This window comes from Myripristis murdjan, chromosome 3 (genome assembly GCF_902150065.1).
Source record: "Myripristis murdjan chromosome 3, fMyrMur1.1, whole genome shotgun sequence".
NCBI lineage: Eukaryota > Metazoa > Chordata > Actinopteri > Holocentriformes > Holocentridae > Myripristis > Myripristis murdjan.
In genome coordinates, this window is record NC_043982.1 from 3825378 (window position 1) to 4097338 (window position 271961).

At 41.2% G+C, this 271961-nt stretch overlaps 3 protein-coding genes, 1 long non-coding RNA gene and 1 pseudogene across 7 annotated transcripts; 1 reads left to right on the forward strand and 4 right to left on the reverse strand.

Annotated features, from left to right (window-relative positions):
- Positions 1-31388: 31388 nt before the first annotated feature.
- LOC115380494 (uncharacterized) lies at positions 31389-33895 on the reverse strand (annotated as a pseudogene).
- Positions 33896-42891: 8996 nt separating this feature from the next.
- LOC115376627 (ras association domain-containing protein 7-like) lies at positions 42892-54163 on the reverse strand. 3 transcript variants are annotated; one of them, XM_030076342.1, is made up of 6 exons: positions 54002-54163; positions 48979-49122; positions 47209-47862; positions 45701-45969; positions 44062-44259; positions 42892-43956 (listed from the first exon to the last, which is right to left on the reverse strand). In XM_030076342.1, exons 2-5 carry the CDS (start codon positions 49079-49081, stop codon positions 44065-44067), a joined length of 1221 nt encoding a protein of 406 aa, XP_029932202.1. In that variant the 5' UTR covers positions 49082-49122; positions 54002-54163; the 3' UTR covers positions 42892-43956; positions 44062-44064. The 3 variants fall into 3 exon arrangements, with proteins under 3 accessions (XP_029932202.1, XP_029932211.1, XP_029932219.1); XM_030076351.1 differs by lacking the exon at positions 54002-54163 and having other exon boundaries at positions 48979-49242; XM_030076359.1 differs by lacking the exon at positions 42892-43956 and having other exon boundaries at positions 44103-44254.
- Positions 54164-66743: 12580 nt separating this feature from the next.
- On the forward strand, positions 66744-239606 carry LOC115356916 (serine/threonine-protein kinase BRSK2-like). The gene is made up of 21 exons (XM_030048213.1): positions 66744-66845; positions 147962-148056; positions 172409-172494; positions 174973-175113; positions 176494-176610; positions 182858-182891; positions 187875-187943; positions 192653-192799; positions 195251-195282; positions 196422-196586; positions 196772-196869; positions 199584-199737; positions 203727-203786; positions 219366-219426; positions 222357-223014; positions 223645-223693; positions 226584-226707; positions 228833-229013; positions 230142-230234; positions 235038-235085; positions 238905-239606. Exons 1-21 carry the CDS (start codon positions 66755-66757, stop codon positions 239126-239128), a joined length of 2727 nt encoding a protein of 908 aa, XP_029904073.1. The 5' UTR covers positions 66744-66754; the 3' UTR covers positions 239129-239606.
- On the reverse strand, positions 77426-77872 carry LOC115356917 (uncharacterized). The gene is made up of 2 exons (XR_003928040.1): positions 77814-77872; positions 77426-77753 (listed from the first exon to the last, which is right to left on the reverse strand). It is a non-coding gene; the product is annotated as an uncharacterized LOC115356917 (long non-coding RNA).
- A 1913-nt stretch (positions 239607-241519) lies between the features above and the next one.
- LOC115356915 (ankyrin repeat and BTB/POZ domain-containing protein 2-like) lies at positions 241520-269739 on the reverse strand. 2 transcript variants are annotated; one of them, XM_030048210.1, is made up of 17 exons: positions 268783-269739; positions 255136-255285; positions 253864-254071; positions 252851-253003; positions 252252-252417; positions 251635-251724; positions 251434-251535; positions 250858-250954; positions 249652-249787; positions 247788-248041; positions 246634-246812; positions 245620-245725; positions 245249-245351; positions 243592-243664; positions 243403-243471; positions 243197-243310; positions 241520-242052 (listed from the first exon to the last, which is right to left on the reverse strand). In XM_030048210.1, the coding sequence occupies exons 1-17, from the start codon at positions 269633-269635 to the stop codon at positions 241807-241809; spliced, it is 3099 nt and encodes a 1032-aa protein (XP_029904070.1). In that variant the 5' UTR covers positions 269636-269739; the 3' UTR covers positions 241520-241806. The 2 variants fall into 2 exon arrangements, with proteins under 2 accessions (XP_029904070.1, XP_029904072.1); XM_030048212.1 differs by lacking the exon at positions 268783-269739 and adding an exon at positions 255601-255831.
- Between the last annotated feature and the right edge of the window lie 2222 nt (positions 269740-271961).

The following is a 271961-nucleotide window of genomic DNA, read 5'->3' on the forward strand; positions in this document are numbered from 1 at the left end:
TCACATCACAATTATTTGATTGGTTTCCCAAGTGATCAAGCCGCAAGTGTACAGATGAAACGCTGAACATTGCAGAGGGAAACAATTGTAAACAGGGCCCAGAGGTGCTTTGATATATGGGTGTTTAAAGGCCATTACATTGTAAACGCAGAATCGTACACAGCAGACTCTAAATCCTGAAGAATCAGAACATCACAGAATAATTTGTGCTGTAATGTTAACTCCATCAAAAATAAGCTTTTACTGAAAGTAGAGGAAAAACAGTTCAGAAATGTTCTTTCAAAGCCAAAATTAAGGACACATGTGTATATCAAACAGGATTTTGGCCCTGAATTATATGTTACGTCTCATTAATCTAGGAGCCAAAGATCTTCGGTCAAACAGTTGAGAGCTGGTGTTGTTCCTGTGGCGATTGAGGTTGGTCGATTTCAAAAATATTCCAGAGGAAAACAGATTGTGTGAGCTGGGTGAAGTGAAAAGTGAGTCCCATTTTCTTTTGTACTCTCCACGTCATGACAACCTATGAGAGTTGTTGTGCCATGAAATCCCCCGACAAAACCCTGAAATATTGTGTTGTTCACATGAGCAAACACTGAAATGGTTGTTGTAACTTTGATGAGTTAAAGTCTGCTAACATTATCGCAGAAGCCTGGAAAAGAAAGTACGATAGATGGTTTAATTAGTATTTACTTTGATTTGTCGTTAATATAAAGTAACCTTGTGTGATTTCCGAGTTCTGCCCTACTCGATAACAATCAGATCATTTGAAGATGACAGATGCTGTTTGTGTTGTTAGTCAGTGTATACACTGTACCCTGGTCCTGCTTTGTTTCAATCTGTGGAGTCTTGTAAGATATACAATTGTATGCATGACACAATAATAAAAATGACATTATCATTTGTCACATCATATGATCGTTTGTTTTGAAACTGCCAAAAGCCAATATTAAAGTCAGTTCAGTTTAAGGGCTTTTCATGGACAACCAGCCTGATTTCTAATAAGAGGTCAAACACGGCCTTAAATCTCTTAGCAACATTTCTATCTGTCTAAACCTATTAGAGATCAAAAGAAATGCTCTTTAAATGTGAGATGCTGCACTATTGTTTGTCTTTTTGTAGTCTTCTACAGCGTGATCACACAACACCTGATCAAAAACACTGGGGGACCACAAGGTTATACAGGTGTCCTTAGAAGTGTGCACTGTTCAAACCTACACACACAAACACACACATGCACGCACACGCACGTGCACATGCAAACACACACACACACACACACACACACACACACACACACAGCCTACTGCCTGCCTTCCTTCTTACATTTTGTGTGTATGAATGAAGGAAGGCAGGCAGTGTGTGCGCTCACCACTGGCTTTTTGATTTCTCTGATAGGAAATGTTTAACAGAACTATTCTTTTCCATATTTTTGTATGATTCATCCTGTTATTTTTTTATTATTATTTTTTTTAATATATATTTTATTTTTTGCATCTGATCTCATCTCTTGTCTGCTCAGCCATGGGTGAATCTCACTACTCATGCCAACCAGCCAGTTCTTCCTCTGTTTATTCTAAACAAACTGGAAACACATCACTTCCTGTGCACCAGGGGATTTTCCCCAGGAAAACCCGACACTGTGGGACCTGTTTTCAAGAATCCAGGCACAAGCTCAGGGCGCTCACTTTGGTATGACCAACAGATTTTTGGTATTGTCATCACTGGAGGTGCTGGCACAGCAGTGATGCATCTGTGTCATTGTGAACTATCAAGTAGGCAAACTGAACATACGTGTAGACTTTTGAAATGGTGAATTTTCATATAGATTGGTACAGAAAGCACAACAAAAATAAGTACAAAAATAAGTTTTGTTGGAAGTTCCAGGGCATTTTTGCATAAAAGAAAAGTGAAAACCAAAAAAAATGTGTCATCCCTGTTCACCTTGGTGAAATTATTCGTGAAAAAAAAAAAAAAAAAAGCCTTTTACGCACATGTTGTAACACGTAAGTGAATACCTGGGCATTCGGTCAGTTTAATAGTGCAATTTTAGGTGTATTTTCAATGCATGAGGGATTAAGTTTGCTTCCTGTACTTCAAGCTTTTATGACAATGTGAGTGATTTTTAGCTTTGTTTTGCATTGTGGTGGTTCCTATCTGGAAGTCATGGCTCGCCCTCCTTTACAGTGACAGCTGCGTCCCGGGTCTGAAGGCAGCTGAGGTGGTGCACATGACAGCCGGTGCAGAGTCCAGTGAGCAAAGCTACTGTGCCACCTAGCTTCAGCTCGGGAAATGCTGTTGTTTTTCGGGGCAGACAGACTTTACTTAGTGGTTCAATCAGCGGGTCTCCAGTGTCTTCCCCTGCTCAAACACTGCAGAGACAAAACACGGCGAGGAGCAGAGCTGCTGCTGCTATTTCTGCCCACTGTGTGCTTTTGAAAGGAAACCAACTGCGTCTCCATGTGTTTTTTTGCCTTTCCCCCGGCTGGGATTCCTCCAGAGCGCCGGCAGAAACACAGAGGCAGCGCAGCAAAAGAATGGAAGTGAGCAAAATTTGAGAAGGTCAACATGAAATGGGCTGGGAGTGGGTTTGAGCTGATCTGACACCAAACAGACTGAAATCCACTTTACTTACAAAATGGACTTCTTTCTTGCTGCATTGTCTCTTTCGTTCTTTCTTGCTGCATCCTCTATCTTTCTTTCTTTTTCTTTCTTTCTTTCTTTCTTTCTTTCTTTCTCTCCTTCCTTATATCTTATTTCTTAGATCTTATTTCCTCATATCTTATTTCTTTTTCTTTCTTTCTGTGCTCTTTCTCTGCATCTTCTTTCTTTCATTTTCTTCCTCCTTTTTCTTTCTTTCTTTCTTTCTTTCTTTCTTTCTTTCTTTCTTTCTTTCTCTGCATCCTTTCTTCTTTCTTCATCTGCATGTCTTTCTCAGTCTGTTAGTGAGAGGCGAAATTCCTCCAAAGTGACCACATTTTGAGCAGTCTTCAGTTCACCAGGAGGTTCATTTACCATGAACATTTTAACAGTTTAGGGCTCGGCGTTCAGAATAGAGTTAGGATTGGTTTAGGTGAGGCTTGGAATTTGTAACTGATGCTCTTCAGTTTTGTAATAAGACAAGGGAGTGACGAAGACCTGAGAGTGTGCCCAAAGCCAAGTTATGCCAACATGAGTCCAAGGTGCTCTGTGCGTGACCGATACAGGAATGCAACCTTTCACATGTCAGAGTGTCGTGAGGTAAAAAAAAAAGGACCCAGCCTCTTTTGTACAATGCTATGTTTTCTTAACATGCCAGTTTTTCTACACTTGTGTGCTCGTGTGTGTGTGTGTGTGTGTGTGAACACAGCGTAGCAACACTCATTCAGCAGGCGACACAATGCGAAGGTTCAAAGGCGCTACACCTGCAGCAAAGTTCAAAGCTCTTCCACCTGCCGTTGATCCGCCTGTAAGGAAATGGGAAGGCCGGGCTGAATGCCAAACCACAGGCGGGCGTGGAGCTCGGCAGCAGATGGATCTGTTTGGGTCTGCAGGAGCTTTGGTGGTGAAGTTCCTCTATTGTGAACACACACGAGTGATTCACACACACACACACACACACACACACATACAATGCGGCTCAGCTGTTTTCTGAGGTAGTGATGTAATCTGGGTCATCCTGGCTGTGCACCCAGAGAGCCAAAGTCCCATCCTCCACCAGCTCCTCCTCCTCCTCCTCAAAACTGATGCCGCACTGGATTTTGAGAAGATGCTCATGGTGAAGCTGCAAACTTTCCAAGAGCATGGCAATATTCTCTTTTAATATATATATATATATATTTTTTACCTCTGCTATGTGAGAATTGCTGTTTTTTCTCAGATATGAGATGAGGAGAAATGCATGACATATCCAAAAACAAACAAACAAACAATTGTGAGAAACCCTTGAGACCAGTGACCCTTGAACCAGTGAACAGGAAAATAAAAATGTTTAAAATTAAGTTTTAAATAACTAAAAATATCCTTATGACCAGTGGCTCAATCATTAGCAAAAACAAATTTAAAAATAGATGTCAAAATTACAAGAATGAAATTGCCACTTCATCAGTCCATAACTTCTTAAGTTAATCACTTAACATATTCTGTAATAATTATTAACAACCTATGTGCTATTACATTGTGAAAAATCCTCATTTACTGAATCCAATGTTTTCAGGTCACTTGTCATATGTTTTCAAAACTCTGTAATTGTGGAGAAACATGACATTTGTAATTTTTCACTGTTACTAAGAGACTTGAAAAACATATTAATCAAGTCCTTGATTACATTCAACACTCCAAATGACTTGAATTGAGCAAACAAATGCAAATTTGTGGGTTGCCTCAAACATTCATTGACTTGCTCTTGGTCAGAAGGCTTCAATTACAGTAACTTCTCACTTTCTGGTCAGAGGGGAAGAAAGATAGCAGTAAAAAGATTTGGGTTTTTATCAAATCAGAATAAAATCACGTATGCATGCGTATATAACATACACAGTGAAAGAGCACTGCATGGTTATGCAGTGCTCTTTTTGGGTGTCTGTGTTTTTGAGTTGTGTTTCTAGAGATCAGCATTACTCCCCCTCAAATATATACATGCATTTTTCCACAAAACATGCAAAACAGACAAAACATTTATTTTACGTTCCATATTTGACTTAATTAATTTTCTGAAGCCACTGAAGACGCTAGGTTCAACTGTGTAGAAGCCAAAATCTCTCAGGTCTTCAGAATCAAGTATAATTCACAACCAGTCATGAATCATTGTTTCCTTGCTAAGATTAACTCTGGAAGATGTGATTCTGCTGGAAATTGTGGCTGGGCAAAGTGAATGAGTAATTCTGTGAATGAGCATGACACTGATTGTGTAACTGCTCCAGTGAAGCTGAACACAGTGGTCGACCATTGAAGACCGCGGTTGTACTGGGAAACTCCCAGAGGCTCCCAGTACAACCCAAATTCCATTCCCATACATTTAAAGTGCATTCTAAATTACGTGCAGCGGGAATATATTTTGTCACAAATTATGTTTGTTTCAGACATATTACAAATACATTTCTAATCAACATACACCATATGGACAAAAATATTGGGCCACACCTCTTAATCACTGAATTCAGGTGTTTCATTCAGTCCCGTTGCCACAAGTGTATAAAATCCAGCAGCTAGCCATGCAGTCTGCCTTTCCCAACATCAGTGACAGAGCATCTGGTTCTAAAGAGCTCACTGAGTTCCAGCGTGCCACCGCTGCAACAAGTCAGCTGCTCAAGTTTCTTCCCTCCTAGATATTCCACCATCAGCTGGAAGTGGGATTATTGCAAAGTGGAAGCGTTTAGGAACCACAGCGACTCGGACACCAGGGGGCGGCACCACGTAAAGTTACAGAGCGGGGTCGCCGAGCGCCAAGGCTCATAGAGCGTAAAAGAGTCCGACGCTCTGCTAACTCAATAACTACAGAGCTCCAAACCTCCTCTGGCATCAGCATCAGCACAGAAACTGTGTGTCAGGAGCTTCATGGCATGAGTTTCCATGGCCGGGCAGCCGCATGCAAACCTTACATCACCGAGCACAACGCCAAATGCAGGATTGAGCGGTATAAAACTAGACCCTCTAGTCCAACATCAGTGTCTGACCTCACAAATGCTCTTCTGGATGAACGGGCCAAGACACACTCCAAAATCTGGTAGAAAGCCTCCCAGAAGAGTGGAAGCTGTTCTAGCTGCAAATGGACCAACTCCATATTAATGTCAATGGATTTAGAATGGGAGGTCAGAAAAGCTCCTGTAGGTGTAATGCGGAGGTGGTCCAGTACTTTCATCCATATAGTTTATCTTGGTTAAAGTTGGGAAAAGGCTAGGTGTAGTCATAATGACCACTCGGTTAAGGTTAGGATAAGGTTCAGGCTTAAAAAACACTCGGTTAAGATTAGAGAAAGGTTAGGGTTAGGCATAGAAACACTTGGTTAAGGTTTAAACAAGTGGTTAAGGTCGGTTTTGAGAAATAAAACAAAATGTCAAATTCATAAATGAGTTGGGAGCATGCACTCTCAGTCATCAGACATCATTGGAGCGTCCCAGTGATCCCATTGGATCATGCCTTTTTTTCATTGTAGAGACAATCCCCCTCCAGATCTGAATGAGCAGAACATAAATTAACACTGGCCTTGATGACAATGTATGCTGGCCAGGACTTTCACATCTTCCATCTCTCATCTCATGGCTCCATGCTGGTTATTTGCCAGACATAAGGAAAGAGAAAAATAGTGCGCCAGCAACACACATGCTGAACAAGCTTCCAGACTGCTTGAGGCTGCTCGCCACAATCCCTAAAAATTCAGTTTTGGCAACTGGTACATGCAATGCAATCTCAACATCTTAAAGCATTGAGAAGTTAACAGGGAGATAAATGGGATGTTTAGGTTTTAGAGGGTACAATAGCCTGTGGCTGTGCAGGGTACATAAATGTCAGCTATCCTCTGAGTCTGGTTGTATGTGCAGGGTAATTGTGAGAATTTTTCTTTTGGGTAGGGGGGAAGGGGGGTTGCAGAGCAGCGCCTGTGGTGGGATCCATGGTCTCCTCTGTAATGTTGTGGAGACGGTTGCATGCAACCGGGCTGAGCTGCAAAACTGTTGACATGTGCAAGAGAAAAGAGATTCACTGCTGATTTATAAAATGTGTTCACCCCCTTTCACACACACACACGCACACACACACACACACTCAGTGCAATACAACTCACAGATCCTACTTCTACCTGACGTTAAGATACATCCTGAGTGATTTCATTGTAATTTAAGAGCAAGAATGATTAAAATATGGGAGTTAATGCACCCAAAATGCATTAATGATCCAATCATCCAAAACAGGCGTGGTGGTAATGAGACATGCATTTGGCCTCTTTAATATCTATAAAGTGTAAAATACAATACAACTCCAAGACACTTTGGAGCTGCATAAATGGAAACAAATCCAAGTGGGAAAACACACAAAACAAAACAGGAAACTCGAAGAGCCACATACTTGTCGTGAGGGGCCTGGCAGGGAACAGGTGGATGAGGGGTTTACTGTCCATTCTACAGGATGTAAGCATTACCAGCTTTATATTTTCCAATGAGGGAAAGAGGAAATGGATTTCAAAAGGGTTTAACTCTTTGAAAGCCAAGCAAATTCATATGATTTCTTTCCAAAACATGGGAAAAAAGGGGATAGGCAAGTAAGCAAGACATGACCTGAATTTAAGCAAGAAATGAGCAAGGGCTTACAAGATTATTTACCAAAAACTCAGAAAAACTCAAATCAGAAAATTAGCTCACACAAAAAAAATAGTAAAACATCCCTGAAATATTAGTACTGTTTTATTACAAAAAATATCAAGAACAATAAAACTATCTATAATTGTTATAAATACAGTATATATCTCAAAATAAATTGCAAGAAAATTGCCACACAACAACCAAAAAATAACAAATTAATAAATAAAGTAATTAATACAATACAGTTTTCTGGTATTTTATTTTGGTAATCTTCTGGTCTTTTATTTTTTTCCCCCTGTAATTTGGTGGCAGCTCCACCAGTTTGACCAGCCTGGGAACACAACTTACCACTGGAGAGCAGAGGGCATCGCAGGGTGACACTCAGGCAGTAGATATCAAGCTTATTAGCTAACTCAGTTCAGGTTTGAGTCTTGCATAATGGTGTTTAATTAGAAGGGATTTTGGAAGGCTGACACCACTCTGTTTTTGTGCTGAAACTGCAGATAGAGGCTACTCAGTGGTGATATTTAATATCTTTAAATTTGCCTCCAAAAACAGCATTTTGACCACTAGAGACTAAAATTCTCCATTTCTTTATTTTATAAACCCAGTAATTAAAATTTTAATAATAATAGTAGTAATAAATGTAATGACATAATAATAAATTCTACAATAAATATGTAATCAAACAAATTTCATCATATCCGCCACACTATAGGTGGATAATAATGGACTGGATCCCATTTTTAAAGGGATTCTGAGTAATGTAATACCCTCATTGAACTCTATTGGCAAGCAATTGCAACCACATCGAATGAGCTTCCCTCCCCCAGCACAGGGCTCTGGACGAGGGAATTCCTCCTCATTTGAAGAATTTTTTTTTTTACGATCAGCTGTCCCGGCTTTGTCTTCATACATACCCCAAAGATAAATGGTCACTCATTTCAAGAAAGGAAAAAAAAAAATCAACTAAGTGATTCATCTCAATAAACGAAACAAAAAAAGCACTGAATGTCATAGACTGATGACGTAGAGTAGTGTGAGTGTATCAGAGTGGATCTGTTCTTTATTGAGCCCTGGAGGGGAGGAGTGTTGAAGCAGCAGCAAGTGACACGCAGCAAAGACTAGGTGCAGATGCAGCATCAGCTCTCATTGTAGCTGAAGTTCATGCCCCCCTGCACTTCAAAGAGGTACAACTTTTAGTGCAAAAACAAGCCCCCGCAAGCGAATGTTTCTTTGTCTTTTCTGTGTCTGATACCTCTCCCCTGTCCGCGATTGGTCCTGACGTCTCCAGTGAACACTTTAATTTTGGCTCATTTGCTACTTTCGCTTTTTGGATGCTTGTGCAAAGAGGATAACCAAAAATGCTAAAATTAAATATGAAAAAAATGATTGAGAAGGTAGCCACTGTAATGCACAAAAAGTGCTGCACCCTTAAAATATGCACCTTTCTCAACAATGCTAGTCTTGCACAAAAACACACAAATTCTTAAACAGCTGCAATACAAACTTTTTTACACATTAGGCTTCCCTCCTAAGTTTTCACAGTTTACGTTTTGCCTTTTTGGGAAACCTGTTTTCCACGGCTTGTGTGCTGCTTTCAGCCAATATTGACCCTGTCGTGGTGACAGATCAAAAAGGTGCACGGGCATAGTTTGCTGGTCTCTGCTGTGTAGTTGTGTTTCCGGCGTCAAGCTGGTTCTCAACAGGTGACTCGTGACTGTCCTGCGCCCCCTGAGCACGGTGGCATGAAAAGAGCTCCAGTTCTCACACAGTTTACTGCTCACAGTGTTCGAGGAGCGAGTGTCCACCGGGCTGGTCTTTTGTCATTTTTTCTTACATCTTCCAGAGTATCCTGGCAGAGTCAGGATAACCACATCATTCATTTAATGTGTTGTCAAAAAAAGATATGTGTATTGTGTATTTCTACAGTACACAACACTGTAGCCAGTCTTGAGCACAAGGGGTCAAGATTCTGACAAGAATGTAACAAATCCGGGTATATCAAAATATGTAACCAACAACAACGCAACCAGCAAAATGTGAGGCAGAACATATGAATGGGAAGTACTAGAAAAAGTACACAAAGAATTAAAAGCAGCAGCAGAATCGGACGTGAGGAAAAAAATATGCCTAATATTGTCCCCATCAGCTTAAAAAGCTCATAACTCAAATTTTGTTGATTTTTAAGGTCTATTTTCAGTTGAAGGATAACATTGTCCTTGACTGGTTGAGAAACCCATTCAAAAATAAATGAATGTATAGATTTTTTTTTTTTTTTTTTAACTGTTATTACTTTGAAAAGCTCAGCACAGTTTTCACTCCCCTGTGAACCTGAGGGCATATTAATGCTTTCTCATTCTACACTCAAAACCACAGACGGTTTTTACCATCAAGGCTCCAAAAATCATGGATCATGGAACAACCAACCAGAAGAACCCAGGCTAAAGGTAAATCCTTATCATCTTTTAAAATATCCAATATCCTCAATATAAATTGAATATTTATGGCATGTACCTCTTACCATTACCTAATCACATGTCACTTTATGGTATTAAGATAACATATAGGTGGAAAAATCAGTATTGATCCACTGAGCGTTGTTTACCTCATGCTGGATCTCTCTCTCTCTCTCTCTCTCTCTCTCACTGTGTGTGTGTGTGTGTGTGTGCGTGCGTGCGTGTGTGGCCTAGTGATCCTGGACTATTGAGTCAGTGGCTCTCTTGTTCCCCCCTAATTGATCAGCAGATGGCATTGACAAATGATGAATAGGTTGGACATGGTACACCCCTCACCCTCCAAACACAAACACACACACACACACACACACACACACACACACACACACACACACACAGTGGTGTCCCTCTTGGTGTCATCACTCTTGTCCAACAAGACTCCTAACACCCAAATGGCATGGGAGAGTGAGCGCATCAAACCACAGAAGAACAGCCCTCCTCGCTTCACTGAGAGAGAGAGAGAGAGAGAGAGAGAGAGAGAGAGAGAGAGAGAGAGAGAGAGAGAGAGAGAGGGACGACACAAAGACAAGAGCGAGAGAGAGAGAGAGCAACAGAGAGCGAGAGGGAGAGAGAGAGAGAGAGAGAGTGCAGAAGAAGGGGAGATTCCTCACATAGCTTCCCATTTTCATGCACGGCTGCCGTTGGAGGAAAGAAGGTATCCCCAGATATCCCATCCCTCCCTGTCCTTTCATGTGGGATTCAAAGGCAGCTCTTTCCTCTCTGGGCCTATTGAGATGCCACCACCTGTAACTGGATGCCAGGTTTTCTCTCTTTTGTCCTCACGCACACATACACACACACACACACACACACACACACACACACACACTATGGCTGTGGGATAACATGAATAAATGGAGGGAGTCAATGAGTGAATGAGCTCACATCGCTGTCTGAGACAATGCCCTCCTGAATAAAGCTGAAGAATGTGCAGAGATGTATTCATTGATTAGTTTAAATAAGAAATGATTCCTGTGGGGGGAGATTCATTCATTCAATCATTCACACATTTATTCATTCATAACGTTAAAGCTTGGAGGAACATCAAGAGTTTAGGCCCTCACTTTCCGTGTCGCTATGATTGCAATTACAAAAAGTCAGCGTAGGCAAAGGAGGAATACAATTATCTATTAAAATAGATAATTGCAAAAGCATTTTATTAAGGTTTGATAAAACAAATTGCTAAAAGTCAGTTAAAGAAGAAAAAAAAAAGTAAAACCAGACAGCAGGATGGGTTACAAAAAAAAAAATCCCAAGCAGATTTAGGCAGGTTAGTGAGAAAATTGGGTTGCTAGAGTAGCAAAAATGTCACTAAGATACAGTAAAGAAAGAATATTTAGGTTTAACCCTATAAAGCCATTTGTATCATATATGATACGCAGTTTCAATTCCATTTTTCGTTTTCAGTTCAATCAATACTTGACCAAAATGCTGTTGTATACCTTTGAACACTTCCCCTGTTCACCCTGGACCATACCATTGGCACTTCAAGTACATATCATATATCATACACCAGAAAGGTCGTGTAATAACATATTTTTTTATTTTTTATTTTTTATATATATATATATTTTGTTATAGGACTAAATAAATAATAAAAATTGGAATTTTCTGCCAATTCTTTCATAGTTCAGGCTTTATAGGGTTAAACATGGTGAACATGGTTAAACAAGGTTTAAACGTAACTCCTGAGAATTCCCTCATGTCAACAAATGTGTCATATTAAGGAGAAAAAACAAATGAAACATATGAAACCATATGAGCTTATAGCATTATGAGCGTGTGCATCTGCCAGCGGGTGTGTCCCCCGGCCCCCCGTCACACACAGGCACATGCACAATGATGAGCACATCGACCTCAGAATGATTTTTCCCTTTCAAGTTGTTTCATGTCATTATCAGAAGAGGCCAAGAGGCTTAAAGGTATTGAGAAATTCACACACACACATACACACAAAAAAGAAAAAAAAAAAAAAAAGAAAAAGATGTGGTTTTATTTGGACCACCTGTAGGATGGGGGTGGGGGCGGGCAACCCCAGGTTAAGAGGAACCATTGCCATGCTGCTTGTGGATCTAGACCTGTAGAAAGCTATTAGTGAGATGAAAAATGAGAGAAGATATTAAGGCCCAGCACACTGGATAGTAGTTGTAATATACTGTTTCTTATACGATACGCCACTAGCAGAAAATTTGAAGGGTCGGCGATGGCATTTATATTTCACCACGCCAATGGGTGTTATATATATTCATCCTGACATAAACTGTACAACTTGAAATTCACAAAAACAGAGAGTGGAGAGACTGCAGCACACTGTTTTTATGAGTTGCAAGTTTGCCTTGTCATTGTGTGTGTGTGTGTGTGTGTGTGTGTGTGTTTGGGTGGGGAGGGGGGGGTCAAACCTGAAAATTTGCAGGTAACGGAGTTCACCAAGATCGAACTTTTGATTAAAGTGAGGAGAGGAAATTTCTCAGCAGATGGATACGAATGGGCAGTTTTCCCCCCACCCTCACATGTGTTTGAATTGAAATTAATGGAATACATAAGACTGCCCCCTGACTTCTGGCTATGTTAGCTGCTGTGCAAATGTGATGCTTCAAGGACCACTTATGGTTTGCAAAAACTTGAGGAAAACTGTGAGGATGGTCAAGATGGGACTTTGGGAAAATTGCTATTCATTTTGATAATTATGGCTGCAAGAGAGTGCTTTACATAACCTGAAAGCTTGCATCCCATAGTACATATAACTGTGTATATTCATATACATATGTTATTACTTTTTTGAATGAACTTCTTAGCTTTTCCTACTAGTGTCTCTCAGTCTTGGCCACCTATAGTCTGTCTCACAGTCCCTGTGGGCAGCGTTTTAGTAATGAGGTGGCAAATTACTGTCTTCAGGCTTGATGGAGAGGTCCCCTGCTGACATCCTGACACACACACACACACACACACGTCACACACATGCACATGCGCACGCACGCACGCACACACACACATACACACACACACACACACACACACACACACACACACACGCACACACACACACCACTCCCCTCAGGGCTGTCCTCTACCCCCTGCCAACTGTAAAACAACAATGCTCCAAACTCTTTATTGATGAGACAGCAGAGGTTTTCACTGACTTGCCATTTCCCTCCAGCCGTTTGAAGAATTGTCCCTCTCCGTTTTCACAGGAGGGCTGATTGACATTTCTCTAGGACCACAGAAAAACCTTCCATTTAACCACAGTGGAAGAAAGGGCGGGGATGTGGAGGAGGTTGAGAGGGCATTCATCAATGTGTTTATGTGCTTTTGTAAAGACAACACACATCAATCACATCAGAGCACATCACATCACATCACATCAGTGGGCTATGGTGGATTAATATGCAGCTATATGTGGTGCCACAAGCAACCTTTAAAAATTTTAGATATAGCATGTTTGTGTGTCAGCATTTACATTTTTTATATAGGACAAAGCAAATGAAAACATTTATTACTCCAATTCCAGAAACATATTATTTGGATAATGGGTTTTTATATAGGCTGTGATGTGGAGTTAATGACTATGGTCATCCCAAAGCCAAAAGCATCATTTACTCTTCCATTTAAAAATAAATAAATAAATAAATAAATAAACTAAGGTTTTCAGATTTATTTATGTTAAGACTATATATTTGAGTATAGCATATATTCTTCATCACAGACACCAGGGATTGTTTACTTTCAGGTGATGTACAGTGGTAGCCATGAAGAAATATCACATATTCTGCATTTATCCTTCAGTTGTATTCAAATGATGTGGCTAGATCGAACAAGCATAAAAACTAACCCTTTAAAGTATTTGCCAAACCATTCTTTGCACCTTCTAGTGGCTGAGAAGGGAACAAAGAATGTCAGATTGTGGACAATAGTGCAACAGTATTCTAGTGAGTATGCTGTGAAATATTGGATGACTGCAATTACCAAATCCAACCCAGATGATTTGAACTTTTATTATTTATCTTAGTTGTTAAAAAACATTTTCTACACTAAAAACTGGAAACTTTTTTATGGGCTTAAGAAGAGTGTTCTCCTTCAGCCTCATACTAAACTGTCCAATTGGCTCACAAAACAGCTGCTAAATTATCACTATGTCCAAAAAAAAAAAAAAAAAGTCTGGGTAAAAGAAAAATGCTGCAAAAATTGGGCCAGCTCTGGTATTATAAAATATACTATGGATGTTGTATTTGTGAGAGACATGAGCCACATCTCCTCAGTTCAACAAGACCACTCACTAAACAGTTCACATTCAACAGGCCCTCTGATGTTCATGAGCACAACCCGTGAGCAAACTCCATGTATTGCGATGTGGTGTAAATCTCTATGATTCTGCATTCAGATTGAGGTTGACATCAAACCAGATGTTGATTATTTGATTTGATTATTTGATGCAATTTGCTGCATAACGCCCACAGACAAAACTTTTGCCAACTTTTACCTTCTGCCCATGCGGCAAGCAGATGTTGAATAGTCTGTCTCCTTTTTCCAACAGAGAAAAGCTAGTGATTATACATTATTTTGTACTTTATTCTTCTACGGACAAATTATGGTTGGGTTGCATGATTGAAATTCCCTGGGCTCCAGTTCATTGTCTTCACACACACTTTGGTAATTAGCTTATTCCCAGTGGTGGAAAGAGTATTGGACATTGCAACTCAGCAAGAACAAGAACAAGTATTGTTACTTTGCATATATTCTACTGAAGTAGAAGTACTCCTGTAAAGTCCTCCTGAGTTACTTTTTAGAAACACTAACTGTTTGGTGGATGCAACATTTTCCAAGAAATTCTAAATGGACAAAATACAAATTAGACTCTTGATTGGAAATGTGAAAATTACAGAAGTGCACAATACAAGGCCATATTACTCTTTTCATCTCGGCTGACTGACTGTTGACTGAGGAAGGCTCTATAAATTTGTAAATTTATGATGATCCAGTTTCTGTTGCTTATGGAGAGTAAGGATTTTGTACTCTATAATGGGTGGGATTTAAATTGTAGCTAAGTAGAATACTTAAGCAAAAATGCCCTTAAAGTCAGACTATGTGGTTTCATAGTTATGTTGTGGTAAAGAATGATGGATGCCGCTCAATTCTCTAAAGAATAGAACCAAAATACCTCAGGAGTTCAGAATAACACTTTTACCCCGTCATAACCCAAAATATAAGAGCATTTTGCTTAACTGTTTATGTTTTTGTGTCATCTGACATCAAAACTTCAGGTTCGAGACAGGCATTTAAAAGCGTTCCATTCATTGTATGGGTTGTTGGTCTTGGCATGAACCTGGGCGGTTTTATCCTTCCACTGTCTCATCCTTAACATTAGTAAACAAAGTGGTGTGCCCTGCCGTTTGGAGCTGCATAGTCTGCCTTTAAGTAAGAGTAAAATTATGGATTCAAAAAGTACAAGTACAATAAAAAGCTACTCAATTACAGTCTGAGATTGCCCGTGTTGGCCGCTTTCTGCAGATGCAATTCAGCAAACCGGTTGCTAACGACTGACGTGTCCACCCGCTGTGACATGGTGGTCAGTAGCTGTTGTAGCCAGTTGACAGCGCTATTGCAAATTCCAAGTCAATTTGTTGGTGAAAGGGGCCATAACAAATGCAAGACCTCAATGTTGCCAAAAAAACAGTGAAAAACATTTGAATGAACAATTCACTGAAGGCAGACCTCAAAAGCTCTATCCCTGCATCAGGGAGTTAGTTTCCATGGCTAGCCAGCTGTTAGCCTAGGCCCTAGGGTAACAACTGGCTTTTGCCAAACCCCACTGCGAGAATGCAGAAAACATCTTCCCCTCTCACAAATGCCTTCAGTGCACAACATTTCTCTTCTTTGAGTGTTTTTAATTTGATTGTTAGCCAGAGTTGGCTAATATACTGTAATATCACTGTCCCTGGCACAACTTAACATTTGTCCCACCCTTGTGGTTGATGGATGCCCAGCGGTACTGACTGGTGGAGCTTTTATTCAGCCATAATGTGAACACAGCAGTTGTCAATGTCTCCTGTTCTAATATTACCTACAAGATTTCCCTACACGGTCCTGTAAAGTGATTCTGATTGTGACCGGTGGGTACGTCACAAGTAAAGCAACACTTTCACCACATTGTCTTTCAACCAAGATGCATGACAAAGGCAGGGAAGAAGAAGAAATTCAACTGCAGTGGCAGCCACTGAATGTTCATAAAAACGCCTTAATTGGTACAAAAAACAACAACATGGCAGAAAGCCTTCTTCTGGTTTCTTTGACATAGTGGGTCGCAATAAAATGTGTCATGACTTTGAAACAAGACATCTTTGACAACAGGAGTGACACACATTGCAGAGGAAGCTAGGATTTATTTCTCATGAAGTGAATTTTGATTTTCTTTATTCTCCTCCGTCTGCAGACTGAGGGGAGTGTCCCGCTTTCCATGATGCAAGCAGCCATGCCCCCCCAGCGAGCATTCTCATGGGAAAACTAACACCTCTTACTTCTTTTTTCCTCCCTCTTCCCCTTCTTCCCCCTCCTTTTCCTCCTCCTCCAATAAAGAAGAGAGAGTAGTGGGGCCATAACGGTGGCAGGCAGGTTTGTTTGATCCCCATGCCGTGCTATCTTCTGTTTTCTCCATTCAGCCTATATAGACAGGGATCAGTGGAGTGGGCCGCCTGTCTGCCCAAAGGGACAAAAGTCCCACTGCTAATTGCTGCCACATCAAATGAAGAGGGACATCCCAAACAGGAGTCTTCAGATTGATGGAGAGAGAGAGGATGGGAGCGAGAGGGAGGGAGGGGAAAAAAAGAACACCAGTTTATTCTTCCATGCTGATCACTGTTCCTACTCTTATTGCACTTGCCTTTATCTCTTTAATCTACTCACACAGGTCTGATATTACCAAGGGACATCCAGTGATTACTAATAATTGTAGAATCTGGAGGTGATTTTAATGCCATTGTGAATTTCTGGTCCATAATATGTGCCCTATCCCAGGAGGCTGCTGCATCATTAACATGAGGCGACAACATGATGTTAGTTGCATGTGCATGGGGCTTTTTGTCAGCACATCTCTCACTTTGTTTTATTCCCCATTAAAGATTAGGTTACTGGAAGATAGTTGGAGACGGTTATCACACAGGAAAGACCTCTTCCCAGATTAGTTCTGCCCGTGCGAGTGCCTGCTATGTGATTGGGAAGCAGACAGTAGCTGACTGACTGGCTGACTGGCTGTTTGACTGGCTGCCCCTTCATTGTCCTTCAGCAACGAGGAAGATCAGTGGACCAGGACCTGGCAACAAAAGACTTGGAGCCACATCTCTGTGTGTGTATGTGTGTGTGCGCGCATGGGTTGGTGTGTGTCTGTGGCCGTCACGGCCCAGTGATATAAGTGTCTTGGGGCCCCGGCCGGGTCCCTGCACCACACAGAGAGACAGAAAGAGAGAAATAGCTGTCACTTCAGAGGGCCTTTTCAAAACCTGCATCACTTTAGAGCAAACAGGCCCTGAAAGTCACAGTCCATATACTCCTCCAAGCAGTCAAGTGGCTACTGCCCAGCTTCTGCATCAAATGATTTGTTTCTCAAGCCCCCACCACCCCAGCATCACCTGGCACTCCCTGCCAGCCCTTCCTTTTCTTAACCTGCATTCCTGTTTTCCAATTGTATCGTCTTTGTCTTGGGGAGAGGCTTTGTCAGGGGGGCATGGATGGCCGATGTGGCCGATGGTGCAGTTTCAAAGTGTTTTTTGATGTGGAGTCTCCACGCGACGTTGGATCTTGTTGTTGGAGGTCACAACCTGTTGGTGTTCCGGTGTGGCTGGAGCGAGATTCACATCTTGATCCGTGTCGGCGGGTCACACTAGGCCTTTGAAAGCGACAAGACAAACAGATCCATTGGATGCTGGCCCATCCATCAAGCACAGCTTAACACTGTATCAGCCAAGCATGCAGCCCTGTCACTCACAGGTAAGTAAGCTGTTGGCAGGAGGAGGAGGCAGGGGAGAGGGCGTGAGGAGGGCATGCTGTAGGACAGTTTGTGAGAGCATGTCCAAGTTACGTTTGTGGCACCTGTCCAACTGTTTAATCCTCCAAATGAAACCTTAAAAAATGTTTCACTGCTGAATTTATTTAATTTCAACTCAGTTGACTGGGGTCAAGGATCTTCCAGAGGCTGAACACACAGCTCACAGTGGCTGATGGTAGAAAACTGTACAAAGAAATTTACAGTGGCAGATAATAGAGGGCTGTGAAGTCAATATTCCACGGTTTAATTTCTGCTCTTATTTGCTGCTATTCTTTTAAAAAGTACAAAGGAGTTATCATTTAGCAGCATTCATGAAACCAAGGCTCTGTCTGCAAGCCAGCTGGTGAACCTTTGGTCAGCCTTAGTTTGGTTGCTTGAGTGACCCAAACAAGTGATTTTGGAGGTTTATCTTATTATCTAGTATAAACTTCACATTTCTGCTAATCTTTTCCCAAAGCAAGCAGTCATATTTTAGAACTATATTTTAGAACTCCAATATCGTTTTTCCTCCCTTTTATCCAGCCATTGGTTTCCATTCATTCCACTATGATATGAAAATGAACTTTTAGAGACTTCAAACTTTTCTCACACCAGTATTCATCACTGTAATAAAGTCGTCCACATTTGTTTTCCTAAAAGCAGCAGCACTGTTGTGTTTTAATGACCTTAAATTAGACGGAGTGAAACAGTCCCTCCGTCAAAAAATAGTCCCTGGGGAGACATTTGCTTTACACAGCCAATTATGAGGTCTGTGGTTTATGAACGATGGTCTCTCTGCACTGTCTTTCCTGTCTCTCTCCACTGTGCCTGTCTAATAAAGCAGAAATGCCCAAAAAACAATCTTCAAAAAAAAAAAAAAAAAAGCTAAAATATAAATAAATAAATAAATAAATAAATAAAACCTGCAGTTCTGTGATGACACAGAACATTCTCAGAAAACCTTACCGGAAAAGATTAAAACAACAACAACAACAACAAAAATATGATGGCCTATGCTGGGTGATTGATCTATGGCTCCAGCTAGACTTGAAAGTGAAACAGCAGATCGGTTCATAGGTTGTGACATTGCAGTGTGACGTCTGTTTGTCACTGAGATCCAAGTATCTGACCGCCAGCCGGCCGCCCGCTGACTCGCTAGGTGATATACAGTCTGACACCTCTCCAACAGAGCCGCTGTTTTCTCTTCCTCACAGCACCTTCTAAATTTAACCCCCTCACTAAATATCTGCCCTCCGCCACAGGCCCTCTCTCACAGTCAGGCCTGACAGCTCCACAGTCTCCAGCTCAATAAACAGGAATCAGGCATCTACACACTCCTTTTCATGCTATCTTTCTGCTGCAGTTTTTATTTACTTCCAGTTTTCAGTAACAAAAAAAAAAAAAAAATGTCAGAAAGCACATGAATATGGTCTTTCAAGATGTTAGTAGTATTTATTAACCCTTTAAAAGCTGCACTAAGTCACATGATTACTTTGAAAAAACACAGTGGAGAGAATTTTGGAATTTAAATTTGGTATTTAAATTTAATTACAAGAAAATGACCATAAAATCACCAAAATAAATAAATAAATAAAAGACACTGAGTGGCAATAAAACTATCGGAGAAAAAAAAAAAAAAAACCTGAAAATTATCCCTGAAAAAGAACAGAAAATCAGAAAAAAAGTTAAGAAAAAAAGTTAAAAAAAGGAAATTACCAGAAAATGTTAAGAAAATTAGTAAATAGATAGATAGACAGATAGATAGATAGATACATGCATACATACATACATATATAAATAAATAATAAAATAATAAATTTTAAAAATACACAAGTTAACATTGATTAATGATGTGCAAGTTGTCATTGCTCTTCAGTATGAGCTAATGTTGCTCTTAATTTATGATTCCATCCAAAAACACACAAATATAATGTAAGTATCAGCCAATGGCCACACAAACAAAATGAGGACTTGAACATTTATGTACCATATATGATATTCCAGTGTTGGCAAAACCACAGTGGAGACTCTGGAGAATATCCAGAGTCAATTTTGATCTGTTGTACAATAAGGATGAGCCATTTTTTGGTCTAATCGCACCTAGCCTATTCATAAAATGCGTTTCCAATACTGTTATGGTACATTCTCTCGACACTTAAGACTTCAGGAGCATGTTATTTATGATATTGATGAAATTTTATCGAATGTTGCCATTTCCAGTAAGCTTTCCAAAACTGATATATCTTAATTCACAAAATAAAAATACCTGGATGGAAACATTTACCTCCTGTCTTCTCTCCTTTTCTGTGTTCTAGGAAATCCCAAGACTGTTGTTTGTGCAGAGGAGGGATAATCAATCTCTCCGACTCTTGGAAGCATCTAGAATATCTGGAGGAGTCCTGGCATGCCAGTTGCCAACTCCAGTCATTCCAATACCTCATAGAGAGAAACCTGCCTCAAAGGATGACATCAATGCTGTGAAGACTCTCTCTTATCCTGTCTTTTCCTCTGCACTTAAATTCCTGTTTGGATGCTGAACCGACACTAAGTCCGAAGTCGTAAATAATATCTGAAGTCTTGTCTTTGTTCATTTGCACCATTAGCAGTTATGCCACTCCTTAGCTATGGCCATCGTAACCAAAAGCAAAAGTGTCACACTCAGTGATGTTTCACTGTCAGGCTCAGTGACTCTGTGATGTCGCCTTCATGTCAAATGGGAGATTAACACGCCACATCTCCAACGTGAAAATAACACAAACCAACAACATAAATCATACATTCCAGTATACATGGAAACACACTATCATGTCTGACATGACTTATTTATTTATTTAATGTGACAATGTGCCTCTGCTTGTCTCATATTTTTCTAGTATAATGTCAAAAGTTATTACAGGTTTGGTGAAATTTAATAATAACATAAACAAACCTTCATCCTGTTGTAAAGCTTTTGTGATTAAACCAAGAAACTAAACATGTTATATGTTGTTTTACCAGCATTTAGCCTTTATGAAGTACTTTTTCATATTTTAGCATGACAGCAGTCGAGTTTCTGCTCCTCTAAGTATGATGAGCATGCAGCTCTGCTATGGAGTTTTTTTTTTTTTTTTTTTTTTTTTTTTTACAAAATGTCATATGCAGCAAAGAAGTCAAAGTTAGAAAGGGACTATTTTTTCCAGGCGCATTAAAATTCTGCGTGTCTTGCCTCAGCTTTGTTGTGTGTGGTTATGATTGACAGCTCAGAGGGCAGAACACAAGTATAGTGGAGGTCAACAACTATCATTTAACAGCTCAAGAACCTCTTTAAGCTTTGAACTTTGAATGCAGACCACATTTGGTATTGGAGCACAGATTTTCAGAGATTATAATAGAGAAAAACAGTCATTTCAGCAAAACATGTGTGCCAGTGGAGAATTTACAAGACAGACTTACGTACACATAGTGACTTTCAAGTTTCACTGCACAGTTTCCCACATTATTTTGAACATGAATCAGAGAGAACTGGGATAAGTTAACCTGGACTTCTATTAGCTACCAAAGCATATTTTGGACAGAATTATGGAACTAATAGTGACTGCTGCTGATGTCAAAGTAGTGAAAATAGGTATGGATGAAGTTTGTACAGTATTTCCAGATAATGCAGCTCCATGTCAGCCTTCTCCAAAACACAAGCAAACAAGAGCTGGCTCTGTAGAGTCCCCAAAAGGACGAGCAAGCTGCTTCACACATCCGGTGACTGTCACCTGTATGTCACATGCATGCTCCTCACCTTAAAATCAAACTTAACATCAACGCAGCTGAGCCCAAATAAGCATGCTTTCTACGAGAGCCTGTCTCATGCAGGAGTCAGACCCCTCGTCACCAAGGACTCAGCCCAGGTCCCTGTTGTACCTTCAGTCGTCACCTGTACTGGAGCTCCTTCACAGAAAACCTCCTGACAATTCCCTTTCACCTCCTATCACCGAAAACCTCAAACCTGAAATCTCTAACATTTAGCTAAAGTTTCCTAACCTTTACCCTAAGCTTAACCCTAACCTTGACCTGATCCTAACCTTAACCAAGTGTTTTAGCTAACATTAGCTAACAGGCCAAGAAGCCTGGGAGGGAATCTTGAAGGTTCCTTCTCCTTCCAGTTTTTTTCTCTGTCCCTCCACCATCAGGACATTAATTTATTCATTAGCATTTAATATGGATAATTGAAAGAATGACATTTATATGGGATGTGTGGGGGGTGACTCTGAGTTTCTAATATGATGGCCCATGAAGAGTGTTTAGTGAATCAGACTCGGTCGCCGCCGCTGGATCTGATGGGCCAAATCACTCCCTGTCTGACCAGCTGTCTCATACTCATGGTGCACTTGATAATACTAATTTATATAATAATAGTAACCTAGTAAGAACAACGTTATTGGCCGTATATACATACATAAATACATACACACACACACACACACACACACACACACATATGTATGTGTGTATGTGTGTGTGTGTGTGTGTGTATGTATGTATATATATATATATATATATATATACAGTACAGGCCAAAAGTTTGGACACACCTTCTCATTCAATGCGTTTTCTTTATTTTCATGACTATTTACATTGTAGATTCTCACTGAAGGAATCAAAACTATGAATGAACACATGTGGAGTTATGTACTTAACAAAAAAAGGTGAAACTTGTCCTCAGAAGCAGAGGTGACTCTTGGTCTTCCTTTCCTGGGTCGGTCCTCATGTGTGCCAGTTTCGTTGTAGCGCCTGATGGTTTTTGCGACTCCACTTGGGGACACATTTAAAGTTTTTGCCATTTTCCGGACTGACTGACCTTCATTTCTTAAAGTAATGATGGCCACTCATTTTTCTTTAGTTAGCTGATTGGTTCTTGCCATAATATGAATTTTAACAGTTGTCCAATAGGGCTGTCGGCTGTGTAGTAACCTGACTTCTGCACAACACAACTGATGGTCCCAACCCCATTGATAAAGCAAGAAATTCCACTAATTAACCCTGATAAGGCACACCTGTGAAGTGAAAACCATTTCAGGTGACTACCTCTTGAAGCTCATGGAGAGAATGCCAAGAGTGTGCAAAGCAGTAATCAGAGCAAAGGGTGGCTATTTTGAAGAAACTAGAATAGAAAACATGTTTTCAGTTATTTCACCTTTTTTTGTTAAGTACATAACTCCACGTGTTCATTCATAGTTTTGATTCCTTCAGTGAGAATCTACAATGTAAATAGTCATGAAAATAAAGAAAATGCATTGAATGAGAAGGTGTGTCCAAACTTTTGGCCTGTACTGTATATATATATATATATATATATATATATATATATATATATATATATATATATATATATATTTTTTTTTTTTTTTTTCATTTTTTTCACACCTAGTTCCTTAACTTGCTCTTTGTTAACAATAATAGCCTCGGCTAATGCCACTGCATGGTGCTATATTCTATCTGAAAGCAGCCTCTGGCGTAGGGGAGGCTCCGGCAGTCGACAGTGCAGCAGCGTCTTCATGGACAGCTTGGCAGGCCAGCCGGGGCAGGCGGGGCGTACGACCACGTCCATGACTGAGTGAGTGAGAGAGCGGCTAACCACAATTTGCTAGGCATAGCCCACAGTGGCAGCACTGCACGCCGTGGGAAAAATAAGGCTTTCACTCAGCAGCTCTAAGACTGTTATGTTGATCACTGCATCGTCCATGTCCGCATCGCGATACATCACAGAATCGAGAAATGTCCACACCTCTAATGAGAGGCAGTATGGGAAGCCAGTCTGAGGCCACCTCTAGTCTGGCTCACGGCCTGCCTGCTGTCTGTCTGAGTGTGGGACGTCAATATGTCTGCTTCGAGTCATGCTTAGTATGGCTGCTTGTGTGTGTGTGTGTGTGTGTGTACAGAGCTGTCAGGCACATGATGGCAAAGCAGCCACGGGGCTTAGGGCCCAGCCTTCCTCAATGCTCATCTCCCACAACCAATCAGATTTAGTTTGGGTGTTGAAACCTTTTTAGACCAAATTCACTTGATTTCTGTCAACCTGGGAAAAAATGTCACAAGCAAATTAGCAAGAAATGACACGAAAAGTAGCCTGAAATTAGACAAAAGTAACCAGAAAAAGACCAGAAAATTTCCAATAAAAAAATTACAAGAAAACAATCTCAAAATTACAAAAACAAACAAACAAAAAAACAGTAAGAAATTAGAGGAAATTAATAGAAAAAAAACTTAACAGGTAATTACTAAACAGTTAGCAAAAATTATCGGAAAATTCAGAAGCAAAATAAATATAAAATTCTAATTATACTATAACTGTATATTTAAAGTTATATTACAAGAAAAACTACTAAAATGACCCACAATAGTACAATGACTAAATAAATAAATAAATATTTTTTAATTAAATAAATAAATAAAATCATCGAGAAAGTATAAGAAATAATAAAGTAAATTGCCAAGAGAGAGAGAGGGGCATCCCTCTCTCTCTCTCTCTCTCTCTCTCTCTGTGTGTGTGTGTGTGTGTGTGTGTGTGTGTGTGTGGCTGGCTGGCTGTCTTAAACGTTAACACTGTGTTTGGATATGCAGCAGATGTTCAGTAAAGTTCCTCTTGCCTCTCTGCTGTGTCTCCACAGATGATGTAACCCTCACCCCGGCCTTGTAGTCTAACCCTAACCCCAGCCCAAAGCCCCGCAACCATAATCCCAGCATCAACACCAGTTTCAAATCAAATTCCCCCATCACTGCGATGTTTTGGAGCTTGCGGCAGTAACAGGTTAATTTGACCCGGAGCGAGGAGTCAACACATGCTGATGTTGTCTAGCTCTGTCTGTCTGGGGAGAGTCATTACTCTCCTCCTCAAAAATGCCTCAAATACATATGCATTTGGTTAAGACACTCGTAAAAGTCTGGACAGCAGTTCTTTCCACATATACAAATTCCTTTTTCTTTCCATAGACACACACACACATGTCAGGCATTCGCCACGCCTGGACTGGCCATTGAACAATTTTGCCAAACTCCACATGAGATGACTCAATATGGGACTGCAGGACCATTTGTTTGAAATAAATCTATCTAGTGCTCATATTTTTCTGATAATCTGTTCTTATTATTGATAATAGCTTTTCTTTTGAAAGTCACATGTTGTTTGTGTACAAGGTATTTGTCAGTGTATAAATCATAATGCTGCTGCTGGTGACATGTGTGCACTTGTTGTTTTTATTGAAATTGAGATTGAGATTAAAATACTTACTTATTTTTTCGATGTAATTAAATTAAAAATGAATGAGGACATTCCTATTTTAAAGCAACCTTTGTACAATAAAGCTGCATTCACTAAAAGTAGAATGTGCCCCATATGGAATTAACCACAATACCATTATGTAGAATATGGATGTAATTTAAAGCAAAGTCTGCATGGGAAAAGCAGGGAGGGAATGAAAAAAAAAAAAAAAAAAAACAGCAAAGCCAAACATTAAAAAACATGAATGTGACCTTTATTTGGGTTTTGACAGACTGGATGCATTCACTGTCTTCAGTGGCTGTGGTGGCTTTACTAACGCAGGACACCTCAGCCTCTGTTTGCTTGTCAGGACAGACAGCTCATCAAGGTGGATGGCAAGTGCTGATGCACAAAATGTTGGGAAAAACAGTAAACTTTGCAGAAAAAGAGGAAAAGATGCGTAATAGAGATTTCACCAAGGTGCAATGCATTTCTAAATCTGTAAAGCTGCAAGAGAAGAGGAAGAACACTTTGTCTTAAGAGACTTCAAACTTTCTTCACACCACTATTCCATCACCATAATAAAGACGTCCACGTTAGTTTTCCTAAAAGCAGCAGCACTGTTGTGTTTTGATGACTTGAAATTGCATGCAGTGAAACAGTGTCTCCACTGGGGAAAAGTCCCTGAGGAAACAAGTGATCAGTTCAGCAGTTTATGAATGGTGAGGACTTTGTTAGCCACAGAAGTAGAACATTATCAGGAGAATGTTTCAACTAAAAATTCAAATTTGAAAGTAGAGGGATTTTATGTATTTGTGAAATCCCTGCATGATTAGCAAAATGGTTTGTTGCGATGTAAAATGTGGGTAAATTGTAGTAAATGGACCAAACATTTGAAATCATTGATAAGGCGCTTTTAAAATGCCTGGCAGAGTAAGGCTGAGTGTTTTAACGTGTGAGGGTCAGACACAGTGCTCTTGAGTGTGCAGACTACTTTGTTTTTCTAACAAGCTGTGCTGCTGCTCTTCTGGAGGATTTGGCCTAATTGGTGCTGTATTCTACAGAGGAGGACCAATAATAAGGATAGACACACACACACACAAACACACACACACACACAGAGGGAGAGAAAGAGAGAGAGAGCATACATCCCTGCACACAGGCAATGCAAAATAAACAATTGGTGGAAAAAGACACACACACACAAAAATGACCATTATTGGTTTTGACTGAAGCTCCTGCTTGTTCTCTCAGAATTATTGCGCTGCTCGTTACACCTGACCGTCCTCATCAGATCTCATCATTTTCATCTCATCTGGAGTCTCATCTAATGAGGGTCAGTCTCACATACCGGCTCACCCCTATCTGACCCCTGACCCCCGCCTTCCCATTTTCATCAGCCACTGTCCCCGAAGGCTTGAGCCTCTCTCCCCTCCCCTCTACCACTGACCTTATATGTTCATACAGAACACACACACACAAAAAAAAAAAAAAAAAATGTGAATTCATATAATGTGATGTATGCAACTTTGCTCAAGGCAGTGCAAAATGGTGTGAAGGGGTGTGTGATCCAGTGGATTTTTTTTTTTTTTTTTTTCAATTTGGTTGGGAAATTCAGAAATCACTTTCAAGCAGGACTTTACTCAGATGCCTGTACGTTTCATCCTGTGTGTTGTGTTTATGGCAGGACATTTTTGCAGGGCATATTTGTGACCAAAAGCATACAGCAAGCACATTTGCAATAATACAAAGATTCCCCTAAGAAATCTATGGAAGTATGATGCATTCCAATCTCTTATCTCCAAGTTCTGACACAATTATCTCATTAATTCAGTATAAAAAAAAAACAGCAGATTTTTTGCTAGAAAATGCTATTATTTTTCTCAAGAGAATGCATTATGCTTTTATGGATTAAATGCAGCATAATGGAATAAAAATATAAAACTGAACCTACATTGTTTCATGAACAAAGATGTCAACCCAAACCTCTAATCATGATGGCTGTGTCATTTGGGTGCTTGCTGTTGGGGCTGTTGGTTCCATCACACCTGCTGCGTGTCACCTTCTCCATCTCACTGCGTATTTTTCAAGTCAAGTGATCAAATTCATGCAAATGAAGCACACGGCACACATGATACAGCACCACTTTCATGCCGCCTGAGCGACTGTTTTTGATCTTCTGAAATGGCCGAGACAAAGTTAAAGTTGTAGTGAGTCCAGCAGAGCCTGATATTTCTGTTGGGGTGGCAGTGGGGTGGGGGGTTGGAGCGAGGGGGTGGAGGTGTGGGTAGGGGGATTTGGCAGCGGGGGTCACAGGAAGGGTGGAGGTGAGGATTAGGGGGCAACAATGAGTTAAAGGTTCCCCTCCAGACCACATGGAGGCCGAAACATCCCCCCGGTGTCCATAATTTTTCTGGAATAATTGAGTGTGTGTGTGTGTGTGTGTGTGTGTGTGTGTGTGTGCAGCAGGGTCTCAGGCCTCAGTCTCTGCTAGTTGTAGGTGAAGGGGCTCTCCAGAGAGAGTGGAGGACCCTCGCTGTCAGGCAGGAATCTGAAGAGACCTCCCAGTAGCCCTCACTGGTGAGACCCTGCAGTCCAGTTTATTCACAGCCCTCGGGAACGGAGGCCGTTTGGCAGAGGGAAATGTTCACAATATTTTGTTGCAATGCCGAAAAGTTGGGGAGGTATGCCACCAACATGTTCAAATGGCTACCAAACCATTTCGCTGCTATGCTCATAATTCCAGTAATAGTGACACAGGGTAAGAGTCACTGGCAGTATGATGTGATGCAATCCCGTGTAATAAAACACAATGCCTTGTTTGTTCTGGAAGATGTTCAGTTTGCAAGGCCAGGGCGGAAATGTGCACATCATAAAGGCCAAAGTTTAACTAGTAAAATATTGCAATTGGAATATTGAAGTTTAACACGGAAAACTGTCATTAAAACAAATCTATTAATATAAATATACATATATCTATATCTATATCTATAGAGATCCATATATCCATATCTACAGAGTGAGAGAGATGTGTGCGTGTGTGTGTGTGTTTCTGTGTTATTGTGTGTGTATGTGTGTGTGTATGCATATAAAGCCTTACAATGGAAGACAAGAAGCAGAAGTCAGTGTGCTCCTCTTTTTCTGTGGTGGTGATGCTGGTAGTGGAAATGGATGACGGTGTAATGAGAAAGTGATAAAAGAGTAAATATGACAAGTAAATAAGTAAACACGATGATGACATGACCAATGACTTTTGATTTCATAACTTCAGTTGACTGACGGTATCGGAACACACTGTCCGTCTGGGGCCAGGAGGAGTCACAAATGACAGTGCACTGCCATCTAGTGATGGAAACATAGGTCTACAAGTACATTGAGCTATATTCAGATATTATGAACACTGGAACTCATCTGTGACTGATCAGTTCCATAAAATAATAACATTTTGACTTATTTTGGTATGTCAGTGTTACCTAAGTAACATGCTGACACACCTCATATTATTTCTCTTTTGACCAACATTAAAATAAAAGAAAGAAAGAAAGAAAGAAAGAAAGAAAGAAAGAAAGAAAGAAAGAAAGAAAGAAAGAAAACCATTCTTGAAAACAAATTGTTTCTCTCTCTTAATTTTTTCTAAAAAGGTGGAAAGGTGCTATACAAATAAAGTTTATTATTATTTCTATTTCTTGAAAATGGCTAAAGATGTTTCTGTATTTGCAAAAGAGTGACCAAAGCTCATAATTATAACCGTAGTCAGATCAAATTAATTTCCATGCTTATTTGATATTTTATATGTGCTCACCCTAAATCTTAAATGACATGTTATCATAACATGTAAAATGTGAAACAAGAGCTGTGAGATGAGGTGAATGACTTTTTTGTAAACAAGCAGCTGATTTAAAAAAAAAAAAAAAATGGACATACAAAACATATCTACTTAAAAAAAAGAACGAAAGTTCTCATCTCAAAGTTTCTTCACCCCGACTCTTCACAAATAAACACTCATGCCATCAAATTAGAACGTGCGAGTTTATTCTCGGACTTGATAGTTCAGCGCATTTTGTAACCCTTTCCAGCAGCTTCCAAACACAGCTGCTGAGATATGCCCACGTGCTCTGTGTTTGCCAGTGTGTGTGTGTATGAGAGGTGTGCACGTGCATACGCAGGTGCATCAAATGCATGCTTACATCCACCTGTGTGTGTGAGCATGGAGGAGTAAATAACATCCCTGCATATTATCAGTAGCATGAGTAAGTGTTTTATCAGCAGAACTCAGTAACCTCAGAAGACATGATTCCCTCTTTTCATGTGCACAAACCAGGCAAAGAGAACAATCCTGCTTGTGTTTGCTTCGCCTATCACAACCATGCCGTTCACCTCGTGCTGGGCAGGGGAGCTTTGAGGTGTATGATATGCCGTTTCACATCCTATCATTGTTTAGCATGTGTGTGTGTAAAACCATATGACTGATTCTTTTGAAGTTATCCGCTTGCTCTGACTATCAGCTCTCTGATAACCCTTGACCTCTGTGACATATGCAGAGGTTACTATGGTTCAGCTTCAGCCTGGCTATGTCAGGATATATGGCAGGGTTACATGTGTGACCTACATTACAAAGCACAACAAGGGCAACATGAAGCACACTAAATCTAAGATCAAACACCAGTGGTCTTCTGTGGCTTTTTTAAATGGCAATATCCTTGTGCATTCCTTGAGCAAAAATATTCAATATTAGACTGATAATCAGGCATATCACATTATTTCAAGAATACATCAGGTTTTTGGAAAACTGCCCCATTTGTCAGCGCAGCACTTAAGTAATGAGAACAGAGCCATTAATCAAGTGCCCTTGGATATTTCAAGATCACTTGAAATTTGTCTTAATGTCAAAATAGAAATGTCACATGTGCTACGAAATCAAAACGTCAAAATGTCACAACAACAGAAAGTAGAAAAAAGCCCTTGGTAGACCAAAAGTTAATCATGCCCCCTGCCACTCCGTTGGCAGAGGTAAAAAGCTGTAAGACATCACTTATATACAGTATATACACATGTTCCTTAAATCATTACTCATTTGTTGCTGGCCAGATTAGCTGTTATAACATTTGCTCATAAATTTGTCAATCTAATTTGTTTTCAAGCAGCATGTGAGCACGAAAATAGACGCCAGTATCCAGTATCCAAATGTCTCCAGTAGACTGTTGTTCCATGCAAACACTATAGCATATATTATATAGGCTAAAAATAGGCCCCATGCTTAGGGCTGTAACTATGCTCAAAATTTTAGTGAGGTCCAAACTGTAAAAATGGGACATAGGCTGTTTAACAGTGAGATGCATTAGTTACTGTAGCAGAAAGCTACCTAGAAAAGCAGATCTATGTTGATTTACTAAGCAAACATAAACACCCTCATTTCATTAATGTAAAGTGACGTGACGTTAGCATGTGTCCTATTTCAAATGATGCTATCTCAGTAAAGGCATATCTTGTTTGCTGGTTAACTACAGACGTGATAATTTACATGCAGGAACCTATTTCTGTCACAAACCATAATAACACCTGACCTGCTTAACTTAATGCATAGAAACCAACATCTGGTACAGTACAAATATGGCTCTGAGGCCAGCTGATATACAGTTTCTGACAAGATTATTTTTGGTTGTTTCTGTCTTGCTTCATCAGCATCTTTGATGAGTTTGCTCTTCTCAGATGGAAGTCTGAAAAATCCTTTCTCCTCTCTATACTGTTATCCAGCACCGCCAAACACAAGATTTCACCATTTTTCTCAAGTTGAAACCTTATTTCAGCCATTGCTTGTTCTTTCACCCCGATTTGCTCCGTACCACTGATCTTATACTGTGTGTATGTGACACAGAGGTGTTCTACCTGTTAACAGGCATTATCTATTTTACATATGCACAGCCACCACACTGAATATTATGATTTGGGCACTTGCATTTACTCAGGTCTGGCCCTCATGTCATGTGTAGGCAGGCAAGTGGACCCAAATGCAGGAGCAGAGGCAGGTTGCAATGAAGAATACATGGATTTATTGACAAATGCTAAAAGCAAGGACACTAAGAACATGAGGAAACAGGCATGACGAGCACAATGACTGGATGGAGAACGAAAGGCAAGGCTTAGGTCTTGTTCTGACTGCAAGCAAATCAGATGTTTAAGACAGACAGCCTACACTGTTATCTGCAAGTGCTTACATCAGATTTGTGTTTCCAGACATCGCCATCCTATCTAACGACATAGCAGCATAATGTCAATAACTATGTATGCTGGTAATGCGGCTTTCCTGCGTGGAGGTATGAGAAATGTACAGAAGCCTCCCCCCAAACTGCCACTTCACTTCACTTTCGCCTATCACCCCTGCTGGGGCTTAAGCCGTCAACAAGGGTCCTCCAGGCATCCCGGTCCTGAGCCAACTTCTCCAACTGTCCCCAGGTGTAGCCCGTCCTCTTGGCATCTGCCTCCACATGTCGGCGCTAGGTGTTCTGTGGTTGTCCTCTCTTTCTTTTCCCTTGGGGGTTACACTTGAGGGATTGTCTTGTTATGTTTGAGGCTGGTTTCTGGAGAGTGTGGCCTATCCATCTCCAACGTCGCTGTATGATTTGCTCCTCTGCTGGTTGCTGCTTGTTTGTTACTGATGGTATTGGGCCAGCGGATCATAAGGATTCTTCAGAGACAGGTGTTGATGAATGTTTGAATTTTGTTTACTGTGCTTACTGTGGTCCGCCATGTTTCTGCACCGTAGAGCAGGACAGACTTCACATTGGTGTTAAATATTCTGATCTTAGTTGTGAAGGCCAGGTCCTTTGAGCTCCAGATGTTCCTTAGTTGGAGAAAGGGTACTCTGGCCTTGTCGATCCTGATTCTCACATCCACATCTGTCTCCCCCCACTTGTTGATGATGCTGCCCAGATAGGTAAACTCTTTGTCCTCTTCCAGTGCATCACCGTCAAGCTCGATGGGTGATGTGCTGGCAGTGTTGACTTTGAAGACCTTGCTCTTCCCCCTGTGGATGTTAAGGCCAAGGCAAGCTGGGTTATCTGCAATGGTGATGGTCTTTTCTTGCATCTGCTGCTGGGTGTGGGAGAGAAGGGCAAGGTCGTAAGCAAAGTCAAGTTCATCAAGCTGTGTCCACATGGTCCACTGTATGCCATTGTGTTTGTCAATTGTGGATTGCTTCATGATCCAGTCCATTGCCAGCAGGAACAGGAATGGTGACAGCAGGCATTCCTGCCTCACTCCTGTCCATACCTCAATGGCGTCGGTGAGTTGGCCTTCGTAGATCACCCTGCATGTCATCCCCTCATAAGATTGTCTCCCCTCATAAAAGTGTCTCCCCTCATAAGACTGTCTCTTATGAGGGGATGCAGACACCGTAGTGTCTGAGCAGCCTCCACAGGGTCTCTCTGTCTGTGCTGTCAAAGGCTTTCTCATAATCAATAAAGTTGATATACAGAGGTGAGTTCCATTCCAGGGACTGCTCTAGGATGATGCGCAGCGTGGCAATTTGGTCAATGCAAGATCCATCCTTGCGAAAGCCAGCTTGTTGGTCTCTGAGCTGGGGATCAACAGCGTCCTCCACCCTGTCCAGTAAAATCCGATTGAAGACTTTACCTGGAATGGAAAGTAGTGTGATGCCTCTGTAGTTATTGCAGATGGTTAAGTCGCCATTTTTTTGGAATCTTAATGAGAAGGCCCTCTTTCCATTCTGATGGGATGTGCTCCTCCTCCCATATCTTCTTAAAAAGAGGGTGAAGAATCTCCTCCATGGTCTCCAGGTCCTCCTTCAGTGCCTCTGCCGGAACACCATCAGGGCCTGGCGCCTTGCTACTTCTGAGCCGTTTTATAGCTTTGTGGATCTCCTCCTTTGTCTCCTCCATTTCTTTTCTGTCCATCCTTGGTGGTGATTGGCTTTCCTTCTTTATCTTTCACAGGTCTTTCTGATCTGCCTGCTTTTCCTGAAAGCTTTTTAGTGGTGACGTACAGGTCCTTCCAGTTTCTGTGTCTGGCTGCTTCTTCAACTTCTGAGCAACCAACAGATGGTGGTCCGATGCCACATTGGCTCCTCTTCTGGCGCATACGTCGTGTAGGGTCCTCCTGAACTTCTTGGAGATGCAGATGTGGTCCATTTGATTTTCGGTGGAGAGGTCTGGTGATACCCAGGTAGCTTTATGTATCTTCTTGTGCGGAGATACACTTCCATCTATGACCAGGTTGTTGGTGCCACATGGGTCTATGAATCTCTCCCCGTTTTCATTTATCTCTCCAAGACCTTGCTGCCCCATTATCTGCTCGTATCTTCTGTTGTCCCTTCCAATTTTGCGTTGAAGTCGTAACGATGTTGATATCTCTTGCAGAGTAGTTCTGGATGATGGTTTGTAATCTGTTGTAGAACTGCTCCTTTCTCTCTTCATCCCCGTTGTTGGTAGGGGCATAGCACTAGATGATGTTGATGTTTATTCTTCTGTTCTTGGTTCTGAATGAAGCTGTAATTGTCCTCGAACCATGAGCTTCCCATCCTGTGAGTGCTCTCTGTGCTACCTTTGACAACATCAGAGCCACTCCCTGGGTATGATGTGTATTTTCTTCTTCAAGTACAGCATCCCGAGTACAGCAGCAGCTCTCCTGTGTTAAGTCTCCTCTGTCCTGATCCAGTCCATCTTGATTCACTGATTCCGAGTACAGCCAGATTGTATTTCTTCATTTCAGCAGCCACTTGTGCAGTCTTTCCAGCCTCGTACATTGTTCTTACATTCCATGTTCCAATGGTGGTGATGGCCCTGGTTGAGAGGATGATATTCGGCAGGATAGCTTCCAAATGCTTCCTGGTTTCACTACCCTTTGTCATGTGTCTTCTCGACGAAGGTCCTTGGTTCTTGGTTTTTCCTTGTCAGCGTATCTGTAACGGCTATGTTTTTACAGGGTGGGGTTGTTGGCCCCACGCCCAACCCGCACATAGACGGGAGTGTTTTGGAGTTGATTTGTTAGTCCCCTACCCTCACCTATTTGTCTTCCAGGCAATGGATTACAGCCTTATACCACGTGAGGCCAGACAGGCTTTGGGTCGAGTACAAGCTGTCCTGGCACGTCAAGCCCAACCAACTCCAGCTACTGTGTAAAGAAAGCTGCAAAGCAAACCTTATTAGCACCACGAGACAGCCCAAACTGCCAACAGATGGTTTATTTCAGTGTTTGTTGTCCTGTCTTGTCCTCCACAGTGCTGTGCTAGCAGCAGCAAAGATTCTGTTCAGCTGCTCTGATGCTCCTCCCTCACTCTGGATTTGACGGCCAGAGTGTCTGGAATGAGATGCATCTGTAGAAATCTGATTGGAATCACATTTCAAACCACCTACAAATGTTTGGATCAGATTTACAAAAAAAAAAAAAACACGTTGTGTTTTTTGCTGTCCAGACAGTCGTAAATACAGGCTGGATTTTCCGAAAAACAGATAGGGACTGGCAGTCTGATCAAGGCCTTAAATACTAACTGAACTGATTAATTTCATTAACCAGATACAGGAGAGCATGAGGCGAGCTGATTGGCTGGGAGGACACTGGGAGCTGGGCAGGACTAATGAGCCTAAATTCAGTGCAGGTGTGGAGGAGCAACCGAGCAGAGCTGACTCTGGTCAGAGACACGAGGGACACACAAAAATAAAGATACTCTCAGGGTTTCTATTTGTCCTAACCGATGAATAGTTACATTAAAAATATAGCAGTACATGTCCAGTTAGATTTAAGTCAGCCACACAACTTTCACATGAGTTTCTTTAGCAACAATCAATCACCCAACATTTAAACTGAGCTGCTGCTGTGCTCAAACCAGAGCTCATTTCTACAGTTTCTACATTTCTACTGCACCTGTGAGCATCTGTTGAACTTTGGAGCTTTTTAAACTCTTGTCCTGTATCAGAGGAGGATTCCACTCATTTCCCCAACCAAGTCAACTCCTTGAATAACTTCACAACAGGAGATATGAACATGCAAGACAGCAGGTTATCAACAGTCCGAATGAGCCTGTGGTGAATACCTGATTCTGCCCTCACATCTTTGAATCAAAACTAATGCAGATCTAAATGGACCAGTCTCCCTCTTCCATGTAGGATATATATATATATATATATATATATATATATATATATATATATATATATATATATATATGCCTTGTCAGGGCAGTGAGTTAGAGTCTCTTCATCTTCATCCTCTTTCCTTCTTGTATTGGTTGATAAATAGTGTAAAACAAAAACTTGTTCAAAATAATGTTCAAAAAATCATACATAGTACCTTTAAATCAAATCACGTGTATGTCTGAAGAAAAATCTTACAATCTTTCTGTTTAAATTAGGAATTCACATGACAGTTGTCAATCCCAGCAAACATGTTGCTGTTGATTATGTTGATACAATGCCCTGCATCAACACTGAAAACATTATGAAATATACTATGGCACCAAAATGAACCAGTATGTCATTCTTTATGGCTGGTTCTTGCATTGTGTTGAGAAATAAAGACAGAAATATCTTTCTGATATCAATTCAAAACAGTTTCCAAAGCTGTTTTATTGTGTTCTTTTTTTTTTTTTTTTTTTTTTTTTTTTTTTTGCCTTGCCAATTACATTACATCATGTTATCAAAATGTTCTGCTTTGATTTGACATTGAACTTGGTCACCTACACTCCATTGCTGTCAGATGTCCAGAGGTAATCCAGCCTGGGGGAGCTGGATCATCACCAACAGTGGGGCCATGACCTGTTATCTTTTGGAATCCTGCCAGGATGCCTGTTACAGTCAGAGCAACTTCGGATTTACTAAATATGAACATTGTTCAAAGTCACCATGTTGTTTCCAGAGACTGTGGGAATCTCTGCTGAAATATATGAGGCTAAACCCACTGCCAGTCTTAACATAGGAGTTACGGGTGTTCTGCAACATCAGAGACTAAACTAAGGTTGTGGCAAAAAGCCTGTGAGGGGACTTAGGGAGGAGCCCTCTGCAGGAAGGTGCTCTGCTGTTTGATGATTATGATGTACAACAAGGTAATCTGCTTGTAATGGGATTATAATCCACCTGTAATACATCACAAAGCACATTGAGCATAATACTTTCACACACTTGACACTATGTCTTTCTCTCTCTCTCATACACACACACAACACACACACACACACATACACACCCACGCACACAAACAGTGCAGTGCAGGTGCCATTTGCACAGCTGTGTTGCTCTGGAGTCCAGACAATGTTTTTTAAATCCTCACGTGCAAAGTAGAAACAGAACACAACACTCATTCAAGTGCAAGAGCATGCATGTGCATGTGCACACTTGCACTTGCTCACACACACACACACACACACACACACACACACACACACACACACACACACACACACACACACACACACACACACACACACACACACACACACACACACACGTTGGTTTAACTATACTTGTGGAGACATTGTATTGACTTACATTCATTCTCTACAGCCTTTCCCTAATCTTAGCCATACCCAATTTATGTCTAACCTTAACCCTTAATCTAACCTTAACCTAACCATAATTCTAACCTTAACTTAACACTAATTCTTACACAAACCCTAACCATGACCAATAAGCCAGAATTAGCTTTTTCCCTATGTGAGGACCAACCAAAATGTCCAAGAACAGTGGCGTCTCAGTAGTTGGTCCTCCCAAGTCTAGTAAAACAAGCCCAGACACACACACACACACACACACACACACACACACACACACACACACACACACACACACACAAACACAAGCAGAAAGAGAGATTAAAGTAGAGACTGTTTGCTTAATTTTTTTTTTAATTTGTACTAGTACTAAAGTTTATTACTGTATAATCCTCCACTGATTTTTGTGAAGAAATGTAGCGAAGCAAGTCTACCAATAAAATGATTATTGTTAATATTTAACTTTTTTAAACCTTGTATTCTGATGGTTTGAGGCTGTTTGATCAATTCAGGCATTTGTACCCACTCTTAGTTAAGCCTGTCTTCTTTCTCTCCAAGTGTTTTAGCTGAATTCCCATAGGAATACAAATCATAATTACATAACCTTACACAAACTGTGAGGCTACAATAAAATCTGAAAAGTACGACAGTGACAGAATATTGATGTTTATCAGTTGTAGACTTGCAGTCGTTTTCACAGGAAATTTAAACCATACACTTACACTGTAAACCAACCATAAAAACTCCAAAAATAATTCCTCTATGAGTTAAAAAACAAAACCCTGAATTGAAATGAGTGTCAACAAATCAGGTATTTCCCAGTTTATCCAATGTTTGGAAAAATTCTCTTAAACTCAAACTGTGTGATTGAAATGATTTAAAACCTGTCAAAAGTTAGCACCCATGGAGCTCAGCAGAGCTTGAAATTGGAAGTATTTTCTAATTCACTTACTATTCTAGTAGGATTCTTTTTAGACATAGCAAAGGCAAGCACAGCACAGTATAGCTATTAAAAGTTTTAGAAATTTACATTTTTCTATTCAATTATATTTCAATTTCATTTATCTTTTTGTAAAAGAAAGGGGGGGAAATGCCTGTATGACAAAGGTGAGTCAGCTGAGTGGGTTCTCCCTCCAGTTACTCACATGCCTGGCACAATAATAGGATCTGCTCCTGGGAAATGTTTGTAGAGCTAAAACACCACCTGTGTCACGTTAGTTCCCCAGCTGTGTTAACAGTTAGGGGGGCAGCTGTTCAAAAGAAAACTCCTCTTGTCACAGGGTTCAATGACATAAGACCATCCAGTAATATAAATATTGGGATTTATACAAAACTGTGTACGACATTTTATCATCATATTCAATCCTACAATCAAATCAAACCCTGCAATCAAAGCCGACACAAGTTTGAATCCTGATCCAGACTTCCTAAATGCTTTGTGGAGCCCTGTCTCCTAAAAATTACATTGTCATACATCTAAACTGCATTCTCAATTCCATTTTGAGGTGAGTGTATTTTGTAATTGGACTACATTTGTGTGTCACATATCACAAGAATGTGGTAGTTGTGTTTGTTTGTTGCAAATCTTACAGACATTATGTTAGCGTTACTGTAACCAAGTGGTTTAAGGCCTATACCTAACCTTTCCCTAATTAGGGTTTGAATCGTAACCTGGAGGCTGAATCTGGAAGCTGGAAGTGCTCAAGTTGGAAGTTGGAAGTGTCAAGATGGAAGGATTTTTTAATTACAGTACTAAACAGTGTAATGTTTTCTGAATATGTAAAAAATACAAATTGATATCATTTTTCTACACAGAGATATTAATTTTTGAAATTTGGTTGCAGTCCCATCAATGTTACAAGTCACATTTTCAAGTTGGAAGTACCTTTTTCATTCATCAAGGAACAGAATTTCAGTATTTTCAAAGCTGGAAGTAGCTTCCAAATGGAAGTATAGTCTATGTCCACTTTAAGCGATAGGGGTTTGGAGGTTGGAAGCTGGAAGTAGATTCAACATGGAAATATGCTGAAGTTGGGAGTTGGAACTCCAAAATAGAAGTCTGAAGTGAATGAAAACATATTTTAAGTTTCAGACTAAACAGGTACACTTTCCTCACTGTTTACTGGAGATGGAGGCAGGGCTGGGTGGCTTTGTACCTTGATAACTTTGTGGGGAAAAAAAGATGTTAGACACAGGGCCAATTGTTTTAGAAAACACTCCAAGACTTTTTGACACATGCTCTCATCCATTGGGGACACAGCTGCTTGATATGGAGACATGATTTGACCATTTGTTGAAATGACAGATCAAATTCAGCTGCTCTGGTGTGTCCACAGACCCCAAAATGCCCCACAGACTCATTTTTGGTTCATTCTATCCGCCTATACATACTCCCATCCCAGTCCCGTAACTCTACAGATAAAAGGCCGATCATTTCTATTGTCAAGATCACGTACCTGCTGTGGTAATGCATGCGGTGTTTGACTTCACAGGTTATGTGAATCCGTGTTCTTGCTTCAAAACATGCCAAGGTGCTTGTGACCGTGATTGAGCGGATGGAAACCATACAAAATATATAGAGCAGTCAAGAAATGACTAACATGAGGATTAAGTAATCCCTAGTAATCTGATCTAAAACTGAAGGTGAGGTACATAAATTCTAGACAGTCCTGTAACTGAAAGGACACAGTTTTGACATCTGTGGCAGCCAGTGTTTGTTCTTATGCAGCCACATATCCTGTCCAATGTCTTTGAGCAAGACACTGAAGCTGTAACTCCTCAGTTACTGTAAGCAGGAGAAGAGCTTTACCTAAAGTATTATTAATATTTAAAGAGCAGCAGATTGTACTCTGTATTGTAGTATTGAGAGTGAACAGCAGAGGGGGACACAGGCTGTCTGATACACATGATAGTCCTGTCAAATGTATTCACCTCATGTACATGGCAAATACATGAGGTAAATACATTTGATGACAAATGAAGGTCTAGTCCACCAGGGACTCCCCAACCCATGTGGCATCGCACCGGGCTCATGCTTCTCCTCTTGTAGGTGGTGGGCCCACGGAGGAGGGCCCCACAGTTCCTTATTGAGTCCAAGCCATGTTTCCTCTAGCAGCAAGCATGGGAAACAGAAAAGTGAATTATTTCCGATCATTGGCTTTGCTGCCATGTGATGTTCTGCCATGCGTGCTTCTAGTGTTCCCTGTGTTTATTCCTAGTGGCCCTCAAGTTTCTCATGTTATTTTGTAGTTTCTGTTAATAAATTATTGTTTTATTCTTCATTGCAACCTGCTCCTCCACACATGTGACAGTAGTTCTGTAATGATTATCGTAAGGTGAACAGCATCACTAAACCAGATTCTTTCCCACTTCAACGCAGTGTTGATCGTTTTGGCTCAGCCAAATTTGTTCTCGTACCTTCTGATTCCACTTATTCCATGCACATCTGAAATCAGTGCCTTTTTTATCCATGACCATTTCTTACAGTACACTGTGATGCCATTCAGTTTGAGAAATGCACCAGCCACTTTTCAGTTGTTGAACACAGTATTATGTGGTGTTTGCAAGTGTGAAGTATATTGTGGCCTATTTGTCCAGTTGGAATGAACATGTGGAAAATCTTTGGGAATTGTTTTTGCCTGTTTGCACGCCACCTCCCTCACCATTAATTTGGCCAAATATGAATTTGGGAAGGCTGTTGTTACCTATTTGGGTAAACAGATGGGACAGCATTGTGTGAGCCATGTCCCAGTGCCATTTTGGATTTTCCAGCTCTCCAAAAACGCAGTGAACTCTGCTGTCATCTGGGGATGGTTGGATATTATTGTGGGTTCTGCAAAAACTTTGCTGATGTAACAGCTCCATTGATGAGCTAGGTCCAGAGGCCTAATATTTACAGTAAGTTTCAGTCAGGGTTATGCAAACAGCACTCTACTGAAACTGTGCTTTTGAGGTTTTCCAGTGACATTTTAATTAAGTGGTTATGTCAGGTGGGAATATCAGACATAGCAGTTGACAGGTTTACTTCCTACCTCACTGACATGTTTTATTGTCTCTTTTGGAGACTTTGGGCTCTATTTTAATGATGAAGCACACAGTCTAAAGAGCATGACTCAAATGCATTTAGGTGGTGTCCAAGTCCATTTTTGCTATTTTAGCGGTGGAAAAAAAGCATTGTTGCGCCAGGCACATGGTTTAAAAGGGTTGTATTTAGTCTCTGAATTAATTATGGGTGTGTTTTGCCATCTCCTACTGCCTTTTAAAAACCAGGCATGCTTGCACCTTGGTAGATTACTATTACACTGGTGCACTTGCCAGGTAAGAGGGAAGGCTTCTCTACAGAGGAGATGGATCTATGCATGCACAAAGTGAAAGTGCATAAGCAGATCATCTGCAGCAACAGTAGGATTCCACCAAAAGTGCCTGAGGTGAAGCAGACACCTTGTGTTCATAACATGCAAAGTGTACAGGCGTTGGCACCTGCTTATGCAGGCACACATTACTATCTTGATAATACACCCTTAAAATAAAAGTGAAAATTGCGCCATTGACTTGAGACCTGGTTTTTGCTGGTCAATTGTGCAATCGCTTTCAACTGCCACAAGATAGAAATGCACAAACAATGCACCTGACCACACATCATTTAAGACCAACATGCACAAGAGCACTCAGATGGACACAAGTGACTTGCTATTTACACAATGTAAATATATAAAATAATAATAAATAATAAGAGGTAATACATAAAAACATGTTCCTGTTTTTTTTAATTGTATATTCTCTGTGATAGAATTTCACATCATATACCATATCATATATGCCAAACAATGTCTCTCTCTGCTGTTCATAATCAGTATTACATCTGTAATACAACCTGCTTTCCTTTTTTGTGTGCTAATTTTCAAGTATATTTATTAGCTGCAACCAGCAGCTCTAGGCTAAAGCTTGCTATGTTGCTTTGAAAGTTGGTCAGTCACTCCACAAAAATTTCCCCACCCCTTTGGTGGCCACAGACTTCACCCTAGAAGGCTGAAATTTGGCATGGAGGTCAAGTGACAATAGGAATGACCTATTTCAGACAGGCATATAACCTCTAAATGGATCCATTATAACATGGCCAAACTTTGTAGAAAGACACACAGACACACACACAGACCCCTTCACTGGTGAAAGTTTGTCTCACCCCCTGTATTTTAGACACACCCTCTTTTATAATTTATGAACTGTTGTGAGCAGCATCACTGGACTCCATCCATCCATTCGTTGGCCCACAAAGCGGTGCCCACCCTATAGCAGCCAAAATTTTCTACCTTAGAAGTTGATATTTGCCATGGAGGTTAGGTGTTTGTACGTTTGTGTGTGCGTGTGTGCGTGTGTGTGTGTGTGTGTGTGTGTGTGTGTGTGTGAATGCATGCATGCATTGATACATGCACATACATGGACACAGCTATTGCTCTTGTTTAAATATTTTGTGTTTTGCTCTTTTTTTCCCCGAATGTCCCAGTAAACTGTTTCCCATGTTGTTAAAAGAAAGGTGAATTTGAGCAGGTTTCAAGAATGTTTCATACCTGGCCAATAAAACGGACTCAGTGTTTACGTGTTACAGTAGTCCAAATTATATTTACCTTAAAACAGTATTGTGCTGTTTATAAATAATGTAGCATACTAAGCAATAGCTTGGTGAGGGCATTTCTGGAAAAAACAAAACAAAGCATATATTGTCATGTGTGAAAGACCCAGAATTAACACTGTAAGCAGACTACTTGATTATACTAAGTGAATTATTTAAACTTTTGTAAGCATTTGTATAGAAATATAAATGAATCTGTCCCAAGCGTTTTGTTCCATAGAATCACTGTAACTGTGATCACTAAGTGATTTCCACATTTACAGCTGTTGAAAGTAATGTGCTACAATGACACACAATGATTTCCATTTATTTTTGACCACCAACCAATCAACCATTGTCATCTTAACCCATATTAACCTTTGGCACAAGTAAAAATTAAGCGAGGACAACAAACTAATAAATAAGACAAGCAAGTAAAATTTACATTTTTATGTCAAAATACATGGATTTTGTTCATTCTACTATGAATCAAATATGGTAAATATATTTATTTATTTGAACATAAATGAGGTGATGATTACAAAAACAAAACTTTGTGACTCTCTGCTGAGTATATTTACTTCGTAGATATATTCAAAGTCTATTTTTGACTATTTCTTACTTTGTTTTTCTCTGTGTGCACAAGCAAACACACACACACACACGCACACACACACACACACACACACACACACACACGCACACACACACACACACACAGTTGAATCAAGATCAACTGGAGTATTTGTAGATTCTTGAAGACATTTCACTTCTCATCCAAGAAGCCTCTTCAGTTCTGACCGACTGGTGGGGAGTCATAGCTATTTAATCTGTGTGGGGACGCTGTCCAGGTTGTTGACATCACTCGATTGTTAGTGCTCCTTCCTGTCATTAGTGCCATTAGTGTTGGTGGAGTCGTCTGACTCCATAAGTGAATGATGGTTGTTAGGGTCTTCAAGGAGTGAGTGGCGGTCATTGCAGTCACGTGAGGTCAAGGGTGAATGATTCAACCTCCTGGGAAAGGATGACAGGACAGTGTTGTAAGTTGGAGACAGATGGTGTCTGAGACCTCCTCCTCTGTTGAGATGGTCTCTCTATCTAGACATAGATCGCTTCCTTCACCCCTCTTTCGAACCATCTGTCCTCCCTATCAAAGATGTGGACGTTGTGGTCCTCAAAAAAAAGTGTCCCTTTTCTCTCAGGTGCAGATAGACTGCTGAGTCCTGATCTGAGCAGTGGTTGTTTAGTTTAGTGTACAGGTCTGTACATTCCTCGCTGCACTGGCATGCATACATCAGGTTGCTCTTCTTGTGTTTCAGTGTGGGGTCTTTGGGGTGGGCCAGTTTCTGTTCTAATGTATTGCATTAGAATGCAATGCATTATGCATACAGAATACAGTGTTTGTTGCAAATCCTCCTCAGACACTCCCAAGACAAATGTGATGACACCATTTTTATGTTTGTTCGTTTTTTCTTCTTCATCCGCACTGTTAGTGTTCTTCCTGGATCTTGTGGCTGTTCTCACAAAGGTCCAGTTTGGGTATCCGCAAGTTTTAAGTGCTTCCTTCAGGTGTTTGTGCTCTTTTTCCTGGGCCTGAGCACTGCTTGGTACATTATCAGCTCAGTGGTGCAGGGTCCTGATAACTCCCAGCTTGTGTTCCAGTGGGTGGTGCAAATCAAAGAGGAGGTATTGCTCTATGTGTGAGTTTCCTGTATATCTGAGTCTAGTCCAGTTGGTCTTGATTCCACCCTATGTGGATAACCACATCACACATCATTAAGTGGAGATCATTAAGAGGTGTAAGAGAGCACTGGACAATCTGCAGCAGAAAGAGAGAGAATGCCCATGTTAGATATACCATTGGATATAATTTGCCACAACTGAGGCTGTTTTATTTAAGCTTGTAATAATCAAAATGAACAACCTATTAAGACACAGACACTGTATCTGGCAGTGCCTCCTCCATTATGCCAGCGTTGCAGAGGTAATTTGAAGCAATGGGCATGGATTTTGCCTGGTCTGTGAGTTGAGAGGTCAAAGTGGCTCCAGTCTGCTGGATGAACTGCTGCAGGTTACACTGCCTAAGTTCTTTATTCAGTTCCTCAATCAACTGGCATCTGTTCTGGAGGATGCAGGGGAAATCACATTATCAACATTACCAAGATGTTTTTAACCCAGAAATACATCAAATTGCACAAGTCAGACTGTAATGAAAAGCCATTTCAGTGTACCCAGGTTTTCCTACACTATATGAGGAAGATGTTGACCATAATGACTGGAGAGAAAGCCAAGCATGGCATGGCACTTCACGATCGTTCGATATTTGGTTCCAGTTAGCACAGAAAAATGAAGGCACTAACTGGAACCAAGTATGGTTCTTCAAAGTGATACCATAAAAGAACCATTTTTGTTTCCACAAGAAACCTTTTTAGCAAGAGGTTCTTTAAAGAACCATTTCTGTAGATGGTTTTTTGAAGAATCCCCAAAGGTGTCTCAAAAAAACATCAAACAATGGTTCTTTTAGGAACCATAAATGGTTCTTTAAAGAACTGTAGCAAAAAAGGTTCTTTAAAGAACCATTTTTAAGAAAGTTCTTTGTGGGCCCAACTGGTTCAGTAAAGAAACGTTTCTAAATTGGTCTTTAGTAGTTTTTTAGAATAAATGGTTCATTTAAAATGTTAAATTATTATGGATATGTTGAAAAACAACATGAACATGTTGGCTGTTTAATGACGTTCGTTTTTACTTCATTCAGTTATATTTTATAGACTAAGCCATTAATCGATTAATTGACAAAAGAAAAAGAAAAAGAAAATCTGCAGTTTAATCAATAATGAAAATAATTGTTTGTTGCAGTCCATGCTACCGCCACCAAATAACTCCAGTAAAAATGAAGAACCTTTAGTACTTTAAAGAACCACATAAAGTGTGGGAAGAACCAGCCCCTAAATAAAGAGGCTCTTCAATTGGTGATGGTTCTTTGTTGCATCAGAGAGCATTTTCAAGAACCATTTAAGAACCAGAATTTTACTGAGAGCACTTTGGTTGACTGTTGACTTGTATAGTTACCTTGGTGTTATGGTTGCTAATTCATAATACTGTATGTGTGTCATCTCCCAAAATAACCCTTTAACACATATAGCACACAAACAAAGCGGATTATTCCAATATTACAGAAACAAAGTTCCGGTACTCATTTTTTTGAGGAAATTCTTTGAGGATTTGACAGTTAACTTATGAAACTTATGCGTAACACAGTGCCACGAATAAACAACCTGATACTAAAAAATGGGTTTTATATTGGCATGATGAGCTTTGCTGGTGTTTGTTTGGGAGTTGTTTGCTATGGAAGTGAATGGAAAGTTTGGAATACAGTATTGTGGATTAGCAGCCCAGAGGAGGACAGAGCAACTGGTGAAGATATTTCACCACCATGTGGACTCATATGCATGTCCAGGGAATGACCCATCACTCTAAAGTTCAATTTTGTTTTAAGTGACAGCAACCATCAAGAATTCAGTGAGGGACAACAGTAAAGACATTAGATAAGAGAGGAAACACACCTGTGACATTGCCTCTGCAGTTTGTAGCTCCCTTTCAGTCTCTGACAATGATGCATCCAGTTCTTCTCCCTGTTGCAGGCGGTGGTGTAGCTCCTGTTCCAGTTGCACCAGGACTTCCTCTGTCTGTGGAGTGCCTGGCCGAGAGCTCTGTCTGTGACCTTCAACTTGTATGTCCTGTTCCAGATATGCAGAACGTGTATGGAGCTCCTCAAGCTGGTGGCTGTAGTCATCTAATGACAAGCAGATCTGGTCTAGACGTCTTTGCATATCTAGAAAGTGGATGAAAATCAAAGTGTTAGAAGTCCATGTAAAAAATGTACGGAAAACACTGTATGAAAACTACTTCATCTACATCTACTACATCATTTTAAGGAGATGGTAAGTTAAATCGCATATTTTATTCTTTGGATTTTATTAAAATTTTAAAGTTCCTGAAAGTCAGCAACTGTAATAAAATGGTGTTTTAGGAACTGCATTTTCTAGTAATCCATTCCACCAGGACAGAGTGGGTGTTCCCCCAGGGTAACGTTATTGTTGCAACTGGATGCAATTGGTAAGACCAACCAACTATCCAGCAAAGTGAAAATACTGTATCTCTGGAAGCAGTGCTGCAGGAACACCATAGCACATATTTTCATAGATAACATCGCTGTAGAGCTTGATTGGAAAAAAACTTTTTAGGGGCTTATAGTAGTAGAGTTGATGTAAAAAAAAAGTCCATCACCAACACCATCTCTAGCTAAAGATCCAGGTTTAGATGGAAGTTTAGTAGCCTTCACCTCTTCTTGTCTCCTGATATAGTCTTTAGTCATGCTAACAGTTGCTGCTACTGTCATACTGGGGCTGGCACATGCTAGCACAGGACAGCTGGTACGGCCGAAGAGTCAATCAAAAGGGAGCGAGAAAAATAATGCTGCGTTCAAGTTGTCCCAGGAACTTCAAGAATGACCAGGTCCCATTAGCACTTCTTGTGGTCCTTTCCAACACCAGTCTCAGTGGGTGGAGTGTATTTGGGTATGATTTCTGAACCTTCAGCACATCAAATGTGACGTCAAACATGTTACCGGCTACAAAAGCCTTCAGTCAGGTAAAAACTGTAACAAACACATAAACTGTAATATTTTAACATGTAATATTTTGTGCACTGCCAAATTTTTCTATCCAACTGAAAAATGCGAAACAATGCTTTGAGCTATAGTGAGCAATGTACATGCTAAAAATGACCAAGCATTGCTCTCAAATGCACCCGTGTGGGAACTGTTGAGTTTAACTGGGCACTTTCCAGCTCCCACTCTTTCATTTGAAAATAGGTTTTTAAACCCTGCTTAGCAAAACTGCTCATTTGAGTCAGGGGAAATCAACCAACAGGCCTCTCTCTGAATAGAACTGACTTCAGAATCTTATAGTTTCATGTTGATTTCTACAACCAGTGATGATAATCAAAAAACATTTTAGTGAAAAATTACATGTTTTAACTTATCAAGCCGCTAATTTGGTTGAATGCGTACCCTGTTCTTTGCCCAACTCTGTTTGTAACTGTTCTTCCCAGTACTCTCCATACATGAGCTCTGCCTCATTCCTCCTCAGACAGAGATCCAGTTCATCAAGCTCTTCTGCTGGGTCCAGAGTCAGACCAGCTACTGGAGGAGAGGACCGTTCCCTCTCCCAGACCTCAGCCTCCCTCTCAAGAGTTCGAAGCTGAATGTCTAGGTCTTGTAGTCTCGCCTGTTGCTTCAGGATTTGCCTAAACACTTCCTCTTTGGAGGGGTAAGATGGAAGCATCTTGGCAGGGTTGAGAGTATCCAGGAAAGGAACAGGGGAAGCCCTTGGCTCTGGAGAGGCTCTTGGTGAGGGTGATAAAGTCCTATTCGCTTTAGTCCGCCTGGGAACTGTTGAGGGACCCAGATTGAAAGTGAGAGCCTTCTGTGGCTCTCTGTGTTTATGGGGCCAGGGCTCTGGATATCTGTGCAGGGGAAGAGGTCTCTCTGTGGTAGAACCATTTGGACCATCACTAATGCTGGGACCTGTCCTCCTCAGAATAAACTGGACATCTGCAGCCAACTGTCCCAGCTGAGCCAGACACTGCAGCGGGCAGTCATCAGCGATCAGTTGTCTCTCAGTTCCCTGGAATCTCAGGATGAGAACATAGCGACCTGTCTGGCCTGCAGAAAAAAAGATTTAACAGAATGTTATTACTAACAGCTTCATTTGAAGTCAAAATGCATCTCTGCTGTCTTACTCTTATTGCAATTTGACATTTTTAGGAAGTTGGGGTGGGACATAACATGAGGGTTGACTTTTCAAGTGTGGGGATTCAGACCAGAGCAACCAAAGAACTACACCAGTAATTTTTAATGTTTGGCCCATTTGCTACAGTTTACTCACATTTTACATTATACCAAACCATTTTGCAAATCATGCGGTGTACTAAAGATTTCACAACATATAATCAAAATCCCTCAATTTTGAAATGTGAATTTTTAGTTGAAAGACAAATCATAATGTTCTGCTTCTGTGGCTAACAAAGTCATCCCCACTCATAAACAACAGAACTGATAATTGGCTGTGTGAGGCAAACATTTCCTGGGGGACTATTTTCTGGTGGAGAAGCCATACTCCTCCAAATGTCAGTCAAAAGACAACAGTGCTGCTGCTTTTAGGAAAACTAATGTGGATGACTTTATTACAGTGATGGAATACTGGTGTGACTGGTTCATTTCATATTGTAGTGGAATGAGTGGAAACCAGTGGCTGGAGAAAAGGGAGGGAAAAATTATATTGAAGTTCTAAAACATCGTTGCATATTTTATACAATTTTTGATCCTTTGAAACCCGAGCAAATTCACTTGATTTCTTTCATAAACACAGGGAAAAGAGGCAATGGGCAAATCCGCATGAACTGACCTGAAAAGCAGCAATTATATAGTAAAAATTTACAAGAAAATTACAAAAAAAAGTGAAAAAAAAACAGATAATTAGTAAAACATTAGCAGAAAATTTGTACCCCCCCCCCAAAAAAAGCTATTCCAAATTAATTTACAATGTCTCTGTAATTACAAGAAATGTACTCCAAAAATATGCTGCAAAATTACTAATATGCTATTAACCATCCATGTAACCATTAAAATATGCAGTTTTTCAGTAATAAAAGTACACTGTGGTATGGTGAAAACAGGTGATTTTTTTTTTTTTTTTTTTAATGTCATTTTTCATCTCTTTGTGACTTTGTGACTCTGGTGAGTTGTGGTGGTTGATTGCAGCAAAATTAAGAGACTTACCAATGGCTTGAGCAAGAGCAATGACCACATCCTGACAGGAGGTGTCTAGTGACAGGCCACACACCACTCTGACCACACCCTCCACCCACACCTTCAGCTCCATGTCCAGCTGTCAGGCCCACAGCATGGAGTCAGCAGCTACCTCTGTGGAGAAAGGCCAACACGTCAGTAGGCCCATCACATACAGGGGTGCGAATCTGTCAATCTGTGACAAGTTATTACACTAAGGGTTTGTAACACAAGGTAAAAACTCAGTAAATTCACGGTCTGTAACAAGATTAAAAAACTGTGATAAGTTTAAAACAGACACAATTCATAAGATGTGTTTAAAATAGTTGAAAAACAGTAAAAACTCACATTATAGTTAAAAGTTAAGCTATTATCATATTATCAGTGATCTGCACAGTAGTCTTAATCTGTTAGCCAGAGCTCGATTGCTTCTGTCTCTGCCTACACGCCCGGGGGAAGTCAAACCCTGTGTTCCAAATCGCATACTTATACTTTTTACTTTTAGTATGTACTGCAGCTGCCCTTACAAAGTATGTAGTTTAGTATGTATTGGAACATACTAATTCTTTTTTCCCCTACTAAATAGTATGGTAGTATGAGTATTGGAACGCAGGGATGGTATTTTCCTCACTGGAGTAAACGGTCTCACTGAGGAAACAAAACCTTTTCACTCTTGTGATTATTTCTCCCTGTTTTCAGGGGTGTAACAGGAGCTTCTCCATAAAACTTACCAGTAGGTTCAGTGTGACATTAGGGACAGGTATGTCATAGTAAGATCCTGTCTCGTTCATGAGTGTTGAATACTGGGTTGTTATTGGCTTAGTAACGTTTACCTCATGCATCCCTTTTGATCATTTGCTTATTGTGAATGCAGTTCACTTCAATGAACATTCTGAAAAATGCTGAATTATCATGGTAAATGATAATAAATGTGACAGTTTATAGCTTGATTCAACATATTAATTGCAAAATCGCCATAACCATCAATTGTATATCATTCATATATTAAAATACAATCTTTTCTTTATTGGATGAGCAATCCCTTTAATTACCACTCTCAGTTTATCATGGCAGTCTTTGCCACTGCAGCACTAAGACTGTAAGATTTTCAAATGTTTTCCACTTTGCCCTAGTAGTTATGCGGAAGAGAATTTTGTTTCCCTCTGAGTAGTCTGACACACTGATGCGGTCCACAGCACTGACACACCTTGAGGATAAAGTGTTACAATCAGTGAAGGTTATTTAACATGTTGGATTAATGGACTGTCACCCTGGTTACAGCTGAGGAGCTGCAGTAATGGGGCACCCTCACTGTATTCACAGCTTTGCTAAATTTGGAAATAAGATCAAATTACATCTATTCTTCTTTCAAAAGTACAGCACAAAGTGCAGGAATATGACAACAAGAATTTACCCGTTTAAGAATTTACCTGTTTAAGAACAAATTAAGCACTCTACCATTCAAGTACAAAGCTTTAAGAAAGAGCCCCAAGTGTGTAACAGTCATGGACAAGAAGGAGGCACAGGGAGGGAGGAGTATAGCTTTGTGAAGAGTTTCCATACAAATATACTGCTGCTCTCACTACTACCATTAAACAATGCCATTTAATGCCATTGTATGTTTAATTCCCCAAATTGATCAATTAAAAAATACAAACAACTAAGAATATTGAGCCACTTAGAGTTTTGCTCATCACTTTCATGAGAACTCTGTGACTTTTTGGCCCCACACCCTAAGCACGACTGTACCTGCCTCCCGGGTGATACATGAGCACTGAAAGATGAGCCAGTGTGAGATTGGCAACAAGTAAAGTATCTCTCTGGTGTCAATATCCAGATGGAGCCCAACCAGTCACACACACGTACATGTAGATATTTTCTCACATAATAACCAGGAAAAGCATGCTGCCACTAAAGACCGACGCTGCTAACACTGTATGGAGTCAAAAGCCAAATAGCTGCATAGTATTTGAGCATAAAGATGTGTCATGAATTAAGGGAAAACCAGCATAAAGTGTCTTGGTAAGGTGTTTGGCCACAGCGAGCCACCAGAACAGCACAAATTCTCCAAAACTATTTGGAACTCCAATGCAGGGATGGAGCTTTGTTCTTCCAAAATGTGCTGGACATACAGAGGGATATTACAGCAGGGCTCCAGAGGACAAAGCCCTCATTACAAAGACAAATGCACATTTGAGAGTTGAATCGCACTGCTGTGGGGAAAAGTGTTGTGGGCAGATGAGTCATCCTTAACCAAATTCTGGACATGTGGTGTCCACCAGGAGAATGCTACAGGCCTGAAAGCTGGATCCCCAGTGAGGGGGTCTGCTGGCTCTGTTCTGGTGTGGGGGCAGACATTGTTTGGGACCACATGTCCCCTTATAGCAGGCCCAGGCTATATGACTTTTTCAGTTGTGAACAACAATAAAAAACATTAAGCAGCACACATTTAATGACTGAATCCAGGGTCTTTGAGGAAAATAAATCTAAAGACTGATGGATGGACCGCAGAGACAGCTAGAAATTTTCATTTTCTATGATCTTAGATAGATAGATAGATAGATAGATAGATATACTTTATTGATCCCAACCAGGAAAATTCTGGTGTTCCAGCAGCAACAGTAGAAACATACAATAAAGTTAACTAAAAAAGAATAAAGGCTAAAAATATACAATAGAGACTATAAAGACTAAAGACTCAAAAAATACAATAAGGGCTAACCTAAGGAAAGGAGATACGAGATGTGAAAATATACATATGGAGTGAGTATGACAATATACAGATGGCGCTGAAGTATATGCATGATTGTATAGATTGTATAGATAAGGAGAGTTAGTATGAAACCAGGAGACTAAGAACCAAGTGGCAGAACCTTTAACGCCCGGGACTGGGACAAGGAACTAACCGCCTTGATTCAGCCTCTTAAGGAATCCACTTCCCCTCCAGTCTGAAAAACAGTGTGAGTGTATATTAACTTAGGCTGTAATATACAGATAATAAATAAAAAAAATAAATAATAAATAAACAGTTAAGGTGCTGAGTGATGGATAATAAAATAATTATAATCACCACATCTTAACCCAGTTGTACGCCTATGGTATATTTTATATCTACAGGTGTGACAGTGTTCTCCACTGCCATCATTTTAACACCAAATGAGGGTGTGTCCCTACAGTGGAGCTCCAGAGATGTGAAGAATCTATGCCCAGGAGCATTGAAACTGTGTTGGTGGCTTGTGGTGGCCCGACACCTTACTGAAACACTTAATGTTGGTTTTTCCTTCAATTTGTCACCCGTCTGTGGATTACAGTAGATACACTGCTGCAGCAAGCCAATGCCTCAACACATTCTCCACCTAACACCAATGTACTGTCTTTGTTTGTCCCTCTTCTTTCTCTCTTGTGGCCCTCTTCCCTTGCTGGACCTCAGTCTCATGTCTTCCACCTCTTCTTACTTCTCTATATGTAATGCAGTGGTTGTTTTGCTCAAAATATACATTCCGGAGGGGAGACATGATCCGGAAAGACCAGTTGTGACTTCAACCTGCTTGAGGCATCTTTATGATGAAACCCAAAGCACAGCAGGACAGGCGGTAGAGATGTTCATCGTAGTGTGATGCTAATCTGTTTTCCTTCCACAATCAGAAAAGTCTATGTCTTATTCTCTTCTCAGAGTACAGCAGCTGGGCTTTTAACATCATGTAACCTCCATTTTATCCCCCTAATGTTCGCTTCCAGATTTTATTTATTATTCTTAAAGTAATACATTTTTTTTTTTTTTTTTGCCTATATTCCATTATGGATCTTTTTGCTCATTTCATACAACAGTGTAGTTTGAGGTGGTTAATGCCACTGCCCTTTCTTTGTAATAGCACTTTGTGTGCTACTTGAAATGTGCTGCATATTGTTATTACTGCTGGACGGTGTGGACCATCTGAGCATTTCAGGTAACTGAAAGAATGTGAGGTAAAGCCATACAGCCCCTGCACTTTCTCACAGTCATACGGTTACACTGAAACTGCTGTGACATTTCAACACCATATCAGTTACCCAGGCAGAGTGTCTCATTTCCACACAGCAAACAATACACAGTAAAAATCAGCAGTGTAAATTGATGAAGTAATTCTCCTTTAATCATTAAGTAAGTTGTTTGTTAGTATGTTGGTATGTATATTATATATATTATATTTGGACTGACAGATGCACAAGGGGCGATGGCATAAGCCCTTGTCAGAGATTCTTCTGCAGAGGTAACTGTTAAACTGCCTTAAAGGACCATACCTGATTTTGAATGTTTGGCCCATTTACTACGATTGACGACTTTATTACGGTGATGGAATACTGGTGTGAAGTCTGAAAGTTCATTTTCATATCGTAGTGGAATGAATGGAAACCAATGGCTGGCGAAAAAGGAGGAAAAGCGATATTGGAGTTCTAAAATACCACTGCTTAGCGTCTAGATTTTACATATGATAGGCTAAATATGCAAAATCACTGTTATGGTCTTTTTTACAGTTGAGCTTTGCTGTGAATAGTAGAAGACACACAGGTTAGGTGAGGGTCAGGAATGTGGCAGAACACATTCCTGAGAGACACAGACTCCACCCCCACATACCTCCACTGTCTCTCTTTACTAACAGAGAGACTGACAGCACGCTCTCTGCTACTCTCATTGTTACTTTATAGTAATTTGGCTTGTTTTGTGCATAATCCACTTATTTAAAGATCATCTTTTTTTTTTAGATTTAATTAAATTAAGGTTTATTTGGCTCATTTAGCAGAATGATTTGGTGCATCTGCTGCCTGAGCAGCTGCGACCAGAGAATAAAATCATTTGTAAATGAAACAATGCCCCATAGCAACGCTGGTCTGGAAGAACTATTTTTAGATGAAAAAAAGAAGTGTCTTATTTTGGCCATGCAGCATCACTCCAAAGTTTGATTTCAGACAGAATTCAGAAGACGAACATGTTGTCAGAGCAGAGGGAAGAAAGAAGTTTAACACAACACTGTACCTGTTAGTGGAAGCTCTCCCGGTGGTTGGTGGTGGTTCTTGTTGCCGCAGCAGGGCAGAGTGGATGGAGCGCTGGGTGTTGAGGCTGGTGGGCTGCTGGGCCGCTGTAATCCACACGCACCACTGTTATAGCATAGGACGGAGCAGGAGGAGACAGGACTGGAGCTGTGGTATGCAAGCCTTCTGGGCGTGCAGCATGAACTGATACTGCCCTCTCTCTCTCTCAGTGATATCACTCTGACACTGTAGCCGAGCCCCTCCCACAGTGCATTACCACATTACTCCCACTACATTCCACTCTGCAAATATTGTCTCTCTCTCTCTCTCTCTGTGTGTTTGTGTGTGTGTGTGTGTGTGCGTATGTATGTCTGCATGTGCAGTGTTGTAGCTATTATTTCAAAAGTGAAGGGTGTGGAATGTTCAAGAGTGACTCTTTTTTTTTTTTTTTTAAATAAAAATAAATCATTGTCTGTCACTTTTATTAGGTGTATACATGAACCCTTTGAAATCTGAGCAAATTAACTTGATTTTTTTCAAAAAGATACTATAAAACTACCATAACATTAACCAAAAATGTATTCATAAATAGCAAGAAAATCATCAAACAACCACAAATTTACTGACTTTACTTTTTTAGGTTTTCTTGTATTTTTTTACAAGGAATATTTTACAAATTTTCTGTGATTTTTTTTTTTTTTTTATTGTTTTGTTTTGTTTTGTTTTGTTTTTAAGGCACCTCCAGACACCTTTCAGAAGCATTTACATACACAAATTATTATATTAATAATAATAGTAATGATGATGATGATGATGATGATGATAACAATAAAAAGAGGCAGTAGGGGTGAGGTGGGTCGGGCACAGTGGGTGAACTATTTTGTAACTGGATTCTTATGATTTGGATGGAATAAAGTTTGAGGGACAGAGGGGACACATTCCATAAGTAAGTGTGTTTGTGTGTGTGTGTGTGTGTGTGTGCTGGGGTGAACAACTTTGCCGGGCTGGTTTCTTCTGTGTTACCCAACCCTGTCTAATTACAGTAAACAAATAACACCAAACAAACCACAAACAAATCACACACACGTGTGCGCGCGCACACACACACACACACACACACAAACAAACAAGAGATTTTTAAGAATATGGATGCTCCTGAGCAGCATGATGATAGCTTTATTGTCTCAGTAGGGAAATTCACTGCTGCTTGACTGATCATCTGATTTCTTGTCCTAACTTGTTTCTGATGAGCAGTTCCTTCCTGAGTGCTCTTGACTCAGGAATTTTACCTCAGAGGCTATAAGAGCCACGTTCAAAATTTTATCAACTTTATTTTTGTTACTTAAAAATAACAAGGACAACCATGACAACCACATCTTAAAGCAATCTCAACAAACGAGGGGTGAAAATAATTCTATCATGTCTCTCTCTCTCTCTTCAGTGTTTGGAGCCCATGTCTCATCATCAGTCCTAGATATTTAAACTGATCTGCTAATTGGCCACTGGATGGCACTCTTCTACCAGTGAACTGAGATGATCTTTAGCTTCATGGTTCTCAGCTCCTTACACTGACTGCATTGGCTAATGCCACAACAGAGAGCATGGAGGTGAAATGCTTGCAGTTTAATTCCCTACCAGCAGAAATGATAGATGTGGTGACTGTGCAGCTGCAGACAGGCCTGTTCAGCCGCTCCTGCGCTCAGTGCTGCCTTTCAGTGTGGCTGAGGAGGCTGGGAGGGAGAAACAAACAGCTGCCTGCTGCCTGCACACCAGCCGCTAATTATAGTCACAACACAATGACATACCACATCTGAGGACAACCAAAATATCACTCTTGGCAGGATCAATACACTAATAAGACACTAAGATACGAAGGACAAGAGAAGTAATAGTTGATGTAATAAAAACAATAATACCAATACCACTATTATTATTATAATTGTTGTTGTTGCTGTTGTTGCTATCACATTTCTTCTCCCTCCTCTTATTTTCATTACTATTGTTATTACGCATGGCGTCCCTTAGGTAACTATAGTATTTATCATTTTACAGTATGTATTCCGACTGCATCATCTCCATCATGTCACAGGTGGATCCATGTTCCATGGTCTTTAATAAAAAGCAGCTGGATGCACCTGCGAACAAGCATACTGGACCTACTTGACCTGAGAGGACTGCAGTTGGCAGCTCCTCTTCGCCTTGTAAGGGCCCGTCACCTGGATTTTCTCTTAATGCAGTTTATGCAGTTTTACTTTCTGTAGGTGGCGCTCTTTTCTTTGATCCGTCATGGTGGCTATCACTGCTCAGACGAACCACCCAGCTCTTCTTCTGTGTATTCCTTACACTAACACTGCAGGACCTGTCTAAACATCCACATCATTATTGTCCAAGGAGGGTAGTGCCTCAGGTTGTCAGTGGTCCAGTTATCCATTCAAAGCTCCAGCTCTCTCACAAAATTGATGTGCTTGGCTGAAAGAGAGACAGTGAGGCTTTCACTGAGCTCAGCGCAGAAAAACCACTCAACCCGTAGGTATAATGTGGATTTATATATGTTTGCAGTGCAGTCTTACAAACAGAGACCCCCCTCCAGTGGACAAATTGGCATGAAATTTAGTGAGCATATCCATGTCTCCCCGAGGATGAGCCCTGGGGTGGGACGAGCCACTTCATGCAACTTCTGACCTCTGATACTTGCTGCATTAAAGTGACTTGGTGACATCCTTCCTTAACTCCTTCCTTGTTCAACCCATCCATTTTCTGCCACTTATGCAGGACTGGGTCATGGTGACAGCAGGCTAAGGGGGTCAGCCCAGATAGTTCTCTCCATGGGCACATCCACAGGCTCCTCCTGGGGGATCCCAAGGCATTCCCAGTCCAGCCAGGATACATAATCCCCCAGCGTGTCCTGGGTCATGACTAACTGTCTCACCCCAGTTAGTCGTGCTCATAACACTTCCACCAGGAGGTGCCCAGGAGGCATCCTGACTAGATGCCTGAACCACCTCAGCTGGCTCCTTTCAGTGCTGAGGAGTAGCGGCTCTACTGCGAGATCCTCATGGATGTCTTTGTGGATGTCGTGGATGACCAGAGTTGGCATCCTGTTTATTTTGGTGGCCTCATGATGTTTCCTCTACAGCCACAATTTGTATTCAAGATATCAGAAAATCTAATCAGAAGACTTTTCATGATATTAGATGAGTGCAGTCGTATTCCCCAAAGGAAGCTTCCTCTTGATTTAGGTGACACTACAACCTTTCCTCTAACACCATCTACCTTCAAATCTTAGGCAGATCTCCATGAAATTTAATGAGCACATCATCCTACCAAGAGCATGCAGTATCAGTTATTGTAACACCGTGACCTTTGCGCCACCGTTGGGCCATGACATCAGATTGATATTGAGATCGCTCTGAGATGTGATTAGTGCCCTGTCAACTGTGGTGACCTCATGACCTTTCCTCCTGCACCACTCAGGCTCAACATTAATTTTGACTTGATTCAACATATCTCTGAAGATTGTGGATGGACTGTCATGCAATTTGCTGAGTGGACCTCTGCTTTCCAGAGAGTGAACCCTATTGATTTCGGTGAGCCAAATGTTCCTGTCCACCACTGCATCTAATTAAAACACCATCATGACTTTTCATACCCACATTCACACTCCCAAAGAGGAATCCTAACACACTTCTGATTTTATTCACCCTGTCAATTTTGGCATCTTAAGCTTATACTATAACATTTCCTTTAGCATAGCTGTCAACCAAAAGGACATACCCCCTTCTCTTTCTTTCCCCATCAACACAAAGGCAGGGCACCAGCAGTGAAGCCTGTGCTTGTTTTATCCATGGCAACATGAGATATAGAGAGATATAGCAGAGCAGAATTAAAAGACAGATCACTGTGATGCTTTGGTCATTTTAATATGTATCACTAGGATCTAAGTATAATGAGAAGCACTAGAAACCGGCTTGGACAGAAACATAGAAAACCAGATTGAATGCGAAGCCATATGTTGTCAGTAGTGTTAGTAATTATAGCCTCTTGCCACTTTAATTGCCGTGCTCTAATCCGAATGAGCAACACTTTAAATTAGCAGTTTTGTAATTACCATTGAACTGCATGCATACCACTATGTTCCCTAGTTAATTACTACCAATTTGTGCCTGGAAGAGCTATTGTTAAACTGCAGCCCAACAAACTATAGCACAAAAACACCTCGGTGTGTATTTTCAATTCAGTTTTAATTTACTGTCACTCCACCTTACACAAGTGCACACAGAAAAGAAAGACCTTTTCCTCGGGGTCACCGTGCAACCCAGTGTCACAACGCTGTAGCTGGCTCAATCTAATGTACTATACTTTGATGAAGTAATTAAAATAGTTACATTACTTACATTTTTAACAGGGTAACTAGTAATTTGCAACCTCTTACATTTCAAAAGTAACCTTCCTAACACTGACTCATATATATTGGAGCTTTGAGATTCGTAGCTGTAATTACAAGTTGAATATTTCCATGAAATATTTACATTTTATTCATGTCTTTTACACACAGAAAGTTGGTACTTACGGTAAATAGCATATGGCATCCCAGGGAATGGGGGCACCCCAGTGGTTCACATGATGGAGCGCGTGCCACGAGTCTGGGGCTGGGTCCTTGCTACAGCGGCATGAATAGATTCCAGCCTGGGCCCTTTGTTGCATGTGATCCCCCCTCTCTCTCCTGTCTTTCTGTCTCTCTACTGTAACTGTCAAATAAAGCAGCACAGCCAGCTTCCATTGAAAAACATGCCAAAGGTAAATGGAGAAATTTTATCCTTTTATGCATATAATTCACATGTGGTGAACTCTACAAAATCACAAGTTTGGACATGATGATCATGATGAATTTTTGATAGTTGTACGTATGTTCGCGCAACCATAAATGACTGATGCTATTTTTGGTTAAGCTACAGTGCTGGGTGACGTTAAACAATAACACACATTGTTATGGAAAATGTTTCATGCTTCAGTGATGTTGAAATGGAAGCTTCCACCAACCTGTCCAAAGTCTTTTATGTAGTTTGAGGTGACAGTCCTTAAGGTGCTTCACCAAGTTTGATGTGTTGGCTCCATGGGGATTGTCCATTGGTCCGACGGCCCATTTTTCAGAAAACCCCAATAGTCTTAAAAATGTCCTTTTAGACCAAAAGCCCATTGATCCAATGGCCCATTATCCCAAAAACAAAAACCCATTATTTCAAAACCCCAGTAATATGAAAAATTTCCACTTCATAAATAATTAATTCCAGGCAGGGCCTTCCTCAGGTTAAGGTTGGGGTAAACACGGGTGAATGCGTTTCTTGGCAAGAATGCATCACACCAGCCGTCACTGAACTCCAATACCTCTAGAATGTGCATTTTCATGGTAATGGCCAGGACAACAGGCCATCCTATTTCGACCATTTGACATTTTTTGGACTGTTGGAGTTTAGTGCCATCAGACCAATGGCATGTCACTGGCACCACTTTGTAGCATTGTTTGCATGTTATTCTTTAGAATCATAAGCAAAAAAAAAAAAAAAAAAAAAAAAAAAAAAATTACTCAGGGAGAACACTCCTATAAGTTAAACCAGTGAATTAAGCTAACCTAGCTAACCTATTGATGATTTAAAAAAAAAAAAATAAAAAAAAAACATTTTTTTATTTGTCTCATTGTGTTTTTTTACTAGAAGGGAATGAGAGGTGAACCGAATTTTCTCTCATTTTGGTGTTTCGTCTGAGTGTGCCGTGAAAGCTGAAGTAATCACTGGAATAGTGAGTGCAAGATCTCCCTCATACTGTTAAACCCTAAGCATGCAGATCTGACGTGACTTGACTTGCTCCAGGATGGATACCTTTGAAAACCTGCCCCCCACCTCCTCTCTTTCTCTGACACACACACACACGTAAGCTCCATTTGTAAGTAGCCCACCTGAGGGCCACCATATTCCCCAGGCACCACTACACCCACTGAATGCAGTATAAAACCACTAAATCCTGATGATAGAAGTCATGCTGTGCAAACAGTGCTTGGCCACCAGAAGCTCTGGTGCTGAATGACCAATTCCGCCAGAATCGATGCTATAGAGAGGGGCTATTGTGTTCCATGTGTTGGTGAGGCTGTGACTCTAAGGGTGAGTTAGAGCCTTCCTTCTCTTCTCTGTAGATGTGTCTGGAGGATAAAAAGCTGGGCTTTGCTGTGTGTTGTTCTTGTAGCATGTACCAGAGCCAGAATTTATTTGATCAATAACTCGGGCTTTACTACACAGAGCAAAGAGAAAAAAGAGAAAAGAGGGGTGCTGCTGCTATTTCAACAACATCAAGAATTTGCCTCTGTCTTTGCCTCTGTCTTGTGTGTCCCACAACATAAAGGGGTCACACTTTCTTTGGATAGTCCCCTATAGATATCAAAGAGAATGTTAATTGATATATAGAAGTTAAGTAACAATTCAGTAGAATATCAGTCAGCCATAAATTGCATTTCAACAACTATTGACATTCTCTTGTGTTTCCTAAACTTTCACAAGCATAGAGGCCTAGCTGACAGTATTGCTGGATGTCTGCAGCGTTATTATGAAACCCACCAGAGTTCTGGGCAAGACACACCCACATGGTTAAGGTCAGGGCTCAGAGGGCAGAACTCCATTATAATGCATTATAGACATGTTGTTGAAATGTAATTTATAGCTGAACTCTTGTTGATTTGTAACCAATTGACATCCTGTTGAATATCTGTAAGTGTCTATTCAAAGAAAGTGGTACCCAAAGTGAAATGAAATTAGCGAAAACATAATTTAAATCGTGATGTAAATTGTTAAAAATGAGCTGTTGAATGTTAATTAGAAATGCCTCCGTGTGTTTGGAGATAATATGAAAACAAAATGAGAAAGAGTCAGAGTCCATTTACTGCTGATGATGGAATGAGCAGAAATATCGGGCCTCATCATTTTTATGCTGATGGCCAATATATTCACATCAACTGTGCGGTCCCCATGCACTCCTGATTTATGTGCTGCTCCAAGACATGATCAGCACAACTGCGATTTTTGTTTTAACAAATCAACAAAAATGCAGTTCCCTTAAAAGTGCCAGTGAACCTTCCTCACATAAAGTTTTGGATCCTCTGTCCTTGTTTCATCTCAATGATTCACATACCTCTTTGTCATTCTGCTGTCAGAAGAGATGTTCTCTTATTTGGCTTCTTTGGCTTGAAATACGTGAGTGCTCTATGTGTGTGTGTGTGTGTGTGTGTGTGTGTGTGTGTGTGTGTGTGTGTGTGCCCGTGCGTGTGCCCGTGCGTGTGCATTATCTTGCTCTGTTGGCAAGACAGCCACAATAGAGCTGACTAATGCAGAAATAGACTGCAGGCTAAGCTTCTATTCCAGAAATGTCTTGAAAAGTGTGGGGTGCATTCTGTGTCCTGTTCCTATAATATTTATATCTACCACTTCAGCTAGTACTATTGAAAAGTGCATCACCAGTTGACGTACATGCTAACTAGTGCATGTGCACTCTATTTGAAAGCAAAATTACACAGTGCCTGTGCTGTACCACCCTATCAAAAAAAGAAAGACACTTCATGAAAATAAGTCATAAAAAGGAATCTGTGATATGGATACATTTTCCATTATAGCAGGATGTCTTTTGCTTTTGGAGGGTTTAATGTGTTGTGAGCATGCGTTGGTCTGCATGTGCATGTGATAACATGCTGTGTAAATGCATGTTGCTCTAATGGGCGAAACACAGATTTTGTCTGTCTCTGGCGCTAATGGTTTCCTCAGACACAACTCATTATGCTGAGGGGGGCTGCTTGATGAGGATGTGCGTGGGAGAGGAAGAGAGAAAGAGAAAGAAGGACTGAGCCTCTCTAGCATTAAACAAGTGGAATTGAATGAAATCAAATAAAAAGCATGCCATGTAAGGGAAGAATAAAAAAGACATTTTCTGTCTCTAAATGACATGTCCAGCACTGATTCAGTCATGACTTTTCTTGTTTGCAAGTGGTGCTTTGAAAGCATCTTAATCTTCATCACAGGCCCGGACCTGCCTCCAGGCCATTTGTCATGACCTTGCCCAACAATGCCTGTCCTCTCCTGTGCCTTTGGACAATATTTGCCATGAGTGGACAGTCACTTGTGGTCTGTACCTCCCAATCACTGGATGAACCTCAGCTGTATGATTGGCAATAGTTGTGTTTTTTAGGAGAAAGTTCTTTTCATGTTGTCTCTGAAATAGCATCTTCTAATGAAAGTCGGCGCATAGGCCATCTCAGACTGTTAGGCTGAGTGTGCTGGATGTTGCATGATTAGTCTGCTCTCCTATCTGTTTCAGCTGGCTCTATACTGTAGACCGTTGTGTTGATTGAAAATGATTCATTCTCGTCGGAATGACTCATGAGGCTTCTCATTTGTTCTCGTCTGCCAAGTCGCTGGCTGCTTCTCAAAATTGGATCATGTGTACCATTGTTCTACCACGGCTATACTTCTCCTCTGAGACGCTTGACCAGGACCAAACGTGTGTGTCCCACGATGCTGGACGTCAGTGCTGATATCAGTGTTGATACCTGCAGCACACGATTAAGAGGACGCTGTTGCTTTGTCCTTTTTTAAGGGAGAGGAGATGAGGGAAGAAAAGACTAACTTATGAATTTTAGATTCTACTTCCTCAGAATCTCACAGTGTAAGGAAATTAAACCGGATGACAACAGAACAGCACCATAACTGCAAGGTAGAACGGGGATCTTTGTGTTTAAACAGTGTTAATGTGATTTACAGTTGAAACGGATTCAGTGGTACAGACTGTGGTCACATGGCACACATCATTGATTGGATATGTTGATTATTTGTTCTGTTCACATGGCCCTCAATCTGGAGAAAAAAAACTGTTCATCCGGTAAAATGTTTGGTAGAGATGCTTGAACTTGAGTGAAGACAGTTTTTGAGTGAGTGTTTTCATTTATATTAATAAAGAATTTTTGCAGAGTTTGATCAAGTTTGATGCCTCTTGTTCACTCTGCACTAAAAGTATCACATTTATGAACAATTAGTTGATTCATCGATTAAGACGTTCAACAAATATTAATTGGCCATAATTTTGATAAGTGTTGAATTGTTTTTAGTCATTTATCAAAAATACCAAACACTTTTCAGTTATAGCTTCTAAAATGCTAAGAAGTACTCACTTTTCTCTATTTTACATTATAAAATGAAAGTTGTTGTTTATTTTGTTTTTATTGTTGCTCATTAGACTACAGATCCTCGTTGAAGACATCACTTTGGAGTATGGGAAGTTGTGAGAGTCAGTATTTAACTCTTTAGAGTCAAAATGATTAATTGATTCATTGGAAACTGAACTGACATATTCATCAACTATGAAAAGTACCTGTACTTTGGTTTCTTGTACTTGTATTTTTAGTAAGTAGTTTTACTTTTACTTGAATACACTTTTGCTGAAGTATTGTACTCACACACAGAACAATAAAGATGCTAAGTGGAACCAAAAATGGTTCTTCAGTTCTTCTTTTTATCCCAGAAATAAATCAAATCCATCATCCATCACAGTTTGCTGTGCATCACCTGGTGCTAAAATAACCACCTTATGAGGGAGATGATAAGTGGATATTGAACTGGAGAAAAAGCCAAGCATGGCACTTTACAATCATTTGAGCTACACACAGAAAAATATAGGTGCTAATTAGAACCAAATATGGTTCTTCATATTGCCATAGAGGAACTATTTTAGGTTCCACAAAGAACCTTTAAGCAAGTGTTTTTTTTTTTTTGTTTGTTTTTTTTTAGAACCATTTGTTTAGATGGTTCTTTAAAGAACCACCAAAGTTGCCTCAAAGAACCATCAAAAAATGGTTCCTTTAGGAACCACAAATGGTCTTCAAAGAACTGTAGCAACAATAGGTTCTTTAAAGAACGATTTTTAAGAAAGTTCTTTGAGGACCCAAGTGGTTCCATACAGAACCTTTTTTTTTAAATGGTACTTCTAATACTTTTTCAGAATAAATGGTTCTTTTAATAATTTTTTCAGAATAAATGGTTCTTTGAGTGTTTAAAATCAAATTATTCTGGGCAGGTTGAAAAACATTTCTCCACGTTCCTTTTTCCTTCATTCGGTTCCAGACGACGTATTAAAAATGTCAGCTGTGACGGGCAATTTTCTAGGACTTTTTCCACCAGCGTGTCTGTCATGTTACACTCCCCTCTCTGCTTCTGCATGCAGAGCCAGCCCGGTGAAAGCATTTACAAAGACACGGGGACACCCTCGGAGACCCAGCTGACGCCAGATGATTCTGCACTGAGGTGATTAGGACGATGTGGCTTCATACCGGCGCTTGTGTCTGTATTTGTTCAGGGGATCAGACAGCAGAGGAGGGATGTGGAGCATGAACAGTGACAGCAGTTTAAGAGAAAAAACATGACTGATCCCTGGGTGAGGTCACAACACCTGATGGTAAGGGGGCTGGGGGTGGTGTGTGTATGTATGTGTGTGTGTGTGTTTGTGTGTGTTTGTGTAAGCTGAGGAGGGCATTAATTAAAAGGAAGTCTTCTGAGTGAAAGCTCCCTCATGACGACCACATCCTACATGGTACAATGGAGGCCATTCTCTTTGTTAGGGATAGAGATTGGTGGTGGGCGGCTGGATGCGTGGGGGGGTGGGTGCAACAAGGAGGAGGGAATATGAGGGGGGGTGTTGAGGGGAGTAAAAAGGAGGGAGGAACGTGGGGGTGCCATCTGTCACTGAGCAGGCCGGGTCAAAGGCTTTTGTTGTCGAGCAGTGATGAGATAGATGGATGGTTGTCGTCACCGCGGAGTACAGACCAACCACTGGTTTAATCAAGTGAAAGTGCCCCAGCGTGTAACACGTTTACCCCCTCCCCCTCCCCCCAAACACACGCACACACACACACACACACACACACACACACACACACACATACACACACACACGCACACACACACACGCACACACACACAATAGCAAATAAAGATTCCTCTATTCTAATTAACAACTGAGATCCTACAGGCAGAATTACAGCTCAGCATGCAAGCTCTGGGGAGAATTAGACCATTACTCAACAAATCAGAAATAGCCTATGAATATGAAAATGTGGACATTTATTCAAATGTGTGCCTGGTCATGTGAAGTCCAGGGCGCCTCTTCACACACACATGCCTCTCCCACTCTGCTGGAAAAGCGTTGGACCATTACACTGTAGTATCCAAAATACAGTTCCACACAGGATCTGTCTCATCTTCCTCTGACACCTCGATCTGAATTCAGTCGTTAGCCCCTGCCATGCATGCCATCTGCGCATGCGCATTTCCTCACGTTGAAGCTGCCGGAATAACACCGGAAGTTGCGCAACTTTATCTTCAAAATAATATTAGAAGATTGGGATTTAAAGAGGGATTTTACAGCAGCCTGGATGAAATCAGAACACAGTCAGTATGGAGGAGAAACTCCACATAGCAACATAATGGAAGTCCTTTTGCCCTCCTACATTTTGCACTTTAGACATTTTTCTGGCACCCTTATGAGTGTTACAGCCTCAGTTTTAATATAGGCAGAGCTGAAACAATTCTGAACATCAATGGACTGTAGTTTTGATAACTGACTCATTATTTTAGTTATTTATCCAGGAACATCAAATATTTGCTGGTTATAGCTTCACAAATGCTAAGCATTACTTGTTTTTCTTATAAACAGGCACATAGGAACAAAAATTTAGTAAATGTAGTGAAGGAGACAGACCTGCTGTCCTGTACATCATTACAAGATTATTTATTTGTTTGATTGTTTGTTTAGTTACGGCTGCTGGGCAGACAGGAAGCAATTTGAAGACCGCTATGGGCTCAGGCGACTTGTGATAGACATCTGTCATTACTTTTAACTTTTAATCTGGAAAAATAATAACGAGATCAACTGATACTTGTACATATTCGTTAGTTGTAGCCCTTCATCTACCTAGGCCTATCACAAAAAATAAATAAATAAATAAATAAATAAATAAATAATAATAATAATAATAATAATAATAATAATAATAATAATAATAATAATTATTATTATTATTATTATTATTAGCATTAGTATTAGTATAAAAGCAGCCACCCTTTAAAATTAAAAGGTAGGCCACCCTACAGTGACCCTGGGAAGCATTCTGTACTTCTAACTCTTATTCACAGAGGTTTTTACTTAGGCTACTTTACTCAGACGCGTTTCAGCGGGCTTGTCAGTCGAGGTTGGGGACTATATTTTGAAAGTGGCGAGCGGAAGTGTCGGCCTGTATCGTGTGTGTCTTGACGGCGGCTGTTGGAGCGTCAGGCAGCGCTATAGATGCTGTCCCATCCTCAGATCCCACCCGACGGGGCTGCAGCAGCGCACCGCTCCTCCACCACCAACACCATGTCGTCCGCATTCAAACCCTCCCAAGCTTTCTGAGCCGCCAGCTGAGGAGGAAAGCCCTGTCAGCCCGCCGAGCCGCGGAGGACAGCCAGAAACAAGAGGAAAAACCCTGGAGAAATACACGCACACACACACACACACGCACGCACACGCACAGGCACGCACGCACACACACAGGGAGACGAATATTGCAGCGACCGTCAAGGCGAACTCACTGCGCCGCGGAATAGCGCTTTTCGCTGCAGAAACGCATCCTTTTTCTGAGTCCGCCTCAGGCACCCGTCAGCATTTACCGCTTGCAAACAGTTCCAGGTAAAAAATGTCATCGTCGGGCAAGGACAACAGCGGTCATTATGCCAACTATGTGGGACCCTACCGGCTGGAGAAGACGCTCGGCAAAGGACAGACAGGTTAGTGTAAAGCCTGTGCATGATGCTGACGGAGCTCCAGTCTCCTCAGCACCGCTAGATGTGCTGTCTGCCCCGCTCACATTCACTGGGTGGTGTTTTCGTGCTCTGTGCTATTTCCACATTATGTGCTCTTAGTGTGGGAATGCGGGAAATGTCTAATAATAGCACGGAGGAGGATGTAGGGATGCGACTTGGCAGGATGCAGCGGATGGGGTTATGTGAGATGATGCTTTGATGATGATGATGATGATGATGATGATGATGATGATGGCAGTGGTGGTGGTGGTGGTAGTGATGACGTGCCTTTAATTCTTGTTGTCAGGCAGAGAGAGGGCTCGATGATAATGGAGCCATGTGATTTTTTTTTTTTTTTTTTTTTTTTTTTTTTTTATCCCGTATACAGTAATACTGTTATTGCATCCATATATTCCACGGGCCCCCACTCTGGTTTGGCTGATCTCTGCAAAACTAGGCAGGGCAGAGCAGAGCTGGAGCAGCCAGGTGATGGTTGCTCGTCCGGTCCCAGCAGTGACAAGATCACATTCAGCTCCTGTGTGAAGATACTGCATCTGCAGCACCACTTGTTTCAGCACGTTTGTTTCACTTTATTTTTATGCCTTTTTGCACACTGGCTAAGAGCCACTATGAAAAATAAGATCTGTCCATTGACTGTGTCAGCAAACTGTAAGTCCCTGTAGGAGGATCTTACTGGTGCTTTAGGAGATGCAGCTATGATATGGTCACTATAAGCTTCCCACACACACACACACACACACACACACACAAAAAAAGGTTCAAAAATGGTTATCTTTAATGGACTGTGGAACCACGAAGAACCATCAACTGCACAAAGCACTACTTTATTTAGTGGATGGTTCCTCTCTTTTGGGGAAAAAAAAAAAAAAAAAAAACTTATGAAAATGGTTCTTCATTGAACCAACTGGCTCCACCAAGAACTATTTGGTTACAGCTCTCTGAAGAACCATTTCACCACCACCTCAATGAACTTTTTGATGGTTCTATAAAGAACCTTTGGGGGTTCTTTGAAGAACCTTTTAAAGAGATGGTTCTGGAAAGAACTGGGGTCTGAAAAGTTCCATGTGCTGTCAGAAATGGTTCTGCTGTAACACCACTCTCAAGAACTATTTTCACCTTAGTTGACACCTTTAGTTTTCCATTTACAATTGAGAATGATCTTCCATTTCCATGTACCCTTTCTTTTCTTTCCTCTTTGACAAAACTATTGCTGGTTCTCCAAAGAACTGTTTTATGGCTTTGTGAGACAACATGTAACTATTTAAAGTAGTTCTTAAAAAAAAAAAAAAAAAAAAAAAAACATGGTGTGAAAGGTTTGCTGTGAAACCGGAAAAGGTTCTCTTATGGCATCACTTTGAAGAAAACCGTTTTGGGTTCCAGCTGGCACCTTTATGTTTGTGCAGAGTCAATATACCGTAAATCCCTTTAGGCAGACTTTATGGTATTAGAGTGATTTTTGCGTCATGGTGGATGAGTGACTCAGACTCAGTGTTTAAAACACCTCAGCATCTGCAGTCACATACAATCCAGCCAGAGATGATCAAGGTATCCCCCTCCAGCTGTAGCAGGTAGAGGCTATCCTGTGCTGTTCCCTCGGTGTGTGAATAATTTATAGCCAACCAATTAACTGGTTGGTGGAGTTGAATTGTAACAGCCTGTATTGGACGGCCTTATGAAATGTTCATCATATTAATCATGCTATTTTTATTTACTGATGGAATAAGGCTACAACACTAGACACGCACAATCTCCCTTTGCCTTGTCCCTTGATAGACTAATAATAGTTATTCAGTGGGAGGAAAAGTAAATGATACATCCATATCCATAGTGCCAGCACACTCTGCCCTCCTTCATAGGCCGAGTGTGTGTAGTGTAGCTGTCCCACAGGACCATCTCTACTGTCTTGACCAGGTTGCCAGAGACCCACAGATCCCAGTAACAGATGTGTTCCTGTTCATTACATTACCAGTACTGACTATATAGTATAGAGCTAATCTTCCATAGCTGACGGCGCCTACAACCATCCCATCCCAACTTGTCCTGCCCCGTCCCATCCTGTCTTTCCCCATCCCACCTATCTTATCCCATCCCATCCCATCGATTCCTGTGCTGACAGCCGAGCCATCAGCTGACCTGGCTGTCTAATGCTGTGTTCCAGAAAACACAGTCAGGTAACCTGAGTTTCCGGCTTCTTTCTTTTTGAGGACACATGCCACTGATGTGAAGCACTGCTCTTTATTTACGCCCGTGTTCTGAAAAGCAAAATGAAATGCAGCATCTCTGTCCATTATGGCGAGTCAAGGCACATCTCCCGGGAACACCGACCAGAGATGCTGGTGCACCGAGAGGCAGAACGACAGGCACCTCCAGCTCCGGTTAAACTTCTCGTGCGATACAGTTTGCAATTAAAATAGTGTCACCCAAATGAGTAGAGGCATGAACACCGCTACATGGGCAGGTTTTGCTGTAGTTTAATTCAGCGCAACTTTTGTGCACTTTGAGCTTTATTTTAAATGGATGTCTGAAGTTTGCTTCCCAAATGGTTGAGTGCGTTCCAAAACCCCACCAGCATTCTAGCTAAATCACAGTGACATTGGCATTAGATTACTATCACAATGCTTGCAGAAGCACAAAAATGATTTTTTTTTTTTACTTTGATGAAGAGCCAATAGTAGTTTCATTTATTGTTTGTTTTCACAGCTACAGTTGCACAATTTGCAAAAGCTAAAAATGCAGTGGATAAGAGTCTGTATGCTGGGGTATGTGCAAAAAGTCTTAACCTGGGTCTACCTTGTCTATGGGAATTAAAAAGCTACAAAAGCTTCAGTCTTCAGATTATCAGATCAGATAGCAACAAAAAAAGAATGTTTGTGCGGTACCTATGCAGACACTCATTCATCAGGCTTTTTTGCCTAAGGTAGATGGTGTGTGAGTTACTGTGCTTCTGATCCCTGTATGCTGAATTTCTCAGTCGCAGCACCCAAGTAAACTCCATGATGTCTTAACCACTATCATCAGTACAGGATCAAAGTCTTTACCGATATAATCTACCAAATCAAATGTAGTTGGGTTTTTAGCACTTCTCATGGGCTTAAAGTTGCACTTACAGACTCTAGCTCCATGTAAACTAGCTAGCTAACACTGCCAAATATCACCACAAGTATCACAGAATTTCTGCTCTTGCATGGGGATCAGTATTTTATGTTTGGCAAATGGAAACTCTGCGGGTGTCTGTGTTTCTTTCATGGTTTTGCAAATGCACGGAGGTTGTAATTACAACCCACCAGCTGGGAATTTTGGACTTGTGACTTGACTGGAATGTGGCGTTTAGAGTCGGACTCGTGTTCGGAACTCGTGGCGTTTGCTCCTCGCTCTGCCCTCTGGTCTGCTGCTTCCACTCTGACTCGGAATCCACATCGAGAAATGAGTGCAAATATGCTGCAGGCATTAATGCTTGTTTTTCTCACACACACACACACACACACACACACACACACTGTCTTTCTCTCTGAGCATTTTGATAGCATTTGTAAAAACACACATATATAAACATACATATGTTATCTATATGGATGTAGTGTGAGTGTGCATGGGTGTAAATGGGTGTTTTTTGCTTGTGCATGAAACTGCTCTAGTGCGAGCCCCAGGAGGAGTGAGGCAGAGCTTGCTGACAGCTGTTATGATGAATAGAAAGCCCCGCTGCTGAGCGGACACAGAGGGAAGCCCATGCAGGCCCTATGATTTCTGCAAGGGAGAAGACAGACACAATCATGGAATTTGATAATGAAGACATAATCAGGCAGAAAACATGGAATATCATGGAATATGCCAATGTGTGGATGCAATTTTTAAAAATCAGAGGTTTCCCTACCATTTTAAGTGTTTTATAAGCCTAAGCCAAAAGAAAACACACACACACACACACACACACACACACACACACACACACACACACACACACACACACACAAAAATGTAGAGTGTCTATACCATGTTATGGTGTCATTTTTCTGTCCTCTGACTGCTGTCATGTGACTGTGTTTCTCTGGGGGCAGCGCTCAGCCCCTCTTCCACACACACAAGCACACACACACACAGAAAGAGAGAGAGAGAAAGCGAGAGAGAGAGAGAGAGAGAGAGAGAGAGAGAGAGAGAGACAGTGTGCTACAAGAAAACTCACAGCAGTGCAACAGCATCAGCAGATTTATAACTATTGAAGCACTTTCTTTGATGAAAAAAATACTGTATCTTTTTGTTACAAATTCATTAATATTTATCAAATTTTGAATATTTTCTTATTGAATTCTTGGACTTTTATCCATCCACATGATTAGACACTCACTGATGAAAAAATGTGCTTCAATCGTAAAACACCAAAAAAAAAAAAAAAGAATTTAGGGAATAACCAAAATGGAATCTGGATTGACATTAAACCTGACCTCAGGGAGTGACCTAGCATTCCAGACGCAATACAAATGTGGAAAAAGTTTAATACTATGCAAATGAGAACAAAGATTTGGACAGGAACACACAAAGGACCAAGCCAGAGATTTTGCCTGTTCAGCGTAATATCTACAAAATATCTATACTCTATGTCTCTGCAGATCTTTTCCCAAAGCAAACAGTCAAATCATTTTTCCTACTTTTTATCGAGCCATTTCGATTCATTCCACTACGATACGAAAATGAACTTTCAGAGCCTTCAGACTTTCTTCACACCAGTACAGTTGTCTCTCGCTATAACGTGGTTCACCTTTCGCGGCCTCGCAGTTTCGCGGATTTTTTTTAGTGCAATTTTGCATTTTTTTTTTTTTTTTTTACTGGACTTATTTTTCTACGAAGGTTTGAACTTTGAGAGTGTTTAAACAAGAGAGAAAAGTGAGAAAATGTTAATGCCTGTCTGAGAAAAGTGTACAAAGTGTGTAGTGAGGGGTTTTACAGCCTTAAAACATCTAGATTAATTGTAAAAAATAAAGCTGACTACTTCGTGGATTTTGCCTATTGCGGGTTATTTTTAGAACGTAACTCCCGCGATAAACGAGGGACCACTGTATTCTATCACTGTGATAAAGTCCTCCTCATTAGTTTTCCTAAAAGCAGCAGCACTGCTGTATTTTCAGGACATGAAATTGGGTGGAGAGAAAAGGTCCCTCCACCAGAAAATAGTCCCGGGAGACTATTTACATTCCAAAGCCAATTATCAGTCCTGTTGTTTGTGAATGCTGATGACTTTGTTAGCTGCAGAAGCAGAACATTAGAAGCTGGCTGTTTCAACCAAAAATTCATAGTTGAAAATCATGCATTTTGATTGCATGACTTGCAAAATGGCTTGTTGCAATGTAGAAAGTGGTGAAATTGTAGTAAAGTGGCCAAACATTCAGAATCACTGGGACGGTCCCGTAGCAAATTGCTATGTGGCTCACTAAAGTAGAACATAATTGTAAGAATACATTTTCCAGACACATGACATGGTTTTTATTTGAGCATAAAGAAAAAAATAGGCATCCCTAAACAGTTATTTCCCAACAAATGTGTTTCAAGGTGAAGCGGTTCCACGGCACGCACCGTAAGAAGGCGGCTAGACGCCACTTCAAGCTTTGGTAGATTCAGTTGTTGTTTTAGTTTTGGCCTCAGAGGTTTGAGCAGCCAGGAACATCTCTCAAAATTCACAGTCTGACGAGTGATTGATGTCTTGTCCTAATTATTGCGTGTGTGTGTGTGTGTGTGTGTGTGTGTGTGTGTGTGTGTGTGTGTGGTGGAGTTTGAATGGTGAGAGGTGTCTGGCTGTGCTGACTCTGAACAATTAGTCAGTGTGTTTTCATGTGTGGGGGGTTTGAAGTCCCCTCTTTTTACTCGGGCTTCCCAGGCTCCATTCAGCGCTTATTTTCTAAGTGTTGGCCCACAGTGGGGATGGTTGTCATGGTTTCATCTTGCTTCCTGCGACAATGGCCGTTCTATCCCTCTCAACGATCACAGCAAGACTGCGGCCGCCAATTTTTTTTGTATTTGTTCCTTCTTTCTTCTCTCCTTACTCGCCTTCCCATCTCTCCATCTTTCCTGTCCTTTCCATCCTCTGTCGCCACCTTTCGACAGTGCTTGTTGGCTAAATCAGAGGTTAAAGCTGCGTTTGAATGTGCTCCGATCTCGGAAAAAGTTCAGAGACGATATTCCTGACGTCCATCCTACATGCATTCTAGTGCACAGACATGGATGATTCCTTCTCAGTAAAACACCTTTTCCCTCCTGATGTACAGTCTAGTAACATGAACTGTGAGCAAAAGCTGCTGTGAAGTTGTTATCAAACACAAAAACTACATTTCCACCAAAATAAAAAATGTATATAGTATACATTGAAGCAAAGAGAATGCTTCTGTGCATGACATGGGGTGAACTCAGGCTTGCCTGAATTTCCGACTTGGAAATCTGATGTGAACGGCCATTTTATTGGACATTTCTGAGTGTTTTTCCTGGAATTTTGAGCACAGTCAAATGCAGCACGAGAGTGTACCCAGATAATGCAGGAATACACATGGCTTTTTATTGTTGTTGTTGTTGTTGTTTTGAGGATGGTGTATTGGTCATCTTACCCAGTAAGTGATGAGAGTGTAGCTCATAAAATCATGTATATACGCCTGTGAGGTTATTGACTATGGTGACACTTTAGGATTTACTATATTTAATGATAGTAAGCTCCATGTTAACATGTTAGCATACACTAAGCTTGTTTTTGTTAAGCCTACTAAGCCTATGTACTGTGTTTCTATCTTAGTTTAAATGTTGTATTAGTTCAAATGTTTTTATGCACTGTAAGCACTTTGACATCATTTGTTTGATATAAAGCGCTACAAATAAAATGTATTATTATTATTATTATTATTATTATTATTACTAAGCTGAGTGATAGCGGGGATGCTAACACTTAAGCAGATACAATGTTGAGTAAAAACAGGCTACATGCTAACAATTTAGCATACATATGATTGAGTGATGGTGAGTCGCTATCTAATTGATGAGAAAATGTTCATTTGTAGCGACTGTCCATGCTGTAATCTTAAATCAACAATAAAACCTGCTGTTTTAAACTAACCAAGGATAGTTATTTGTCCAACAGGCAGTGTAGCCAGCTCTTTTGTGGATTGGTTGATCATACAGCAATGTTGCTGAATACTTTAGGATACCACACATGAATAATATTGATGCCTATGGTTAGAAAAAGTCCCCAAATATGATGGCAGTTGCTTTTAGAGGACGTGGCCAAGGGGATCTGACATATACGGACCGAGCCAAGCAGGCAGCACAGCTGACAGGTGCTGCTGTGAGGGGACATTATTTCACTTCCCACCTAATTCATAAAAACCTAAGTTGAGTTGCTTACAAATGTGAGTAAACTCAACTTAAAGACGGCTTTTTGAGTTGATGAGTTAAAACCACTGATTATGTTACATTATCCATTCAAGAAAGCTTTATTGTGTCAAACAGAACATACAGTGTGGCACTTCAGTGATGAAGGACAGCAGCGGTGCTCTGTCCTCTCAGCGAGGTGCACTTCCCCCAGCTCACACTCTCAGAAATAAATCCAGACGGTTTAACATCACTTCACACGTCACTAAAAAAAAAAAAAACAAACTAAAATACACATTTGACCACCAAGTGAACACCACCTCTGCACTTCCTGTATCACTCCGCAGCAGAGGAGCACTAGCCGCCACAGACACAGAAGTATAGACTGCTTGAGTTTTTTTTAGGTGGACAAAAAACAAGAAAATTCTACTCTTGAATCTTTTTGACAAAGTCATTTCAAGCTCCAAAATCAAACTTTGTTAATTTCATTTCATTTCATTTCAATTTTTCAAGAGGAGTGAACTCTTCCTTTAACACTGTATGTTCATTTTTTTTTCCTCTGAAGGAAAAAAAAAGGCTACCCAGTGGAAGACAATAACATCATTCTTTTTTATTTGTCCATATCCTGTAACGGTGCAGGGTGAGTGTGTGTGTGTATGTGTGTGTGTGTGTGTGTCCCTGCAGTGTTATAATAAAAGTGTCATGTTATTGACGTGCAACATCTTAAAGATGGTATTCCCTGGCTGGTGGGGGTGGGGTGTTGTGGCGGTAGGCGAGAGCCCCAGCACAGATGGCTGCCTTTAGGTGGCTGAATTACAGCTTCATTATCAGCAGGTTGCAGGTGGTAACACTCCCACTCTTTATGCGTGTGTATGCATGTGTATGTCCATGTGTGTGTGAGGGTGTGTGTGCACGTGTGACAACTATATGAGTTTTTATTGCATATGTATGTGGATCTATATGAAGATATGTTTCTTGTGCACCCTCTCAGCCAAGGAATTAAATTGCTCCCGTATGTCACATTAGACATAAAACAACTGGAAAATTATCAAAGTCGTACATAAAAAAAAATAAATAAATAAATAAATAAATGTATAAAAGAAAGAAATTTTGGGAGTGGAAAGACAGAGTGTACATCTATTATTATGGCCCTTGGTCTGCACTCAGCGTGCAGTCGTTCCATTTCGGGGAGGAATAAGAGTCACTGGGAGGCCAGCGGCATGAAAGACGGAAACACTTTGTGTGAGGAACTTCTTTTTTTTTTTTTTCCCTCTTCTTTTCTGTGCGGCTTTCTCAGCGAGTCGGCGGCACATGCTCTCAACCGCGTTCAAACGCGAAGCGCTGACAATGCCTCAAACCGAAAAGGGGGTGCGGGTTAGACAAAAACCCCGAATACAAGGCCGTCGGGGGGGGGGATTTTCTCTTGACAGGAAGGGGTTAAGTGAAATTATGGCCCCCCTACTCCCTGATTCACTCTGCCTCTTCATTTGCCTCTTCCTGTACAGTACACCCCTTTGCTCTCTCTCTCTCTCTCTCTCACACTCTCCTCCCCAGCTGAGGGCTTGGTTTCCATGGCAACCGCAGGAATGCTCTCTTCTGTGGCTGGTTGGAGGTATATACTTGTTCTAGATCTACCTCTCTCTCTCTCTCTTTCTCTCTGTGGCCCCTCTGCCTAGCCCTGGGGGCTTTGCCTGTGCCATACTGACTGAGAACCTACCCCCCCCTCCATCTCTCTCTCTCTCTCTCTCTCTCTCTCTCTCCCTCTCTCTTACATTTGCAGTACATTGCTTGGCGCCCTCCTCCTCCCATGTCCCTCTCTTTCCTCTCCTTCCGCTCTCTCTCCATCTCTCCGTCTGAGGTTGTTAGGGTAAAGCTCAAGCCTATCTCTGAATCCCTGTCGCTTCAATGAGTCATTATTGGGAGGCGGCACGATTTCATCTTCCTAGCCCGGCTAATGCCTCTCTGTCTGCCAGATTATCTACAGCTTCTCCTCGCAGGACACATTCAGTCTAATAACCCCCCCCTGCCACACACACACACACACACACACACACACACACACACACCAAGCCTGCCCACCCACCCCTCCATCCCCTCCTATTGTCAGCTCCATTTGATTTTAAACAAACACTTCAGCATTTAGCAAAAAGGAGGGAATGGAGGAAAGAAGGAGAGCTTCTACTCAAATCTTTGATGGTTTTATTCGAAAAGAGAGAGGCAGAAAGTTTTTACCACAAAAGGAATTTTAGTCAAGTGCTGTGTTCAGTATACATACAGCATTAGTGGCTTTGCTTTCATGGGTGTTTAAAGGGATAATTCACCCATTTTTCCCCCGATATTATTTCACTTCCCCCCCAGCTGTTCTGTAGGACAGTAGTGTTTCTATCTTCCTCTCATTGTTACTGGATACTGGCTAGATGCTCCACATGCTAACTGTTAGCCTCCTGCCATTGAGCTGGACTTCCCCCCAGCTAACATCTACAAAATAACTACCTCAAAGCAGAATTTTTCCAGCCCGAAATAGCAATAAAAAGGCAGAACTATTTTCTTGTGCAGTCTGAGCTCTCTGTTCTGGGCCCCACTTACAACACTGGCCGGCAGGAGCCTGAAAGGTTTGTGAAATGTGTAACAGAGGGGAGCGAAGGAACAGAAGAAGCTCGTCACAACATTATTCACCGGCTATCTTTTAGTACTCTGGAAAAAAAACATGTTATTTTTGTCCTTCAGCATGCGTGCATGTGTTCAGTGAAGAAAACAAATGATAGCAAACTCAAGCAATCGACTTCTGTCTCTGGTGCTACTGCTGCTGCAGTCTGGAGTGACGCAGGAAGTGCAGAGGTAATCAGATCTTTCTGGATGTTTTTAACAGGGGAAATACAGTTATAAATGGTAATTGGAGCAAAACTGCTATATCTGTGCAAACGGTAGTCTTATTGACATTTTAGTTTCCGAGAACAACATTTCCAAAGTGATATTACATTTTTTTGAGAGGGGAGCTCACCTGGAAAGAGCATGTACCACTTGTCAAGGAGTCCTGATTGCAGTGTCCTGGGTTCGAACCCGACCTTAGGCCCCTTGCTGCAGGTCACCTCCTCTCTCTCCCCTGCCTTTCCTGCCTCTCTCTACTGTAGCTATCAAATAAAGCAGAAAAGCTAGAAAATAATCTTTAAGCCTTCTTCTTTTTTTTTTTTTTTTTTTGGAAATCAGTCTCAAAAGAGATCTTTATTTGTATAAAAATAAGAGAAGTGAATTACAAACACACCCATTCATAATTACTCCTTCAGCTAAAATTCTTACAATCATGGCTTTTTTTCTGTGCAACAATGCTAGTAGTATTAATCATAAAAATCCAATTTAACTAGGAACGTGTGGCACCGACTGCTGTAACTGTAAGTGCTGTTTTTCAGCAACTGTAAACTGCTGTAATTCAAGTAGTACAGTGATGTAAATCCAGATAAAAAACAGTATCCTTATTGCTTTCCCTTATTAAATCTATGTCATTCACAAAAGAGAAGATGAAGGTAAGGAGAACTCAATGAGTGGAGGATTTTTAAGCTTTGACAAAGGCGATAAAGAGGTGGACTGTAAAACTGACTGTCATTAGTTGACTTTAAATGAATATCAATCTCTTTTTATGGCAGTTACTTAATGAAGAGGGTTAGTATTATTTTAGTTTCCAAGAACAACATTTCCAAAGTGATATTACATTCTTTTGAGAGGGGAGCTCACCTGGAAAGAGCATACCACTTGTCAAGGAGTCCTGATTGCAGTGTCCTGGGTTCGAACCCGACCTCAGGCCCCTTGCTGCAGGTCACCTCCTCTCTCTCCCCTGCCTTTCCTGCCTCTCTCTACTGTAGCTATCAAATAAAGCAGAAAAGCTAGAAAATATTATTTAAGCCTTCTTTAATTGGATAAAGGTGTGCATTTTTAAGAATGGGTGAACTATCCCTTTAATGTTAGTTTCCCCATTCCACTGGTGGCAGAGACACACGTGAGGTGCATGTATGACTGCCTGTCTGCATTGTCATGCAGTCTGGTGGTTGGTTAATGGTGGTGGTGGACGGGATAAAAGCAGACTCGAGTAGATGCTGCTCTTAGAAGTGCTAAACGAATTAATGATGCAAGAAGAGAAAGGAAAAACATTTCTCAGATCAGATAAAAAAATCTTTGATATCGTGGGAACAAAAAGAACAAAGGCTGTTTATCATGTCTGCAGCTCAACAGAGAGATGCTGTTGGTGTGATTCAATTAACTAGAGCCATGCTCATCTCTGTCACACACACACACTCACACACTCACACATTCACACATGCATGCAGTCCTCATGGCTTGCCTTGAGCTTGCAGACGCCTAGTCTCTAGTTAGCTGGTTTTGCCGTCATCTTGCCCGTGGCTGTCACTCATTAGCAAGTCCCACTGCAAGTTAACATACTGCTGCTGAAATATTCAGGCAGCTTAGGTGTGCTGAGATGCACGTCTGTTTGTGTGTGTGTGTGTGTGTGTGTGTGTGTGTGTGTGTCTGTGTATATGTCACTGCTGTAACTGGTCTGTGTCCTGACGTGACTGGATGCAGCTTTTGCCCTCAGCCCAGGCCTGCATTACTCAGTCCACCCATTCATGAGTGGGCTGACACAGAAAAATAAAGTTGGGAATTGGAGCTGAAAATGGTTCTTCCGAGTGATGCCACAGGAAAGCCCAACCTTTCAGGCCCAGGCTCTTTAAAGAACTGTGTCAGAGGTGCCTCACAGACTGATAGACAACTGCTCTTCAAAGAAGGCAGAAGAGAAAAGGTGCATAGAAACAGCTGGTAATTCTCATTTCTTAAACAAAAAACAAGGTGTTTTGTTTTAGTGAAGAATCATCCACCACATAAAGTGCCTCTTTAGTAGTTGATGGTTCTTTATGGAGCCATACAGGCTGTTATCATCATAGAACCAGCCATTTTAGAACCTGTGTGCAGTTTCTGGACTTGTGGCATGCTAAGGATTAAAGGTAGAACGAGAACATTGTAATCAGTAATCACTTGTTTTATCTCAAGCCTTACTCAAGAACTCCAACAGACGAAGAGGCAGGGCGACATCATAGCGTCGTAGGAATCAAGTCTATCATCACAAAAAATGAAGACTAAAAAAAAAAACAAAACAAAACACCTCCACACTTCAAAATCAAACGTCTCGAGGAGCTTTGGTGATAATCATTTAGAAGGTAAAGATGAGCTGAACATGAGCACTGCTGTATGAAAAGTCAAGTGTTGTGGTAATGCGACCAACATGTAGCCCATATTGCTCATACCTGGGCCAGATTACACTGCTAAAAACACCAAGTCGTCTTGTTTTGCTATTCGCTCTCTCTCAGTAGGCCTGCAAGATGTGTTAAAAGCTCAGTTCAGATCATGGTAGCTGTTGCTGGAAGTGTCATTCAGCTGTTTCCCATATAGTGATTAAAAAAAGCATCGCGCAATGTCTTAAAATCAACTCACAAAACCTTGAGACAATACACATAGAATTTCATTAACAATTTCCTTTCCAAAAGATCATAATCTCAAAACAGAAAAACTGCACTGCAAAAACGCAAAATCTTACCAAGAATATTTGTCTGATTTCAAGTCAAAAATGTCTTATTTCTAGTCAAAATATCTCATTACACTTAAAATAAGACATGATCACCTCAGAGGTAAATTGTTTTTAGACAGTTGTCTCTTGTTTCAAGTGAAAATTCACATGAAACAAGTGAAAATTTTCTTGTTTCATTGGCAAAATTTGCCAGTGGAAAAAGTGAAAATTCACTTGAAGTAAGTGAAAATTAGCTAGAAACAAGAAACAAATTTTGCCAATGAAACAAGCAAATTTTCACTTGTTTCAAGAGACAATTGTCTAAAAACAATTTACTTCTGAGGTGATCATGTCTTATTTTAAGTGTAATGAGATATTTTGACTAGAAATAAGACATTTTTGACTTGAAATAAGACAAATAATCTTGGTAAGATTTTGAGTTTTTGCAGTGTGAATGAAGAAACAACAAAATGATTTGTGCCAACTTCATTTTTCCTTTTTTTTTTTTTTTCCCTTTGTGCATTTCAGTGTATATAAGTTTGCATTTGCACATATGCACATATACTTTTTAACCTGAAAAAAAAAGTGAAGTGAGTGCCTTCTCCCTTTTTCTTGAGTGCGGCCCGACTCCTGTGTTTTGGACACCACGTTACTTTACGCCACGAGGCTGTCAAAGGATTGCACAACAGTTTATGTTGTTTTTGTGCTGTAGTCCCTGCCCACAGTACAGGAACAACATACAGGTATGTGGCTGGCTCCCGTGTTTGAAGCTGAACAGTCTTCCCATCATGCAACACTTTTTCCCATCTACCTGTGGTCGCTGCAAGCAGAGCCTCCCTGCCTGTCTCTGTAGATAGAGGAGTGATTTCTCTGGTCTCTGGGGACTCCTCTCCTCTCCTCTCCCAGCTCCATTACCTCTGATATATATACCGGCTTGTCTACTGAATTTATTCCCAGTCAATTATGTTTATTATGTGGTGGGGAGAGCTTTAATCAACTCTTCTAGTGTGCACACACAGCTTGTTAATTGTTGCGTGAGTGCCGATGATTGCGGCGGTGTTCTGTAATGCACAGTGCATGCGTGTGCATGAATGTAGTCGATATGTTGGCGCGCACGTAGGAGGCCGCGTTGCCTCCTGCTGCTAACACACGTGTGCTCGGCTCGCTCGTATCACCGCGGAGTGTGCGGTGCGGGGTTGATGACTTCTGTATGGATCAGTCGGAGGGAGATGAGGGCTGGAGGTCCCACTGGGCAGCAGCAGCCCCACAGGGCTCCATCAGTGGCAATAATCAACACTTATCAGCTTGATTGCAACGCTTATTAAGATGAAAATACTGAGCGGCACTCACCCCGCAAACCAGTGCAGCGGTGTTGTGCCACCACTTTCAACTATTGACAGCAGTGGTTCGACTTCACACTGTGAGCATCTTGGCTGATGTGACACTCTCTGATTATGGGTGTTTATCTCCATGTAGCTGTGTGTGCCTACATACTTTTGAACAGTCAAGTACCATCTTTTTCACTTGCTGTCTTTCAGAATTGTTTTGATGATAGCCAGGAAGCACTGGTTTAAACGCACAGTTATCCCTTTTTGAAAAAATCTGATATTATTTCACTTGTGCCCAGTGGTGCTATCTTCCTCTCATTGTGACTGATTGCTGGACAGTAGCTGGATGCTCCAAATGCTGTTAGCCTGTTATTATTGAGGTGGATGCACAACAATATTGGCATGTCATCAGTAATGGCTGATGTCGGGTTTAAAATGAAATATTGTATTGGCCTGAAGTGAAAATTTCTGCTAATATGTGAAATGGGTCAAATTTGCCGTGATTGTGGCTGCTGTCAGCCTCATCCAAGCCTCTTTCACTCAGATGAATCTTATTTTTTTGGGTTATTTGGCTGGTGTAGAATAAAACAACTATAGGTCTTTGTTTTGGTAGCAGGCACAGACATGTTGTGCTGCGGCTGCAGCCTGAAAGTAGACATTACCGACAGCTGACATCAGCGAGGAGGATGGTATAACCTCAGCAAAGATTGTGCTTCTCCTTTTAGCTCCTCCAGTCAACATCTGCAAACTACTAAATCTAACCGGTAAGCTCATCAAACACAGCCTAACTTGTAGTTAAAACAAGTCCTTAAATGTTACAAAATGTCATCGTTGAACCAAACTTGAGTGCAGAAGAGAAGTTTGTTTGTTTGCTCATTTTAAATGGCTGACAAGACACCCGGCTGAAACACAAGATGTCTCTTCACTGCTTTAGTCTCGCTGAAGAAGTGTTGGGAGTTTTCGTTTTCCTGTGGCTCTGCTGCGTAAGGGTCAGGAAAAGGTTCTCTGCAGCATGAATGGGATGCAGGTTAAGGTGGGATGTAGGTTAAATGCATGGAGAGGGACTTGGGCCATGCGTTCTAGCTCTCAGCAAAAGATTCGTCCCGTCTCTCTTGGCTGTCTCGCCCCTCCCGAGGTGGATTTGCGCTGCTGGTACGGGCACGCTCGCTAAGTTGCCATAACTGAGGACGGTCAGGACTATCGGACCTGTCCTTGCCTATTGAGGCTGCTGGTTGGCTGCTTATGTTTATCTGTCATCTCCACTCTAATCTGGTCCCACTCTCTGTCAGGGCTGATAGCCCAGCCAGAGCTCTACCAACTTTACATGCAGCCATATTCAACAGGGACCAATTTAATGCCTCAATCAATAGCTGGTAATCAAACGGGAATGGGTTATGGCTCCAGATAAGCCCCTTATGGTCTTGCAGACCTCTTCCTCAGCCAAAAACTTAATGAAATTGAGCATAAATCCCTGTTCTCTCTCTCTCTCTCTCTCTTTAGCTCTCCCTCTCCCTAACTCTCTTTCATCCCATTCCAAAAGCAATCTGGACTTTCCCCCTGAGTCAGCACTTATGCCGTCCAGGAGTGGAGCAGGGGAAATTACCATTTGAAGGGCTGCTTTACCTCCCTCTCTGATCCGGCCCTCTGCCCACGCCAGACCCACACTTCATTTTCTTACCACTCTGGAGTTTTTGGTATCTTGAAGTAGATAAATAAACTTCTTTCCCTTCGTCCCCTGAAACCCGCTCACGAGTGCATAATGAAATGACCGATTGCTTTGGTGTCAAGTGATTTCACTTTGGAATTTAACGTCATGGATGGAGACTCCATCTCTGCTCTCAGATATTAGCATTTGCTCATTACCGTTACCGTTAACCGTAAGTGCTGGGGCCCAGCAGAGGCAGGCCGAAGCCCAGCGCTGATTCCATTGCTTGCTGTTTCATGCCCTTTGGCCCTAAAAGGCCTCTCACTTTCGGGCTGCGGACCACGCAGATGGCCTGGGCTCCGCGAAGACCCCTGATTGCCTCCGAATAGGCGTCCTCCCAGATGGCCCGTCAGCGCCAGCACGTGTGGATGAGCTGTATGGCCTGGAGCCCGTGGCCTCAGTGCAAACACCCAGTCATGTGGCATAATCAGATTAAGGGGCGGGAGGACGAGGCGTGAGAAACGCCATTATACTCACTTTACTGGTAATGCTGGCAGGTACGACTGCTCTCAGGCGTGTTTCATGTGTGTGTTAGTGTGTGTGTGTGTGTGTGGCTGAGCGGTGTCAGGGTGGAGGTTGTAAGAGGTACAGCACATACTCGTCTTTCTCAAACTTTGGCCCTCTTTGATCCTGGCACAGTTAATGGACCATGCCACTGATTTTTAATGTTTGGCACTTTTACTACACTGTACCCACATTTTACATGGCAACAAGCCATTTTGCAGGTAATGCAGGGGAACTACAGATTTTACAACATATGATCAAAAATCCCTTGATTTTTCAATATGAATTTTTGCTTGAAACATCACCTAATAATGTTCTGCTTCTGTGGCTAACAAAGTCCTTAACATCCATAAACCACAGAGCTGATATTTGGCTGTTTCAAGCAAAAGATTCCCCGGGGACTATTTTTTGGCGTCGGGATGGTTTCACTTTGCCCAATTTCAAGTCATCAAACCACAGGAGCGCTGCTGCTTTTAGGAAAACTAATGTGGACGACTTTATTACAGTGATGAATACTGGTGTGAAGAAAGTCTGAAGTCTCTGAAAGTTCATTTTCATATCGTAGTGGAATGAATGGAAACCAGCAGCTGGAGAAAAGGGAGCAAAAATGATATCAGAGTTGTAAAATATGACTGCTTGCTTTGGGAAAAGATTCGCGGAAACTTGAAATATATAGGTTTTTTACATGTTGTGCTGAACATGCATCACAGGTATGGTCTTTTAAACACAATTCTGTCATTTGACTCCAATCCTGTCACAGTCCACCTGGTGCTCTGTACCTGTGTTACCGTCTCTACAGGCCGACTCAGATTATCGAGGGACAGCACACTGCGGTGGAACAGCGAGGCAGTGGTCTGATCGTACATTACGCAGATGAATTTTTTTTTGACTCAGAAACATTTCACTAAATATGTTTGCTAAATTTCATCACAAGTTCTCAAACTTACACCCGGTCCGGCTGTTTTCAACTTTGCGAATGTGGCAGTAGAGTCCCAGGCTTTTGTCAGTAGTGCTGGAGAGAATGAAGACAGAAGATGAAACACAATGGCACAACATGTTGTCGGCTAACAAGTGAGGCTCTTAATTGTCAGCTCCTGCTCCCGATTCACAATTCATTTTACAACGTACGGCTTTAAGCTGCACAGACGGAGGACAGTTGCCGGAGGGAGATTCGGCTTTACTTTATTAGACTATTATTAACGTTATTATTTTAATTTATTGGACTTCTGCAATGAAAAATGCACAAGCACAACTTTGAGTGGGTTCATTTTAGAACTGTCTAGACCTAAATAAACCAAAATTCACAGTCCCTTCTCTGGTTTCTCTAGACTTGACTGAATTACTATAGAAATATTATAGAAATATTACAGGTGTGTGCGCCATGTTTGCCTCATTTTGAGCCAGGATACATCCTGATAGTCTAATAACAGACTCAGATCTACACTTATAATGACCAGCAATACACATACAGTCACAGCCACCTATAGTAGCTACTACACATGCAGGCATTGTTTTGTTTGTGTGTGTGTGTGTGTGTGTGTGTGTGTGTGTCCTGTAATGCAGTGTTTCCAGGGAGTACTCTACCTCTGTAACCTGCAGTGTGGTGTGAGTGTACTGTAGGCAATAGGCTGCAGTGCTGCATTACAGCAGAGATTGGCTGCAGCCTCTCTGCGGCGAACACACACACACACACACACACACACACACACACACACACGCGCGCAGACACACTCACCAATGTCTTACCAGTGCTGCCTGCATCAACAACTTGGACCAATTCTCTCATCTTTGTCACGTCATAGGGGGAAAAGTGGGCCTCAGTTGCAATACATTATTTGTAGAACTCTTTCGGCATTACACGGTGTAGCTATAGTTACCACAGTGTGTGCATGAGAGTGTGTGTGTGTGTCCATGACAGAGAGAGAGACGGAGGGATTGTAAACATAAATGATTTACAAGTGCATGCCGAGTGGTTATAAATGAGCTGTTTGTTCATATCATGCAAGAAATATATCGTGATGCACATTTTTTTTTTTTTTTTTTTAAAAGATGGATGTACACGCGTGTTGCTCTGTGGTGGAGATGTATAATCCAAATATTGCTCCACTGGGAAATAAGGGCCTATACGTCACTGTGTTGGTCAGGCCAGGTTTGATTTAGTTTTAGTCTTTTAACTAAACTGCGTTTTAGTTTTAGTCACATTTTAGTCCTTTGAATTTGGTTAATTTTAGTCTAGTTTAGTTAGTTTAGTTATAGTCTAGTTTAGTTTTTCTTGACTAAAACGACAGGGGTTTAACTTGATGAAAAGTCGAAAAATTTTAGTCCAACTCTACTGAATCCTTTGTCACATTTTTCAGGTTCAAGGTAAAATTTTGTTTGATTTTTTGTGTTGTTTTTGTCCTGGAAAGTGTTGTTGATTATTTTTTCCCCTCATTCGTTGTAGCCAGCAAAATGAACACTGGAGAGCAGCTAAGTCCAGGGCAGCTCAAAATTAATGCGGTGGATCTCCATGAAATGTGGTGACAGTATTCATCTTGGCAAGTGGATGAAACCTGGCACTGTTAGTGACCTCACCGTGACCGTCCCTGTAGCGTCACCAGCAGGCTTAACGGGGCATCTGCGTTCAAAATAACTTGTTTGTTTTATTATCATGCCTGCAATGCAATAGGGTATTCACATGAAACTTTTACTATTTCCAAGATCACAGATGAACAAAAGGGCCAATGAGCATCGTCCAATGATAGGAAGACCCACTCTTGGTCTTCAAAGCACCACTAAAGCAAGTTGTTAAAAAAACAGATTATAACTGATAAATAACATTTCCCATAACATTTCTTATCTTGTCCCGTCGTGGATGTTGCTTTCACCTGATAAAGTGAGATGTACTAGATATACTGTAGTGCCACCTCAGTGCACTCAGCAAGACAGCATCTGAAGAAATTTACCCCACTGACTCAGTTTAATCATTCAGTAACCCAAGACATGCCTTTAAAGGAACACTCCAACATTTTGGGCAAAATGCTTTTTTTTTCTGCCCCAGACTGAGACCAGATGTTGGACCCCATTTTGTCCTCTGTACGTCCAGTGATATGGTTCCTATGGGTAGCATTTCATATTAGCTTAGCATAAAGACTTGAAGTCTATGGGAGTCGTTAGCCTGGCTCCGTCAAAGTGAAAAAATAAACCTTACAGCAACCCCGACAGTCTTATTTACACAGCGTTTCATGTGTCGATATTATGGCGATATTTTAGGGATGACTTCTTTGTATTTTTAATTAATAAAAATCAGTAGGTAGATATGATGACATTCTAAGTTCAGATAATGCCATCTCTTTACTGTAACGCTGCCTTTAAAATTAGGGAAAGACAACACTCAGGGCAACCACAACATTACAACAGCCAAATCCCCAGACGATATCAGTCTTATATCACAGTGTAGCTATAAAATCATTAAATTGTCAAGCCCTGATTTATAGTACAATACCCCTGGGCACAATCAATCAGTCAATCAACAATAAAGTCCACATGAGACAGTCTTGTACATAAACCACATGGCTCATACACGACGCGACTAATCGGGGCATGTTACTAAGGCAGCCTGACAGACAAACCTGAGGGTTAAATAGTTTTGCTGCAAGGCTTTCCTGATGCCTGAGGAAGGCCAGCGCACTGTGATGTTGCATAAATAAAATGTTATAGTGCAGATGGTGTGTGGGAGTATAACCTTTGTTTGGTAATTTGTTAGTTTGAAAGGATTTACCTCACCCTCTTCATACAATTCACACTTTTTGGGGGTATTTTTGACATTTTCTGGTAATTTTTCTTATAATCTTTTACAAATCTATTTAAGTTTTAGGGGCTCATTTTCTTGCTAGTTTGCTCATTGCTTTTGTCCCCATGTTTTTGAAAGAAATCAAGTGAATTTTCTCAGCTTTCAGAGTTAGAGGCATCTGATGTCAATCCAGCATCACTGGTCTGATGTTTAAATATAAAACTGTAATAATTATAAATATAGATTTATTTATTTATTTATTTTTACTTTTTTTTTTTATTATTATTATTTTTTCAAATTTGTGACTTTTTTTCAAACATTTTTTTAGATAATTTTATAGTACACTTTTTGTGATAAATTCTTCACCAATCTGTTTTGTTTTGTTAATAAATTTATTTCTTTGGGTTTTTCATTTTTTGTGGTAAATTTTTTTTTTTCATTTTCTGGGCATTTTTCTTGTATCCTTTTACTAATTTCTTTAAAAAATTGTGGGTCATTTTTTGTTAACTTACTCATTGCATTTTTCACATGTTTTTGAAAGGTGAATTTGCTCAGGTTTCAAAGGGTTAAGTAATGCAAACACACACATGCACACACACAAATGTATGATGTAAACTTGGTCTTCATTATACTGTAGCGGCACGTGTGCAGCAGGTCAGTGTGTGTGTGACACTATGGTTACGTTAAAGCAGTAGATGACCAAGTGTCTTACAAGTCAGGGCCTGTATCGGGCGTCATTGTCACACTCCAGGATCTAATTGGCTGTGTCACAGCGCCAGTCAAGCCCTAATGAATAATTGGGACCAATTACAGATGATTACATCATCAGTGGGATAGGCCCTCAGGCTTGGATGGCAGCCAAGGCACCATCAGAGCTTAATACAAAGCTCTGTCTCTCTCTCTCTCTCTTGCTCTCTCTTTCCACTCCTTTTCACCCTCCATTTACTCATCCCGCTCTCTTTTTTTATGTTTTTCACAATTGTCACTACATTTTCACTGCTTTCCTCTACTCACGTTTTCCTCTTCTCCCCTCTGCCTCTGTAGCTCTTATTCTTCCCTTTTCAAACTATCTCTTTCTATACCCCGTCCTCCCCCTCTCCCTCCGTCTTCATCCCCTCCCCCCCTTTGCTTCCATTGACTGTGCCCTACTCTCGTAGAGCCCCCCCATCCCCTTCTCGCGCACTCTTTTGCCGTCTCCTCCTCTCTGTCCCACCCACCTTCTTCTATCTCTCTCTTTCTCTACATTCCAGTTTTGCTTGCAGCGTTGTCTTTGTCTGCCCAGTCTGTGTGTATGTGTGTGTATGAGTGTGTGTGTGTGTGTGTGTGTGTGTGTGTGTGTGTGAGGGCTGTTGGCAGGCATCCAGAGCCAAAGAGCGGCTGTATGACTCACTGAGATGCTGGGCTGTATTTTTAGCACAGGCTCAGGCTCTCCTCTCCCCTCCTTCTCTCCAGAGAGTTTTGAGGATCTGACCCCCTCCCTCCCCTCTCCACACACACACACACACACACACACACACACACACACACGCCACACACACACCCTCATCACCCTTACCACTGGTCCCACTACATGCTGCATACAATTGTAACCAGCGCTGATGCATGGATCGGCTTGCATGTGATTGAACGCATTTGGGAAACGGCGTGGTGGATACGTTGGTTTGGCCTGGAGGATGAGGGCTACATCAGGAGGGTCAAACGAGGAAACCTGTCTTGGATTTGCCTTGCTACATAATGTAGAGTGGCCCCTATGTGCCCGCACCACTGTGCCTGAGGACAAGGAGAATGAAAAGGAGAGGAGCAGGGAAGGGAGGATGGGCGATGTGGAAGGAGGGGGGTGAAGAGCTTAGTGGTCCTGTGGTGAAGGGAGGGGATGAATGCGTATGGGATGGTAATGGTAATGGGGCTGGTAGCAGCAAAACCAAAAAGCAGCGCCACAAGGCCATTGTGTACATTGTTAATGCCCACAGGTCAATAAACTGTACGGATAACATGTTTCTATGTTTGTCTAAACGAGTAGATAATTCAAAGTTAATGTACAGTGAGCCAGCTATTATTGCAAGATAATCGCTGACAGAGCAAACCAAGACCATGGCAGAGAGTGGAGGCTCACTCTATAGTGTAATGCTTATTGCAAAGTTAATTATAAAATACTTTAAAGGGAGAGTTCAGAAAAATGTTATTTTATTTCACTTCCCCCCAGCTGTTCTGCAGGACAGTAGTGGCTCTATCTTCCTCTCATTGTTACTGAGTGCTGGATACTGGCTGGATGCTCCAAATGCTAACTGTTAGCCTCCTGCCATTGAGCTGGACTTGATTTTCAAAATGGGTGAACTGTCCCTTTAAAGTGAATGCAGGTAAATCAGGCAGTATTACATGTCTCAAAGACCAGGATTGAGACAAACTGCACTCAGCTAACACAACAAGCTCGTTTGATTTGGTTGGATGAGTGTGTTAAGGCCCCTCTTCTTAATGTGTTACCTTTGTAATCATGCGAGTGTCTTTGTTTGCCCGTGCTGACACACTGACACACACACGCACACACACACACAGCATGATGTTGGACCATCTGGCAGGTGGTGTAATGAGGGTCATAACCCCTGGTCACCCTACCACCACCCCTCCTCCCGCTTTTACACAAATATATAATCTGTATGTCCTTTGAATGTCTGAAGACACGGGGATGTCACGGGCATTGCCCTAGCCAGCAGGAGAACTCAACTTCTCATTCACGGAGCGCAGATCTGCTGTCGCTGAACCCATTTTTGATGCCTGCGATGAAGAAGTGTTATGAGTCAAGAGGAAGTTTAAGGGCCTCTGTGCTTTCTGCATAGACGAAAAAAAAATGGTCTGCCACTTCTAAATTTGTCCTTTTGAAAAACCCGTTTGCGTGGTTCACACCATCAGTGCTCCATGTCAGGCCCGAAATCCTCCACTGCTGAACCTAATCTGAGTTGATTCTCTTAACTCTGCTGTCTCCATCATACTGGATGGTTGGATTAGAGGCAGATTAAGGCTAGTTCCATGGTGGTAGTGCTGGGGCACCCCGCCACCCACCCTCATGTGTGTACAGACAAACACACACATATACCACACCCGCACTTGCATTGTATCCCTGATTCAGGAGACAGAGGGATTATCCACCCACGGCCAGTAGCTACAGTACATGATGGTCAACATCCTCCGGCTGCTGACTGGAGGTAGTGATTAGTGATTTTCATGTTTTCACTTAAATTGGGGGATTAAACATTCCACTGTGCAGCCTCCTGGGCTTACAAAATTCTTTCATACTCCATTTGATAGATTCAAAATGCACGGTCAAGCCAGAAAACAAGTCTTTTTTTAGGCTGATATTCAGACTGAATGGCCATTCGGTCATTACTCAGGCTGAATTTACCCCTTTGGCAGCTGATCTCTGTAGGCGGAGGGATTTGAATCCTGCTGACAAATCACAGGAGCGTGTGTTTGACACTCATTTGGACGCGAGATGGGCGAGCGTCTCCTGATGGTTGACAGTTGCTGTCCCCTATAACCGCTCAAACACTTCCTAGCTGCACCTGGTTGGACGAACACTTCACTAGCGGGCTGTCCTCTTCCACATATCAAACCGAGCCACAGCTCCTTTGGAAACTTTCTTTGATATGTTTGTGAAAACATGTCTTTCTAAAAACGTCTGAGGCTTTTTAGCTTATCTTTTTATTTTCTTATTTTTCTTATTTTCTTATTCATTACTATAATTGTAAAGTTAAAAAGCTGATAATGTTGCCCAAAATTGCACAGTGTTATAATATTGAGTCACAATACTTATGGAATCAGAATTATTACAGAATTGTAATACATATCAAATCATGTATCATGAATCATATCGTATTGCGGGGTCATTTCCGATTCCCGCCCCTATAAAGAAGTAACTATTTAGGATTTGGTGGTTGTAAACATAAGCACACATTAAGGATAAGACAGCCTTTCTGTTTTCTGCTGATTTGAGAAATAATACCCTAAAAGAAAAAAGTTAATAACTGTAATTTTGTAGAAATAATGGGATTGTCATTTTAGCCGCTGTTGTGCAGCCCTGGTAGATTCAGTGTTTATTTGTTGGCAGAACTGGTTTATGTCGCCGGTCCTCTGCTTCAGACCTTTGTGTGCTTGCTGCGCGAGGCTGTCCATCTGGCTTCAGAGCTGGGCTCTCTCTCCCAGCTGCTGTCTGCATTGAATCCAGCCACAATTAGCTGGGCCAAAAGAGACGGCTCTTTGTGGCCCATTGATGCTCCCCTGCTCCTCGATGGGAGGTCAGGCCTAATTGGCCACTGTCTTCTCTGTCCAACAATATGGGCTTTTGAACATGAAAGCTGCGCTGTGATTAAGTTGCTGCTGTTTGGATTGATTTCCACAAGGGGAGCCACTCCAAATACTCAACAGCCTCAAGTAGCCTTGGTTCAGAGCTCTTTCTCACTCTGTCTGCTTTTCTCTGTCCTCTGTGTCAGGCTGCCACAGTGCCAAGTAGGAGGGGAGAGGGACACACACACACACACACACACACACACACACACACACACGTTTGTAATACAGTACTTGTTAGGACTCTTCATTGACATTCAATCCCTAAGCCCGTACACTAGAGTAGATGCTCCAAAACAAACTTGTAAATAAACTCACAGCTAAGCCACTACCTTCTCCAGCAGCCACCGCGTCCTCCAGAGACCGTGAAGGGACACATTTTGGAAAGCACAGTTCAGAAAGGCTAATACATCCATGTGCTAACATTTTGCAGGGATAATCCTGTAACAACTGTTAATTCTTTCTTTATTATCATGGCTACTGGGGAGGTAGACAGTTTATTAGATTAGAGTGCACTCATTTAGTACCTTTGGTAAGGGTTGTATTTAGTTTCAGGCTGCAGTTTGGGCTGTAATACAGTTTTACTGTCAGCATTAGTGAGCTAAATAAGTGGGAGCCTGGCAAAGCTAAAGGTTGCATTAACTATGCGCCTGCAGTTTTCTAAACCTCATTACAGTTAAAAAAATGTCCTAATCCATATCGGGCCCTATTTTACACCCATTGCACACTGTCTTTTCAAGTGTCCAGTTGGTGCCGTTGTCATTGTCCCTGTCCAGCGCCCACGTTGTGGACACAGCAAAGTCACTTGTGTCCATCTGAGCTCCATGGGTGTGTTGCTCTTAAAATGAGCTGTGCTCAGCTGCAGTGTTGCTGCGTTGCTGTCTTGAGGCAGTTGAAAGTGACTGAACAACAAAACGCAGCTCTGAAGTCAGTGCTGCAGTTTTCTCTGTTATGTGACGCTCATAATCTAGATAGTAATGTGCGCCTACATAGGGGGCGCCAGCGCGTGTCCACACACAGGGACGCCTGCTGTCGACATAGATGATCTGATGATCTGCTTGTGCGCATTGCTTCTGCAGAGAAGCCTTCCTTCTTATCAGGAAAATCCACCATTATAACAGCAATCCACCAAGGTGTGACACACCTGGCTTTTAAAGGGAATGGGAAATTGCACACAGGTGGGTTTACTGCATGTTACACCCAAAACACACCCATGATTTCATTAACTGTGTGTCTGGCACAACCACCCTTTGTTCCACCACTCAAATATCAAAGGGCCACACATTTGCACCAGGCTCTTCAGATTGTGCACTTAGATCATTAAAATAGAACCCATGGTGTTAAATGTTTTTTCAACAGACTTTGACATTAGTCCTATGTTGACTCATGTCCTGGCACTTGATTCATTTCCCATTATTTTTGCCTCCAAATGTATTATTTTTGGTCTATTTGAGAAACTCAGTAGTTACCAGAGCTCTGGGTACTATCCACGTTGCCTCACTGATTTTGTTTCATCAGTTTGCAACTGCATTGCTTCAGGCAGTCAAACTTTTAGCAGCGCTGCTACTGATCTCACACAGGCTCCCTTCCCATGGAAGATGTGCAGATGTGTTCTGTGCTGTGAAGTTTAAACCCAAAAATGTTGCCCTTTATTTCTAGAGAAAAATTACATTTAGAAATTGCAATTGGAAACATTCACCGAAATTTCATAAGAAACGTTACATAAGAAAACCACTGCAACCTCTCGCAATTTGGAAACCGTAAGAGATGGCATCTCAATATATGATTTAATTGCACAGGTTTATTGAGCAACGTATTCCTCAGCCAGCTGACGTTGTGGCAGATTGAAATGGAAGCAGCAAGAGAGCCTCCTTTGTCCCTGTAGCTATCCAGACACTTTGGGACTGCCTTGTCCTGCCGCAACCCCTCCCAAATGCCACCTCTGCTTTTGCCATTTTAGCTCCCCTGTGGAAAATCACACCCTTTTAATGTTATCAGCACTGTGTGGCTTTGTGCTGAATGAAAAAGATGGAAGAGTGAAAGAAATGCAGATCCGCAGGATTACAGCTTGATTAAGAGAGGCGGCAAGTTAAAGATGGAGGAATATCTTGGGATTCATTCATTCAAGGATTGAAAGGACAGGAGGGCGATGGATCTGGGGACGAATGGTGGCTGCAGCTGAGGGATGATGAGGGATGTAGGCCCTGTCATCCATATGCCTCAGTCGCGACTGTCAGGCCTGATGAAAGATTCAGTCCCGCTCAGGCCCCAGCAGCAAACTAGGGGGCCTCTCAGCAAATAGAGAGAGTGTCACAACCCATTGATTTGTCAGCGCATTAGAACCATTAAGTACAGAACGCCATCGGGAAGTAACTAACCTGCACTTCCTCTGCTCAGAGTGGCCCCAAGCCCTTTGAAATAGGATTAGATTGGGCTGACTGCTTGTTGGAGTTGTTTTTGCTGGTCAGATTGTTTGTCATGGCTCTCAGGCTGGCCTCCTTTCCAAGGTATTGCAGAAAATGGGAGGCTTGCAGGTATCGCTTGTGTCAGACAAAAAACAATCTATGTGAGTGAGGACTTCACCATTCCCTGCATTGTCGTTTGGTGACACTGAATTTCATTCGGAGTCCAAATAGGAATCAATCTGTTAGCATCCATGACAACCACAGTTAGTGAGAGAAAGAGCTGAGTATCACCTTCTTACAAATGAAAAACCTCGCGATGCTCCCCAAGTACTGATTAAACTTTAATCAGAACTTGGCACTTTAACCAACGTGGCCGACACCTCTAAAGTCTGCAGATGGACACCCTTACCTGACATCCAAGACATCTCTGGATCAGTAAACGATACAAAATATGTAGTTTGAAGTCAAGGATTCCTTTTAAAAGCGTGTCACATGTGCCATCGGTTGTAAAAATCATGGGATGGAGTGAGAGAAGCATAGTGGCAACAAGTTATAGGGGATGTTCTCTTACCTCTTTGACAATCAAGAACAGCCTTTTCTCTTGAGGACCTTTAGAAAGTTGACCACCAAAGTGCTGCGGTACTTCTGTTCGCCTTGAAGGCTTCACCAGGATGTAGAGACAAGTTGTGAATATGACTTTTCGAGTTCGTAGATGGAGATGAAGATAGATGAAGGGGTTCATCTGCAGACTTCTGATGCTGGCCATGTCGCTGGCGGAAAGGAAACGTCGCTTCCTCCAAGGCCCTCAAACGTTTTTAAATACAGAATCTTCCCTTTTCTTCCCGAGCCTGATGAAATATTTGCTCGTTCATGGTCACTTTTTGTATAGTCTGGTTATGATTCAATGCTTGTTCGGAAGTCAATACGGCCGCGTCAACAAAGCGCTTACGTCATGGCGAGCCGCGGATAAATCAGACTGTGTGTGTACGTGTTCGCGTGTGTCACCATAATGTTCTGTCTGCTCGCAATAATGAGCTGTAGCCGCTGTGCTTGGCTCTGTTAGACATCAGACAGAATGCACAGCAGCTCTCGCAGACGCATAATAGGATTTCTGTCTTTCATTCTTTCAGCGCTCGGGGTTTCTCCCGTATGCCATTCACCCTGTGTCAGTGTAAGACGATATTGGTTTGGCAGCTCGGCTGACACATAAGGGCCAGTAGATGACAATTTGTCTCACAGTTACGCATTTGAACGTTTTATTTCTAGGCTTGTGTTGCATATCATACCAATAGGATGCCGTTCTGAAGCCTTACATCCGCTGGATTTTGAAGAATTTATAGGCCTTAAGCTGATGTAAGCCATATTTACAGTTGATGGCCAACAGTGTACACACTTTCATGTCCACAGGAGACTGACACCACATTAGTAGTGTCTGTTTACAGTATAATTTGCCATTGCAGATTTATTTACCTCCTCCTGTTGGACTGTCTGTCTGTCAGCGGGATATCTGAAAAACTTGGGAACAGATTTCCAACATGGTGGACTGATAGGCCTTGGCTGAGGAGCAGCTGATAACATTTTGGCGGTGATCTGGATTTGAGATTTCCACCCTGATTATTTGTTTTGCTCCACCATGAACCTGATGGAGATAGACTTGTTTCCAAATCCTAATTGCAGCGTCAAAAAATCAACCCAAGAAAATGTAAGCGTTTGTACATTTTGTGTTTACCTTGCTGAGGGATTGTTCAGTGTTGATGCAGGTTTGTGTGCTAGTGCCATTTTGTTTCTTATGTAGCACCGTGTGGGTGACTGTGTGTGTGTGTGTGTATATGTGTAAGTGTGTGTGCACTCAGTGTCCCTTGTGGCTCAGTTCTCTCTGATGGCAGTGATTTAGGAGGAGCCATTAGAGGCAAAGCGACGTTAATCCATCCGACAGACTGGAGTGATAAAAGTTTCATTAAACCATCGATCAGCCACCTCTGTCACCATGCGGACAGGCCAGACCAGGATGCTGCCACACTGGAAACTCTTTGGGAGCCTGAATATCAAGTTAGCAGCCTTTTTATGGTGCAGACACAGGATGCAGTATAGAACAGGAGGACTTCAGCCGAGTGTGTATAGGTCTACCATATATCTTGTAGCTGAGTGTGCCACTTCTTTGTTGCATAGGTTAAAACTACCACAAAGAAGCTATAACTCAAGTTGAGAAAACTGGAAAATGCAGTGATGGCGAATACAAATATGGCAAATCTTCACTTATTGAAATTGCCATCCTTGTTTAGGTTTAGGTTTAATGTACTGGCACAATAGTAAAATGAAAAAAGGAAGTAATTAAAGGGATTATTACAATGTCGGTACTATATGCAAGTGAACAATATTTACCTTTCTTCCATGTTGCCTGCAGCCAGAGCTCCCTGTTCATTTGCAGGCAAAAGTCCACCAGATGACGCAAAAAAGTGTCATCCTCTAGGGAATTACAGTTTGTTCCTTTTTTGTCTGTGCATTTTTTGTCAGCGGGGCGAAACGGGCATCTGAGCATAGTGCAGTAGCGACAGTGTTTTGTAACGAACACTGCAGCGTTAGTGTGAAAAGATGCAATACATGTTTTTATGAGTCCCATTCAAGACTAGTTTAGCACGTACGCTGCCTGGTTGTTGCCCAGTGGCACTATTAGTGGAGTGCATTCTGCTTGATAGGTTTTCTACTGTGCAGATTAAAAAACAATAAGTGCTTATAAAGGTATCTCACCCAGAACCAGCAAAAAAGACTCAGATGACAAAATAAGTGATAGTAACTACATTAAAGATCTATGCCATATTATTGAGACAGCTTTCAGCTTTGAGCTCTTTCAGGTCATTCCATTTGCTGGTGCACGTGAAACACCTTAGTCACATTTCTGTCATTTTTTTTTTTTTTTCAAACTGTACAAAGGGTCACAAGATGCACTAACCTGGATGTTGTATTTGCAAAGCAAAAATATTGCCAGGTGCATTTAAACTGATTAATAAATGAATCTATGTTAACTGCATCTTTACAAATTGCATTGAATTACTTTGAATCATGTAAAGTGAGTTGCCTTGGGCTGATTACTCTTAGTCATCATGGCATTGGTGTGCATTCAGACACTCACTGAAATCATAAGAAAACAAATACCTCATTCCTTTACTACATCTTTGCATTGTTTAAACATTGATGCTACTGTAAGCTACATGGGACGTAGATTAATAACGCTCTCTAAATGTGCTCTGTTGAAGGTCAGCTTTTCTCAGTGCAGCCAACAGGAAATTGCTGACTGAGCAAGAGGAAGTAGGAAGTACTTAATAGGCAGTTAGCTGCCTGCAGGCTTTTGGTGCGATGAGTTTACCTCCCTGGTGATTTCCTTTTCCTCCGCACAGCTTGACTTGCAGCGCTTCTCTCCAACCAAATATTTCAATACATAAAACCTTCATCATTTCTGCTCAGAATTCATCTTGCTATGAAGAAAGAAAAGTGGTTTTACAAACGGCAAACACAAATGCATGCTTATAGGCAATGATGGTGACACTGTGGCTCATTCAGTTCTATAGAGCTGAGCAGCTGATGGCAGGAGGTGGTAGGGCTGCAAAATTGATAATAATACAAGGATACAAGGAAGTTTATTTGTCATTATACAACAGGTTGTATAGTGAAATTAAAATGTGGTTCCCTCTTGATTGATTAATTGATTGATTGTGTAGAAAATAGAATTACTAAGCCTGGAGGAGTTCAGATGGTGCATTTAGTAGTCTCACAGCCTGAGGGAAGAAGCTGCTATAATAATGTTATCTCTGTCAGCGGAGTTGGACAGGGGTTTTCCTCTCATTCCGTCTACCATTTTGATTCCGATTCCAATTTCCATTCCGATTCCGCAGGATATTTCTAAAGGTTATGAATGGATTTGCAGAAAGTCTGGAGAAAAGGTTTGTAATATGGAAGAAGAAGTGATTCACACTGATTGGCCAAAGGGGGTTGGCAGTGGGTGGGGCTTCTCATATAAATGCATATAACTTAGAATTGTGTGCAGTGTGCAAGTTGCCGGTGTGGTTGTCGTGTCTACTAACAAACTTAAAGCTGAAGCTCATTGGTTCATACTGGGCAGCCAGACGAATCTGGCAATGTGAAACTGAGATTTGTGAGATTCACATGAGCAAACTTGGCCAGAATTTGCTGAAAACAGAGTGTCTCCAGATTACACTCACTGATCTACTTTTTGGAGCTAAGATGAACAGGATTTTCCTCTCAAATGTTCGACTGATCTATTCTATTCTGCTTTGCTTGTTGTTACATTTTTCTAAAGATGGCCTTCACCTGCTTCTTGATGTGATTTTTTTTTCTTTTTTTGGTGCATCTTGAGCAGTCAGTGATTGTGACTGGTCAGGCTTATTGGAAGTACTTATCACGCATAGACTCCTGGCAACATAACATTTTGATATGATTATTTATGATTAAATGTGCAACCCTAGAAAGACATACAGGGAAGTGCCACCTCAATAACCTCTGGCCCATGAGGCCTTTATGGCACGCTCGGCCTCCTGGCAGCCTTGCTGGATCAGCATGGCGCACTGGGACTGTATATTGCGGTCAGTAGTTGAGAATGATTAACTGTAGCTCAGGGTGGCTCCATCACCCTCAGCCATCAACACAACCAAACCCACAGAGCCAAAGTGTAGCATTGCCTTCTCGTCTCCATCATGCACACACAGAAAAATGAACATGTCAAGAATGGTTCTTCAGAGTAATGCCATAGAAGAATCTTTTTTTGGTTCCACAAAGAACCTTTCAGATCACACTTATTTAAAGAATAATTTCTTTAAATGGTTCAAAAGTGCCTCAAGGAGACATAAAACAGTTCTTTGATGAACCATTTCTCAAAGGAAAAATAAAGGTGTTAGCTGGAACCAAATATAGTTCTTCATTGTGGTGCTGTAAGAGAACCGGTTCTGATTCCACAAAGAACCTTTCAGGCCACTGTTCTTTGGATAACCATTGCTTTAAATGGTTCTTCAAAGAAGGTGCTTCAAAGACCCATCAAAAAGAACCAGAATGTTTTTTTTTTTTTTTTTTTTTAACTTCCAAGAACTTTAGAGGTCATAGGAAATCACAGCTCAAGGTTGTTGTAGTATCATTTTAGGTGAGGTGATTTTTCAAAGTACCTTGTGGTTTCTCTCCAATGAACTTATCTGCCCAAATTAACATAAATTTCCTGTTTCATTTGTTTTTTTTTGTGTGTGTATGTTTTACAATTTGCATGTGCAATCATCTAACATAATCTGCACTACACTAAACGCAGTGGCATCTCATTTTAGTCATGAATAGGAGCAGTGTTGATTCAAAATATACAGTGATAGGAAAAAGTCAAATGATGAATAAAGTGAAAATAATTGTGAAACTCTAGATAACAGAATTGAACCTGATTCAGCTGCTAACCCTGTCCATCTGATCTCTTGTGTTAAGAAACTGGTCAACACTTTAATTTTGTGTGTGTAAAATTAAACAATGCTTGTGACTTTGAAGCTTTTAATATTTTGCTGTGAATCTATTAGCTTCTCTCATGAATCACATTTTAGCTGAGAATATTGTTCCAACCCTAATCATTACCACAGCAGCCCCACGGGCCAAGCTGCCTTCCTGCAGTCACATATCTGCAATGAATAAATGATAGCATAATGTTTGTGTGAATGCAGTTTGCCTGCAGCTAGCTGTGTCCTGCGTGTGTTCCAGATATGAAACCCAGATACTGACCTTAAGCCAGTTTATATCTATGATAGACTGTTTATTATTGTTTTAATCTTAATCTCCATACTGCACAGATGTAGTATTTACACTGGCCCAAATATTAGCAGATGGATATTTGTAATGCCCGAGAAGCCTGTGTTTTTGTTCATTTCATATTGCTTCATGCTAAAATCTTGCTTCTGGCAGTGCTTTCGGAAGCAATAAAAGAAAGATTTTGCTGCCTGAAATGGTCAATAAAAAGTTATCATACATCTGTTTAAATTGCAAACAATAAATGACCCCTTTGTTATCCATAGATTGGACTCCTGGTTTGGCTATGAAAGAGAGACTGGAGGGTTATTTTAATGATTTTAATAATAAATAGGGGGTGCCTGTCACTTTCAAAGGCCAAATAATATTTCCTTTCCTTTCCCTTCACAGAAGATTACCTCCACTTCCATTTCAGACAGGTGGAATTACACACTGGACTGTGGCCATCAATGCCAGCTTCCACAGTTGTTGCACAAATGTATTCTAATGTAAACGGAAATTCTGTATTTTGCTGTTGTGAGGGGTTTTAATAGATGCTAGTCCATAAACCATAAACCATAAAAGGGACAGTTCACCCATTTTTGTAATTTGACATTATTTCACTTCTCCTCTTGCTGTCATGTAGGACAGTAGTGGTGCTATCTTCGTCTCATCATTAGAGTGCTGAATACTGGTTGAATGCTCCAAATGCTAACCATTAGCTGAATCTGCCACTGAGGTGGACTTTCCCCCTGGCAGGCTGGCAAGCCACCCAAGTGGTTTAGCAGTGTTTGTAGCTGGTGGTGTGTGCCAGGTGGAGTCTGGTTGCAGGCTGTCGGTTCTAGCAGCAGGGGGTCTGCAGTTGTCTTGTTGGGGCTGGGTTGCTTGTCAGGGTGCTGGAGCTGGGCTGTGTGGAGGAGGCCGTGTAGCTTCCAGCTAGCACTCACCCCTTGATCGGACCCCCTGGAGAGTTGAAAGAGAGCAGACAGGAACACCGGTGGATCTATAGTCCAGCCTCAGCGTGTGCTACGGGTCTCTTTTTCACTCTGTGTTTTATGATGGAATAATTCATGTGGGGATTTAGACTGACGTAATATCTATATGTAGGGTTTTTTTTTTTTTTTTTTTTTTTACATTACTCTTACATTGAGTGCAAGCTGAGACAAGTGGTAACATGAGCGAGTGAAAGTGTTGTAGCAGTCTGCACCTGTCAATCCCAACATGAGTGCAGATTAGCAGTTAGTCATCCAGACAACCACTCCGAGGTTTCACCATGTGTAGCCTGTCACGTCTGTGGTTGCTCTAACTGTCATTGTGGTCACTTAACAACCCAGAGACAGAGTGAATCAGCTCCTCTTGTTTGCTGAAGCTGCAATCAGCAGGATTTTGAGGTAAAAACTCCTGGATTTGGGGGAGTTTTTAGGACTCTGCAATGAAGGAGAATAATTGGCCCACATCGCCCTTAAATCCAAAACTGCTAAACAGCAGTAAGCGCCTCATCCAGAGAAAGGTGAATGGATGAAGCACCAACCTTAGATCTTTTGCCTCTCTCTTTGCTGTTTTATCCTTTTGTATAAATCATCATAAGCTGGGGGGTTGGTAAAACATGAGGGTGCTGTGTGCAGTTTACTGATATCATATTTCAGGATTTCTGCTAAAATGTTGAAAAAAATTCAGTCGCCTTTTGCTGCCATTTGGAGCCACCAACATGCGAAGTTACCTATTACAGCTTTAAGTAGACAGACAGTTCTGTGCCAGGCATTTCTTCTGGCATTTCGCAGCAGAGCTGGCTTTCCTGGGATTACTGGGCGCACGATCCCACCTCAGGGGACATATTTGGGGAAGAGTACAGTGGGGGGGGGGGGGGGGGGGGGGGCGGAAGCGAAAAAGATGGAGGCAAGAGTGGAGGATCTTTTGTTTGTGTGGGGATTTGCTTTGGTATCCACATACGTGCAGAAAGGATTGGAGCTGGATCAAGCCCCCCTCCCTCACCTTATCTCACCCCTCCCTTCTCTTTCCACCCGTTCCAGTGGCGCTGGTATGTAGAGCACCGACGGCTTAACCCCCATCCCCCCCACGTCTGCAATAGCCCCGACACCCGCTAAACCCCCATCCTCATATAGCTTACCCCCCTCTCCCGTCACTCTGCGGATGAACTCCTGCTCCACTTTTCCATCAATACGCACACTGACTTTGGGGAATCCCTTTGTGTCTGCTGTGAAGTGCGGTATATTGTAGCTTGGAGAGAATAGAGGGAGGAAAAACTGGGGATTTATCTTCTAGAGCAGGACAAATTTGATGAAGAGGCAAAGAAAAAAAAACAGTTGTATGTATTTTGGAGGCTCACAGGCAATCTCATTTCCCAAACAGGGGAAAGGCTCCAGCCCAGCTTTGGGCTTTTTCTAAATCATATTGATGATAATGAAACACATCACTATTAGAATAGAAAACAGAATGGAGATTAGCATCAGATGGGACCGCTCTCTGATTATGCCCCAATTCTGCATTGTCAGGCATCGTATTTGTCATTTGCAGCCTAGTTGGTAGGGCTGGATGCCGACAAAGTCACTTATAGTCCTTTTCAACCAATAAGGAACTGGTTCCCTTCTGGTTCACAAATCAAGCTGGAACCAAATTGTCACCGTTGACGACAATTCGGTTAGTGGGTTTGTATTATTCTACAGGAAACGTGGAAATAATGGAGAAATCGAAGCGTGTATCAGTCTGCTGAAGAAACAAATCTGTTGCTTTCAGGTTGGACATGGAAGAAATGGGAGAGAGTATTGTAAAAAAGTCATTTGTATCTTGAAATTACTGAAGAATTGGCGATGGAGACACAGACTCCAAAAAGGACCTAGTGAAAAGTGGTGCTGGATGGGATAATATCAGGGAGTGTTATGAACTCCGTGATGGGCCGGTTGGCTAGTTAGCACCTTGGTTCCAAGAATCCCAAACAGAACAGGTTCAAGAACCAGAACTGTTTTGGTTGAAAAGTTGGTAATTGGTTGACTGCTGACATATGTTAAAACATTTAGTGCCAGTGTTTGATATTTAAATGGATAAGCTTTCACTGTTTATCAGTTACGATATCTTTTCTCTTCTAAAGGTCGCTACTTGCCACAGGCAGGCAAAACAAACTTGTCCAGGCGTAATAACACCTTCATCTCTTGTTTGCTCACAGTTTCACATTGTGCCAGAATCGGTCCAAGGTCTTGTGCATTTCACTAAAATTGACGGAAGCAGCACATTATGCAAAATTTGTAACACGAAAATAACTGCCAAGCTTGGCAACGCTTTGAAGCTAATGACAATCTGAATACACCCAATGTTAACGTAAAAGAGAGCTGGACCCCGTTTGATGAAAATGTAGGTATCCACCATAGTTATTCTAAAATGTACGCTTCAAGGTTCTGGTGTCAGCATTAGTAACAAAAACTGGTCACAGTGAGGTTGTGTATGTGCTTCATGTCTGTAGCAGATCGGATGGGAGCAGTCTGCTAGATGTGTGCTGCAGTCAGCAGACCCTTCCTCTGTCAGACCGTCTGCTACCACCGGCCTGGGGAGGCCTTTGATTGCAGCTTGGAGCCATGCAGAGGCATGGCCTCTGCCCACAGAGACACACAGCACAGTCCTTCAGCTAACTCAGCAGTATCACATATAGCACACTGAGACAGAAAGATGGGTTAGCTGGATGAACCTAGCTTTATATAGCATTTAGAAAGGGAAAAAAGGCGGAAGAGGGCAAGGGTATCAGTCTGATCTTGAGTATTATCTTGGTTATCCAGATTGAAAAAATGTTGCCTCTCCTACTACAAGACATGGGCATTTTTACCCATTACCTAATGAGTCTGCATATTGTCTGTTCTTTGTGGTGAGGTTCAAGGGTTTGCATTACATTTTTCAATGGCAATACTGATGTTTGTGGACTGAAACCACTATTTTGTGCAGACCATACCGCCATACCGCTGCCAGTACTGCTGTATTCTGTATTGAAACGGTATCACGGATGAGGGATGCAGCATGGGAAGATATGAGAAAGAGACAGAGCGAGCATGCGAGTGTGTTGGAGAGAATCATGTATTCCATGATACACTTGTAATGCAGTGTGCTTCACCCGAGTGATCAGATGTATGCAAACTTAACTCGGCAGAGACAGGGACTGGGGGAGTTGTAGAACAGAGCGGCAGCAGGTGAATGAGGTGCAGAACCTAGATGAAGACAGACTGCTGTGCTCGTCCGTCAACGTGTACTTTAGAGCTAAGCCAAATAAAGTCCTCTCTTTAACCAAATAGGACTGACTGCTGCACGGTTAGTTTCAGCTATTGTTTGCTCTGTCTGTCTTTCTCTCTCTGCTTATGACTGTTACTCACAGTAGGAACATCAGTGGTGTTTGAAGTAGTTGGTGTATGAGTACTATTAGTAGTAGTAGTAGTAGTGGCAGTAGCTGTAATACTTGCAGTTGTTATAACAGTAGCAGCAGTGGTGGCCATGATAGTAGCAGCAATGTATCTACTAGTCATATGTTACTGTTTGCACTTAACCTAACTGCCCATCAGGAATAAAGTGCCATGAATTTCAATAGTATTATTAGTAGACATTATAGAGGAATTACTAGTAGGATAACATAAGTATCTCTTTATTTGTTTATTATAGGACACTCATACCCATGCTGTAGCATCTAGCTAGTCTTTCATTAAAAATCTATTACATGCAGAATATTACCTACTGAATGGGCTACTAAATTAAATATCACATATTACATACAAAACTGATGTATTTTCAATATATAAAATTCACCAGTGCATGTCACACCTGTTATTGTCATTACTGACAATTTTTCACAGAGGACAGGATCAAGTTAAGTGGTGAGAACATGTCAGAGCAAAGACATCAGCAGCTTGGCCAGACTCTCTGTTTAAGTGATAATTTAATATTTGACTGGCAGATAAAAGGGAGCAAATCATTACAATGTGAAATAGCTCTATAGAAAACCAATCTTTTTCCAAAGCTGGTCAGAAACAATAGTGTTAAAAGAACTATTGGTACAATACCTAGTGCTATAATAGCATTAGGAGTAGCACTAGCAATAGCACTATTATAGTAGTAGTAGAAGTATTTCAGTGATACTATTAGAAGCAATAGTAGTCAGGAGTGGAAGTACAAATTACATTTGCTCATGTTACTGTAATTGAATAGCTTTTTGTGTACTTGGAGTATTATTTTACAGTCAGTAATTTTCATTTCACTCATAATACATTTTTGCTGAAGTATTGTAGTTGGACAACAGTTTAAATCACCCTCTATAGAGTGCAAATTCCATAGGCTCTTTATAAGCATCAGAATCTGGACCATCATAACTTGACAAATTGTGGAGCCTTTCACAGTGAACAGTCAGCCAGCGGAGATTAGTAAAGTAAACTGCCTTTACTTTGCTTGTGCACATATTTTTTTAATTTCCAAATTTCCACTTAGAAGAATGGAGTTAAAGTGTGAACTCCTTCCTTTTAGAATAGCATGGAGAAGATGAAAACTAACCGAGTAAGTTTTACTCTGACTGCACTTTAAATTAGTTATTTAAAAAAAAAAAAAAAAAAAAAAATTCACTAAAGTAGTGGTATTTTTGCTTCTACTTGAGTAAAATATCTAAGCAAGTAACAGTACTTCTACTGGAGTAGCAATTTCTAGTACTTTGTCAACCACTGGCAGCATTAATAGTAATACTAGAGTAGCAGCAGTAGTGATAGTTGTGGTAGCAGCAGTAGTATTTGTACTGGTAGTAGTGGTAGTCGTAGTAGTATACCAATAGTAGCAGCATTAGAACTAGTACTAGTACTAGTAGCAGTGAAGCAGCTGCATTATTTGCAGCAGGCAGGCCGAGCTGCAGTGGGGAGGAGGAGCTGTCCTTGGTGCTGAACCAGCAGAGAGAGAGCAGAGACTGCAGTGAGCCTCTGCCGCAATGGGAACACATTCACTCCTTATCTAACCTTCAGCTTTTTGGAAGACAAAGGAGCCACGGGGAGCGGCTGCTAATTTGAAATGGCTAGAGTGATTTGTGTCAGCACAATGCGAGTCTAAATGACGACCCAGAGAATAATCTACATTTAACGATGCCACGAAGCTAGCCACGCTGCCAGGATTTCTTTGATCTACCGCAAGCCTCGGGAGCATAGAGACTAAAAATCAGCCTGTCTCGAAGCAACAGACAAACACACACACACACACACACATACAGACGCAGACACATACATAGACTTCACTTTTGCCCTGGGGCTGCAATTTGTCTTCTGCCATCCCTCTCCTTGGAGACTGGGGAGTATTTATGTAGATTATTGCTGGAAAGTGGGTTAAGATGAATGTTGTGGAGTTGAACCCGATACAAGCACCATTAGCTCCCACTGACTGGACTGTTTCAAAGCCAACGCTAGAAGCGAGCAAGTACTGGTGTGCATATGGATGGATGTGTGTGTGCGGGTATTTTGTTGGTGTTTTGCACTTGCAAACTCCCATCTGGCCCTCTTGCACTCTCTGTTTCTACTGCTATGTAGGCCAGGGAGCAGAGTGAGGATCCAGTGCTGCTGTGGCCTCATGGGGTAAGTGAATGGACCCCGGGCCTCTCTGAAACTTTTCCTCCCAGAATTCCCTCGTACATGGACCCCTCTTGCCCAGAGTAACCTCTCTTTGTTAGGCGATATTTATTTTCACAAGGGTATTCTGAGCTGCTTTGCTGATATTACTGCCTTTCATTATTGTCTCCATTTATTACCTCCTGTAATATCCAGTAAACTGCCCCTGATGCACAGAGGCAAGCTGTATTGTTACAAAAGTCTCTTTAGTTCTACATGGACCTGAAATGTCAGGCTCTCTGCACCATCTCTAGATTAAATTTGATTGAGACATTTAGCAGAATGGAAAAATAGCTCTCTGACCTTTTGAAAGCTTTTATTTTTCTCTAGACTTGAAGAGTTTATAATAGACAAACACACACACGCACAATCCAAACACAGGCACCAAAGTACATACTGTAGGTGAACACACACAATCTGAAATGTAGCGATGCCTATCTTCAACAGCATTTTCTCAAATGTCATTTCATGGGTAAAAGGAAAACCAACAGCTTATCCATCTGTCCTTCTTCTGCACATAACCGATTGGTTTCCTAGATAAAAGTCCAATTAGTCATAGCACCATATGTTACAGCACATCCTCTTTGGTTGATGCATATCATTCACATAGCCAGAAAATCTCAACATTTTTGCAACTCCTTTCACTCACTAATAACAATAACCAATGTTTTAGCCAACTCAGTAGGGTCAAAAATTCCCAAAACAATGAATTGCTAGATGTCAAATGAGGTTAGGGTTGAGAAATTTTGCTTGACGGAGCTGTTCTTGAAAATGGTGCATCTAGGTTGTAAGACCTGAGCAATTTTACCAAAGTTACAAAAAGGCCGGAAGTTTTTGCAAAACAATGAGTGTATTATAAATAGAACATACTCTAAAGTGAAATATTACCTTTTCAAACTGCGGAAATTATATACATCTGAACCTTGGCATCCCATCTATTATAAAAAATAAAATCATATACGAGTGAAAAATTTCAGTCATCTATTCATTTGTGAAGTTTTGTACCTCCTGCCAGACTAAATGTCCTGAGCACTGTTAATGGGTTTATTTGGAAGTAGGAGGAGCGAAGGGGGATTTTTTTTTTAAGTCCGGCTAATGATGGAGGTGGAAGGCTCACTGCTGACCTCCAGATGATCTGACGGCTGCTGCAGACGTCAGTGAAGGACCATTGCAGTGATTCTTCATGTGTGGTGTAATATCTACAAAATGTGTGTATGTAAAATGTTTCTGCCAATCTTTTCCCAAAACAAGCAGTCGGATTTTAGAACACTGATATCACTTTCCTCCCTCTTCCCCAGCCATTAGTTTCCATTCATTCCACTACGATATGAAAATGAACTTTCAGAGACTTAAACTTTCTTCACACCAGTATTACCGGTACATCACTGTAATAAAGTTTGAGAACCTCTGCTCTAATACGACCACAGGAGCATTCCCTGGGAGAGGTTGAGCTGGTGAGCTGGTGAGCGAGCACTCGAGCTCCTGCCTGACATGGGTTGAGTCAAAGTCGTGTTGATTGACTCATCTGCAGCCCACCAAACTCCTTATGCAGACTTTGCTACTCCCTACTCTACACTACACAACAGTGTGGTTATTTACAGGCCCGCGCGAGGTCATTTAACTTGGAAAAAGAACTATAGGTCGTATTAAGCTGCTGTACAAACTCCCCATGGAAGTGTAACGGTTTTCCCCCACAGGAAAACTGTTGCACATTGTTAAGTTGCTGCGTGTGTTTTGACTTGTGCTGGTGTTTCTTCACTCTGCAGTGCTATGGCCTCTCTTGGCCACTTCATTTTTACTATGATGGCTTATCTCACTCAGTGGAGGTTGTTTTTATACAAGAATGAATGGCAGCAGTTGGAAAATGAGCCCTGATATCTCCAGCTATGCTGACAGTGGACAGGAACCTGGACCGCTGGTAGCAACTTAAAAACGATAATACTAATATAAAAACTATTGATCTGTGAACTATGATGGTTTAATGGACAAAGTCAGCAGGTGTCACTCACAATGACAACACCCAGGAGAGTCAGAGTTTGTGTTTGACTGATAACAAGAGCCTCTATTTTTGTTCCCCTCTTACTGTTGCTCTCATTAGCATTGTGAGGACTCCTGCCCTCCTCGCTACATTTTCCCTTCTCAACACCAGCTTAAGGTCTCAACTAGTATAAGTATAAAGGAATCCCTCTTCTTTTCTTCCTGTTCTCATTTTCTTGTCTTCTTTTCAGTTCGGTTAATATCTGTAGAGTTCAGATGGGATGATCCCTGTGACTCATCAAGTCTCTGTTATTATGAGCAGATGTATGGGATTAAGAAAAAAAGAAAGAGGCCTACCATCTTCCTCCGCATCTCAGTGTCATCTATTCGCTCTGTCGTTCTGCTTTGCCCTCCCCCCTGTGCTTTATCTCTTTCTTTCAGTCTTTATCCCCTCTTTCTCTCTCCATCACTCTCATCTTACTCTCCTCTCTTCCTCTGGGAGAGGAGAGGAAATGAGAGGAGGATGAGGTAATTAAATTGCATTCAGTGGTGAGAGAAAAAGAGTGTGGTGTGTGTGTGTGTGTGTGTGTGTGTGCGTGTGTGTAAGGGGGTGATCATACAAGAGAAAATCCTGTCTTGGGCCATTTCTTTGTATCTATCTTTTTTGTTTTGTGTTTCAGAGGAGGCTCGCTCTGCTTGTTCTAACCTTGCAAACATACCCATACCTCTCACCTCACGTTTCCTTCGCTTCACAAATGAATGAATGAATAATCCTCTGTCTGTCTTCTTCTTCACTCTGCCTCCATTCAAAGAAGCTCCTGCAATTTCTCACTCCCATCCCCCCAATCTTCCTCTCCTCAAACAGTATGCCAGAGTAAGGCTAGACCCCCCCACTCCCCTCACACACACACACACACAGACCCCACCACCACCCCCCAACCCACACACACTCTCCTCTCCTTTAGGGATTGAATGATATATTATTAAAAAAAAAAAAAAAAAAAAAGGCAAGTGTAATGTCACTGCCATAAATATCTATTGCTTTGACTATGTGATGACAGACTGTTACCAGCTCACAGCCTGTACTGTACACACTCACATGATAACAGTCTACCACGTTAACATGCACACAGAACATGAGATTGCAATGGAATCAAGACAATAATGTGGATAAAGTCCATATTCTGCAGGGTTTGGTTGTATATTTCCACATGGTGGTGAAATATCCTCATTAATCCACTTTCATAGCACGGTAAAACAGTTAAATCACATATAATGGATTATTCTAATATAATAAAAAAATCAGCGAGTCTCAGTACCTTTTTTATGTAAATAAAATTATATGTGGAAGCACTATCAGGTCATTTCTTCTTGGCGCAGGGTTACTATGCAGACGTTATGGATAGACACTACCTGCTGGATCGACTTAGCAATTCATATTGGGAAAATAATAATACAAGAGGTGTTTAATTTCCTCAAAAAATGGGTACCGGGATTTGTTGTGTTTTATACTGACATAATCTTCTTTGTTTGTGTTTGTTTATGTTTATGTTATGTTTTGTTAAGGCAAATGAATGGAGAGATAGAATTACAGTATTGTGGACTAGCAGCTCATACTATGGAGGACGAAAAATGACAAAACAATAAATAAATGTAGAAATACACATATAAATATATAAATGCATAAATAATTAAATTAATAAATATTTCTACATGTATTTATTTATTTATTTATTTTTTATTCATGCATTTATTTATTTATTTGTGTATTTCTACATTTATTTATTTGCGTATTTATATATTTATTTTTACATTTATTTATTTAGATTTTTATTTATTTCTACATTTATTCATTTATTTATTCCTTCATTTATTTCTACATTTATTTATTTATTCCTACATTATTTCTGTATTTCTACATTTCCACATTTATTTATTTCTGTATTTCTGTGTCGTATGTTAATGAGGTGGGTTAGGGTCCTTCATATCATACAACTCACAGTGGAAAGTAATTGCATCAGGTTCTATTGACAATAGGACGTGTTTTGTCAAGAAGTCCTGCACCGGACTCCATCAGGCTTTCTGGATGAACTGTAGTCATTTTTTTTCACCACTGTTACCGTCTGCAGGTTCATGTCCAGTGCCATCGCTTGTGTCTTGGGCCATGCTCACCGCCTCCACGCTCATATCTCAGGCAAAACTGTTGGTCTAGTCTCCTGGTTTGATTTAGTTGATGAACATATTCTCCTTTCTCTTCCTCATTTCCTTTTTTTCATCACAGGGTATAATAGTATGGCTTCTAAATTACCATGTTCCGTCAGGCTGAGACAAACAACACAACGGTGCATCAAGTATACGCACATTTGTTTGTAACACCTTTTTTTTTTTTTTTTTTTTTTTACTGTTGCTAGTAAGACTTACCACCTCCTTTAGTGCGACTATGCTGTTTTTTCCTGTGTTTTTTTTTTTAAATTTGTAATAATCACAAATCACATGCAAGCTAGATTATTGTGTGAGGTATTACTTTCTTTTAAAGGCATAAATCACCCATTTTGAATGTAATTTATCTTCCCTCATTGTTACTGAGTGCTGGATACTGGCTGGATGCTCCAAATGCTAACTGTTAGCCTCCTGCCATTGAGCTGGACTTCCCCCCAGCTAACATTCTGAAAATTAGCCACCTTGGATTGGAGTATAGGCAACAGTTGCATTAATGTGCCCATGTCAACACAGCTAGTGATGGTAGATGGTCAGTATAGCACCAGCTAAAAAGAACAGAGATATGGCAGAAACATCTAGTGAAGCAGTATGTACGGTAGTTATATTTTTATTAACCATGTTAAATATGGGAATAATAGCACTGCTCTGTCATGTCTGCATTGAGTCTCTGGTACTGATCAATAACCCTGTTAAAAAGAAGATACAGTGTGGGCATTTTGTGCAATGACACACTAAAAATCATACTGACTTCCTCTTTAATTTTGTATAAAATGTGTCTTTGCAATTCACCATACGGGTCAACTTTTTTTTTTTTCTCTTTGGTTATTTTTTAATGAATACTACTGATTAATTCTGTTTACCATGAAAATTTTATATTGGCCCATACCTTCTCCTCCCTTCTCTTCTTCTCTCTTATCTTTTCTGTACATCCCTCTGTTACGTGCTCCCATTCTATCAGTCTAGCAGAGAAAACCAGCACAGCATTAGTCACCGTTGTGTTTAAAGGCTGCTCCACTTTTCTTTCAAGTGCACACACACACACACACACACACACACACACGCGCGCGCGCGCGCATATCGGTAAAGTTAACATTTCCTTTTGAAACAATCGACATAGTCCAAGGCTACAACTAAGATGTCATTGCTTCATCGCTTCCCTCATTCGTCACCCTCTTCTCTTTCTCCCTCTCTGCCTCTCTGTCTATCTGTCTGTGTTACATCGGGTTATCCAGTTAAAGTGACAGCGCTTCTCTCTTCTCCCCTCATTCTCTGCTGTGGGAAGTGCTCGACCAATTGGATTACCATCGATCAGACATTCCCAGAGATGAGGAAGTGAGGAAAGGTCATCTCTCTCTCCCTCTCTCTCTCTCTCTCTCTCTCTCTCCCTGTGTCTTTGTGTCTTTTCAAACATACCATGACCACAAGACCTTCTGTTTTCCGTTCACCTGGATGGGAGATCAAGTGTGTCCAGTTATAGTCTCTTTCCAAGTTTTAAGGGTCCAAAGGGAACCAGGAAACAGCGCTCTCATTGATGATCATGACAGTGAGAAACATGTCAACATATCCATTTTTCAGAATATTTTATTTCGCCATTGTTATTTTTAGTCAGAGAGGATTTTTGTCAGTGTTTTAGTCATTGGTTTTGAATGTTGTTGATTATTTTTTGTTTCATGGTTTTCCTCGGGGAGAAATGAAAATTGATTACAGTCATCAACGTGTTTCTTTTATTCTGCTATTTGTGTCATCATCATGGTAAAATTGGCCAGTAACAAAAGGATTGGTCATGATTTTCGTCGACACATCGAACACCGATCACGCTCTTTGTCTTTCCACTTTTCACTCTCTTTCTTTTCATGATCTCTTCCTCTCTCTCCCCTTGTCCTGCATGCGTACAAAGGAAAGATTATATCATACCAGTAATTACCAGACCTGGTTTATCTTCTGCCCATTCCCCCAGACGTTTAGCTCGCTTGCGCCGTTACGTAAGGCTGATCAATTAAGAGCGGCTTCCTGGCCTCTGGTCACAGTGCTGCCGAGCCCACAGAATTATAATTAGCAGATCAGACATCCATTCCACCCCACATTACATTAAGTACATGTGATGACCATTTTGGTCCCAGTAAATGGTTGGTTATTCCATGTCACATGACACAGGATTAAATCTGGGGGCATTGTCTTCACTCTTCAGAAACAGTGTCAGTGTGTGTTGGAACTTCAGTCTTAATAAGGGATTAGTTTAGGGTTTGGGTTTAGATGTATAGGAGCTGTTTTTATTCAGCAAATGTGTTTCCATCCCAAATGATCACATTTCTCTTCCTCAAATACAAAGTTTACCCACCTCAAGCGAGTGTACAAATTTTTAGGCATATTTTGGGGATATACTTTAACATTTGCGGTTCCCATCAAGTATTTTTTTATGCAATATGGCAAATTGCATGTCAGAGTGGATTGATGGAAATGTGGCTAATGTGGCTTTCTTGTAGAAAACAAGAAAGCTGACATTTTGACAATGTGAGTTGTATGACATGAGCTTTATTTCTATAATGACGAATTGCCGAGTCCTAAATGTTGAGCTGAAACTCCCGAAGCAAAGCCAAATTTGTCCCATTCTGACTCGTTACAACCGGTGTAACGTTAACCAGCAACATTTCTACCTCGCTCTCTCCATTTTCATTCTGTCATTGTTTTTCAGCCACATTTATACTGTGAGTACCTGCCTCTTTTATGCCTCTTATGATTGATCATTGCACGAAAAGTGTGCACCTTTAAAGGGCTGAACTTTCATCAACCTTAGAAAACACTCTGCTCTGCAGAACGAAATGCCAGATCTTTCCAAAAGCACTCACTTCATGTCCGCCCCCCCATTTCACTTTCATGTGAAAATAAAAACATGCTAGCAGTTTGGAAAGAGTGTGAAAGTGTGAATGAATGTAGCCAGTGGAAAGTCCTCGCAAGTATCATAAGACAGCCCTGCGTGTGCTTGTCTTTCTGCTGTGCTGGGCTGTTTGTGTCCTGGTGACAGTGGTGTCATTGTGAGCTGCAGTGTGTGGGGAGGAGACGCCTACACAGCGACTCAAAGAGCGAATTCCTCACAACACTGGACAGAAGCCATGGGGACAACAGCTACTCACCAGCAACACTCTCTCTCTCTCTCTCTCTCTCTCTCTCTCTCTCTCTCTCTCTCTCCCTCTCTCTCTCTCACACACACACACACACACACACACACACACTCTCTCCCTCTCCCTCTTCATCAGTTTTCCTTTGTGTCTCTTTTCTCAGTTTCTCTGTCTCTCTCACAAATTTAAATATGCTGTCCCGGGTGGCAGGAGGAGAGCAGTCAAACCATACTTCAGACCCACCAGCCTCTGTTCTGTTCAAGTGTCCCTCAGCCAGTGGGTTTACATGATCGTCTCAGTCGGACTGAAGTCTTAAGCTTTATTAGGCCAAGACTAAGGTTTAATTGGACTAAATGCTGATGTCTCAGTATACATGACTGAGGGAAAGAAACAATTTTCTGATGGAAGTAGCCTATGCCAGCGACTTTCTTCTGGTTAATGATAAGGAGAGGAAGACTTTTCTTCTGGTCGACCTTTTGTGTCACACAGCAACTCCAACTATATCTAACTTTCTGACAACTTTTTTGGAAAGTTCAATGATCTCTTTCTTCTGGGTTAGGGTTAGGGTTCCATCTCCTTTAGCTGCATTAACCCAATCCTCCAGTGCTCAAAATGCTCAGCCTCAGAATTCACCACCGTGATGTGGCATCTTTGGCTATACATTCAACATCCAGGTCAGTTACCTGTGGAGTGGAACCTCTAACCTTGGCAACATGCACAGAGTGTCCAATTGTTGGCCGATTGAAGCGTTTACATGCTTTAGTAAATCAATCCTCAATCTCATTATGCAAGTCTGTTAGTCTAACTGCGAAATATTGCCTTGGTACGACTGCAGTCTGACTAACATGTCTACATGACATTTGAAAAAGTTGATATATTGTAATGGTCCAGCTAAAGATGAACTTTTAAAATGTAAAATGTAAATGTAAAACCCACTGAGTGAAATTTAATCAACTCTCACCTGCCTGTGGAGCCAGGTGCAGTAAAATATATCATTATCATTATAATTATGTGCTTGCCTTGAAAAGGCAGCACATTTTATTCTCTTGCATATTTATTATTTTTATTTTTATTATTGTTCTGCACGTTTTTCAGTGCACTACTCCTCCCACAGTTTTCGCATTAACCCCATACAATAAATTGTACCTATGGCCCAATTGGGAGAAGTATGCTATTACTTTTATAAGCAGTCCAACTTACTGATTTTTAACAAAAACTTTGGCCTATAGGAAATGAATGGCCAACACTTCGCAAGGCTCCAGGGCGCAGAAATTTTGAACTATGTCCACACACAAAATACGAAAAATGTGCGTCTTGTGGAGAATAAGTGGCTTGTCAACTTTCAGACCAATCAGACTTTGCAATTTTTCGTAATTTACGTTTAAAATCGCGTTTTTGGCCTCATTGGAAAATAATGGGGAACCAGCTGATACCCATGCATTTTCAAAGCCTCACAGCTCCCTCATTGTTTGGCCAACAAACTCCATTCAAAGCTTAAACGGGTCAGCAGTAGTGCAACTTTATGTTTGTCAGCTTCAATTTTTCATTTCTGTTTTAGTTTGGTAGAAAACACAGTTCAAGTTTGGAGCTATTTTTGGGCCGACCGTGTGAGCTGGAGTGAGTGACATCATGGAAAATCATCTAAAAATCTTGTCTTTAATTTGCTCTGCCGGCCACAATTTTCACTCCACATGCATAAAATTTGGTGAAGTAGTAGGAAAATTGGTTTTGCTTCTAAAAATCTAACTACAGAAGCAAAGCAGCTTAAACTTTTCACACACTGACACTTAACGAGGCAGGAGTGCCAGCTCTCTGCCCCATACACTTCCATTATAACTGAAACCCAAAATCTGGGGTGAGAAGGAGAAAGACACACTTTTTTATCTCGCAAAAAAAAAAAACTGACATTTTTGGGAGTTGGCACATAATTTTTTAACTGTCTGCCAACCAAAGCCTTATGTTTCCTCTGATACATTTTATTTTCCGATCAGACTTACTGTCATTGATTAAGAAGCATTTCTTTTACCATTACTTTGAGGAGATTATCCAACAAGCACCACTGTCACTCATGCTGTGTACTTTTTAAAGCCACATTCCTACATCAGGACACATAAGCCCTGATGGTGGCGAGGTTAGTGTCTCCACCTGCCATGAAGGAGGCCTAGGGTTCGATCCCCTGCCCGGACAAGAGGGTATCCCTGTTTAATCAGCTAGTGCTCTTTTTTCATCACTGGCCACGAAACTGACATTCATCTATGTGTATTAATATGTACCTTTCAGTGTAAATTTCAAAGCATTTTTAATTTGACTCTAGAATTCCCAAATGTCCCTGAATGCCTCTATTTTTCCCTTCTGTTGTGTCTCATTGGCCACCAGCACTGCTGCCACTGCACCCAGCCTTTCTGGGAGTTTCTTCAGAAACTTTAGCTAAGTTGAGTTAACACTGAAATATTGATGAAATTCTTTTTTTTTTTTTTTTTTTAAATCTGCTTTTCTGATTTGATTCAACATAATTTGAAAAACAAACAGCATAATATGGCTCCCTTGTCCCTTGTATTTCACAACACATCATGAAAGTTCCTCAGTTTTTAAAGCTGAATTTGAAGCACCCAACATCATAGTGCTCTGCTTTTACAGCTAAGAAAGTGAAACTGCAGAAATGATAATTGGCTGTGTAAATCAAAATTTTCCACTTTTTTTCCCCATAATTGGTTGTGTAAAACTAATAAAGAACAAACAAAAAAACAAACAAACACTTTTGTTTTTTTACAAGTACCAGTGCAGAGGGACAGAGGGAGAAGTGGCTTTCTGAATTTACAAACAGCGTTTGTAAACTAGACACCATCTAGCGGTTAGAAAATCGCTTCACAAATACTGATGGAAAAACTGTGATAATTAATAAAATCATTGTTCTCAGCAGTAAAATGCAACATAACAGTTGAGTTAAGTAATAATCAGTTATGATAACTGTATGTGTATGTCTGTGTGTGTGTGTGTGTATGTGTGCATGTGTTATGAGTTAATGGGTGCTAATAGGTCTGGTTCGACTGGGTTAGTCGGTGCCAAACATAGGCAGTTTTTACCTGCTGAATCACCAGTCCAGCACCTTGCTGTACTGTATATCTACACACACACACACACACACACACACACACACACACACACACACACACACACACTTTCTGATTATTGTGACAACTGTGCTTTTTCAATCTTCTCCAAAATGTGACTGTTTGCTGAGGGGTTTGACCTTCCGAGAAGGACGGGGTTAGCTTTGTCGCTGGCTCATGAAAAGAGCGAAAACAGGAAAAGTGGAGAGGTTGACAGCGAGATGGTGTGAGAAAGGATGTGTACGGAGAATACAATAAAAAAAGACAAGGGCCGAATGTTGGCTTGGCGCATGAAAGGGTGAACTGTCAAGAGCAGGGTGAATGTGTATGAAAGAAGGAGCTAAAAATAGCTGTCAGTCTCTTAAGACATCATGGAAGAAGCAGAGAAATCACCTCTGCAGCCTCCAGCAAAAAGACAGAAAGAGGAGGGGAGTGAGTGTGAGTGTGTATGGGCGTTGGGGTGGGAGGCCTCTCTGTCCAAAGGCATGCACGTTGTATGCATTTACATACACCACATGTGTGTGTATTTGTGCATGCTGTTCTTATTCTTGATGTTATTTCACGAATGTATTCACAACTGCCAAGTATATGTACGAGCAGAGGCAGATATATGGTGGAGAGGCTGAGAGGTAGATATGGTTTGGTATCACAAACCAGTTCCACTTTTGAATCTCTGATTAAATACTTCAATTGGATTTCGTCGCAGTGTGCCAGGACGGTCTGGCTCCAGAATGCTCCATTTCTCCTGTCACACTTCTCTTTTAGTCTGAGGAACATCAACACTGGATGGCCTGATTTTCAGAGGCAAAACACGAAAACCATTTGCATGGAACTATTTTTAAGCAGTAATCAACAAGATCCTCAGTTTTCTTCCAACCTTGCCGCCATCTTTAGTGCAAGCTTAAATTGCTCTGGTGTTCCTGCATTGCATTTGCCAGAGATGTCAATCAGACAGCATGGTGCACTTTCTTTCCTCAGTCATGGCTGCAATCACTGCTCACGCCCAGTTCCTACAATAAAAGGACGCACCCCAGGCTGCCAGTCTACAACACTGTAGTTATTTGTCTCCATTCACTTCTGTAGTGCGGCGAAACAAATCCCAGAACAACCATTTCAGTGCATAAAAGAACACGATCAAAACAGATTATGCCAATAATAACTGAACCACTACTGTGTTATAAAAAGAGTAAAGTGAAAAGAAGTAAAGTTGACATTTATTACGGAGCATCAGATTAATCTTACATATAATTTGCGATATTAGTTTTTAAACCGAAGATATCTGGAAACACGTCTTCCAAAAAGAATTATGATAAGACGATGATCAGATTATGAGAAGGTATCAGCAGCTGATAATGAATTGAGAAGCAGAATAACAGCGTGTGAGAAGTGACCCACTAGTATCTGGCCAATCAGGCGATGTCAGAGATCCTATATCATTTGTAATGGAGATATGATTGTGCTCGTCCCCCGGGGAAATGATAATGAAGTGAGGATGTGCCTCTCATGTTTATTCAGCTCCAGCTTTGAGTTTTACTGGCAGCTGAATGGAATTTAGATACACGAGATGCAAGATCCACTGTCAGTGTCCTTCCAGTGTCTTCAGCGTCCATGACCTTTACTAACTATTAAGTAAGATCCCCTTAGTCGAGTCCAAGTCAGCTCTAAGACCAGGTCAGAGCTTGTGAAGGTAACTTGAATTGGTGGAGTTTCATTGAAATTTTGAACTTAAACACCTTTCTCAGCGTGCACAGCAGCAGTGCACGTGCATGAGCGCAAGACTTGATTGGCACTGAGATAGATAGATAGATAGATAGATAGATAGATAGATAGATAGATAGATAGATAGATAGATACTTTATTCATCACAAAGGAAATGCACAGTTTTCAGCAGTATCCACAGAGTACAAGATTAAGTAAATCAAAAATAAAGAATAAAAGATGACCCTCGAGATCTAAAGATCTAAGTACCCAATGTGCAAAAAAACAATGTGCAAAAAAAACAATGAAACCAGTAGAACCAGTGTGCATCGATGTATACAATGTGCATAGATGAGGGCAATGTGCAAATTTACAGTATAAACAGATGATAAATAAATAAATAGCACCCAGATGATAAATAGATGATAAAAAAAAAACAAAAAACATTTAAAAAAACAAACAAAAAAAAAAAAAACAGTGGGCTAGTGATGCCTCCTTGAGGTGGTTGGTTGTTTGGTGCTGCACCAAGCCAGATTTAGATGGATGACATTACAGCCTCAGGTGCAGCCCAGAACACCGGTTTTTATTATCTCAGTGCATTGAATTTGGTTTGGACCCTCTGTGTGTGGCGGTGGTTTGTCACAATCGTGAAGGAAAAGTAAAGTTCAAGTGAAAGTTAAGTCCATATGTTGCCAAGAAAAAGTCAAATGGAGACTAAAGCCGAATCCAGTTCAAAACGAAGACCAAATCAGACCATGAACAGTGTCCATGTCTTACGAAATGTGTCAATAATGCTTGAAATAAGGGGGTGTTGCAAGTAGATTTCAGAATCAAACATGATTTTGACAAAACCTGGCGGGATGATGCATCTTAATGCTGATTGGCCTATGGGTTGCCTGCATTATTCACAGTGGACCAGAACAAAATGTTGACTTGTTTTGAAGAGAGGGGGGTGCAGACGAGGTCAGAATATTCCCCCATGTGATTCCTCCATGTCTGATGTAGCCCAACTCACTGTGAGCAACACTGAGACGAGGCAGATCCTCTCTCTCCAGGCATTAGGCCAGAGCCACTGGGAGCTCAATTACTGATCTTGTCTTGTGTGTGTGTGTGTGTGTGTGTGTGTGTGTGTGTGTGTGTGTGTGTGTGTGTGAACATGCATGCTTAAGTGAGTTCTGTGTCATATCGATTGATGCTCCTTTGTAAGCGCTGTGGCTAGAATGTTTGGGTCTCGACTGAACATGCTCTCACACTGTGTGTATGTGTATGTGTGTGTATGTGTGTGTGTGTGTGTGTGTGTGTGTGTGTGAAGTCGCTGCACCCAACACAGTGTCAGCGACAATGAACTGATGATATCAACACCAGCCATGTCCCCGACTCTAACAAACAAATAAACACACACACACACACACACACACACAGTGGCTATATAGTGGACTCTCAGCAGCTGTTTGACTCAGCAGGTCTGTGGCCTTGGGAGCTGTAGGGGATGGAGAGTGTCAACACATTGTATATCATCGGCCTTGGAGCTGTGTGTGTGTGTTTGTGTGTGTGTGTGTGTGTGTGTGTGTGTGTGTGTTTGTGTGTCACCATGCCAGGCACTGCTGCATGCACAAGGCTGGACAGTCCTCCCTGTAGTAGAGTCCACTCTACATGTAATATTATGGCTGCAGTTTACCCTGGTCAGTGATATTTACTGTCCCAAATTAACTTCTTTGCTCAGGCTGGCAAAACAAACAAAAATATTTACCTGCCCAGAGTTTAAGTTTTACAAGCTAAAACGATTGCATTATTTATATAATGTTGACTGCAGAATCAGGTCACATTCTATAAAGAGGAGAGAGCTGAGTTAGAGTTTTATTATAAACTTGCTTGCTACATATTACACCACCAAATGCTACAGGACATCTCGCATTTGCTAAACTTCTGATCCACCAAATGCCGTCAAAATAGTGCGCAATTTTTAGTATGAAGCAACAACTTGACGTTGCACATTAGACTGAGCAAGTGAGCCCCATGTCAGAGTTGACGAGACGTTGAAGTGTAGTTGAAGCTGCAGGACGAGACCCTGAAAAAGAGAAATGGGTTATTTTGTTTAGTTTAGTTTATTAGTTTATTATGTCGTGGACAGTCCCAATTAATTAACTGCAATTCAATGACAGTCAACATGGCTAATATCCTGCTGTAGTCCCCGGCTAGATGACAATAGGCACTCTAAAAAACAACCAAAACAACAACAATATATTACAGCAGATTACTGTAGATGTTTGTTCATTAGTGATTGGGACACCGACTATTATGGATATAAGTGGCCACGTTTTTTTTGCACATGCAGATGGAAAGAAGAAGATGACAACTTTGGGTCATGGTTAGGTCGATCAGACAAATACTGTTGGAGGGAGGAAGGTTTCCACGACAAAAGTTTCATCATGTGATGATGACATACCAGCTGTGACCTGATTGGCCAGCGTGACACTACAGGAGCAATGACAAACATTTCCAGCATGTTGGAAAATGAGCAGGACCTCCCAGATGGTCCCAGACTGCCTCGGGACGTGATACGCTGACCTTCTCACACTTTGTGAACAAAGATGTGCTGTTTTTACTCCGAATCTGACAATTTGCCTGGGACCATCTGGTGCGCCTGGCTTTAGACAATGCGTCTTTGTTTGTCTTTGTCATCTTTTTTTTTCCCCCTTCTTCCTGGCCTCGCACCTGAAATGTGTCGCCACATGGGGATAACACTATATTTCTGCTAATGTTAGACTAGCAGAGCAAATGTTTATACATTGCCACTTTGTGTAGAGCGGCATAACAGGAGCCATTGTTTTGCTTTGATTTGCCTGGGCCTGTCTAGACGGTAACATTAGATTTGTGAAGATCTAACAAATCTAGGTTTGAACTCTTGCGAGCGCGGTTAGGGTTAGGGTTAGGGCTGAATCAAGTGCACATGTGTGAGATTGTACAGAAGACAAATCTAGGTTTACCATTTAAACACGACTGATTTGCCTGGCTCACAGTCAGAGAGTGTGTACGGTGGCCAGCAGGGACAAAGTCTGAGAACAGGATGAGACTGAATATAACTGAGGCATGCAAATGGTATCATCTGAAAAAGTCACCAGTCAGTGTGGCGGTGACTTTTACTGATTTATCCACCGCACTCAAATGCTACCAGCATTAGGCCCTTGGCAGCTGTTCATTTCAGGCCTTGGTGATACCAGTAAAAAGCTGAAAATCCTCAATACCTTTTTGCAAAATCAGCTCAGTGACCAGAGACCTCATCATTTCCAAACCTTTCAGAGGGGGCTTGAAGCAACCTGCCAAGTGCTGAGCGCAAACTTATGAAAGAGCAGTAAAGCACGATTGCTTTGCGACTGTGGCAGACAGATTTCAAAAGCTTATTGTTGGAAATCCTCAGCCTGAAGGACTGAGGTTTGGCGTCTTAGTGGTTGTTTTGTGGTGGAATTTCCCATTCCTTGCAGATTTTGGCTGAGGCCAACATCTCATCTGAAAGACGTTTTGTTAATACGGCTACAGGCTGGCCAAAACCAAAAGCACCAAGGCTGTTACCCACCCATTCACCAGCTGAGCTGTAACACCACCTGGGAAGCTCGGAAACCTCCACATTTTTTTGTGTCTGCCCCTCCTCCAGCCATCCACTGCTCCATGCATTAGAGACTGGCTGCATGACAGATTATCTAGAATAAACACACAAATGCACTCACAGGCATGTAGAAATATCCATGCATACATTTAGACATACATTTTCCATTGACATGTGCATGTTAGGTATGTTTTAGCTGGTAGTCCTATTCAGAGCAGCTTACAATGCATGTATATGTGTGTATGATGCAGAGATGGAAATATTCACCAGCTCTTTTACCCAGCTCCCCACCCCCCTTCCCTCTCTTATGTTGTCCCTTGGCCAATGAGAATGCAGCAGTAGGCAGACAGGCAGGTCTGTATTTGGGTCATTACAGCAGGATGCTAACTCAGTTACCGCAGCCAGAGAGCTACACTTAGTGACACCGTGCTAAACTCGCTAACTGATTCAAACAAGTCCAGATTCTGTACGGGGGATTGTGGGAGTTGTGTGAAAATTAGCAGCTCAAGTGTGAAGATTTGTTTTTAAAGGAGAATTCCACACTCGAACACAAGCTCTGATGAAAGCAGCTGCCAGTGACACAGCTTTCGTCTCTGAGTCCTGTTTGTTTTTTGGTGTATTTTTCTTATTCCTCTCGATAAATGGCCAAATATAGACGGTGTGACGCTGTGTGTCCAGATATTTCCAGCATGTAGCTGTGTTGGAGTTTGATAGCAGAGAACGCCTCGATGATTTAAAACATCGGCTTTTGGTGTCACTCCCTCATAATCAAAGAGCGGCTTCTTCCTAGAGCCACCATTCCCCACCGACGGTCAACAATCATACAGGAAAAAATCCCTGGTAGAAGAGGAAAAGAGACCAGCTTAGTCAAGCAGTAGACCAGAATGCAATGCAGTGACAAAAAATGTTGTGTTTTGAGGGAAATGACTTCGTCTACACGAGGAATGCTTATGCAAATGCAGAGAAATTAAAAATGCTGTTTCTTCCCGGTACAAGACAAGGAGGCTAAAATGAAGGAAGGGACTTGGGGTCATATTTTGTCATACCAATGGGGTACCACACGTGTGCAGTAAATACTTACTTTCAGAAAGGCTCAATAGATGGTGCTTGATCATAGAAGACCAAGGCCACTTTCCTCGGAGCGACCCAACGAGCACCTGAGCGGAAACCATTTCTTTATTTCCAGCGCCGTCTGCTGTAACCCTCCAACATGGCAGCTCCGGTCTCACTGCGCATGTGTCATATCCCATAGCTCCCATGGGGCCAGAGACCGTCTCAGCCTTCCTCTAATAGCCTTGGCGCAAGACTACTATGTGGAGGTTTGCTGCAGACACTACTTGCTGGATCTGCTTTATAATTCAAAGAGGGAAATGACAAGCAAAGATGATTGTATGATTTCCTCAAAAAAACGGGTACCAGGACTTGTTGTTTGTTATACTGACATAGTCCACTTTGTTCTTGTTCATTTTTATGCTAAAAGTGTTTTTTTGGCACCTGTTCTGCCACGCCATATGTATATGGAAGTGAATGGAGAGATACAGATTCAGTGTTGTGCATCAGCAGTCAAGGGGAACCTGAAGAAAGTAATCAGGATATTGTGAACTCATATCACATCCAAGGAACTATACAACCTAACCCCCTACCACAGGCCACTTGTGCTTTAACAGGTGGCACAATAATAACGGATTGATCAAAATTTGCAGCTTTATGGGAAAACATAACAGAGAGCCTCTTTTATTGCACATGAACATAAGATATCGAGTTATTCTAACTAAAGAGCCAGTGAGGTTTTATGGTAAGAAGCCATTTCCTGGAGAGGTACATGCTGTACATGGATGGAACGACTGATGAGATGCCTGATGCTCGTAGCCTCCAGCGAGGCCTGGAGCACAGCGACCTGAACTTCAATGGACCTTCTAGTGCTGCATTATTAGACATCATGTCTGTGTGTGTGTATGTGTGTGTTTTGTGCGGGGAGGAGGGGTACTTGTGCAGCTATATTAGTAATTGCCATGCTTTTGTGAGAAAGACATCAAGCCTCATTAACATCCGTGGTCTGACAGGCAAGTCGAGTCAGGTCGCAGTCAGGTTGGAAATTAATTTGCACAGGAAATGTTGAGTTGTCGGTGTGTGTGTGTGTGTGTGTGTGATAGAGACAGCCAGAGATAGAGAACGAGAGAGAGAGATGGAGTGATAGAGAGAGATGGAGGAAAGCAAGAGCTGGGGAGTGAATAGGGCCCTGTCTCTCCAGCTGGATCTCTGGAGGAGGTGACAAAGTAGTCAGAGACTAATTATGTGGCAGCCACTTGAGGCACTGGGAGTTTTGCTGCGGGGTTGAATATTTTACCCCAAACTGCGGTTCCATACAGACTATATGGATCTATGTGTAAAAGGTTCTAATGTACTGGATTTATACTCCAGTTTCTGAATACCATTCCATACCAATGTATGAAATTAACTTTTTCCGAGGCAGTTTTTTTGCCCGCTTGATCTGATTTTAGGGCCATGAGGTTTCATTCAGGAAGAGTTTTATCACCTGCACTGAGGAGGTTATACTTCCATCCCTGTCAGTCAGCAGGATATCTCACAAACCTGAGACAACCTTGAGACAAGACCTACCTTGTTTGACTTTTGGTGATGACATTGGATCTTAGATTTCTTTTTTTTTTATTTCTTTTTTTTTTTTTTATTGTGCAATATGACATTACAGAGACAATACAGGACAGACAAACAAGGTGTGAACAAAAAACAAACAAACAAAAAAAAACAAAACAATGACAGCATGTGTGGTTTTGTGTGTGTGTGTGTGTGTGTGTGTGTGTGAATAGAGAGTATGAAAGTTATATAATAATAATAATAATAATAATAATAACAACAACTATGAAGAACATTAAAAGAAAGTAAAGGCAAAAAACAAAACAAAACAAAGCAGCAACATCCCAATGCAAACTTATAATTTTTGCAAGAATAATAATAAGAATAATATCAATAACACTAATATTGAATATTGTATTGGATCTTAGATTTCTGCCATTATATAATAATAATAATAGTAAACATTAACAGAGACGTAGATTTAATTCCACATTCTAGAGGCACGTTTGCTGAATCAAAGCAGTTCAGCTTAAAATGTGATATACGGAATGGGGTCTAGGTGTAAGAGAGAGTTGGGAGAGGTTGGTTCTTTGAAGCCCTTGTAGTTAAAATACTTTGTGTTGCATATTAGCTAATAGCTGGTAATTCATTTTTGAGTTTATTTTTAAGAGAAAAATTGTTTCAATGTTTAAAGTGTTTCTTTGGGAACTGTTTTGCTACGGAAGTGAAAGGAGACATAGAAATGCAGTATTTTGGATTAGCAGCCCAAGGGACCATGAGGCAACTAATGAGGAATATTTCACCAGCGTGCAGACTCAGATCACGTCTATGCAACCTGACACTCTACCAAAGTACAGTTTTGCAGGGCTACAATCAGGGACATTTTCTACTGCCTCAGGTTACAGGTGCACACTGCTGTTTTCTGATTCAAATAATAACAATACAATAAAATAATGATGATAAACACAAAATGCTGGCCTGGTCCTATGGTCTCATAAAACACCTATGCTGGCCCACATGTGTGAATCAAAACAGGGTACTCCTTTTGGTCCCATCATCACATGATTTTAACCCTATAAAGCCTGAACTATGAAAGAATTGGCAGAAAATTCCAATTTTTTGAAACTGAACCCTTTATTTAGTCCTATAACAATATATATATATATATATATATATATATATATATATATATATATATATATATATATATATATATATAAAACTAAAAAAATATATGTTATTACACGACCTTTCTGGTGTATGATATATGATATGTACTTGAAGTGCCAATGGTATGGTCCAGGGTGAACAGGGGATGTGTTCAAAGGTATACAACAGTATTTTGGTCAAGTATTGATTAAACTGAAAACGAAAAACAGAATTGCACTGCAAAAAGTCAAGATTATTTGTCTTATTTCAAGTAAAAATGTCTTATTTCTAGTCAAAATATCTCATTACACTTAAAATAAGACATGATCGGCTCAGAAATAACTTTCCTTTAGACCATTTTCACTTGTTTCAAGTGAAAATCTACTTGAAACAAGTGAAAATTCGCTTGAAACAAGAAACACATTTTGCCAATGGAACAAGCAAATTTTTACTTGTGACACGTGAACAAGTAAAAATTTGCTTGTTCCATTGGCAAAATTTGTTTGAAACAAGTGAAAATTGTCTAAAGACAAGTTATTTCTCAGCTGATCATGTCTTATTTTAAGTGCAATGAGATATTGTGACTAGAAATAAGACATTTTTACTTGAAATAAGACAAATCATCTTGGTAAGATTTTGACTTTTGGCAGTGTGAAAATGTGTATCATATATGATACAAATGGCTTTATCGGGTTAACAGATGTTGATAGCCATTTTCCCCTTAGCCTGTTAATCTCAGATCCTGCTGTCCACTACGATGTCATCTGTCTTGTCTTGGATTTGTACCCTCGGCAGCAGTGTGACACGCAGGCTGCTGGTCACCTCAGCCAGCGGAGTCGTGCTCACATCCTACAGTACATTCCCTCGCTGTGTGTGTCACCTGCATTGCCCTTCACTGAAAGCACCCCTGTGGCTGTTCTCTGTGTGTGCCTCAGCTTTCTCCCTCTGTGGGTGGGTGAGTGCTTGTTTTTCGACACCGTTGTGTGCCGGTCATGACATCCCATTCACACTCAGCTCATCTTCAAACAGGGACTTGTGGAGAATATTTGTCTTGCGAGTGTAATGAAATGACTTGCGAAGAGGAGGCAGTAGAAGGCCCGCCAGATTAGAGGAGTGGTGTTGAGGTTTGTACTTGTAAATGTATGGGTTGTGTGTGTGTGTGTGTGTGTGAGTGTGAGTGCAAATATGTGCACATGTACTGTAAGCTCCAGTCATTTCCAAGAGCTTTTTCTGTGACAAGCCTGCCAACCTGTCAGGCTCTTCACCGTATTGGACAGTGGCTGAAGTGGAAGCTGTAGCTCTCCGCCAGCCTCGCTCTGCCTCTGCTTCTCTCTCACCTTTTCATTCCCTCGCTTCAGCCTCTTTTCCTGTCTTCCAGGTTTGCATCCCGCTCTCTCCCACATCATAGAGGCATAGTACAAGCATTCGTGGAGAGAAGAGGCAGAAATGAATTGCATTGTTAGCTTTGTCGCAATGTGGGATGAGCAGCAAGGTTCATTGAAATGTACTTGACTGTCAGTGTTGTGCCTTTGGATGCAGATTTTCATGTTTTTAATTTTTTTTCTTATTAAATGCTTGAATGCAGCAAGGCATTTCTGCTCTATTTGATAGCTACAGATGAGAGAGACAGGTAGGCAGGTTTCAAAGGGGAAAAACATGGGGACAACAGTGAGCGAATGAGGCACAAAAAAAGTCGAAGAAGAAGTGGCAAAAAATGTAAAAAAAAAAAAAAATGCACATGAAATTAGTCAAATAAATTTAATTTTGTTCAGAGGGGGGAACAAATTTGCACATTGACCTACATCTACACTGAAAATTTACATTTTTGTTTCTTGTTTCTAGCTAATTTTCACTTATTCCAAGTGAATTTTCACTTTTTCCACTGGCAAATTTTGCCAATGAAACAAGCAAATTTTCACTTGAAACAAGTGAAAATTGTCTAAAAACAATTTACTTCTGAGGTGATCATGTCTTATTTTAAGTGTAATGAGATATTTTGACTAGAAATAAGACATTTTTGACTTGAAATAAGACAAATAATCTTGGTAAGATTTTGCGTTTTTGCAGTGTATGCACATTTTATACACCTATGCACACGGTTTTTTGCACATTGTTTTTTTGCACACTGTTGTACCTAGATCTCTAGTGTGTTGTACTTAGATCTTATTCTTTATTTTTTATTTATTTAGTCTTGTAATCTGTGGATACTGCTGAAAAACTGCGAATTTCCTTCGGGATGAATAAAGTATCTATCTATCTATCTATCTATCTATCTATCTATCTATCTATCTATCTCAAACATTTCAGGGTGTTCATGATTTGGACCAGCATAGATCTAGTCTTGTTAAAATGCAGGGCTTCCCAAATGATTTTTTTTTTGCCAAGGGCCCACAAACGTCCAGATGTGGCACTGGCTGGATGAGGCTAGGCTGATGATGATTGCGGTGCCATGCACAGAGGCGCCGCGGCCAGACCTGCTGGAGAATGATTGAACACGTTCACATGGATGCTCACTCGAAAACAAGAGGTGGAACACGCCAGCTTAAACGGGAAACACCTCAGCATCCGCAAACGCATCCAACCACGGGGGCATGCAAGACATAAATTGAGAATCAGCAGCTCATTAGTTCTGTTAGATTCAAAGTGTCGCCATGCTGAGCGGAGGATGTGCAACTGTGAAACGCACCTCCCCGTCGTGGCCGGAGTAGAAGCAGGAGTTCCACATGAAATGGAAGTAGACTAGCGCGTAGGCCTCTCCTGTGTGGCCTCTCCACATCTTGTGGGTCTTGTGTTAGCGGTAGGCTTGCATATTTTGGGGCTCAAGTGTGCACTATATGGCCTCTAGCCAGCTGTTGGTAGTTAATTAGGCTGCTAAGTGGGAGATGCAGCTCCATGGCTATGCTGCTGCACCAGATGAAAGGGAGCGCTTGGAGTGTGTCGATCCGTCTGTCTGTGAGAGATAATGAACACTGGAGGGGTGTGTGTGTGTGTGTGTATGTGTGTGTCTGTGCAGGAGGGAGTGGGGAGGCAGACGGACAGACTGACACTGCCATGCTGAAGTTAGGAATGAGGACCAGTAACAAACAAGTAGCGGTTTGTGTCAAACTGTCTTGCACGTGCTGAAGAAAAAGTCCAACATTCAATAAACTAACATGAATGTCCTCAAAAGACTGACGCGGATTTGACTTGCAACGTATTTGACTTGCAAGGTAATTTGGCAAAATTCATTCAAGTAAATGTTGTGATGATTAGTCAGACATTTTTGTGGTTGTCTTGGCAACGTATAACAAAGTTGCTTGTGTGCACGAGTGTTTTATTTTTAACCAGTGACTGACGGACACGATCTGATTTTTCCACCATCTTGAGAAAGTTAATGTTACATTGTAACTCCAAAACTGCGACTGTTTCTTCAACTGTTCTGTCTTCATCATCCAGCTTATCACATTTCAATTATAAGTTTATTTAAGACAGCAAATCACTGTTTACAGTCTCAAGGGGCTTTACAGACCCAAAACAAAACAGGACGTACTACCTAACTTTAAATGTCATAGCAAGCAAGGAGAAACTCTGCTAAAAACCCACAGATGAAATAGGGAAAAAGGAAAGAAATCTTGAGAAGCACCACAGCGACAGGGGTCTTTTCTGGCCAGACAGGAATGTACTAGGAAGCGACCAGGTGGGCAAATTATCAAAGTAAATTAGACAATTAGACCAAATTAAAAAAAACAAATCAAACTAGGAGCTTACACACTGAGTCACGTAACAAATTAAATGAGCTAATTACATCAGATCAGAGCAAGAATTAAGACACACAAGGAATGAAATGTAAATTATCTACAGAAAACACATTCTGGAGTACAGAAGACATTTGAATTATGGCTTGATGAAAGGATAATACAGCGGTCCCTCGTTAATCGCGGGAGTTACGTTCTAAAAATAACCTGCAATAGGCGAAATCCACGAAGTAGTCAGCTTTATTTTTTACAATTATTCTAGATGTTTTAAGGCTGTAAAAGCCCTCACTGCACACTTTATACACTTTTCTCAGACAGGCATTAACATTTTCTCACTTTTCTCTCTTGTTTAAACTCTCAAAGTTCAAACCTTCGTAGAAAAATAAGTCCAGTATTATAGAATGAACGCATTCTGTACTGCACAGGAGACACGGCACGGAGGAGATTGATTGACAATGGTCTACAGTCCCTTAGCCAATCAGGACGCAGAACACAATGCACGGGCTCTCCCTTAGCCAATCAGGGCACAGAACACAATGCGCTGTTAAAAAAAAAAAAATGCAAAATTGCACTAAAAAAAATCCGCGAAACTGCAAGGCCGCGAAAGGTGACCCGCGTTATAGTGAGGGACAACTGTATTAATTTTTTTTTTTTTTTGTCTTGTTTATCACCTCTGAGCACTGCCTGTTGGTTCATAACATCTGACATAACCTCTAGGTCGCCATCCACCGCCCCATCAAACACGTGGAACTGAATCTGGCCCTGAGCACAACACCGAGGAAGCTTCGTTGATTGTTTAGGTTTTCTGTCTTGCTGGTTCAAAATCCTAGGTTGGCTTGGAGTTTAACAGGTAGCGCTCGCTCTCTCTCTCTCGACCCTAAAGGCCTGCACTTGAGGAGTCATCAAGGATGGCACAATAAAGTTAAAAGCTTATTTTTATTGTGGTCTTTGATGTTAAGAGTCCAGCCATGGCAACATGATGACGGCATGCAACTCATAGTGCCATACAGAAATATTACCTCAAATCAATACAAATCACATTGGTCATCAGCAGTACAGTATTCACCTCAATACAGATATAGATAATTATAAAACACCCATTGCACAACATAGAAGTGGTATAGGACAAGAGGATATGAATATTACATGCTCACAAAATATGTTAATAAAATACTTACTGTTAAATTAGTTACGAGGCCTGGGCAATATATCGATGATATTGACATCATGAAATAAAATTAGATATCATCTGGTTTTAAAGGCTGCATTACAGTAAAAGGATGCAGTTCACTAAACTCATTAGACTGCTGTAGCTTATCTATTTTTATCTATACCTGCTTATCATATTCACATTACTAATGATTTTTGATTAAAAAAAAAAAAATGTCATTTTTGTGAAATATTTTGTAGTCATCCCTACAATATCATCACAATACTGATATAGAGGTATTCGGTCAAAAATATTCTGATAGCCTATATTATTTTGTCCATATCACCAGTTGTACCAGTTGCCGTTCCATAAGCGCTAAAATTGATAAAACAGATTGCACCACAACACAATAATTATATGTGCATCATAAATCAAGCCTGTATTTTCGTATTTATCGTATTCTTACTAGAGACTGGCAGCTTGGTCCACTCAAGTCCTCTGCCCGTAAACGTCCTCAGCTCGAGACAAATAATTGACAAAGTATTTGGTGGGTATTGTTGTTAATCACCTTATAGACCACACTGAGTCTTAACTGCTGTGCTGTGGTAGTTTGAAAGCAGCAGATGATGTGTATGGTAGGTTTCACTGCTAATTTCTTCGGCGCTGCTCTGTAAGAGATAAGATGACTCATGCTTAGAATAAAAGCACTGAAGACAAGTAGGTTTTACTGTAATAAGTTTGGAGACGGGTTGCGTCATGGGATTGGGAGTTGTGCGCTATCTCTTGGCATCAACACCACTTTTCTGTATTGTCAAAAGTGGCTCTCCTCCTCCTCCTCCTCTCCTTTCTTCTCCTTTCATCATGTGGCTGAGCAAGGACGTGAAGCTCCCTTTCCCTCTTTTTTTTTCCCATCCTACTCAGATTTGGATCGCTCCCTTGCTCTCTCTCCAGTGGGTTAATTACTGTGCGCTGCCGCTTCCCCCTCAATCCTGTGAGTTACATAAAACCTCAGTCATTAAAGTGAAGAGCTGGAAGTTTTGCCGTTCTCTTGTCATGACAAGCTTTCCTTATGATGGCACATTGGCAGCAAGGCAGACTCGTGACCATTAAACTGGCCTGAGTGCTGTCAAAAAGACTTTAGAAAGCCCAGTATCACTGAAGAATCCTGTGCTAATGCATGTGTATGTGTGTGTGTGTGTGTGTGTGTGTGTGTGTGTGCTGTACATGATCATTAGCAGATAACTGAAACCAAATGCCATATTCTTCATGGATAAACATGTCCCTTATTTACAGCCTCCATTAACAGGGCTGTAGGTTTAGGTCTGTTGATGTGAAATCCCACGATGCCCCTGGCTTCAGTCATGTTCGGTGTCAGTGGGACTTTAACACAGTAAATACTCAGAATCGAATAAATAGATTCTGTTTAGAGTAATAAACTCAATAAATTAGATGCTCATTTACCATAATCCATTATTTAATCACTAAATAACAATATTGCTGCTCTTATTTTCTTATCCTAACTTTCTTTCATTATTTTTTTTCTGAAACACATTAAAGGGATAGTTCACCCATTTTGAAAATGTTCAGATTTCATCTCCACACAGCTATTCTGTAGGACTGTAGTGTTTCTATCTCCCTCTCATTGTTACTGAGTGCTGGATACTGGCTGGATGCCCCAAATGCTAACTGTTAGCCTCCTGCCATTGAGCTGGACTTCCCCCCAGCTAACATTCTGAAAAATAACAATTTTAATCCACTCAAATTGTTAAATAAATCCAGTTTGAGTTTGAAGATAGATAGCAGAATTTTTATGATGTGAAATGGTGTGAAAAATGCTTACTATTTAAAAAAAATAGATGTGATAGAGGGGAGCAGAGGAAAAGAAGAAGCTAGCCACAACATGACTCGTCAGCTATCTTCTAGTACTGTAAAGAAAGTTGATATTTTTGTCCTCCAACATGCGTCCATGTGTTCAGTGAAGCAAACAATGGATAGCAAACTGCAGCAATCTACCTCTGTGTGTGCGGTGGTAGAGTGAAACAGGAAGGTGAGATAAAGCGGATCATTCTTGATGTTGATAACAGGAAAAATACATTTTTAATTGGTAATTTATGAAGTGAACAGTGATAAATAAAGCATGGCTGATTGATTAATTGATTTCATATTGTGGAGGAGAGTATGCTTTTTTTAAAATCATGCAACATTATGACACTTTATCACTGATTGCCTGTTTATATACTGTAAAACCTAAAAATGTTGGCTTATCAACTAGATTAGCGGTTGACAAGCACAGAGCACAATCTCATGCATCATGGTTGTATTGTGTCACCAAGAATCAACAGTGTATGTGATTATACACTGTGACTGTAAACTATTCAAGTGTGCGTGCATGCGTGTGTTTGTGCAAATCTAAACAGTGAAAATGGCCGGCAACCTCTGACAAACAAATCAAGCTGTGAAAGTTGAATAGATCTAAACATTAATATCACCTCTGCATGTTTGTTGGAGGTCTTACACACCTCCAGTATCCAGTTTGTATATGTGTGTGTGTGTGTGTGTGTGTGTGTTGGATGCAGTTCTTGTGATTCATCAGCATGCACTTCTCTGTGCTGTAAACGATGGAAACTCAATAAAGTCCAGTGACAGTTCAGGCAGGGATGTGGCAGAGGCCTTATAAATCTGAAATGTGTGTGTGTGTGTGTGTGTGTGTGTGTGTGTGTGTGTTTGTGTTTGTATTTGTATTTGTGTGTGTGTGTGTGTGTGTGTGTGTGTGAGTGTGTGTGTGTGTGTGTGTGTGTGTGTGTGTGTGTGTGTGTGTGTGTTGTTGTTGCTCTTGGTAGTGGGGATGTTAACCTCCCCTCCCTAATGGCCTCTCTGTGGGGGACTAACCATGTCCACAGCAGGCTGTAAAAGCAGCACACACACTACTCTTTCATTTCATGTATTTCATCTGCTGGTTTATAGTGCAGCTACAGACAGATGGAAGGCAATAAAAGCTGCTGCTTTCCAGCAGACGGGTGACATTAGCACAGTTGCTCAGTCTGTAGTGGCGAGGCGAGCGAGCTGGGATGCTGCTTTTGGCCAGCGGCGCTGTAGATGACGTGCTAGTCAACATTACTGCTCCGAGCTCAGTGCCGCATTCACGTTTACCGGAAACAAGACGCCAAACTGGAAAGAAAAGACTAGTGTTGGCCTCCTCGTGGTGAAGGAAATCAAAAACCCTTTCAAATCCTTTCGAAACATCTAATTTCATTCTCTTAACAAAATTTGCTATATTTCTTTTTAATTTTGGTGGGATTTTATTTATTTTATTTTGTTTTTGTACAAATTTTGGGGGTAATTTTAAAATATTTTTTGGGAATTTTATTGTACTTTTTTGTATTGTACTTTTTTTTGCAAATTTTGTACTACTGTATGTTTGCATTTTTTTTTTTTTTTGTACAAATCTAATTTTCCGGGAATGTTTACATATTAAATGTATTTTTTTATGTTTGTTTGTTTGTTTTCACCAATTTTCTGATCTTTATTTATTTATTTTTTAATTTATTTAACTGAGTTTTTGGTAATTTTCTGGTCATTTTATTGCTACTTTTGACTTTTGACTCGATCATTTCTGGTTCGTTTCTTGCAAATTTGCTCATCACCTTTTTTTTTTGCCATATTTGTGAGAGAAATCAAGTGAATTTGCTCAGATTTCAGTGGGTTGAGCTCTTGTGTGATCTCTCCTATTTCAAGTCATAAGAGAAGTGTGTCAGCACAGACGGTAGAAATGGCAACAAATCCAACAACGACTGTGGTCCAAGTCAAAACAAAAGTCAATCAGCCAATCAGCTCGACTCATGAAACGTGCCTATGCTGCAGTTTATTTATGGTTTATTACTCATAAATAAAATTTCTTCTGACTATGGGCATTACACAAGCAAGCTATACAAACAACTGCTCTGTTTTGTTCTGTTCTTTCAGCCCTTCCAGTATGACATGAATGTGGTGTAAGTTTTGTCTGTATCGCTCCTCCTCCTCTCTCTCTCTCTCTCTCTCTCTCTTCTCTCGAGACTTGACCTGCTTTCTTGGCCTTCCTCGTCTTTCCTCCCCCCATCTCAGTGCTGATGGAGGGAAAGGAGAAAAAAGGAGGAGCGGATTTTATTAATTACCTCATTAATGGGGAATGGAGGGCTAGTTTTGGCTAAATGTGGAGGGGGAATGGGTAGGGGGTGGAAGAATAATATTCGATATATTCAATGAGATTCGGCTTGGTATCGTCAGGGGAGAGATGGAGGGGTGGGTGATGGGAATGATGGAGGAGGGTAACCCAACCTTGACACAGATTGCTTTCATTCCACTGGATGTGTGTAGTCAGTTTATGTGGAGCAGTGGGAGATTAATTAAAACATTGTACTTCAAAGCCAAAGCACACTGGAAAAAAGAATCCAGAAACAAACAAGATGCGGTCTGAATTTGTGCTAACGTGTTCAGAGCTCAGTCTGGTGAGCTAACCATTGGTCTCTTCTTCTCACCTCTCTCCTCATGCTCTCTGCTGATTGGCCGGCTGCTCCTGCTGTCACCGTGTGGACTTGGAAACAGGTAAGCACTGCTGTTTGTTTCATACAAGCATCATTATTAGGTTTTTCAACTTTCCTGAAGGCCGCCATTTCCCAGTAGAAATGGGTTGGATCTTCACCGTACATGGTGTGTGTGTGTGTGTGTGTGTGTAGTTTGAGCCCACCGGTTTGAACAAAGCCTCTATCCAAGCAGCTAGAGGTCGACCTAGTGCTCAGAGTGACCGCTTTGCATGTGCATGATGTAGCTCTCACTGCAAAAAGTCAAAATCTTACCAAGATTATTTGTCTTATTTCAAGTCAAAAATGTCTTATTACTAGTCAAAATATCTCATTACACTTAAAATAAGACATGATCATCTCAGAAGTAACTTGTTTTTAGACAATTTTCACTTGTTTTAAGGGAAATTTACTTGAAACAAGTGATAAATTTGCTTGTTTCATTGGCAAAATTTGCCAGTGGAAAAAGTGAAAATTCACTTGAAATAAGTGAAAATTAGCTAGAAACAAGAAACAAATTTTGCCAATGAAACAAGCAAATTTTCACTTGTTTCAAGAGACAGTTGTCTAAAACAAGTTACTTCTGAGGTGATCATGTCTTATTTTAAGTGTAATGAGATATTTTGACTAGTAATGAGACATTTTGGATTTGAAATAAGACAAATAATCTTGGTAAGATTTTGAGTTTTTGCAGTGCTTTCAGCAAACTAATTTCACACGCAACAGTTACTTGAATTTACTCGATTACATTGTTTTGTTTAGTAGCAGCTGTTAATCAAAGAGGAAACAACTGATATGATAATGAGAGCTGATGAGCTCCTAAAGACTAGAGGGTAGATGTTATAGGGGCGGCTAGTGCTACGTCATAAATCACTTCCGGGTCCAAACGGGTCCATCCGATGGTAAACAGCTATGGTAGCAGCCTATTTTTACCGCTGGATTGTAAAACGCCTGGTAAGGCTACGAAGACATGGAATACACCGTTTGAAAGGCGACGCTGTGAAGATTCATCCATGTTTTAAGATCGAACTTTTACTTCTCACTTTATGAACTCCAAAGTACAACGCGACAAAGCAGGGCCCTGGGTTATTTAAACTAACGTGAGCCACACAACACCGGCTGGCATGAATGTAAACAGCAATGGCAGCCGCTAAAGAGCCAGTCACCTTTTTTAAAGTGACTTCATATTTTGCCAGTTTCCCGAATTCGGAACTCTTGTTGTTAGCATAATGGCAGGTGGCAGCCTGAAAGGGAAAGTCCAGGCTTCCATGAAAAAAAAAAAAGAGTATGAGGTTGAGGTGAGAAAGTAATGTTAGCTTAACTTAAGGATGTCAGCAATAAAGCTAACGTTACTGTACCTGGGTAACGTTAATTATTGTTTAATTGTTTATGTTAGTAAGTAAAGTGTATCAGAATAAGTACCATGGTTAGTTGACAACGTAACAGACAACTGCACAGTGTAGTAGTTGGTAGCTGGTATGTTTTCGTGAGAGCTTTGCTGGTTTAGCTGATTGACCCAGTTTATGATGGTCACCTGCTGAAGCTGTTTTAAAAATTGAGTATTCCGCGATTTGGTTTGGACCCGGAAGTGACGTTTTCGGCCCCGATGACGACATCCCTATAGGCCTCTGATAGCAAATGCCAAATGCCAAAAACACATAAAATCCATAAAAACTTTTACTGACCTTAACCATGACCTTTGCTGAAGCTTATCCACGACCCTTTCCCAGCCGCCACCATGATGACAAACCCGTTCCTAACCTTAACCAAGTAGGTTTGGAGGCTAATGAAGCTAAATGAGCAAACTAAAGTGGCTAAAGTAGCCAGTGAGCTAACATTTGCCAACATTAGCTATGTCAGCAGTCATGTGGCGTTGACACAGGCCTCACCACATTGGCTAAAGTCTAAATGTTGATATGCAATGTATTTTTGGGTTCAGAAACGTTCACATTTCAATGTATTTGTTTGTTTGCAGAAATGTAAAACGGCAACATTTTATTCAGGCGACTGGGATTAGGTTATTGCTGAGTCATAAGAAAAGTTGAAGCTACCATGTCCATTTCTTTGCCTGATCTGTCACTTTGTTCAAGGCTTACAGCAGAAGTATCAACTGAAGTGTTAATAAGAGTATTATCCAATCACTACAACTCATAAATGTTTGATGATGTACATTGATTGGCTAATCACCTAGCTGCTCTGAATTAGGAAAAACTCAGACAATCCGTTTTTGATCTGGATGTCTCAAAAATGCACATTTCATTTATTTTATGTTAGGTTTTATTTGATGGGGATGATGTAGTTTAACATAGCTGCTGTGGACAGTGTGAAACTGATGTGTGGTGGCAGGCGGGGAGGGAGGGGGGGGGGTGGGTCGAGTGACCTGAGTTCAAATTCAGGTTACTCTGCTCTTTGGAAATATGAGGAAAGAGGCTCTGGGGCTACACCGCTCACACATTTGAAAACTAATTTGAGAAAGCAAAAATGAGTAAAAGCTTTCAAAGCCTGATAGGTTGTTTTCAATATGTGGCCCATTATTTTCAGTGCCTGATTATATAAGGATGCAATGTGTTTGATTTTAGATTGTGATTATGAAAAATTAGGAAAAAAAAATCATGGAGTGCATAAGTGCTGCCTGAGTGGGTATGTGCTGTCTGATTAATTTATAACAAGCTTGGTCTTTAGTGTTTTTGGGATCTTCACCAATCAAATTCTTTCTGAAGCCTGTAGAGTATCAATCAGGTTTTGTCGCTGTCTCAGAAAAGGGGTCAGTGTGTCCGGTCTGCATCTTTCGCTAGACTCATTACATGTGCACATTTTACATCTATTCCCAGACTTAATTACCACAACATTGTTTTATCCTGCACTGGAAGGCAATTTCCGTCTCAGAGTGAAAAATCAGCTCATCATCCATTCACCAAAAAACCTCGATCATTTCAAACGCAATATTTCTCCACCGGCCTGGAACCACAAGTGTAACAGCTGAGGAGTGTGGGATACTTAATTCATGGTATGAAATCAATGTTCAGGCCCATTTCAATCTATTTGATCTCATTAGCCTCTATGGGCTGTCCATGACAATGAGAAAGTCTCCCCGGTGAGGCAGAAGGACTCGCTACCGCTCAGTCTCAAAGGTAAACCGACAGCGGCACTTAATCAATGTTACCTAGCAGCGGGTGGGCCTTGCTTCAGCTGATTGGACGGAACAAAGGAGGATGGTATCAAATGACTGACAGCCAGTTGTGCAATTACAGGTCTGATGCAAGGGATCAGTCGATATGTCTTTGGTTGATATGGGTGCAGGACAATGAATATGTATTGACTGTGTGTGTGCATCGACAGTTTGGGCGAATATTAGTTTTAAGACTCCCTGTGTGTGTCTCTCGCGCCTCTCCATCTCCTGATTTGATTTGTGTTTGTGTGTATGTGTGTGTGTGTGTGAATGAATAGGATGTTCCCTGTCTCTGTAATAAGATGTAAATAGGCCAGTGCTCAGATTTGGTATTGCTGGCAGGTCTAATTCAAATGTGAAAGGCAGCGGGCTCATCAATCTTACTGGGACAGCTACAGATGGCTCCCTGATGGCCAGGAAACTCCATCAGAGCCCCGCTGAGCAGTACACACACACAGGTCTGCTGCTGCACGACAAGCCTCAGCTCCTCAACTCTCTCCCCGCTCCGCTGCTCTCCTCGCTCTCTCTATTTATGAAGGCCAAGGCACACTTGCTGGGGAAACATATTTAGTCAGGTTGGTACGAATGCAAGGACACGTTTGCAGGGAAATTGAAGTGGTGCGTCTGGGCTTCGGACTCGGTCTGTCCGGCTGGGAACTCGTCTGCATCCCGAGAGCGGTTGTTCTGTCCTCTCCAAAACCCCATTACCTTAAAAAGACTCAAAAAGAAAATGAGTTTTATAAGTATTATAAGTGTTAGGGTTAGTCATGTATTATATTATCATTTAAAATGATAATATAAGAAAACTGCCATAAGATTACTGCAAAAGTACTCCCTAAAAATGTAAAAAAAAAAAAAAAAAAAAAAAAAAAAAAAAGAAAGAAAATAGAAAAAAGAAAAAAAGAAAAAAGAAAAAGAAAAGAAAAAAAGAAAATTATCGTAACTGTGACAAAATTACTGAAAAAATGTATAAACAAAAACTAGCAAAAAAATGTAAAAATGTCCAGAAAATGATCACAAATTACCAAAACAGCCAACAGAAAACTATATTTAAAAGTTTTATTATTTAGTATATATTTGCCAGAAATATCAAATGATTAAATAAAGGAATTAATAAATAAATGAATAATAAACAAAACAAAATAAAATAAAATAATAAGATACTAAGTGATTTTTGTTCAAATGGTGAACTAAAACATTTCAAAATAAGAGGATTAGCCACAGCCACTCTTTTTATTTATCATTCTCTGAGGTTTGTTTGTTATTTCCGGTGTCTTTTGGTTGCGATCGCCTCTTCAGTCTCCACATGACCCGCCGCTGTGGAGTGTTTCAGTTCACACAAAACTGACAAGCCCCATATCGTATAAATTTACCGACATCTTCTTTCCTCTTCTGTCTTACTTCCATTTCCTGAACTCTGTCTTTTAGCTCTCAGTTGTCTTTCCCACTCTTCTTTCTCGCCTTTTACCCCCCACCTCATCCCACTAAGCCAGCTGCAGTGTCCTCACCACCAGCCTTAAGAAGGTTCCAGAGGAAAGTGAGAGGGAGGCGTTTGGGTTGCGTGCGGTGCTCAGCCAGCCGGCCCAGCTGCTGTCAGAAATCTGTGCCTGAAGTGGTGCAGAAGACCAGCCTCTTGACTCCTGGCTTTACTTGGGAGCGTGCTCTACAGTGTCTGAGTGCGTGGGTGGCCGACTGTGGCCTCCAGATTCAGGAGCCCCAAGCGCTGTATGATTGAAAATATTTTTCTCTGCCAAAACACTGAACCGACAAAGGAAGTGATATACCTCCTGGCATGCGCTGCCCCCTGAGCCAACACTGTAACTGTGCGGCGAGCGAGGCAGCGGGCCTGCGGTTCTGTTCAAAGAGATCGCTTCCCCGTGCACACAGTGGCGACTCAGGACTGTCGTAATGGATGAAACCCTTCCTCTTGATCTGACAGGACATCGCCATCCTCGTATCTTTCATCTGCATCATTATTCCTCTTGTCACATCCCTCACTTGATAGTCATCACTAGGGACTAACTGGCATTGTTTTTTCATAGCTGATAATGGTACTGATTATTAATAATCCGGGCCACCGATGATTGATTGGGCTGATATTCATTTCGTTTTTTCATTTTCTTGTAGTTTTTACTTTACAAGTTTGGTTGTAATATTCTTACTTATATTTTTTTAATTTATTTTTCTTGTTTTGAAATTATTTGCAAATTTGAGGGGGTCATTATGTGAGATTTTTTTTTCTTTTTTCTTTTTTTTTTAGCCAACGGGCAGCCAGTTCAGAGCCTTGGTAATCTGGTATAATCTGAGTTCCTTGAAATCATGTGAAATCATTTCTGAGGAGAACCACAGGCACATCGTATCCAAACTATATGTTGTGGTTGTACATGTTGCATGCAAATGTGTGCCTGTTGAAGGTCACCATCCAAGAACTGGTTTGCCACCATTGATCAGCATTGACTGGGTGCATGTACAGTTCGTGTCTGTGTCTGTGGGCATCCTGACGTGAAAAGCTCTGCAGGATCTATCGAGTATTGGCTTGCCAGCTGTTCTGTGACGGTGGTGTTGCATATATGATGTGGGCATATCACAGAGGGCAGCGGCTTTTCCTGCAGCAGGAGCATGCTGATGTCAAAGGGACACACTGACATTAGATGCGGACCCTATTTATTGTCAGATACTTGTCACGTTGTAGGACAGCATATCTGCACTTCTCCCTGAGGTTCCCACCAGCTCACTGCCTGCTGCCTGCTGCCTGCTTGGTAGCAATGAAGAAAGTAAACAGTGTTAACATGTCATTCTAGGGAAGTGACAAGTGTCTGATTTAAAATGGTACAATTCAAAAGACGAGGTAAATTTTTTTCTCCTGGTAGCTCACACACTACGGAGGACCCAGAGAGGCGCGTCAAGCAGCGTTGTTTCAGCAAAAGCCAAGTTTTGGCAATATGACATGATGTTACAAATACTGTGATGATGGGATTTGAAAATAACATGAACATATCCTAAAACTTCATTTATAAGCCGAGTCCTTTTTACTGGCAGTCACTGGTATAGCTACATCTTTTGTCAAATAAAGGTCTACATCACTTGTGTTTGCAGTTAGCACAGATGCAGCTTTGTTTTTCATGTCATCATAATTTGCAATCAATCTATGTTATTATATCGATTATTTTTTCCACAGGTAATATTCATTCATATTTACTGCTTAAAATAAACAATTTGGCAGTATTTCCCATCTTTGCTGGGGAAGAGTTTTGTACAAAAGGAATTAAAGGCAGCTCTCTTGTAGACCTCTGTCCCAAATATAGATCAATTACTGAAGCAAATAAAAGCTTGGGCCATGGGCTATGAATTGAAGTTTTCCAGTATTTACTGGGTGATTCAGTCTTTAACTGGACCTGCTATGCTATTGCAAACTGTTTTAACTGTCACATTCACCATGCCTAATGTTTGCATGTGATGTGCGACTGAGAGGGAGCAGTGAAAACACCTTTCATCAATTTCAGTGCATGTTTCAGCACCATGGACAGAGAGTGGAGCTCTAATTACACTTAGTCATTTGTTTAAACTTCACAGAAGATAGAGAAATGCATTGAATTCCATGCTAATTTCTAGTAGGTAAAAAAGGCTGTTCAAAAAAACCCCACCGCAAAACAGAAGACAAATATGGTACAAAATCAGCAAAGTTACAGTCATTTCTAACGCCGCACCATGCAGGCTGATTTCAGTCTCCAATAACATGTTAGAATTCATTTGTTATTGGAAAAAAAAAAACACCAACAATCACAGACATCATTTTCTCTGCAGGCTGTTGGGCGCTTATCTAAAGCACCTGGAAAAAATTCTTTCATAACACACTGAGGAAAATCATGGAGGAACAAACAGGTTCCCTCACTGACACTCATATTCACTGACAGGAATATTATCAACCTATCAGAGGTCCATTTTCTTCTCATAGACAAATGACCTGAATGAGTGCTTATTGTATGGATATTGATTATAAACCTGATTCCAAGGTGTGGCAGCTGCCATACTTTGCCACACCTAAGGCCTGTGGGCCTGTCCTTTTTTCCTGTGAAGCTTTATAGGCCGATGAGGTAGCCGATGAGAGTTCTTGTTACAACCCGTGGTGGAGCTGCAGTATTTTGTCAAAGCAAGGTTCCAGAGTGTCAAAGTAATTGGAAAAGCAAATCGCAAAGTAAAACGCAAATGAAAAAAATTAATTCCCAATTTAATTTCCCTTTTTGTAAAGGCATTGGCAAATGGATTTATAAATCCAGGAATTTATTTTATTGGTTGATGGGTTTATACAGTCTTTTATTAATTACTTTTTTATCGTCCAATTAAATCTCAATTAATGCATTTTTCTGTAATGATTAAGGAGACAATATGGCTGCTTAGCAAATGTAGAAGCAAATAGTAAAGGAAAAGGCAAATAGAAAACACTAGAAAAAAACTTATTGTCACAGGATTACCTGTTCTGCTATTTATTTAGGTCTTTTATAATCTGTTTTTAATTGATCTGTTTTTTTTTTTTTATTATTATTATTTGGGAATTTATAACTATCTTTTTAATTTCATTTATTTATTCATGGATTGATTTGTTTATCTACAAATTATTTTATCAAATACAATATTAAGCAATATTATATGCATTTTACACTGTGAGAGTCATCACTGTGGGTCTTCTTTCCACCATACAATTTGGCTGAGCTTTCTGAATTTCTGTAGTGACCTGAATAAGCTCCTCCTCTTCACCTCCTCTTCACCTCCTCTCCGCTTCACCTTCATTCAAAACTTATCTGGAACTGCACATTCTGTCGATGGACGTATCCAGATTTCAGATCAGGCGTTTTAGATGGTGCTAAATGTAAAATGAACTCGTAGGTTTGTTACAGAGGCTTGCGTGAGGCTTTGAAAGCCAAGCTTATGGAGCGCCCAAAGGCACAGACAGAGACGAAGCTGGGGAGATTTCTGGAGAAAGGAGCTGAAGACCAGAGGCCATGTCTGTGCAGTTAGGAAGACACACTCCTGCTGATCTGAATAGAAATGGATGGAAGAGAGAGAAATCAATTGAACTGAGTTGCTCATTCAGTTGTGCCATCTGCTCAGCTGTGTGTGTTTGTGTGCATTGTAGTTTCACATGCCGTAGTATGGTGAAAGTCTATGAGGTTATTGTTTTATTTATATTTTTTATTATTTAGTCTATTTTCTGAAAGTAGCCTCTTTACATCAGCCGGTGACAGAGAGTAGCAAAATTGGTGTTTCATTTCTAAAATCTCTCAGATTATTATTTAAATGCCTGTTTTGGGGGATTAATACTGATTTTAATGACTAGAAAGGAAAATGAACAATATTAAATTTGAAGTATGGTAAAAGATTTCTTTGGTGGCTGGATCACAAATCAATGTGTTGTTTGGAAAACAGCTCACATTCACGTGTCCAAACAGTAAAGAACCTGCGCATTATGGGGCCACTAATGTGTACTGGAAGCAGAGATAAGTCATCTGTATAGCCCTCTCTGGGCTTTAAATGCCTTTTCGTCCTCAGAGGTCTGCTGTGTAGACAGTGACTGTACCAGAATGTAATTTTCTGTGCGTGTTTTATCTGTGGTTTTATCTTTGGTCGACTGTAATTGCAGAGAATTTGTCCAGTTAAGAGTCCAGAGGTTAACTGGGAGTCACTCTCAGTGGGCCTGAGACCAAACGTTGTCTCAGTAATACTGGACTCAATGTGGCCATACAACATATGATATTTGTAACTGGTTTAGAGCTGCTATACGTGTTTGTATGCTTGCTGTTTATTGTTTTATTAGGATCACTGATAGCTGCCACATAGTGATGGGTAGGCCTCCTGGGTGAAAAAAAGTCTCAAGATATTCTCAAATAACACTCAGAAAACAAATCAAATCATCTGAGAGAATAAATACAAAAATGAAATGAAATTAAATGAATAGATAGATAGATAGATAATGTATAGGCAAAATTATATACTCAGCATTTAAAAACTCTGATTCAGTGTTCAGCTGGACACCACTAGAGTTGTTTATGCAGCATCCTCACCGGTTCTGTTTGTTTCTGTTTTGTTTCGGTCATCGGTCATAGCTGAGCTCCCTGAAAATATCTCTAATTGGTGAAAATGTAAGCATAGCTACACTGTGATATGGTGGACTCTGTCCCTGCTTCAGTAAAAAAAAAAAAGTGAAGTTAGCTGGCATTTTGTCTGAGCACATGAATCGATAGCCTCTGTGGGGGAGAAACCCCCCCTCCCCACAAATAAGGCTCTGTTTCTTTGCCTTAGAGCCATAAGACAGTCAGCTCACCCACATGTTCAGGCATGCAGCAAAGTGCTGTGATTGAACCAAGGCCACAAACAGGCTGTTTGTTAATAAACAGCGTGCGACTAGGAATACGATAGAATAACTGAATATGAATTTGAAGAGATGTTTGAGAGTCTCACGGTTGACTTTTAAATGTGTGTGTTTGAACTGGAAAGCTGCCAAGACACACAGTAAAAATGCTGTTTACTCCAGGTGGAATCCAACCTACAGCAGTCGTGCTAATGCTGTCAGTGGCTGCCTTTACATGCACTTTGAGTAATGGTGATGCTCACCTTTTTGCGAGCAGTTCCCTCAAACGTCGTGGAAATGAGAATGTCATGTCCGTATTCGGGGTAAGGGATTCACAGAAATCTAGTTAATGTAGCTATATTTCTGCTGGAGAAACTAGATTTTTGGGCCATGTAAACTCTTGCTTGGATTTCTGAATGGCCTCGTATGTGTGAGCTTGTTCAAGATAAGGAAACTGACACGATAAACTCAAACGCACACACTGTACACTCATCACTAATTTAGAAACAACATTCAAATGCACTATGTAAAGCTCCTAGATCAGATGGATATTGTTTCTGTAATAATGGATAGTGTTTGTGTAATTTGTCCCATTTTGACCAGAAAAGTTAAAATATAGTTTAGGAAATTACCTTTGACCTTTTGTAGCAAATGCATATGTGCAGCTCTGCTTCAAGATGAAAGTTGTCTCAGTGATCAGCTGGATCCTCACAGAAAGTTATTTGTTTCATTTATCGACAGTTTAGGTGATTGTATTGTTTATATTATCATTAACAATAATGATGATGTGATGAGTATGATTGAACTGACAAGTGCACAATCCATGTTTGAGCTAGTTTGAAAATAAAAAAATAATAATAATTTACACATTGTGGGCAATGAAGTAGGTCTGCTGAGCTGCAAGACTAAAGTTAATGTTAGAATGCACAAATGTACATTGTTTGATCAGTAAAATGCTGCAGCCTCTGTATGGTGATGGCTAGATGTTGCTAGGGAAGTGGTTTGGCAAGCAAAGCAGTGGCCACTCGAGATGTGGTGACACACCAAGGCAGGTGTGTTAGTTGTGGTTAGATGAACAACAGAATTCACCGATTTTAACAAAACTGAGAGTTGTCTCAAAAAACAAGAAATAATTACAATGCATAAGCTCAGTGTTAATTGCATTTGTTTCCATACATCTTGTGCATAACTACGTCCTTTACAAACAGAAATGTTTGCTTTAGGCTTAGATTGAATCATTAAGAGGAGACAAGTAATAGGTTAATATCCAAAAATAGGTTTTTACACATCCCAGTTTACGTATAAGCTCTAGATACATTAGTGTCTGTTTTTTAATTTGCTTTTATTTGCCAGCTCAGCTGCCTGCTGTCTGAACCGTCTCATTGTGTTCCTGCTCTGCAGGCTTTCTCAGGGGACGGAGCCACTGTAGGGCATCATGCTTCACTCATTCTCTCCTTCCCTGGTGTTCCTACTTTCACACTTCATACTCATAGAGGCAAATGTGTTTACCTCAAACACACACACACACACACACACACACACACACACACACACACACAAATACAGCAACATCAATATGAAATATCCCTTGCCAAACCTGATCTTTGCGGGGCTCTCTTGGCCCTGTGTTGGGTGAAGCAGTTGCAGCGGTCCTGTAGCTGCACTTGACAACAAGATCAATGACACATAGCGAATGTCGCCCAAGATGCCATTTCGGTTCTAACTGGAGACATAAAAGAGCCCCCAGGCTGCCATATTGGCTCAAAGCTCCTGCTGCTTACGGCTCTGCTTGTTTCCTTTGGAGAACCCACGGGGAAATCACTTTTCAAGTAGTGAGACACTCATCTCCTGTGAAATATATATGCAGCGCCAGGTAATGAAGAGGTGCGTATGCGCAGTGGCATTTCCACTGCTATCTGTGGACTTTCAGTACAAAGTAGAATGTACTCCCCAGTGTCAGAGCTTTGATAGAGATGGATGGAGCCATTGTGGCTGTAATAAGATAAAGCTATTGCATGTTGACATTTCCTTTACCGTGTGAGTTGTGTCGCGCTTTGCTCTCAGCAATAAACAATGAAAAAGAGATTGGGGAGTTGCAGAATGCTGCTGACTGTGTCATTATCAGTCTGTGTTTCGGCCTGCAAAGCAATCTCTAGACAAACAAGATACCACAAGGAGATCACAATGAATCTTAAAGTGATAGTTCAGACTCCAACCCACATCGTGTTTGCTGCTCCATGCAAGTGCCATACATCCACCAAGTGTAGTCCATCATCTCCCTCCCTGCTGCAAGAGCTAGAGCTTCACTGGCAATGCACTGCTCCCAAACGAATGGAATAGACACAGACCAGAAAACCATGTTTGATTTTGATGAAACTTGGAGGACTGGCACATCTTCACGCTGTGTTGTAGGCTTTGAAAAATTGTTTGGCTGAATCCGTAATGCCTGTGATTAAGGGTCAACATTTTAACCTCCACAACATGTTATCACAGACAACACGTTTGATTTTGACCAAACTTGGAGCGATGATGCAGTTTGGCACAAAATTCTGGTTGTTAACCCTTTGAAACCTGAGGATATTTTCTTTATTTCTTTCATAAACATGAGGCTAAAGGTAATGAGCAAAATAACCAAGAAACTAATAAAAACAAATTCATAAGAAAGTTACCTGAAAATTAGCTTGAAAAATATGCAAGAGAATTATCAGAAAATCTAAAAACACAGAAAAATTAAGAAAAGATCTAAAAATTCACTGAAAAAGTAAAGGAAGTAAACAACCAGAAGATAAAAAAAAATAGCATAAATGCACAAAAATGTGTTAAAAGTTAAAAGAAAGCTATACTTGTATTTAATATAATTGTATATTTAAATTAAATTTCAAGAATATAATATTGTAAATGTAAAATTAGAATGCAATAAAAATATGAAAAATGTATAAGAAAGTGTGAATGAGTGAAATAAAGCACATTTTGTTTTTCTGTTTTTTCATTGTCTGCTGCTGGTGCGGCCCTGTTGTGGCTGTTTGTGCAGCCTGCGCCCCGCAGTGCAGCCTGTGCAGGGAGCAGTTTGCAGGGAGCGTTGCCATTCTGTAGTCCACGATTTGATTTGTGCGTCAGGGGGGATAAGAAATGAAGCCTTGAATGTCATTTCATTAATTCAGATCCATGGTTCTTTTGATTCCTCCCTCTTGCCATCGCGTCTGCTTTTAATGTGCACATCAGATATTTTGGAGTGTCCCATGTTCCCCAAGTGCGAGCCAAACAAGCTTTGAAAAATATTACTCTGTTAGCTGAATTCATTAACTTTTTCTGTGTTTGACTTCCAGGCCTTGTGAAGCTGGGCGTCCACTGTGTCACGTGTCAGAAAGTCGCCATAAAGATTGTCAACAGAGAGAAACTCAGCGAGTCTGTTCTTATGAAGGTAAGGAAGTGATTTGTTGTTTGCACAGAGGTGCGCTCGTGTTAAACCAACAGCTGGATGCAGCAAGTGCTGTGGAAAATGTAGGAAAAAGCACCACCTGAGGTCAAAGTAGGCGTCGCACTTTGAGGGGAAGTGTGTCCATCGCAAAATAAGTTCTTGCATGTACCGAACATCACAAATTGAGGATAATGATGCAAAGATATCCTAATCGCTTTACTCTCACTCAGCAAAATCATGTATTTTTCGTGGTTGTAGTGTTACATTGGTGTGAAGAGTGATCACAGCTTGCTGGCAAACAGTCATCAGGAAGCATTAAATATCAAATTTTGCAAAATGGGTGAACTATCTCTTTAAGGCCAGTGGCTTTGAATGCTACTTCAACTTCCAACTTTTTTTCCCAGCCAACAAGCGGTCACGTTTCTCTTGTTGCTCATTTCTATAAGAAGTTAGTGGGCTCGTGGTGACGTGCTGATGGAGTTGCTCAGCGTGTGAATGCACCATGAGTCAGACTGCACGGTGGCTGCTATTTAGGCCGACCTGTGTGTCAGTGGTCAGTTTACATCATCGGTTATTTTCCAAGAAATCAATGCAGGCATTCAGGAATTGCGACTTGCTCACTTCAGTTTTTGTTACACCAGCCCATTTTTGTCTAGCGTAATATTTCCTCATTTTAGTCATTAGAGGATATTTCCTTTTTGCCTAAAGTAATCTTGAAGACAGCCTATTGCCTGTGACAAATTCAAATGTAATGTCCAAACATACCATAGAGTTCTCCAAAAAGGCTCAGTCAAGTTTTTTCTTCCTTATTATAGGCAGATGAAAGTGCGAGAAACCTTGCAAAACCTTTACAGGCATTTTCATATTTTCATTTCATTTGCCAAGCCGTAGCTGTCTCATTTTTCTCCGACTTAAGTGATATGTGCCTCAAATTGTTGGTCTTGTTTTGCTCCCCGTAAAATGTGAGAAAGCTGCCCCGGGTCCCTAAGTGCTGATTTGACAGCCTCCGTCACAATTTTCTGCCTCATTATTCTCTCACACACACAATGCACACCCAACATACCCGCTTAAAAAAAAAAAAAGTCCATAAACATTGTTTATGTGCACATCAACGGTGTTGTTACTTGCAGCGTTTCACGTCGATGTCCTGTGTCAGGTCATTTTGACGAAGCTTCATCACAACTTTCTGCAGAGATCATTAAAGAATGGAGATGACGAACACATCTCAGTTTTAGGCGTTGTCTCTTTGTGTGTGTGTATGTCTGTGTGTGTGTGTGTGTTTGTATGTGTCGCAAGAATTTCAGGTAGACTGGACCTGCTTGTGTCAATAGACAGTGGCTGGTTTTCTGATGATGCAGCCTGTGCGTCACACTTTTCTTCCCACTTCATTTCCACTTGTCTGTCCGTGTCTGTGTGTGTGTGTGTGTGTGTATGTGTGTGTGTGTGTGTGTGTGTGCGCATGTGTTCTTTGATGGAGTCAGAAGACCAGGCAATTTGCTGCTGATTATTGGGCAGCAGTCTCCACTTTCTGCTGATGCCGTCCTTTCATCCTAATGAGAGAATGAGTGAGAATGAATGGTGGGAGCGACAGGCCTCTCAACACCCTGACCAGCTCGCGTCCCCCTCCCCCGACCTCGGTTCAGCCAGGCTGCTAATTGGTTGTTAACACCAGTGTCACTGTAGGTGTACCTTGATGAAGGATGGTATTTGATTGGTTTAATGCATTCACCTCTCTTAAGTGTTGTCACGGTAACAAAACTATGCCAGCACCGTTCCAGAGGATCACTCCAGGAGAGTTCCTCATGTTATCACCGACTGGGTTCACAAAGTTCAAGTTGCATTTCAGCGCCAGAGGGGGTAAAGGGGAATAGTTAAAAGAGATATCCCACCCATTTCGAAAAGTTTGATATCATTTCACTTCCCCCCAGCTGTTATGTCAACCAAATGTCATGCCAAAGAGTGTAATAGACCCGCTGGTCCACCAAAATGTCCCATTTTGCATCAACTAGAGCTGTGTCCCAATTCAGGGTCTGCATCCTTCGAAGTCCGGGGCCTCCGAAGTCCGCGGCCTGCGGAGGACCTGGACTTCGGACGACGCGTCCTCCCCGTCAACCAAATGGGACGGTCTAGCCTTTGGAGTATTTCCTGGTCGGGTAACCGCCGTTCCCATGACAACGAACTCCAGAGACAGAAAGATAACGTTTCTTTCCGTCAGACAAGACAAAACAGTAAAGAAAGGGGTTTTGGTTTAACATATATGGCGTTGGATGTTCAAATGAGTAAAAACCGAATATTTTATAATAGTGAAATCTGAATTTAGATGCCGCCGTCGCCATTTCATTTAACTTTTTTTGGCTGAGCAGCAGCACGCGAAGCATCTTGGGATACGGGAACCCGAGAAGGACAGTCGCGGTGCTGAATAACGGCTGAAAAGGCGGACGCATTTGAAGTGCGAATTTGAAGGATCCTTCGACTTTGGATGAATTGGGACAGGCCTTCGCGCAGTGTTGTGACGTAACTGGCCTTCAAATGCCGACTTCGAAGGATGCAGACCCTGAACTGGGACACAGCTTAAGGTGTTCCAAGCACTGGCAGGAGCCGAAGCTGCCACTTTCCAGGAGACTCAGGTAGCTCGATGGCTAATCATTAGCTCGTTAGCTGATCATTAACTCATGACTTAAATGAACGTTAGCTTCTTAACTCATCAGATAACGTTGGCGACACTACTTCGTTAGGGTTAGGGTTAGGTTAGCATTAGGTTTAAATTAGGGGTAAGATTACCTAGGAATGTAACTACCAAGCTGGCAAACATGTTAAAAACCAGCCGTGCATGGACTTTAATGGATGATTTAAACCCGGGACGCTCAGGGAAAATCACCCCACCACCTCCTTATGCAGACTCTGTCACTCCCTGTGGACTGCGTCTTCATAAAACTGTGCATTTTTCACGCCGAGGCGATGCAAAACATGACACTGACATGCTTTCCTGTGGTCCACCAGCGGGTCTATTACACGCTTGCCTTGATACCGGGCTGGTATAGCTTATGAATAACAGGGCAGTAGTGGTGCTATCTTCCTCTCACTGTTACTGAGTGCTGAGCCTTCAATTCAGATGGTGGTACTTACAATAGATATAATACGGTGTGAACACGGCAAAAAGCCAGTGAGGTTGTGTGCCAGTGTAAATGAGATGTACACTGATGGTGGGAAGTCAACATTTGATGGGAATTACCATCTTAATATTAATTGATGGGAATGGACATTTTAATATTGAAGATGTCCATTTAATTCTGGTAGCAAAGTCAAAATTTTGGTACTTTTCCATATTTTTAGTGCAACATTTTCGTTTTTGTGATGTAGTCACCCGTCGGGACATTGGCCTGAGTAGCTCACAGCTAAAAGCTCGCCTGCTTTCTGTCTATAGGCATTGTTTTGTGAGATGCCAGCCATTCTCTCCTCGATGTGAGGGTTGCCCCAGCAGGCTCCTCTAATCTTTCCTGCCTCTGTCTTATTTTAGGAGATGCCAGGGCCCTGTTGTCATGGCAACAGGCAGTGATTGGCTTTTTGGGGGGCAGAGAGAAATTTCACATCCTCGCCACATGAGTTATGGCTGCGCTCTTCTCACACAATGCAGATGCTAAGCAGCCCAGAGACGGATGGGACTGGAAAGGATAGGCATGTTTAAAACATGGTGGTTCACCTCGTTCGCCTGCGCTGCTCTGCCTTTATGGGTCAGCATCTGATCCCATTCTGGTTGAGCGTGTTTTCTGGCGGGCCTCAGGTTTGCTATCATTGTTTTTTTTTGTTTTTTTTTTTTTTTTTTCTTCAGGTGGCTCCTAATTGTTCTTTTCAGGTTTTGCATGTGAATGTCAAAGTAATAAAATGTGACATTTTCCCGTTAATAAAAGTTTGGTTTGCTCCTCTCTATTGCCAAAAATAATAACTCAACAGTGACTGAACCTATATCCAATTTATGACAGCTTCTGCATTTGCTGTTGTAAGCATTTATTTATTTTGAATAAGAGATTGAAGAAGCAGAAGAAGGAGAAAAAGAAGACGAAGAAACTGGGTCGTTAGCATGAAGCAGCGATAGTTACCGTGGCTGACTAGTGGAAGGAAAGAGCGCCACCTACAGAAACTCAAACTCCATCAGCAGAAAATTCAAGGAAAGAGATCAGAGATCGTAGGTCCCGCCCACACTGTTTGATTGACAGGTGGTGTCCTGTTTTACAGTCATTAACTAATTTCCACACCATTTCAGTGTTGTATTGTGTATTGAAATTATTTGAACTACTCCAGTAGCCTATTTCTAATATTTCTAATGTCACCATTCACCATTAATTTTACACACACACACACACACTCCTACACTTCTCAGTCTCACCTCACACACACTGGCTTGCCCTGCCCCACCTCTTTCTGCCTCGCTCTCCCTGTATGTGTTTGCTATGTTGACTTTATTTGTCACTGGTTTGTTTTATGAACTTGTTGTTAATGCCGTATTGAAACAGTTGAAAGCAGCGAGGTGCTGAATGACATTTCCATGGTCCAATAATCTGTAGCAAGGCATGTAAGGCACCATAAAGGCACTGAATTTTGATATCCAGCCCTACTATGTTGTTAAATGTGTGTGTGTGTCTCGGCAAATGAAAATGCTGGTTCCATGGTGACTGTGATGTGAAACTGGTGGTAATGGGAAACCCTGAATGAGTTGAATTGTACTTGAGCAGGTGTTAATGAGCCTGGGTGGGGCGCCCATGTGTAACATATGTGTGGGAAACACTGCATTCCCTTGCCTTTGTGTGGTCTTTGTGTGTGTATGTTTGTACGAGAACGCACACGCACCATGCAGTCAGTCTTCCTACATGTGTTTTCCTATAGCCTCCATCTGTGTGTGTGTGTGTGTGTGTGTGTGTGTGAGAGAGTGTGCGCTGCGTGGGTGATTCCCTGTGAGATGAGTGGCCTGACATTTGCAGTGCTACTTCAGAGATCAGCACCTTACATGGGCGGTGGCATCACCCTGCCTGGTGCACGGATGTCAAACCTGGCATTTACACCGCAGTTCCACTCCCGCTAATGGAGAGTCTCATTAGAGGAACCGCAGGCAGAGGATCAGGCCACACCGCCATAACCAGCTAACAGACAGAGGAAGGCAGCAAGTCAGTCAAGGACTCATTATGTGAGGCAGCGGAGCTGGAGGAGGCTACATATAGGCTCACACACACACTCATATAGCTAGGCTGGGCTGAATTTAAGACTTGTGGTAATTAGCAAATTATAAGCCAAAAGTTTCTGTCGTATTAGTAAAAAAAAAAAAGAAAGAAAGAAAGAAAAAAAAAAAGAAAACAATATTTATAATTAGACTTAGACTTAGACTTTATTTTATTGTCATTGCACACAAAAAACACAGCAGTGAGATTTTGGCAACGAAATGTCGTTGCTTGGCTTCCGGATTACAGCAGAGATGGAATTGTGGGACCGTTTAAAAATATATAAATATAAATATTATACATAAATATAGTCTATATAAGTAGTGCGATATGGTCTATATAACTAGTGCTAAAAAAACAGGAGCTAAATAATAATGTGTGCAATTGAGAGTAACTAGATAAAACAGAATGTAAACAACAGACTAAACAGTGTAAACAACTGAATAAACAGTGTAAATAATACTGAGTGCAATTGAATTATGAGAATTTTATATTTAAATGTCATAGCAGTGATGCAGGATCGACTTCAGATGTTTAAATGGAAGGATTAACCGCTCTCACAAACATTTAACCCTTTGACCCGAAACTTAGCATGAAATTTAGTAAAAAGAAAATCACCAGAAACTTATCTAATAATTACAAAAAGTGGGGAAAAAAAATGTGTATACTTGTGTATATATTGTTTTTAAGTAAAATTAGCAAAAACAAAAAATGAATCGGTTTATTTATTGGTTCATTTATTTTTAGCACTGCTTAATGTTTGGTCAAATTACTGACTTTTCCTTTTTTTAAAATTTTTTTTTAGGCCAAGCTGTGATACAAAACCATGAACCGTGCTACAATATAGCACTAAAATAATCTCAGGCTACACACATAGGCCTGCTATTAAAGTATTAAGTTTGAAATTACTTAATACTGAAGATTTCTTTTTTTTTTTTTTTTTTTTTTTTAACACATCATGATTTTTCCAATTATTTTTTGCGCAGTCCACCATGGAAAAAGGATCCCTTCTTTCAAAATTGTGATAGTTAAAAAATATGACAGTATAATAGACAGTGAGACAGTATGTGTTAAGAAGCACTTATTGACATAAGCAGTACGTTGTCAGTGCCCACTGTGTGTATGTGTGTGTGGTGTGTGTGGTGTGTGTGTGTGTGTGTGTGTGTGGTGTGTGAGTGTGTGAATCTGAAACCAACCTGTGTTTAGGCTCCAGTTCGGTCCTGAGGGAGTTCTTGTGTAGGAAGCATGAAAGTAAAGGCATAGGTTGAGGCAAGGCTCCGTGTGTGTGTGTGTGTGTGTGGGTGTGTGCAGAGTGTGTGTGATCATACGTGTGATTAAATCTCCTCTTTTCCAGTTGAAGTACAGCAGATTGTGGTGCTGAGCTCTACAGAGTTTTCAGCCCTCTCATGCCTGACCGGAGTCATTTCATCTCCTCAACGTCTGGCTGCCTGTGTTAATGGTGTCAATACTTATTAATTGTGTTGATTCTACTCGGTGCATCCCACCAAGTGTGTGTGTGTGTGTGTGCATGTGTGGCTTTGCGTGTGTGCATGCTGTATGTGTGGCAGAAGGGCCGTCTCTTGGCGTGTTTGCGTCTCTCCAGTTTTTTGGCCATTCACACACTTTTTTAGGATGGCCTTTTGTCAGTGGTCTTCCTATACACCTTTTATACATTTTGTACATTTTACATGTTTTTTCTTTTATCTTTTTTTAACTCTTTTACTTACCTGTTTGTTGTTTGTTCTTACTTTTTCTTTTTTTATTTTTATTGTCTTATCCTTCTTCTTCTTTTTCTCCTCGTTGTTGTTGTTATGGTCTGTTGGGCTTTGCGTGTCGTCTGAAGCCCTCGTCAGGACGGCCAAAGGAAAGCACACAGATTGCGATCTGCCACAGAAGAGAGCATCTGCCCCTTTCTGATGAATCACCACTGACCTTAATCTGCTCATCCTCACATCGTCCCATATCTCTGCCCACCTCCCAGACCCCCCGCTCCCCCCTCCACCCCCACTGTGATTGTTGTTAATGTATTCTGTCTGATGCCGTCACACCGAGCTGGCTGCGAAGGCTGCTAGCTCTATCTCACTCTTTCCCAGACGGCGCTGTAGGAAAACGAATGGGCTGGCTGTTACTTACCCAGCAGCAGCCCCAGGACAGGTTAAGGAGATGAGCCCTGTCGATAGGCTGAGCTGACGTGATCTCTGCTCAGACACTGAATTCTTTCCTCTCCTTTCTCTTACTCCCATCCATTCTCTGTCCTTGCTTTCCTTTCCTTTCCTTTCCTTTCCTTTCCTTTCCTTTCCTTTCCCCTTTTCCCATCCTCAAGGATTCAAGGATTCAAGGAACTTTATTGTCATACCAGCTCACATTTACATGTTAGTGGTACGAAATTAGCACTCAGGTCCCGGTATAAGCTTAAATAAATAAATAAAGTGAGGTAAAAAAAAGAAGTGTAAATATAAAATCTAAGATATATAAGTATAAACAGTATATATAAATATAAACAGTATGTGTGAATATAAACAGTATGTATAACTATAAACAGTATATATATAATAAATATGAATAAACAGCCTATAAATATAAGTAGTATATATATAAAAAATATATAATATATATACATATATGTACATATAAACAATAAATATAAATATATATATAAACAGCCTATATAAATATAAACAGTATATATATATATATATATATATATATATATATATATATATATATATATATATATATATATACATATATACATATACATATATACATATATACATATATACATATATATATATATATGTATATATATATGTATATATATATATATATATATATATATATATATATATATATATATATATATATATATATATATATATATATATATATGTATATATGTATGTATATGTGTGTGTGTGTATATATATATATATATATATATAAAATATAAACAGTGTATGTGAATAGAAAAATGGACCAAGTCACAGAACCCGACGCCCGGTACTGGGATTCAGGAGCTGTTAGACTTGACACAGTCAGTGCTCTCTGTTTTATACAGTTGCACAGTGCAGAACTGATCTTTTGGTCTTTCCTGAGAGAGGATTTTGTTACTTCATAAAATGCCTGGATATTGGGTCTCCCTTGCCAAATCATATAAAGCAGTCAACAGCGGCCACTGATTGCGCTGCTGCTGTTTGACTGTGATTGGCTTCCACAGCAGGCCAGCTCTCCTCCTCTCTTCCAGGATCGCATGGCCGTCCTAGCAACAGATGGCGGTTTGATTACCGAGCGGATGTTCCAATTTATCACCCTTCGTGCCCCTCAGCTCTGTATCGTGTTTCGATTAAATAGGGATTTGGAAGCAATGCGCTGTAACCCAAGTCAATCCTCATAATTCATTAAGAGAAGCTATCACGCATGGAGCCGTTGACTGAGGAAGGCAGGGAAGAGCAGAGAAGCAGGGAGAGTATTGGCATGAGCCAGCCGCCCCAAGCCCCTCCGACCAGCCTGGAGGAAGATGGATATCAGCCATGGTGGGTGTGTGTTACAGCGGTGTGGACAGCTCTGAAACGAAGTCCTGCTCAGGGTCAAACGCTGCTGAAATTTTGTTTTTGAGATGGTAGCATCTGAATGTCTTGGCTGTACACAGTCTTTGGTTTTTGCTTCCTTTCAAACTTTTCCCTGCTGACCACTGTGAATTTTGTCTCAACCCATAACCCAGTCAAATCAAAGCAACAGTGGTGACCCTTAATTAGACAGGCCCCTGATTGGCTGACCTTTGCAGTATACAAGTATACTTTTTTTATATTCCTTGTTTATAGTGTTTATATTGCTTACTGCTATTTATCATCTGTGTATACTGTATATTTCTTCTAAATTTGCACATTGACCTACATCTATGCACATTTTATACACCTATGCACACCTTTTTTTTTTTTTTTTTTTTGCACATTTTTTTATCACACTGTTGCACCTAGATCTCTAGTGTGTTGTACTTAGATCTTATTCTTTATTTTTTATTTATTTAATCTTGTAATCTGTGGATACTGCTGAAAAACGTATCTATCTATCTATCTACAATGCAAGAGCATCTAAACTTTCTGGATGGTTAGCTAGTGTCACTTTAGACTCAACATAACATCCCCATTCCCCTCCCTCTATAGCGCAGCTAGGAGGCACAGTGCGTTGAGATAGTGCACCTGTTATAAAATGTTTCACACAGCACCAAGTTCTGTGCTCAAAATAGTGAATGCATTCACTGTAATTTTATTTTGGGGGGCCAGCAATGTTTTTTTCTGAAGTTTACTGTCCTTCATCAAATGAGCCAAGAAGTTAATTCAGGTCAGTGTTTGTGTGTCTGTGTGGCATTACATCTGTTAGAGAGTGTAATCTGGGCCAGGTTATGGACCTTGTGGTCACAGGCCATGTTTGTGGAGGAGTGTGTTTTTGATTCATCTCATGTACTCAGTCAGTGAATGAGTCAGTCTGTCAGTGTGTTTTGGAGGTGTGTTTCAAAACTGATTCAGTCAGTCATTCAGTCCTGAGTCATTTTCCATCTGGCAGATCGTCTCTCATATGTCCATTTGAGGTCACTGGCAGTCTTAATCAGCCGTGTAACTCCACAGGCAGGCTTCAAATTGTTCATAGTTGCAGTGAAAAAAAATCTGGACCTCTGGAGGTAAATGAAGGCTTGTCACTTCATCTTACTGATTGCAAACAACCTAAAAAGGCCCAGCGCTGTCAGTCACCACCAAAAATAAAACACTGAGCTATTTTTTCACAGATGGGTTTGTTTTATTCCTCAGTTATGCCGTGGCTGTCAGTGGAGATAGCTGACATCCATGCAGTCAGCAGCCTGGCACTGGAAGTCTTAAAAGGAAAAAAAATGTGTTTTGTGGTCACAAAACATTGACACATGCACACATGCATGATATATTCTATAAACAAAATGCACTCTGAAGCTGCAAATAAAGTGTGTGGTGTGCACATGTAGTAGGTTAATATTTAAAGGGATAGTTCACCCATTTAAAAAAAAAAAAAAAAAAAAAAAAAAAGATTTCACTTCTCCCCTAGCTGTTCTGTAGGACAGTCGTGGTGCTCTCTTCCTGTCATTGTTACCGAGTGCTGGATACTGGCTGGATGCTCCACATGCTAACTGGTAGCCTCCTGCCATTAAGGTGGACCTCCCCCCAGCTAACACTCTAAAAAATAACCACTTTAATGTATGCAAATTGTTCATAACCAAGGTTTGAGTTTGATGATGTGAAGCAGTATTTTATAGCTCAAAAAGGTGTAAAAATCTTCACTGTTAAAAAAACAACAAACAGTAAAACAGAAAACAGTTGTCAGTGGTAGAGCTATTTTCTTGTGCGCTCTAAGCATTTCATACCAAAGTAACAATGAAAGGAATATATCGCCACTACTGAGAAATAATATGTAGGGCAGTTCAACCAATATGTGAACTGCCCCTTTAAATTACTGTCTATTATCCCCTGGTAAACAGCCTGGTGTTATGTAGCTCAGAACCCCATCGTTAACTATCTCATAGCTGTTCAGGTTTTTTCTTTTAAATACATGTGTTACTGGGAATAGTAACTGGAACATAATAACTTTATTTGAAACTGTAAAAAAAACCAAAACAAAACACTGTCTGTCACACTTACTGTCACATTACTGTAACATGTGACAGTAAGGTCAAGACCGAACACTATTTTTCCACATGAGATCGTCTCCTTGAGTTGTACATTATGCCCTCAACATTAAAAAATAATAATCTCTCCCGTTGCTATTTCAAAGCTCGGGAAGGAGGCAACAACACTGAGATGCAAATTAGTGAGCACACAGAGAGCCATAAGGAAGGGTCAGGGTGGAATCTGTGTGCTGTCAAACAGTCCCGCTGGAGAGACTCAGATGTGGGTGTGCTGGCTCGGCTGATAGATTCGCTGAGCTGTGGCTGCCGATGCACTCTCCTTTAGACGGAAACTCTGCTGTCCATACACTGCAAAAAGTCAAAATCTTACCAAGATTATTTGTCTTATTTCAAGTCAAAATGTCTTATTTCTAGTCAAAATATCTCATTACGCTTAAAGTAAGACATGATCACCTCAGAAGTAACTTGTTTTTAGACAATTGTCTCTTGTTTCAAGTGAAAATTTGCTTGAAACAAGTGAAAATTTGCTTGTTTCATTGGAAAAAATTGTTTCTTGTTTCTAGCTAATTTTCACTTATTTCAAGTGTATTTTCACTTTTTCCACTGGCAAATTTTGCCAATGAAACAAGCAAATTTTCACTTGATTCAAATGAATTTTCACTTGAAACAAGAGACAATTGTCTAAAAACAATTTACTTCTGAGGTGATCATGTCTTATTTTAAGTGTAATGAGATATTTTGACTAGAAATAAGACATTTTGGACTTGAAATAAGACAAATAATCTTGGTAAGATTTTGCGTTTTTGCAGTGTAGGCCTCTTGTCTGTGCGGACAGGAACTCTTCGGGGCAGTTTAGACCAAAAATTCACAATGTGACAAAACCGTTTTAGAATGTAGCAGAGAAAAGTTGCAGCGGTGTAAACCCTCCGTCCCAGCTGGAATCATGCCGGCTGCAACGCAAGTGGCTGGTTTGAGAACATAATAGTGTTATATAGTGGCTGCTCTCTACGGGCTGGATCTCACCTGTTGTTAAAAAGTGCAATGTTATCACAAGCAGTTCCCCTGGCCATACGCTGTCTTGGACATTGGATTTTTCTCTGTGTGCTATCCTGATAGATATTAGATATTTTATTTAGCATTTACTATGATACAGCTTTGTTTACATGGCGACAGAGATAGTGCATGTCTGGACGACGTGAGGTAGTAATTTGCTTTCACACGATGTCCAACTGCGGAACATCCCTCTAGTAAATTTCCAACCACGGTCCTAACACAGCGTTCATGCTGTAACTTTGGGAGAAATGCTTTCACTCTTAATGGCTCTTAATCCTCCTTGGGTAACACCAAGACAGAGAGAATCTGTTTTCCTGAGTTCACTCAATAAACGCCATGTTGGTGAAATTTTACAGATGATACTCTGATGTCCCGTTCTTGTGAAGGCAGCATGGCACTGCACTATAAACCATCCAGCTACAGAGCTGACACACACTGAAGATGCTCTCCTTGCCATGGAAACGATACATCATCTAGTCTCACTGGTGAAAACCAACAGGTTTTAGAATGTTGCAGACCACATCCTTTTGCAAGTAAGTGCAAGTTTCAAGTGGTCTTGTCACGAATCTCGCCTTTAGATACATAAAGTCTCTCAGGGCTTCACAGCGACAGAATAAATGAAGCTGTTTAGTGTGTGTACGTGCTTGTGTGGTCTATTGATCAGGTGGTGGGAACAGGGATGTGGTAATAGTGGAAGATGAAAGACATCCTGTAGTTATTCAGAAGCAGAGAGAATGGTAAACAGGTAGAGAGGAGGAAGTAAACCCAGGCTCTATCGATCCACTTATACTAGTGAGACCCTGATAAACCCATTGAAAACTGTCGTCATCACATTTTGAAGAGAATTTTTAACCCTTTTAACAAAAAGCCCTTTTTTTATTTTCAAAAACATAAAAAATCACTACTTTTGTTGTAGATTTTTTTTATATATATTTTATATTGTCTATATTATTATGTAAAAATAAAATAAATAAAGTAACTACATATTGTTTTACTTTTTCTTGCCCTTGTCTTGTAAATAACTTTTTTATTTTTCATTCTTTTTGTTTAATTTTTGTTGGATTATTACTTTTAGTTTTATATGTATGTATCTATAAGATTAATTCACCATAAGAGTTGGAGCTGCCACTCCCAAACACAGTATGAGCAACTCACACTGTTGTTCCCTTTACAGTATGGCATGCATTATGCATGACTTTACTTGATAAAAATGCATATGTTAATACCTTTTTAATGACAATGAACATGGCTGGAATTCTCTGCACTAATTCCTCTAGACAGAGTAGATGAGCCTGAGATAATTGAGGTGAGTGGGGAACGGTGTTACAGGACTAGACTAGAAGGAAGGGGATTTGGAGGAGATCACAGTAACCCAGATAGCACGGTCAGCTTGTCACAGACAATAATACAAGCAGACAGCTAAAAGAATATAATATCCGATGTGATCTGCAGCAGAACACCAGATTGAATCGCGGGGGGCAATCCACCAAATCCTTGATCTTGAAGTCTAAAAGGGGATCGAGCTATTACAGTTGCCTCAGTCATGTGGTGTCGGGTTAATTGTATATTCCGTTTTCCCAGCAGGAAGTGCAAATGAATGCTTTTGAGACCTCTCAAGTCTCCTAGTGTTTTGTTGGGAGTGTTTCTATGTTTCCAGGGTCCTAATTTCCCATAGTTCTAAGTTCTTAATGTCCTATGTTCCCAAGGTCCTTTGTTCCCAGGATGATATGTTCTCAGGGTCCTGTGTTCCCAGCATCCTATGTTCCCATGGTTCTAAATTCCTAAGGTCCTATGTTCCCATGGTTCTAAGTTCCTAAGGTCCTATGTTCCCAGGGTCCTATGATCTCGAGGTCCTATGTTTCCAGGGTGCTAGGTTCCCAAGGCCCTGTGTTCTTACGTTTCAGAGTCCTATGTTCTCAGTGTCTTTTGCTCCTAGGATCCTGTGTTTCCCAGTTCAGTGTTCTGGTAACACACATTAACCCTAACCATTTGCCTAATGCACTGAAAACAGAGCTGGGAAACATCTTTTTCAGGTTCCCATTACGTGCGATATTGAGTTGGGGAACATAGAGCCTGGAAACATAGGACCCTGGGAACACAGGAAGGACTTGTTTTGTTCATGGTCTGGAGGCTTGGCCAAATTACTAAAAGACATTACATTAATACATTCAGATTGTGCTGGGTGTCTCCAGTAGACCATGTAGGTAAGCTGCATTTTCAGTAGCTTTCTCTGCAGGCTAGGACAGTCCAACCGCAACATACTATGGTCCATAACATCTACAACAACAGAGCTCCAGAGAATTTAAATGCTATTTCCAGAGAGGTAGGGATGCACATCCATTTCAGACCAGAGCCAACATTGCTGACTTATCCTTGCTGAGGTTTAGGCCAACACGAGTATACATTCTTTACAAGTACTGTGGTGCTATGAACTGAAAAATGTCACTGTGGCACAACAAGACTACCACTGACCACTTTAAAGAAAAAGGTCCAAATCTGGCTCATGGAAAATTTAGAAATATACGAGTACTAACTTATGTATAGATTGGTCTATTGTATTATTGTTAATGGTTTGTTGTATTATTAATTGTCTTTTTCATACATGAAGTTGTGATTTGTGATTTTAATATAGGCTAATGGTTATCATCTATTTTTTTATTTGCTTTCATCAAGGACCACAACGGAAATGAGACTGATGACTCTATTAGATAGATAGATAGATAGATAGATAGATAGATAGATAGATAGATAGATACTTTATTCATCCCGAAGGAAATTCACAGTTTTCAGCCATCCTTGAAAATGTGACCAAGATATTGTAGGCTACTGTATGTCTTGATCAGGATTCAAGATGTAACATGGATTGCTACATCTACAGTCTACATCTTGCTACATGTAGGGATGAGCTAAAAAATTCAAACATAAAGTCATGTTTGATATATTTATTCCCGCCGAAATGCTTTGTTTTACACTATGGTTTGATAAAATGGGGAAAAAAACCTAAGCTTGTTGATGAAAGCTAGCCTCCTTGTCATTAGCTTATATAGCTTATGACAACAACATTTCTGTGTCCTAGTTACAAAGCATATGACGGTAATGCTATGTTTTCATAAACTAGGAAGTGTGCGCTTTCAAATGATCCCATGAATCCAGTGAGAATGTGAACGCAGCGTTACATCCTTTCCAGGAGTTTGAAAACGGGTTGACACACACAGACACAGACACTTATACCACACTCCGTCCTCCAGCTGGGGTCCCACCACCCAGCTAATTTTTCTGGGTGTCTCATGTTCCCCTTTACCCAGCATTTTATTACTACACATTAACACACCATATGGGTCATAATCAAGCATAATAAATGTCATCGTCACCCCCCCGCTGGAGAGGGCAGGGGGTTGAATGGTTGTTTACCTTGTACATGTGTTTAATTATCCTCTGTCATGCTACGCTATCTGTGTGTGTATGTGATCTGAGTTTAAGACAAAGAGGATAATTAGATGTGATAGCAAAGGGATAGGCTGTTGTGCTGCACCTGCGCCCTTTCCAAGCAGGTGTGTTCACGTGCTGGTGGGAACGTCCGACGTCTGGGACTCCGAGTCAGCTGCTAAACAGCGTTGCATTCATTTTGGTGGAAAATCAAACCCAGACTACGAAATGATAAGCAAATATAGACATTCTGCAAATGTTGTTGGGGATTTGACTGCCTCTTACCTTTAACTAAGTCATACAGGTACTTGTGATGTGTTTTCATACTGCTGATCGACCAGGGAGAGAGGACATCACAACTACGTGTTTTTTTTTTGCACCTTCACCTTCATCTTTTTTGTCTGTTCAGCCATGGTGGCTCTCTTCTCATGCTAGTTCTTCTTCTATTCATTCCAAACAAACCAGAAACATAAGATGCATCAGTTCCTGTGTGCCAGGGGGGATTTTTTTTTGCCAGACACGTGTGTGTTTACAACAGCTAATGGAAAGCTTTCATGTGATGAAAATTGGTCAGACCACTTTTATGTTATAGCAACTGGCAATAAAGAATAGCAAAATGCCCATTTACTTAAATGAGAATGTTGCAGATTATTACTTCAATGTGAACATTCACCATGCTCGTGGCCTCTACATGACAGATAATCATTGGGTGAGGCTGTTCCCACCTGGTATTAACAACCACCCTGAGAAATCCAAACACAAGTGGACAGCTGCCAGTTCGTCCATACACACTTGGTATTAACATGCGTCTCCACTCGCTTTCCCGCTCTATATGCAAATAAACATGTATCATTTTAGAGAGAGAGAGAGAGAGAGAGAGAGAGAGAGAGAGACCGTAAAATGAAATTCCCACTTTGCGAGCTCTCCTTCCACACAAAAAATAAAAATAAAACGTCATTCAACAGGCAGGAGTCGATCACTGAAGACATATTTCAAATCTGTTACAGCTCGACCTGATCACGTTCAGGCTCAGATTATTGAATTATTCCAGCGGGTCTGAGAGGGTCGGGTTCTCCACTTAGGTGGATAAATCCACCTGTAATATTTCTGTGATATTCCTGTAGTAACTGCAACACACACATACGCACGGCCACTATAATATTTCTGTAGTATTCCTATAGTAACTTTGTTGCGTTTAGGGTTAGAAAGAATGTGTTTAATTGCGTCAGAGCACGAAATTTATGAACTACCACCGCCTCCAAATTTTATATGGAAGAAAAAACCCTGCATGTTGTCAATACATATTTAAGGGGAGCTTTTATTCATCAAGTAGCTGCTTTATAGCCAACCTGTTCTTCAGTTTGCATTTGAACATCAGCTGACAGTTCAGCTGCTGGCCAGTCAGCTCAGATATTTTCTCTGTTGGAAAAGAGACGGTCTAGTCGGTGTTGGACAGAGGACGTCAGGTTAGTAGGCGGTCCTTCAACGCACGTCTGTTGTGATGCAGACACAACTGTCCCAGACCTCCGAATGCGTCCTGAGATCTGATCACTCAGGATGCAGTGAGGACATATTGTTGCTGTTTACACCTGAACTGTCAGCTCGTATTCAGATTTCTCTCTTTATATAGGTCCCATTATGGTCAGCTCAGCTGGTCTCAGAACTAGATAAACAGTTTTGAGGTGCATGACGCCTCATCTCTGAGCACAAAACTGTCTGCAAAATGCATTGAGCATTTTAAAAGGCTTTAACTGTAGATCGGACAGGGTTTTCTCTCATCGACTGTGTTCGCATGCACACTCTTCCAGGTGATACTGTATCGCATATCCTGGTCATCTTTTTCTTAAGACCTTTTTTTTTTTTTCTTAAATCCTGGCTACAAATAAGCCTGAATTGTTGGCAAAGAACTGGAATATTGAGAGTATTACGACACCAAAACAATAAATAAATAAATAAGTGAATACATAAATAAATCTTGTCTCAGTATCCTGACTCATACCTGCAGATTCCAGCTGTATTTATTTATTGTATTTCCAGCTCTCCATTCACTTCCACAGCATGGCAAAATGGCCAAAACAACATTTTAGTGCATAAATGAACAAAAAGAAAGCAGATTGTGCCAGTATAGAAACAACATGACCCAGGATCCTTTTTGTTCATGTAATTACAGTTATTTGTAAAAATACTAATATCAAGACATTTCTTCCTGGTACAAGGCTACCATGTGGAAGTTTCCTGCAGATTCTGACTGTCAGATTTACTTTAATTTAAATAGGAAAATAACAAGAAAATAGAGAGTATGAGAAAATCAGTGATGGGGCTTGTTTTTTATATTGACAAATAATGATACAGTTATATTAAACAGGATATGGTATTTGCATAAACCAGTTTGTAAATGGAGCACTTGAGTACACCAAATATTTAGATTATATTGATGTTCACAACACCAGTGAGGGGGTGATATGACTAGTATGGATGTCTCACTTGCTGTTCCTGACACTGTGGGCACTTAGGATCATCTTCCCTTTTTTGTAAATCTAAACCCAGAGAGGCCCTCAGAGTAACATAGCATAGCACATCTGAGGTCGAAGAGGGCGGAGGACTAACGAGAGATTAGGAAGCGAAAAGGGGGCCAGGAGAGGAAAGGCATCCAGATGAAAGTATTGAGAACAAAGAAAGAAAGTAAGGAAAGAAAAGTTTTTATTCATTTTGAGTCCGGCTGGAAGTCGAAACCACTCTGATACCTCGCTCCTGCTCTCAGCACCTTCCTCTCCAGCTCTGGCAGAAGGGTTCGGGGATGAGAGAGATGGAGGGAGAAGTTGGTGTGACAGACGCGGGTTTGGGAAACCACTGGGCCAAAGATTAAAGGGAATTCTTTTATTATTTATTTCCTGCCTGCCATGACAGACCTTTGAAGATTGGTGGCTTTGATGGGAATGAAATTTCATTTTCTGGTTTCTTCCATTCTGCATGTGGCCTCTCAGACCTGTCATACTGGCCATGTGCTTGGACCCCAGTGGATGACTCAGACTCCTGGGCTGGCTTTTCAACAAAGTGTATGAGGACAAAATGACTAATTGGATGACAATGATCATGTTTATATGTTCCACCGCTGACGCTACAGCTTAAAGGACCATAACAGTGATTTCACATGTTTAGCATAATATCTTCAAAATGTATATAGTTCACAGTTTTGCTAATATTCTCCCAAGGCAAGCAGTCGTATTTTAGAACTCCAATATCATTTTTCCTACCTTTTATCCAGCCATTGGATTCCATTCATGCCACTATGCTGTGAAAATGAATGTTCAGAAAAGTCCTTTCCTGGTCTTTTTAAAGTCTTTAGGTGAAGAGGTTCGACAGTCAGTAGGGTCAAACAGAAATACATTAGTTTGATTACCTGTGGTGTATATCCCAAGTGGCTCCACTACTATATCTGCGACATTGATTTTGGTCAGGAATGAGTACACCACAACAACATGTGTAAAACTGATTTGTTATTTTCAAAGAAGTAATAATGTGACTGGTGTGGCAGAAAAGTCAGCTGTCGTTGAGATTTGTCTTCCTTGAATCCAAGAGCAGTCCTTGATCAGTCAGAGGTGGACCTGTGTGAATGCATAGCTCTGTAGCCGACTGCTCTGTGAACTCTGCACTCTCATCTGTTTGAGGCTCCTGTGGGGAAATTGAACTACAACGTGTTTCTCCCTGTAGAACTGACAAATGTCACTGCAGAATGGCACATGTAGATAGGAGCTTTGATTCTGAAGGACTGACACCCAAACTACTGTATCTTTGGCGTTTATTGTTGATGTTATTTTTTAGTTTTTTAAAACAAGAATATTAAAAAAAAATACATCAAAAACAACAACATGTGCCCAGAAGTGAAATGTACACTGTCCACAGCTGTTCTTAACAGTGCTGAACTGTTTTACTTTACAGTTTTACTTAAACAGGATGAAGCTAAAGGCCTCAGTGCAGCCACTGTAGGTACTTGTATTTCACTGTGCCTCCCCGGTGCAGCACAGCGGCCCAAATTCAGTTTACCTGCTGGCCCGCTGAGGTGCCAACTGGCGGGAAATCTAGACTGCAACTGCCGTGTTATCACTGAATTGGCTCAGGGCAGCATCACTATATCAAGATATTTACTTCTCATGAAGGTAAACGTCATTTAATGACATTTACCTGTGCCTGGTACTGCACATAACCTGCTGGAAAAAACAATTATTTTGCTCTTTTAAACAACAAAATTTAAGAAGAGTCAACTGTGATAAACAGGCTTACTTTTTTCATTGGTCGTCACTGTTTTTTTTTTTTTTTTTTAAATAATATAGATACCCATAATGCATAATATTTCTATCAAGTGCTCAACGTGTGCTGCCTTCAATCAAAGATGGAGAAAGTTTTGCTCAAAAGCCTTCATGGTAAACTTTATATTGCAAAAAAAGATAGCAAAAAGACTTGGCTGGTAATTTTAAGATTTTACAACAGCAAAATGTTCTTAAACGTTCAGTTTTAAAAAACCCATGCTCATCACGCTGTATAATCCAAGTCTAGTGCATTTCACTGGACAGGCAGCTTGGACACACATGATTGTGCTTCATGACCGTGGATGAGAGGATTTTACGGAAGTGGTCTTTGCAGCAAAGTATGAGATTTAGGAAGTCCTAAGCATGCAGCTGGATACCAGAGATTTGGATTATACAGCATGACACAGCTTTTGAAACAGAACTTTTGATAGTGTTTTGCTGTTGTAAAATAGTAAAATTACAGACCCATTTTTTTCCACTGGATCAGAGATGACTGGCATTTTTGGAAGAGAAGTTTACCATTAAGCCCTGCAAGTAAAACTTTCTTCTTCAGGGATTAAAGGCAGCACACAGGGAATGTTTGATACAAAAATTATGTATTATGCTGTGAAGTTTCCCTTTAAGCACCTTATAAACGAAAAAGAATTTCTATGAAATGACTTAATGTGGTTACTGGCCTGGAAGCCCATTAGCTAAGTTCTTAAAAATGCAAGCATAAGTCAAGACTAATAAAAGTAAATATTCACGTTATCACTTATATGTTAAGTCAACAATTTATTCAATTTTTTCATAACAAAGCAGTTGGCCTGATATTTAAGTACTGTGTGACAGTCATTCTCTGCTATCAGATTAACCAATAGCTAGTTTCAGCCAAGCAGTCTGTTGGGAAATATGTAATGGTGCTAATGTTTCCCACAGAGATATTTGTGCTTTATGGATTGGATGTCAGCTCTTGTGGTAACCAGAGAGCCAGTGTGTAAACGTTAGTGTTCTTTTTTAACCTGATCACATGTTCTGACCTTTGTATAAAAGTCATAATAACCTTTAGATTGTTCTCTACCTTAATTAGGGACAATGACCAGTAATTCTTGGCTGAACCTCATACCATTTATAGCAGCCATTATTACAGTAAAGAACACACTCCTGGGTATTACAGCTATATTCCTTGTGTAAAACCATTGGGATGCTTATATCTGTGCTGCGTTTCAGTTTCTAGCTACAAGATGAAAGGCTGTATGCCCAAAAATGAAATGAAAACTTTTGTAAAAATGCAGCATCACCGTGCAGTAGGTTCAGTTTCTTTCTCCAGTACAGAGACACAGACCTAACTTCATTTTCCTTGGGGAATGGAAGGGAATTGATTGGCTAAGTATCAAAATTGAAAAAGTCCAAGTTGGTATTTATGACCTTGTACAGAACGTTCTTGCCAAGTTGTCTCGGAGAAAGCAAACTTGTCATGAAAATGAGCACAGAGCACATTTTTAAATGGACTAAGTGCATTGCATGTTCACTTAAAGGGATACTATTAAGTAGTCCCTGTGCACTGCCTTCTGTCCCTGATGAAGAAAGTTTTACTCGCAAGCCGTTATGTTAAACTTATATTCCAAAGACGCTAGCCAAGGTTTGAGCCAATAGAAAAACACTGGGTCCATTATTTTACAATTTTACAACAGCAAAATGCTATCTAAAGTTCTGTTTAAAAAGTCCACACTCATCATGCTAGATAATCTCTGGTCTCCAGTCTGTGCTACATTTCTTCCTAAACATCTGTATTTTCACTCAAATCTTGCTGCAAAGACCACTTCTGCAAACGTGTTTTTGCAATGTTAACTATGAATGCTTGGGAGTAAAAGTGTCTTTGGGATCTAATACAGCACAGGGTGAATACTTGATACAAATATTATGCATTATGGGTGAGGTATGCCTTTTAGACCCATGGCTGTTCATTTTCCTATTTGTTTCAACCAGCTTTGCACAATAGACGAGAACACATTTTGGATGTGAGATATTGTTTCGGCAATGAATCTTGGGGCTTCTCATTTCATCCCACTGGTCAGGTCACCATCGGATGCATGCTTGGCCGGCAAGTAAACTTCCAGGATCTTTATCCGAGTACCATCTTTTGTTTTGCAATTGTTCCTCAGCTCAGCTATTAGATATTACATAAAATGGGTAAGGGAGGAGACGAGAACACATTCTGAGAAAGAGTCCTTTGTCGTGTTGGTTTCTGGATCATGAGTGACTCTGAGTAATGACACCCAGCCTACTGTGTACGTCTCACATATTGACACGCTGCAGTCACAACAGTGGCTCTGTGTGAGGAGTGAGCGCTCTGGCAGGTGGTAGACTGCAGCAGAGAGAGCCGTGTGCAGTCTCGGAGCTCTGGATCTGGACTGGAAAGAGAGCGCTGTGTCCCATTTCTAGAACTCCTCATCACAGGCTGGGGCTCCATGCCAGGACTGAGTGTTGTCACATCGATATGCAATGCATAATATGTGGTTTCTTGAGTCCTTTACTTTCATGTCATGCCACTCTGTTAGCCGATTCCGCATAGGATTACATAACACCATTAAACCAAAATGGCAAATTATAATGTCCCTGAACATTCATGCTCACACATGCATATGCATGTATAGTGTGCACATACATAAACATAGACATATCTACGTGTTATCATCTACATATAATTAATGTAATATAGTGATGCTCTACAATGGTCTTTTAAACCCATTCTAGTTATTGTTTTTGCATTTTTTGTATTTAAATGCTGTTGGCAAGGTCAATGCCTTATTCAAGCTCCTGGCCACCTCATCAAAGTTTCTTGATAGGGAGTCATTGTTAATTTTAGCAAACTCTCATTCTAGTTTTAATTCTAATTTTAGGAACTCTCATTCTGTGTCATTTTGACTACTCTTGTACATCCTGGTTTGGCAGTATATCAAATTGCCCAGAATAAATTAATGGAAATCGTAAAAAGACTAAGCCTAGATAAATGTATTGGCATGGGCCACTTCAAAGAGCTAAACGTGCTTCTTGTCGAGGGTCTCTTTGCTTTATCTGTCCTTACTGTACATGGGTCTGCCTCTACTTACTTAAGCGATTACCTCTGCCATGTCAGTGATTCTCATAACCTCAGCACTGCAGCTAGTGTAGCTGATTGTGTGTTTGTTTAGGCTCAAAAGCTTATTAGGGAAAGTTTCTATCTCATATAAAGGAGCTCCTGAATGGAATAGTGTCTCTCTCATTGTCAACAAATCTTCCTGGGTTCCTCTAAGTGATGGAAGTCTTAGTGTTTTATTTGGATTCTATCAGATATTGTGTTTTTGGGTTGTATGATAGATGTTATAAGTTTTGGTATTATGTTGTATGTATTCAACTATATGGATTGTGTTTTTTTTCTCTTTTTTATGAATTAGTGCTTCCAAACTCCATCCTTACCTGATCTTGGACGTAGGCCCTGTTCACCCCCTGGCTTTATCAAGTGTTTATGGTGGTCAAATCAAAAGTGGGCAGCCTCATGTGTGTCAGTTCACACGTGGTATTAGAATGCATCGCCACATGTGCCTCAAGTGATCACTTGTGATTGGATCTCACCTCACCACTCTGTATGCAAATAAACATGTACATCATTTTGGATTGCAAAGACCAAATGGCCTAAATGGCTATCAGACAGTGTGTTTTGTGTGTACTCCATCCACAAGAATCCATTCTGCCTGTTGCTCTGGTTTCTTCTTGTTGTGTCACACTTTAATATGACGTTGGTGGTGCAAAAAAGAGCACACACTTCCGCTTAAGCAGAGGATGTCAGTTGAGTAGGCGGTCCTTCAGTGTGGCACAGGACACAGTCAAGCACATAATGCTAAAATAATGTGGCCATATGCAGCCCAGAGTACCTCCAAATATGGCCTTAGCAGTAAGATCCTAAGATGCATTTAATGCCAGGTGTGAACAGGGCATTTGAGGACCACAATGGAAATAGGTTTTTGCCAGTTTTTTTCATCGTTGATTGTTTTTAATCAAACGCTGTATGTTGTATGTGCCTTTTTGGGTTACTAACGATCAAATAAATCATAATAAAATCAAATAAGTCACAAGGTCAACAGAATACTAGACAAAATTTGGAATCCTGACAGGTAGATGTGTTAACAAGCCACTGTCTGGTTCTCCCACTGTGCTGCTGCAGCCAGTATGGCATTTAGATTATTCACTTATTATTCACTTATTGATTGGCCAGGCATGAGACACACACAGCGCTAAAACATTTCAATCAAACTAGTGGAAAAAAGTTAAGCATCGGCTTGAGACAGTGTTTCAAAGACAAAGCTGTTACAAAACTGAGTTTCCACTTTTCAGGTGAACCACATCTACAAGTATAATGTTTGAATCTGTGATTAAACAAGCAACCAAGCAACATGGGTATGAATATACCCAAGGGGCACTCAGTGTGATTAATATAATATAGCAAATAGTGGCTGTATGTGTGTGTGTGTGTGTGTGTATTGTCTTGTCCACTTCAATTAGTAGTGAAGGCTGCAGGGTCTGGCAAGAGCCCAATATAATACACTTCTGCTGGCAGTCTCATCCTGCTCACTCCAAAGATGATATTAATATTGTAACGCACTGTATGTCACCCTCTTTGACCTGAGTGAGCAATAACCGTTTTATTTAACTAATATTCCTGTCCTGTCTCTTTGTCTTGGCCTTTCCAGGTGGAGCGGGAGATAGCCATTCTGAAACTCATAGAGCACCCCCATGTTTTAAAGCTGCATGACGTCTACGAAAACAAGAAATACCTGTAAGTACATTTGCCCCAGGTATGTTTCGGTTTAGTGTGACTGATTTTTGAAAGCTGGCGACTGAAAAAAAAAGATTTGACTGTGGTTCATACTTTCTTGTGGAAAGTGATGATTGGTTTGTACCTGTTAAAATATGCTGAAGCAGCATGATGCTGTGAGCAGCTGAACATGGTAGTTGTATCAGTTGTATCACATTCCTTTGTAAGAGAGTTTGCACAGGCCTGGAAAGACCTTGGAAGTTTTTGAATTTTTTTTTTTTTCCATCTTTTTATTTCACAATGATTCCGCAACAAAAAATGTCCACTCTGATATAACATCAGTAACAGTAATTTGTACAATTTCTTTCTTTTTTTTTGTTTTTACCCACATTATTTCCTACCCTCCCCATTACTCCCTAGGGATACCAAACAGAAGAGGAAAATAAGTAAATACATAAATAACAAATACAAAATCAAACAAACACATTGAGGGAGAACAAAAGTAATAATAATAATAATAATAATTAAAAAAAAAATATATATATACATATATACATATACACACACATACAGATACATATGCATACATATATACATACACATATACATATATACACATATATACATATACATACACACATATGCATACATATAAAATAAAATAAAAATAACTAAATACAAATTCAAGTTTTTGAATTTGAAAACAAGGCCTTAAAAGGTTTTGTGAAGTGACGCCTTGGCTTTCTTTTTTAAATTTCTTGCAAAATCCTCAGTATGTCTCAGCGTTCTGGACCTTACGCAAATTTAAAATGAAGGGTTTGACCAAGACTGCTCAGCATAACACAATCATAAGTAAAAATGAGGCCTCTACATTAATTTTAACTCTCATGTCTTACTGCAGAACACACCAATTTTGAATCACTGAATGTCATGCAACAGGACCTTGAAAGTGACTGAAAAATCATTGAATCTGATGTCTGTGAAAGTGTGGGGAACATGTCATAAAGATGAAGTGGATGCTTGATGAATAAATAGACTAATAAACAGACTTTATGGGGCAAAAATATGTCTTGCCAGAGAGTAAGGATGAACGTTCGTTTGAGTTTTCATGTTGTTTCGTTGTGGGCGGAGCTACGTCTCACTCTGTCCGTCCCTGTCTGCAACTGGTCCAAAGTCTGTTCAATATCCTCGTCAAGAGTTTTATTTTTATATTCTGTGCTGTGCATACGGCTGTCCGTCAAGAATGTAGGTATTAAATAACTTAATAGTTTCATTTGCTTTTTACGAGCTCTCCCTTAAAATACATTCATCTGTGGAACTGTCCTGTTGTTGTAAAGCAGACTAAAACCCTGGACACCACTGGACTCATAACGGACACTTTTTCTCTGTGTCTTTGAGAATCAGTCAGTCTCTCTCTCTCTCTCTCTCTCTCTCTCTCTCTCTCTCTCTCCCTCTCTCGCTCTCTCTTGAACTAACTTTGCCTGCCAGAGCCTCTATGGTTGTTTCATCCAAATGCACTGCCACCTTAAATTGTGCGTCATGATTATTTTGCAAAATATTGTGATGCTGATTATTAGTCATGATTATTTGTGGCGCGGTCTTACTCATTATAAAAGGTATGACATCAGCAAAAAGCGAATTTGATATGAGTGCAGATGGGAAAACAGTTAATTGCAGCCATGTCTGAACTCATCCCTGGAGGACGTATTAACATTTACTGGAGGAAGGTCCTTCCAAGCGGCTGTTGCCAGCACCGAGATTTTATTAAAGCATGTAATGTTTCATTGGTCTCCCTCGTTTTAACCTGCCCCCTGCCACTACGCAGCTTTAATGCATATCCATGTTTTATTGTATACATTAATCTATGTGGCAGCTATGCTCCAGTGGCATGGCCTAATGCACTAGTCAGTAATTGATAAAGGCGCCACTGTCAACTGGAGCAAGGGTACTTTTTGCTAATGTTGAGGACAGGGATGGATGGTCATCATGGATGCAAACTGTTTGCCTTAGAAAATTTCACACTCACAAATCATACATGAGCATGTTTCTAATTTAAATAGCTTTGACAGGTAAACGCTCGAGCAGGTCCCTTAATCTGCTAATAAATCAGGCTGTGGGGAAGAGAGGGGGAGGAGACCATGTGGAGGATCAGCAGTGTCTCAGAGACAAATGGATGGAGATAGATACGACGTTGCCCACAAACCAAGCACACACAACCGACTTGGTTTGGGGATTTGCTCTGGGATTTACATTATGCATCAATGTACCGCAGCAACATAAACACGTCATAACCAAATACTCTGTAGTTTATGGTGTAACTATTTAATCAAATCCTCTTTCTTTTAAACCTTTGAAACCTTTCGAGAATTCAGTTTACCAAAAAAAATTATTACCGGAAATGACTAGAAAATGAGTAAGTCTTTTTATTACTTCTGTTTATTCTTTGTGGGCAGCTGTGACATGCTTGTACTTTTCCGTCTTTCCCCACCTCCTTCACAGGTACCTGGTGCTAGAGCACGTGTCTGGCGGGGAGCTTTTCGACTACCTGGTGAAGAAGGGGAGGTTAACACCTAAAGAGGCTAGGAAGTTCTTCAGACAGATCATCTCTGCTCTGGACTTCTGCCACAGCCACTCCATATGGTTTGTCATTTTTTTTCACCCTCTTATTCCTAATATATTGTAGAGACACTATTTATTCACTATATAGTGACATGTGAAGCAGATCATCATTATATCAAACTCCATGTGTTTTTTTTGTGTAACTGTGAGGGACAGTGGTTCTGCAATGTGCAATTTCATCCGACATCTTTTCTGTTCTATAGAGAGCAAATTTACAGAATACAGATTTACTAGATAGAGATATCAGCATAATTACCTTACACGACGCCAAGAAGAGTGGCAGTCTCTGCCAGCCTCTGCACTGAACTTTATATTGTGTGTCACAGGGTTGGATTTGGAAGGTAATTTGCTGCATTGCCTTATGGCTCAAAACTGGAAAAGGGCATCTAAGGAAAGCTTAAGAAAAGTGCAAGAACAACTGAAGTTTTCAGAGTTTCTTGCAGGAGCAGATAGAAAAAAGTAGTGAAAGGCCAATAGAAAAATCACTGCCAGCATGTTTGTCCTCTTCAATAAGTACTCAGGGAATGTGGCCTTCATTTCGAGGAACATGAAAAGCCCACCTCAATACTCTCTCATTACATATCGTTCCTTATGAATGCAAGTTTCACTTAATAGATTGATGGTACACATGGAGCCAGTGGGAAATGGCATCTTTCTTTCCTTTTGAAAGCAATCAGAAAATCAAACTTATCTTGACTAATGACGAAAGTGATGTAAATGATTAACATGACTCTAGTTTATGAGTCATTTTTTTTTGTTTAGGAAGGCCATATGATGGTATATTCATATATGTGTGCGAGTGTTAGCAGTGTTTCAATGATTGTGTGAACACGAGGCTTCCACCTGGGCTCCTCTCTCTTCATCAGGTCTGGCTGCGGGCATCTTTAGAGGAATCAGATGCTCTGATCTCTTTTCATCTCCGAGAGCACCTTTCGTTACTTGACAACTGGTTGCACCGCTGTATATCTAAGGGCAATTGCACATCAAAGAGGACTGCCTCTGACTTTTGGCATTAAAGATCAAGTGTTATCCTTTGAAGGGGTAGATTTATTCTACAGTATGTGTTTTCTGGACGAAACAGGGAGACAAAAAAAGAGATGCACAACTTTGAGGTGGCCCCCTCATCTGCTGGTTTCAGACCTCAATTAATGCTGAGTTGGGTGGCTCATCTGAGTCTAAATTGGACCCTCGTTGCCCCTGGCAGTAACATGTTTTGGGAGATTGGATTGGAATTGGGCAGCACTAAATGATTTGTAAATGCTCCCAAGATACAATAAAGCCACCTCCCAAGGTGGCCAGGGACACATTTACCCACATGAACTGCAAAGTATAAGGGACTAATTATAGAAAAATTGATCAACCTTATTGATACCCCCTCCCCTCCTTTTTGTTGCTCTCCAGCCACAGAGATTTGAAGCCAGAGAACCTGTTGTTAGATGAGAAGAACAACATCAGGATAGCAGACTTTGGCATGGCGTCTCTGCAGGTCGGGGACAGTCTGCTGGAGACCAGCTGTGGGTGAGTCCTTCGCTTCTGTTTGTGAGTGAATGTTTGGAAGTATTTTGAATTAGTCGGTCATTGTGACACGGCAGGTTTGGACTGAGTCACCATGTGCTGTGCAGCTGAGAAAATGATGAGAGCTGCCAGTTTGTCAGGGCCTAAGTGTGTGTTCTGCAAGCTAAACCTCCATGAAGTGCAGGCTGCTGCAGTCGGCCCTGCTAACTCACTTTGTTTTGTTTTTTAGGGAAATATAATCATGATATGAAAACATGAGACACTTAAATCCTCAAGGCCATGGGCAGATTTTTTTTTTTTTTTTAAATTAAATGTTTTAATTAACCCTCTGGTCACAATTTCCTTTATTTCTTTCAAAAAATACTAGAAAAAAAGTATTGACACTTTTGCCTGTGAACATGCTTTTTTGTTGGAAAGTGCAGAGTCCCATCCAAACATGTTGATAATAATACTAATACTACTAATAATATGAACCCTAATTCTACTACTAATAATGATAAATAAAAAATGAAACAAAGAAAAAGAAATGTTGATGATGGTGACAGTAATAATAACAATAATAGTAATGATGATGATAATAATAATAATAATAACAATAACACTAACACTAACACTAACAATAACAATAACAATAATAATAATAATGATAATAATAACAATAATTCAAAAATCATACAGGTCAAAAATGTGTTTGGACAAAAAAAATGTCATCTTCGTAGGTTATTGTTGTGATTATTGTGTGATAAATTTTAAATAAATGCATTTAATCATTGGTAAATTATGCCATCCAGGTTTTAAAGGGTTAAACCAGGAGATTTAAAGACCTAGCCAATCAAACCTGGAAAGTAACTACGCGGGCATGTTCCTTCATCCTGCCACAGAGAGTGAGAAAGTTTAAACAGGCAGTTTGGACATTCTTCTATGTAGGAAACAACATTTCCACAAACATAGAAATGTACATCAGAAGTACATGATAAGGCTGAAGTTACTTGAGTTTTTTTTTTTTTAGGGGGTTGCGCTCAAATTTAAAGACACGTCATGCCGCCAAGGCCATTTCGATGGCAGCTGCAGCCGTCAACATTAAAGACCCGCTCCGTCCCCACTGGCTTGTTATTCCTCCAGCTCAGTTTCTGTGGTGATTCATGTCGGGTTGCTCAGGGTCACACGGGTTGTGTGGAGACGGTGAAACCTCACACAAGTGCAACAGCGGCTGCAAATGCGAGAGTGCAGTCAGTCAAGAGGGAATATAACAGTAAAGAGACTCTGAAACACTTGGTACAATAAAAGTCAAGGGCCTGGTGTCAGCAGCACACTGCCACAAAGAGCCTGAGCCACAGGGCCCGGGGCCCCAACTGGGCCCTCCCAACCAAGCCAGTTTTTCACATTTTCTAAAGCTCACAAGAAATCTGACAGCGATATAGCATCATTGATACAGTGTATAAGCATATAATTTTAATAATGATACATTTTTGCTGCAAATACTCTTGATTTCTTTTAGAAATTTTTAGAAAAATGGAAAATGCGACAAACAAATTAGCAAGAAATGGCCCAAAAAGTCAGAGAGAAAATAATACCAAAGTTTCAAGAAAATTACTTTAAAATGAGCACACACACACACACACACACACACACACACAACAAACATAACACATAAAACATTACAAGAAAGTGTTGGGGAGGGAAATCACTGCAAAGTGCAGGATACATTTTATTACAGCCTTTAAGAGTGCATCTAAAAGTTTTGTAGTCTTAATAAAAAAAAAAAAAAGTAAAGCCTTAAATCTACATGCAGCAGCTTACATAATACTGCGCTTCGATCTGCATTATTCTTCAGACAGCAAAACCCCAAAAATCACCATCAAATAAAACTGTATAAGAAAAAAATGTCTAAAAAAGTCCAAGAAAACCAACTCAAATTCTGTAAAACAATACTAACAACAGTGACAAACAAAAAAAAAACATAAAATTACCACAAAATTACCTCAAAGAATTATAATTCACCCCCACCCTCCATGCAACACATGGTAGATACCTTCACAGGTGTCAGGATCAGTGCCTCTTGTAATACCTGTCATCTGGAAGTGAAGGCCTCCCCTGGAATTTAACATGAAGATTAATGAAGAGTTATGTTTGTCCTTATGGCTTCAGTGCTGAAGTGTTTTGCAGCAGATCTGTGAGCTGATCCAGCGAGCCTAATTGGTATTCACCTGTGGCCAGAAAACCTCAAAGTGACCATCAGGCGCTCCCCGGGAGAGATGCAGACTGCAGTGTTTAGTATTTTGACGTTTCCTGGAGCCTGTGGCACTGCTCCAGAGTGAACTGAGAGAGGATGACCGCAAGGCAGATGGACACAGACAAAAAGCTCCCTTGCCTTGTCTTCTCAATAACTGCTGCTTGCTTGTTTGAAGATGTCTTGCCACTTTTAGGCAAGGCAAGGCAAGGCAAATTTATTTGTAGAGCACAATTCAACACAAGGTAATTCAAAGTGCTTTACAGAGACATTAAAAGCAACAAAACACAATTTAAAACAATAAAAAAAAGTCAATAAAAAGGGAAATAGAATTGGGAATGATAGCGAAAATAAAATACAGTAACATAAAATATCAACAGGCTCAGTACATTGCCTGAGCTATACGGACTTCCCGGTCACCCCCTGCAGGGATGCCGACAGCCCAACCTCTTAATTCCTTAGACTCTGAAACCTCTCCTATTGGAGATTTCAGTCCGGACTCAGTCCTCAGCCCTGGAATCTCTGACATTTGACATCGGACATCTTTTAAACTTAACAGTACAACGAGTGTCTTGAAAGTAAAGTAGCCATCCATTCTGAGGTCATTTTGAAGTGTTTGTATGTTTGGTGAGCTGGTTTGTTTGGACTGGTTTGATCAGTGTGCCACAGGCGGTCCGTTTTCAGAAACATTCAAAGACGGTTTAAGGCCTTGTTCCGACTGCAGGCACAGCAGATTTGTCTCCCAAATCAGATCTGTAAGACAGACTGTCCTCACTGTTATCTGCAAGTGATCAGATCGGATTTGTGTGTCCAGACATCACCAACCTATCTGCACGGGTTGCTGTGGTAACAACGTCAGTAACTGCATGCTTTGGTGACACAGCCTTCCAACATGGAAGCAGGAGAAATGTCCAGAAGCCGCTGGCAGACGTTTTATTTCAGCGTGTCCACGGACGTTTGTCCTCTGTGTAGCAGAGCAGCAGATCAGGATTCTGCTCAGCCGCTGAGCCGCTCTGTTGCTCTTCCGTCACTCTAGACTTGATGTTGCTGATACTTTGAAATCCTCTTTGAGTGTCCAGAGCGTCCACACTGAGACGCATCTGTGCAAATCTGAATGCAATCACATTTCAAAACACCTCCAAATGTGGTTTGGATATGATTTGCAAAAATCACATTCCATGTGTTTTTTGTTGTTTTATTTATTTTTTTTCTTTCTTTCTTTCTTTCCAGACTTTCTAAAATCAATCTGGTAGTCTGAACAAGGCCAAAGCCAACATTAGACTAGTCCCTGTGTGTTGGAGAATGTTTGATTGGTGAGCCAACACACACTGCAACAAACTTTGCTGCATTGTTGCTTCCTGTCTACTCGGCTGTTTCAAGGTTTCCAATCCGCTGGATAGCGCCTCCGTACTGTAATGATGGGGATACTTTTTCATGAACAACTTAATTAGATGAAATCTGTAAGTGCCCTGCATGAGTCAAGAATCAAATGAGTCTTCCACTTGATATGACATTAATGGAATATATTAAATGTTGCTCAGTGAGGGCTGTGGACAAGTTGCCCCAAGCAGTAGGATGAAAATTATGTTCTGGTTTAATTAGATTGCGGTTAGCGTATTTTGACACAACTGTGTTTGAGTGGTGCAGATTGACCGGTTTTGCATATATTAGCATAATTAAATATGGCATCAGCAATGATGAAGTGTCTGTTTACACTGGGAGCTGTGTTTGTGTAGTGCGGAGACGCTCTGAAACGCAGTGGCCTCGTGTCAGAAGCCGTGTTCCCCACTTCGTTTGCTGTGAATAATGTGCACACAGGTAGACCAGGCCGCTTCCTTTGCCACACTGTTTGCACAAGGTGTGATTATTGAGTTATGTAGAAGACAGAGATGTTCAGCACACACCGCGAGCAGCACAGATCTGGCTCTTTGCAATATGTGCAAAATAAAACATCTAACTCATTTAACTCATTTATTAACTTCTACTGATGGAGACCCATTGGTAGGAAAATGTCCTTATTCCACTGCACTTGGCAAACTTGGTGCATTTTCCTCTAAGCTCTTAAAGATCAATCTGAGGAATAAATGGGAATAAATTTCAAACAATGTGTCTGCCTCATGTTTCCATGCATCCTTTACGTTGGCATGGATGTTCAGCACTAAATCCACTAGTGGGCAGTGCAGAGTTAAAAGCTTCTGACAACAGCAAATATAACAATGGTGCAAGAGGTTGTAATCGAGATCGACATCGAGGCAGAAGAGGAGACGGCGTTGTAGACATTGGTGGTCTGTGCATGACGTTATTAAACACATCGCAACAGTAGGTCAGGGAATTCTTTCCTCTAATGTTATCAATTTTTAAAATTTCTTCTTCATGTCTCACTGATGGACTGGTCTCTCTTGAACTATTGGCTACACTGCCCTGACAATTTCCAGTGGTACTGCTCTGTTTCCTCCGTATCTGTAAGGTTCCTATAAATGTGCACCAACATGGATGAAATGAACAAATGATCTGGATCTGTATTTAACATTGAGTATTAATTTACTGTTTTTATTACTGTCATCTTGGAGACCCTGATGTTTTCAGCTCCACAGCCTTCATCAGTGTGTGCAATTAGAATGTGCCCCCATTTAAAGGACGATTGCACCAGGAGGTCTTCCTACCTGACTAAACCAAGTGTGTTAGCCCAGAGTTAGGAGAAACCTGGGATTCAACGAGGCGAGACCAGATGAACTCAAGGCCAGTCACCATCCTAGCTGTTGCTCTGAAGCTAACCTGCTCAGCAGCAGCTCTGCTCAAACTAACCTCCAGTTTTTGGAAAGCATTTTTCACCAACTCACAGTCTTTTAGGAGCTGCTGCCATGTTACTTTCTCAGGTTACGCTGGCATGCCATATAAGATTGCATTAGAACATCCGGCTGAAGAGGCGTGGAGTATGACGCGCTGGTTTCCTTGTTGTCAGCTGCCGTGGTGAATCCATTGATGCTGCCTTTTTAAGTTCACCGTGAATGCGCCTCAGTTAGATTCTACCATATCAGAGTTGATTTAGCTCATTGGAATCTGCTGTTCTGGGACTGCTGACACTGAGTCAGCCACGTCTTGTTTAAGCAACCTTGAGATCAGAGGTTTTTGTTTGAGTTTGTTAAACCCTCTTTCTGGAATACCTCTCAGGTGAAAGTAATCAACAGTCAGTTAGATAAAAGCCTCCTCACACAAGTAGTGTCACTTTAGAACATGTACTGTTTTGTTTTTCATAAATAGAAATAATTTTAATAATAATTCTAGTAATGACAAATTAAATACTAAAATAAACATTTGAAAAGAAATCAGAAAACATTTTTGATGTTGGTGATTTTTAAATTTAGTTATTTATTAAAATGGTTATTTTTCTTTTCTATTTGTTTGTTTCACTTTGTGAATGATAAAAATGGTAAATGTTCTAACTGACGTCACTTGTGTGATGACGCTGTCGCTGCACACTGATGAAAGCTGTGGAGCCAAACAATGTGCGTCGTCAACATGAGAATAAAAACAGTGAGACTCTACGAGTGCGAGCCTTTTATTGAAAGGACTTGAGCCTGTGGCTACAGTGCCGCAGCCTTTGTTACATTATCCAACAAGATGAGCCGTCGTCACAGGAACCTGGATTCAGGCCACTTCATGTTATGCAACAGTTACTTTGCTAAAGAAAAAAAAAATCGCCCCATACAATTGTTGATTTTTTTTTTTTTGTTTCTTTTTTTGTGGTACCATTCCATTTTTTAAATTGGATTTTTGGGAAGTTGGTTCCTATTTCTCAGAAGAGGAACCTGTCACAGGGGATGTACAAAGAGGTTCACCTGATATAAAGTCTTTAGTTACTTGGCAGTCGCTGCTGGCTGTGTTCCCTCTGTTTATACTCCGGTTGAGAGCTGTGTGTGTGTGTGTGTGTGTGTGCATGTTATCAGTGAGGCGAGGGTTGTGTGTCGCCTGCTGAGAGTTCTTTCCTTCATAACCCCCTCTGTGCCTCTGCTTTTACAGATCTCCACACTATGCCTGCCCAGAGGTTATCAGGGTAAGTGCTCTCTCTCTGTCTTTCTTTCATATAGTAATAACATCTTCAGTCATGCTCTGCAGCATTGCTCTCTCTGTATTCATCGTGTTCTCTTTTCTGGTGTTGCCTCCCCGCCCTCATTGAACTTTTAGTGTGTTATGTTCCCTCAAAGGAAAAAAAGATATATCTACCCTAAAAACAGCACAGTGATGTACATCCACCGCTTGCATCCATGGGTCTATTTTCTTGTTTGACTGTGTATTTTTCTTTCCCCGTGGATAACCGGCAAAACCTATTCCTTTCTCCACATACACATCGATGGCACAGAGCCTCTCTTGCAAGACATGTCTGAGGACTACCACAAGTCATTCTGGGAAATGTAGGAAATCACTGAATGAAGCTGAAGTACACAAAGCAGGTTTAGATAGAGGTACACCCAAAAAAGCTTCTCGTAAAAAAAAATAAAAAAAAATTAGGTGTTCAACATCACAAGAAAAGGCATTTATTTGTATTGTACATTTCAAACATCATGGTCATACAATACAAAATGCTTTACGTAAGACATTAAAAGTACATTGTAAGAAAACAATTTCATCACCTCTAGTAAAAACATACTTGTAAAATTGTAATGTAAAAGGCAGAAGACATAAAAAAGAAAACTGTTCCATAAGATGCAGGTAAAAGTGTATATAACGTTTTGTAGAATGCAAGGCTGCTGTAGAGTGTAGTGCAGTAGAAAAGATGTAACAGCCAGGGATGGGGCAGGGCTGCTGTTATCGGGGAGTGTGTCCAGGTCTGTGCGGCATGGTAACTGAATGATGGCTGAACATGTTTTGTCCAGACTTTATGGACTGTTAGGTCGGTGGTTTGGAGGCCAAATCACTGTTTGTACTCTCAGATTGCTTTCCAAACTGATGATATCTGATAGTGTAGGAGTGCCCAAGACTAAGATGGATGTTTTCATTGAGTAAGGTGCCATGTTTTTAAATTGTCACTGTGATTTGGAAAAGGAATTAAAGGCAATTTAAGAGGAGGGGGCATTAATCACCTAAGGAAATGAGAGGAAGCCTTTCATATCTTTAAGTTTAAAAGTTTGTCTCCACAAGGTATTAATGAAGATTTGGTAATGCTTCATATTAAGGTCCCTGTTAAAAAGGAATTAGGACTTTATAAATCCTTTATAAGATGCTTCTTAACATTAATAAGTATTAAGAAGACTATAAGTTTATTAATAATAGCATTATAACCACGGTTTTGTTAGATTATAAGACATATATAAGCACTTATAAAAACACTTGTTAACAGTTTATGGACTGCTTAGGGATATAGCCTTATAATTATTTTTAATAGTATTACAAACGCATTTATTGAGTTTAACTAACTTACCTATTATGTAATTGTTAAAGCTTTGCTAGGCGTTTTTGTTATTTTATTAAGGTTAAAAAAGATAATTATTCATTTATTAGCAGTGAAAGACCCCCTTCAGTGAAAATGTTTTTAACCTTGTTAACATGTCTCTGTGGTGCTTTTAATACCCTACAAGACATATCAAGAGCGAAATAAGCAGGCAACGCCATGGCTGAGTTTTTCCACCATGAAACTGCAGTGCAACAAAACTGTGCTTGACCTTGACCCCATGTAGTGCTCATTCCAGATATGGACGTTGCGAAAAGCATAGTTAACTAATAATAAGTGCATGATAAAGGTTTTATTAACCATAATAAGCAGTGTTCATGTTTTTTTCCAGTAACTGGAAACAAAGTTAATAAATCCTTTATTATGCACTTACTAACAGTTAATTATGCTTAACCTTGACAACATATAGTGCTCATTCCAGATGTGGGAGCTGCAAATAGCATAGAGCCTATAAATGTATATTAATTTGAAATAAACATGTTTATGATATTATTAATACACTTGTATTGTCTTATTAACATTTATTAATGTTAATAAGCATCTTATAAATGACTTATAAGGGCTTTATTACCTGTTCACCAACTCTTAAACGTAATGTAAAACGTATGTTTAATATAAACCAAAGATTTTACTTTCAAAGACTTTTTTGTAACTCATAATGATATAACTTGTAATGATGCAACTTGTTTTGATTAAGACTTATTTATCTATTTATTTATTTTGTTTTTGATATTACCTCACTGTCATGTCTTCTATGAGGGACGAACAATGACAAAACAATAAATAAATGAATAAATAAATAAATACGCATATAAATATATAAATGCATAAATAATTAAATTAATAAATATTTCTACATTTATTTATTTATTTATTTCTGTTTTTATTCATGCATTTATTTATTTATTTGTGTATTTATACATTTATGCATGTATTTATTTATTTATTTTTACATTTATTTATTTATTTATTTATTTATTTATTTCTACATTTATTTATTCATTTATTTATTTATATATTTATTTTTACATTTATTTATTTATACTTTTATTTATTTCTACATTTATTCATTTATTTATTCCTTCTTTTATTTCTACATTTATTTATTTATTTCTACATTTATTTATTTATTTCTACATTTATTTATTTATTCCTACATTTATTTCTGTATTTCTACATTTCCACATTTATTTATTTCTGTATTTCTGTGTCGTATGTTAATAAGGTGGGCGGTTCTTACATTAGTCTTAAGCACGATTGGTTTGTGGGTGTGATCCTATCCACTGCTGCTGCCTGGACTGGCAGTAGCAGTGGATAGCAGTGGACTAGCTAGCTACTAGGGCATGAACAACGCCAGACTTTTCCACGTCGTCGACCCGTCAACACCGGGAGATTTTTGGGGGGGCTAGCGGGGCTCCAACCGGAGGGAGGGAGGGGTTGTGGTGGAGCGCCGACCGTGTGTGTAGTCGGACTACTGGAAGTAGTCGGTGGGTGCATGATTTACCACATCATTCGCCAGTGACCTTAAATCACTGACGATGGCTCTCAAAACGCTTTCCATTGCGTTTTACACAGTAGCTAGTAGGGCATTAATGTAAACATCGACCCGTCGAAAGTCGAAGAAACACACACACACACCCCCACACACGGTCGGCGCTCCACTACAGCCTCCTCACCCCCCCGGTCGCCCGGTCGGCGCTCCACTACAACCCCTCCCTCCCTCCGGTTGGAGCCCCGCTAGCCCCCCAAAAATCTCCCGGTGTTGACGGGTCGACGTAACGTCGACAACATGGAAAAGTCTGGCGTTGTTAATGCCCTAGTAGCTAGCTAGTCCACTGCTATCCACTGCTACTGCCAGTCCAGGCAGTAGCAGTGGATAGGATCACACCCACAAACCAATCGTGCTTAAGACTAATGTAAGAACCGCCCACCTTATTAACATACGACACAGAAATACAGAAATAAATAAATGTGGAAATGTAGAAATACAGAAATAAATGTAGGAATAAATAAATAAATGTAGAAATAAATAAATAAATGTAGAAATAAATAAATGTAGAAATAAAAGAAGGAATAAATAAATGAATAAATGTAGAAATAAATAAAAGTATAAATAAATAAATGTAAAAAGAAATATATAAATAAATAAATGAATAAATAAATGTAGAAATAAATAAATAAATAAATAAATAAATGTTAAAAATAAATAAATAAATACATGCATAAATGTATAAATACACAAATAAATAAATACATGCATGAATAAAAACAGAAATAAATAAATAAATAAATGTAGAAATATTTATTAATTTAATTATTTATGCATTTATATATTTATATGCGTATTTATTTATTTATTCATTTATTTATTGTTTTGTCATTTTTCGTCCCTCATAGTCTTCAGTCCTAGTGTTTGAAACTGCTGCCCTCATAATCACCTACTTAATAAGGTGACGAAGACATCATTCTTCCACCTTAGAAACACCGCTAAAGTGCGACCATTTATAAATCAAAAAGATGCTGAAAAACTAATACATGCTTTTATCTCAAGCAGACTTGACTACTGCAACGTACTTTTTACTGGCCTCCCAAAGAAAACTACTGACAGACTTCAGCTTATCCAAAACTCTGCTGCTCGCTTATTAACCAGAACCAGGAAGAGAGAGCATATTAGTCCGGTCATAGCTGCCCTACACCGGCTCCCTGTAACATTTAGAGTTGACTTTAAGGTTCTCCTACTTGTATACAAAGCACTTCATGGGCTGGGACCGAGCTACATTGCCAACTCCCTTATTGGCTCTGCACCCCAAAGAGCACTGCGATCGTCTGCTGCTTATTGGTTCCCGACAACAGTCGAAGGAAAATTGGGGATGCCGCCTTCGCCCCTAAGCTTTGGAACACACGACCTTTAGACATCAGGGAAGCCAGCTCACTAGACATCTTTAAAAGAAGATTAAAGACCCACCTTTTCACTTTAGCCTTTACCTCCTATTTTATTCCACACTGTTGTCTTTTATTGTTTCATTTGCATCTTTTGTTTTATTTCAAATTTTATTCCAATTTTTAGCCTTTTCTTTTTAATTCCACCCTGTGCTGTGTTTCATTCTTTTTAATGTTTTATTTAATGTGTTTTCAAATGTTCTTCTCTTTATTGTGAAGCACTTTGAGCTGCAATTCTTGTATGAAAGGTGCTATACAAATAAAGTTTTTATTTATTATTATTATTACTACTTTAACGGTTACCTGTATGCTTTCCATCTACTGGCTGCCATATGACCAGCTTCTTTGAACTCTGTATGGCCAGCATCCCATGCATGTGTATGAACATCATTGGACATCATTAGCCACATGGGGATCTACTGCATGGCCATTTGTTGAGTTTTTTGCCCTTTTTGTGGAATTTCATGAATAAATTATTTGGTCTTCCTTCCCTCAGTGTTGCTGGATTCTCTATTCAAACAAACCACCTAAAACATCACTGTCATTGTGCTTCGACGTTTCAGCATTAACCCAAGCATGAATGTTCCCTGTACTTCTACAATATATGTGTATAAACTCCCTCTCTTTGTGCCTGTGTGTCTGTATCAGGGAGAGAAGTACGATGGAAGGAAAGCAGATGCATGGAGCTGTGGAGTCATCCTCTTTGCACTTTTAGTGGTGAGTGACAGCCTCTGTTGTTGTAGCAGGACCCATAGAATACAAATGGCACGTGTTAGAATGGCTCTTATTAACTATATTCATGTTGGATATTTTTTCACATCATGCCATTTAAGGGCTTCATGCTGATCGATTTAAACAGATCTACCTGAACAGGCCATGTATGAAGGTGCATGGGCCTTAGTTGGGTCAGGTGTGCAAGAGAAGAGCTGGAACAAAAACCTGCAGGACAGGGGGTTTTGACGACTGGTTTGGGAACCACTAGCTTAATGGAAATGTGGGCCATTTGGGCCACTTGGACTGAAGTGATGGTCTGAAACCACAAGAAGAGCGGTCTCCAGGTGATCTCACCTCCATCTCCCAACCTTTCAAATCACTTTGTGGCTCTACCTGTGGAAGCTCTGGTCCACCCAGCAGATAAATCCATGGGTGCTGCCGACGTGTGCTGTCTTGCTGCTTGTGCAACTGCTGTGGGAGCCGTGTGGTTGCTACGTTAGTGCCTTCAGCCTTCACTACAGATGTCCCTCCTATGGCCACTGCTGCCCCTTCAGCTGCTATATCCTGTCTCTCGACACCATCTCTGCTGCCTTAGCCTTCCCACGTTTGTCCACCCAGGCAAAACAGACACCCCAGGCATGCGGTTCCCTTCGCAGGAAGAGGACCTCGATGGGACGTAACCAACGTGTCCCCCTCTCCGTCCTGTTCCATTGCCGGCTCATCCATGGTCTGACAAATCCACTGTCCTAACACAAAAACTAACATATAAACTTGTGCTATCTTGGGGCTCAGGTACTCCACATTAATTCCATGCTCCCTGAACTGCTGCGGGATAATCCCTCTGCGTCCTTGGTGGTCACACATGTTGGCTCTAATGATAGTAAGTTTCAACCATCCGAAAAGTTGAAGGATGGCTTTAAAACTGAATGATACTGTCCTGGAGTCTAGCAGACAGCGTGTTATTTCTGGACCCCTGCCTTCTCCTTGGTTCAGAGTAGGGCTGGGCGATATATCGATATAAAAATCATATCGATATATTTTTAAATGTGATATGGAATCAGACTATATCGCATATATCGATATAGTTCAAATTTGCGCTGTGATCCTTGCTCTGCTGCGCTGCTGACCTGGAGCTCTCTGCACTGCTCCGCGCGCCCCCGCCCCTCCTCTGTCGTGCACAGAGGAGGGGCGGGGCAGGATCACACACTCCGGCACTCTCGGGGTAATTTCATGGGGCTGGGGCCGTTGTCGCGTGTCTCCACCGCAGGAACTACCCCGAAGGAGAGAGTTACTGAACTTTTACAGGGGCTAAAAACGGCCCTGCCTCGGGGTAGGGACTCTGAGCGGCCCCGAAAACTCCCGGGTGGGGCTTGGGGTTTACTTGGTGCTGATTGGATTTACTCTCGGCGCGATGTGGTGTCAACAGAAAGCAAACAGCCGGGCGCTAGGCGGCCCTAGCAACACGGCCAACACTACCAAGCTAACGCTAACGTGCTAGCTAACGTTAGCTAACAGTAACAACACACTTTTAGTCGCATTTTTAGGGGCGCTAACGTTAGTTTTAGCGGACGTTAGCTAACGCTAACGCTAACAACAGGCTTTTTTAACAACACGCATTTTGATGCCCCGGTCATGGTCACCAACCGCCCGGTAACTTTACAGGAACCTTCCTCCTCCTCGGCCTCTCAGTGGAGACACAGCAGGTGAGAGGGCCGAGCCAGAGGACGTTCCTGTAGCAGCTCCTGCCCCCCAAACACTACCAGGGACACTGCAGAAGCCCCAGCCACAAGCCATCCACAACCCAAAAAAGCTCCAGCCCCGTCATGTCATATTTGGCTTTGACTTAACTGAACATTTGCTCTCACTTTAAGGAAAAAATATCGGGATATATATCGTATATCGATATTCAGCCAAAATATATCGGGATATGACTTTTGGTCCATATCGCCCAGCCCTAGTTCAGAGATATGAAATATGCACCAGCTGTATATCTTGCTTCAATGACTGTGCCATGCAATGGGAATTCCTTTTGTGGGTAACTTCTCTGTCTTTTGGAAGTGACCCAACCTCTTTGCATGGGATGGACTTCTCAGCAGAGAAGGGAAACATTGTACTGTTTATTCCTGCTATATGATGCACTTTGGGCTACATTTTGTATTAAAGCTACTATGCAAATAAAGTTTAGGATTGAGTTGAGTTGAGTTGAGGTGGGAACAAGAAGGAAGCAACACTTTCCTTTTTCTCACGTGCAAAGAATGATGGGAACTAGCAGCACAATGCAACGACATAAAAATTTGCAAATACAAATACAAAAATTCCTCTTTTGTAAAACTAGGCAGTCATGAAGCAAGTAATGGCAATGATGTCTATCATGCCATTGGTCTCATACAGGGTTTGAACTGGAGTAGAAAGAGGGTGAGAGAGAGCACAGTTAGTTTCTGGTACATATGGTAAATGCTGTATCAACTCTTCATTTGTTAAGCAGTTACCTCTAACACAATATCTATAGTAAAATACATGTTTCTACACAAAATACCCGACAATAGCACTAACCTGGGAATTTCGTGGTTGATATATTAGACAGGAACCTGTGGGCATTTGCAATACCCCACTGAAGATTGTTATTGAAGGCATGGGAAACCTAGATCTGTAGATCTTCCACAGATTTTCCACAGATTTGTGTTCTCTTGTTGCTTCAGGGAATATAAACTATATAAACTTTGTGTAAGTATAAAAAAGAATGGATGCTGTAATATCAAGAAAAGCTTTGTCGTGGACTGGCTCGATTATTCCTGTAGGGGGAGTGAAATAATATCACATTTATCAAAATCGGTGAACTATAGTTTTAAGTTCACACTTTACCAAGTGTACAGAAGGCTTCTGGATTACCTAAATGGTTAACTTTAGTTTCAGTCTATCTTTTTCTTAGTGCTTGATTAGCAAGATATTCATTTGTGATACAGTATTGCCATACTAAGCCTTTCAAGACCCCATGATCCCATTTACTTTCATGATTTTTTTTTGTGCTTCCTGTTCCAACAGGATGCTTGGGTGGGTCATAGCGCAGGGAAGGATCATTCACAAGTGCAAAGCAATGGGATATCGGTTTGAGACAGAAACACAATTTTATTTGAAGGGATAGGTGAACAAGAGAATGTTTAAAGCTTTTATTGATTACAATTTTAATTTTCACTCACTGGTGCAGGATGATGTCACTATTTAAGATACTTTTTGTTGGAAGTAGAAGTCATGTGAGGTCATTTCATGGGGACTTTCAATGGACGTCAGCTGAAATTGCTAAAGTGTGTGTGTGAATCAGTGATATCAGACTAAGGGCATTCACATTATTTTATAGCATACACACTTTGCCACATAAACATGGACATCACATGACATAGTCTTTTTATACCAACACTGTAATGCAACAGTGACAAGTGGATATCCAAGCTACCAAGTAAATTATGGTGTTTGTGTACTGTCTTGTGTGTGCTAGTGTGCTCACATGTGTGTGTTTTTCTGATTAAGATGGAACACACCATGTGAAGATAAATTTCTCCACTCCTGTTGTTTTGATTAGCCAGACAGTGTCAGTGGCCATCTGGCCTGTCTCTGAGCCCCGGTCCCATTCAATGGGATGGAACCCATATCAGTCATCATATCATAAACTCCACTTCCCAGCTGGAGGGGAGAAGGAGCCGCTGTCTTGGTCTGATATAAGCCAGACTCATCATCGCTGACTCTCATGATGGATTTCTCACAAACAACTTCCTGTCCTCCTCTTTGTCAAAATCCAGATTATCTCCTAGCAAACACCTGACAGTCCATTTACATTACAACAAAAGGATGTCACTAGCAATGAATTATGTGGCCTGATGAAAGAGCAGCTTGATGCCTGTATTGTGTTTCGGAAGCACACAATCATTGCTTTGATTTTTTTTTTTAAAGTAATATTTTTAAAAACAGCTATAATGGCTCCTGTATCCCTGCTCTTGTGTAATGTTAAAATATGATGTCATGTCAGTGCTTGTGGGTAACACTTTATTGTAGTGTTGATACTTAACTATAAGTTGACAGACAGTAGATCAGCAAAGTGTCATCTTCGTATTTGTTGGATCTGTACAGATTATATAGCCTAACCCTAACCCTTCCTCTGTTCCAGGACCTTAGTTTCCATGGCTAGCCTGTTGTCAGCCTAGGCTCACTCATGCCCGGCCAGAGATTATGTAAAATGCCATTAACCAAATTCTGACTGTCTGGACTTCAGTGACTGGCTTTAATATGGTTCCATTACTCACGGCCAGTACTAATTCCTCTTTTCATGTTAAACTGCCTTGAGAATGGAGACCATAGCTAAAGTGAATGATTCCAAAACTGTCTTTACTTCAGTGAGTGACTTCACTATATTCAAGCCAGTCACTAAAGTACAGACAGTGAGACTTTGGTCAGCGGCAATTTACATTTTTGTTCACGGCATGGTGTTAGTGGGGTGAGGCTAATAACAGGGTAGCCATGGAAACTAACATCCTGGACAAGAGCTACACTAACCTTAACCGAGCCTAACCCTAACCACATCCCTAAGACACTGAATGTTTATTAACTTCTTTTCATACTGTTGTGAGTAGCACCTTGCAGTCACTTTGAGTTGAGTTTGGACTATCCAAAGAAAATGGGTGTGTGCTCCAGTGGTTCACCATGATTCCTGTTTTCTCCAGGGCGCCCTGCCGTTTGACGATGACAACCTGAGGAACCTTTTGGAGAAGGTGAAGCTAGGAGTGTTCCACATGCCTCACTTCATCCCCCCAGATTGCCAGAACCTTCTCCGCGGCATGATTGAGGTGGACGCCGGCAAGAGACTTACGGTACGCAGCCTCACCTCCAGGCCCAGCTGTGGAACAAAAAGAGGACAAAAAAAACCCCTCCATCAATAGAATGATGCTCAGTGTGCATTTTAACAGCCTGGGCTATTGCCAGTGTTGCCTTAGGGAGTGGTGGATCTAAATTTAGCAAAATTGCACCATAACTGGCCCTCAAACTACTTTGCTTTGCATAAAACCTTTTCATCTCAGGGCAGGGATTTTTTTTTTTTTTTTTTTTTTTTTTTTTTAGCTTAGAATAGAAAATATAAAAATAGCAAAGCATATTTGATAAGGCGTAGTGCTAGTTGAGTTATGTTTTCTTTGCAGCGATCTGAACTTTGAACAGATGGCTTGGTAAAATAGCTGCAGTGACACACACCCCATTAATGGCTAACATCATAGGGAGTAATTAATTATGTAGCTCAGGCATACAACGCTGCATACACCAGTATGAAAGCATGTAGAATATTGAAGAAGCACAACTTGTCAGGTGGGAAACATTTAAATATGTAAAAAAAAAAAAAACAAAAAAAAAACTGCACTGTTAGGGGAAAGAGACTGCATTTGTACATAGAATAAAAAGCAACATATATAATGCAAAGTACAACAATAAAACATACCGTATGCCATTAAGATGTTTGTAATTTTGTCTGTCAAGTTGTCTCAGCAGAATATTTGTTTCAAAATGTTGCAAACCTTTGCAAAAGTATCGTCTGATAGTATATAGCGGGGATGCTCAAAGTCTGACATGTGGGCCACCCACGGCCCGCAAGCATTGATGGTGGCCTCCAAAAAGCCAATCGAGTCCCAAAGGATAGGTGTACAACTGCAGTTTCAGGGTTTGCTATTAAAGCATTTAACTGTAGCTGGCAGTTTCTACAGCTATTACTGTTAGTGTTATGATCGTTTTAGCAACTTTATAGTATTTGTGTCTCCTTTTGCGTGCATCAGGCTGCCACTTTATGTTTTGCTACTGCACACACCTGTCTCAGTGTTCACGTACAGGAAAATGGTCTGAATCGATCTCTCCCAGGTGCGTGTTATGTTCTGTCAGAAAGCAGTGCATTCTCAGTTATGAAAATGAAAGTGAAACTCAAAATTGTACAATTTGCTCCAAACTGACTGATGTTAGTAACTGTAAGTGCACACTTTTTAACTTACCAGATGTTTCAAAACTACCTAGTGTTCAGACTGTCTGAGTGCAGACCACTTTATTTCCCGGTAAGACTGCTGCTGTTACAGTATGTAAGAAAAATTATTATATAACAGCCACCCTCTACTCCCCTACAGTGTGGGAAACATTGAATTAATCAGTAACCTCATATGCTATCACACATTGTACACACATTTCATACCAAAACAGATTCAAATACGTCATCAACAGAGTCTTGTGATTGGTTTGCTCGCTCCACTTGAAAGCATCTTTTGTCACGCATACGCAACTCTTTACATGCCTTTCCCTGCAGGGTTACAGCTTTCATTCACAACACAGGCAGGCATTTTCCCTGAAATGGTGCTAGGTCTTGAGTGAACATTTGCGGTACAGATTTCCCTGAATTTTGATCTCTGCTCCCATTCAAGAGCCCATGCAGAAAGTGTTGCTGAGCATTTCAGGGAAAGACTGCATGTGTGAAAGGGGCTATAGTTACAAAAGGAGGATAAATTATTGTGATATTAATAATATGACGCTTGTTGTCAGAAGAATAAAACCTTGAAAAAATAGATATCAGAATCAAAATCTATCTTGAACAGTATTTGGGATAGATGCCTCAGTATGATGCCACATGTTTCATATGTTGATTACACAAAAAAGAAAGTGCCTTATGACACAGCATATTTGGAAGGTATATGTTAGTTACAGCAGGACATATGACTGTCAAATATATAAATATATAAATATATAAATGTCAAAAGGAAGATTTAGAACATTTGCTAATGGGTTGTTTTATCCACTGGCCACCTCTAATTTTCTAAAACTGGCCCCACTTGGCTGAACTATTTGAGTATCCCTGGTATATATAGGTCGTTTATTGTTTTCATGCAGTGTGCATGAGTCTACATTATGTAGGGACAGTAGAGACAATACCACCTTTTTCCAGTTAGGGTTAGGTAACCCTAGGGTTAGGTAACCCTAACCCTAACCCATCTCAATGGATTTTCACATGCTTCCAAAAAAGGTCCTTGGTGATTGATAACTAACTATTTTCCAGTTACTGAGGTTGTAATGCAATGGTTATGTGGAACTAAAATGGCTCTCAAATCATTTCATGTACAAGCGTGAAAAGGACCTGATAAATAGCTTCAGCTTCTCTTGCCCTGTGGTTCTCTGTGGTTGTCCTGCTAGTGGAGGTTGTCAAAGCCTTAACACTAAAGTCCCAGCTCTTGAACTTTCCTTACCTCTGTGGAAATGCAGAGGTCATTAACACCACTCTCCTCTTTCAATTGTCTTTACAGTTAGAACAAATCCAGAAGCATACGTGGTATCTGTAAGTATATGTATTTTTTTGTCTGTTTCTATGTGTGTGTGTGTGTGTGTGTGTGTGTGTGTGTGAGAGAGAGAGTGTTTTGATGTAAATAAATAAATAAATAAATCCATCATACCAAATACTGAAATGTAGAATATTGCACTCATCAAAGCCTTTTTTTTTTTTTTTTTTTGAAAACTCTAATGGAAACCCCTCTGGGAAGAAACAGGTCCATTAGTCTTGAGAGCTCTATTTATTGCAATGCTGGAAGAGCAACTGAACATCAGGACACTCCATCGCTCTTAATGGACCTCTGATCTCTAATGGATTTTTTTCTGGACTCAGAACACAGAATTCTGTCATTTAGTTGATATTTCAATTAGGTTTTGAGTCATAGATCAGCAAACTGATATATTGCCCACCACCAATGTGCTTCCCTCCCGCCGACAGCTCCATAGGAGCATTCTGTAGTGAAATTATATTTTCATTGCACAGTTTATTTATTAATTTAATCATCCAATTATGCTTTTTGAAATTAATTCAACATCTGAAAGGCAGCAATGCCACCTAAAGTTTCCTCTGCCTCTGAACAAGTGAGGTGGGTCACCCTGTCTGTCATTTAACTTTGGGTTTCAGTGAAGAGGTTTAGTGTCACATGATGGTCTGAGTGCTGTGTCAGAGGCTGATTCATCCTGATAAGAATACTATTTAGTTACATGTTTTTTTTCATGGATAAGGTGCAAAATATGGGTTATGTGTGACTTCAGTCTCAATATAAAGGTATTTGCCTTCAAAAATTCATATTGGTTGAACCTTAATGATAATTTATGTTTCTAAAATGGTTCTTTAAAAGCTATTATAAAGGACCACTTTTTAATGGATGGTTCCTCATTTGAAACAAACAAACAAACAAAAAAAAAAGCAACACTTTAAAGGATTCTTCATTGCTGGTTCTTCAAATCATTGCTGCTTTGAGGCACCATGGAGTCATTTAAAGAAATGGTTGTTTAAATAACCGTGGTCTGAAAGGTTATTTGTGGAGCCAGAAAAAGTTCTGCTATGGCAGCACTCTGAAGAACCATTTTTGGTTCCCACCAGCACCCTTTTTTTTCTTCTGTGTGTAGTTTGTTGGTATTTTGGCAGCCTGTTTTGTGTTTCAGAGCGGGGAAGAATGAGCCTGAGCCAGAGCAGCCTTTACCCAGGAAAGTGGCTATCAGGATGCTGGCTTCAGCTGAGGAGATAGACCCTGATGTTCTGGAGAGCATGCACTCTCTGGGCTGCTTCCGAGACAAGACCAAACTCATCAAGGACCTCCTGTCTGAGGAGTAAGTGAAGAGGAGCAGGGCGAAGAAGAGGGAGGGGGTGACTGAACCAACGAAAGGCGCAAAGAAATATGTGAACTGACAAAGAGATTGTCAGTTTGATGAATACTTCTATTTAATGTGTCTTCTGATGATTGAGCATCATACTGTCCCATCCTTAACCAAAGGACGATGTCTTCTCTTTCTAGTGACAACCAGGAAAAGATGATCTACTTCCTCCTGCTGGACCGCAAGGAAAGGTATCCAAGCCACGAGGACCAGAACCTTCCCCCTCGCAACGAGATAGGTAGGCTAATCCAGCTGAGTCCAACACTGTGCAAAAATTTAAAGTTTGATAGTATGTGTCACGGTTATATGCTATTTCAGTGTTACAACAGTTCACCCCTTTCATGGTTCAGTTTGTAATTGCGGTTTTAGGCCATGGTACGGTTTATATTAAGGTTTAGCTTGAAAGTGTTGAACTGTCACAATATTTTATGGTGCATCATACACGGAGCATGTACGATGCACCATATCAGCAGAACCGTGATTTCATGTTTTGGTACACAACCGTTATGCCCCTACCATACATGTCTGTTCGCATATTAAAGGGGAACACCAACCATGAAAAAGAAATGAAAATAAAAAAGACAGTTTTCTGCATTATAAGCTTTTATTTATTTCGTAAAAGAGAGTCAGACTGTGGCGGTCAATTAGATTGCCAAATTTCATTTGCAGTTCTACATTGTTTTACAATCATTGTCCTATTATGAGGCGATTCCTTTACCCCATTATAACATGGCTTCCTATGCTGCCCATTCTCAGTTTTCAGGCATGAGCAGATGGCAGTGTCTGCTCAATTATGTTCCTCTATTATCTAAATTATATTAATGGCAAAAGTCCACCAGTCTCACTGCGGTTGCATCACTTCTGGGTCACAGATGCAGTGTCCACCAGCAGCCTCTGCCAAGCAGTGACAGTCACATTATACTTTGTTTAGAGTGTGTTTCTAAGATATGGTGAGTCAGGCTGGAAGTTTACTTCAAATATTTCAACTAGTCTCTCCTCCCTCATGTTTTTTAGTTTCATTCATTGCCATCAATCTGCAAAATGAGCTGATGGTACAACAGAAATGTTACTTTTTTATTTTATTTTTTGTTTATTAATTTTGACATAGAACTGACGATAGATGAGAAAGTTAAAATTGCTATCATATTCCTGCATCATCCTATAGGGACCATAGGTGGTCTGATGTACTTAACGCAAAACTGAACCTTAGTAGAGTGTTGGGTTGGTTCTAATTACCTGGGCAAGCTGTGAGTCCACATGGTGGTGAAATATCCTCATTAGTTTCCCCATTGTTCCCCTGGGCTGCTAATCCAGAATACTGTAGCCTGTTGTATCTTTCCATTCACTTCCATGGTGCAGCAAAACGTCTCCCAAAATAACACATTGAGCACATACACAAATGTGAACAAAGCGGATTATGCTAATATAGACAACAAAAAGTCCCAGTACCAATTTTTTGAAGATATTAAACGGCTCTTGTCTGGCTATGTCTGGCTGTTTGAACTGGAAAGTTGATCCAGCAGGTATCATCTGCAGGAAACTTTAACATGGTAGACTTGCACTAAGAAGAAACAACCAGCTAGTAGTTTCACAAACAGTTGTAATTACATGAAAAAATGGGTACCAACAAAATGTGTAGAAAGTGTTATTTTAGGACCTGTTTTGCTGAATTAAGGAAGTGAATTGAGAGTCAAAAGTACAGTATTCTGGATTAGCAGCCCAAGGGACAACACACTACCAAAAATAAATATAAACCATTTGTAATAACTGGCGTAGTGACCAGCTTCTTAAAATATACTGCAGATCTGCATTTGGAGCAGAACTCAGAAACATGACAATGACTGCAGACAGTGCCTGGCCAGAGTTAACAACAATGACAAATCAAATGAAAATATTTTACTCACCATAAAAACGTCCATAAAAATCTTCTGGGCCTTATGCTCAGCAAAATAATTGACGATGTCCTTAAGATCCATTTTCCTGGCTCTAGTACTCTTGATGGAGAACATTCTGTAGCCAGCCCATTTTGTGTTTTATTGTGCCTTGCTGCTCCTTAAATGAGTCTTCATCAGCTTGAGCTTTCAAAATGAGCACTCTTCTGTGGCAAAAGTGCCGTGTGTTGTGAGGAATAGCAGCATTTCAGTGCACATGTTACTAAAGTTGCACTCAGTGAGCACTTTTGCCAGATCCTTAATATGTTGTTTTGATATGTCAGACTTAAATCAGCCTCAGAATCCAAAGAACTTAGCCAGAAAATCCAGCGATAGGTCCGTGCTATAGTCGGGTACTTCATCTTCCCAAGAGCACTTGGCTGAATGGTTTCAAATAGCTTAGAGATTCTGTGCATAGAAGAGCCTTGAAGTTTTTCAGGAAGCTGGCTGATGATAATGTCTAGACTGGCGTTGAACACTTCACTCTGAAATTGCTCGCACCATCACTTTGTCTGGCGCCTTCACACGGTTCATCAAAGTGGCATTGTGGCTTTTCTGCCGGGAATTTCAATAAACTTGTTTTGCACCCCCGATTTCTCTGTGACAGCATGAGCAGTGCACCAGGTTTCTTCAAAATCATCCCAGTATAAAGCTAGAACTTGAATAGCATTCTTTAAAGAAGCAGTCATTCACTCCTCCCACCTAAACCTTTTCCTGCTGGTCCAAGGGCTTCGGCCCACAGGTTCCCCCAAATATATGTGCTTCTGTGTTGATGTGATACAAATATGACCATCTGCAGTGTATTTGCATTGTCCATTAGAGTTCTCTAACATCCAGGCTGTTTTGCCTAGTTCCTTATAAGGTGACACTTTGGCATTTGGAGTCTGCTTTCAAAGAGGCTATTATTTTAGTCTCATCACCGCCATGGTTTGACTGGTTTGTTGGTTGCTGACTAGTTTTTGTCTTTGTGTTATCACCTGTGGACCCCATTTACGCCTGCCCAAACCCTGACCCTGCTCAGCAGACCCTCCCAGGAAGCGCGTGGATTCGCCCATGCTCAGCCGCCATGGCAAGAGGAGACCAGAGAGGAAGTCAATGGAGGTGCTCAGCGTTACAGAAGGAGGCTCTCCTGTACCCGTACGACGAGCCATCGACATGGCTACCCATGGACAGAGGTAGGGGGTGGGGATGTGCATGTGCACTGATATGCATGGACAAACATGTTTGCTCACAAACAGGTGCACACAGGTCAACCCAACAGATATCCCAATTGACAGCGCAACAACCAGGGAGTATGTCTGACAGCATTCTACAAATAAACAGTAATTATATATTATATATTTAATCCCAATCCCATTAAGTGAAGGAAAAACACACAGCTCAAACATTATGGAATTGATGTTCTTCACAGACATTTCTCAGATCCTGCCATCTCAAATTTATGCCACAAATGCAGTCTTCTTTGCCCTTAGTGCACCCTTACTTTGATTTTGCACTTCGTCAAGTCCTCTCAAGGTCACTAGTACTGCCAGGTGTAGTTGTAAATCCCTTCCCGCCATCAGTGAGCTGTGGTTCTACACATGACGCATCATTCCCCATCAGTCAGTCCCCGTACAACATGGGACATGAATTCCCAGCCTAATGAGCCTGCCAGAGACTGACAGTGTGCCCTTAGCTGGGGTGGCAAATCATAGCAACATGTGCTTGCATGAGGAGAAATCACAGGTATGTGCCGTATGTGTAAAGTGTGCATGGAGCATGCAATCAAAGGGGACAAAAAGCATCCAAGTCAATCAAAGGTCAGAACCTCGTACAACAAGCTGTGGATTTTATCTGCACAAGCCAAGTTAGGAGATAAATTCTAAATGTCTCAATTTGTAGAAAAGGGATGGACCAGCACTGCACTGAATGACTGAATCAAGCAAGTGTGTAAGGCTGCTTGCCATTGTAAATGATGATGTTTGCTCAATATTTTTACTTAGACATTGCTGGTGTGTTATGCTAGCTACTAGCCTACTCATCGGGTACTTGCCACACAAATGTTTGCTTGCTTTGAGTGTCCAAGTTTTTTTTTTTTTTTTTTTTTTTTCCCAAGCTTGTCATCGGAATGCACATCACAACTTTCAAGTACAATGGAAAGCAGTAACAGATAATATATCTTTGGCAATCCTAAAGATTGCTTTGCAAGGTCAAGTTGTGCATTTTTTTGTGCCTTATTTGTGTGGGGTAAGAGCACGGAGTTTTCATCATGGTCACCGCACCCTTCATTATCAATAATTGGAGATGCAAATTGGCATTAGTACTGCCAGTCCTGGTACATTAGTTTTGTGTCTATATGTAGGATCTGATATTAACTACAATAAGTTGGGTCAGTTGATGTTTAAAGGTGTTTCAAGTTAAGTTGGGATGTCTTAATTTGCATTTTATCACCAACAAATAACTATAATGTGGGCAAATTGAGAGTTAAATAGAATTTACAGATTCATGATTATGGGTCAGGATCAGGATCAGAAAGGCTTTACCTTTGGAGGGTTTTTTGCTTCCACTGCTACAAGGTAACTTTCCAATCACTGCTCAGGGTCAGTAAAAGGTATGGCGTTTTGATTTAGTTGTTTTGATGATATAGCTCATGCTCTCCCCTGTGCAAGCCCTCAGTGAATCTGGGCTTGAAGCTTTTATATTTGACAGATAAAATAAGAAATAGTCCAAGGCAAACCATGAGATACCAATCCAATTTCTATCAATTAGGGCAACACGATTAGTCATGTCAAAGGATGTGCCGTGGTTAAGCAGCACTAACACAGACCACTTGCCAGAATGTGCATTCAGTAGGATATCATTAGTATCTCTGAGAAGGGCATATTCAGTCTTATTTCTGATATTTATGACATCCAGACTGCACGTTTTTAAAAAATGATTTTTTTTTTTTCTTTCACCACCTCCAGCAGTTGCTTTGATCCCAGATTCTGGGATCTTGGAAACATAGAACTAAGTCTCATTGATCAAGGGAGTTTCTTTTTCAGCGGAGGCTTTATTTATTTATTTATTTATTTATTTATGCATGCTTTAATTTAGCCAGATTGTCCCATTAATATTACAAATTTCATTTTCAAGAGAAAGAAGTGTCATGACAGCCACAGGAAATCTACATAGAAATATAATCAAAATCATATAAAAAAGATAAAGAAAACCCGAAATTCACTACACAAGCATACAAGCAAGTAGCCCAACCGCAGACCATCAGGATCAGAGGCTAAGCCTAAACAGATTTGGCTTGACAAAGCATAGACAGTTCCTCATTGAATCAGCCCTTCCCTTCATAATCATTTTAAACCCACCAAGCGAGTCCGTGTCTTTCAGATTTAAATAATTTTGGGGTCAATTCCAAATAGAGAGAGTGGAGTACATGAAATCCTTTTTGCCTAATTTAGTTTGGACCTGGGGCTCAGATAGCAGAAACAGTTCCTGTGATCACAGGCAGTGATTTCCACCGAGTTTGTTAGGGATATCCAGTACGAGCACAAATAACAGAAGCGGACTGAACACTTGCCATCATCAATTAGTCAGGAAATGACCAATAGAAAGAGAGAGTTGGGAACAAGATCAGTGGTGCTGAATAAAAATCTGAAGTTATGCTGATTAAAAGTAATGAGATCAGAAGAATATTTAGCTTAGGCATCTTACACTTTTATAGTGAGTCCTTTATCTGCAAGTAGTGATCTTAAAGCTTGGTATTTTGCTCAGGCCCTCGACATTCCCTGCTGAACTCAGTCTAATAGAACATTGGGGTTTCATCATTGATTAACACACTTCAAATCCAAACACACATCCTCACAGCCTGACGATTTGTCATTGTTACATAGTGCATGCATATTATGGGACCCAACAGGTTTTACTTGTTTTTTTTTCTTCTTCTTCTTTTGTCACTAAAGCAGACACATTGCCAGTGAAAACCTTCCTGTGGTCGAGTGCCGTCATTACATTTCTGAGGGACTTCTCCTCACACACAATATGACTGGCTCAGCAGAGGTGTTAACAAAGCCTATAGAGAAAGAAAGATGAACCACAACCACTGGCTGCTGAGACAGAAAAAAATAGTGCAGTACAGTCTTTTGGCCAACAGGGGCAGTGCTGGGCACTTACTAAACAGTAGAATACATGGATCTGTGGGGCTAAATGCTAAGAAATTATCATTACATTTGATTGCAAGTAACTATTACTACTGCTATTACTGTATAGCCTGTTACTGTCTTTATTACACAGCCCAGTATTTATAATGAAGGTAATGATTATGAGCTGACATGAAAGCGATGGTTGTAAAATAATGTGAATTTCAGATGATTTCCTCTAGCATTGAGGCTACATGCTGCTGACTGGTTGCAAAAGCATTTTTTTCTCTGAGTGGTTCCAGATTTCACTCATCTCTACGCACACAGAAATGTCTGTCATCTTAACCAGCGTCTGATCATTTTCTGTGGAGGCATAATGCGTTCCTCGGAGAAAAAAATCTAACCTGTTTTTCTGAATTAATTAGATAATTATATTTCTGTCAAATCTCAGAATTCTGAGATAACTATCGTGTTAATTCTGAAAATCAGAGACTATTTCTCGTAAGTCAATGCATTCAATTCCGTAATGTTCATGAAAGCACACACATATTTTATATGCATAATTTAGAGAGTTGATTTTCCAGAAGAGTCCCATTGACCACTGCTCATTTGACTCTGTGCAGTCCAGGTTGAGCGCTCTGTATCGCCCCCTGTAGGTGGGAGCATGTATTCTTGAAGGTGGACTGTCTCTCTATGTAGATTATCAGTGGTGTTGAGCTGACTGGGCAGTCTATACAAATTACAGGGAAAACATTTTGAATTTATTTATTTATTTTCTTTACAGTAAAGGATTATGCTGAATGTCCCAATGATTCAAGCATGACCCATGAATGTGTCTCTCCTGCTTCTGTTTCCTTACTGATTTCTCAATCTGTGCATGTACTGAGGTTTTTGCATTGGTCATTATGTTTTGTTTCATATTAATTTCAACATTTTATTACAGCACCAGCCTTTTATGAGCCTTCTGTTTGTTGATTAATGCATGCTTTACTTTAGGATTCCCTTTACTTGACTTTGTTTCTGTCTGTCTCTTTATTTTCTGTCTGCCCCTTTAGCAAATCTGTTTTCAGTAAAAGCTTGGATATCACAAACGCTAACTGCAGCAAGGAAGAAAGGTATTTGTCTTTTCTGTTTGTCTTTTTGCCTCAGTTGGTATGTAGTGCGAGGAGTGTCAAATCCATTTTGTTTCTCGTTCACCTGGAAGTATTTTCCTTTTTCTACCATCCAGTGTTGAAAATCGTTATTTTTTTTTATTAATTACTTACTTGACTTTGTTACTTGCCGTATAAAAGTAACATGGTCTGTTGAAAGGTTGTCTCTGTTAAATGTAACCCATCATGGTACTTTTGCATCACCCATTTCAAAAACATGTCCGAATAATTGTGTTGTCCATCGTTGTACTGACTGTTGGTTTGTTTTAAAAAAAAATGTCACACAGTTTCATTAATACCAATCAGATTTAGACTGTAGTTTTTTTTTGTTTGTTTGTTTTTTCAACATGCAGCAAGATTTTCAGTTAAAAAAAAAAACTATAAAAGAGCAGTAACTACCCAATAATGGCATGATTTAGTGACTGTGACATTAGATTAGCTGCTATATATAAGAAATAATTAGAGTAGTAATTAGAGAATACATTACAAAGTACAGTCATGTTGATTTAGATAGCTGAGTTTCCAGCTACAGATATTCCAGATATTGGCAATAGTGTGGAATATGGTCTGTAGGTATTGATTGCCTGGGTTCATCTTATAGTGAGGGCTACAGATAGGGTCATGTTAGGGCTACATAGTTTGTTAAAGGGACAGTTCAGCCATTCTGAAAAATTTGATATTATTTCACGTCCTCCCCAGTTGTTATGTAAGACACTAGTGGTGCTACAGTATTTTCCTCTCAATCAGTACGTTTACATGGACACCATATTTCAGTTCGGGTCAATATTCTGGTTAAGGTAATTTTCCGAATAACGTGTTTATATGCACTGCAGCAACTGGAATATTCCGTTGACATGTTACTTGGCATATTAGTTCAGTCATTTTATGAAAAAACCTAGGACAAATTGCAAGAGAAGCAAACTCAACTGATTTTGTATCCTCAGTTTGTCCTGAGTGAGGGGAAAAAAGTCCCAGGAAATCCCATTAGTGGAAAGTTTTAAAAATCACCTATTTATGACCACATATTACCAAAAAACACTGTTTTTAACACACAGGGGAAAGGGATCAAAATTTTACTTTAAGATATCACTATAAAAATTCACAAGGTGATTACACACACAAAGACAAGAAAAAAAGTCAATTACAAGTTCTTTGCGCTAATATGGAATATGAGGAATAAATGCCAGAACAGATATTTAAACAGTGGATTAAAAGGTTACTATATATATAGTAACCTTTTCATTCACTGTTATATAGTAACCTTTTAATTCAAGGTTACTTTATATATAGTAACCTTTTAATTCACTGTTTAAATATCTCTTCTGGCATTTATTCCTTATATTCCTTATTAGCGCCTATCAAATCAGATAATGTGTGATATGCATGTGTAAACTTGCAATTCTTGCAAATTCTTGTCTTTGTGTGTGTAATCACCTTGTGAATTTTTATAGTGATATCTGAAAGTCAAATTTTGAACCCCTTTCCCCTGTGTGTTAAAAACAGTGTTTTTTGGTAATATGTGGTCATAAATAGGTGATTTTCAAAACTTTCCACCAATGGGATTCCTTGGGACTTTTTTCCCCTCACTCAGGACAAACTGAGGATACAGAATCAGTTGAGTTTGCTTCTCTTGCAATTTGTCCTAGGTTGACCCCAATTTTGGCCTAAAATTACTGGACTATATTCCCGTGTTTGGGTGTATTCCACGCTCTTATTTAATGCATCACTCAACCTGCGGGGGGCAGCAATATGCCTATAGACGTCAGGTCTGCTGGCATTTTCCAATTAAGGTGTTTACATGGCACAATATTCTGGTTAGAACAGGCACATGCCAGGGATCTTATTCAGAAAATTCTCCAACCAGAATATGACCTTAATCGGATTCGGTACGTGTTTACATGACTCGTGCGCAACCGGAATATCGAGGATATTCCGAATAATACAGGAATTTGGTGTGCATGTAAACGTGGTCATTGTTACTGAGTGCTGGATACTGGCTTATTTTTCAGAGTGTTAGCTGGGGGGAAGTCCAGCTCAGTGGCAGGAGGCTAACAGTTAGCATTTGGAGCATCCAGCCAGTATCCAGCACTCAGTAACAATGAGTACGTTTCCATGCCCACCATATTCCGGTTCGGCTCAATATTCCGGTTAAGGTAACTGCGCCGCGGCAACTGGAATATTCTGTTTACATGTTACTTGGCATGCCCCCGTGTTTCGGCGTATTCCACTCTCTGACGTAATGCGACACTCAGCCACGGGGGGCAGCAGCACGCGTATAGGCGTCTGGTCTGCCGGAAAAACAGACGAAGAAGTCTTCTTCCTCGTCTTCTTCTTCTTTTTCTTCTTCTTCTGTCGCTATTTCTATGTTTTCTCCCATCAATATTGTGCTGAAGATGTAATTTGGAGGCCCAGCCACTTGGCGGTGCTGTAGCCAACTCAGCTGGGCTAGGACTTTTACCAAAGAAGAAGAAGTTCTGTAGCATGCCTGGACAAGTCTAGTTTCACAGTTTAAGTGAGTTGGTCCACCATTTATGTTCACGTGTGTGCGTCCAGAGAAACGTGAGTTCATTATTATTATTACATCTCTGAGAAACATTAGCTAAATGTAGTTTTTGCTGGTTTGTGTTTACAGCTAGGTTGAAGGCCTTATATTGTAAATTTATATTATATATTTGTGACTGCTGGTGCATATCTTATGCATAGTATGCCTCTTTCATAAATGTTAGGCAGATGTCATTATTTCTTGTTATAAGACAGGTTGAGTAATTTCTGCTTGTATTGTTTATTTTCAGAACCACACATAAAACACACAATGTATGCTGACTGAGCTGCAATAAAGCGCAGTAAAAGGACTAACAGGCTTCTTGAAGTTTCATTTATATTTAGTCTTGGGGGAACCACGTGCATTCTAACCAATGCCCACTTCGCGATTATTATTGAGAGAAGCCAGCCTGTGATTACTGAGCCTCTGCGACAAATGGTCCTTCGAGCCGGATAGGATAATTACGAAGTGAAAATGGCTTATGTTCCCCCAAGCGAAGATGTGCGTCCGCGCAGACAAGTACGCCGACCAGGATGGATGGAGGATTATGAAGGATACACCCTACCACAAGCTGTAAGCCACACTGCAAGTGCCCCTGCTAGCACCAGAGAGGGATTCGCCGAGATGACACCCCTCACACATCGCCCATCACAGTACACGCAGCGCTCAGCGGAGTCCGCAGAGATGTCTCCCAGTGACATCGGAGCTGCAGCGCCTGCTTATGTGAGTACGCCACTGCCATATCAGGGCCCACATGCAGTGATGGATGTACTGCAGCATATACAAGAGGAAAACCGGAGATTGCAGCTGATGGTGAGGGACATGAGGCATCAGATGGACAGACGTGGTGCAGCACTTGCACCCCCTAGCCTACACTCTACATGGCTCCAGCCTCCACAAGAGAGTCACTCACATCCCGGAGTAGAGAACGTCAAGCCTCCACCGCCACCACCCTCCAGGCTTCATGCACCACCTGGACACCAGTACAATGTGCATCATCCACAGGCAAGAGGACAGGACACGCTTCCACCACTGCCACCACCACCGCCAGCCAGCATGCAGCTTCCACTGCATCAGCCAAGGGAGCTGTTTCACCTACCTGCAGCACGGGACAGAGACATGCCAGATGATGATTGGCCGCTGCCTCCCCCACCAGTAACCTTTCCCGAGGATATCCCAGAGCCCCCATGGGTACAACCTGCACCACCAGTACAGCCCTTAGGTCTGGTGGAGGAGCTCAGACAACGCCTGGAGCAGCTGGAAGCACAGCTGTCACCAGCTCCATCAATTCCATCAGGTGCTGTGCAATATGAAAATGTGCCGTGTTCAGCTGACCCCTTCCTTCCACAACCACGGTCAACTACCCCAGTGCTAAGCACGGAGAAGACATACAGGGGCCCTAAGCCATCGATCCCTAAGTTTACGCGGGATGACCCAAGGGAGTTTGCCAGACTGAGGCTTGCACTTGACAATATTCTTCCCGCTGACGCAACGGAGAGGTTCAAGTATCAAGTGCTTTGTGACCACCTCAAGTTTGAAGAGGCCCTCCTGATTGCTGACTCATACAGCAACTCACTGTACCCCTACTCTGATACCATGGCCTCGTTGATCAAACACTATGGTCAGCCCCACCAGCTGTCACTTCAGCGAATCGCAGAGCTGATGGAGGAGCCCAGCATCCGAGCAGGTGACACAGCAGGGTTCAGGAGGTTCGCTCTGAGAGTTCGAGCTCTGGTTGGAATGTTGGAGCAACTGGGTGAAGATGGGCGCATAGAGCTACAGTGTGGGTCCCACGTGGCCAGGCTAATGAAAAAGCTTCCTCAGGATCTCCGTGCCACTTTCCGCCGCCACCTCTACTCTCGGCGGGGGGAGGGAGTCCCGTCATTAATAGACTTCGCCGAGTGGCTGGAGTATGAGCTGGTAATCCAGGAGGGCGGAGACAGGCTTGACAAGATAGATGATGTGCAAAGGGGGAGAGGTGGGTCTAAGAAGGAGGGAGACAAGGACAAGAGAGCTGCAAAGAGGACCATGACTGTGCTGCATGGTGCCGCCCATGATGCAGCCCCTCAGGCACGCCCAGCCGAAGGTCAAGCCCCTCAAGAGACTCAGGATAAGCCTAAAGCTTATTGCCCCTACTGCAGCAATACACAGCACTTTCTGGATCAGTGCTTGAACTTCAAGCAACTAACCAAGGAGCAAAAGACCACATGGGTGAAGTCCAACAACCGCTGCTGGCGCTGTGGGCGGAACCACCAGGCTGCCCAGTGTAGGTTGAAAGTATTGTGCAAGACATGCAAGGGAAAGCACCTTGAGGCCTTACATGAGGTGAACCTCCGGGCTGTGGGGACCGCCGCAGGGCATGTCGCTGGTGCAGAGGTGAAGGCACCTACAGATGTGCTGTACCTGGATCGGAGAGCTGGCTGTAACGAGGTCCTCTTGAAGGTCAGTAAAGTGTTGCTTCAAAATGGTGACCACACCCTGGAGACATACGCCATATTAGACGATGGCTCAGAGAGGACAATCCTCCTCCAGGATGCTGCTCAGAGGCTGAAGCTTCAGGGAACACCAGAGAGCCTCACCCTAAGAACAGTCCGACAGGATGTAAGGACACTACATGGCTCATCAGTGACATTTAAAATCTCCCCGGCTGGTCAGCCGACAAAGACATTCACCATTAAGAGGGCCTTCACTGCAGGTGAGCTAGGCTTAGCTGATCACTCTTATCCAGTGAAGAGACTGCAGCGCCGATATAAGCACCTCAAGACGCTCCCTCTGCAGCCATTCACAAATGCCCATCCACTACTCCTGATAGGCTCAGACTGCCCTCACCTGGTGACACCTGTTGAACCTGTCCGACTCGGCCCACCTGGGGGCCCAGCTGCAGTGAAGACCAGACTTGGCTGGACACTGCAAGGCCCAGTTAAGTCTCTCAAACAGTACAGCCACCAACAGCAGTGCCTGTTCCTGGCCACTGCTTCACCAGCAGCTGAACTTTTCAATCAAGTAGAGAAGCTTTGGCAACTGGACATTCTACCATACAGGAGCGAAAAGCTGGTGACAAGGTCAAGGAGAGATCAAGAGGCCATAGACCTCCTGGAGAAGAAGACAATAAGAGTGGAGGTAGAGGGTGTACGCAGATACGCCACCCCACTGTTGCGGGCGAGTAACATGCCTACACTCAGAGTGCAGCCCGAAGCAGTACTCCCCAGCTTGCGTGGCATAGAGAGGCGTCTCAGCAGAGACCCGGTGAAAGCAGAGGCTTACCAAGCTGAGATGATGAAGCTGGAGAAGGCAGGCTATACCACCAGAGTCAGCCAGGAGCAAGTGCAAATCAGTAGGGAGTCCTGGTTCATTCCCCACCACCTGGTGACACACAATGGGAAGAACAGAGTCGTTTTCAACTGTTCTTTCACCTATAGGGACCAGAACCTGAACGAGCTGCTTTTGCCCGGCCCAAACCTAGGTGCATCTCTCCTGGGTGTCCTGTTGCGGTTCAGGGAGCACTCCATTGCTGTCAGCGGTGATATAAAGGGAATGTTCCACCAGGTGAGACTGCTACCTGAAGACAGGCCTTTGTTGCGTTTTCTTTGGCGCAACCTACAGAGAGACTCCCGACCTAGTGCGTATGAGTGGCAGGTGCTTCCTTTCGGGACTACTTGTTCACCATGCTGTGCTATATATGCTCTACAGAAGCACGTGCATGATCACAGTCACCAGGGAGATGAAGTTTGTGAGTCCATTGAGAGGCACTTCTATGTGGACAACTGGCTGCAGAGCTTCCCCTCTCCAAACCTGGCCAAAGATGTCATCAACAAGGTGAGGAAACTGTTGATGGAGGGAGGTTTCGAGCTGCGACAGTGGGCAAGCAGCACGCCAGACGTCATAAGCCACCTGCCCAAGGAGATCAGGTCGGAGAGCAATGAACAGTGGCTAAACCACACAGACATGGACCCACAGGAACCGGCCCTGGGGCTGCGCTGGTTATGCCACTCAGACACTCTGCGCTATAAGTCACGGCTGCCAGAACGCTCTCCTCCCACCATGAGGAACATTTACAGAGTATTGGCTAGTCAATACGACCCCATAGGGTTCCTCACACCATTCACTACGAGGGCCAAAGTGCTGGTTCAGCAGTTATGGGACAAGAAGCGGGAGTGGGACGACCCGCTGTTGCCTGATGACCTACTCACAGCATGGCAGACCTGGGAGGAGGAGTTACAACACATGGATGACATCAGACTGCCTCGTTGCTATGTGAGCCCAGCCATGGACAATGTAGCCAGTAAGCAGGAGGTGCATATCTTCTGCGATGCATCACACCATGCATATGGTAGTGTGGCATATCTGCGCATGGAAGATTCAGAGGGGCGTGTGGAGGTGGCCTTCCTGACAGCCAGGTCCAGAGTGGCTCCCAAGCGTCAGCTTTCCATGCCACGGTTAGAGTTGTGCGCTGCCCTCACTGGCGCTCAGCTTGCTAACCTGCTAGTCCGAGAGCTCACACTGGAGGTGTCCAGAGTGGTCATGTGGACAGATTCCACAACGGTCCTCGCCTGGATCCAGTCGGACTCCTGCCGCTTTAAGGTGTTTGTAGGAACTCGCATTGCGGAAATACAGGAGTTGACCGACAGCCAGGCCTGGTGCTACGTAGAGACAGCAGAGAACCCAGCGGATGACCTCACTCGGGGGAAGACCCTACAGGATCTCACGGGCAAGAATCGTTGGACCCATGGCCCCCCCTTCCTGCGGCTACCATCTGACCAATGGCCAGCACACTCAGCCGCAGGAAGTGAAGACATCACTGAAGAGCTGCGAAGGCCCACAACCTGTTTGGTTGCCACGGTAGCCACCACTAACCACTCCCTACCTGATGCTCAGCAGTTTAGCAGCTTCAGTGAACTGGTAAAGGCAACCGCCAGATACCTTCATGGGGCGGCTGCTGATGCCGAGGAGACTCCCACAGCAGAGGAATTTAAGGAAGCGGAACTCAGCATCCTGCGGTCCGCTCAAAGAGACAGCTTCCCTGAAGAAGTTCAGTGCCTAGCAGCTGGGAAACCAGTCTCCTCATCCAGCCGTTTAATCACACTGGCTCCAGAATATGACACATCGCTTCAACTGATGCGTGTGGGTGGCCGACTGCGGCGCTGTCAGGATCTGGGGGATGATGCAATCCACCCTGTAGTCCTTGACCCAAGACATGCTGTGACCAAGTTGCTCATCCAACAGATGGATAATGACCTGAAACACCCAGGTGCAGAGCGACTCTTTGCAGAGCTGAGGAGAAAGGTTTGGATTCTTCGTGGCCGGGAAGCCATAAGAAGAGAACAGCGTTTATGCCCTGAGTGCCAAAGATGGAGAGCCCAACCAGTTAACCCCAAGATGGCAGATCTGCCTCCTGCTCGGCTCCGGCTGCATCAGCCAGCCTTCTTTTCTACAGGGATTGACTGTTTCGGTCCATTGCAAGTTAAGATTGGCCGTCGGAGTGAGAAACGCTGGGGCCTGCTCTTTAAATGCCTAACGACAAGAGCGGTCCATATTGAAGTGCTGTCCAGCCTCAATACAGACTCATTCCTGATGGCATTGAGGAGATTCATTTCTCGTCGTGGAAAACCAGCAGAGTTGCTCTCTGATCAGGGCACTAATTTCAGGGGTGGAGACAGGGAGCTACAAGAAGCCTTCAACGCCCTGCATCCTTCCCTACAAGCCCAGTTGGCAGAGCACCAGATAAAGTTCTGCTTCAACCCACCCAGCGCTCCCCACTTTGGAGGCTCCTGGGAAAGGGAAATACGGTCTATCAAAGCTGCCCTGACTGCCACCTTGGGCTCACAAGTCGTCAGTGAAGAGGTGCTGACCACTGTCCTGGTAGAGATTGAGGGCATTTTGAACTCCAAGCCGCTAGGCTATGTATCATCCGATGTGGCTGACCCGGACCCTGTCACCCCCAATCTGTTGCTGATGGGGCGGCCAGACCCCTCTTTACCTCAGGTAGTGTACCACGACTCAGAGCTGCTTGGCCGTCGCCACTGGAGGGCCTGTCAAGTGTTGTCCGACCGCTTTTGGACGCAGTTCCTGCGCCACTACCTGCCCACACTTCAAACCCGGTCTAAGTGGCAGTCAGACACCCCCCCTCTTCAGCTGGGTACGGTCGTAATGATTGTTGACCCCCAATTGCCCAGAGCTTCGTGGCCTGTTGGGAAAATCAACAAGGTATTTCCTGGAACCGATGGCCTGATCCGAACGGCGGAGATTGAGGTCAGGGACCGGACCTACATTCGCCCCGTAAGCCGTCTCATCAGACTTCCTGCTGTTCCGGACATGGACGAACAGTGATAGACTCATTACTGCAAATTTGCTGGAGCAAATTTGGGGGCGGCTGTGCTGAAGATGTAATTTGGAGGCCCAGCCACTTGGCGGTGCTGTAGCCAACTCAGCTGGGCTAGGACTTTTACCAAAGAAGAAGAAGTTCTGTAGCATGCCTGGACAAGTCTAGTTTCACAGTTTAAGTGAGTTGGTCCACCATTTATGTTCACGTGTGTGCGTCCAGAGAAACGTGAGTTCATTATTATTATTACATCTCTGAGAAACATTAGCTAAATGTAGTTTTTGCTGGTTTGTGTTTACAGCTAGGTTGAAGGCCTTATATTGTAAATTTATATTATATATTTGTGACTGCTGGTGCATATCTTATGCATAGTATGCCTCTTTCATAAATGTTAGGCAGATGTCATTATTTCTTGTTATAAGACAGGTTGAGTAATTTCTGCTTGTATTGTTTATTTTCAGAACCACACATAAAACACACAATGTATGCTGACTGAGCTGCAATAAAGCGCAGTAAAAGGACTAACAGGCTTCTTGAAGTTTCATTTATATTTAGTCTTGGGGGAACCACGTGCATTCTAACCAATGCCCACTTCGCGATTATTATTGAGAGAAGCCAGCCTGTGATTACTGAGCCTCTGCGACAAATATCCTCCATGATATTTAAGTCTTTCATTAGCTGAAGGTGGACTGCAGTCTCCTGGCTCTTGCTACTGTTCGCCCTGCCGTTTTCCCCGCTTGCAGGTAACCATAGCAACAAAGACGCCACAGAAGTCCTTGTGAGTCGAGCATGCGCAGTCGTGACTGAATATTCCGGTTCGGGGAGTTTTCCGACTAAGGTGTTTACAAGCCCCAATATTCCGGTTGGAACAGGAATAATCCAGGGGTCTTATTCGGAATTCTCTCCAACCGGAATATGACCTTAATCTGGTTCGGTGCGTGTTTACATGACACGTGTGCAACAGGAATAAGACAGGAATAAGGTGTGCATGTAAACGTGCTCAATGAGAGGAAGATAGAGCCACTACTGTTCTGGGTGGGAATGAAATAATTTAACATTTCTCAAAACGGGTGAACTTTCCCTTTAAGAAATAGGAACATCTATTTTTTGTCGTCCAGTAGTGAGATGATTATTGATACTGGGCTATCCAAATAAAGCATTACCCAACATACGCATTTATAAAAATTTGGACCAAGTAACTTCCAACCTGGTATCCAGGACCAGAGGCAGCATGTTTCTGATTACTGAGAGGGAGGGAGTCGACTGAGACAGGGACTCTTCTCTGTTCTCTCTCTAATCAGAGGAGTGGTATTGTTTTCTCTTCTGTTCCCATCCGCTTCCTCTTTAACATTACTCTTTCAGCCCCCCAGGGCAATAACCATTTTTAGGTCAACTTTTCTCTTTGCTTGCTCGCTCTCTCTCTCTTTCCCCTCCAATTCCTCTTTACCTCCACCCATCTTCACTCCCTGTTGTTAGTATTTGTGTGTGTGTGTGTGTGTGTGTGTGTGTGTGTGTGTGTGTGTGTTTGTGCGCGCGCGCGTGTGTGTTTATATTTGTTTGTGCTTTGCTAGTCTGTTTACTTACTGATGCATGAGGAGAGGGTAATTTCATCATTTGCAGCTTTCCTTTGCAAGCCGTTCACGGCTGACCTTGTGCCGGGGAACACACTTTCTAGATGGATTCATGGCCTGGACGGAGATTAGCATAAATTAATTGCAGAGAATGCAGATGGAGTGCTTTGCAGGAATGAAGAGCAAACAGGGATGGAAATGAGGCTTTCACTCCCTCTGAATAGTCCTTTCTGTTGCATTGTCCTCTCTCACAGATGCACACACCTCACGAACGGTGAGCTGCCAATCATTTCACCATCATCTTCTAAAGTCCACACTGTGTACATGAAGAGTGCAGTGACAGTTGCATATGAGTAGAAGCTTCTCTCTGAAGTGTCTGACACGGTGTGGAGGATTTCCTCTCCATCATTCGTCAAGCACCAGTAGATGAGACTTGATAACCATGTAGCATGCCCTCAGTATTAATTAATAAAGTTGATACTGCATGTATTATTCTGATGAGCACAAATACCAGCAGAATGAATGAGTATTTACACTTTTTATTTAATTGCATCAGCTAGCAGGAGGCAAAATCTCTTGTGATTAGAAACTGGAGGAAAGATGAGGAAAGGAAAGAAGAAAAAAGTAACAAAAATAGGGCTAATAAAAATAATACTAATCTTACTAATAACAGGCAAGATGTCCAAATGATCACAGCATCTGCACTAGTTTGAACTGAGAGTTGTGTATCGTTCTCAGATATGGGAACATGCAATTTGTATCACTTGAGCAAGCTGGCTGGTCATGCCAAGTATGATGTCATCTTGCATCTGTGTGTGTGTGTGTGTGTGTGTGTGTGTGTGTATGTGTTCACGCATATTTAAATATGATTTACTGTTTCAATTTTCATTTCCAACAAAGTCAAATTGTCTATGGGCAATTAAATCCCAGTCTCCCTAGACGTCAGCAGGCCTATATTGTCCGTGCATGTGTGTGTATGTGTGTGTGCATGTGGGTGTATCTGTATGTGTGTGTGTGTTTGGGGTGGGGGGGGGACCAGAAAGGGACACGGCTACGGCACAAAAAAGAGAAGCAGATATGAAAAGTTAATGAATCGTAAATGAAAAATGGAAACGCTCATGAAGACAAGAATAGACACGCGCTGCTAATGAATTTTGCAGTGCATGTATGGCTCTGTGTACATGTGTGTGTGTTTGTGTGTGTGAACATATTGCAAATGTAACATGTCTTAAGTGTTTATAGATATTGACTTTAACCCCGTGGTGTTTTTCATGTCTTGTTTTTATGTCAGTAAACGTTAATGGGAATCACACACCAAGTGATCAAATTGGGCCAGTTTTTCTTATTAACCTTAACTAGAGGTATTAGCCCAACACACGCCTGCATAAGAACAGCCATCATTAGAATAGATTAGATTTGATATACTGTGTTGTTTTGAAGGAAATTTGCCTGGACACATCAGTGCCTGCTCTACAAATACAATTAAAAACACATAAAATGCATAAGTACATACAAGTTACATGCAATACACATAGATACACAATGACTTCCCTGCCTGTTCACACAGTACATACATGAAGGTGGCATGTTTTGGCAGAATCAGGATTCATTAAGGACTTTGATGGACGGTGGGGGCGAAGGAGGCTGTGTATCTGTGGAGCCGACATTGGGGGACCCTGAGATGCCCACCTGAGGGGTCTGAAATGAACTTCTCACTCATCATAGTGTTTTTATAAGAGCCTGAAGGATGGGATGTTGTTTGACTCCCGTAATCTACCAAGCTCTCTGAGTGAGACAGGTCAGCTGGTCTGATAGATGCTGGACTAAATATTGCTCCAAAGTTCGGCTGCATTTTGACGAGGGAAAAACTTGGATTTTCAGAGGAGTGCCTTTACCTCTGACCTCAAGATGTCTGAATGAAGATGGGTTCTCTGGGCACCTTGGGGTCTCCCTATCGTCGGCATGCCTCCCTAATGCTAATCCAGTGCAGTTTGAGGCAAAATCATGCAGGTTTGTGCATGCAGTGCAGTGTGTTATTTTCACCTATTGTAAAACAGTAGCTTTCTGCACACTGAAAGCTGAGATTCTTGTGGATTCAGTGAGCCCAAATTTATTCATGTGTGATGATGTTAGCCCTCGTAGTATCCATTTAATTGTTTAATTTCTTTGAATTTGGCATGTATTAAATGACCCACACTGCAAAAACTCAAAATCTTACCAAGATTATTTGTCTTTTTTCAAGTCAAAAATGTCTTATTCCTTGTCAAAATATCTCATTACACTTAAAATAAGACATGATCACCTCAGAAGTAACTTGTTTTTAGACAATTGTCTCTTGTTTCAAGTGAAAATTTGCTTGTTTCATTGGCAAAATTTGTTTCTTGTTTCTAGCTAATTTTCACTTATTTCAAGTGAATTTTCACTTTTTCCACTGGCAAATTTTGCCAATGAAACAAGCAAATTTTCACTTGTTTCAAGTGAATTTTCACTTGAAACAAGTGAAAATTGTCTAAAAACAATTTACTTCTGAGGTGATCATGTCTTATTTTAAGTGGAATGAGATATTTAGACTAGAAATAAGACATTTTGACTTGAAATAAGACAAATAATCTTGGTAAGATTTTGCGTTTTTGCAGTGCATTGTGACCTTTAAGATAATCGCAGCTTCATGAATCTTTACATCCACAAGCTAGAGGATCAAATTGCAATAGAACCGTGATACATATCAAATCGGCACCCAGGCGTCATGATAGTATTGAATTAGGAGAGAAGTATGATGTCTAAGCCCTACAAACTATGCTGTATAGCGCAGGTAGTAGGCGTCCGCTCTCTGTCACCACATGGTAAAAGAGGAGCAGCACTCTCTGTTTCACGCCAAAGACCCTGAGCCCGTGCTGTTGGACCCTGGAGAGACGCTGTCCACCTGGATGTTCCATGTTAAGGTGTTGTCAGTGTAAATGCCCAGTCTACCTGTGCTCTCTTGTGATCATGGAAAACCACTGGTGAGTGGTCACCTAGGATATTGGGGTCAAACACCTTCTCCTCTGTTTTCTGGATGGTGATCAAGAAAGTTTTCAGTTATACCTGAGAGGCACCAGAATCCTAGGCTGCATTACTACTGTAGTCCTTAATGCTCAATTGTGATTTTGTGCTCAGACTTAGTCATTTATTTGTCTGACTGTTGACACTGATATTTGAAAGCACTCCATTTTTTTTTTTTTTAATATATTTTTATTGCAGGATTGCAACAAAAAGTTGATTCATATTCTATTACAACATTACACATACACAACCATGTTTATTTTTAGACACTAGTGCGGTCCCACAAAGTTTACGTATTTTGTGGTGAGAAACAACAGAAAAAAAGGGAAAGAAAAAAAAGGTAAAATCAAAAATAAACAAAAGAGAGCGATAAAAGGAAACTGAAAAAAAGAAAAAGTAGATACAGTAAAATAAAAGCGCTCCATTTGAGTTTAAACAGTCCTCCAGGTTGATAGTCTGTCATGGAAGCCACTGATGTTATGGTCCAAAACAATAACCTGCCCGCAACATCCATGGACATATAAATATAGTCTGAATACAAGACACTGGCCCGCATTCATAAAAGCCACCGGCAGTTTTAACGCTGCGTAAGTGCGCACTACCGTGCTGGTAGTAATTCTCCTCATTCATAAAAGAGGTTTACAGCCTGAATTTTACTGCTTCCGCCATTTTTGCACAACCACCTCTCTCTGCTCACTGAATGTCCCTTAAGCGATGCATAGAACGCACCGCTGTGCAAAAAACACCACCACCTCTTGTCAGATGCTTATTCCAGTTCAGATGAATTCAGTTGATTGTTATTCCAGCTAATAATTAACAGTTTGAAATTATGGGCATTGATATATATACATAAAAAAAACCTGAGACCAGTGTTTAAAGCTGTCCTTGGAAATATGGATTTATAAAATGGCAATGGCAATGGACTAAATATGTTATTAATTATTGTTCATTAGTTGGCCTTTTTATTAAATATCACTCCCCCAAATCACTTTCAACTGGTCATTGCAATCATTACGTGTACATGCACAAAATATTCTGACTTTTAGCCTTACTCTGAAAACGACAATATTCCTAGTAAACGGTTTACTTGGCTGATGAAGATGAATATTCCACTAATATCATTACATGGGCTTTTGCCTGGGACACACCTGACGATAACCACAGTACCACAGTAATATGATGCCGCTGCTCTAATCAGCAACAAGGTAACTTGATGAAGCACATCAGATTACCACAGCGTTAAGTTTGCGTGGCACAAAGAGGTCACAAAGCAATGTGCAGACGTTTATGGAAAGCATCATTTTTTTTTTTTTTCATTAAGTTTTGCACCCGTGCACTATTCTTTTTGCTGAGTTGAGCTTCTTAATTGTATCCTGCTTAATAGCTTACCCTTGTCTTTGCTTTGAGGCATTTGACTTTTTTTTTTGGCACTGCAACCTATTTCTTCTGTGGCCCTAGTTTTGTTTGCAATCAAACAGATTTAGGAACGTACTATATGAAGGGGCTTCAAAGCAGAGATAAAAAAAAATGCTTTTTCTGTTCACACTGCATTAAAAACATCAGATCTGTGCCACAAAGTAGGGAAATTCAGAATTGGGACATTTTGCCGCAATGTGGACCCAGAGACAGGTTTAAAAAAAAAACTACGGGATTAAAAAGAAGAGGCAGAGCAGAGCAGGGATGTGAAGGACAGAGAGAAATGTGTTTAATAAAGTGTTTGTGAAAACCGCAGGGAACGGGGACCGAAAGAATGAGTTTTCTCCCAGCGATCTGTCCTTGTTTGAGTCACTCTGCTCCGCTTACCCTGGCTCAGATTGAATCTCCTTAATTCTGCGGCTCTTGGCACTAAAGTTACCAGACTTGTGTAGCTAGCTCTCTAAAAGGTCAGCAACTCCAAAAAGAAGCTGAGGATTCATATTTCTGTGGAGTGTGTGTGTGTGTGTGTGTGTGTGTTGTAATGTTCGCTATGTCTCCCCATTTTGTCATTTAGCAGATGTATTGCAATGTACAGTGTGAGTATACTGCACTTAAAACTGCGTATGTGTGTGTGTGCGTGTGTGTGTGTGTAGATCACGGTCCATCAGCGGAGCGTCCTCCGGCCTGTCCACCAGTCCTCTCAGCAGTCCCAGGGTAAGTGCCAGTCTGTCCCACGCACTGACTGATCTCCCACAATGCACCTCACTGCTAGCTCTGCTCTGCTATTTATGTCACTGGATTGTACACACAAATGTCCATTCACTTGTGCCACTCATCAGCCTGCTAAGCCTGCTTGACTACATGAGACTGTTCCAGATCAGAAAGCTGCCACATTTATATAGCAAGTCATGTTACTTGGCAGAATGTAACGTGTAGAATTCAGGAGGCTGGATTGCAATTAAAGGAAAAATTCATTCTTAAACACATTTTATTTATTATTTCACTTCAAATATCATGTAACTGCACTGTCTCATTCCACATCAGAGGAACAGTAGCCACCACACAGAGCTACAAGTAGATTAATAAAATAGATTAATAAGTAGATTGCTTCATTTGTTTTCTTCATTAACCCTCTGAACCCCAAGCAGTTTTTGGGTGTTTTCTGCTCCCCTCACATTTTGGCTCACTGTGGGCTTGTTTTTCACTGTGATTACAAGTGCTGCACCTCTATGGAAACAGCACAGCTGTGGCTATCACCTGAAGTCATTCAGAAATGTCTTTCACACAGTATGAAAGAGTTATAGTGCCATAAATAATAAAAAATTTAAAAAAAAAAAAAAAAGTCAAACTGTTTTTTTTTTTTGATATTTCAATTTCACAAAAATTGATAAACATTGGAATAAATATACAGAACATTTTTTCAGGTGCCCACAAGTGTCACTGATCTAGGAAAAAAAAGTAGGGCTTCACATGATTTATTTCCTGAAATATTAACATTTTTCCAACCTGTATAAACTTAGGCGTTTTTACTACCTTGCCCCCTTTCATGTTACTACTGTTGCCTACACACTGAAATTCAGTGAATTTTTGTCACACGACTGTTGGGCTCACTTGAATCAATCAAGATGTCTCAGATCTGCTGAAGACCGCAGAATTTTCTGTTTTTGGAATGATCTGGATTGAGTAAACGACTATTTTTTGGCGAATTGTTGAATGAAGCATGTATAATAAAATGATTCGAATGAAAAATCACTTTTTTAGGCTTAGTTTCGTCCTTTTTTCTACCACTAAACGGAAGTCGGACATGTTGCATTCAGGGACCGTTGGAAAATTCAAATTCCGACGAAAAAATAGGTTTTTAAAGCTTCCAGCTATGATAAACGATTGAATTTTGGCGATTTAAAAAAAAAAAAAAAAAATACATGTCTTTCTATCCCACCGGCGGGTTTGGGGTTCAGGGGGTTAAACACATGCACACATGTTGGAGGACAAAAATAACAACATTCTCTGTCGTACTATAAATTAGTTTTCGGGAAGACCACCGCAACGGCTGGAGTTTGTTCATGTGTAACACAATTTTTACAATCCGAAGTGGTGTTAAAAAAGTATCAATCAGGCTGTTAAAGTATATTCTGGGAAATGTATTACATCACTAACCACAGGAGAAGTAGCCTACATAAGACAGGTAGAGGGAAAGTTGATACACCAAAAAACTAAATTACATCACAAAGCTACTCAAAATACAGTAATTCATTAAACATTGCCTGAGTGCATGGATGATATGTACATTATCAAAGACTGAATTTTTCCTTTACTTTGTGTGTTTAATGCCTACTCGATAATCACAGTCATTATGATACTGTAAGCTTCTTTATCATGACTTGTTATGTCAAAGCCATTTCACACTGAAGTAATATAATGTACAGTATGAAAATGTCCACTGTTCAAAGACTGAGATTCAGAGGAACATTGGCTGGTGAACGTTCTCTAGTCAAGGTTGTGACGTGACCTCACTGTGAAAGGGCTTTAAGGCAGACTGTGTGTCATAGAGCTTTGGATGAAGTGGGACTAGATCCATCTGAGGCCAAACAGTGAACTCCAGATGAGATCCGGTGATTAATGTTCATACATAACAGATCCTCAAACAAACCAGGAATGGATTGAAGAATAAATCCATCATTCTCATAAAAGTTGCTTAAAACACCCTTCTGTAAAGACAAAATAGAAACGTTAGGTGTTCACATCAATTCAATGATGCTTCGTTTTTAGTAAACCCATGTATTTTAACACCTAACTCTCAGCAAGGACACTGTATCATCAAATATTCCTCTTGCAAAGGCATGCAGAAACTTCTCTATATCTCAGCTGTATATCTAACTGAAGATTGGGGACATTATAGATTAAACATCCTTTTCAATTATGCATTGCCATGTCATCACATAATTTGTACACACAAAAAGAAGTGGGGTATTAAGTTAAGAATGAAAAGCATGCATTTTAGTTTGTGATTTCTCTTGCAGTAAAATGAACACACACACTTTTCTCACTGAATTTAATAATATGAGAGTATCACTTCATGTAAAGCAGCCTTCATATGTGCTTTATAATGCTGACATGAGGATGGAATGACAGGTCATGACAGCTTGGCTAGCCAGCATTTGGAGACTTACTGTAGATACATCTAGATATGTTGTCCATCAACAGTTTGTTAGTTTTCGTAGTCATCAGTTAGCACACTGTTATGACCTGTCCTGTGAATTACTAGCTCATTCATTTCACAACATTGTGCATGCATTCTGGTCGCTTTCCCAGGTGAAGGGTGAAGCTAAATTGGTTAGCTTTCAAGCTGGTTCACTTGCTGTTTATGCCTCATGAATGCTTCAGGACTGGTTTCCACTGCTGCCTCCTGACTGGCTCACTGTGCTAATTGCATGTTCTTTTTTTCTTTCTTTCTTGCACTCTCACCACTCCCTGCCTGCGTGTCACTCGCTGCACCTCTCAACTCATCTGCCACTTTCCGTTTTCTTTCCTGGTGCGTTTTTATGGAAATGAAATTTTGCTGGGCTGTGGTGTTCCTCGGCTGTGGCCATGCTTTCTCATCGGCTGACTGTACTGTCATCCTGTCGGTGCATGACCAATCGCAGCCTGTCAGGCGGTTTTTCATCCCGCCCCAGTCCCCAGACCTTTGTCAGTCCCCCAACTGCAGTCCCACTCACTCCCCAGAGGTTCGCCTTAATGGGGTGGGGCCACGTGCACACAACTCCTACCAGCCAAAGATGGGGTCTCCCCTCATGCATCCCCGCACGCAGACTCTCCCTGCTAAGCCCAAAGTCTCAGAAAAGCCCCTCCAGACCACCAGGTCCAACCCCCTGCCCAATACAGCTGAGAGCCCCACAGCTCCCAAGTCAGAGCCATCAACACCAAGCCAGCCCCTAGCCCCCTGTATTCCCAACAGCCCCAGGGTGAGACGCCATCCTCCCCTCACTGTCCCCCCAAAGCTCTCCATCCCTCTGTCCCCCGTGCCTCCTATGTCGCCCCTCCGTCGCCACCACCTCCACCCTGACCACAACGGAAAATCTGTCCCCATCACGCAGGTGACCCCCCACCCCTCCCCCAGAGGGAGCCCTCTCCCCACTCCCAAAGGCACCCCGGTGCACACGCCTAAGGACAGCCCTGCTGGCACTCCCAGCCCCACACCACCCCCCAGCCCCTCCATCGGAGGTATGCCCTGGAGGACGCGCCTCAACTCCATCAAAAACAGCTTCCTGGGCTCACCTCGTTTCCATCGCAGGAAAATGCAAGGTACCATTGGAGGAGATGGGCCAGGATCTTTCAGATTCATCATGAAGCACAGTGAAGCTGTTTATAACTTAGGCTGATCTTAATGGTTATATCTTGTTTCTGTCTGCATGATAACAGATGCAGCTGAGAATGTGTTTAGACATAAACACTGCATTGTTATAGCCCGGGGAATAACTGCTAATAATGTTTTTACTCTTAATCACTGTGTTTAGATATGGTTCACCTGCTTCTAGCTTTATTGTGTGAAACAGCAGCCTCTAGCCATCTCATATAGAAGATAACAATCTCATTACAGGAAGTGGAAAATTAGTTGTTGCTTTAGTTCAGGTATCGTTTTCCCATAGGCACTTCAATAAAACTATAAAATCCCTTTTTACCATTTAAAATGAAGCCATTATGAGGCTAATAATCTAATTTACAATGATAGATTGTATTTTTATTGAATCTGAAATAGCAGTAAGGTGACAACAAGTCAAATAACAGCATCTTCATGACTACAGATATTATGTTTACTATGGCTAAAGACAGCATGGACTTGGCATTAGAGGTATATGTGTGATGGTAACACGCTGTATCTAAGTATCTGACTCTTTTTCCTCTCTAACCTTTGCCCTCTGTCTGCATCGACAGTTCCCACCCAGGAAGACATGTCCAGTCTCACCCCAGATTCCTCTCCAGAGTGAGTGATGCCCTAACACACCTCTTTTGTGTCTCTTTGCTCTGCTACTTATGGGCATTTCATTGAATGTGTTTTTGAGGTCCCACATCCAAGCAATTTTTTTTTTTTTTTTGTCATTTGTTCATTTAATTCTGACCATATGTAATCAATAAGCATATGAATGGCAAATGCAATGTGGAAAATGGAAATGGAATCATTAGGGGTGTCGTTGCCACAGTCATAGAAGCAAAAAATCAAGAGTGGGAGGAACATGGGCACGTGTTCACGGGGTTGGCCTCTTAGAGGTTCTGTCAAATCGCCAGGCAGCTCAGGAGGGGTAGGTATAGCCTTGTCCAGAATGTTCTCAGCAGGGATGGTAAGGTGCTGACCTGAGGATGGACAGTGGGACATTGGAAAGAAATTTTCAGGTGTTTCTAATCAGACTCCATAGAGGAAGCAGAGCCGGATGATTCCGGGGCTTGTCACTAATTACCCTGGTGGAAGTCAGTGAGGTAGTTGGGAAACTGCAGTGGTTAAGCGCCAGGAATGGGTGAGATGTGCCCTGAAATGCTGACAAGGAGTGGCAGTTTTATAAAGGATGACTGGAGAGTGTACTCCAATTATCAGAGTATCACAGCGCTCAGTTTCCCAGGAATGTTTACAACAGGGTAGGAAAAAATCTCCAGCCTAATGCCAAATCATGGATTCAGGAGGAATGTTATGGCAGTGGAAAAGTGCACCAGCTCTTCAGTCTAGCACTGATACAAGAGGGGTCATGTGAGTTGGCCCAGTCTGCATGAGGTTTGTGGACATGGAGAAAGCTTATGACCGTGTCCACCAAGGTGTCCTGTGGGAGGTGCTGCTGTCAGCCATCTGGTCCTGGTAGTGAGAGCTGTGTCCACATTCCCTGCACTAAGCCAAGCTTATTCCCAGTGAGTGTTGGACTCCACCAAGGCTGTGCTTCATCACCAGTTCTGTTCATGATTTTAATGGACAGGATTTCACAGTGCTGTTGGGGATTTGGAGGTTGTCCAAGATGTGATCCCAGAATTGTGTTTCTACTTTTTGTGGTGGTCCTTCTCCAAGCTCATCAAGCTGTGACATACAGCATACATCAGAACCGTTTGAAGATGGAGTTGAAGCAGTTGGGATGAGGGTTAGCACTTCCAAATCTGAAGCCATTGTTCTCAGTAGTTGGATGGAGTTGAACCTGAAGGCAAAGCTCATGATGTACTTGTTTGCCTCATGATTTACTAGTTTATACTCGTGATCTATGGTCACAAGTTCTGCATAATCAGCAAAACAATCAGATTTCCGGTACAAGAAACTGTAATGAATTTCCCTCGCAGGATGGCTGGCTTCACCCTTAGGGATAGGATGAGGAATTCAGACATCTGGCAGGAGCACAGAGTAGAGCTGCTGCTCCTCTGTGTTGAAATGAACCAGCTGAGGTTGTTCTGGTGTCTAATTAGGATGCCTCCTGGGTGCCTTCCTGTGGAGGTGTTCCGGACATGTCTGACTGGGAGGAGACCCCAGGGGGCAGACCCAGAACACACTAGGGCTACATATCCCAACTGGCCTGGGAATGTGCCAGGATCCCCCAGGAGGAACTGGCAGATGTAGCCAGGAAAAAAGACATCTGGGTTACCCTCCTCAGCCAAGTACCACCGCAACCTGGATTGGCAGACAATGAATGGATGGATGGAAGGAAGGGATAGTTAAGGGATAATTAAGCTAGCAGGCTAAGATTACTTGGTTAGCCTACCAGAGCTTAAAGGACCATACCAGTGATTTTGCATGTTTAGTGTAATATCTACATAATGTATATACTTCACCTTTTCCTTCCTTCATCTTTTCCTGAAGCAAACAGTCGTATTTCAGGACTCTAATATAATTTTTCATGCCTTTTATTCAGCCACTGATTTCCATTCATTTCACTATGGTATCAAAATAAACTTTAAGAGACTTAAACTTTCTTCACAGCAGTATTCCATCACTGTAATAAAGTCGTGCACATTCGCTTTCCTAAAAGCAGCAGCACTGTTGTGTTTGGATGACCTGACACTGGGTGGAGTGAAATGGGGTGTATTCCCCTTGGAAACAGTGAATTCTTTGCACAGCAAACTATTAGTTGTGTGGTTTATGAATGGTACACAGAAGCAAAGCAGAAACATTTTTAGGTGTCTGTTTCAACCAAAAATTTAAATTTGAAAATCAAGGGTTTTTGATTATATGTTGTGAAATCTTTAGCACCCCCGCATGATTTGCAAAATGTTTTTTACAGCATAAAATGTAGGTAAATAATAGTATAAAGTAAATCATGGGCCAAAATTCAAAATCACTGGTATGGTCCTGTAAGTTAGTTGCTCAAGTATTTTAGGTGAACTTAAGCAGCACTACACACCAGGGATGCCAACAAACTCTAGCTTTTTAGCCGAGTTTGTTTGCTGCTCGTGCTATGACCATCATGTTCATCTGGATAAAATTAATCTTTTTTTCACATTGACACTTATTCAGTCATGCAGCATGGTTATTCACTTCTCATAAACAACACTGTGAAAGTAAAATGGCATCTGGTGTGTAATTACTCTTTGCCTGTTACATGACCTCTGCAAGACTATATGCACAGATATGGCTAATTCATGCAAGCGGCAGGCTATATATTACCTCATCCTGTCAGTAAACCAGTCACTTTTCTAATGTAGGATTACTGTAATGCATTGTATCAGGTGAATACTTTGGGGTTGTGAATAGTCCCACTGGCTGTTTAACAGTTTCTGTGCAAGGAAGGCATTAAATGTTTTGTTTGTTCATGTGGAAGAAATGGAGTTTGATTTAAAACTGGAGCAAGATGTCTCGACTGTTGTGGAGTCATTGTGCTTCCAGTGATTGAAGGCTGTCTCCTTTGCAGACTGGCTAAGAAGTCGTGGTTTGGCAACTTCATCAACCTGGAGAAAGAGGAGCAGATCTTCATAGTGATCAGAGACAAGCCTCTCAGCTCAATAAAGGCAGACATTGTCCACGCCTTCCTCTCTGTAAGTTTCCTCCAGGGTTTATCTCCCTGTCCTTTTAATCCACAATCCATCAATCTTCCATTTTCTTCTCCTCCCCTCTCCTCTCAGCTTGCCAAATTCACATCATTGACCATGCTCATAGTTTATCTTTTTTCTGTCTCTGATCTGTTTCTGTCTATATGTTCACCTGACTGTTCTCTCCATTTTAATGAATGACTTAACAGATTAAGTGCGATATTGGTGTCCAGACTTGAGCCATTATACAGCCATGACAAATGCTATGCCATCTCCGTGACAGCCTCAGCCTTCAGTGAAGGTTAGGCTTCAATTGTGTAGGCATTTGGATTCACAGTATGTTGTCTTTTACATTTGATTGGGGCAAACTTGGCCAACAACTCTAGCAGCTGGTCTCTAGTTCTGTTGAGAGCTAGGGCCCTTCAGATTGATTTCTCCTCTCACTGAGGCCTCTACTCAATGAGTTGCAGAGGCATCCAGGGTTACAAAAAATGTAACAACACTTGGAGCTCACTATTCATTTGGACACACAATGCTGGGTTCATATCTCAGTATTATCACCATATTGTGCACATTCTTAATGAAAATAGTTTAAGGCTGAAAAAACACTTTATTTCTCAGAGAAATAAAAAAGGACAAACCATAAACAGGATGACTGTAGCCTCGTGTAAGATAAATTTAAAACTAGATCTAGACCTAGACTTAAAAAAGACCTTTTTAATGCTAGTTCACAGAAAAGTAAGCTCTATGTATGCATGAAGAGTAAAACCAAAACAGTGAAACAGCATTTATGCATCCAGGGAAATTCACTAGAATTCACTACAGAAGTGCAAAAGAAACAGCTCTGTTTCAAAGCTCAGATTTAAAACTCAAACATAACATTGAACCGCAGCAATGCCAAGAGTTGTTCATGGTGATCTGGTTGTCCATAGTGCAGTTACCTGACAGGTGAGTCTCTCCAGCAGTATTTGCAAAGTATCCTGGGCTCATCTTTTTGCTCCCATTCTGTGGGCGTGGCTTCACATAAAACCCTTGAACATATTAACCTTTGGTTAATCACACCCTTGTTACTGTTTTGCAGAAGAGATTCAAAAGATGAACCAAGCTAAAACTTACTAGCCTTGCATGTTCCAGTGTTCAGACAATGCAGAACCAAAAAGCCCATTCTGGACATCATGTCTGCAATACTTTGCCACAGCTAAAGAAAAAAAAAACAAAAAAAACTCCACAACACATATCGTTAAATTGCTGTATCATGGGATTTTACAAACTTCCTTTACCTTCCCGTCAGTCAGCGTGTGGTGTCAGAGTGCTTGCTTTGTATTGAGTTGCTATCCCCAGCTTCCTTGTTGCACATCATTTCGTGTCAAAGGGACACCAGCATGCGTAGCAGGCTGCTGTCTGTTCACCTCCCTGTGCCGGCTCTTACTCCGAGGCTGATGCTGTAAAACAGTGTAACAGATCCTATACGCTGTCTCCTCCTCTCCTGTCTCATCTGCTGCTGTCTCTTGTGCTCACATCCTGGCCCCATGTTAACTGATGCAGAAGTTGTTTCTCAGCGTATTGTAGCTGACTCTGAATCATCCTGCCGGGCAGTCCCCACGTACACATACATACTTTCTCCATTTCACTTAAGTTCACTTCAGTAATGCTCAACTAGCATGAATAATATAGATATTTTGTCTTTTTGTGGATTGTAAAAAGACAAAAATGTACAAAATTATAGTAGTTTTGAGCAAAGCAAAGTACATTTTAGATTATGCATCATTTAATACTCTCTATTACTCACTTATTTTCCGCATTTTAGTTATTGTGTAGAAGCATGGGGCAACACATATATGAGCAATACAAAACTATTATGTAGTATTACAGAAGAGAGCAATAAGAGCAGAAATAAGGGGGGCACAGGAGAGCATACCAAGAGACTCAAGAAACGCAGCCAATAAAAAGGGCTATTACCTTAAAATTTATAAAAGTCGTTTGTAGTTACTGAGTGCCATCTTTCTAGTTATATCTCACTTTCAGTCTATCACATTTTCCCCTCCATCTCTGTTTTTTCTTCCACACTTTGTCGTCTTTCTCACACTTTCTGTCCTCCCCCTCTGCCACCCCCCCCCCCCCCCCCTCTCAGATCCCCAGTCTGAGCCACAGTGTGATCTCTCAGACCAGTTTTCGGGCTGAGTACAAGTCCACAGCTGGTCCAACGGTTTTCCAGAAGCCAGTCAAGTTCCAGGTTGACATCACCTACACCGAGAGCACCAGCGCCACCAAGGAGAACGGCATCTACTCCGTCACTTTCACCTTGTTGTCAGGTACAGACAACATACAAGTTAAGCCCGAGGAACGGGGTGGAGAGGTGATAGGGGGCAGAACAAACAACAACAACAAAAACCTAGATCCCCGCTGCAGTTCATTTGCAATATTCAGCAACACAAAGGCAATGTCATTAGTTTTGAATATTGCAAAACCTTCTGTTTGTTCATTTTTTTGTGATTTATTCAAATATAAAAGTATGAAAATAAGCATATCAAATGTATACAGCATGGAAAGTAATGGTGAAATTCCTAGTTCCATAAATTCAGTAAAAAGAAAATCAGAAAGAAAGAAAGAAAGAAAGAAGTAATTTACTTAAAGTAATTTTATTTGAATACATTTTTGTTCATTTGTACATATCCATTAGAATACACATGCTGTAGACTCTCAATAACCATCAAAGATGAGAAGTGGAACCTGGTTCCACTCTGTTGGTTCTACTTTTTCTCATTACCAAACTCCCAATAAATTGTGCACTGTGAAAAACTGCAGAGGGCAGCTGGAAATGAGGACCATTAAGACTCAACTCAGGAAAAAATGGAAAAAGCGTGGAAAAAGCATAATAATATAAGTGAGTTGGTCAGACTATGAGAACCATGTAGACTCAACCACCATTTTATGTGCTTACTCAGTGTTTTTTTGATCACCAGGGTCCTCACTTCAGGCAAGCCTCACAAATTTTACGCAATGCACCTTTAAAAGAACCTAGTTTGAATCTTGCACCATCATCCTTTTATAACTGCATGGAAAAGATGAGACGTAACACAGCTATTGTCTTTTCTTTAGTTGTATTTCTACTTTAAGTCAAATATCAGTAAGCACTTCTACTTCAAAAGCAATTTCTAGTACTCTTTCCACCACTGAAGGAAAGAAAGAAAGAAAGAAAATTGTTTGTCAAGTAAATTAAACTCAAAACAACATATGTTTGGGTTTATATTTGGAAAAAAGAAAAAGAAGAGAAAAAATAATTGAGTTACAGTGTGTTTAAAATCTTTATAAGTTGCCTAAAATTGGATGCAGCCACAAGGCAGTGAGGTTTGGTGAGTTCCCGGGGAGGGGATCTTCTGTTTCCTGAAAGTGATCATATGGTCCTATAATGAGGCGTGCGCCTGTGGATCTCTCGTCAGGTCCCAGCCGACGTTTTAAACGTGTGGTCGAGACCATCCAGGCCCAGCTGCTCAGCTCCAACGACCAGCCCGGCGGCCAGCCCCAGATATCTGGTAAGTGGAGTCCCTCGCCACCCCTCCCCCCGACCCTCACCCCTCTGCCCCCCTTCGCACAGCCCTACCGGCATCCTGGCACTCCTCACAGCACAAGCCACGACCTCGGCCCCGTCCCGTCCCGCTCAGCTCAGCACAGCACACGCTTCAGCACACGGCATCTCCACATGCATGTCCTGCCACAATGCACACTATGGTGCACACACTCACTCACACACACACACACACAAACTTACACACAGATATTTGCACAGTAATCCACAATGGGCTTATCCTTGCCACTCGGGAGTTGTTTCTGCTGTGCATTTTGCTGTAATTTATCCCTTACAAACAGCAAGGGCTCTCACCCGGTGATTGACTCCCAGCAGAGAAACACAAACTAACAGTCAGGCATATTGATTTTTATGACACTGTTCGTGTGTGGATTAGCTATTCAGAGATTGTCTTATATGTGCATGCAGCTTTGTGTCATCGATGAAAAAGAGGGAGAAGATTGAAAGTTTCACAATGTGTAATATGTTCACTGCATATACGGCCAAATAGCAACTGTATAATGTATAGTTAGCAGAAATATGTGTTGTTGGAGATAGCTTTCCCATGCATTCAGTAGCTTAACAGGACAGAAAGAATGCCACAACTCTTTGAAATCATGTTTGATGTAACTGGATATTTTGGGCTGCCTATGGATAGATGGATGGATAAGAAAATATGGAAGAAAAGAAAGAGTGATTTTGTGTTTTCCGGTTGTCCTCGTTAGTTTTGTTTGTTAGTGTGACTAGTATTCCTGTTGTATCTGTGGTTATTTACTTGATAATGGTCCCCTCTGGTGGTGAAGCAAGAGTACTGCATCCACACAGTGCCATCCTACCCCAAAAAGCCTGTTCCAGTGTGACACTTCACTCCACAGGTTGACAAATACTTTTTGATTAGTATTATACGCCGCTCACACTGCTTCCTCATAGGATTTCAGAAGTGTTACTGGGAGAGAGCCACTCACCTGCCTAGCTCCCATTAGCTCCCATTATACCAGACCTACAGCCTGCAGACAGTAACACAAAGAACCAGTAGCACCAGTCTGGCCAGTCACTGCCACAGATGGGAACTGTTATCAGGCACTGTATGCACAGCCTCAGTCACCCCACCATGTAGATGTGCCAATAACCCACATCTCTATCATGCTCTATCTATCTATCTATCTATCTATCTATCTATCTATCTGTCTATCTATCTATCTATCTATCTATCTTTGTCTCTGTCTCTGTCTCTCTCTCTCTCTCTCTCTCTCTCTCTCTCTCTCTCTCTCTCTCTCTCTCTCTCTTTCTCTCTCTGTCTCTCTCTCTCTAGTTGTCTTCTCTTTATCTTCTTCTTGTCCTCCTCCACTGGCTTGCCAGTCCATGCCATCCCTGCTTCTTGTCATCCACAGCTTACTCAAATGCCACTTGAATGGACTGAATGACTAGCATGCTGAATTGAATGCAAACCCAGAGCCATGCATGTATAGTGTTTGGTAAATAGGCCTGTCACTGAATTCAACAGCATCAAGACAGTGATTGTCGAAACAGTTCTGGTTCTCGAACTGGTTCTGTTCTAGCCTGATTTCCAGACCCCTTGAATCCTGCTGGAATTCAATCAGATCGTCATCATCTCTGTCCCTATCAGAGATGATTTGCCAAAGTCGGTGCTTGTGCGACCTATGGGCCAGGATCACTTGTAGGTTAACTGAACGCATCATCAGGCATCGCTACAACAACTGTTAGATCGGCTTGCTCTTCATCTTTTAATTTCCTGATTCCAAATTTAGCTCACTTACAGTGATGTCACAGTTCTTCATGGCAACTGCCATGCTTGTTTACTTCACATCACACACTGTGAAGGCGTCATCAGAGAATTTGTTAACTGGCATCTCTCACAGATGCCAGTCAAATCTGCCCTCAGGAATGAGAGCAGTTCCAAACCTCAGGAATCACTAGCTAATTTGAACATGTGGGCATCGTGACACACAAGGGTCGGATCCAGACTAGTTCCATTTGGGATTCTTTGAACCAAGGTGCTAACTAGCAGACCGACCCACATTTGGACCAGTTTGGAGTGCATAATTTTGATGGAGATGTAACTGGGTTGCTGGACACTGGCTCGAGCGTTGCTGTGGCTGAATTCAGCCCCAGTCTGCTGGTTTGCTGCTGAGGAGTTCTTAATACTCCCCCACATTGCCCTGTCCAGTGGTCCGTTTTGTCTTTGTGCACCTTCTGCAATTTTTTTAAACTTCTGATAATCTGGCCTGGGGTTCTAATGAACCCAGCCTTCACCAACACTTCCGTAATTACTGATATAATTTACTTTTTCTAGTACTCTCCAACACTCTCTAATACTTCATCTTTTCCTGGAATTCAGAAGGTGTCCAAATTGAAAGAAACTGTTTTCTTTCTTCAGTAGACTTCTCTCGTCATCTGCATCTTTCCTTGTAGAATAATACACACCCACTCTTGTTGTCATCAAAGTCCTACTATTTTTTGATACTAGCCAGGAACCAACTTTTCGGTTTCCAAACCAATTTCCGTTTGTTTGACAATACTCAGAACCTTTCAAAATGAGGTTCAAAAACTGGAATGGAACCAGTTTGTTGTTGGTTGAACAGGCCCATCAGCTGAAGGGGTTCTCATCCCCTGCCAATTGGTGCCAAACTCTATGTCTGTTGATGGTTCTGGGTTAACTTCCTAAGATTCATATGCAATCACGGTGTTTGTTTGCCATGTGTGGGACTAACATACTGAAATGAAAGCATGTTTGATATTGCAGTGACAGACTAATGTCCAAGCAAACAATTCTGCTGTGTTTGCTGCTCTCTTTGCACTCAGCCAATGAACCAACCAGCGGAAATGAAAATGCATGTCTACGGCAACTAGGAGTGAAAACACTTACAATTACTAAACAGCTTTCAAGGCTTATAAACCCAGTGACCTCCTCAGTGTGTGTGTGTGTGTGTGTGTGTGTGTGTGTGTGTGTGTGTGTGTGTGTTGAAGTATATGTTTTTGCACACAGTTGTTTAACTTGTACATGTATGGTTGCAGTGATAGGTAGATTTTAAAGCATAATACCGCCCACAGTGAATATTCAGCCCATTTCTCACCATGCCCTGTCTCTCTGCTAAACTTTACATACTGTTAATCACACTTTCGTCCCCTTACCGCTTTTGCTTTCACTCTACCCCAAAAAGTAACATAAGAATGGAAGAAATGTGTGCATCTCCAAAATCTGTGTGAAACCTTTCCTGACAAAGCATTAAAATCAAATCAAAGTTAAATTAAATTAAATTAAAAAGCCTCCATCAGTGATTTGGAATTTCTAGCCAATTCACTAGAATTTAGTCACATGTGGGGTTAGTAAAGATTTCACAACATATAATCAAAATCCCTCCATCCCTCCATCAAATTTGAATTTTTCAAAAAAATCATGGGAATTTGCTCAGGTTTCAAAGGGTTAAGGGAGATTTGAAAACAAACAAAAAAAGAAATTATTGTCTGTTGGGAACCTATACCAAGCAAGGCGGGGCCTTCGTTACTGTGCCTGTTCTGCCTAATTGGTTTGATGGTTCTATTTCCATCATCCTCTTTGAGGAGGCATTTCACCTACAACAGCCTATAATGCAGAACAACATGTGTATGCATATTCTGATCCGTCCAGGTCATAGGCATCTCAGAGGAACTGAATCATGTCAACTGGACTTCTAACTAAGTCCAGAGGTCCAGTCCAGACATATAACTAAGTCCAGTTGACCTGATTCAGTTTCCTTGAGTTGGCAAAAGAAGTGTATGCAAGGCAAAATTGTGTGTAAGGCATGTGCAGTGCAGTGGTTCATTCATCCTAAATCAGACAGGCTCATCTGACTCCACAGCATGTGGTGTCAGATTCAAATGAAATGGGGCACCATGTCAGTAAATTAAACATTTCCCTACTTTTTCCTCTTGTAAACACATGACAGCAGCATCATTGTGTCATCAGGACAACGTCAAAGTGTGGAAATTCAAAAGTAAATAATATTCTGGTCAGTTTTACTCGAAACTCTCAGCATAATCTTTGCTTATATTTTCTTATCTCTGGGATATCCCATCTTAAAAAGCACTGCTGCCAGCCTGGAAGTAGTTCCTGTTAAAGAACAGAATAAGGTTGGACATGTGTCATGGAGGGCTGTTAGGCTGCAGGTTTTCTTTCGAGCCAAAAACTACACCAGCTTCTTCAGTGGTTAGCTCCTGCCCTCTGGCTGATGTTGTGTTAATGGGTGAAATCAGCTGGTGCAGTGTTGGGTTAGAATGAAAAACTGCAGACTGTCAGCCGTACGTGACACTTGGTTGTCTCTCTCTGGATTCCAATTGACCAAGTTGAATTCGTTGACATTTAGACATGCAAATGAGTCAGACTATGGAGGATATAATAAAGTTTGTTTCTAATTTAATACATGACCCTTTTCAAGATTAGAGACTACACGTAAAATGTAGGGCTGTAAGCGACTTTGGGTGTCCTGAAAATCGCTATACAAATGTCATGTATTATTATTATTATCTTTGAAATGGCTCTTGCCACAGGTTAACGCAGAGAGGACATGCAGGAAAATGGGCTTCATATTCACCAAGGCTGGAATTATATTTTGAACTCACACCAAGCTGGAGTGCGAGTTCACTTGCCACTGTTCTTGCACTCGGAGATGAGAGATGAAGAGCTGATAATGTTTAGCATCAGCTGCCAGATGCTGATGTGCTCAGCCTCAGTGAGTCGGTTGGTGTTTCTGACACTGTCCTCTGCTCCCAGATGGCTCTCAGCACTCAGCCACTTTGCCCAGTAAATCTTCGAAGCGTGGTAAGACCCAGAGCACCTGGGAGCACCCGGCCCAGCATCTCCCCTCTGGCTTTTAACCCACACTGGCAACCTCCCGGAGGCTTCTGTCACCAACACACCCTGTTGACACTAACATGGCTGTGTGTCTGTGTGGGTGTGAGAGTATGTGAATGTGTGCCCAGCAAAAATGAAGATCTGTCTTAGCGAGTCATTCAATCCAGCTCTGAGTCTTGAAGTACTGTTTCTTAAAACAAGTTTAAAAAAAATGTTTCCATGAGTTCAGATGATGTCACTTGATTCCATTTCATATCAGCTTGTTTCAAGAACTTAGGAGCTGATAGCTATTTTCGTGATATTGCCTTATCTTGTTTTTGTCTCAAAATACACCTTTTTCTGGACAATCCCTGAAACAGGTGAAACTGCATTTGAAACAATTTAAATTATATCTCCCTGCAGGAATTTTTCATTTGATTCAAGAAAAGTCATATTTTAAAGAAGAAATTCCCCCCTAATGTCATCAGTCTGTCATCAGTTACTTTGTGATGAAATGATGGTGCTGAAATTTACTTTTTGTTGTAACCACTTTGCCACAACCCACCTCATCTGCTCCTACTTCAGTTACCTTACCTACATTTCCCATAGTGCCTTGCGCAGGTGTGCGCTTGTTTCTGAGAGTGATCCCTTAAAGGGATAGTTCACCCATTTTGAAAAACCTCCCCCCCCAGCTGTTCTGTAGGACAGTATCTATCTCTGATACTGGCTGGATGCTCCAAATGCTAACTGTTAGCCTCCTGCTAGTGACCAAGAGAAATACGCCAAACAACAAAATGAGCCTAGAAATGCCAAGTACATCACCAGTAGCTGTTTTTATTGTGTTTAAATGACTTGCTAAGATGGACATTTTTCATGATGTGTGAGTATGTGTGTGTACTGTATGTGTGTATTACTTACTTGAACACAGTAACCCTTTGCATGGTAATGCTTGATATTGGGTTGTTCACCCCTACTCACAACCCTTCCATATTTGAAATCAATGGAGCAAAATCTCAGACCGCAGAACTGCACATTTAACCATGTTTTGCCAGTGAAGAAAAATGGTAAGTTATCACAAGTCTAACTTGCTTGGTTCTGAAGCGCAGGTATATAATATTTTTTACAATGTAGCAGCATAACAAAATGGATCAGATGTTTTATCCATGAAGGTAAACATTTGAACACTCTAACCCTTGGGATGTGTATTAATGTGTGTACTGTGCTGTTTGGTTGCATGTTTTTATTCACTCACGATTGTTTTTAAGCACTGACCAAAGAGCCCTAGTGTTAATGGATGGACTCTGTTGTGTGCTGGTAATATGGAGAGTCAACAAGAGCTTTGGAAGACATTTATAAAGTAACTACAGTACGTTGCTCAGTCTCATAGAATTTTGTGAAATGATCATGATCGCTGCTGAACACAGATAGTACACATTGTGGACCTGAATCATGTGAAGATTACACTGCAACCTTTTTTCAGGGGGAGCTGTTTTGACACAAAATAGCAGGGTAAACACAGGTGTTGCTAATGACAAGAAGAAAGCCTCAGTTCCATTTTAATAAATCTTTCTAATGATGCAGCATGAATAACCCAGGCTCTGTTGGACCAAAATGGATCAGAACCGTCATTAATGTCAGTAATCACACCTGTATTTACCCTGCTATTTCATGTCAAAATGGCTGCTCTGATAAAAGGTCTATAGCTCAATGGGTGGTTTTCCCATGTCACACAAAAAGGGCAACAAATTGGAGAACAGTTTGGTTAAGGTTTTGATCTTTCACAAGTTAGGGGCTCAATCAAGGTCTTTACTGGAGTTGAAGGACACCCTGGACCTCAGCCAGTCATATTTCTGTGTTATTCCAGTGCCGTGTTACTTGCATTTGGAGTATTTGCAAGACATTGTGCTTTCATGAGACCAGGCCCACTAACATTTACTGTTTGACTCTCCTCCTTTCTTGTGAATCGTTGATACTGAACAAAACCTGAACGGTCTTCCAGTGCTTCTGTTAGCGCTCCACCCAAGCCAGGTGAAAGTGAGACTCTAAAGCCAGCACTGATCTCATGCTAATACTGATATCCTGAACTTCTGAAGAATCTGTGATCACTGTGTTTTTACCAGCCTCTCACCCCTACTGAGCAATCCGAACACATCGTATTTGCTCACCTCTGTGCCACCTCTTACCTAGCCAACCTTAAAGGCATAGGTCACCCTTTTTGAAAAATTTGATATTATTTCACTTCCCCCCCCCCCTAGCTGTTCTGTAGGACAGTAGTGTTTCTATCTTCCTCTCATTAGGTTGGTTTCCATCCAAATATATCGAAATATTTGAGCGAATTTTGTCAAAATGCGCAAAAGAAAATGCGAATTTATGCCTGTTTCCATTAGTTTTGTTTTGCGATTATTGAGAGGAAAGTGCGCCGTGAGATGACGTCATAAGATAGCGTCTGTGTGTCGACTGAACAACAACAAACTCTCAGCTGACACTCAACAGCTGATCATGGACAGATTCCTGCTGAACTTGTCGGCTCTTGGGAGAAGTCTGCTTACTATTTTGGCAGCGCTAACTTCATACCGAACCATCCTAAATAAGGAATAAGAGACTAATAATAATAATAATAATAATAATAATAATAATAATAATAACCAGTAACAGCGTTACTAACGGCGTTACTTTTATCAGTAACGAGTAATCAAAGAAATTACTGTTTCCCCCGTTGTAACGCCGTTACCGTTACTGACAATAAAATGCGCCGTTACTTACTGCTAATACTTATTATTATTATTTTACTATCCTGTTCGAAAAATGTGCGTCTTGTGGCGAAAAAGCGGTGTGTCAATTTTCAAACCGGTCGGACTTTGCAGTTTTTCGTAACTTATCAACATGCATGGAGAACGACTGACTGACATCACTACTTTAAACTATAATGAATTACTTTTTCAAAGTAACGTGCCCAACACTGACAATGATAGATGAAATTTGACAGCAATGTCCACACTGCAACAGCAACACAAAAATATGTGCATTAATAAGAGGATTTAAGAAAAGAAAAAAAGTAATCATAAAAATTACTTTCCCCAGTAATTGAATTACTCTTCTGCAGCAGTAATTGAGTAGTAATCAAAATTACTTTTTTACAGAAGTAATTAGTAATTGTAACTTATTAGTTTTGTGAGTAATTGGTCCCAACACTGATAATAACTAATAATAAGACTGTAGCGTAGAAGTGTGACGTGGTATCTGGTCCAGTCATCGTTTATTCGCAAATCCTGTTTCCACAGCAAAAAGTCTCATTTTCTTTTATCGATACGCTGAGAAATCCACCCCCTCCAAGCGTAAAAACTTTTTTTGCGAATTTTCGTTTTTCGAATTTCTGGCGTTTCCATCCAAGTTTTCTTTCGCAATTTCTGAAAATGCGAATAAAAATAGGTGGATGGAAATCCAGCTACTGTTGCTGAGTGCTGGATACTGGCTGGATGCTCCAAATGCTAACTGTTAGCCTCCTGCCACTGAGGTGCACATTGAGCACCACAACTGTCCTACAGAGCAGCTAGGGGGGAGGTAAAATAATTATTTATTTATTTATTTTTTTCAAAATTGGTGAACTAACCCTTTAACAACCCGATACTCATAACAGTTTCAAACCAGCGGTCCAGTCCCCCTCCCCCCGGCTTAAGAGTCTCCTTTTCTCCAGCTCCAGTCCTCTGCTCATCCCTCCATCACCTCCTCCTCTCCTCCCGATAACCCCATTGCTCATTTGTTGTTTGTTCTCTCTCTCTTTTTTTTCTTTTCTTCCCGTCTGTGTAGGCAGCCCGTTGAGTAACTTCTTTGACGTAATTAAACAGCTTTTTTCAGACGAGAAGAACATCCAAGCGTCCCACTCCCCCGGTGCCCCCGCCACGCCTAGCTCCCCCGCCAAGCATGCCCCCAGCAGCAAGCCCAACCAGCCCCCGCCCAATGACTCTAAATGCCCCCCCGGCAAAGACAAAACAAAGATGGCCGCCAGCAACAGGACACAGGAACAACCTTAAGGAGTGGTAGCTGTGCATGACTAGATGCTAACCAGTTGTCAGGTCATTAAACACAAACAAACCCCCCGAGAAGAGAATGACAAAGGAGAGCTGCTAACTTTGCGCTTTAGTTAGGAGTGTTGAAAAAAAGAAATGGAAAAAAAAACAAAAACAAAAGAAAAATCTACTTTTTTGCCTATAAACTTTTGTACTGTATAATGGGAATGGCTATTTCAGTTAAAAAAGTTGATCAGTATTTTACAATAAGTAGCAAATGTAGCTTTGTCCCCCAACTCCCTCAACCCCCCATGTCCCTCTCTGTGTCCCGGGGGTCTGTCAGTGGGTGTGTGTGCGCTCGTCACGTGTGTGATGGCTTGACTTGTCTCTACCACCAGGGATCATCCATAAAAACTATTAATGCCAACCTCTCCGCTCTTGAAGACCGGCCCAACTGCGGCCAGCCGACACCCAGAGAGCCAGAAACAGAAGAAAAGAAAGAGACCCCCACCCATCCACCCACCAGGCCACCCCACCCCGCCACCCAACTCTAAGCCCCCCCCTCCCACAGTGCAGTAGAGTCCACTCCGCCCCCTCGCCCCCCCCACCCCACCCCCCCCCCCCTCGCTCCGGCAGGCCAAACACAGAGACATCGCTGAAGAACCGAGAAAAAAAAAAAAGCCTTAAGACAATGATGTTTGTCAAACTTCTACACACACACACATCCCCTCTTCAACTCTTCTCTTCTTCTCTTTCTCCCTACATGTACATAAAAACGCACACACACACACACACACACATACACACACAAGCTATACACACACGATCATGACTTCTTTGCGGGATGTAACGACTTGCACACACTGACAAACAGAAGTAGGACCACAGTGGCAGAAGAAGGCGCAGCTCTGAGCCCGGATGGACGCTTGGCTGGATTGTAACTGTTTTTAATGTAAGTCTCTCTTTGTGGACGACAGGATTTTAACACTTGAGCTGACTCACTCTGTGGCATTTCTGTAAATGAAATGGGTTCTGCAATTTAAAGATTGCCCATTGCTAATTTGGGGGAGGTAATATTACATAAATGAATGATCTATTCTGTTGTACAGACTAAATAATGTTCCGTATGTACAAAAAGTGTAGTTGTGACCTTATGTTTTAGCTGAGTTGTGTTGCCACAGAATTTTTTTTTTTTCTATTCCTAGACAAGTCTTGTCTGTATCAATGAAATGTCTCATGTTCCTTTGCACTTTCGACGAGTGAATCACGTTTGAGTTCCGTTCTGCCATTTTTTTTTTTTACATTGATTTTCTTCAGGTTCCTTTGACGTATCTGCAGGACTCAGACAATATTGAACTGCTGTGTATATTTTTGTACCTTATTGTATTTTGTCTTTTTGTTATTAATTTATTTTCAGTTATTTATATGAAAGATGTAGAGAATGTTTCTTAAGTCCAAATTATTTAAGGCTATTTTTGTCATTTTTAAGTTATTGATCATTCAGAAATCTCGAAATGTTTGTGAACATTCAGTCTTTTCCTGGCTTTTGACGAGAAAGCTTGTAATATATGTTTGGAAAATGATTTACCGTAATTTAAGAATGTAGACTAGCCTCTTTGAGAGGAACGAACCCTTTGTTGATATTTGTCGGTTCCTTCTCCCCGTGTGTATGATGACTCAAAACTCACCAATCACTCATTCTGTAAATAAGCCAGGTTTACTGACAAGCTTATTTAAAAAACCAAGGGGATTCCTACTCTTAGCTTTGACCTTGTATGGTTGTTTGCATGTTCAGCATTCGTCTTTTCTTTGCATGTCGTCGTTGGAATTGTTCTCCCGTCCCCTTTTTCTCTCCTACTTTCTTCACTCTTATTTTGTTCTCCTTATTTCCGTTCTTTATGTACATTTGTTTTAGTTTGCCTTTTGCGTTTCTTTTTTTTTTTTTTTCTTCCCCCTGCCGTCCTCTTGCCCTTTCCTCCTTTGATTACTGTGCACACACAGTAACTGTGCAATGCATCCTCCTTACTCATTCTCTCAAAGAGGGACCTGGCGATCGGGTCGCTCACTCAGACCTGGCTGGGTGGGATTTGGTATCAGAGAGAAAATAAAGCAATACCTATCATTGTTCGCTTTCCTCTTTTCTACTGTGGGAATCCAGAGCACACAGAATGGACTTGGAGCACGGAGCGCTAGTACTGAGCAGGATAACCACTGGCAATGTATTCCCTTGTGATGTTACTGTGAACAACTTCAGTGCTAAAGGAAATAAATCTGTTGACTTTGGAGCTGTGTTGAGACATCTGTGAGGCTGGTTTGATGCAGACGTTCCTGAGCAGTTTGGGTAAGATGTTTATTCACAAAAATATGTACACTCTTTTTTTTTTTTTTTTTTTTTTTTTACATATTAAGGTGAAATTCCCTACACACCGCTGCTGAGAATATACACCCACTAGGATGGCTTCCTTAACTCTGTGCAAACTGCCAAAAATGTCCAACTTCAATGCATAGTTCACTCATTTTGAAAAATTTGATAAGATTAAGAAGGACATTTTTCGCAATGTATTCTTCATCTATGATCTACACTAACGTGATCTCACTACTAAGACTTATGTGGGGATATATGGCTAGTATTCCCATACATTTCAGTTTTCAGTTTTTAATGCTGATGCAAGTCAACGACAACGGTAGCTATGGCTGTGCCTTTACTCTCGACACGAGGGGTAGAGCGTGTAAAGTCTGTGGACCAGTGCGGCCTCCAGATCCCACAGGAGGACGGGGTGCAGCTGGTGCTGTCCTGGCCCAGCGCAGGTGTCCATCTGTGGGAAGAGCTGATCCTGGCCCAGCCCTCCTAGGAGGAGGCGGTGGAAGTCCTCTCTCTGCAGGAGCTGCTCCATGTTCTGGAGGAAGAATCCTTCACAAAATCTCCGTAGTTCAGACGCTCCGTGGTGCTACACACACACACACACACACACACCATTACCCTAGTACATAATTGTCATACGTTGCAGACAGGCATTTGGCCATTCCTTCCCAACAAATGAATTGCACTCGATTCTTACATCACAGTATTAATATAGTGCAGTACGGTAATGATGGTGCAACTACATTTTGTATTATTATAATATTATCATCAATACTTTTTTACAGGAATCTGCACTAAATGAGTAATACTTGAAAATCAAAGTATCAATCCTGCAGTATCAATTCAGCCATTCCTAGTTTTCAGCCTTGTTTTTGGATTGATGACGGTGCAGTTCTGAGGTTATACTATTCCGTTGTACAGAGTTTTATCAGCTCAAGAGATATTGGAGAACTTTCTGAGCCCATAAAGCAGCAAGTCATCTATGATATCTATGAATCTATGATAATCTATGAATAATAGGACAGAAAAAAACAAGCATTTCTACTACACAAATTTATTTGAAGACTTGTTTATTATGATTTTTTGTCTACACTGCAAAAACACAAAATCTTACCAAGATTATTTGTCTTATTTCAAGTCAAAAATGTCTTATTTCTAGTCAAAATATCTCATTACACTTAAAATAAGACATGATCACCGCAGAAGTCAATTGTTTTTAGACAATTTCACTTGTTTCAAGTAAAAATTCACTTGAAACAAGTGAAATTTTGCTTGCTTCATTGGCAAAATTTGCCAGTGGAAAAAGTGAAAATTCACTTGAAATAAGTGAAAATTAGCTAGAAACAAGAAACAAATTTTGACAATGAAACAAGCAAATTGTCTAACAATTGACTAAAAACAAGTTACTTCTGAGGTGATCATGTCTTATTTTAAGTGTAATGAGATATTTTGACTAGAAATAAGACATTTTTGACTTGAAATAAGACAAATTATCTTGGTAAGATTTTGAGTTTTTGCAGTGTATTTGTCTCTCTTGTTTTCTTGTGAGACACTAAATAGCTTTCAGCCTCTTTCCCCCTTTTTTTTTTTTTTAAATAACTAATCAAAATCTGTTTACTGTCAAAGAGGAGCATATAATCCTTTGGGTCATATAAGAACATAAAATCATCAGTTTGACGGCGCAAGGTTTTCATATGGCAGTGCAGGCACCATGTTGCTTTTGTTTTTACCTTAGCAGTCAGGTAGGTGTTAACAGCACAATCCAGAGTCAGGCTTCTTGACAGCTGCATCTCACAGCACCTCTGGAGCCCCTTCAGCTGGAAGAAACTGGACACCGGCAGTAACTAGAAAACAACAGATTTAATTGAATCCACTGAACAGTGTAGCAGACTCCACCTAGTGTTGTATTGGCTACGCAACAGGCACACGACTTCACCTCCATGGCATCAGAGCGTGACACGGTGACTCCCTCTGTTCCTCCACAGTACAGAGACTTCATCATCATCTGCGGGGAAAGGCACACACTTAAGCGTTGAAATATCAATACCACCTTTCTTGCGCTGAATCCAAAGTGTAGCTTGACTCTGCATGGTACTACAGTTTGAGGTTAAAGGTCACGTCCCACCTGGAATGTGCTGTAGTTCATGTTGCTGATGTGGATGATGTTGTCAGGGGAGTCGCCGAGCATGCACCGAAACCTGATGGGAAGAAACAATATACCACAATATCCACTTTGATTAGACACACGGGCCACAAAATAACTACAGCCTCTACTTCTGTCTACATCTAGTTCATATTTCCTTCAATTATTTTGCAGTGCATGCTGGAAGTTATCAGATTTTTAAACATATATTTGGTTAATATCGCTTTTAAAAATCAAACCTCAGCACAGAAATGAGCTGCTGTCCTGTCTAATAAAGGTAGCCTAAGTACAAAGACATGAATTTGACAGCAAAGCTTATGAAGCACCATGTTTTTGGGTGATTGTTTCCTGGAGCTTTCATTTCTTTCTGTGGGTGTCAGCTGATTGGCCGGAAGTGGAGAGTGATGTAATGCAGCACTGATATGAAAACACTCAACTTACTGTAATGAAATGAGAAAGCTAGTTTCGACCAATCAAATGACAGCTTCATGTTTACTTGGATGGAGTATCTGACTGTGTGGAAGTTGTTTTTCATACTGTACAGGGATGAATGGTGGCAAAAGGCTCCTAATGAAGAGATGAAAATGAGCCCTGACACCACAGGAAGCTGGACAACTGGCACAGACTTAAAGGGACAGTTCACCCATTTAGAAAAATGTGAAAATATTTCTCTCCCCCCGGCTGTTCTGTAGGACATTAGTGGTGCTATCTTCCTCTCATTGTTACTGAGTGCTAACATTACTGACATTTTTAAAAATTACTGCCTTAATCCACTCAATTTGTTAAATAAAGTTTAGGCTTGAAGATGATGTGCATCAGAATTTTTATAGCCCTCAGTGATATAAAAATGTTGACCATTAAAAAAAAAAAAAAGACAGTGGAACTATTTTTTTGTGCAGTCTGTTGTGCTCCTTCTGTTCTGGCCCTCATTTATAATGATGGCTGGCAGGTATAGTAGGTAGGTAGTCATATGTACAGTTTCAGAAATCAACACCTGTAAAGTGATGCTAAACCTTTTTTTTTTTTTTTTTTTGAGTGGACTGTTAACCAATCCAATCCAATCCAATCCACTTTATTTATATAGCACAATTTAACAAACCCAAGGTTTTCCAAAGTGCTGCACAGCAAGATAAAACACCACAAAATAACACAACAAAAGCAGAATAAAAAGGTAAAAAAAAAAAAAAAAACACAGTAGGATAACATGATAAAATAAAATAAGATCAATTAAAATACAATCAGATAAAGTAAATAATAATAATAATAATAATAATAATAATAATAAAAAAATAATAAAAAATAATAGGATAGAATAAATAAAATATATAAAAAAAATATTAAAATAAAATAATAAAATAAAAATAAAATAAAGTAATAATACAATTATAATTTTAATAGAATAAAATAATGTAAAATGCACTGCCCGCACAGCATAAAAGAAAAAAAAAAAAAAAACAGGGGAAAGGAGGCTAATGGTAAAGATGAAAGGAGGATCACACCACCAGAAACAACTAGAGGGCAAATGCAATAATATATTTTTTTTTTCAAAATGGGTGAACTAGCCTTTAAAAAACATGTAAGCAGATATTGATGCCAGTCATCATTTGCATATGCTCAAATCAAAGAACAGAGGTCTCACCTCTCAGAGGCTGACATCAGGAGCACCCGATGGGAGAAGAACGGCCGCCCTTCTACCATGAATGTTACATCTGACATCTCTTGATTATTCAGGAAATGAACATCTGAGGAAACGGGCAGAGTGATAATGAAAATCAAAGGTGACAGTCACATGATTGCCCAGTGGCTGATGTTGGTGCACGTCGCCATGCACACACTCCAAAAGTCTTCTGGTCAAAACAGCCTTGTTTTCAGCTTGACCACCATGAACCTTTGTGTTCATCTAGTGGGATTTCTAAACCTTTTCTCAATCCCAAAAGAATCATGTAATCCCTCAGCCAAAACTGGATTAACAAGGTTTTCACATGACAAAAGCGTTGAAGTGTATGTTACCTAGATGTGTAGACAAACTGACATCCATGGATGGGACAGGAGGAACAGGAGTGCGGCCATAGCAGTGGGAAAACACAGACGCTAGCCTCTTGGTTATCACATAGTCCTACAGAGGAAATAGACGGCATGAAAAATGGATTGCACAAGTTTAATAAAACCATCCATTATAATCCCTTGAGCCAGCAGGTGTCATGTTGATCCAACAAATCCTGGTATTATAAGGAAATCAAACAGTTCTTCTCTTGTTACTTTCCTATTTGAACTGGAAAGTAGATCCAGCAGGTCGTGTCTGCAGGACATAATCACCTTGTACCCACATATAGTAATCATAATTACACAAAAAACGCGTACTGGACTGTGTTGTTTTGTACACTGGTGCAATCTGCTTTGTTAGAGAAGGCTATGTGCTCAAAGTGTTATTTTGGGAGTGTTATTTTGTGCTCAAAGTGTTATTTTTTTTAACTGAATGTGGACTCACATTCAGTAACTATTCAACCCAACACTCTACTACAGTTCTAGTTTGCTGTAAAGCACATAAAAAAACAGCTGAACATAAGCATCAGTTCAGACCACAGTTTGCCCTCAGTTCATTTTACTATGCAAAATGTTCTAAGCATGAGCAACTGCTGGCTATCAGATGCCGCGCCCATCTCTTCATACACATAAGTCCGTGCATTTTGGGGTCATTTCCTGTAGTTGGCACATTAATTTCCCTCTTCCTAATAAACTGCACCACAGTTGTCTTGTTGGGGATTGGGACACATTTGTCTCGGTGAAATTGTTTTGTGCCACCAGTGCCAGTTTGAATGGAATTGCTCTCCCCTGACCAAATGAAGTTAAGGGAAGAAACACTGCAGAGTTGTGATGAAGTTCTCAGAGCGTGCATGGTGTGAAAGCACCCTCAGTCGGACATAAGAGTGTGTGACAGTGTTTAATGTGGAGGCCACTGCAGTTACTGAGTGATAAATGACTGTCAGACAACGCGCACACAAAGACACAGAGGGGTATTTGTACCTTGCTGGTTACAAGCATGCTGAACATGAGTGGTATGCCTGTGGAGAGGAGCTCCTGGCTGTAGTCCTCTGTCTTCATAGAGGGAAACTCATTGAGGAGAGAGAGGGTGACTTCGTCCCTGGACAGCTGCTGGGCCCTCTGGAGGCACTCCAGCCACACATGGAGCCTCCATGGAACACCTGCCAGGTTCAGGGATACAGTTGGAACAAGGCAGATGCTGTATCCTGAGGACTTAGAGCATGCATGCAACACAAGGCAGCAACATCACATCCCTTTGGTGCTAGACTCAAAGGACTTTTTATTCCTCAAAACTGAAAAAGGCACTATCAGACCAGACCATATGTGTGATGGATGACATGCAAAGGCTAACAGCAGAAAGCAGTTTTAGTGTTTTACCACTTCAGAGGCCAAGTCGTGGACAACTGATGGCTGCTTTTAACTTTAGAATTAAGGCACAAAACTCAAACCACCACCACTGACCAAGGACAGGCAAAAGATAAAGGAACCCACTGAGCAAAAAGTGTCCAGAAAACCGATAGACGATAAATGCCATGCAGGAGACTAGGGTTCGACTCCCCGCCTAAGCAACGACAACAACCCTACACAACTTACAAACAGCATATGGCTGGCAGGTAAGCGTATGTCCACGCGGTCACAAGGGTGGCAAGCATATTTTAAATTTTTTTTTCAGAAACTTTACAACGTCTACTGAAGGTTCAGAGATGACGGTGTAACAACTTCCAGGAAAGACGTATTAAAAACTTTCATTCTGGCCAATCTGAAGACGTCTTCTGGGGGTACAGAAAAGATGTCTTTTTAGCGTTTTCTTGACACTTTTTACTTAGTGGGAGAGGGGAAAAAAAACTCCAGCTAATCCTGGAGGTTGATAGAAATATTAAACTTCTTTATTTTAACTTGATCTCAGATGTTTTGAATTTTGGCTCTCAAATTTACATCCTCTTTGACTCCTAGAGACACTTTCTGTATAAAACAGTGCTGTTGAAATTTCAGAATCATGCAAGGAAATATTAATTGGACAGCCTGTTGGCCTTTTCTAAGACACCCCAAAGCCACCAGCCTTTCTAGTGTGAGAGGCTACACCAAACCCTTGCTGCTCTTGGGGTTTGTAGTGCAGAGCTTTACGACATGCTTACCCATCATTCTTAGCTCCATGGTCACATCAAGGTACCCGTGCTCAGCACTGTAATAGGCTGCCTGCTGGAGAGCTTTCATCCTGGCTTTACAAAGGCTGGGACCAGCACTTGGGGGGCGAGGGGCAGCAGACTGTTTGGGAGTGCTGGCCTTGTGTGTCTGCTCCTCCTCCACTCCCTCAGCCAGGATCTCCTCCAGAGAGAGGATGTCCTCCTTCCTCTGCCGGGGCTGCAGCAGGAGCCTCCTCAGGACGTTCCTGCAGCAGAGCAGAGGATGGCTGACGAAGGGCTTTTGTTTGTCATGTCCAAACAGAAGCAGGTCAGGTGAACTCTAAATTTCCATAGGTGTGGTGTGAATGGTGTGTTTGTATGTGTATTTGTCCTGTGATGGACTGGTGACGTGTCTCTGGCCCCCATGACAATGGATAAACATGGATGGAAACGGACAGTTGGATGGATAGATTTGAAGAAAAACCTACCTTAGGATTCTCTTAATGGACCATAACAGTTATTTTGCATGTTTAGTCTATTATCTATAAAATGTACTTCGTGTACTTCAACACAAGCAGTCGGATTTTAGAGTGAAATGATCCCTCTGCCAGAAAATAGTTCCCAGGAAACATCTGGCTTTACACAGGCAGTTATCAGATTTGTGGTTCATGAATGTTGACGACTTTTTTAGCTACAGAAAAAAATGTCGCTAAATTGTAGCAAACTGGCCAAACATCACAATCACCTGCATGATCCTTTAACATTATTACATATTAAATCAAGTCGAGATTATTTACATAGTATAGTTACAGTATCACAGGGCTTCACAAGGCCCACATGATGACACAGTAAATGAAAACATGTCCAGACCTAAGGTTCTTAATATTAATGACAAAAATACACAACATTAATCTGTGGGGTGATTTTGTTATAAAGTGTTGTAATTAACATCATTAATGACTCCCTCAAAATGCTTTGCTTGCTTCTACTTCAGTTGATGATGGCCTACATTTCCCAGAATGCCTTTTCACACACTCTGGGGAAAGGCAATGAACTTCTGGTATTCAGCCGTGGGTTGTATGAAACTGGAGTGAAGTTAGCTTGATATTGGACATTCAGTTGGATGTTGAAGGTCCTTCCTCAAGCACTGGTGAACAAGACCAGTAAAGCACATGAATGAGTACATTCGTGATTACTGGAGCAGGAAAAACTATTTATAACCGCTTTGTTCAATAGGTTATTTGACAAAAAAAAAAAAAAAATTAAAATGTATGTGTAAATACACATTTAAGTTGCAAAAAACATGTAGGCCTACAGTACATCCTCCAGCATATATACAGGATGACTTTTTCTTTTTTTTTTTTTTACTTCCTCCACCAGTGGCGGATGGAGGTCATGTTTTTGCCTCTGTTTGTTTTCTTTCTTTGTTTTATTTGTTTGTTTGTCTGTTAGCAAGAAAAGTCAAAAAGGATGAGCTGATTCAAGTTTGGAGCATCTAGGTCAAAGGTCAAGGTCACCCAAAGCACAAAATCCACATTTTTACCAATATCTGGAAGCACGGCAGAAAGATGCAGCTCGGTGTGTTATGTTGATGTGGGGATTGTGCAGTGTGGTGGAGGTCGTTGTCTCTGGCTGCTCTTGTTTTTGTTATTTTTCCCCACATAGGAGCATTTGGTTTATACCATAAATACAAATTCCAAGAAAAATACAACTAAGGTTATTGCAGTTGGAGAAGTTGCTGTCTCTGCCTGCCTGCAGTGGATTTCTCCCTGTATGTTTGCTCAACATTACTACAAAATGCAGGCTTGACACTGTGGCTACTGGGGCTGCTGGAGAGATGGAGTTGAGCTGACAGCAGGGATGCTCTAGCGCCCACCTGTGGCCATGCGCTGCAGCGTAGCTGAAGCAGTTCATGTCCTCGTACAGCGGGGGTGTCAGAGAATTCCCATGATGCACTCTGAGCAGGGGGTCGGCTCCATGGGTGAGCAGCAGGCTCACCATTTCGTAGTCACCTGGTTAGACAAAAGGTGATTTATGTGGTTATGAGATATTGCTTCACATTCAGAATACATATTCAAAATGTGTAGCTATCCTCAAAGTAAACTGGTAAACAAGGTCATATTTTTTTTTAAATGTATTTTATCATTTGTGTTTATTTTTAATCTTTTCCATTTTTAATACGTTTTCTTCCATTTATATGTTGTTATTTTTTCTTATATGAAATATTTTCTTTGTCCAAAAATTATTAAACATTTTTTGACACTTTTTTTTTTTGATAAGCGTCTGTGCTTCTAACAAAAAAAAAAAAAAAAAAAATACATCTTCATTGGTGAAAGGAGAGATTTTTTAAAAATAGGTTTGAATTTTGTTCAGAGAGTTCAATAAAACATGCCCAAATAAACACCTGCTCCTGAGCTAATGGGTTTCACAGAGTTAACATATATTAAAATTATTCTAATATTTCATAATATATTTATACAATATTATTTTGAATGTATTTGTATTTTATGTAAGTATTTTTTTTTTTTTTTAACTCCGAAACAGACGTATACAGAGAATTCTTGGACATAATTACAGCATTGTAATGTAACATTAAATCACAGGGGTTGGCAGCCCAAACAAACACGGAATATGACATGTTGAAAGTTGGCTAGGCTCAGACACTCAAATAATACTGTCTTCATACCTTACAAGCATGCATATGCTGTAGCCATGCTGAACCAAACTGTAAACAAAACAAACAAATGTCCAAATACAGATGGGTGACAAATTGAAGGAAAAACCAACAAAAAATGCATTGCAAAACTGCTCCTGGACATAGATTCTCTCTGGAGCTCTACTGGAGGGATGGAGCTCTGTTTTCACAAAAGATTTTTTTTTGGTGTTTTGGTGTTTTGATGGTGGTGGACAGTGCTCTCTAACATGTAGGTCCAAAATCACTTTCATCAAAGCACTCAGTGAACCCTCATGCCCTGTGGATGAGGGGCGTTGTCATCCTGGAAGACACCACTATACGCTTCTTATTTATGCAGGTTTTTCCTTTAATTTGTCACCACTCTGTAGGTTTGAGCTGTATGTCCACCTGCAGCAGAGGCCAGCTGGAGCGGAGTCTCAGCCCAGCTCTCCTGGCCGTCCGTCAGGGCTCCTCCCTCCACATCAGCGCCTGCCTCCAGGAGCAGCTGCCAGCACAGGGGGAGGATGTTCATCAAGTCAGATTTTGTACAACACGGAGTCACATGACTCTACATTGTACTGCATAAAATAAGTATGAACTCTGAAATGCAATCATGTCAATTGCACACGCCATTTGCAACTGTTTGTCATGAAAACACTGCAACAAACAATTTTGCAAATCATGCAGGGGTGCTAAAGTTTTCACTGCATATAATCAAAATTTAATCTAATTAATACAATATAATTTTAAATTTTGAAATTGAAACAGCCACCTTATAATGTTCTGTTTCTTGTTGTCATGAATCAGAAATTGAACTTCAGTTGTTGAAGGTGAAGGTAAAGGTGTAAGTATTATTTGCTCATTTTGTGGAAACCAACCAACTATTTAGTATCACACTGGATTTTCTGAAGATGCCTTATAAATCATAAATAATTATGGCAGCCAGTGTCGTAAAGTTTGGACTGTTCCACAGGGAGATCTAACCTGAGCCACAGAGAGGTGACCGTGCAGCACAGCGAATGTCAGGCCCACCCAGTGTCGACTGCCAGGGTACACCGATGGGTGTTTGGGGGAGCAGCCTGGGACCTGGGAGACACAGAGACACATATAGACTTCAGTCATCTCAGTGACAAAAACACTCAGCAATGAAAAGAGTGCCACAACCAAGCGTGCTGCTGTGTTTACCTGCAGGTCCAGGTTAGCTCCACCATCTATTAGCATCTGGACCAACGCCTCATCTCCTGCTGAGGAGGCGTACATCAGTGGAGTCATGCCCTGAGGACAAATGTAGATGCAACACCTTTAGTAGACTGCTTGTACTGTGTTGTGACCCTCCACTTGACTGACATGCCCTCAAGAGTGTGGATACCTAAGGCACCAAGACAGTTCAGAAATTTGTGTAGTTATGACAGCAGGACTCCAAGCATATATGACGCATGGTGACAGTGGTATTTAGCCACTACCAACCAGCACTCATTGAACGTGAAATTTATTCATGTGCACATGGGAGATGAAGCATTTCATAGATACTGGCTTGTCCATGTACCATGTATTGAGCCCACTACAGGGACATAGTCTGAGCTCCTATGGAAAGTCCCCATGGTCAGAGATAAGGCATCGCAGGTACAAAAAATATATTGTTTCCTGTTGTGGATGGATGCAACATATTTTGACCATTTTGTTGTGGCCTCATGCACTCCTGCTCACTTCTGTTTGACACAGGAGTAACACTACCAGTGAGGAACTCAGACCACTTTGTGTAAATAAATCCTAACAGTCCCTGTGCACTATGTCACACTCACCTGATCATCCATAGTATTGACCCCTTCGGCTCCCAGAAGCTGTGTGGCCTGGCTGACCAGGTCAGCTCGGCCACAGGAGAGCATCCTGAAGCCGAGGTCCAGCTGGAACTTGGCTGAAGCGGCCTCCGCATCCAGACACTTAAACGAGTGGAAACAGCACTCTGACCTGTGGGGGGAAAGGACAGGTAGAATGGTATTCTGACACAATTTTACTCACTACCAAGGTGCATGGAATGGACAGCGAACTACCCACTGACAGGAGAGGCCTAGACACTGGTATGTCACTCACTAACGCACTGACTGATTTTTCCAGAAATCATTGGGGAGCCTCCTAGTGCAACATTAAACATTGCTGGGATTGATGCAGAACTCCACTGGAGCCTCCTAGTGGTGATAATTAAGCACTGCTGGAAATCGGGTCCAGCGAGCACAGCATTGGCTGTTACTTACAAGCAAAAGCCACAGGGATTGGTTTTCCGCAGAGATGGATATTTACTGCAGCGATCTACATCTAAAGTGTGTCACTAAGACAGTATTAGCTAAATATTTAATGTTGATCATTACTAAGCACACGGTCAGAACACTTTTCCGCCTCTTACTTCAGCTGTCTGGGCTCACAATCCAACCCAGGGAGGAGCTGTCTGGCTGCCTGTCTGATGTCATCGCTGTCCACCAACAGGCTGCGGCGATGCTCGGCGTGAACCAGGGCGACCCTGATCCACTCCATGAGCGGAGGGAGGAGCAGGAAGGGCCTGGGGGGAGGAGAGTTAAAATGCTGTCAGTGTAAACTACAGCCAGACCTCCTGCCTTGCCAGGAAGTTTCACTAAGAAAGCACCAAATCAACATAAGTCTTATTGACACTAATGTATAGCAACTTGATGCTTGTGCTTGTTAAAGGTGGTACATGTATCCTTTACAAATTACTTTTCATAGCTTAGTATAATTACTGTGAACAAATGGACTGCCAGTGTTTCTCCAAATGAAAACCACATTTTCCATAAACCCTGTTGCTTCTTTAACTTGCTGGCAGTAATTTTGCCATCAGCCTGTCACTCCTGCCATCACCTGCCTGTCCTAGAAACTCTGACAGCTTCAGTTTCTAGCAGAAGAACAGCGCCCACTTCCTGTGTTGTGCTGTAAAGCAACCCAGCAGATGTCCCTCCACATCCAGCCCAGTGGCACATAATGAAAAATGCAATGTAGTAGCAGGGCGAGGAAGCTAATCCTCTTAACAACAGCCTTTTTTGTATACTAAGCATAACAATATCTCAAAATATATTGACCATATCTTGTTATAGGTCCCCATATAATTTGTTGATGTCAAAGTGCTACATGTAAACCTTGATATATCTCAGACAGCATAAACATGATGCACACACACAGGTGCACACATGTTGGTATTACTATCTTTGTGGAGATATTGTATTGACTAACATTCATTCTCTACATCCTTTGCGTTACCAACTCATGGTTCCCTAACCCTAATGCTAACCTTAACCCTATCTTTATTCCATATGCCTAAATTTGCCCGGTTTTTGTGGGGGCTATGATTTTGTCCCAGTGACACACAACACATCATGGGGAATACACCATGCACACACACACTCATACCTCTCCTTGCTGAGCGTCATGGTAGCAGGCTCCAGGTTGGGGTTCTCCAGGGACTCCATCTGTGGACTGGACAGGAAGTAGTAGAGCGTGCGGAGGGCGTCCGGGGCCCAGGATACCGACAGCTGACTCCCCGAGCGAGCAGGGCTGATGGAGGGGCTCACACTGCGTAAACGCTGCATGTGGCGCATCGCACGAGAAACCAGATCACCTGCAGGACATACAGTCAAACTCAAAGGGATGGGACACCCTCAAATGTGGCCTTTCTCTGAAAAAAAGTGACATGAAGGGGCCTGGAGAAAAGATGGGACAGTGGGAGGAGTAGGCGCCATGAGAGCACTCGTGGGCATTTGAAGGTGATGTTTCAAAATCTCCACAACACCCACACATCCTCATTCACAGACAGTAGTTTCAACCTACCATTCAGAGTAAATTTTAGTTTGCTTCCAGTTCAGTGGAGTGTAAACACCAGTAAAGCAATCAGGGGTGGTGACTGATTAAACTGGGTTTTTGTTTTAAAAACAAGAAGTTTTCTCTCACACAAAAAATGAAGAATAAAAAAGGAAGAATCTTCCTTTTTCAGTTGTGGCTATAATCCCCTTGTTGTCTAAGTGTTCAGACCTATTCACACCAAGTCTGAATTTTACACACACACACACAAAAAAAAAAGTGCATAAGAGGATTTTAAAAGAAAACAAATGAAACAATGCATCTCTCACACTGTGTCTGAAATATTGCACTGAAAAGATGTATTTTTGTTTTATTCAGAGACCAGGTTTTTTTTGAAGCCAGGGTTAGGGTTAGAAGAATCCATATCATTAGTTTAAACTGGATTTTCATTCAGCAGCAATATGCAGAATTTAACAAACAAGGTAAAAAAAAAAAAAAAAAATTAAAAACTTAGTTTAGGAATTTATAGCAATATGGTTGGCAAATGTATGCCACCATCTGTAGAGGGCCACATAAATGTGCATGGACTGCTACATAAACTGCTGTAAACAATAAAGGTACTCAGCCCTTATATTTTCTTTTTCTAATAAGTGTCCAGATAATGAGGTGCGGGGTGGTCTGCAGTGCCACTGGGAGGACGTGAAGGTGCCCTTGTTTTCTGGACACAATCCCCAGGTTGTTATGTAACCAAGGGGAACTGGCAGCCCATAATGATCTGTCCCGAAAAGCCAGACGCCGGTCACAGTTTAAGTAAACACACACAAGCACAGTAGCTGACTGTGGCTGCTTTGACAAACTGGTACACACACACACACGCATACTTACTGAGCTCAGCGATGCTACCCACACAGGTGGCCAGCAGGGCTTGCTCCAAGGTGCGTAACTCCAGCTGGATGTAAGCCGCCTCCCTGCTCTCCACTGGCTCCTCGGGAACCTTCGTGTATGGACTGACATGGGCTGGCAGTGATAGCTCACCTAGACATGCACACAGGTATTATTAGTGCTTTGCAGTGATCAGGCATTTCCAATCAATCATACATTTGGTGCATTTACCTGAAGTATATATTTAAAGTTGAAAGTATTGGGTTACTTTGGCGCTACATGAGTCTACATGGTGGTGAAATAAGTTGCTCTGTGCACCCCTGGGCTGATAATCCACCATACTGTATTTCTATCTCTCTATTCACTTCTATTGTGCGACAACACAGCCCCCGAAATAACATTTGCAGAGCATAAACAAATGCCAACAAATCAGATTATGCCAATAGAAAAACAACCAAGTCCTCCTACCCATTTGTTTCATGTAATTACAGTTATTTGTCAAAGTGCCGCCAGGTTGCTTCTTCCTGCTGAAAAGTTACTATGAAGACATTTCCTGCAGGTGCTCCCTGCCGGATCTACTTTCCAATTCAAATAGGGAAATAAAATAAGAGCCGTTTCATTTACATTGGCGTAATCCACTATCTTCATGTTTGTTTATGTGCTTAAAGTGTTATTTTGGGAGCTGTTTTCCTATGGAAGTGAACAGAGAGACCCAAATACAGTAAGGATCCTCCTTCATGACACCAGCTGCCTGTTTATGTCTCTCTACCTCCCTGCCTGCTCTCCACGCTGCACACCTGCCCTGCGTTCCAATACCCATACTATCATACTATTTAGTAGGGAAAAAAAAGATTTAGTATGTCCCAATACATAGTATGTCAGATGCAGTATGCCAAGAGTACCAGGATGTTCTACTATATCCGGTCAGATTTTGCAGTATGGATTTCAGTATGCTGCTCTGGCCATTCTGACCCACAATCCTTTGTTCAGCGGACGTTACGTCGCACTGACTGAGTTGCGTGTACAGGCCACGCCCACATTTAGACGACAACAAAACGCACATATCTCACAAAACTTGCTCAATGACAGCAGAAGCGAGGAAGGAAGGAAGGAAGACAGAGGATAATAAATATGACAGAGGACAGCGCAGTATGAAACAGCAGCGGCATTTTGACAACAACATTCAAATTTGCCACTACGGACGGCGGAGGAAGTGAGCGAGAGGGTCGGAGGTCAGGGACGATGTATGTAGTGTGTCCCAATAATATGCATATGCATGCATATTTCATACTAAACTACATACTTTGTAAGGGCAGCTGCAGTACATACTAAAAGTAAAAAGTATGTGATTTGGAACGCAGGGCAGGTCTGCATCTCCTTATCTGCACACCTGCCGGTCACGCTGTTGTCTCCACACCACTGAAGAGGCCTGCTGCAGATCACTGTTTCTGCAACCACTCAGTTACTTACACTTCAAGCCTTTTTTTTTTTTTTTTTTTTTTTGCCAGTTTGCTATTCTACTTGTTGGCAGTTTCCATGTTCCTGACCCAGCTCTCTCCTCTGTGTAGTTGTGTCTGCTCCTGTCTCCAGCACTTGGACTGTGTGCCCTGCACTGCACTCACACACCTCCACATCTCTGGATCTGCTCAGCCTAAAGCCTAAATCCTAAAATAAATTCTCTTGCATTAGTCCTGTCTCCCTGCATGTGTCTGTACTTGGGTAGTAGCAACTTGTAACGAATACAGTAGTTCAAGGGGGGCAAGGAGGATATCTCACCATCATGTGGACTCATGTCAAGTCCACGTCATTACACAAGCAAACGCTCTACAATTCAATTACTCGTTCAGTTTTGCTTAAAAGTAACAGCAATGAGTGCATATATGGAGATAAAGATGGGGGCAAGATTAAAAAAAAAAAACACAAAAGAAATGACTGCTTAACACCACAGATGTACGACTGGGAGTCTTTTTTCACTGAGGGTCTAAAGTTGTTAAGTTTTCTTTCATCATGTATTTTCTTATAAAGGACCAGATAATGCTATGCAATGCTCAGCTCTACTGATGACACAGATGATTTTGGTACCAATCCTCTTGTCACTGATGCGTCACACTCCCAAAAAGTCAGTTTAGCACTTGAATAATAGAACTGTAAGAGGAGGACAAGTGCTATGGATTTTCTCATTTCATCTGTAAAGGCAAAGTCAAGCACTGTGCCTCTTACTCAAAACACAACATGTCTCCTGCTGCGTTGCATTCTGGTTTATTTAATGCTACTGTTGAGGAGAAATGAGTCTGTCCTCTGGCAAAAAAATGACCCCATAGGTTGTTTGTATATCACCTTATTTCAACCTGTAGTCATGTTTTAAAGTAACCTCTAGTGATCATGTACATAACAACACTGTGGTGTAGCATCAATGGAGTGACAAAGTCTGTGTATTAAGGATGATGGGATGGCGGCTGGGTCAGTCAGCATTTCTTTCACTCAGCCGACCAGAGTTCAAATACAAGTTAGAGCAGCGTTTGTGTTTAGGTAGGCTTAGTTAATGTTTGGTAACCTTAACCCAGAACCTTTCCTAACCTTAACCAAGTATTTTTTAGCAATGAGCGCTCACTCAGGAAACGGTCCTTTGGGTCGTATTAGAGGTTCCTGGGGGTCGAATTAGAGGGTTGGAACAAATGACCTATGTGCTCATTTGGATTGGAAGACTGGTCTCTGTGCCTCTTCTATGATGGATTTCTCCCTGTATGATTGTTGAAGTGCAAAATGGAAAGATTTTAGATCGCTGAAACATTTTCTACTATTAAACTCCATTGTAGCTGCAGGAAATATCTGGATTTGACATCAGGTTGTCTACATTTAGCCAGCTATCCAACAACAGCACGGGCCCTGAAATACACATCACCAGTGTTGTCCCTTGATTGTAAGTGTGAAAATGTTTTAGGGTGGGGTTTGCCTTTTCAGCAACACACGTTAAAAAAAAAAAAAAAAAAAAAACTGATTATGATAAACATCAACATAATGAAGGAGATACTCCCCTCATAGAGGGACCCACATGGCTTAGGCTACAGCAAAAACCTTTCCCCCCATTATCTGCATGACAAACGACACAGTCAGCCATGTGTGTGTGGTCTGGTGCACACACCCTTCTCTACAAAACAGAGCCAGATTCAGAAAACACACACACACACACACACACATGCCCTACACAGATAGTACAAGCATGCATACTCACGCACACATGCCCTGCACAGATATAGCCATGCACACACACAGACACATGCTCACATCAACACACACATTCACACACATGAGAACCCCATCTATTGTGTCATGTTGAAAGGGGTATTTGCTGACTCGTGATCTTCTGCACAATGGAAACAGCTTTAGCGGGAGCAATCTGCACAACACCAAGCCTGGAATGAAGGGCTTTCTGCAGGCAATATGCATCCAGCGCTGTGGTAAGTGCACTTCAGATCACTCAAACAGTCACAGCACGTGTGAGAAAACAGTAAAATGCGTGGGGAAACGCGCGGTGTGGTTGGGAGCGGACACACACTCATCCTCAGCCACAGCTACTGTCCTCAATCTGCCCAATGCAAAAAGAACCACAGACACAGAATTGCTGTCTCTTACATTAACACACAAATGTAAAATCCTGATAGTAAAGTGGAAAAATCTGTTACTTGTCAGCCTGTAAACTGAAAAAGCACTAAAGGAGGATTCCAGTATTTTTTTTTTTTTTTTTTAATAGAAGAACAAAAAATAAATAAATAAATAAATAGAATAGGGACCCTGCCAATTTGTTTCTTTTTTTTTTGTTTTTTTTTGTTTTTTTTAATTAAAGGATTCCGGTTTCACTTTTTACATAAATATGGGAGACAAAGAAAAATCAGATGTCACTTGTTTATCGGCTCCACTAAGGCATTGGTTTTCAAAGTGGGGTCTGGGGACTACCGGGGGTCCTTGATGGGCCTCCAGGCAGTCCTCAGCAAAATGAACTGCAGTTTTATGCATGAAAAACCAGACTGCAGAAAATTTGCGAGAGATCATTTTAACACTTTCCTCTCTCTGGTTTAATCTTACCATGATTTGTCAATGTTCAAGAATGACATCTTAACAGTTTAACCCTTGGAAATGAATGATTACCAAAAACTTACCAGAACATGAGTAAAATGCCCCCCACTCCTCTACAAAAGAAACCAAAATATGATTTCATGTCATATAAGGTTCCCTTTAGGGCAAAATCACTTCAAATGGAGGTCCACAAATGATTGAAAGTCAACTTAAGGGTCTAGAATATGAAAGAGTTTTAAAACCCCTGCACTAAGAGACATTTTTCTCCTCTTTCCTCATAGGGCTTCTGTAACTATACATGCATTACATGCCATTTTTCTTCACACCAGTCTCCCAGCAGTGGTAGCACCCAAAGCCAGCAGTGTGTCATTACCGGTCCCACACGTCGCCTCAGCTCCGGACCTCCCATCTCAGACATGAGTCAGACACGGAGGATTTATTTTAAGGAATATTTCATCCTGAAGAGCTCCCATGTGCACTGGAGAATAGAAGAGGCAGGGGGGCTATTTCAATATTGTGGATTACTCAGGTCTGACATTCCCCAGAGTTTTCATTTGAGCCTTTTACCTGACACTCTTGTGCATAGCAACAAGCACTGAGCGACTACTGGGTGTAATACACTGGCCAAGATCATGGTGGTTGCTATGGGGATCAAACCCATGACCTTTCAGGTGCATGATGGTCCCTTAGGGTGGTCACCATCTGGCCCTCTAAGAGATTAAAGCAAAATGTAACTTTAATAGAATGTTGTGTAGTTCCCTGGGGCTTCTGTGAGTCCACACAGAACACAAAAAGCCTCATTAGTTGCTCTGTGCCCCTCTGGGCTGCGAATTCACAATACTTTATGTGTCTCTCCATCCACTTCCATAGCAAAACAGCTCCAAAAATAACACATTTTGTGAACAGACCAACGGAGATAAGAAAACAAGAAGTCCTGGTACCCATTTTTTCATGTAAGTACAATTACTTGTGAAACTACTATCAGGTTGTTCCTGGTGCAAGGCTACTATGCAGATATTTGCAATTCCAATTCAAATAGGAAAATAACAAGAAAAAAAAAAAATAGGGACTAGGACTTGTTGCTTTTTATATTGACATAATCTTCTCTGTTTTTGTTTGTTTATGTGTGGTTTAAATGGTCAATATCAATATATTTTGGAACTGCTGCTGCTGAGAGACTATATTTTATGCCTACATATTTACATTTGACTACATTTATGCCACAACAATTCAGAGACATTTTGTTCTTGTGAGGGTAAAAAAAAAAAAAGAGAGACCCTGACGATACAAACGTTCACTAAAACTTAACAGCTTTCCAGCTGAAAAACAGCAGCATCCAAAACAGTTCATATTTGTTTATCATGTATCTTCCAGGTTTAATTTCCAACAACTTAATAACACATGAGTGTAATGCTGGTTGGCAGCTGACTTGACTGAGGTCCCAGATGCTGGCCCTTCCCAGCAGCACTTGAACACAGCAAACAAAAAAGCATTAGAGTAACATCTGATCAACATATCTTTTTTTTTTCTGAGAAACGCCTACAGCGAATGTAGGCGTTTCTCAGACTGTCTCAACTAAAAGAAAGAAGTCTTTGGATCCTGAGGTGCAACAACAGTCAAGTGCAGCAGATAATTTGTATTGATTACCCTGCTCTGTTTAGAAGACGTAAAAAGTGGACCATGAGAACAAGTATCTATTCATAAGTTCTGGTTGTACACAACAAGAGGCCAGTCTTGAGTGTGGACAAAGCACAAATGAGTGTTTTCTGAACCCTACCTGTGGAGGGCCACAGCCCCCCCCTTCCCAAACCTCAGCTACTGTGTCCAACACTGGCCTGCTTACTGCCACAATCATGGATGATTAAGTCATTTCCTCCCACTCTCCCCTTGTGTGTATGTGTGGCTGAATAAAAACAGAAGTCTACACCCTCCACACCCCCGTCCTAAGAGAAAGACAGGGAGAATGAGAGAGAGAAAGAGAGTGTGTGTAGGTTCAAGCACCGGTGAGCTTGTGTGTCCAAATGAAAACAGAGGCACAGTCACCAAGCCTGACACAACAGCTCTTTTCTGCTGGCTGGTATAATGCTGGAACTGTTTAGGCAAGGTTAGGTTGGGACAACAGAACCACAGATGGGGAAGGAGTGTGTGTGTGTGTGTGTGTGTGTGTGTGTGTGTGTTGGGGGGGGTGTCTCAAGTGGAGATGTGTTCATCAGAGCAAGGGTTAGGATTAGGGTTCAAGTCAAGACCAGGTCCAAAGGTGGTCACGTCTGAAGAGCAATACATTTAATGGTTTTTCTTTTCTTATCACTTGATAAATGGATCGCTAATACAGAGTACCATCGGGAGCAATATGACACCCATTACTGGTTAAGGAGGATTAACAGAGATGCAGCTCTCTTTGCAGGAGCTCTGTGCTAAACCTGCCGACACTGAGTTCTTGAACCCTTTAAAACCCAAGACACCTGTGGGTGGGCTTTTATTTTGGAAGGTTTTATTTCAACCTGTTAATAAAAATGACTATTTCTTTCTTTTTTTATTATCATTATTATTTTTGGAGGCTAATCTTATGGTGATATTCTTGTACTTGTACGCTGCCTTTTTTGCTACTTTTTGGCTAATTTTTCACATACACTATATTACCAAAAGTATTCGCTCACCTGCCTTTACTCATACTATGAACTGAAGAGCCATCCCATTCCTAACCCATAGAGTTCAATATGATGTCGGTCCACCTTTTGCAGCTATTACAGCTTCAACTCTTCTGGGAAGACTGTCCACAAGGTTGAGGAGAGTGTTTATAGGAATTTTTGACCATTCTTCCAAAAGCGCATTGGTGAGGTCACACACTGATGTTGGTCGAGAAGGCCTGGCTCTCAGTCTCCGCTCTAATTCATCCCAAAGGTGTTCTATCGGGTTCAGGTCAGGACTCTGTGCAGGCCAGTCAAGTTCATCCACACCAGACTCTGTCATCCATGTCTTTATGGACCTTGCTTTGTGCACTGGTGCACAGTCATGTTGGAAGAGGAAGGGGCCCGCTCCAAACTGTTCCCACAAGGTTGGGAGCATGGAATTGTCCAAAATGTTTTGGTATCCTGAAGCATTCAAAGTTCCTTTCACTGGAACTAAGGGGCCAAGCCCAGCTCCTGAAAAACAACCCTACACCATAATTCCTCCTCCACCAAATTTCACAGTCGGCACAATGCAGTCTGAAATGTACCGTTCTCCTGGCAACCTCCAAACCCAGACTCGTCCATCAGATTGCCAGATGGAAAAGCGTGATTCATCACTCCAGAGAACGCGTCTCCACTGCTCTAGAGGCCAGTGGCGGCGTGCTTTACACCATTGCATCCGACGCTTTGCATTGCACTTGGTGATGTGTGGCTTGGCTGCAGCTGCTCGGCCATGGAAACCCATTCCATGAAGCTCTCTGCGTACTGTACTTGGGCTAATCTGAAGGTCACATGAAGTTTGTAGCTCTGTAGCAATTGACTGTGCAGAAAGTCGGCGACCTCTTTGCACTATGCGCTTCAGCATCCGCTGACCCCTCTCCGTCACTTTACGTGGCCTACCACTTCGTGGCTGAGTTGCTGTTGTTCCCAAACGCTTCCATTTTGTTATAATAGAGCTGACAGTTGACTGTGGAATATTTAGGAGCGAGGAAATTTCACGACTGGATTTGTTGCACAGGTGGCATCCTATGACAGTTCCACGCTGGAATTCACTGAGCTCCTGAGAGCGGCCCATTCTTTCACAAATGTCTTGTTTCACAGTCTGCATGCCTGAGTGCTTGATTTTATACACCTGTGGCCAGGCCAAGTGATTAGGACACCTGATTCTGATCATTTGAATGGGTGAGCGAATACTTTTGGTAATATAGTGTATGTTTTGTTAATTTACAAACTGTCTTTTTTCATATTTAAAAAAAAAAAAAAAAAAAAAAAAAAAAAAAAAAAAAAAACAAGAGAATTTGCCCAGGTTTCAAAGAGTTAACCTTTGAATGTGTTAAAGCTGTTAATCAGAAAGCCTAGTGAGATCAACCTTTAATGAATCATCGAGCAGTGATTGCTTTATCATCAAATTCTCTGTGTCCTTCACCCTCTGACCAAAACCAAAAAGGAGGGAAGAGTTGTATTTCCATGAGAAAATACTGTAGCTAAATCTCTGAAACAGTATGAGTGGATAAATTACCATCTGCTTTATAGTTTTACATAAAGACCAGATGGAGATAACATTAAATAAAGTTAGGTAGCACAGTGAGCATTGGATTACTCCTGCTCTTGGCTCCATCTCTGTGTAATCTCGCTGAGGATCAGACACTTTCTCCAGCTGTCCCGGCTTTCTTCACTTCCTCTTGACCCGCCGCTGATGCCAGGAGTCCAAGGATCAGTGCAAAGCTGGTCGGATAGCCACCATGTCCATTTCCCAATAGGAGCTTACCATATGAAAAAGACTGTAAGTGGGAATGTCTTTGTGAATCCTCCTGAGAGACACATGCAGATCATTGCTATTACAGTATGTTACCTGGACTCCAGGAAAGTATAATGAAGGAAGGGACAATACATTACACGGAGCAGCATGTGAGCCCAAATTGGTGCCAAGTGTGGAAAGATCCAGTGTGGTTGTCCCTGAATGAGTTTCCCATCCCTCCATCTGCATCTTATTTAACAGGTTAGTGCCCCAGCCACCACATTAAAGGTCATGTGAACTAGCTCACATTTGATACATGGTATTGTACATTTTAAACTAGCATGTGGCTAACATTAGCATGGTTTTGGCTGGGCTTGACACTTTGGGCTTCATGCAGCTGCTGGACAGGCTCCTGATGTTTTGAGACCAGCAAGGACAACTAATATGCACACTGGACAAAAACCACCAGTGTGCATCATGTCAAGTGTGTTTTGTTACATAGTTGAATCTCTGTCCCGTCAAAGGCCAAGCAGCAGAAGTATTGTAGTTTATATTTGGATGTTCCATCCCCATCCCACTGACTCTGTTCAGCATTAGCGGCACCAACGTCTGGCACCAGTGCAAATTTAGAACACTGGCACTTTGACATATTGTCCCTTCCTTCTTTATTTGGTCCCTGTCTGGTATGAGATTGTCTTGTTTCTGACAGCAGTGAGAGGTTTGTTTGTCCAGATCTGAACGATATTAAAGTCTTAGTGAACAAACCAAATCTGACATCTCAGAAGCAGGCCTGCAGTAACCGAGTCCGGCTTCAGTCTCCAGACGTGTTACTCAGACGTGTCTTGTTCTCTGTTTCTGTGGTAACATATGGTCACTTGGTTTTTCCTGCCTGTAAAAACTGAGAAGTTTTACTGATGTTTGCTATATTTTCTCTCAAACAGCAAGAAACATTTAACCCTTTGAAATCCATGGAACCTGAGGGCGGGCTTTTATTGATTGATTGATTGACACTTGTTATTGACATTGTTTTGGTACATATATAAATAAATCACATATGCGGCCTTGCCAGGAGGCAACTTGTCAACAGGATAATAATAATAATAATAAACATAATTATTAAACATAAATAATAAACATAATTATTTCCATTGTGCTCTTTTACAATAGTGCTATGGTCACTTTATCAGGTCCACCTGCACAGTGTAATGCAGTTCAGGTCAGCAGCTCTGCCATAAATTACACCTTTTATCAAAGTTTATAATGTTCAATTTTTGTTGATATTATGGAGAATGTATCCGTTTAATTTTATGTTTATTACTGAGGTTGTAGTTTGTAGAGGTCTTCTACTGGACTACATTATATTCAGAGCTGTTTCTAATTTTTTGTCCTCCCTATTTATATACATGAGGTGGGACAGAATATTGGAAACATCTCTCAATAAAATGCAGTCCAGAATGAGCTCAATACCAAACATAGAAGTGAATGAACACCTCTATTACTGTGACTAAAAGAAAACCTGAGCAGCAGAGAAGGAAACTTTATGGCACAACAATTGGATTGTAGTAGATTGTGCAGGTAGACTTTTTTTTTTTTTTTTTTTTTTTTGTGCTTATCTTTTTATTTTAGTCCGTAAAATTTTCATTAATATCCTGTTCTTTTTTTCTTTTTTTTTTGTTATTTTGCTCATCAATCAAGTGAAATTTATTCGCTGTCAACAATAAATAAATACATAAATAAATCATATATTGCTTTCACTGCCAAGTTTAAACCCTGTGCTTTTCCTCACTGAAAAACATAGAGCTTTACGACAGGAAAGGCATCAAACCCTCCCAAGGCCAGTGCACGGTGAACAACAGCTCGTCCCTGCTGACTGCTGCCTCCATGTTGACATCCACAAAGCCCTGTGTCAACTGTGGGCAGAGCCTGGCTCAACAACATCCATCCACACCGGCTCCACACATACCGGACTCCAGCTTTACAAGATTACACTACCATAACAATGTCTTCCCGCCAGTTCTGAGCCGAGGCGTGTTTGTCTTGCACTACAATGGAGGGTGTTTTGGTCACGTTTTCAGCAGCGACTGTGGCAGGGCTGAACGCTTTGGGAAAACAGATTCAGATTTTTATGACTGATGTTTTGATTTTTTTTTTTTTTTTTCAATATTTTTTTCATTTAAAACATTTTGCAAAGCATTACAGCATTAGTTAGCAGGAGGAGTTAGTGCAGTCCAAGCTCTCTGTTCTGGTTCTCTGTAATTTCACTTTTTTCAAAATCGGTGAACTATTCCTTTAAAATATCTTTTTAAAGAAATAGGAAAAGGAATTTCCTTTAAAATATCAAATTAGATGAACCGCTTCCAATATTTCTTCATTTAACTTTTGAGCTGGCAGACCAATTACCGCAAATGTTCCTGTGCAAAATTAAGGGCACAAGAAAATAAATCGTGAAACGAGTCAAAAGTGAACGGAACAGATCGTTTCTCTACGCAGGTTCTCCTGTGGTTTCAGGTCAAGTACGTCAGTCACGTTACCTGAGGCTCACTGGCAGTGATACATGTTGTGTGACAGGATGCTGGCTCACTGGAACAAAGACATACAGTATTAATTCAGTGGCACTCACGACCTGAGCCTGATGTCTAAGTATGTTTGAGTGCAGAAGCAATCTAAGTTTGCTTGCTGCAGTGATCTCAGAGAGGAGTAATGACATTCCAAGCTGTGTTTTTGGATAAGCTGAGTAGGCGAATGCTGAACAAGGTTTCAGCTAATAGACCGGCAGCCTTTTCTCATATTTCACTGCGAGCTTACTTTTATTACTGGATACGGCAGAACAATTTTGCCATTGCTTTAATGGTCGTTAAACAACGGCATTATTAAAAAGTGAGTGAAGGAACAGAGAGTAACATGTCGATACCGTTCTGCCTGTGTGAGTGTGTGCATCATTCGTCCATGAGTGTGTTGCACTTGAAAGCAGCAATAGGCACCGTGATGGTGAACGGGCCTGGGCAGCAGCTACTGTGTATTCATTTAGCAGGGCACAGGGCACGTAGAGATGTGAACCTCCTGCCCCGCACTGGGAGCAGGAATGAGGGCTTCTTTGTGTCCGGTGTGCCGATCAGAGGCTAACCAACATTCATTCATTTTCTTCACTCATTTATTCCTAGTTGTGGCCGTGGTTAGGGGCGGGAGGCAAGGAATTACTCTGGACAGGTCTCAAGCCAACACAGACAGACAGGCTTCCATTCATAACTATGGGAAATTTAGTCACCAATTCACCTGACAGGAGGAAAAAAGCCTATTAGCATCTTTAATAAAGTCCAATCAGCGTTGGATTATTGGGCTGAAACCAATAGACATCTGGCAAAAAAAAAAAAAAAAAACTTCTGATAATTTTCTGGCTTATGATTTTAGGCTGATGAGTAACTGAGTAAATTAACTAGCCATTATTTAGTTACAGTAACTTAGTAAAGTAACTAGTTACTCTCAAAAGTAAATTTCCCCAACACAGGCTTTAGTACACTACTCTGCCAACTCACTGCTATACAAAGTCATATAAAATTATAAACAATATAATAATAAAACAGTTTTTTGTCAATCTGGCAGGCAGGGCCTAAAGATGGTGGTGTTGATACATGAATGTTGGTCTATCTGCTCAACACTTTGCTCCAAGAAAACATAACTCAAAATCTATCGGGTGGACTGCCATAAAATCTGATGAGCACAATCATGCTCCTGAGAGGATGAACCCTCTCAACCCCATGACCTTTCCTGTGCACGTTAAGACCAAAATGTCAAATTTGCACAGAAGATATTGCTAAATCTCATCAGTGGAGTGCCATGATACTTGATTGGGGCATATATATTCCCAAAAAGTTGATTCCTCTCAATGTTGATGACCCCGCTACCTTTCCTAACACCATCCTCAGGCCAAAGGTCAGTTTTGATTTCTCAAAATCTGTTGCTGACTGCCTGGAAAGCATATTCATTAGGGATGCACCCACATGTGAATCTATATTCGGCAAGTTAAGAATAATGGCTTTCTGGTGAATAAATCACTGTTCCAAACACTGTCGTAAAAGTTCAGCTTTATATAATACGTGCAATATCTTCCTCTGCAGCAGCATGATTCCAATCAAAATGAATAGCGGATGGAGATACACCAAAAAAAGAGACAACAACAGCAACTTCATGTTCTGGCCTAAATGTTGTGATCCATTGTCTGTGGTTCAACTCTTCAGACCACACACACACACACACACACACACACACACACACACACAAATTACTTCTCAGAATATCTGACCACAGACAGACGTTTATCAGCAATGATCTCTCACTTCCATGTTCGTCATTATTATTACCCGAAGTGGCTGTTTCCTGTCTGAGGGGCTTTCCACCGGAAGGTATTGGCAGACTTCTACAAACACCAGTTACCTTCACTCATTCTAGACTATTCTCTCAGCAGTTTAGTGACGCTGTCAACTCTCTTGCTCTGTTATACGGTTGTGTTCTAAAAATCATGATGGAATGGGGGGCAGAGGATGATGTGATTCCGGGAGTTGTGGGGTTTTCTGGTACAGAGTAGTGCAGCTCAGAGAGGGCCTCACCCTTTGTTACTGCAGGAAGCATCCACATGCTAACCAACCCTGATGAGGATAAAGTGATCATTGTGCATCCACCCAGCCTCTCTCTCTCTCTCTCTCTCTCTCTCTCTCTCTCTCTCACACACACACACACACACACACACACACGACATGTGACCATTCCTAGTATAAGGATTTAGGATTATTTTGTTTGTCCAATAGTTAAAAAAGCAAAAACACCATTCTGTAAGTATCCCATAGCCAACAGATATTTTCCCTCTGGAAGGGAATGCTGTATGATTTCATTGTTCTTACCATAAAATGCTCATCTCCAAATGTTACAGTTTGGGGATTTATGGATGTATGTATTTTGACATCTTAACAATTTGTTTGATAGCTCAAATCAAAAGTTAATTAACTGCAGAGCAAAATTATTCCAGCACTGCAAGGGGCATGAGGAAAAACTCTTCCCTGGAAATACATTTATTATTGCTGTCAGGCTATTTTTTATCCAAGCACACTGTAGCAAAAATGAGATTTCATCACCCAGAAGAGAACAAACTTCGTGTCATGGGATAGTGAAACTCACCGCTGGAAGTTTTGCCACATATTAGATGCTCATAGACCTGCAGCAGCCCCCACAGCTCAGCGTCGTTGTTGACAGCTCCCTCCAGCACTTCAGCGGTTACCGGGCAGCAGGTGACCTCCTCCCCGCTCAGCCTCGCCGCTTGCAGAGTCCGTCCGGCCACCTCCTCGGCCAGACTTTCCATGCAGGCTGTCAGGCACACGGCCGCGTACTCATGCACACGCACTGACAGGCGCGTTTCCACCATCCACCTGAAGAAGCGACCCACAGAGAGCGTGAGCCCGCAGCGCGCAGATTTGCCCCGCTGACGCACGGTGTCACCGGAGCTCATGCAGTGCAGGGAGATGGCCTTCACCGTGGAGGACACGCATCTCTCAGCCAGACCCCAGCTCAGCACCAGATTCATCGCACTCTGCACCTCCAGGCGTGTGCACCGCCTGTGCAGCTCGCTCAGCCTCTGCGCTTCTCTGGAGATGCGGATCAAGGCCCTGCGCAGGAAAACCGACAGCCGGTGTACAGCGTCCCCCGTGAACGCTGAGCCTGAGCCGGCGACTTTACGCACGACTTCCCGTAGCTCCTGCTCTGTCCACGGGGATTCATCCAGCTCTGGCAAACAGGGACACTTGGCCAGGATGTCCGCCGCGTCCTCCGGCACCGTGCTCACCGTGTCCCAGCTGCCATTCCGGCTGTAGAGAGAGCCGGCGTGCTGCCACCAGGACCCCCGGTAAGGGGAGCTCACATGGGACTGAGACTGCCTAGAGGAGGACAGAGTGAGGGATGGGCAGGAATCCCCGGCCACATAGCCCGAATCAAGACTCAGGTCCTCCAGGGTTTTAATTAAGAGACTGCTCGACATGGTAGAGGAATGTTCGATTTCTAAATGCGCTGATTACTTTACGCACAATCGAGAAAAGAGCGAATCCTTTCCATTAAGAGCCGAGTTTCACTCCCAGTTAGAGCTCATAAGTCACAAGTGATGGAAGGCAAACTGCCAGCAGCTGACCACTGGATCAGGTCTGGCTGCTTGTGCCAAAACTAACCAAAATATGTAGGGAGGATGAAACGTGTTTTACGCACGGCGGACCAATCACGCTCATCGTCCAATAATGTAATCGGTTCACTACTGCCTTACAGCGCCATCGTGTGGATAATATTAAAATGGTCAGCTGAAATAAGTTGAGTTGTGGTGCATGCTGTCAGTCAAGGTTTTCTTGAATGAACAAGTAGGAGATGTGGTTATAACTTTCAACATGAAACACGTGCAACGTTGTTGTTTTAGTCACCAGAAGGACCAAAGTGAATGTCGTCCAGCCCCCTGAAGTCCGGGGGCTTTCATGGGGTCCTCAGCCAAATGAGGAACAATGTAACCCTCTGAAACCCAGGCACACAGAGGCGGGCTTTCCTACATTCATCCATTTATACTACACTCTTATTTAGGATATTATATTATAATGCAAAAGTAAAATATGGATTTAAAAAAAAGAACAAAACTCAGCAGGAGTCCCTGTCATTTGACAAAAAATTACATCTTCGTGTATTTTTGAAAGAAATAAAGGAAATTTCACTTTTTCAAAGAGTTGATTTCACTACCTACAACTTCATTCACTTAAATCTGTAATGATATAGATAGATAGAAGTAGTAGTAGTAGCAGTAATAATGATTATCAAACATTATGTTTTAATCTCAAGCCTTTGAGTCCATTTGTCAGTGTTCCAAATTTGACATCGAAACAATTTAGCACTTAATACAAATCAAAGAATCTTTTCTTACCAGAGTTTCAAGAGAAAGATCACTTGACATGGGGCGTCCGAGGCTTAATGAAAGTCAACTTGTGGGTCCGTACATTAAAAAGTCTGAAAAACCCTGAAATAGCCTATAACAGTTTTTACAGTTTACAGTTTTTACTAAGTCAGTCTAACCATTCCATCTCTCTCTCTCTCTCTCTCTCTCTCTCTCGCTCTCTCTCTCCCATTTTGAACTTTTAATTTGATGGTCTTTGGGGTTCTGCGGGTGTGTATTAATCAGAAGATTCAAACACTGAGCCTATCTGAAGCCTTTCACTCAGGCGCAGGCATATTCACCTCTCTCTCCACTCCACACAACAAAGAAATGACACAGAATCAAGGAGGATAAAAGTTGTATTATTTCCACAATGTAGAGCACCAGGGTTTCATCCACTTCTCACACTCTGAACTGCTGTAGTTTGGCGTTCAACTCTTAACAACAGGCATATTTTGATGTACAACAAATTAAAAATGCACACAAATCACTTTCCCTGTTGGGTTTGTTTTTTGTGTCTGTCTCCTACTCTCACTCTCTCTTTCTCACTGTGTGTGTACAAAGGATACTACAGGCGATTTTGATCTATTGTGGATAATTCTAAGATATAAATGTGTTTCCTTACTGCAGTCTTAAAAAATAAAACAAAGTCGGATGTGTCCTAAGAATTAATTTGGGTGGAAGGGACTATCACCACAGATTTCTGAACAGTATCTACAAGGCTTGGACAATTTTGACTCTGGTTCTTTGCTATTTGAATGAGATTTGTGGTTCTAAACCTTTCTACAACATTTCTACTTCTCTGGGCAACAACTAGATAAGGACATGCTTAACTTTAACAAACCACTAGATGTCAGCCATTTACTGTTCCTAATCATGGAGCTAAAGAAACGTTTCCCTCTAGCTTCTGCTGGGAAAACTGGTCCTAACTCATCCCTACTGGTTCTACGATACTATACATTTCTAAACACCTTGTTAACAGAAGACATCTACGTCCAAAGTCTCATAATTCATTCAAAAAACAAGACGTCTATTTTCAATTAATTTAAGGACAACAGAAAGGCTGTGCTACAGCAAATATTCCAGTTATTGAAAAGGTGAGCTCTATATCGATAATGCTGAATGACCTGGATGCATTTCTAAGTGGATAAAGAATAAATAACTGACCTAGAAAACCAGGCACCAATTTAAAATTAGCTTATCCCCTTCATTAGTTTTCAATGTGTACAATCATAGCAGTGAGCCAGCTCACTTGAAGCAACGTGCACCATGTCAGAGTTTTTATGTTCAGTCCGCTGACCTGAATGTCATTTTCTTTTCATTGACTGTCAAATTACCTCACTTCCTCTGCCACTGTGCAGTGTTCAATGTCAAGGATGTCCATACCACAACTGAAGCAGAT

Coding starts and splice junctions, on each gene's coding strand:
- LOC115376627 (XM_030076342.1), bottom strand. CDS start 49,081: ATGGAGCTGAAGGTGTGGGTGGAGGGTGTGGTCAGAGTGGTGTGTGGC. Junction 47,863..48,978: donor TGCTCTTGCTCAAGCCATTG/GTAAGTCTCTTA, acceptor TTTTTTCTGCAG/GCCAGACAGGTCGCTATGTT. Junction 45,970..47,208: donor AGAGTTGGGCAAAGAACAGG/GTACGCATTCAA, acceptor TCCACTTTCTAG/ATATGCAAAGACGTCTAGAC.
- LOC115356916 (XM_030048213.1), top strand. CDS start 66,755: ATGTCATCGTCGGGCAAGGACAACAGCGGTCATTATGCCAACTATGTG. Junction 172,495..174,972: donor TACGAAAACAAGAAATACCT/GTAAGTACATTT, acceptor CCTCCTTCACAG/GTACCTGGTGCTAGAGCACG. Junction 196,587..196,771: donor AAGGACCTCCTGTCTGAGGA/GTAAGTGAAGAG, acceptor TTCTCTTTCTAG/TGACAACCAGGAAAAGATGA.
- LOC115356915 (XM_030048210.1), bottom strand. CDS start 269,635: ATGTCGAGCAGTCTCTTAATTAAAACCCTGGAGGACCTGAGTCTTGAT. Junction 252,418..252,850: donor TGTGAGCCCAGACAGCTGAA/GTAAGAGGCGGA, acceptor TTCCCCCCACAG/GTCAGAGTGCTGTTTCCACT. Junction 243,472..243,591: donor TGAACTACAGCACATTCCAG/GTGGGACGTGAC, acceptor CTTTCCCCGCAG/ATGATGATGAAGTCTCTGTA.